This window comes from Schistocerca serialis, chromosome 7, assembly GCF_023864345.2.
Source record: "Schistocerca serialis cubense isolate TAMUIC-IGC-003099 chromosome 7, iqSchSeri2.2, whole genome shotgun sequence".
Taxonomy (NCBI): Eukaryota; Metazoa; Arthropoda; class Insecta; order Orthoptera; family Acrididae; genus Schistocerca; species Schistocerca serialis.
Window position 1 is genome coordinate 433461901 of NC_064644.1, and position 288358 is coordinate 433750258.

Consider the following 288358-nt stretch of genomic DNA (forward strand, 5'->3'; position numbering starts at 1 on the left):
TCATGATCTGATAGTCCATTTATTACAGGTTTTATGATATGATTTTGTTCCTTTGATTTGTCTATAAAAATGTTATCAATGGCTGTACTTGAGGATTTAGTGACCCTAGTTGGAAAGTTTACAGTGTGGATTAGATTGAAAGATAACATTACTAACTGCAGTAAATGTTTACTGGAAGACTGCATTAGAAAATCTGTATTAAAGTCACCAGCAATCAAAATTTCTTTGTTTCTTCCTGTTAAATAACCCAAAAGAGCTTCTAGATGAGTTATGAATAGATTATAATTTCCTGCAGGTGCTTGATAAATAGTACTATTATATAGGATCTGTTATGGAATTCTACTTCTGTTGCACATGCTTCTAGATGCTGCTCTAAACAGAATTTGTTAATGTCAATGTTCTTGAATTTATGGCAGTTTTTAATAAATGTGGCAACTCCTCCTCCATCCATATCTACTCTGTAGAAGTAGGAAGCTAGCTTATATCCTGAAATGTCTAACATATCACTTGATGTTCAGAGAGGCAGATTATGTCAATTTGGTTAGATGAATTCATTTCATCAATACGAATGAGTAGTTCATCAACTTTATTTCTGAGTCCTGGAATATTCTGGTGTAATAAAGATAACTGATACTGCATACTAATGGGATTATAACTGCTTTGGCGAAGATGAACTGGCAGTTTATGATTACTTTCTGTTAAACATTGTTTAAATGGAGGCTGTATGCTAAAATCTGACTCCTGTTCATCTGTTTTCTCAAACTGAGTGTGTCTGCCAATCTCTCTTAAAACTCGTTTCCTTTCCCCCTTCCCTATCCTAAAAAAGGCAGCCCTCTGATACCTGTTTCCACTGGTATTTTACCACTTGTGACAGTGTCCCCCCCTTAAGTTTTCTGCAATCAGCCCAGACAGTTTTCCCTTACCTTTCCTATTGAGAGCACCAAGTGCAAGCTAAGTTAATGGCATTAATTATTATTCTAGAGGTAGCAAGTTACATCCACCAAATTAAAAGAACTTAATTTAAAACTACCATTACCATTAGGAAAAGACGATTTACTTTCAGTTTACTTTCTTTTTTACGACAACATTCTTTTATTCCCAGCATTGCAGTTACACTGCATACATCAATGTATTTGATTTTTCCATCACATTAGTAGAGTTATTGCTGTCATAATTCTCAAGCTACTTTATCTCATTAGTGGGCTATAGCTTTTCCAATAATCTACCCCAAATATTTGGCTATAACCTAGAGCCACTAACCTTTCTTTAAATTTAGTAATACCACCTTCTTTGTTTGATTTGTTTAAATATCCACTTACTTTCTATAACATCATCAACTTTTGATCTATCAATAAGTTGTCTTGTATTGTAGTATTTTGGGCTACTCATCTCTGACTCTGTGACGATATGCCATGCACCCCTATGAAATGAGACTAAAGCATCTTCTACGGATGTTAAATCAGATGGATTCACTTGATATGTGGTAGCTAATAAGCATGCAAAGAGTCACAAATCACACCTTTACAGTTTTCCCATATGTGAAGAGTGTTGTGATCCCACTTCGCTATTTACATTGGAAATTGCAATTTACAACACTGTATTGCTCTCCTTATGCACACATCACTACCTTTGCTGCAGGTAGCTACACTGTCTTCTGTATCGTATCTATCTTCTTTTTTGACCCGAGATTGGTCCTCATCTCTTCGAACAGCTGTTGACTCAGGTGCTTCATCTCCTGTTGGTTCTGCTTGTTGGTTGTTGTAGTCTGCTTCATGTTTGCTTCCTCTGGAAGACACAGTTCCTTGTTTACTGTAGCCTTCAGAAGGAATACTCTCTTGCCAAAGATGGAATCTCTTCTCATAAGAATTTTTTCCTGTCCATGGTTCCACAGATGATATCCTTTCTATCCTACTTCCACTCCAAGATAAACACATTCTTCTGTTCAATCCCTGAGTTTATCAGATGGCTAAGTGCTCACCCAGGCTCTGCAACCAAACACACCAACCCTTTTCAAACCTTCTTTAAAACGTTCTTTTTGCTTCCAGACTTCATATGGGGTTTTTACACAAAAGAATCTAGTTGGGCATCTATTTCAGATATAGCAGACCAACATCAGAGCTTCTCCCCAAAAGGTGTTGGACAGACCTCCTTGGAATAGTAGACTCCTCATGGTGCATATTAGTGTTTAAATAGGGCACTAAGCTTTTCTGTTAGATGTGCCCTCAGCCTTGAACAATTCTTTAAATTTGCTGCTTATGTACTTGGCCCTATTGTCTGATTCGAAACTTTGCAGTTTCCTTCCTGTCTCACACTCAGCACATCCCTCAAACTCCACAAAAGAGTCAAACATGTCACTTCTCTGCTTTAGAACTTTCACTAGTGAATATCTTGAGTGACCATCCAGATAAGTAGCATAATAATGTGCTCTACCCAAGAAGGTCTGTCTGCTATAACCTACATCACTATGTACCAGTTACAGAACATTTTAAGTAGTGATGTGGCTTGGTTTGAAATGCTGTCTTTACTTTTTCTTGCACACACTCACACTACAAATTTTTCTTTGTACTTACTAGCTCCACATACTCTGGGTAAAGCTTCTCTGTGTTCAAGTTTTTGGTGCCACAAAACTTCTGCTCATCTGGCTGCTGTCTCATTTTCCACTTGTGTTTCTGTCTTTAATGACCTCAATGTTGATGGGAATTTAAGTCCTGTTGTACAATTTTATTGTTGATGCACTTTGTTGCTGTGTGACCTCACTGCACTGTTATTCACTATGTAATATTTGCAGTGCATTAAATAACAACGCTGCTTGATGATTTTCCACTCAACATTTCCTTGTTACCTATAGGTAGTCTAACTTCACTGTTTTCTAATCTAATACACTTTCCTTTCTTGTCCATCTGTTTAACAGACAACAAGTTCTCATCTAGTTCTTTCACCAGACACACTTCTATAAAATGAATTGACTTATTACCACTAATTTTATTGCTTTCATAATAACACTTTTCTTAACAATCACTTTAGTAACTTTCCCATCACCTCACATTCACTTCTCCAAAGTTACACATCTCTAACTCCTGTAGTATCTCTTGGTGACAAGTCATATGATGTGATGCTTCTAAATCCAGAATCCACACCTTTCCATCAGCACCTCCTCCATCTTGGTCCTGTCATAGCCACTATTTCACCATTTTCCTTTGTATTTGCACCTTATGAATCTTCGCTGTATGGGTCATTTTTAGCACTTGAGCTTCCACTCACTTGCCCTGTATGCTGATTTTCTGGGAATATTCTCCTTACTCGGCAAGTCCATGCTTGTTTCTATTGACAATGTGGGTTCTCCCTGGCAATGTGGTCTGCTTCTCCACTGGAAAAACAGAGTCTGTTTCCGTTGAATATGTTCTTTTCACCTATTTTGGTTTTTGTTTATGGTTTTTGTATTGGCTCTGGACAAACTTGAGTTGCTTCTGACCTCCATCTTGTGCTGCATATGCTTTGGCTTTTCCTCAGCACTCGAGGGACTTGAGCTCTTAAGGAAGTCTTTATACTTCTCTAGAGCCAGCCCGAGAAGCATGAAGCCTGCAAATGTTTTGTCATATCCCTTGCTTCACTAATCTATTGGCAGCCACTTTCTTTGTTACACAGCCATCCATAGTCATATTGTCTTCTTTCTTTATATTTACCAAGTCTCTTATCTTGGACACAGTGCTGAGTAGACTGTTGTTGCAGTATATCTTTCTGACCTTCTCCCATGCTTCCTTTGCTAATTTCAAAGTACCAATTGTCTCTAGATAGTGGTCTTCAGCCACCATTGGAATGATGGGTAAGGCCATCTCGTTTGCCTCAAGATGCTGTAGTGTCAGTGAATCAACACTGATGGACCACATAAAATAGTTATTGCTGCGCAGATGATCAATCTTCATTGATGGTTCCATCATTCTGAATTGTTGTCTTCATCGTTGGCTATTGAAGAATGTTAGATACATCATCTTCATCAGTATTCGCACTTAATGTTCTTCTTGTCATCAAACACAAACACACCACGCAGTAGGCCCATAACCCCTGTTGCAATTTTCAAGTGTGTGACATGTAATAAGATGTGGATTAGGGTACGTGGTTGAACTATAACACACACATCACTGTTAATAAACATATTGCAGATAAACACACACTTACAATGCATAGAATGACACTACAGTGACATTATCATCATTACACAGAAATGTTTTGGGACAAATTACCAAGCTGCACCAAAGGGCACATATAGAAAAGAGTTACATAAGCTGAAAATCTCTTGGTTTCTGAGTGCACTGGAAATGGTGCTGAATTCAAATGGTGGTCACCGCATTAACTAAACAGAATTGAAACAGATAGGCAGGTGGAGTCCAAGGGTGTTAGAGGCACAAAGCACTCATTGTAGGAAGAGTTCCCATTTGCACTATTCAGAAAAGCTGTTATTGGTGGAAAGAATGCATATGGCACAGGCTGTGAAGCAATCATTAAACTGAAGTGCATTGTGTTGGGCAGCAATTTCAGCAACTGGGTGGTGCAACTATCTTTGGCTATACTTTGGAGGATGGCATCCATGCAGACATATAACTTGTTATGTCATGCCTACATAGAATGCAGTATAAATTCTCCTGATTTCCAACTTCACATTCCTATCAGCGTGCACAACACCATGTCAAGAAATGGTTCAGTCTGTGCAACTCATACTCCCACCTTGGACTACCACTGTCCACCACCACTACAAGAATCTCGATTAATACCCCCCTCTCCCCCACATCACACATTTCCCCATGGCCACCAAACCCTGTGTTACAGTACTACATTTACCACACAATCAGAGATTCCCTTCCACTGCCCTACAGATTCTAGAGTTAATATAGACCTGCAACATGAACCTTTCCTCCAAAAGTCTCAGTCCCATAGACATATCACTGCTTTCAAAAGGCTTCCCAAATTTGATCACACTTGATTTGTTGAAGATCTTTCCTTCTCCCATTCCAATAATGGAAGCACTTTTCTGTTACTAATCCTGACAGTCAGACTCAATTCAAAACCATCTGTGGATGCTGCCTGACTCAATTTACTCCTCCATCCAACAATGATTCATCCCCACTGCCCCCAGATTCCCACCATTAAATTTCTAAGATTTCCTAACCTTGACACTTACCCCACCATCATTCCTCAAATCCCTCAACATGGAAAACAACCTCACATACTCAGAAAGAGTCACAATCAACCAACCAAAAACTGATTCCAATACTATGTGCTGACAAAGTCCCCAACACAGTTATGAACAGCAGGGATTACCTAGGCGATATGGCCATCTACAAGCTTGCCACAGTTACCTCATACCAGAAATTCAACAGGATTCCCAATCTCTACCCAAATCCTTAATTTCATCCCAGAACCTCTCCCTCTGTCTATCTCTCTCTCTAAACCCCCACCACTCCTGCACACCTGTAGCTCATAAACCAAACCACCCAGGACATCTCATTGTGGCTGGTTACTGCACCCCACAGAGAGAATCTCTGCCCTTGTGAACCAACATCTATGTAAAAGACATCAACCATTTGCTCCACCGACTCTTCATAGTTCCTTTTTCATTACCACTGAGCTCCCTTATCATAACTGATGGCATCACCTCCCTCTACTGCTACACTACCATTCCCAATGCCACTACTGAACACTACCTCTCCCAACACCTGGTTGATCTGAAGCCCATAATATGCTTCCTGGTTACCATGACCAGTTATATATTTGTAAGAACTGCCAGTCTGTTGGTAGCTGGAGTGCTGACATCAGAATTACAGATAGTCTGCGTGAACAAGTTATGTTAGCCACTGATGAAATGTATATATGGATTGTGATATCCCATTCAGCATCAACTAAGGCCTGAAGATGGCACATTGAAGAGCCAAATCTGGTAGCTGCGCAATAAATAAGATAATAAGGTTGGTTGTAGCATTTCATTTTCTTACAATAGTGAATGGCCATGATCCCCAAGACCTCCAGCATACAATATCTAGTTATGTGCTTATCAGATTATTACTTCTCCTTTGAATGGATTAGTTACAAACAAATCCATGGAACAATAATGGGCACCCACTTGGTACCATGCTACACTAACCTAATCATGGACCATCTGGAGGAATCCTTCCTAACCACCTACAAAACCAGACACTCCACCCCCCTTGGTTCAGATTCATTGACGACACCTTCGTGCTCTGGGCTGAGGGTGGTGACACCATGTCCATGTTTCTCCAGAACCTAAACACCTCCCCCATTTTCTTCACTTGGTCCTCCTTAAGGTAACAAGCCACATTCCTCGATGTTGATCTGCTAACCACCCCCACCCTCTTGTTGCCCAAAGTTGATTAATTAATGTTTGGTGTAAGTTAGTAATTTGGGTGGCTGGTCACATTTTCACAGCACTTGCCATGCTGAGATAGTGACATACTGCAGCAACTGACAGGGAAGTTGAATTTAAATAACCAAATCTGTCAATAATAAAAATACTCATCTCTTTTGTTGCTCTCCTTTGTTGTGTGCTGATGGCTCATTATGTATTTGATTTCTGAGGTGTAACTTTCTATAATCATCTACAGGACGATCACATTGTTGTTCCAGTAGTAATGTGCAATCTGGTGGGGTTTCTGCAGAATTACACATACATTTTTAGTCATTTCACTTCACAGTACAAATCAATAAAACACACATAACTCGTTCTCCACCCTCGCACTTCAAACTTGTACAACCAACTGCACAAAAGAAGAAAGATTTACCTCTAACAACATGTAGCAAAGAAATTACAATCATGTATCAATCTATTTGTGCAAAACAATCTTTGGAAGATAGGGGAGAGTGGGGCAAGATATGATACTTAAGCACTTAACAAGTTTTTGTAGGCTTACAAAATGCTCAATAAAAATACCAGACATTCCACCTTAAAGTTCAGTATTTCTAGAGTTTATTAAAAAATTAGGACAAAAAATGTTAATATTTACTATAAAAAAAAATATTTTTTCTGGGTTTACCAAGTACCCCGTCTTGCCTATATGTGTAATTAAATGAACACAGGTTTACAAATTTATAAAAGATTTATTTCAATATCTAATGAAAATGCATTAAGTAAACATTATATGATGTTAAAGTTCAGTAACTATTAACTTTAAACATTAACTTTAAGTACTAAAGATAACTCCAACAACTAAACACGAATCATCTTTTTAACATTGTATTATGAAGAAATTATATAAATAGGCTACTAACTTAAAAAAGTAATTGTAACATTAACTTCAATGCCTAAAACACTGTATGATAAAAAGTTATCTTAGTTACTCAAAATATTAACTTCAATAGACCTAACTAAAATAACTCTTGTTAATGGAGGATAAAGATGTTCAATCACTTTTACTTTAATCGCTAGTAGGTTTAGTTTATTGTTATTCAGTTATCAACATTTTTCTGTAGTAAAATTCACAAACATGATGTACCTCAGCATCCCCCTCCTCTTCTCCTGCACATGAACGGTGAGCCCACTTTTTACAAGAGACGCATGACACCCATCCTTCTGTTGACTGCGAGTAGAAATAGCCACACCACAGGCAGGCAGTTTCTTCTTCTTCTGATGTGCTTTGTTCTTCATTTTTCCCCTTCTTTGCCAGATTTGTAATTGTTTTTTTATTTTACCCACTTTTTCCTTTACAAACAAAGAGGGATTTTTTAACATTCTTCTCAGGTGCACTCTTTCCTTCTTGTTCCTTCTTTTTGCCAGGCCTAACTTTACTTGCACTCTCCAGAAGTTCTCTTTTGTAATGGGAGCTAGTAGGTTCATTTAAGCAGTTGCCAGCAGGCTCATGCACATAAGCAGAGCTGAATTCACATATGATCAGTGCCTTCCTCCCACTTCTGGCTACTTGAAGCGTGGCTGTTTGCCGTATGAGCAGTAGCAGCAAGTAGCCAGATGTTACCCAAAAAATTTTTTCCAATGTGCCCAAGCTGCCAGATTCGTGCATGTGCAGAGCAAGCTGAGTTATAGTTAGTGGGGTGAGGAGGGGGAGAGGGATCCTTCTCCACGTGACCCGTGTATATGTTTCGTGATGTTGCTGGTCTCTTCATTTACGGCTCCCATGTCAAATGAAAACAAAACAGTTTTCTGTGGCCGGGAGCCATAAAGTGAATTAATATACATTCTCTTAATCATGAAAGACCAAAATAAGTTAGTAGTTTCAATTTTCTGATTTTATATTATTTCCACGTTATTAGCAATCAACAATTAATGTCTCAATGAAGCTATTTCTGTCTATTTTGTAGAGAAATTTGCTTCTATTAATTTTTTTCCTCTGAGGCAGTTACTTTATTTGAAATGAAGTGTTTCATTCCACACTATTGGTTACTTTCGACTTCGTTCAATTTCAAGTGCAAATTTTCATTTTCTGGGAGGAATGACATTATACCATAATAAAGAACCAAACATGAGAATACAGTACTGGATCTCCAAGAAAATTGGTATCATGAAAACTACATAGAAAAGCTGAATATCAGGTACTTCAGAGTGCATCTGAACATATAGATGTGCAATTAGAGTGGAATGAAGCATTTTAGTATGGTTTATGAAACTCCGATGCTGCTGGAGTAGTCTCTGATGTCCTGTTCCTTTTATGTCACTGTAAGATCTCTTAATACTATATATGTATGAACACGTGTAAACGTTGACTTGAAGCTGATTAAGTAGGCAAATTTGGTCACTAGTTTTGAACTAAATACTTTGTTTCAAATATATTGACAGTTGTAGCAGAATTTTACAAATCTGCCTTCTGTGAAACAGTGTTTTTCGATCACAAGGCAGTTGTCTAGTACTTCCTCTAGGCCTGAAGTTATTTCTTAATTTGTGTTTACATCTTAAATTAATAGAATGCCATTCTATGCTAATTGTAGACCGGCAGCATACCGTGTTTTATTGTTTTAACTCCCCACATGGATTTATATTTATTCCTAGAGTAGAATATAAACTGTCAGTTATACAGTTTCTTTGCCTCACAGACAACCTTGTTAATTTTTTACACATTTTGAAATAGTCATGTAATTTATTGTCCTTTATTCTGGTGTAAGCTACACAAGAAACTGTTTCTCTTTTTTTTTTTTCAAGACATTTGTATTTTGTCCTACCAGCTTTTTGCAGTGCTGTGTACGTGTAAACCTGATTGGTAATGCTACACAATAATATTGCAGAGTACGAATTAAAAAGACTGTCAAAGCCACCCCATAGCAAAATGTTACAGTTCTTTGAGCTGTGGAGTCTAATTTTTAAATGATATTATGCCAAGAACTGCTTCCTTATTAGCATCCTTTATCTGGGTGAGATATGATAAAACAATTGCTCTAAGTACAACTCTGTATGTCCTCTCAACATGCCACAGGGCTGTACATGGTCATGTGATGCCCCACCATGCACGAAATTCGACACAGAAGAGTGTATGATCAGAGCAAGCATAAGCATCAGCGCGGGTTTCTCTTTGGTTGCTTTAGAAAATTCAAGGAATTTGCTGAACCATTTCTCTAAAATGTCTTTTTGCAACCAACCAGAGACATGACACTCCACCCACATTCCAGGTGAACAATTGTTAAGTAGTTCCGACTTCATTCGCTGGCAAGGATATACTAACATAGGCAGCATAAAACCTCCAGCTGCATTCGTGCAAAATTCAACAGAGACAATTTTCCCTCTTTCGGCAGGTGATAACGAGCCTACTTGTTTTTTCTCTTTATATCTTGGAAGTGTTCTTTGAAACAGCAGAAATCCCACTTTCATTGCAATTATAAATTTGATCTGCTGTAAATTTGTACTGGTCATATAGTTCCCCTAATAAATCAAAGAATTTGGATACATTAACTTTGTTAAAAGCCATCACTCTAGCTGTGGAGGTAAGCTCAGGTTTCCTAAATGATAAACCTGGGTTTCTTTGCAAAAATCCCCTAAGCCAATCTTTTCTGGCTGATTCTTTGGTCTGGTTAAAATTATGATGCTTGTTGTTTCTCACAACTAACTGGTATGCCAGCCGCTTTACATCATTACCAGTCAAACCAATCAAACGGCTTTCCATATTCTTTATATAAATAACTAATTCTTGTTCTTCTTCAAGGCTAAATACACTTTTGTAAGGTCCCAGTTGATCCTTTACAACAAAAGATTCACTTTTTTCACCTTCATTAGATTTTGATTTGAATTTTTTGACCTAACGTTCAAGAGTTGTTTGAGGAACCTGAAATGCCGTTGCTGCTCGATAATAACCCATTCGGTCATTGACTACTTCAGTGACAGCATTTCTCATAGCTTCTTCACACCCTGGACCCCTCTCTGTTCTCCTTTTATATGTCCGAACCATTTTCTGGAAATAAAAAATATAATTAGATTTATTGCATTATATGTTATGTCATGTGGGGCACCCCATCTTGCCCTCCCACTACGTACCCCGTCTTGCTCCCAGGGACCATTTCTAGGTTAGGTTAATATCATAGCACAAAGGATATATTCAATTAGTTATTGCATGCATACTTTTTTCAATTATAATACTTAAGAGTTTGAGAAACAATTACTTCTCTTACCTTTTCACATCTGAAAACGACAAAAAATTACATCTGCACAGATGAAAACACATTTTGATGTATACACGCTGAATGGTTTGTTCAAAATGGCTGCCAGCACTGTCAGACACTCGCATAGCAAGAGCCTACTAGTTCAACTATTTGCCGCTAGGTTGCGACATCTGCCGTGGCAGCACTTGCAAACACCCCGTCTTGCCCTCCATCCCGTCTTTCCCCCCCCTCTCCTTTACATTTCATAAATAAAATATAATAAATTCTCTATCTTTGTTGAGAAGTCAATAATAATCATTGTAATTACGTTAAGTATTTATAAACATTGACATTTAAACATTTTCGCATAGCTATGTAGTAGTAGATTTTTAATTTTTATGTCTTTGGTGTGGTATCGTTCACTTCATATGATCCAAGATCAGTTAGTACATGTATCTCACTGTAACCAGCTTTATTTCAACCTCCATCTCAAGGATGGCTACATCAGTACCTCAGTCCCCATCAAACATACCAACCACCAACAGCACCACCACTTTGACAGCTGCCGCTCACATCGCACCAAGAAGTCCCAGCCAAATAGACTACCCAGCCATGGTCAATGCACATGTCATGGTGTGCAGTCCCTCTTCAAATTTACCAAGAGTCTTACTGAAGTCTCCACAGACCAAAATTACCCCTCCGACCTTATCCAGAAACAGATCTTCCATATCTTGCCCCACCAGTCACCTCCCCTCCCCCCCCCCCTCTCCTAGTATCAACTGTTCAACAATGAAGGATTATTCCTCTCCCTGATTCAATGTCAGCCAGGACTGGAGCATCAGAATCACATTCCCCACCAGTATTTCAACTATCTCTCATCGTGCCAGAGGTGATAAATATCTCCCCACCCCTCCCACAATGGTATTTTGCTTCCCACTTCATCCGTCTGTCCTGACACCACTACTTCTCTCAACTCCTTGCCTCAAGGATCATATCCTTGCAATAGACTGATATACAAGACCTGCCCCACACACCTTCTCACTACCACATACCCCAGTCCTGTCACTGCCATCTCCTACCCCATTAAAAGGAGGGTAACCCTTGAAAAGGTGCCACGTGATCTACCAACTTAGCTGCCGCATTTGCATGGGGATGACTACTAAAAAGCTGCTTGTTCACATAAATGCCCACTGCCCAACTGTGGCAAGAGATAGGTGGAACATCTAGTTATGGACATGCTGCCAAACATGATGTGCTTAACTTTTAACAGCTGCTTCATAGCCTGTACCCAGAGGTGGCACTAGCCTCTACCCCATCTCTACCCTGCTAGCCCTCCTGCTCATTGCCCTATACCACCACATTATCCTCACCACCCACCCCAGCGGGTTGCTGCTCACATCAGATGCAGTCACGTTTAGCACATTTAGGCTTTATTGCAAGGAGACAGTAGCCATGTGTGTGAGTTGTTCATGTTGAGTGAACGTATGAGAGTTCAACTTCTGAGAAAGGACTTTGTTTGAAAACTTTAATGTTGTCAGCAGTCTTTTCCTTGTGCCTGCCTGCCACTCCAAACCTCCTCTATGTGGTGAATAGCAACGTACAATTTCATTATTTTTGTTATTCCATCATGAGCTTTCCATTGTTTGAATTTGCCTAATGGCTTCATTAAAATCCTGCAACCCAGAGCTATTTCCCTTTGTTATTAATTTTCTGTCACATTACATTACTCAAGAAACTTTAACTGATGATGGGATTGTGATATTCAGGTGGCTTCCAAAGATTATTAAATAAAATAAAGTTTCTGAATTTGAAATATACAGCAATGTTTCACACTCTGAACTAGTAACACAAATTACCACTGCCTTCAGCAATTGTACAAAATGACACCAGCTCCACTTACAACAGCTCTCCTGCCAAGATTGTGCACAATGAAGAAGAACAGAGATGTAACATTCAAAACCAAAGAGTTTACAGCTTCAATAATAACAGTTGTTGGTACATCTTTCAAAAAACATTAAAATGAATTTACAGAACCTTAAGTAAAATGCCCCTATATTAATTAAAATATGAAGAATACATATATTTTAAGTATGAAATAACAGTTTTTATGAACATGTATTTATACAAAGTCATTTTTATATAACCAAAGACATCAATATCATAGGATTCTTACTGTATCATTGGCTTGATTGCCTTACAGAGCACAACACGCAGCTACCTCAATGTGCTGATGGTAGGTCCTGCATAACTATAACTGATATAATTATTCCTGGGCCTTCATATGCATATGTGCATTTTTCTGTACCCTCATATGTCACATACACATACATCATTGCATGTCATACCTTATATCACCTCTTCCATTATTCAAGCCTGCAAATTATACCTTCACATACTCCAGTTACACCTGCTGCCCTCTCTCTTCACATATATCTACTCATTAACATGCATGCCACTGTATTATCATATTCTTATTTATATTTTCACCTTGATCTCATCCCTTTTTTATGAAAATTTTATTTCATTTTCTTTTTTCACTAAATATGCTATTTACCCAGGTTTCATCCGTGTCATCCTTTTGTCATTTCCCCAAGTATTTTTGTGTAATTTTATGCATTTTTTCTAATCCTCCATATGACTCCTTTTTTGTGCATTTTTTATCCTCCATATGACTCCTTGCCCCCCCCCCCCACCCCATGAACCATGGATCTTGCTGTTGGTGGGGAGGCTTGCGTGCCTCAGCGATACAGATAGCCGTACTGTAGGTGCAACCGCAACGGAGGGGTATCTGTTGAGAGGCCAGACAAACGTGTGGTTCCTGAAGAGGGGCAGCAGCCTTTTCAGTAGTTGCAAGGGCAACAGTCTGGATGATTGACTGATTTGGCCTTGTAACAGTAACCAAAACGACCTTGCTGTGCTGGTACTATGAACAGCTGAAAGCAAGGGGAAACTACGGCCGTAATTTTTCCCGAGGGCATGCAGTTTTACTGTATGGTTAAATGATGATGGCGTCCTCTTGGGTAAAATATTTCGGAGGTAAAATAGTCCCCCATTCGGATCTCCGGGCGGGGACTACTCAAGAGGATGTCGTTATCAGGAGAAAGAAAACTGGCGTTCTACGGATCGGAATGTGGAATGTCAGATCCCTTAATCAGGCAGGTAGGTTAGAAAATTTAAAAAGGGAAATGGATAGGTTAAAGTTAGATATAGTGGGAATTAGTGAAGTTCGGTGGCAGGAGGAACAAGACTTCTGGTCAGGTGACTACAGGGTTATAAACACAAAATCAAATAGGGGTAATGCAGGAGTAGGTTTAATAATGAATAGGAAAATAGGAATGTGGGTAAACTACTACAAACAGCATAGTGAACGCATTACTGTGGTAAAGATAGATACGAAGCCCATGCCTACTACAGTAATACAAGTTTATATGCCAACTAGCTCTGCAGATGACGAAGAAATGTATGATGAAATAAAAGAAATTATTCAGATAGTGAAGGGTGATGAAAATTTAATAGTCATGGGTGACTGGAATTCGGTAATAGGAAACAGGAGAGAAGGAAATGTAGTAGGTGAATATGGATTGGGGCTAAGAAATGAAAGAGGAAGCCGCCTGGTAGAATTTTGCACAGAGCATAACTTAATCATAACTAACACTTGGTTCAGTAATCATAAAAGAAGGTTGTATACATGGAAGAATCCTGGAGATACTAGAAGGTATCAGATAGATTATAGAATGGTAAGACAGAGATTCAGGAACCAGGTTTTATGTTGTAAGACATTTCCAGGGGCAGATGTGGACTCTGACCACAATCTATTGGTTATGAACTGTAGATTAAAACTGAAGAAACTGCAAAAAGGTGGGAATTTAAGGAGATGGGACCTGGGTAAACTGACTAAACCAGAGGTTGTACAGAGTTTCAGGGAGAGCATAAGGGAACAATTGACAGGAATGGGGGAAAGAAATACAATAGAAGAAGAATGGGTAGCTCTGAGGGATGAAGTAGTGAAGGCAGCAGAGGATCAAGTAGGTAAAAAGATGAGGGCTAGTAGAAATCCTTGGGTAACAGAAGATATATTGAATTTAATTGATGAAAGGAGAAAATATAAAAATGCAGTAAGTGAAGCAGGCAAAAAGGAATACAAACGTCTCAAAAATGAGATCGACAGGAAGTGCAAAATTGCTAAGCAGGGATGGCTAGAGGACAAATGTAAGGATGTAGAAGTGAGTATCACTAGGGGTAATATAGATACTGCCTACAGGAAAATTAAAAAGACCTTTGGAGATAAGAGAACCACTTGCATGAACATCATAAACTCAGATGGAAACCCAGTTCTAAGCAAAGAAGGGAAAGCAGAAAGTTGGAAGGAGTAAATAGAGGGTCTATACAAGGGCGATGTACTTGAGGACAATATTATGGAAATGGAAGAGGACGTAGATGAAGATGAAATGGGAGATACGATACTGTGTGAAGAGTTTGAAAGAGCACTGAAAGACCTGAGTCAAAACAAGGCCCCCGAAGTAGACAACATTCCATTAGAACTACTGATGGCCTTGGGAGAGCCAGTCCTGAAAAAACTCTACCATCTGGTGAGCAAGATGTATGAAACAGGAGAAATACCCTCAGACTTCAAGAAGAATATAATAATTCCAACCCCAAAGAAAGCAGGTGTTGACAGATGTGAAAATTACCGAACTATCAGTTTAATAAGTCACAGCTGCAAAATACTAACGCGAATTCTTTACAGACGAATGGAAAAACTAGTAGAAGCCGACCTCGGGGAAGATCGGTTTGGATTCCGTAGAAATGTTGGAACACGTGAGACAATATTGACCCTACGACTTATCTTAGAAGCTAGATTAAGGAAGGGCAAACCTACATTTCTAGCATTTGTAGACTTAGAGAAAACTTTTGAGAATGTTGACTGGAATACTCTCTTTCAAATTCTGAAGGTGGCAAGGGTAAAATACAGGGAGCAAAAGGCTATTTACAATTTGTACAGAAACCAGATGGCAGTTATAAGAGTTGAGGGGCATGAAAGGGAAGCAGTGGTTGGGAAGGGAGTGAGACAGGGTTGTGGCCTCTCCCCGATGTTATTCAATCTGTATATTGAGCAAGCAGTGAAGGAAACAAAAGAAAAATTTGGAGTAGGTATTAAAATCCATGGAGAAGAAATAAAAACGTTGAGGTTCGCCGATGACATTGTAATTCTGTCAGAGACAGCAAAGGAGTTGGAAGAGGAGTTGAACGGAATGGATAGTGTCTTGAAAGAAGGATATAAGATGAACATCAACAAAAGCAAAATGAGGATAATGGAATGTAGTCGAATTAAGTCGGGTGATGCTGAGGGAATTAGATTAGGAAATGAGGCACTTAAAGTAGTAAAGGAGTTTTGCTATTTGGGGAGCAAAATAACTGATGATGGTCGAAGTAGAGAGGATATAAAATGTAGGCTGGCAATGGCAAGGAAAGCGTTTCTGAAGAAGAGAAATTTGTTAACATCGAGTATAAATTTAAGTGTCAGGAAGTCATTTTTGAAAGTATTTGTATGGAGTGTAGCCATGTATGGAAGTGAAACATGGACGATAAATAGTTTGGACAAGAAGAGAATAGAAGCTTTTGAAATATGGTGCTACAGAAGAATGCTGAAGATTAGATGAGGAAGTATTGAATAGGACTGGGGAGAAGAGAAGTTTGTGGCACAACTTGACTAGAAGAAGGGACCAGTTGGTAGGACATGTTCTGAGGCATCAAGGGATCACCAATTTAGTATTGGAGGGCAGCGTGGAGGGTAAAAATCGTAGAGGGAGACCAAGAGATGAATACACGGTAGCTCCGTGAGGCTATTTGCAGATGACACGGTTGTCTACAAGAAAGTAGCAACATCAGAAGACTCGTACGTACTCCAGGATGACCTGCAGAGGATTAATGCATGGTGCGACAGCTGGCAGCTTTCCCTAAACGTAGATAAATGTAATATAATGCGCATACATAGGGGCAGAAATCCATTCCAGTACGATTATGCCATAGGTGGTAAATCATTGGAAGCGGTAACGACCGTAAAATACTTAGGAGTTACTATCCAGAGCGATCTGAAGTGGAATGATCACATAAAACAAATAGTGGGAAAAGCAGGCACCAGGTTGAGATTCATAGGAAGAATTCTAAGAAAATGTGACTCATCGACGAAAGAAGTAGCTTACAAAACGCTTGTTCGTCCGATTCTTGAGTATTGCTCATCAGTATGGGACCCTTACCAGGTTGGATTAATAGAAGAGATAGACATGATCCAGCGAAAAGCAGCGCGATTCGTCATGGGGACATTTAGTCAGCGCGAGAGCGTTACGGAGATGCTGAACAAGCTCCAGTGGCGGACACTTCAAGAAAGGCGTTACGCAATACGGAGAGGTTTATTATCGAAATTACGAGAGAGCACATTCCGGGAAGAGATGGGCAACATATTACTACCGCCCACATATATCTCGCGTAATGATCACAACGAAAAGATCCGAGAAATTAGAGCAAATACGGAGACTTACAAGCAGTCGTTCTTCCCACGCACAATTCGTGAATGGAACAGGGATGGGGGGATCAGATAGTGGTACAATAAGTACCCTCCGCCACACACCGTAAGGTGGCTCGCGGAGTATAGATGTAGATGTAGATTCAGAAGGATGTAGGTTGCGGTAGGTACTGGGAGATGAAGAAGCTTGCATGGGATAGAGTGGCATGGAGAGCTGCATCAAACCAGTCTCAGGACTGAAGACCACAACAACAACAACATGACTTCTTGCTCCTTTGATCTGCACTAATGTGAAAAAATTTCCTACCGCTAGCCAGAACCCAGTCCCACATATTGTACCTGCATTGTTGCCTAATTCATGGCATCCACCAAAATGACCTGACTATCAAATTATCCATTCCTGGCTGCAGCTCCTCCTTCCAAAATTACTTTTATTTACTGAAATTTTATCAGGCCACAACCCTCATCATATTAGTCCTGCAAACCCACACCAATTGCACCCAAACATGCCTTGCACTACTTCCTCTCCATTGATGAAATTCTTCTTATCTACAACCCCAGATTCCTGCATCCCATCTCCCAAATTGAAACCATTGCCCTACAGCATGTACAATGATACTTCAAAACAACTATCCAGTCTGTTCACCTCATCCTCCCACCTTGGACTACCACTGCCCACCATCACTACAAGAACCTCCATCAAGCCTCCCCCACATCCCATCATGGCCACCAAACCCAGCCTCCAGTTCTACATTTATCACAACATTAGAAAGTCTGATCTGCCATCCTACACACACAATCCAGAGCCTAAACAGGCCTGCCCTCCAGGAGCTTCAATCTCGTAGAAGTATCAGTGCTTTCCAAAAGTCTTAAGTTTCACCCCACTCTCAAATTCTATATGCTAGGCTTGTTAAAAACATTCTCTCCTTCTCCCAGAAGTAACGGTCCAAACACTTGTTTACTACTAACTCTACCAATCAGATTCAATCTGAAACCATTAATGACTGCTGCCTGACATCAAAACTGGCATCAGTGACCACGACATGGCTGTGGCAACAGTGATTACTAGAGACCAGATTATATGCATCATGAAAGCTTTAAAACATGCCTGCAAATATGCATGAAAAGTATGTGAAAAGTATTGAAATATTCAAGATCAAATAATAAAAAAACATGATAGTTACTACGTGCATTATATCTCAAAGTCAAACCTGTGCATATCAGTTATGGGAGGAAGAGTGCCGGCCACACGAAAAATCAGTACATTTAGAATGCCGATATTTTCTGAATACTTTCTGGTAGGGGTTAGCAAGTGGACCTTGCTGGGATTATTTTCTAAAAGTATGCAAAATGGGGACAAATGCCATGATTGAAGAATTATTCCTTCTTTGCTATTGTTGTCATTAACAAGTGGATGAGTCACAGTGAAACAATTGATATGTACAGGACCAACTTCGAGATATATCACACGCAGAGGGGCATGCTCAAAAACTCCGTAATATTTTATTTAAAAAACACACAATCATGAATTTTTTTAGCAGCATTAACTTTTAATTAATACAATTGGGCTAAAGCATCATTTACAATTATTTTACATTTTTCTACTCTTGTACTGTTCCAAATGTTCAGTAGTAAGATTGTCTCTTTGATCACTCAAAACATTTTTATAATCCGAAAAGGACTGCTCTACATCAACTGAGCTATCTGCGCAGTATTTGAATTTGGGTGCTATGTTGGTACTTATTGTTCTGGTAAAAGTTCACCCATCCCATTAATAAAACTATCAATCTGGCGGAAGAGTTCAAAGCCTGGGTTATTGTTTAAAATGTTTTCAAACTGTTTTTTAAGTTTTATTGGGAATACCTCTGGCAATGAGAAGTTCACTAGAATAGTTTCATTCATTAACTGAATAGTTTCATTCAACCCCAAACCTTGAGTTTCAAGCTTTATAATACTTGCATGTAAATGGGAAAAATGAGTGTTAATCACAGCAATGTCTTTTTTAATACCAGAATCATTAAAAGCTTCCTTGCACTTGCATACTGCCAAAGCCTCTGCACTATCAAAGTCATGTACTACCCCTCTAATGGCCTCAAAATGTTTATTGTAAAACAACAGAGCTTCGACCCAGGTACCCCAACGAGTTACCGCTACTTTGGGAGGTAAAGGCACATTTGGTGGTTTTCTTTGTAGGTCTTGATGTAAGCAGGAGCCTTTAAAAACACTATATTTGTGGATGAAATCAGTTTATTTACATTCACAAACATTGAACATACTTCTTCAGCAAGGCTTTGATCATATAGGGGGCAGCATCTGAAATAAACACAAACACCCTTTCATCTGCAGAAGATTCTGGAAATATTTTTCTAATATCCTCTTTCACAAATCTGGTGATTGTAGAATGATTCAATTTTTCAAGTTCTTTGTTGGCCATTAAATAGGAAGAAGAAAGCTCTTCTTTTAAAGTGCCAACAATTAAATTTGTAATGTAATGGCCATAAGTGTCTGTATTTATGTCAACTGAAATCCAGATAATGCTGTCCTTGACTTCATTGTGTATTTCTTCCAGAACATTTACGTAAATTGTCAGTGTGTAATTTTTACACAATGTTGATTCATCTGGTATATTTTGATTTAATCAATATCTGTGCAGGAAGCCTTTGAGGATAGGCCTTGTATGTTGTGAGGAGGAATATTGCTTGCAATGAATGCTTCACATAGATCCATGTTAGACTGACTTTTTTGGTTACCTTTGGCCAAATCCCTCCCAAAGCAACTTGCTGTTGTCAGAAGTTGTCGTGGTCCTTTAGTCTGCGTTCTTGGTATATGAAGACTTGTCTTGACATGCTGGTCTATTTGAAACTTTTCTTTTGTACAAAACATTTCTCTTGGAAACTGGACAATATAAAACAATTCTGTCTTATCTAAATGTTCCAGGATGATCATCTATCCATGAAACGACGTTTCTTTTTTCATGCGGCATGGCGCACAACACGTTACACACTACACATTGTAAACATGTTCAACTGTGTACAAGTTAATAGAAAGCTAAACTGAAACAATGGATGTGCAACTAAAGGCTTGCGTAGTTTAATTTAATTGTTTGCTGATGTACACGGTATGACAGCAGAGGGATTAACAGCAGGTGCAGCAGAATTGACTCTGTCTGCCTGTTCCTGTTCCTGTTCCTGTTCCTCTTCCATAATGATTTTGCTAGGCAGCGGCCTCTCGGTTAGCTGTTGCACGCAGTTCTAAGTCATGGTCACTCTGTGACACATCAAAACTAGATCGAGTTATACACCACCCATCAAATTTTTTAAAATATTGGAAGCATAGAGCAAAAATATGCATCTCACTACTTTTTAGTAAAAATATGCAGTAACAGATGAAAAGGAGCCAAATATGCAAATTCATGTGCAATATGCAAATGCATATAATCTGGTCTCTAGTGATTACCAAAGTATAAAGGACAACTAAAACAAGCAGAAAAAGATATATACGTTCAGTAAAGTAGATAAAACAAATCAGTACTGTTATATCTTGATGATGAACATGAAACTTTCAGCACGGGGCAGGAGCATGTAGAGGAACCATGGCTCAAGTTTAATAGTTGACCACATACTGGACAGACATGTTGTACACAGTGGAACAGTTCATAATGGAGGTCCTCTCCATGCTATACAGTCATCGTAAAGAAACATCCAAACAAACAAAAATTACTGCATAATAGGTGTAAAACAAACCATAGGTCTGTAGATAGAGAGAGAAATGCATTTCGTTTCCAAGAGAGCAATGTGTGATACCTTCAATGACTACCATAGCAGAATATTAGCAAATGATATTTCACAAAACCCAAAGAAATTCTGGTCATTTGTAAAGGCTGTTTGTCACACCAAACTTAGTGTCCAGACCCTAGTGAATGAGGCAGAAACTGAAACTGAGAGCAGCAAAGCAAAGGCTGAAATGTTTAACTTTGTTTTCAAATGTTCCTTTATAAAGGAAAACCCAGTAGAATTGCCCCAATAAAATCCTTGTACTACTGAAAAGGCGAATGAAATAAGTTTCAGTGTCAGTGTTGTTGAGAAAGAGTTGAAATCATTAAAACTGAACAAAGCTCCAGGGCCAAATGGGATCTTTCTCAGATTCAATACTGAATTTGTGGCTGAGTTAACTCATCTTCTAACTATAAGCTATTGTAGATCCCTTGAACAAAAAACCTTGGTGAGTTCTTGGGAAAAAAGCACAGGTCACACCCATCTACAGGAAGGGTAGCAGAAGTGATCCACAAAACTACCATCTGTTATCCTTGACATTGATTTGTTACAGACTCTTAGAAGATATTCTGAGCTCCAACTGTTGTGACTCGCCGATTATTCTAAGTGCCGCTGCACAATTACGCACGTCCTCTATGTGCGGCGCTGTCTGCCAGCCATGCAGCAGTTGCACCACCTAAGCGGCCAGCCGAGCAGCGGCCGCTAGACTGAGACTCAGTGTTTAATCGAATGCCGACTTGTACACAGGTCAACTTACTCACTGACTTACATGTGTTGTTGTGTTGTCCGAAATATATGTGTTAAATTTGAAAATTTAACAATTGGCGACGAGGTAGTGGATTTTTACTTTTCACCGTTGACTCACAGGGTTCCATGGCTACTGTCGAACTACTCTTGCAATATCTCCTTGAACAGCAAATGCTGCTAACAGCGGTGATTCGCGATTTCGTCGCGGCGTCAAATGCGGGGCGTTTCTCGTCGTTGGCTGTACCTCCTTTTCCACCTTACGACGAGATGGCGGAAGACTGGTCTGATTATGAAAAACGTCTTCGACAGCACTTCTTGGCATTTCATGTCACGGACGAACAACCATGTAAGTCTCTGTTCCTTTCCTGGATTTCACCTCAAATGTATCAGTTGTTGTCGCAATTGGCTCCTTTGAAGGATCCTGCGTCTTTGTCCTTTGCTGAAATGTGCTCACTTCTGTCTGTCTATTTTCAAAAGCAAATGCATGTGGTAGCCTCTCATGTTGCCTTTTATCATTGTCAAAAACAACCAAATCAATCCTATCGCGCTTGGGCTGCTGAACTTCACGGCCTCAGTCGAAAGTGTCAATTTGTTACTGACGTTCACAAAGAATCCTATGCCAATTCCATGGTACGGGATGCTATTATCCAGTCGGCGCCCAACAAAGAAGTTCGGCAACGTGCCCTTCAGTTGGCGAATCTGACTCTAGATGAAGTTCTCTCCATTGCGCAGTCTTTTGAAATTTCTCGCGCCACTGGGGCGCAAATAGAAGCGTGGGGTGATGTCGGGGAAATACAACCTCTGTGCGCTGTTGACGACGCGTGCGGCGCGTCCCCGCCGGCCGACGTGGCCGCAGTACGCTCCCATGCGCAGCCTCGGCCTAGCCGTAAACAACCCACTAAGAAACTGCAGCAAAATCCCCGGCAACTTCCTTCATGTCCGCGGTGTTTTACGAAACATTCACGTGAGGATTGTCCCCAACATTGGGTTGTGTGTCACAATTGCAAAAAGAAAGGTCATGTGTCTTCCGTTTGCAAAACCGACTGCATACATGATGCTCATGAACATGACGCTGATTCTGATTCTGTGTTGTCTGTCAATTGCACTTCTTCCCTTTCAGGGAAGTTATTCCTCACTGTCCAAATCCTTGGTCGAGATGTTCGCATGCAAGTGGATACCGGTTCTGCTGCCACTATAATTAATTCTCAGACGTATCTTCAGCTGGGTTCTCCACTCCTGTCCCCTGTCACTCGGCAATTACGGACGTACAATAAACAGAAGATTTCTCTCTTGGGACAGTTTAATGCTGAGGTATCTTACAAATCTGTCGTTCGCACTGTTCCCATATTTGTGGTCAACCAGAGCAACGCAGAAAATCTTTTTGGTTTCGATGCCTTTCGCATTTTTGGGTTCTCCATAGATGACTGTCAATATTGTCTCTGACGCTATTCCTTATGCTCAACTAGATTCCTTGTCGGCGACATTTTCGTCCCTTTTTTCTCCTGGGTTAGGCCGTGCAGACGACTTTGAAGCTCATATCACGCTCAAACCCACTGCTCGGCCTAAGGTTTTTCGGGCTCGGCCCATTCCTGTGGCCCTTCGTGATCGGGTAAAACGGGAGTTGGATCGTCTCACTGCTTCAGGGGTCTTGCTTCCTGTCACTTCCAGTGAGTGGTCCTCTCCTGTCGTTGTAGTTGCTAAGCCCAATGGTGATATTCGTCTCTGTGGCGATTTCAAAGCCACTGTCAATGCTCAATGCCTCATCGACACTTACCCTATGCCCCCTCCTGAAGAACTGTTCACTAAACTCGCTGGAGGACAGTATTTTTCTAAAATTGACCTGTCAGAAGCTTATCATCAACTTCCTCTCGACGCTGCTTCCCGGCAGTTTCTGGTCCTTAACACGCCTTTCGGCCTCTATCAATACCAACGCTTGCCATTCAGGGTTGATAGCGCCCCTGCTCTCTTTCAGCGATTCTTGGAACAATTATTGCTCCCTGTCCCTGGGTGTATCAATTACATGGACGACATTGTTGTCACTGGTTCCACCACTGAAGAACATCTTCAAAATCTCCGCACACTTTTTAATGTCTTACAGACTGCCGGTCTTAAGTGTAATCTTCAGAAATCACAATTTTTTGAGGCATCTATCACGTACTTTGGGTTTCAACTCTCTCGGGATGGTATTCGTCCGCTTCAACACACTGTCGCTGCGATCGATGCCCTTCCTCACCCTACAAGGAACTGCAGGCCTTCTTGGGGAAAATAGCATACTATCACAAGTTTTTACTATCTGCGGCGTTGGTGGCTCAGCCGTTGCATCGCCTGTTGCATAAAAACGTGCCTTTTCACTGGTCCGCGCCACGTAACGCGGCTTTCCGGAAATTAAAGACTATGCTGAAACAGGCCCCGTGCCTGGCTACTTATCGACCTGGCCAACATCTTGTTCTTGCCACAGACGCCTCTCAATACGGGGTCGGTGCAGTCCTTGCGCACCGTTTTTCTGACGTTTCGGAACAACCCATCGCTTATGCCTCCAAAACGCTCACGGATGCCCAACAAAAGTATTCTAAAATTGAGAAAGAAGCTTTGGCCATCATTTATGCTCTTCATAAGTTTGGTGTTTTTCTCTATGGCTCAAAATTTCATCTTGTTACGGATCACAAACCACTTGCTTCCTTGTTTCATCCATCAACGTCACTTCCCGACAAGGCTGCACACCGCCTCCAGTGTTGGGCTCTTTACTTGTCCCGTTTCAATTATGAGATTCATTTCCGGCCAACGGCTCAACATGTGAATGCTGATCCTTTGTCTCGCCTTCCCATTGGTCCTGATCAGGCATTCAATAGGGACGAACTTTTGTGTTTCCACCTGGATGTTGCCGAGCAGCGGGTTGTGGACGGGTTCCCCATCACTGGGGACAGGCTGGCGGCTGCTACGGGTTCTGACCCTACCCTCTCCCAGGTTTTACGCTGTATTCAGAAGGGTTGGCCAGATCACCCATCCGCTAAGACTTCTGATCCGTTGCGGAACTACTACACTTTGCGCTACCGCCTCACGGCTAGGGATGGTGTTATCCTCCTCTCCACTGACAATGCTTCGCCGCGTGTTGTGGTGCCTGCGTCTTTGCTTGCTTCGGTCTTGCACCTCCTTCACCAGCGGCACTAGGGTGTGTCTCGCACAAAATCTCTGGCACGCCGTCATGTGTACTGGCCTGGATGGACTCTGAAATAGCACACATGGTCGCTGCCTGCGGCCCTTGTGCGTCACAGGCCACTGCCCTGAAGTCATCTTTGTCACCGTGGCCTTCGCCTGAGAAGCCCTGGGAGCGCATTCATGCTGACTTTGCGGGACCATTTTTAGGTACTTATTGGCTCCTCGTAATTGACGCCTATTCTAACTTTCCTTTCATTGTCCGTTGCACGTCACCTACCACCGCGGCAACCACCAGTGCTCTCGCCCGCATTTTTTCTTTGGAAGACCTCCCCTCTACTCTTGTTACTGATAATGGTCCGCAATTTGCCTCTTCCGACTTGGCAGATTTTTGTGCTCGTCACGGCGTTACACATGTCACGGCCCCACCGTTCCATCCACAATCCAACGGTGAGGCTGAATGACTGGTCCGCACATTTAAGGCTCAGATGCGGAAACTTCTGACTTCTTCTGCTGCTGATGATGCGCTTCTCCAGTTCCTGGCGTCTTACCGTTTCACCCCCATGGGCGATCACAGCCCGGCTGAGCTCTTACATGGCCGACAGCCCCGCACGCTACTTCATCTTCTGCGGCCTCCCACCTCACGGCCGCGGGTGCCTTAACTTGGCCGGTTCACCGCCGATGACCTCGTCTGGGTACGGGGATATGGCAGGCGGCCAAAATTGAGCCCGGGCTGCATCTTAAGACACCGTGGCAGACGCCGTATGAAATCCAGACGGACACAGGTGTTGCAGTGCGTCATTCGGACCAGCTTCGGCCTCGGGTGCCAGCAACGCCTGTTCTGAATGCCGCCACACTACCTTTGGCTCTACCTGATGTTCGGGATCTTGGCATCTCACAATACTCACAACGCAGCCCTCTCACCATCATCGCGATGCCAGCACCAGAACGGACGCCACCAGGAGACGTGCCCGTGCAGGAACCGGAGGACCATCCTCTGTCAGAGTACATCTACTCGCCTCCTCCTCCAACGGACGCGGACACATCGTCCATGTCTCCTGTCATATCAACTGGACTTGCCGCAACGGGCAGACTGGTGCATGGGGCCCCAGCAGATTCGACCCCTACGTCTCCTGTCATCTCGACCCGTTATCATCGTGGACACTTCCGTCCGTACGGGAAGCCTCCTCCTCGAGACTTTACGGCGAGTCAAACAACGCCTATGGACGTTAGCCATCTCCAGGACACCTCCATCAAGACCAGTGCAACAATTTCAAAGGGGGGAAAAGTGTTGTGACTCGCCGATTGTTCAAAGTGCCGCCGCGCAATTACGCATGTCCTCTACATGCGGCGCTGTCTGCCAGCAATGCAGCAGCTGCAACACCTAAGCGCCCAGCCGAGCAGCGACCGCTAGACTGAGACTCAGTGTTTAATCGAATGCCGACTTGTACACAGGTCAACTTACTCAGTGACTTATATGTGTTGTTGTGTTGTCCGAAATATATGTGTTAAATTTGAAGATTTAACACAAACATAATGAGGTATCTGCCAACCAGCATGGATTCCATAAACATTCATCATGTGAACCCAAACTTGCACTTTTCTCACATGAAATACTGAAAGCATTGGATCAAGGTAGTCAGGTGGATGCAATATTTCTTGATTCTGGAAAAGGGTTTGAATCAGTACCACAACTATACTTATTGCAAAAAGCATGATCATAATGGGTATCATGTGAAATTTGTGGCTGAATTGATGACTTTTTGGTAGGGAGAACACAGCATGTTATCTTGGATGGAGACTCATCATCAGATGTAGAAGTGACTTCATGTGTGCCCCTGGAAAGTGTGTTGGGAGCCTTGCTGTTCATGTTGTATACTAATGACCTTGCAGACAATATTAATAGCAGCCTCATACTTTTTGTAGATGATGCAGTTATCTATAATGAAGTACTGTCTAAAAGAAGCTGCATAAATATTCAGTGTGAGCTTGATAAGATTTCAAAGTGGTGCAAAGACTGGCAACTTGCTTTAAACTTCCTCAAATGTAAAATTGTGCATTTCACAAAACAAAAAATGGGGTATCCTATGTATAATATGAATAAGTTACAGTTGTAATTTGCCAACTCACACAAAAACCTGTGCACAACACTTTGTAGGGACACGAAATGGATTGCATATGCTCAGTCATGGCTAAAGCAGGTGACAGACTTAAGTTTATTGCTAGAATACTGGGGAAGTGTAATCAGTCTACAAACGAGATTGGTTACAAACCACTTGTGCAACCAGTCCTAGAATATTGCTCAAGTGTGTGGGATCCATACCAAACAAGACTAACAGGGGATATTGAACATATACGAAGAAGGGCAACACAAATTGTCTCAGGTTTTTCTGATCCACAGGAGTTTGTCTCAGAGATACTGAAGTTACTGAACTGGTAGACTCTTGAAAATGGATGTAAACTGTCCTGAGAAAGTCTATTAACAAAGTTTTAAGAACTGGTTTTAAATAATGACTTTACATATATACTACAAGCCCTCCACATATCACTCACCTAGGGACTGTGTGGATAAGATTAGAATCATTATTGCACACACAGAACCATTCAAACATTCATTCTTCCTGTGCTCCATATCTGAATGGAACAGGAAGAAACCCTACTAACTGATACAATGGGGTGTACCCTCTGCCATGCACTTCGTGGTAGTTTGCAGAGTATAGATGAAGATGTAGAGTCAGTTTGCACTTTCATCAAACCATAGTCCATCCCCACCACCCCTAGATTACCCCTTGGTAATTTCCTTTATTTCCTAGTCTCGAAGCTAGCCTCATCGTCAAATCTCTGAACATGAAAACAAACCTCATATCCACTGAAAGAACCACAATCCAGAACATGAAAAATGATCCAAAACTTATAATCTTACCTACTGACAATGGCTCCACCATTGTGGTTATGAACCACAGGGATTACCTGGTGGCAGGCCTCCACTAACTGTGACAATGTTCTCCTACAAGCCCTGCCTCAGTGAACCCATTCCAGAAACTCAGCAAGATCTCTAGTCTCTCCACAAATCCTTAGGCCTATCCCAGAACACCTCTCCTAATTCTGTCTCTCCACTCTCCTACCACTCCCCAAACTCCTATCTTTTATGTGCTTCCTAAAGTACCTAAAGCAAATCACATAGGATGCCCCATTATGGCTAGTTACTGTGTCTTCACATACAGATTCTCTGCCCTTGTGGATCAACACTTTCAGCCTATTATTTGTAACCTACCTGCTAGACAAAAGACATCAATCGTCTCTTCCACAAACTCTCTAAAATTCCCATTTTTTTAATGACCCAGCAACATTATCATCACTGTTGGTGCCACCTCCCTCTGCACTAGCATTCCCAGTACCCATGTATGGTCTTACTGCTATGGAATGCTACCTTTGCAGACACCTGACCAACTCCAAATCTACAGCCTCCTTCCTGGTCACCACGTCCAACTACATGCTCACCCACAATTACTTCTTCTTTGAAGGCAACACCTAGAAACAAATTTGAGGTACAGCAGTGGGCAGCTGCAAGACACCATCCTATGCTAACCTATTTATCTACAGCAATCCTTCCTAACCACCCAGAACCCCAAACCCTGTAACTGGTTCAGATTAATTGATGACATCTTCATGTTATGGACTGAGGGTGAGAACACGTTATCCATATTCCTCCAGCAGCTCACCACCTTCTCCCCCAATCATTTCACCTGATCCTCCTCAGCCCAACAAGTCACCTTTATCAATGTCGACATTCACCCCAAAAAAATGTTCAAATGTGTGTGAAATCTTATGGGACTTAACTGCTAAGGTCATCAGTCCCTAAGCTTACACACTACTTAACCTAAATTATCCTAAGGACAAACACACACACCCATGCTCGAGGGAGGACTCGAACCTCCGCCGGGACCAGCCGCACAGTCCATGACATTCACCCCAATGATAGCTACATGAGTACCTCCGTTGCTACATGAGCACCTCCGTTGTTCTATCCTTTCTGTATTGTTGTTATTTCATCCTGGATTTTCCAATGTTTTATTCTTCATCACCATTTTTCAGATGAGTTTACCCTTGGGAACATACTGAAAATGACTGAGATAGAATAAAAACTGCATTGGTCAGACTGGGTGCTTCTGGCAATTACTTGTGTTAGCAACCTCTTACCAGAATCATTCAGATGAAAATCTTTTGTACAGTGTGACCAACTGAGGGGAATGCATCAGGCACGCCCATGTATGAACTTCCAACTTTCCTGAATGATTTTCCAAGTTTTGCATTAATACATTCCTTAGAGCATTTCATCCAGGATTTGTTGTACTGTTCAAAGAGCAACACAATCTTCACAATAATGTGAGAAAAATCCTCAGCAATGTGCCTAATGTCAGCCTCAGTCATATAATTTAGATTATGGTCCAATCTGTTGCCCATATCCCCAACAATACATGACCTTGTACTCAAGATCCTTCCCCAAAGTGCGAAAATCACAGGTGACATCCATGGAGGTCTGCAGAAATTTATTTGGGGTGGGGGGACTCTAAAATTTCCATTTTATATGTAAATGAGGTAGTCAGTTTTTCGACGTGTCATGCCACAAGAACTAAATTTGGCACAAAAAATTTATTATATCCCTGAGAACTTACGGTTATCTACTTCTAGAAGTGTAAGAGGCAAGGGGAGGCAAGTTTCCTGGATTTTTTCCACAGATTTGGAAGGCTAGACTGGAATTTTGTCTCCGGGTCTAGACCTAGCATTACTACTGCAAACTGCAGCTCACAAAACTGATAATTTCTCTTGTGCTACTGCCCAAATGAGGATGAAATTTGATATTAGTCCACATCTCCAGCTATGACTAGCATCATTCTTCATGAATGACATATCGGAACATTCCACATGAAAAAATACAGTCTTTCCTCATGCTGATTACATTACCCATGATTCTGCGGTAATTTTCACGCTTGTACATTATGAGATTCAAGTTATTTGCTTAAAATTTTTGTACAATGAAAGATAACACCTACATGATTTTTAGATCAAATTTTTTGACTAAAAAGTTTGCAAATAAGAATTATTTAGAGTTACCTTGTTTAAATGTATGACAGAACTATTTAAAATGACCTGTGGTCTAGATTCGAACTCTGAGTACACTTACAAAATTTGAATCTTCACACCAACACATTTAGCAACTAGATGCCATTGCTAGCATATAGCTGAGTGACAAGCTCTCCCCTTTGACCTCGCAAGGTGAAGTGGAACATATTCTGTGTTCTTGATGATTTATATGCATGGTTGCCAACAGCAAAAACAGTAAAAAAAATTGTGTTCTGTCTAACTTTGATCAATTTAGTCCTTTTAAGCTGCACTGAAATACAAAATAATCATATTTATATAATCATGATTTTCAGGTTGACAAAATATTAGAACAATTTTTTTCTATTTTCTTGAAACTTGTCACGTGTTGAAATAGTATTCCAATACAGAGTTGACCAGGCATCTGAGAAGGCAGAACAGCTGCACTGGTTACAGTGTGATTTCATTCTGCCTTGAAAACCATTGTCATCTTGCCATGATTTCTATAATTTCATTCTCAGTCTTTTTTATAATACAGTAGACGATACACGTGTCTTCTAAATATCTACAGTTTGCTAAATAAATGAAGATATAAAGTCAAATGCATTACTAATTAGAAATGCTGTGAAGACATATGGAATACCACAAACTACCTTGGGGGACATATGAGAAAACATAGAAAAGAAACTGTGTTAATGTAGAGTTAGGAAAAATAATTCAAAGTGGGGATTCCCATTTTCAAAATTCAACATCAGAGTGTTAATTTTCGAAATTCAATGTTTGATTGTTAGCAAATCTTTAACTTGACAAAAGCTGATGGAGTGCAAAAGCGTTCAAAAACAATTTACCTGGAGAAGAGTGAGTGGATGGTTTCATTCACCGAAATGCCATGCTGTCAACAAGAATTTCAAGAAACATGCCTGGTAAGAGAGCAAAGTTACTGTATTTTAAATAGTTAGTGACAGAATTGATTTTATGTCATTTTCTGTTTTATGAAGGAATTTTTATTTTCAACAATGGAAAATCCAGGATGGAATGTAACAATATGTGTGTGAGTTGCATTTGCGTGAGTGTGTGTGTATGTGTGTCTATTGTTGACGAAGGCTTTAATGGCTGAAATTTTTAATTGTGAGAGTCTTTTTGTTGTGCCTATCTGTGACTCAGCATCTCCACTATATGGTGAGTAGCAATTTTTATTTTCTATGTTTAAAATTATAATTTTTCTATTATTTGTGTTGCAGATTGATATCAACACAATTAAGAGCTATTTTGCAAATCTTTAAAAGACACTAGAGAGCATCAGCCCTTCTGATATCCTGAATTATGAAGAAACCTATCTAGCAAATGAATCTCATAAAAAACTGTGTTCTTTCAAATGAGGAACCAACTACCCATAGAGAATGATCAATTTTTCTAAATCAGTAACCAGTGTGTTGTTTACTGGTAGAGCCAATGGGGAACTACTGTCTGCATACGTCATTATAAATCCAAGCATATGTGGAACACTTGGACACAAGGAGGGTCTCCATGAATGAGATATAACAGATCAAAGTCTGGATGGTTTATATGTATGTATGTTTTAAAACTGGGAACCTAGAAATGACGGAGAGGCTTTGTCTCACCCCACAAACCCAGATTTATTGTGCAGTTTGGACCACAATGGACCCCCCCCCCCTCCCTTCCAGAAACATCTCATAACAGACGAGTGTAACCCCAAATATTTGCAAGGTAGAATAATTATGGTGTACGCATACCTGGAAATGGTGTTTGTGCAGCAATCGCCAACACAGTGTAACTGAGGCGGAATAAGAGGAAGCAGCCCGCATTCGCCAAGGTAGATGGAAAACCGCCTGAAAAACCATCCACAGGCTGGTCGGCTGCCAGACCTCGACTCTAATCCACCAGGTGAATTTTTGCCGGGGACTGGCATGCCTTCCCGTTCAGGAAGCAGCGTGTTAAACTGTGCAGCTAGCCAGGCAGGCTCTGGATGGTTTGATGAAGTCACATTCAAAGATTAGTTCCAGACTATTGTAATAACTTTGGGCAGGAAACAAGAAGGGGGGAAAGCAGTGCTGGGTGACAATACATCTTTTCACTCTTCATCGGAAGTGCTGAAAATGTATAAGAAGCACAAAACTAAATTCATCTGTCTCTCTCTGAGTACCACATATTTGCTACCACATTTAAATGTGGCATTTTACAGACCCCTTATAATGGCATGGAGATCAGTATTGACAAAATGGTGCCAGAAAGTAGACAGAAGATTGACTTCCATTCCAAAGGACACTTTCCCTGCTCTTTCTAGTATGTCGGCGGAGACCATCAAATCTAATGCAGCAGTCTGGATTCTGGCCTGCGGAATGTCTCCATTCAAGCCAGAAAAAGTTCACAATAAAGTAGCATCATTGTAATCTGGTATTGCAGAGCCTCCAGAATCTCAGTCCACACTGGCATTAGTGGGGAAGCATTCGTGAAACTGCTCCAGAGCATGAGTTACAAAAAATCACCACGTGCCAAAACAAGGAAAAGAAAAATAGAAACTGAGCCAGGAAAAGGTGTTGCCAGCACCAGTACTGAAGGTAAAACACCTCAGCCAAATGAAGAAATCTCGCATCCTGTGTTAACTGAGAAACAAAGGAAAGGAGAAGCTATGGAAACCAATATAAAAATAAAACAGTCAGCATTGCAGGATTCCAATGACAGCTGAAGACTGACAGTATTCCACTAACGATTCATCAGATGAATAGGTTGAACAGTAAGATAACAAGGCTAAAATTTGGATGACCCTAAATCAAAGGAGTGGTTTTAAGTGAATTTTCCAAGTAAAAAAAAAACAACCGTTAAATTTGACGTTGGTTGCTTTGAGGAACTGGTTCCTGAAGAAGGACTTGAAAGTTTGTTTCATTAGAAATTCTGGTGAATTACAATTCAAATATACTGAAACAGAAGGTGTGAGACTTATCAATTATGATCAAAGGAGAACAGGGGAGTTTTAAATTTTGCTGTAAATTTCCAGGGCTATGATATTAACTACAAACTTAACAGAGACATAAATCGAATATGCTATATTTTTCAGGGCTACTGTATTTATTAGTTTGCTAAAGATTGTGGTTATATTGTGTGTGTGGGTTGAAGTAATTTTGTCTGGACATTAGTTAAATATTTTCTACTAAATTCACGAGTGTATAATGTATGCAATTAACAAACAGTATTAAGTCCACATTTTCTGATCCTAAAATTTCTCTTAAAAATTAAAATACAAATCAATACAAATAAATAACAAAATCATCCAACAGACTGGAATGTGGGTGAATGTCCATTTATATGTCTTTTTAATATGGTGGTTGACTTAACACCAAGTACTGGGTTCAGTCATCTGGTGCTTAAAAAGTGTTTTCCTCAGTGACTGTGGACATTTTAAAGAAAATAACAGGAAAGAATCCTGTAGCTGTGAGCTACAAGATACTGTTTTCAGTGAAAATGCAGATTGCTTTGTCTGTGAAGCAGAATAAAAAATACAAAAAGAAGTGATCAGCACTAGACATGTTTATGGTAGCTTTTCACTTTAGTATTATCTATTCTACAGTGATCTTACACCTACAGTAAATGCCTTGTGATCTGAGAAGCCAACATATATGAAATTTACATCCCAATCTTGGCAGTGCAATGCGTGAAGTCTTCAGTGACTACCATAGCAGAATCCTCCAAAAGCCCTCTCACACAAACCCACAAAAATTCTGGCTATATGTGAATGCTGTCTGTAGTACCAAAGTTAGTGTCCAGACACTCATGGATGAAACAGCAACTGAAATTGATAGTAACAAAGCAAAGACAGAAATGTTGAACTTTGATTTAAAATGTTTCTATACAAAGCAAAATCCATGAGTGTTGTCAAATAGTTACAGCTTAATAACTGTGTCAGTGTGAAGTTGACTGGTATAGTAGACATTAGTGTCACTGGAGATGAAAAACAGCTGAAGTCAATAAAACTGAACAAAGCCCCAGGTCCTAGCAGAACCCCTACAAAACTCTACATAGAACAATATCTGAATTACACCCTACACGCACTGTGAGGTAAATGCTGCAATGGATTTTGCATAATTTGGAAAAAGAGGCAAAACTGTGATTCATCAGGCCTCATCAGTTACTATCCAGTTTCTGTGTCATTTCAACCATTAGAGATGTGCAGCTTCCTGTGCTTCCATGAGTAATAGTCTCTTGCGAGTTATCTAACTCTAAATGTCCACTGCGTGCAGTTCCCTCCACAAAGGTTTACTAAGAAACTGGCTGAGATAAGCTTACATTCACTGACAGAAGCAACATCTGTTGGTATGACATTTGTCTCTGGTCTCTGTTAGTTCTCCTGCCAAGTTACATGGCTGCGATTGGTACACCATCCATATTAGACATGTTGACAGTCCAGACTGATGCACCAACAAATTAGGTAGCTTCATTCACAGTGTGGTCACGGGAATGTCCAAACACAATATTGTCTTTCTCGCATTCTGTCATGCCTCCACATCAACCATACTTACTGAGTTGATTCCAGACAACTGACTGACACATAAATACCACTTCACTGCCACAATTCCTGTCAGTGACAGAGTGTCACATGACCACCCAGTAGGCACCAACATACACCATCCACCACACTCCAAAGCAACCACTGTACTCACTTCTACATCTACAGCTACATCTACATAGATACTCCGCAAGCCACCATACTGCATGTCGCGGAGGGTACCCTGTACCACCACTAGTCATTTCCTTTCCTGTTCCACTTGCAAACACAGCAAGAGAAAAACAACTGTCTATATGCCTCTGTATAAGTCCTGATTTCTCATATCTTATCTTTGTGGTCCTTATGTGCAACGTATGTTGGCGGCAGTAGAATTGTTTGGCAGTCAGCTTCAAGTGCCAGTTCTCTAAATTTTCTCAACAGTGTTTCTTGAAAAGAACATTACCTGCCATCCAGGAATTCACATTTTAGTTCCCGAAGTAGCTCCGTAACACTTACTTGTAGTTCAAATTTGCCAGCAACAAATCTAGCAGCCCGCCTCTGAATTTCTTCAACATCTTCCTTTAATCTGAGCTGATATGAATCCCAAACACTCAAGCAGTACTCAAGAATAGGTCGCACTAGTGTCCTATATGCAGTTCCTTTACAGACAAACACACTTTAATAAAATTCTTACCATAAACTAAAGTTGACCATTCGCCATCCCTACCATAGGCATTACAAGCTCATTCCATTTCATATTGCTTTGCAATGTTATGCCAGATATTTAAACGATGTGACTGTGACAGATAATGCAGTATCCGAACATCACGGGTTTGTTTCTCCTACTCATCCGCATTAACTTACATTTTTCTACATCTAGAGCTAGGTGCCATTCATCACACCACCTATAAATTTTGTCTAAGTCATCTAATATCCTCCTACAGTTACTCAGCTTCAATTCCATATTGTACATCATAGCATCAACAGCAAACAACTGCAAATTTATCCCCACACGGTCCAACAAATCATTTATGTATATAGAAAACAACAGTGGTGCTATTATACTTCCCTGGGGCACTCCTGATGATAACCTTGTCCGCAATGAACACTTGCCATTAAGGACAACATATTGTGTTCTAAAAAGTCTTCGAGCCACTCACATATCTGTGAACCTATTCCATATGCTTGTGCCTCCACTTCACTAACAGTTTAAAAGACGAACTTTTACATCTGAAGAGAGTTTTTGAGGACAATGGGTATTCTCCACAACAGATACGTAAGGCACTACAAATAAAACCTAAGGTGTCCGTAAGGAATGCAGAAGATGATGAGGAAACATTTAAATCCATGGCTTTCCTGCCGTATGTGGGAAGCCTTTCATCCAAAATAGGACGGATCCTCACTAAACATAAAGTAAAAGTGATTTTTCGTCCACCGGCGAAGATGGCTGCACTCCTGGGTTCCGTTAAAGATGACTTACTAAAGATGACTTACTACTCCACAAGCCTGGAGTTTACAAGATACCATGTGAATGTGGCCTTCATATATCGGACAAACGAATCGTACAGTCCAAGAGAGGTGTACGGAACATCGCAGGTACACTCGGCTCTTACAACCCAGTAAATCGGCTGTGGCAGAGCATTGTATTGGTTCTGGTCACTCTATGGTATATGAAAATGTCGAAATTCTGACTTCTGTTTCATCTTTCTGGGACTCCGTAGTAAAAGAGGCCATTGAAATCCGCTTGATGAAGAATTTAATTAATAGAGACAGCGGTTTCACATTAGATAAATCATGGAATCCGGCACTTTCAATATTGAACTTACAAAGACGTCGCTACAGTTCAGCTCCCAGTAATACATCGACCTCCCAGCCTGGATCGAATGCGCAGCCACAGACGTAACTCATGCATACTGTACGTCTTTGCTGCCGATCAAGATCACTGGCGCCTTGTTTATCTGTGGCCGCATGCGCAGTGGTGTGGTCCGCGAGTTTAAAAGGATGGAGCGAGCGCTGGAGCGTCAGTCGTACGGCTCTCTCTGAAGATGGCTGAAAGGTATACAGCCGAAATATTAGAAGAAGAAGCAGAATTCATGCGGCTGCATTCCCGAAACTTAATGGAGAAGTGTACTGTAACCTACTTCCTTTGTTTCTGGACTGCATTTCCTTAGGATTCTTTCAATGAATCTCAGTCTGGCATCTGCTTTACTGACGATTAATTTTATATGGTCGTTCCATTTTAGATCACTCCTAATGCCTACTCCCAGATAGTTTATGGAATTAATTGCTTCCAGTTGCTGACCTGCGATATTGTGGCTAAATGATAAAGGATCTTTCTTTCTATGTATTCACAGCGCATTACACTTGTCTATATTAAGATTCAATTGCCATTCCCTGCACCATGCATCAATTTGTTGCAGATCCTCCTCCATTTCAGTACAATTATCTCGATATACTACAGCATCATCCACAAAAAGCCTCAGTGAACTTCTGATGTTATGCACAAGGTCATTTATATATATTGTGAATAGCAACGGTCCTACTCCCCTGCAGCACACCTGAAATCACTCTTACTTCAGAAGACTTCTCTCCATTGAGAATGACATGCTGCGTTCTGTTATCTACAAACTATTCAATCCAATCACACAATTGGTCTGATAGTCCATATGCTCTTACTTTGTTCATTAAACAACTGTGGGGAATTGTATCAAACACCTTGCGGAAGTCAAGAAACACGGCATCTAGCTGGGAACCTGTGTCTGTGGCATTCTGAGTCTCGTGGACGAATAGTGCAAGCTGGGTTTCATACGATCGTCTTTTTCGAAACCCATCCTGATTCCTACAGAGCAGATTTCTTGTCTTCAGAAAAGTCATTATACTCGAGCATAATATGTGTTCCAAAATTCTACAACTGACTGATGTTAGAGAAATAGGTCTATAGTTATGCACATCTGTTCGACATCCTTTCTTGAAAACGGGGATGACCTGTGTCCTTTTCCAATCCTTTGGAACGCTACACTATACTCTTCTAGAGACCTACGGTACACCGTTGCAAGAAGGGGGGCATGATGTAGCCTAATATTGTCTTTGTGATCCCTACAAGAGAAATATGTAAGGGGATTATAGTAAACTGCTACTCACCATGCCATGATGTTGAGTTGCAGACAGGCACAACAAAATGACTGCTAGACAAGTAAACTTTTTGCCAAGAGGCCTTCTTCTATATTAGACAACATACACACTCTCATTCACGCAAATGCAACTTACACACACATGACCTCGGTGGCATTTTGGCCAAAAGCTTACTTGTTTAGCAGTCTTTTTGTTCTGCCTGTTTTTCGACTCAACATCTTAGTGGAGATGTTGAGTCGAAAAACAGGCGAATGGTGAATGGAAATCTATCCTTTTCATAATAATCTGCTGTTGGATTCTAGTAAATGGGTTTTTCTCAGTTAAAGCTGGTTCTTCAAACTTTTATGGTTTTCATGGGACAATTGGCATTATCTTCAAGGGCAGTGCTGTTTTTCTGGGGGAATGCTGGGGGATGTGTACCCCTAAACTTTTTCATCAACAAAGTAATTTTTTTATGATGTTGAGAACTTGGAAATGTGCCAAAGATTTATTTCACAGACGTAAATTTTTTATTTCATTTTTTCATGTTGGTAATTCCACTACGAATGATGCCAGTGCAGTTTTTGGTGGGAAAAGTGATGTCTTTGACTGTTTCAATCATTTGGAACCTACGGCAACTGTTCTCGACAAATGAATCGCTGGCAACCAATTTGACAAGCATGTAGTGCCCTCGTTCGCTAATAGTGGGCGAGTGCAATGCGCAATCTTAAACAGTGCCTGAGGAATCTCACTCACACTAACGTAATACTTGTCAATATTCCGCATCGCTATGATCTTGTAAGATGGTCATGTGTTAACAGGGAAATAAAAAGTGCCAACAATAAGTTTGCAAAAATCTGCAGACATTTTAAAAACGTGAAATGCGTTGATATAAGCAGTATTGGACGTAGATTCCACACGCAACACAGACTTCACCTGAATGACTTAGGGAAAGAATATCTGACAAGCCTGATAACCAAGGGAATTAAAAACGTCCAAAATAAATTCAAAACCAAAACGATAATTGCATCGCCATTGCCTGACTCCAAAATGAAAACACTTCAAAAAAATCATTATAAACATCATCAGCACCAGCAAAACATGTAAAAAAAAGATGAAATTTTAACAGAAAGAACAGTGGACATCGATTTCAACGACAAAAGAACTACTGTTCCTCATCATCTAAATATTATTTTAGATGAAAATAAGAAAAACAAGAAGACTCCCAAGTTCACAAGGAAACACAGCAGTAGTGACAGAACCAACATTTGAAGTGTCAGAAACAGCATCACCATCGACAACAACAAATAGAAGGCTGTTGGACAGAAGAAATGCTGAGCCTCCTTCTCATCTCAGCGATTTTTTATGTGTGAGCCTGAAGAAAAAGAAGGGACAACAGTAGGTAGTGTCAAGTGTCTCCTCTCTCCTGTCTCAAGACAGACTCCAATGGATTCTCAGTCAGGTAACAGCACTAATAGAATGAAAAAGCAAGAGGAAGGCATCTCTTTCTTTCATCAAAATATAAGGGGCCTCTTAAACAAAACAGATCAACTCCTTATTAACATTAGTGAAAAAGGACAGTAAAAATAATGCTCAGATTTTGTGCTTAACTGAGCACCATGTTACTGATAAATGTGCCTTGCAATCTATAGTAAGATATAGTTTAGTAACATACTACTGTAGGGAAAGTGAAGACAAAGGTGGAGTAGCAATTTACGTTAAGGACAGTGTAGCATACAAAGCTATAGATATTAAGAAATATTGTGTGGAACAACAATTTGAGGCATGTGCCACAGAAATAATAACTAAATTCCACCCAATAATAGTGTTGGCTGTCTACAGGTCTCCTTCAGGTGATATAAAAACTTTTCTGCATTCAATGGAACTCCTTCTGTCAGGGTTACTTTCAAAAGCGAAGGATATTGTAGTTTTACGTGATTTCAATATAAACTTTATGACAGAAAATAAGAATAAAATATACTTTGAGATTGTGATGACCTTACATAATCTGACATCAGTAATAAACTTCCCACCAAGAATTACATCCAAGTGCCAAACTATGATAGCCAACATTTTTTTAGATGTAAGTAGGCATCAGAATTATATTGTCAGGCAGGTTATAAGTGGGCTTTCAGATCATGATTGACAAATTCTCACTCTTTATGACGTTAATCTGTTCAAAAAAGAATTTCCTCAATGGAAATTCGTAAGAGTTATGAATGAAGAGGCAGCCACAGGTCGCAGCAAATGGACTGATCTTTAGTATATAGCCATGATGATGTTGATACTAAATTTAACTGTGTTATAAATGAATTCTGTGCTCTTTTTGAAGAAATATTTCCCAAGACATGGGTCAGAAACAGTGCTTCCAATTCTGTAAGTAAGCCTTGGATTACAAAAGGTATAAAACAGGCATGTAAAACCAAAAGGGAAACTTATGCGGCAATAAGATTGTGTGAAGATGTAGAAAAATGGGAACACTATTTATTATACTGTAAAAGTTTGAAGAAACTAATATGGAAATCAAAAGCCCTTTATTATGAGAAGAAAATAGATAATTCTAATAATAAAATAAAAACAATTTGGAGCATTGTAAAAAAAGAAACAGGAAGAGATACAACAAGCAAATAAGATGTAAATAAAATCAGATATGAAGGTACCCTAGTAGATAACCCCAAAACGGTGGCTGAGATTTTTAATAAACACTTCCTATCAGTAACTCAACAGATTAGTTGCAAGCCCAATGTTGATGAAGCTGTAACTCTTTGTCAAGCAGTATATTCAAACACAATTTCAGAAATGCACCTTAATCCTGTCACTGTAGAAGAAATTAAAAAAATCATCATGTCTCTAAAAAGTACGAACTCTGCAGGGGTTGATAATACATCTAGTAATTTATTGAAATATGCTTGTGTGTGGATAAGGGACATTCTCTGTCATAATTTCAATGCTTCCCTTCAGAAAGGTGTTGTTCCCAGTAGACTTAAGTATGCCATTGTGAAGCCCCTGTACAAAAAGGGCGATAAAGCTGAACTAACTAACTATCGACCTATCCCTTTGCTGACAGCTTTCTTCAAAATTCTAGAAACGATAAACATGTAAGAATTACTGATCATCTCATGAAGAATGGAGTTCTCAGCAAGAGCCAATTTGGCTTTCAAAAGGGCCGTTCAACAGAAGACGCAGTCTATGCATTTGCAAATGAAGTCCTAGAAACCCTTAATGAAAAAATGCTAGCACTTGGTGTCTTCTGTGATTTATCCAAAGCGTTGACTGTGATCATCACCAGATTCTCTTGCAAAAAGCAAAATTAGTAGTAATAAGTGGTGTTGCAGGCAACTGGCCACAGTCCTACCTCCAAGACAGAAAACAAAAAGTTGTCTTGAATGTGACACTTCCTCAGATTCTGAATGGAGTTCCATTACATGTGGAGTGCCTCAGGGCTCAATTCTTGGGCCACTATTATTCCTGATTTTTATAAATGATCTACCATCATGTACAAGCCTGCCGTGTAAATTTACATTATTTGCTGATGATACCACAATGAGATGAGCAGTAGAACAGACAACAATCTTGAGGAACTCCTTAATCACATACTCTCAGATGTGGTTAATTGGTTCAAGGTGAATGGTCTCTCATTACATTCCAATAAGACCAGCTTTATTCAATTCTGTACAAAAACAGAAAAAGAGAGAGAGATATAAGTGTGACATGTGGTAATCAACCAATAGTAAGAATGGAAACAACAAAATTTCTTGGAGTGCACATTGACAAGAAAATGAACTGCTCTTCACATATTATTGATCTCTGTAAGAGGCTTAGCTCTGCTACCTACGCTTTACGGGTTGTCACTACATGTGTTGAACCTAACACTGCAAAAGTGGCATACTATGGCTATTTTCATTCTCTCATTGAGTACGGAATTATTTTTTGGGGCAACCAGCCATTAGCAAGGAAAGTGTTCATTGCACAGAAGTGAGCATTAAGAATTATATGTGGATTGCGCCCAAGAGACTCGTGTAGAAATAGTTTTCGTAAACTTAAAATATACACAACTACATGCTAATATATTTTTTCTCTCATGTGTTTTGTTTGTAAAAATATAGAGATATTTCAACCAAACAGTAATTATCATGAGCATAACATATGGAGTAGGAATCACATACACAGCAAGCTCAGAAATTTGAGCTTGGCACAAAAGGGCGTCCACTACACTGGAGCAAAACTCTTCAATGTTCTTCCTCCTGGAATAAAGACAGAGATCATAACAAGAGTAAGTTTAAGAAAGCACTAAAAATATTTCTGCTATAAAAAGCTTTTTACAGTCTAGATGAATTTTTAACTAAGTAAATTGTAATATTTTAATGTTATATAATACAAGTAGCAGTGGTTGGGAAGGGAGTAAGACAGGGTTGTAGCCTCTCCCCGATGTTGTTCAATCTGTATATTGAGCAAGCAGTAAAGGAAACAAAAGAAAAATTCGGAGTAGGTATTAAAATTCATGGAGAAGAAATAAAAACTTTGAGGTTCGCTGATGACATTGTAATTCTGTCAGAGACAGCAAAGGACTTGGAAGAGCAGTTGAATGGAATGGACAGTGTCTTGAAAGGAGGATATAAGATGAACATCAACAAAAGCAAAACGAGGATAATGGAATGTAGTCTAATTAAGTCGGGTGATGCTGAGGGAATTAGATTAGGAAATGAGGCACTTAAAGTAGTAAAGGAGTTTTGCTATTTGGGGAGCAAAATAACTGATGATGGTCGAAGTAGAGAGGATATAAAATGTAGACTGGCAATGGCAAGGAAAGCGTTTCTGAAGAAGAGAAATTTGTTAATACTGAGTATAGGTTTAAGTGTCAGGAAGTCATTTCTGAAAGTATTCGTATGGAGTGTAGCCATGTATGGAAGTGAAACATGGACGATAAATAGTTTGGACAAGAAGAGAATAGAAGCTTTCGAAATGTGGTGCTACAGAAGAATGCTGAAGATTAGATGGGTAGATCACATAACTAATGAGGAAGTATTGAATAGGATTGGGGAGAAGAGAAGTTTGTGGCACAACTTGACCAGAAGAAGGGATCGGTTGGTAGGACATGTTCTGAGGCATCAAGGGATCACCAATTTAGTATTGGAGGGCAGCGTGGAGGGTAAAAATCGTAGAGGGAGACCAAGAGATGAATACACTAAGCAGATTCAGAAGGATGTAGGTTGCAGTAGGTACTGGGAGATGAAAAAGCTTGCACAGGATAGAGTAGCATGGAGAGCTGCATCAAACCAGTCTCAGGACTGAAGACCACAACAACATAATACAAGTTGACATAATGCCACTAAGAATGTTATTTAACCTGAGCTCTGTATCTGTGTGTTCTCTGTACCTGTTTTCTGTAGTGTTTTAATGATTCTAAGAAAATATGTATTTACTTTTCTGTATTGCTGCCCAAAGAATTTACTGTATAAATTTTTATATAATTATGTACTCAAATTTCTGTATATGCTATAAGATTATCGGATTTTATTTGTAAAAAACTGACTTGTTCCACGTCCTTATGTATCCAACACAGTTGGACCTATGGAACATGAAATAAATCAAATCAAATCAAGATGGTAGTGCTAAACGGTTATGCATACGCTCAAATGCCGAGCTACCGATAGATATCTCTATGATCTCGCTACCATGATCCTTCACGATTCATTGCCATCTTTGTTTTGTTGTTCTTTATGCCATTTTGGGAGCCAAACAGGGTTACAAAAGATTTTTGTAGTGTAGTTTCTATTGCTGTTGATGATAGGTGTGGATGGTGTTTGTTGTATTGTGTCTTTTAGTGTTGTTTTATAGGTTAAAATATGTGATCGGTAATATTTCCTTATATTGTTTTGCATGTCGGAGGGTCGATCGGACTCACCAGTTTCATTTGAGGTGTATTATAGGTCAACTGAAGTGTACAATACCATATTCTTTTATTGTTCAGGGGTTGATGGGAATCACATGCTTCATTTGAGGTGATGTAAACTTAAGTGTTTGATACCACATTCTCTTGTATGTTTCATTTGAACTGTAAAGTCAACTGAAGAGTCTGATACCTTTTTTTTTGTAGTTAGACATGTTGATGACGTTATGGCTAAAAGAAGACGGGTGGTATCCCAAACTTCAGTTATAAGTAATTTTCACTGCATTATATCCAATGTCGGAATACCCTCAAACTTCTTTTTTAGAAAAAAAAAAACACTGTTCAAAGGTATACCAATTCAGGTTTTTCAGCATCTCCATGGCAATCAGCCATGGATCAAACAAAACTGTGACCATGGTCCAAATGGCTCTGAGCACTATGGGACTTAACATCTATGGTCATCAGTCCCCTAGAACTCAGAACTACTTAAACCTAACTAACCTAAGAACATCACACAACACCCGGTCATCACGAGGCAGAGAAAATCCCTTACCCCGCCGGGAATCGAACCCGTGCGCGGGAAGCGAGAACGCTACCGCACGACCACGAGCTGCGGACTGTGACCATGGGTACTGCCCTTCTTGAGATATGCTCAGTATCCTTTAGTTGTCCTATTAGATATAGATCTCACTTATATGAGTAGTCATTTACAAGTAATCTCCTTTGAAGACTAAATGCATTTTGCTGGTGTTCTACCAGTGTTTCATTTCGTTCACCTACAAACTGTTACACCCTGATATTTGCATGTGTTCACTGATTCCACCTGTGACATACTGATGTTATAGTGACAGGATACTAGGTTTTCTTCCATTTGTTACGTGCACAATTTTACATTACAGGAATTTAAAGCAAGTTGCAAATCCTTCCAACACTTTGAAATCTTTTTAATATCTCACTGAATATTTGTGGATTTTTGAAAACTTTTTAATATCTCACTGAATATTTGTGGAGCTTCTCTGGCAGCATTTCATAACAGATAACTGCATCATTTGAAAACATCTGTGGTTGCTGTTAATACAACCTGCCCAGTCATGAATATACAGTACGTCCACATCAAAATGCACCATTTTTTGGGCCAGTTACACCTACATTGCTGCCTAGTTTTTGTCAACATCTGGTACATTTGTTTCATTGTTCTCTGGCCGAACGAAAATGGTGTGAGTTCAGGAGAATGGTGCTGTGGTATGCAAGGTTAAATCCATTAATAGATTCTCCAGGTTATATGGCAATAGGAATTTGCTTCTGAAATGCTTAACTGAACTGATTGGAATCCTGCATTTTGGCAAGTGTAAGCATAGCGTTAACATTTGGTGGTCACAGAATCCATACAGTGTGAAGGAAAACGTATGAGATCGCCCAAAAGTGAACATTTGGTGTAGCCTCGTGTGTGAAAAGATAACTGGACCATTATTGTTTGCGGATGAGACTGTCACTATGTAGGAGATATTTGCTGTTCCGCAGGTTGAAGAAATCTTAACGACAAAATGGTGGTCCACCTCGCTGACGGATGTTTGGAAAACACTGAATTGAATGTTTCCAAGGTGCTGGCTTGGATGTGATGGACCCATGAATAGGCCTCCACGTTCTTCTGGCAGCCCACAACTGGGTTCATAGGCTACGTGAAGTGCAGGGTGTTCGTCACTGCAGCGTTGGACCTTCATGACCTCCGTACTCGGATTTTGGAAGTCATTGGTATCATCCCTCTGGACATGTTTCGGCACCTGGATGGAAACCGAAGACAGGTCAGACATTCTTCATGTCACCGCAAACGTTTTAAAGTGTTGTGGTTTGATGTGATTTTTTTTTTAACGTGGCATTAGGCTCATTTTTCAAAAGGCCATAAGTCTATTTCATTTAAGTTTGAGCTGCGAGCAAACTGAAAATAGGGCATTTCGGTGAAAATACCCTGTACAACATAAACAGCAAGATCTTATTTCTACATCTGACTTCCGTTCAAAATAACATGCTGCCACAATTTTGGAACAGCCTTTGCTTTAATTGTTTATGTGTTTCATGAACAGGCCCAGGTAAAAAGCCAACTTTAAGGAATATCTTACCCATTCCGAGATAATTTTTAATCTCTCTGAAGTGATTTACTGACTCGCAAAGACGGCGGTCAATGTGTTTGTTTATTGTTAACCAAAGAAAGACATTAAGACAATGACATTCGGTACAATACGAGAGATCACTGGAGTGGATTTAGCTCTAGCGCAAACGCGCGAAACGGCTGCAGTAGCAATTACGACAGCTTTTAAATATGTTTCCATGTTAATGAAAGAAGCAGTTAGTCTCGAGCGGAAAAATCACTTTACTGGACGGTTGTGCGTCTTTTCGAAATTCATCAATGTTTCTCGAAGCTGCGGCTACAAGTATATTGAAATACTGTTTCAACACAGCTCGTATTTTCGCGAATACAAAAAGAAATTAGACATCCATGTAACCTTCATTCATCATAGTACCGTTTAATCTTCGTTTATTGACAATTTTTCTCTTTTACCGGCACCGACTGATACTCATTTTTATCACCTACAAATTTATTACATTAACGTTATCGCTGCACAGAGATTTCGTAATGCACGATAAGCCCTGAACTTCCGACGGAATTGTTGTGGGTGTTGGAAGTGGAAGCGAAAGTGAAAGCAGATGTTAGGTGTGTGATGTTACATGTGTCAAATAACTCGACCAGTCAAGAAGCACGACGTGTACGAGTTGAAATGACAGTCCAATAGTGCAGTGAAAGCTGTCAGTTAAATTTTATGGCGCTAACTTCTGGAACAGGAGTAACTGTTGACACGTTTTCCCTTCATGTTTAATGAGTGAATATAAGGAATGAAGCCTGTTAGTGATAACACAAGGTGATAGTGGCTGGGCAGAATAAGCGATTCGTCAGAGTCTTACGTATTGTTAAAGATACCACGTTTTTATGTATCATTTGAAAGAAATAAGACTCAGATATAAAACAGTTACTAGAAGAGACGAGAAACAGAGAACTAGTGGATAATGTGTTTTATAAGAAATATTCAGTGTAGATCCCGGTTGTTGTGATATATTACTAAATTTATCAGGTGAGTGAGGTTGTTTTACTCTTTAACTGTTGGAAACACCATTTTCGCACCCATTTAAGTTGTGCATACTACAGAAACATTATTTTTAAACTTTCGAAATTCTTGATTAGAAAAGAGTTAGTCTTATATCGGTTAATGTCTTTCTCTATCGCCCATGGTGTACTACAGAGAAGACCAGTCATATAGGCCATCAGTCTAGAAATGTAGCTTACATCATTTTACTGTGTGCGGATTATTGGAATTTCAGTATGGGATAGTAGAAAGCGATGTGTTTCTACACGTGGCTATGGTTTTCGGTCGATCAATGCGGACTACCTCACGTCATTTCACTGTGGAGTACACCTTTTCTAAAGTGTGCTCTGCCTGCATCGATTGTACATTTATTTTTCAATATCAGGTTTCCCCCTCATTTTGCCAGTAGACTGAAATGCCTTAAAAAAAACACTGGGATCCTGTTAAACATAGTGCCTGTTCAGATTCAGATCCTCAGTTGTACAGAATCTCATGATATGCAGTTATAAACAAATCAAAAGACATAACATTACATTACCTTAAAGTAGGCCTAGATATCAGTAGGTATTTGCATTCAGATGGCTAGTAAACTGAGGTGACATCTAAACTTGGGTAAGTTAACCAAGAAGTTCAGTTCTGCCTGCTTTGCACTTAGAAATCTCTCTCATTGTGTTGATTTGGATATAAGATTATTTCACTCAGTACTCTGCTCTAGCATTATCTGAGAAACAAATGCAACTATGGTAAAAATAGCATTTATTCTACAGCAGCATGCGTTAAGAATGTAATGTTAAGTTGATAATCAAACATCTTGTAGGAACCTCTTGACTCTCACTTCTGTGCCTATACATAAACTCTCTAATGGTACCGGTATTCATGGTTAATAAAAAGTGTGAATTTATTATGAACAATGTAGCTCACAAAAACAGAACTAGAAGTAAAAAATAATTTTCATACAGGGTGTACATCCCTTTATGGGGTTCAGAATGTAGTTTCATACTCTGATGCAGGACTCCATAACAAGTTGGTTGCATACATTAGGCAGGAAATTTCATATCCACAAAAATTAAAACTGCTTCTGAAAGTAGTAGACAAAGTTTGCAGTTTGAACAGCAAAGTAACTGATGGCCGCAGAAAAGAAGATATAAAATGCAGACACATAGTAACTCAGCAAGAAAATTTTTATTTGGAAAAGAGAGATATTGTAACATTCAATTTAAGTTTAGGAAGTCTTTTCTGGAAGTATTTGTATGGAGTGTAGCAATGTATAAAAGTGAACTATGGATGATAAATAATGCAGACTGGGAGAAAATAGAAGCTTTTGAAACCTGTTGCTAAAGGAGGGGGGGTCATAAATTGGGGATTACTGAAGAATGGGATACAACCCATCGGCTTTGACCAAGGATGTCAGAAGTTACCGCAGGTGATGCATTGCGTACAATTAACAGCAAAGATGACTGTTGAGAAACATAAGAATGCAGGACAAAGAGAACAGATGGTAGACTTATAACACACACATTCATATTTCGAACGTAATATTAAGTATATCGCTTCTATGAGTCCTAGCATCGTATTCTTCAGTTGGCCTGTATAGCTCAACTGAAGAATAGGATAGTAGTGCAAAAAATAAAGAAGGAAAAAAGAGGGCAGAAGTAACATTTAACATGGAAAACCTCACTTGACATGTACGAGTTGTATACCGAACTTCTGCTGATCTGTATAGGTGAACTGCAGTACAGGATACAAATTTAACATATGTCGGATTTTTCACCTTCATTAGCAGTAGTATCCTGTTTGTAAGTTGACCTATGAGGATCAACTGAAGTACGGGGTTCAAATTTTACGGGTGTTGCTTTTTCCGCCTCCGGAACTACTAGCATCCTATTCTTCAGTTGACAGAAATATTATCAAAGGCAAAAAGACAAACATACGTAAAATTCATATCCCATACTTCAGTTGATCTATCTAGATCAACTGAAGAAGATGATGCTAATGCTAGCAAAGGCAAAAAATAGTGACATACATAACTTTTGTATCCATTACTTCAGTTGATCTATATAGGTCAACTAAAGAACAGGATACTATCTTCGTAGTTCATCTGAGGTCTAGGATTTCTGTGTTACATATATCACTTTTTTCATCTTTGCTAACACTAGTATTCTAGGATAAATTTTTTTCATGTGTCTGTCTTTTTGCCTTCGATAGCACTAGCATCGACTGAAAAATATCGTAGTAATAATAGTGCCAGTAAAGGGAAAAAAAAGCAACAACTGTAAAATTTGTATTCTCTGCTGCAGTTGATGAACCCTGTTTCAAGTCTTCCATATTCATAGGAATAGATAAATCCGTTCATACAAATTAAAACCAAAAAGTAAAATTTGTCCAGAATGAAAAACAATTCTTCCAAAATATCTCAAATTCACTAAGAAAAAAAGTACCAAATGAATTGGAATGAACAAATGGTTTAAATTAATACAAGTGACAAAAGAAGATAACTGATTTATTATCTATGGCTCAAAAATAAAGACATTAATATCTATGAGTAAACTATGACGTAATTGGTCAAAAACGGTGGGTTGTATCCCGTTCTTCAGTTGACCCATAAATTGGATGCTTAGATCAGATAACTAATGAAGAGTTACTGAATGAAACCAGAGAGAAATTTATGGCTCAGCTTGACTAAAAGATGGATTAAGTTCATGGACACAGCTTGGAGCACCATAGAATAATGAATTTGGTAGTGGAGTGATGTGGGGGTTTTAAAAATTGTGGAGGTAGACCAAGGCTGGAATAAAATAAACAGGTTGAAATTGCTACAAGTTGTGGTAGTCATGCAAAAATAATTCTTGCACTGTATCGCTGGTCACAAAGCAGGTGTTTTGAAAGGCAGAGCTTTGCGATATTTTAATTACAGTCTTTTGATTTCCTGGATTGAAGCATGGGAATTTCAAAGAGCTGATCTCCATAGTTCGAGGATAACGTCGTTTTCCCAGATCCCATACTTCGGGTAAGACACCTCTTTCAGTTCAGATAATATACAAAGATTTTGATAATCTATTATCACCTTGGTGAGTACTCACAGTGGGCTAATAAGATAGTTGTCAATGTGTTTTCATAACATTCTTAATCAGCAAGATGCAGGTGTGAAATTTTTGTTTTCAAATTGAATAGGTAGGTTTTTTTCCAAAATAAGAGTTCTTGGTTATGCTGTTCTGTATGCATTTTGTGAAATTCTAGATAAGTTAATATAGTGTCAGCTATATATTGTTGTAGGTGTTGTTGTGGGTCCAGAGACCGGTTTGATGTGCTCTCCAGGGTAGTATATCTTGTGCAAGTCTCTTCATCTCTGTTTAACTTCTGCAGCCTTTTAAATCCATTTGAAACTGGTTGCTGTGTTCAAGTTTTGCTCTCCTCCTACAATTATTACCCACCACACTTCCTCCATACCAAATTGCCAATCCCTTACAGCCTCAGATAGGTGCCATCAACCAATCCTTTCTTTTAGTTGAATTTCTTCTTTCCTTAGTTTGATTCATACCACCTCTTATTTTTACAAACAACATTTTTTATCTTCAGCATTATCCTGAAGCACCACAGTTCAAGGGTTTATATTGTCTTTTTGTGTTACACTTCTCCACAATACATTCAGAAAACACTTCATAACATTTAAATTTCTTCTTGATGTAAAAACAATATCTCTTTTCACGAAATGTTTTTATAGCTGTTCCCAGTGTGCGTGCTATCGATTTTCTGCTGCAGCCATTTTGCCACTTCTTTTGCTGCCCAAACAACAAAATTTATGTACTACTTTCAGTGTCTCATTTCCCAGTCTAACACCCTCAGCACTGCCTGATTTAACTCTACTACATTATATTATACTTGCTTTACTTTAGTTGATGTTCATCTTATAACCTCTTTTCAAGAAACTAATCATTCCATTCAACTGCTCTTTCAAGTCTCTGACAGAATTACAAAGTTGTCGGGAAACCTCCAAGTTTTTATTTCTTCTCTCTGAACAATTCCCTTTACAAACCTCTCCTTTGTATGTTCTGCTGCTTATCCAATGTACAGATTGAATAACATTGTGGGACAGGCTACAACCTCATCTCACTCTCTTCTCAGCAACTGCTTCCCTTTATTGTCCTTTGACTCTTTATAACTGCCATCTGCTTTTTGTACGATTTGTAGATAACTTTTTTGCTCCCTATATTTTCTCTCTCTTTCTTTCACAGTTTGAAATAGAATATTTGTATCAATATGGTCAAAAGCTTTCTCTAAATGTCGAAATTTTATAGATATATATTTATCTTTCTTTAATCTGCCTTCTAAGAAAAGTCATAGAGTCAGTATTGCCTTACATGTTTCTACGTTTACCGAGGAGTTAGTCTGTGATTAGTAAGTACTGGACTCACATTCAGGACAACAACAGCTCAAATACTTGTCTGGCCATCAATATTTATGTTTTGCTTGGACAACAGCACTAAGGCTGCCACTAAAGCTGTGATATTTATATTGAAATAGGTAGGTTTGTGTCATTGGTACCTGTATCACTAACTCTTCTGGAAGTTTAGAAAACTATATGATGCAAGCTGTTACGTGTTTTTCTAGTCTGCAGTCGGAAGACTGGATAAAGCCATTCCCATACTAGTCTACCCTGAACAACAGAGCCATTCAGTAGATATAGTTAATTGGTGAATTGGTCACATTTCCAAGTAGTGTGCTCCCTCCCATTTTCTCCAACATATAGAACGAGAAAATCTGAGGTTCACTGGAGAAAGTGAGGGGTGATCATTTAACCAAAGTATGGCTGGTTGGCAGATGTGTTTGTAGGGCTAGTAAACCAAAGTTCCCAACATGTGCATTTGCTCCAGTTATCTACAGTACTATCATAGAAGGCAATGAGTAAACATATGACTTGGTCATTTTATTAACGTCAGCAGGCACATTTGACACTTTGTGTTACAGTACACTTTTAACATTGTACAGAGCAGAAGGTTTGTTGAATTTTACAGTGATTTGCATATTCTTCTTTGAAAAGTGTTTTTTCTGAAAATACTAAAACTATTGAAATTACGAAAAAGCTTACTAGCAATGGAAACCCAGGAAGGAAGAACATCAGTATGGAAAGGGTAATGAATACTACAAATGTTCGCCTTTCGGATGAAGTTATTCATCAGATGAAGAAGGGCGCTAAGACCTGACTGCGACTGAATGCAACAAAAGCAGCAAACTAGCTGGGGTGGAAAGTTGGCGTAAGGGAGAAGCATGGGGTTGGTAGTGTGAGAGATAGAAGGGTAAGGATGGGTTTGCTGCTGATTAGAGTGTGCAGGTACTTGCTGGGTACTGACTAGGGCTGCTAGCTGCAGCATGGGGAGACTGTGTTGGCAGTTTGGAGAGGGGCAGGGAATTAAAAGAAGAAAGGGAGAGTCATAGTAGGAGGAGAGGTGATACTCCTACATGGCGCGTCCCAGGTGGCGGATAGGGAGTTCCTCACTGGTTTACCGGCGGACTTGAGTGAAATAAAATAGCTCTTGCGGACCAAACACACCCTCTGCGGTTAACAACCATAGTTGTAAATCGGGGCTTGTTCCAACTAAGGTTGACAAAGTGCCGAAACGATATTTGTGTGGGGGTATTGTAATGGAAATACTTCTGCTGTTTGTGGAGAAAAGGCGGAATGATTTCCTAACCACAGAGTACCATATGTAGGCGTGTTTACTTGTGATTTCATTAAACTTCATGAGACTTGTGCAGTGCCCAGCGGAAATATTTCATTTAAACGTGTACATGAACGGTGTGCGGATGAAACCGAAAACATTATTCAGTTGGTAGAAAGTAACACTTCAACAAGTGCACCCAGTATTTCTACAGGTATATCAGGGTTCCACATACAAGAAGATGGCAGATATTACATGTTCACAGCCTGTGTCTATAATTTACAGTGGATTCAACACCTTCAAGAAGTAGACAGCTGAAGTTTTGTTATTGGCTAATTGAAAAGTGCTGAGTAATTCCATTAATACTTCTCACTGGTGAAGGCACATAGTATCAATAACACTTATAATTCACATTGTTGAGCCAATGAAAACCCACATGCATTTGTGGAGACACATTTTCAAGCAGACTTTCTCTATAAATGTGTAGTGTGGTATGTGTGATAGATGAACAACTGATTGGGCCATTGTGTTGTTATATTCTCTTAAAACACCCCACAGTGCCTTTGGGGATGCGTGAAAGACTAAGTCTACAAAGATAAAGTAAACACGAGATGAACTGATTGTATTATGAATAGTGCTGCCCATCAAGGTGACCTCAGAAGAGTGGACTGTTGACATGAGAACTCAAAAGTACAGTGAAGTTGGAGATGAAATTTATTAAAATATACTTTGAAGTTAATCATTTGCCTTTGCTTACCGCCTTCAGTGAGTAGTTGTTTAGGTTACGTCTACAGCTTTGTGTCTGTAACCTATAAAAACTGGACACATTTTCTATGGAGTATTTCATTGACTATACTACAACCTCTTAAAATATTTCATCATCATCAGTTTTCTGCTATATTAGCAGGTCCTTTGCCTCTCCATTTCCTGTGATCCATCGCTTTCTTCTTAAGGCTGCTGTATGTTGTACCGTCCATCATGTCATCTAGTATCTGAAATCTTTTCCTTCGTCATTCCCTTTTCCCTTCTACAGAACCTTCTAAAACTGTTTTTATCAGTCCGTCATTCTTTCTTAATAGATGCCCAATCCAATTTCTTTTTCTTCTTTGCATTACATCTATTAACTGTCTTTTCTCTCCCACTCTTCTCAGTAGCTCTTCATCTTAAAAGCCTCCAGCCTTTCTCTGTCTTCCTTCCTCAAAGTCCCTGTTTCAGTGTCATACAGAAGAATACTCCATGCAAAACATTTTGTGAGTCTTTTCCTCAGTCCTCTGTCCAGACTGCTGCAGAAAATTCTCCTTTTCTTATAAAATGCCTCTTTTGCCATTGCTGTCCTTGTTTTAATTTCTGTGCTGCACTTCCAGTTGGTGTCTATCCCACTTAAATATTTACTATTTCCCTAAAACACCCTTTGTGTGTGTGCGTGTGAGCACGCACGCATAAAGTCTGTTAGAAAGCTTAATGTGTTTATAAGTAGCTCTACAGACAAAGAGCACCAACAGATATTTTGAGGCGTACACTTAAATGGATTTATACAAATGTATTTATTGTTAATCTTTCTCCTGCCAAATTGGCAGCATAGATGAATCTGTAACTGCCAAGACAGAAACTATGTACTAAATCAAAGTGCTTCAATCGAGACATATATTTCCATTTCCACTAAAAGAAGAAGGTGTACTGAAACAGAAGAACAGATCGAAGAAAAATTGCTAAAACCATTAAGCCATGAAATGGACAGTTCAGTGTTTGGATTTTTATTAATGTATGTTTATTGGTTCAGTTATCAGGTCATAATCAATACCCGGTATTGCAGTGATGCAAGCGTGTACTTTCAAAAGTCCATGCATGTAGCAATGCTGTGTCATCCGCCTCATGTGTGTGTGTGTGTGTGTGTGGGGGGGGGGGGGGGGGGGAATCACGTCAGAGCCCACCGCAGGCCCCAGTCTATTTAAGGCTCGCAGAGCTATGCTTGACCTCAACCTCAGTTCTCTACGTGTATTGTTACAGCTCTTTCTGTATGTAATTGGTTCGTGCTGAAAGTTACTTAAATACTGTGTTCACCTTGTTAATACTTCTGTGGAATAAAGTCTACTGGTTGTCTTACATAATTACAATAGATATCTTAACTGGAGACATTCTAAGTACATCTTTGATACTCATATAAATGTATGTGGATCTTTGTCACTGATGCTTATCCATCCAAATAGGAGAATGCAATTGGTGTGGGCCACATAATGGCATACACTTTCCTTGCATCAAGTGGATACATAGCCTCATCATCACATTAAATTTATATGCAGATGTACGGCTCCCTAGAATTTTTAAATGTGTCCAGAAGCAGCTAAAGGTATACCTGATTTGGCAAAAAGCACAAACATTTCTTTAGTCCAAATCTAGACACTGCTATAGCCACTTCACATCTCACATCTAGTTCAGTATTATTTTTTCCCCCAAAAGTGAAATTACCACCAGGAGTCCTTGTTTTCACTTTCAGATGTTGTGTGTGCCCATAGAGTGCTCTTGAACTATCTTACTAAAGAAGTACATATAGCATTCACTAAGTAATTTGCACTGGTATGAAGATAAGTTTCCACCAAAACAGAAATTCGTATTTCTTGCACAAAATATAATCTCTGTGTGTGAGGATAGATAGCTATTCAGCTACAGAAGAGAACCATGTTGGCTCCTTCCTATGCCAACCTTTTCATGGGTCACTTGGAAGGGGCTCTCCTGGGATCCATAAGTCTTTAGCCACTGGTTTGGTTTAGGCACATTGATGACATCTTTACCATATGGATTAATGGTGAGGCTGACCTACTAAAATTCCTGTAATCTCTGAATACCTTCTCCCAATTAAATTTCACATGTTCCTATTCCGAATCCCATGCCACTTTCCTTGATGTTGATCTCGTACTCACTGAAGGCCAGCAACTACTTCCATCCACATTAAACCTACCAACAAACAACAGTACTTACATTTTGACATTTGTGATCCTTTCCATATCAAACGTTCACTTCCATACAGCCTTGGTATCTGAGGCAGACGTATTTGCTCGAATGCAGACTGTTTACAGCAATACACCGCCATTCTCACCTCAGCCTTTACTGCATGTAATTGCCCCACCACCCTAGTAAAACAGCAAATTTCCCAGGCCATCATGTCCAATCCAGGTACTGCCGATGCACCCACAAAACAGCTTTGGAGCACACCATTGGTGACTCAGTATTATCGTGGCCTGGAATTTGTTAATCAGTTACTTCGACAGGGCTATGACTTACTAAAATCGTGCCCTGAAATGAGATCCATTTTGTCTGAAATTTTGCCCACCAAACCTAGAATAGCTTTCTGTCGCCCTCCCAATCCCTGCAATATTCTTGTCAGACCCTATGCTGCTCCTGCATCCACCCCTGCTGGTCCAGGGGTTAGAATAGGCCCGAGGTATTCCTGCCTGTTGTACGAGGCGACTAAAAGGAGTTTCACACATTTCGGCCTTTGTGATGGTCCTCTGTAGGGTTTGACCTCCATTCTTCAAAATTTTCTCAAAGAGCGAGCCAATTAGGGAAGGGCAGCTCACAAGGTGCATTGTGTCCATTGTGCATTGAGATCTTTAGCCCACTTTCTCTTTGTCACATTGCAGTCCTGCCCATTCTCCATCTCTTGGGTGAGGACACCTTCCTGGGTGCGTTTTCTACCATGCACGGTGCAGTGTCGATTTCTGCATGACGATGACCATGGACTTCTTTGCACCTGATATCCAACATGCTAGCCAGTCCGCTGTGATGGAGCTGCCATGTACCCTGTTGGCTGTAGCCCCCTGACTACACAGGGATCGCTCTGCTGATGCCTGCACTGTCAACTCCCCACGTATGCCAAGGGGTAGATGCCCATCCTCCTGGGGCATCGGGACTCCCTGCTATGGCCATCCTGCCAGGTGGCCTTTGCTGTGGCTGGGTGGCACCTGTGGGGAGGGCTCCTGGTCGGAGTGGGTGGCATCAGGGTGGATGATACGCGATGAAGCATAGTCCATCATGTCCTGGAGGTGAAACACCAGCAGTCTCTAAGCAATCACGAGCTCAATTCAACACACAGAAGTACAACTGCAAATCGTTCCCCTCCCTGGCCACACCATGGGAGGAACGTCAGGCTAAGGATGGCAGAGGATCTTATTTGCCCTAGTACCTTGTATCTTCGAGAGCTGATGGGGAATCTTTCATGATGATGAAGCCTCAGTTTTTGTTGAGCATGTAGAGGACATGCCCCATAAGAGCTTAAATATGGTCCAGGATATCATATATCACAGGGCCCTTCTTTTGCAGTCTGATGATGAGCTGCATGCCAATTTAGAACAGCGAAGAGTACATTTCGTCTTGCGTGTCCACCGGGATCCGAAGGATAATCAGGTTGCCACCAGTGCCTTCATCTTGGCCTTCGAGGGTGATACGTTGCCCGAGAAGGTCAAGCTGATGGTCTACCGATGTGATGTAAAGACCTATATTCCTCCCCCGATGCAGTGCATTAAAGGGACCACATCCTGCCTATCTAACCCATGTTAATTTAGGCAAGTATTTGACCCATTTCTGAAAAAAACTATTGATGCAAGACATTATTTTGACTGCATGTTACATGATGCTAATAGAGTCAACTGTACTAAAATCTACTTTATCCATTTTGTAGTTTTTAAGAAATACTTCTTTAAATTTATTAACAAAAAATATTAAGTTTTTTCTGCAGAAAATATTTTTTTGTGAACTTCCTAATGGGCGAATATTAATGAATGTAGTACCAGAGGTGACTTTTTATGTTATGGAGAGTCTCTGAAAATTTCATTCATTTATCTATGATAGTTTCTGATATTATGGGGCATATGTACTGAAAATTTTAGTTTGCGGGAAACTTTTGAAATTTGTTACTTACAGTTAATTAAAACTGTCCTGCTGCATATGATGGCCCTTCCTTGGTCTCTAGCAGGTCTTCCAGCTTCTTTTTCACCTTCCTGGATGTTTGCCTTGCGTTCTTGGCCATATTAGACGCAGACCTGTCTGCATCGGCTATCCTCATTTTATTGCAGTGTTGCAGCCCAGTGATCATATTTTCAGCAGGATTAATTCCCAGCTTTTTCAGTACCCAACACTTTCCAATATTACCACCACTGAATGTAATAACAGCATCATGAACTCCTAGTTTCATTGTATGCATGCCTACAAATACAGTTTTAGGAAGGCGGTTCCAAATTATGCTGTTGAAACATTCATTTGGGTTCTGTGTCTGCCCATGCAGACATTTCCTGAGAAGGTCAGGATGAGCCAAGTCTCTGAAAACAGGTTTATTTGCCATAATAACAGCAGCAGGAAGAGAATGCTGGTGAGAATAAGAATCTCCAGTTGCCTGAGCCCTATTGTATTTGCACTACGAATTTTCTCGTGATGGACACAGTCCATGACGTGGCTTATGATCAGTGGAGGGCTTATGGAAGAATATGGCCCAAACATCTCTCTTCATTGCCTCCAGATTTTCTTTATTTCTCCTAATTGCCTGTCCATAGTATACCTGCAAGTTTTCTATAACAACTACTCGTAATCACACTTGAACAAAACTAACCACGTGTTTGAAAGCGTGTTGTTTACAAACAGGAGAAACAAAAGAATACCGACCGTTGCATTCCAAGGATAGCCAACACACTCGAGAGTAAAAAACAAATCCCTAATGTGCAATGTAGGGGATATAAAGGTCTAAAATATATGCAGAAAAGTGGGTGACAGGAAAGTGGGCGACAGAAGAGTGGGTGCGGCACATAAACAAACGTGGTAGGAAAATGCTCTTTAAATGCTCGAAAACAAAATTTTTTCAGCAAAACCCTTTTAAGAGTACTTACATAAAACCTAAATCTATCGAAATATGATGAAAACCAAAAATCAATTTTTTTTTACCAGAACCACAGTGTGGGCTCCTTAAGAACAGGAAGTTCGGCCATATGTCTTACCACTGTACTTCCACCGTCACATGTCAAGGTTGTGGACGCCCGTCACACCCCAATACTCCATGTGCCCCACCTCCCATCTGAATCAACTGCGGTGAGCACCATTCGCCTTGCTTACCAGACTGCAGGATTCTCCAGAAAGAAAGGAAAATCATGGAGTACAAGACCATGGACTGACTGACCTACACTGAGGTTAAGAGAAAATTTGAACACTTGCATCCTGTACGTATGACATTGTCTTACACCACCGCTACAACAATAATTGTGGCACCATCAGCTCTGCCAACCTGTCACCTCTCAGAGCCAGAAGACTACACCTGCCCCCTTGATGGTTGGGGGCACTTCCGTCTCTGTTGCTCCTGCACCACCTACTTTGGGAGCAAGCCCCCCGCCCCCCCCCCTCCCCTCCCCCAACCATCGGGGACGTCCGTCCCCCTCTTCTAAACTGGAGAAGCGTAAGTCTCCTTTGGCTTCTCTCGCTACGAAGGGGTCCCTTGGGTCACTCCCTTCCTCCAAGGTTTCTGCTCGTGGGAAAAATGACGCACGCCAGTGGCTGAAGAGCCCAAAAGCAGCTGGTCATAGGGCTTCATGCTCATCTTCAGTCCCGGAGTCTGAACCAGTGAAGTCCTCCCAGCCAGGGAAACCCAAGGAGCAGCGAGAGAAATCCAAAAAGAAAACCCCTAAGACCAAGGAAATTGCAGTGGCAGCCACACCACCGCTACCTACAAGCTCTATGTCTGAAGATGGGGTGGAGATTATGGCATCTGCTGAGGACCTAGCTCTCACCACACCCTCAGACAAAATGGATATAGACTGCTCACGCAATAAGTTGGTAGCAGCAGGTGACTCTGAGGCGTAAAGTGTCTCATTGAAGGTTCTATGCCTTCCATGTCTCACAATGACGTCATCCTGCAGTGGAATTGCGGCGCCTTTTTCCATCACCTGGCTGAGCTACGGAAACTCTTAAGCTTTACACCTGCTATCTGCATTGCCCTCCAGGAAACGTGGTTTCCAGCGATGCGGACCTCTGCCCATCGCGGCTGTAAGGGATATAACAGGAACTGTAGTGACTATAATCGAGTGTCAGGTGGAGTTTGCGTTTATGTCCTAAACTCAGTCTGTAGTGACACTGTGCCGCTTCAAACCCCCCTTGAAGCTGTGGCTGTGAGAATGAGGACAGCATAGGAAATAACTGTCTGCAATGTATATCTTTTTCCAGATGGTGCAGTACCCCCCAAATGTATTAACTGCACTGATTGATCAACTCCCTAAACCTTTCCTACTTTTCGGAGCTATTAATTCCCACAACCCCTTGTGGGGTGGCACCATGCTTAATGGCCGAGGCAGAGATGTCGGAACTTTACTGTCGCAATTCAACCTCTGCCTCTTAAATACTGGGGCCGCCACACATTTCAGTGTGGCTCATGGGAGTTACTCGGCCATTGATGTATCAATTTGCAGCCCAGGACTTCTTCCATCTAACCACTGGAGAGCACATGACGACCTTTGTGGTAGTGACAACTTCCCCATCTTCCTGTAACTGCCCCAGCATCGGGCACATGGACGCCTGCCCAGATGGGCTTTGAACAAGGTGGATTGGGGAACTTTCACCTCTGCTGTCACTGCTTAATCTCCCCCATACGGTAACATCGATGTGGTGGTTGAGCAGGCGACTAGCACAATTGTTTCTGCGGCAGAAAACGCCATCCCTCGCGCTTTAAGGTGCCCAAGGAGTAAAGCAGTCCCTTGGTGCTCGCCGGAAGTCGGTGAAGCAGTTAAGGAGCGTCGGCGAGCTCTACAGCAGCATAAGCGGCACCCTTCTCTAGAGCACCTATTAGCCTTTAAATGGCTGTGTGTCGGCTTTCACCAACGTATCAAACGTCGGAAGCAGGAGTGTTGGGAGAGATATGTCTCGACCATTGGGTGCCGTACATCACCTTCTCAAGTCTGGGCAGAGATCAAACGTCTTTTCGCGTACCAGGCCCCAACAGCTGTCCCCGGTGTTACCATAAATGGCGAGTTATGTACCAACGCAAACGCGATTGCCGAGCACTTTGCTTGAGCCTCTGTGTTGGAGAATGCCCCCCCCCTCCCCCCCCCCCCCCCCCCCACCCTTTTGCACTTTCAAATGGCGGCTGGATGCAAAAGTCTTCTCATTCACTACACACCACAGTGAATCCTATAACGCCCCATTTACAGAGTGGGAGCTCCTCAGTGCCCTTGCACATTGCCCCGACACAGCTCCTGGGCCTGATCGTATCCACAGCCAGATGATTAAACATCTCTCATCAGACTACAAACGACAATCCTCATCATCTTCAATTGGATCTGGTGCAATGGCGGGAGAGCACCATCATTCCAGTGCTCAAACCCAGTAAAAACCCACTTGATGTGGATAGCTATCAGCCCATCAGCCTCACCAACGTTCTTTGTAAGCTGCTGGAATATATTGTGTGTCGAATATTGGGTTGGGCCCTGGAGTCACGTGGCCTACTGGCTCCATGTCAGAGCGCCTTCTGCCATGGTCACTTTACCACTGATAATCTTCTGTCCCTCGAATCTGCCATCCAAACAGCCTTTTCCAGACATCAACACCTAGTTGCCATCTTTTTTGACTTACGTAAAGCATACGACCAACCTGGCGACATCATATCCTTGCTGTATTGCACGAGTGAGCTCTCTGGGGCCTGCTCCCAGTTTTATCCAAAACTTCCTGTCGCTCCATACTTTCGGTATCCAAGTTGGTGCCTTCCATGTTCCATCCATGTCCAGGAGAATGGAGTACCGCAGGGCTCTGTATTGAATGTCTCTCTCTTTTCAGTGGCCATTAACAGTTTAGCAGCAACTGTCGGGCCTTCTGTCTGACCTTCTCTGTATGCAGATGACTTCTGCATTTCGTAGTGCTGCTCCAATACTGGTGCTGCTGAGCGTCACCTACAGGGAGCCATCCACAAGGCGCAGTTGTGGGCTCTAGCCCACGGCTTCCAGTTTTCCGCCATGAAGACATGTAGATGTATGGCATGCATTTCTGTCAGCATCGTACTGTTCATTCGGAACCAGCACTTTACCTTAATGATGATCCACTCACTGTAGTAGAGACATATTGATTCTTAGGTCTGGTTTTTGACACTTGTTTGACTTGGCTTCTTCATCTTCCTCAGCTTAAATGGAAGTGTTGGCAGCACCTCTATGCTCTCCGCTGCGTGAGCAACACCAACTGGAGTGCAGATCGCTCCACGCTGCTGCAGCTCTACAGAGCCCTTGTGCAATCCCGCCTTGACTATGGGAGTGTGATTTATGGTTCGGTAGCACCCTCAGCATTGTGTTTGCTCGACCCATTGCACCATTGCGGAGTTGGAGTAGTGGCAGGAGCTTTTAGGGTGAGTCCAGTGACAAGCGTACTGGTGGAGGCTGGAGTCCCTTCATTGAACACCAGACATGCACAACTGCTTGCCAGTTATGTTGCACACATTCATAGCTCTCCTGAACATCCTAATTACCATCTTCTTTTCCCAACCACGGCAGATACCTCCTGCATAGGCGGCCCAGGTCAGGGCTAATGATTGCGGTTTGCGTGCGACTGCTTCTGTCTGAACTGGAGTCGTTCCCTTCACCACCTCTCCTCGAGGTCCATTCATGTATACCTCCATGGTGTAGCTGTAGGCTGAAGCTTCGTCTTGACCTTTTGCGTGGCCCTAAGGACTCTGTTAACCCTGTGGCTCTCCGCTGTCACTTCCCCTGATTCTTGAAGTGTTCCAGGGCTCTGAAGTGGTTTGCGCTGATGGCTCGATGGTTGATGGTTATGTTGGCTTTGCCTTTGTCCACAGAGGCCGTATTGAACAGCATTCCTTGCCCGATGGCTGCAGTGTATTCACTGCAGAGCTGGTGGCCATATCTCGTGCACTTCAGTATATCTGTTCATGCCCCGAGGAATCATTTCTTCTGTGTACTGACTCATTGAGCAGCCTACAAGCTATTGACCAGTGCTACCCTTGCTTCCTTTGGTGGCGTCCATCCAGGAGTCCATCTATGCCCTGTACTGGTCTGTCATTCAGTGGTGTTTGTGTGGACCCCAGGACACATTGGCATCCCAGGCAACAAACTTGCCTACAGTATGGCCAAACAGGTTGCGCAGAAACCGCTTCCGGAGATGGATATCTCTGAACCTGATCTTCGTTCTGACTTACGCTGCAGGGTTTTTCGGCTTCTGGAGACAGAATGGCATAACAGTACGCACAACAAACTGTGTGTCATTAAGGAGACTACGAATGTGTGGAAGTCTTCTATGCAGACCTCTCACTGGGAATCAGTTGTCCTCTGCCGGCTCTGCATTGGCCACGCTTGGGCAACCCATAGTTACCTCTTGTGCTGTGAAGACCGGCCTCAGTGTCGGTGCGGTGCCCGGTTGACAGTGGCCCATATTCTGGTGCACTGTCCCACTTTGACTGCCCAGCGACGATATCTTGGGTTATCGCACTTGTTGCCGCTCATTTTATCTGACAATGCCTCATTGGCAGATTTAGTTTTATGTTTTATTCATGAGGGTGGTTTTTATCATTTGATATAAGTTTTAGCACATATCCTTTGTCCCTCTGTGTCATCCACCCTAGTGCTTTTAGGCTGGAGGTTTTAACATTTTGCAGAGTGGCTGGCATTTCCTTGTTATTATCGTAGTCGGCCAGCCACTGCAATTTTTCTTGTCCTCCTTTGTTCTTTTTAGTGTTTGTTGCCTTTCCTTCATTCTTGTGGTTTTTACTTTCTTTCCGTTTTGCGTTATATGTGTCGTCTGTTTTATTCTCATACTTGTGGCATTGTTTTATTGGGAACAAGGGACTGATGACCTCATAATTTGGTCCCTACCCCCCTCTTTTAAACCAACCAACCAACAGAGGAGGCGATTAATGGAGACAAAAAAGGGCCCAGCATATTGGCAACAGACGTAAAGAAGGCAATTAAGGACATGAAGAGGAGGAAAGCCACAGGAGACAATGAAATACTGGTAGATTTACTGAAAGAAATGGGAAATGGTAGTTTGAAAGTGCTGCACAACACATCAGCAAAATCTACAAAACTGGAGGATGGTGCAAGGACTTTTTAGATGTCACAGTGGTCGCTTTTGCAGAGGAACAGTAAGCCAAGTGAAGTTGTGATTACAGAATAATTAGTACGATCTCACACTTGGTGAAGACGATTGCAAGAATACTTAACAGATGACTGGAACACAAAATTAAAGAAGTAATGACAGAGGATCATTCTGGATTTAGGAAAGGAAAAGAAACCAGAGACGAGTTTTGGCTGTTAACAAAGAAGTTTGCACTTGTTTTATAGACTGGAAGAAAACCTTTGACAGCGTCAACAGGGCAGAATTGATGAACATCCTTAAGGTAACAGAAATCAGCTGAGAGACCATAGGCTTATTCTCAACTCTTACGTGATATGAAGAGTAAATATGCAAGAGAACTACAGAAAAGCAAACAGTGTGGAAATAGGAAGAGGGGTCAGACAAGGGTGTTGTCTATTGCTGAGTCTCTTCAACCTGTATGGAGAATGACTGGCGAGAGAAGCTGTGAAAGATGAGGAAACTTCGGGATAGGATGACGACTCAACACCATCAAATAAACAGGTGGTCTGGTAGTGCTTGCCAAAAATTAAAGAGAACATATGGTGAACCAGTTGGTGGAAACTGGAAATTAACATTGAGAAATCAGGAGTGATGCAAATTAAAAAAAAAATGGGAGTTAGCTCTGAGGATAACTGTCGACGATCAAGAACTGGAGAATGTGGTGCAGCTATAGTACTTGGGAAGTTTGCTGACAGACGATGCCCACTGCACAAATGAAATTCGAGCAAGAATCGCCATGACCACAGCTGCATTCAGTGAGAAGAGGACTCTGTTGACTAGCAAGTTGAGTTTAAAATGAAGCAAGAAACTGGTGAAGTGCTACATCCGGAGCATTGTGCTGTACATGAGAAAAATGGAGAAATAATTCTTGGAAAGTTGTGTAATGTGGTGCTGGAGAAGAATACATAAGATCAAGTGGACAGATCGGGTGGCAAACGATGATGAAGTGAGAAGTATAGGAAAGAAGAAAACTGTTCTGAGTACAGTTCTTTAGCAGAAGGCCAAATGGATTGACACACGCATACACATGCAGGCCTCATACATGTCATCATCAAAGGGAGGATTGAAGAAACCACAGGACCAGGAAGAAGATGACTTCAACATCTGAATGACATGTATGGTGGAAGGAGATACAGGAGACTGAATGAAGAACCTGAAGACAGGGAACATTGGTGTCAGAAATTCTCCATACAAAGACACAGACATGTCACTAGGCAGAATACTACATGATAATAGTACTTTTAGAGATTCGAAGAGAGTACTCCTATCAACATTGTCAAAAGATTTCCCTAAATCATCAAATCCTTGTATGTTTGCTTTGCTTTAAACTATCTAATAAGAAAAGTCACAGGGTCAGTATTGTTTTACATGTTCCTACATTTCTCGAGAACCCAACCTGATCTTCCCCAAGTTTGACTTCCACATGTAAATAAGAGGGTTGGAACTTAAATAGTGGCAACCATGTATTCACAACCGATATGAAAGAGTTACATGATTGCACCCGTTACTGTCCTTCAAAATAGTCACCAGCCTTGTGTAGAATCTGTTGCCAGAAATGTGGAAGGCGTAGTATACCATTAGCTGAACCTGTTCTGTTGATGGTGCAAATGGAGCGGTCTACTGCCTGTTGAATCTCTCAAACAGTTCTTAAGTGAATGCCACGAAGTAGTTCTTTCATCTTCGGAATCAAATCAAAGTCACAAAGACTTAAGTCAAGGGAGTACGGTGGATGGTGCAGTACTTCCCAGTCCCAACAACTGAACAGAGCAGCCACAGCTTGGACAGTATGCGCCTGCACTTTGTTGTGCAAAATGGTGGGTGGGTTGCACAGAGAGTGTCGCTGTTTCTTTCGCAAAGCTGGTCACAGGTGATGCTCCAGAAACGAACAGTAATACTGTGCATTGACGGTCTGCCCTGGAGAAATGTAATGGGTTTGTATAACACCATCACAATCATACACAAGAATCACCATTACTTTCACCATACTGGGGTTTGACGCACTTTCGACTTTCACAGCGACCCATAATGATGCCATTGTTTGGATTGGCATTTCGGTTTTGGCTCGTACAGTGTGGCCCATGTCTCATCCAGTGTTATGATATGGCATAAGAAAGCCTCTCCTTCGGGCTCATAGTGCTCCTAATGCATCTGAGCAGCATTGTAACTCATTTATTTCTGCATTTCCATCAAGTCATGTGGAACCCATCGTGATGCAATTTTTCGCATGCCCAGGTGTTCCTTCAGGATCGAAGCACAATCGTATGCGCTAATCCAGTTTTGTGGGCAAGTTCATGAATTGTATGGCATCGATCACTGTCCACTAATGCGGCAACAGCATGCACGGCTTCTTCAGAGATGCCAGGATGACCTGCCCAATGCAAGTATGTCACAATTTGCCGACCTTCGTTGAAGGCTTTTATCCAATGTGCCACTGTTCTGTACGGCAATGTCAATTCCCCAGACGTCTCTTGAAGACCTCGATGACATTGTCGTGCTGCATGACCTCTGGCACATTCAATCTTGATCCAACTCTGTTGTTCCTGTTTCGAAAACATAGTGACATAGTTACGTTAGAGCGCTCGCTCACAAGTGACTGTTTTTCCCTCGATTGGACGGGTGGGTCCATTTGCTCAGAGGTAAGGTAGGTATGTCAACAACGTGTGCTATCAGCGACAATTGTAGATTCCATTACATAGTGTCTCCACAGCAGTGTTGCCACTATTTAAGTTCCAACCTAGATAATTAGTGTTGGTATTTTGCAACATTGACTTATTAAACTGATAGTTTGATAGTATTCACACTTTCCAGCACATACTTTTTTTGGAATTGGAATTATTACATTTTGATGGTATTTTGCCTGTGTCATATATCTTGCACAGCAGATGGAATAATTTTTCTCATAGGTGGCTAGACTGAGATTTTCAGTAATTCAGAGGGATTTTTATTTATTCCAGAGGATTTGTTTTAACTCGGGTCTTCCCCAATTCCTCTTCCTGTTTGTTGTCTGCTAGTTTGTATCATTTGTATATCTCTTCTGTATTCCTTTCACTTTTCAGTCTTCACTTCTTTGCTTTCTACTGGCATGCAATCTCATTTTTTTTTGGATATACTTATCCTCTTTCACATGCTTAACTTTGTATCTTCTCCTTTCATCAATTGAATTCCGTACCTTCTGTGTTAGCCAGTGATTTCTACTAGGCCTTGTCCTTTTATCTATCTTCTGCTGCCTCAGCACTTTCAGTTCATCCATGAACCATTTCCTTAAATTCCCACAGTTTTGCCATTTTTTTTTTCACTTTTAATCTGAAATTCATAACCAATTATGGCCAGAGTCCACATCTGCCTCTGGATTTATTTTGCAGTTTAAAGTATGGTTTCAAATTCTTTGTCTTGCCATTATACAGGCTATAGGAAACCTTATGGTGTCATCAAGTGTGTACATGTCTACAACCTTCTTTCATGATTCTTAAATCAACTGTTGGGAATGATTACATTATTTTCTGTGCAAAATTTTAGTAGATGGTTTCCTGTCCATTCCTTTCTCCCAGGACATATTCTCCTACTATTTTTTGTTTTCTCCTTTTTCTACTGTTGAATTCCAGTTTTCCATCACAATTGAAGATGGCCGCGAGTGTAGAAGTGTGTGAATCTAACTTGAGAAATATAATAGAAGGAAATGATGTCTGCTTGTGTCTGTATGTGTGGATGGATATGTGCGTGTGTGCGAGTGTATACCTGTCCTTTTTTCCCCCTAAGGTAAGTCTTTCCGCTCCCGGGATTGGAATGACTCCTTACCCTCTCCCTTAAAACCCACTTCCTTTCGTCTTCCCCTCTCCTTCCCTCTTTCCTGATGAGGCAACAGTTTGTTGCGAAAGCTTGAATTTTGTGTGTATGTTTGTGTTTGTTTGTGTGTCTATCGACCTGCCAGCACTTTCGTTCGGTAAGTCACCTCATCTTTGATTTTATATATAACTTGAGAAATAGTTATAGTTATGCTGTTAAAAAGGGAGTTTGTAAGAATTGTAACACTGAAATAACAACGCTAAAAGAACGAATTGCTAGCTTACAATTCATAGTCAGTTCCTTAAGAAGCGATATTGACTCACTCAAGAAAGAAAATCGGGATCTGCGACCGAAGCCAACACTAAGTGAAGTGATGCAAGACAAAAGTAATGTATCGTCCGAGTGGGTAAAAGTGCCGTACAAAAATAGTGTTCCAACTACAAAAAGAACAACAAAGTCTGCTAAAAGTGTCACATTTTCGGAGAAAAACAAATATCATGTTTTGCAAACAAGTGACTGTGATAACGACTCTCCAAATGATCGTGAACTTGAAAAAGACAGTGAACTGAAAATGAATAGCGTTTTTTCAGATAATGTCAACAACAAACACAGATCATCAGGGAAAAAGAGTAGTGTACTATTACTAGCAGACAGTCATGGCAGGAATCTATCCAGCATGCCGTGAGAAAAATCGCGACATAGCAGTAACTAGTGTAGTGAAACCGGGAGCGGGATGTAAAAATGTTGTAGACATTAACTCTCAGACAAAATTAATGCAAGAAAATGACTTTATCGTTTGTATAATGGGTTCAAACGATGTGGCAAAAAATGAAGCAGAGGTTTGCGTGAAAACGCTACAGAATTTTTTACAAGCTAATAAATGCAGAAACACAGTAGTTGCCACACTTCCTCATAGGCATGATCTGATTTATAATTCGTGTGTAAACAAAGAAATTCGGAAAACAAACATTAAAATAAGGAAAATGTGTTCTCAATACACTAAGTGCGATGTACTGGATATAAGCAAGCTGCATGGAAATCTGCACACGAAGCATGGAATGCATTTGAACTATGATGGGAAAAGATTTGTTTGTGATTGTGTTAGTGAAATAATCAAAGAAAGACTTGAAAGGGATAGAACAATTTATCAGCTTCCTGAACATCCTTCCAACAGCGAGGAAAACAAAATAAACAAGAAAGAAGAACGAAAATACAACGCTGCTGACGTTCCTAATTTAAACTAGAGGCATGTGATGCTGTAAATATGATTCCCAATTACCAAATTGTGAATACGCCCGAACTAAAAATTTATCACCATAATGTGCAATCCCTGTGTAATAAGATCGATGAAATTAACGTTATATTAACACATGAACTTAATGATATCTCAGTGTTATGCATTTCTGAGCACTGGCTTAACCCAGAATTAATCCAGAATACGAAAATAAACAAATTTGTCTTGGCTGCTTACTACTGCAGGAAAAACAGCAAACAGGGTGGGGTAGCAATTTACACAAAGGAAAATGTAGATTTTATTACACTACCTGACTTAACTAGGGCAAATGTCGAAAAGGATTATGAAATTGCAGCTATAAAAATTACTCAGTTCAACCTGGTTATTGCTACAGTTTACCGATCACCGTCCGGGAATTTTGAACTTTTCTTAAACAAATTGGAGTCATTGCTAAATAAAGTAAATAAAATAGATTGTGAATTGATAATCTGTGGTGACTTCAATATTGACTTCCTCACGAATAGTGGAAATAGGGAGACCATTTTGAACCTTGCAACGTCCTACAATTTAAAGGCTGAAGTAAAAGCAGCTACCCGAGTATCAGAAACTTGTCAAACAGCTCTTGATCAGTTTCTAGTAAAGAAGAGTTTACATAACACCTCACTAAAAATTTTCAATGCAGGTTTTAGTGATCATCTTGCTCAAATATTAAGCATAAAAGTACAAGGCAGTATTATTAACAACATGTCTCTTAGAACAGCATATCGAAGCTATAATCAGCATAATGTGAACAACTTCAACAACTTATTACAGAAAGAAAAATGGCTAAGAGTGTACAAAATGAACGATATAAATGAAAAATTCGACACTTTCATTGATACATTAACCCATTTCTTTGAACTTGCATTCCCACTGAAAACATTAACCATACAGGGAAACTCTAGAACAGACAGCTGGATCACAAAGGGAATAAGGGTTTCATGCCAGAAGAAAAGACTACTTCATGAAATATGTAACTCAAAAAATTCCTCACCTGTAGTACGCGCATACTATAAAAAATACTCCAAAATATTAAGAAAAGTAATAAAAGCAGCAAAAACAATGCATAATGATGAAATCATTTATAATTCAGCTAATAAATCAAAGGCTATGTGGAGTGTTATAAAAAAAGAATGTGGAGAATACAGACAACCTTGGAAAAATATAACACTATCGCATAAAAATAAAAAAGTAACAAACCCCTTAGAAGTAGCTAACACATTTAACAACTTTTTCACAGGTGTTGCTGAAAATATGTTACAATCAAACTTTAAGAGCATCCAGGCAAATGAATATAAAATAAGTACATGCAGAGGATCAATGTACATCAGTTCTGTTTCACAAGATGAAGTAGCTAAAGCAATAAAAGGACTAAAAAATTCCAAATCGGCAGGTATTGATGGTATACCTGCAACAATGTTAAAGAAGAGCGCATCAAACCTAATTGAAGTACTCACACACTTATGCGACTGCTCACTTCAGGCAGGCACTTTCCCTGATGTGTTAAAAACATCAAAAGTTATTCCTGTATATAAAAAAGGGGATAAAGACAATGTAAATAACTACAGACCCATCACAATTTCCTCCTGCATCTCTAAAGTACTGGAAAAAGTTATGTATGAGAAACTTATGAAATTTATAAATAAAAACAGCATCCTATGTAATGAACAACATGGATTCAGAAATAAGAGGTCAACGACAACTGCTGTCTATGAGTGCATCAATTCCATCCTAAACCTGATGGACAAAAAACAGGAAACAATAGGAGTCTTTATTGACTTGTCAAAAGCTTTTGACATGGTGGACCATAAAATTCTGCTATCAAAGCTAGAAAGATATGGTATTCGAGGTCTGTCCAACAAGTGGATCAGTTCCTTCCTGACAAATCGTATGCAGGCAGTGTGCGTCAAGCACACAAATATTGAACTAAAAACTGTATCTAATCACTTATCTGACTATAAACAAATAAAATGTGGTGTACCCCAAGGATCCGTATTGGGACCCCTTCTGTTTCTTCTGTACATAAATGATCTAAGCTTAAATATTGATGCACACAAATCAATCATATTTGCAGATGACACCACGATTCTATTAAAAGGAGACGATGATGAACAGTTACAGCAGACAGTAAACACGGTCACGAAACAACTTAGCAGCTGGGCACAGAGTAACCAGCTTGTAATAAACAGTAAGAAAACCGTTGCTCTAAAATTCCACAATGTTCCTAACAAGGACATGTTTATCCCATCAGTCTCTATCAATGACGAACCAGTTGGTAACGGTACTGAAACCAAATTCTTAGGACTTTGGCTGCAGAGTAACATCAGATGGAATAAGCATATTGAATGTCTCAATACAGAACTGAGCAAAACATGTTATCTTCTTTGTTCATTAAAATCATGCTGTAGTGAGAAAACAGTAATGAGTGCATATCATGCGTACTTTCATTCTCGTCTTAGATATGGGGTCACCTTCTGGGGAAACTCTAAAATAGCTAATAGCACATTTAAACTACAAAAAAGGGCCATTAGAATCTTGTTTGGGTGCAAGCCTAGAGACTCTTGTAAACCCCTGTTTAAGAAATCTGGTATTCCCCCATTACCGTGTGTATACATTATGGAAACCCTTTTGTTCTTTAAATTAAATGTAATAGGCAAGGACCAGAGGCTACAAAAAAACTGTGATATACATGAGCACTTTACCAGACAAAACAGGAACTTACATATGACTCAAATCAGCACAGCACTGTGCCAAAAAGGTACTTTTCACATGGGAGTTAAGCTTTATAACATACTTCCTGAAAACATAAAAGCTATCACTGAGGTCAATACATTTGGAAAATCTCTAAAGTCATATTTACAGCATCACTGCTTTTATTCCATTGATGAATATTTAAATTTATGAAATGTGTTATATAAATACTTGTGTGTAAAGTATATTATTGTAAGCTTAAATATGTATGCCTTGAAATTACTTTCAGCCTGTATATTTATAACTTGACTTGTCCAATGTCTTATGCATAAGCTGCTATGTAGACAACAGGACCAATAAAATACAATCTACAATCTCCATATCTTAGTAATTAGGAGGCATATAAACTTGTCCTACTTTGGTGAGTGTTGGCATAATGTGTATATTGGCTATGGTACTGCATCACAATGCTGTTCATAATACTTCACCCATCTTTTTATTTTCTTGTTTGTTATTAGACCTATTCATATATTACCACTATTTGATTTTATATTGGTAACCTTTACTCTCAAGCATAGAGGTCCTGTTATCCAGCCACTGTATTTCCCTAATTATCACAATATATAACTTCATTCTTTTCATTTCCCTTTTCTAAATTCTCTAACCTGTCTACCTGAATAAGGCATCTAACATTCCACAGCCCACCTGTAGGATGCCAGTTATGTTTTTCCTGATGACAGTGTCCTCCTGAGTAATCCCCAACCAAAGATCTGAATGGGAGACTGTTTAACCTCCAAAATATTTTGTCCAAAAGGATACCACTACTAAGTTGTACAGTACAGCTGCTTGCCCTTGGGAAAAATTACAGCTGTATTTTTCCCTTGCTTTAGTCATTCACAGTAGCAACATTGCAGAGTCATGTTGGCTAATGTTACTTGGTCAGATCTGTCAATCATTGAGACATTTGCCTCTGAAACTATTGAAAAGACTGCTAGCCTTCTTGAGGATCAGTGGTTTAGTTTGGTCTTGCCATAGACACCCCTCTGGTGTGCTTGCATGTACGTTAAGGCTATCTGCGTAATGGAGGCATGCAAGCCACCCTGTTTTCCTAAAGTCCATGGTTAATTAAAAATCACTGTACAGCTGAAAACTATGTATACAAATTAATAGCAGTTTGACAATGTAGATATTTTATGAGCAGCATAACTCAAATGAACTTTGGCATATCTCACATTACCTCTGACCTACAATGACTTTAATTGCAATGAACTTCATTCAATTCACAGAAAGACAGTGCATAGTGAATCTCCTGTCTTAGTGAAGCTGTTAAAAAATATAAATATAGGTTGGGACATCAACTATGTAAGGAGAGGGTAGATTGCTACTTACCTCAAAGATGACATGTTAAATTGCAGACAGGCACATTTAAAAGACACATACACATTAGCTTTCGGCCATAGCCTTAGTCAAAAAAATAAATGGAAGGCTGTGGCTGACAGTGTCTGATGTGTAGGTGGCTTTTAATTGTGCCTCTCCCCAACTTAACATGTCGTCTTGAGGGTCAGTAGCAGTCTATCTTTTATTATTTTCATCATGCCAGCAGATGTAGTGGCGGAGGACATACGGTGCCATATATAGTTTTACTTATGATCGAAACAGGCTTATGTCTGTTGAAATTATTTTATTTTATTGATCTTGATGCAGCTGGTGGGCTAAGATGTTTTACATTTTTAAAAGCTTATGACTTCTGAAGAAGGCTATATTATTATAGCAGAAACCATGGTCAAAGTTGAGAATATATATAATCAGTGCAACTGTGGGCTGCTTTTCATTTGAGACAGTCTATCTTTTCCTTACATCAGTGAATCTGTCTGTGGTCGACAGGAATGAAACATTTCAGGTGGTATTCCTTTCAACCCACCATAAGGATGTCTACGGATACACACACACACACACACACAGACACACACACACACACACACACACACACCCCACAAAATCCCTTACACACACATTATCCTCCACTCTTTGTATAAAATGAGATATATCGGATTCACATTTTGGCATGTGTAAAGTATGCTATTTTCCATTTTCGAAAGTTACAGTACTCCTTGAGAAAGCACTTCTCAATGAAGAATGTGCAAATCGCTATAAAATTAAAATACATTCTACCTAATACAGCTTGTAAAGTATGTTGTACCAGAAAGTGTTTATATCTGTCTGCTGTCATTAATCAAATGACAACCTCATAATGTTTCCTTCTTGCCTTCTATGTTAGTACTGTAGATAAATGGAGGGAATGCACCAGTTGCAAATGCTGCTTTACTAGCCTGATAATTGCTTTCTTTCTCAGTTTTAGTACTGCCTCATAATTTTCCATCTACACTCCTCATTTTCAGCATACTTCAGTAGCATCACAACTTAATGGCTTCTATTCTCCTCTTGGCTGAACTGTCATTGTCTGTGTTTCACTTCTGCACAGGACCACACTCTGGGAAAATACATTTAGAAAAGACTTCCTGATATTTAAATTTTTGTTCAATGTTAAAAAATTCTCGTTTTCGGAAATGGTTTTATACATATTGCTAGTTTGTATTTTATGTGCTCTCTATTTTAATGTTCATCACTTCTTTTGCTATCCAAATGACAAAACTCATGTGCTACTTTCAGTGTCTTATTTGCTAATTTAACTCCCTCAGCCTTAACTATTTTAGTTCTACTGCATTCTTACTGTCATTTTACTTTAGTTGCTGATTGTCTTTCAACCACTTTTCAAGACATTATTCATTCCATTCAACTGCTCTTTCAAGTCTCTGACAGAATTATTATGTCATCAAGAAATCTCAAAGATTTTATTGGTTTCCTTTCCAGTGTACAGATTGAATAACATAATGGGACTGTCTACAACTGTCTCATTCTCTTGTCAATTTCTACTTCCCTTTTCTTTATTTTTACTCTTGGTAATAGCAGTTTGGTTTTTGTATAACTTGCAGAAATTATTTTTGCCCACTTTATTTTATTCCTACTACTTTCAGCACTTCAAGGAGGATATTGTAGTCAACATTGTCAAAAGCCTTTTTAAATCTACAAAAGATATTCCTTTCTTCAGTCTATCTTCTAAAAATCTTCGGTTCAAGAATGGCGCATATGTTCATCCATTTCTGGAATACAAAACAATGACTTAACCCTAAATAAGAGGAAAAAAACAACAGTACTTGTGTCCTCATAATCAGAAAGCCCAATAGTACCAATCTGAAAGTGCAAGATGAGATTATAGCATGTATGTCAAACAAAACTTGTGGGAATTTTTGTAGACTTCCAACTAAAGTGGGATGAGTTCGCTATCATACTGGAAAAAAGAAATGCTATGGCATATTATGCACTTCAAACAATAGCTCATATTATAGTGTGACATACTTTGCATATATCCATTCCATAATTAATTACATCATAAAGTCGTAGGGAGTGAATGTGAAGGGTGTCAATTAGTTTTCAAAGTACAAAAAAGAGCTATAATACGTTTGTAATAGCCCATTCCGCTAACCTTTGACGGGCTGTTCATTTGTAATCTGCACATTGAGTGTGACCATATATATACACATACATACAGGGTGAAGAAAACTTGTGCCAAGAAATTTTAACCCTGGATAGCTGATGCTAGTAATAACCAAAATTACTGATGTTGTGTAGGTTGACATGGCACCATTTTTAAACTATGGAAACATGGCACCAAGCACTCAGATTGATCATGGGATTGACCTGTTGCCGTTAGTCGGTTGACTGGCAGTGCTGTGGTTGTCAGTTCACACATACAAACTTCCTTCACCCTGTCACTGCCTCAATGTGATATGCACATGTGTCAAATAGGTCTTGCTGTTTGTCTCCATCTCGCATTAGAGGCATTCACATGCAGGCTTCACTTCGGAGCACATACAAGTTACCTGCAATTTAGTCATGCAGTAAGTATAGCGGCACAGTATTCGTTTGAAGAACAACGACATATGGTTTCTGTTTATGGACTGGCCGACGGTAATTGCGCATGAAGCTCGACGATTGTATGAGGAACGGTACCCAGCAAGACGTCACCCAGACCTCCAAACATTTACAGCAATGCACCGACGACTTGGCGAAACAGGCTCATTAGTGGGATATCAGGGTGATGCTGGAAGACCTCAAACATGACGGGATGCTACATTTGAAGAGACTGTTCTCAAGCGGTTGGACATGACATGGGGGGGTCACTTATCGGTTAGTCTGGGAGGTTTTGAGGGATGACGGCCGGTATCCATTTAATTTTCATCCTGACCATGATCTAAATTATGTGGCGGACTGTGAACACAGGCTGGGGTTATGCCGGTTACTTCTGTGACGTGTTGCACAGCTTCTCCTCCATTGTGTTGTTTATCGACGAGTGCACCGTCCATTGGGATGGCCTTTACAACACTCGAAACGTTCATTACTGGGCGAGGGGAAATCCTCATGTCACGTACCTCCACAAACGGCAGGAACGATTTTTGCTCAACATTTGGGTAGGCATTGTGGGTGACCATCTAATTGGGCTGGTCCATTTACCTCCTCGACTTACCAGGGCCAATTACCTTCACTTTTTGCAAAAAAACTCTACCTGTCCTGCTGGAAGGTGCATGTGGTTGCAGCATGATGGGGTGCCCACACATAACAGTTGTGCTGTGCTTGGATATTTAAATGAACTCTTCGACAGCCAGGTAATTGGCAGAGGTGCTCATAGGACATGGCCTCCGCGGTCACCAGACCGCACACCACCGGACTTTTTCCTGTGGGGATTCATCAAGGTTCTAGTTCACCCACCCGGACTCGAACCACCTAGAGACAAAGAGGAATTAATGGATCGCATTCAACATGCCACCAATCACATTAGGGCAATGCCAGGAGTCTTTGAAAGAGTTTGGCAAAAGACCATTCGACATTACCAAGCTTATGTCACATCAGAGGGTCGCCAGTTCGAGCACCTGCTTTAAGCAAACAATGTCCTAGCTACAAAAAAGGCCCTTTTCAGGGCTGACACAATTTGTATAATACTTTCTGTACGTGAACTAACAGTTGTTGATGGTTTTTTTCCCAGTATGCCTTATCATGAAACTACAATGGATGTGTCGGGATCCTGGTGGATTTGCCCCTGGAGTGGAAGGGTGACGCACTACCACCGAGCGTGCGGGCTGCCTTGGATACATCGCAGTCTCCGGCAGACAAAGCATTCCTGGTCATGCATTGCCCATGCATCTGGCAACAGGGGAATCCCACGTCCAATTGGAGCGCGTGGCGCCTAGTTTCCGTAGTTTAAAAAATTGTGTGTTGTCTACCTACACAACATTAGTAATTTTGGTTCCTATTGGCATTGGCTATCCAGGGTTAAAATTTCATGATGCAATTTTTTTCCACCCTTTATATGTGTGTGACTTTAACCTTGTGATGTGTTTTATCAATGGTGTCCTGTTGTTCCAATTTTAATCACATGTATGATATCTGCACTCAGATGTACAAAAGTACAATGTTGAGAGTGTGCTCTATGTACAATACATACAATGGACCAGTAAGATAATATTTGCATTCACAAATATTTGATGTTACAGCCAACAAATGTATAGAGTAATTTATGCCATCCGGCATAATTTTGTGTCCTGTTTAGCACTGCTTTTAACATAAACTAATTATTGATGTACTAAAGAACTAATATTTGTTTATGAAAAAAAAACTCTCTAAGAGGGTACTTCAAAATGATCTAACATCAAATTTGTGTGATAGTGGAAAAACTGAACCAGAAACTGATAATTGCAGGAAGTATGAGAGCATTCAGAGATAATCATAAAAAAAGTCTTAGGAGTGCAGACAACACTGACTTCTTTAAAAGCACAGTTTCACTCAGTTTGTTTTTCAAACAAACAATTTTTTTTTTAAGAAAAACGTTGACCAATACCCGACTGATAAGTTAACACACGAATGTGGTGTGAGGTGCAGCACCTTTACATCCCAGTAGGAAAAAAGTGCGACCCAGAATAGTCTTCCACACAGTTTCATAAAGTCCTATATAAAACTTCTATAAGAGACCAAAATTGAAAATCAATTTTATACCTTTAGGAAGCAATAAAAACAATTAAATTAGAGCTGCCGTAATGCTGAGGAGTACTTAAACATATATACAAATTACTGAGGCAAATTTTCAGCTTAGACAATTAACTGCTATGATCAAGAGCTACTGTACAACAAAATAGTGATAAGGTCCACACAGACATTTAACATGACAGGAGATATATTGTATGTATACATTTGTGTGTATTTAAACTGTGTGTACATTATGTATTTGTGTGTATTTAAACTGTAGTTCCAAGTCAGGTGGTTTAGGGGGTCCCCCCTGACTGTGACATATTTTTTTCAAATTTTATGTGCCAGTTTGCTTAACTATTGGAGAAAGATATATGGTATAAATTCGCAACTCACAAATGGTGATACTTGATAAATAGGAATGTCTTGGTTGAAGAGCAACACAGTGCCTCAGTGATATTTTTAAAAATGTTGTCGAAGTTTGGCATGCTGTATTTCAGTTAATAATTTTGGTAAATCTGTAAAATATGGCAAGATGACTGAAAAGTTTTCAATTTGCATATTCTGTAGGTTTTAAGTCGTCTGATTCTCTGTTTTTACCCAGTCAACATTCAGAGTTACCACTAAATTTTATCGCCACTGAATTTTCACTAGTTTAAGATGCTTGATCTCTTCTTGTGGTATAATTTGGCAGCTTTCTTTATGTGAATTGGTTGTTCAGTAGCTTGTATATAACAACTTCAAGTATTATCAGCTTTGAGTACATAATATTTTTATATATATGAGGCTCAAGCTTGCGGGGGAAAGAAGTTGTCACTAAAGTAAGTGACTTTTAAATTGAGTAATTGTAAAATTGCCTATTTGAACCAGAAGATTTATTCTGTAACTTCCAACTTTTTTGAACTGGCTTACAGAAAGGAAAAAAGTAACCAACTGTCGATAATTTAATCAAATTTTATTTTTGCAGGCAACATTTTGTATTGTTGCTTTGAAATCCTAATGAATTCAGCATGTGAAGATGACCTGCCATTGTGTATCGTTGATAGTTTGGAGGCTTAAAGTCACCATTTGCTAACCTATAATTTCAGCAAAGGAACACAAAATGCTGGAGATGTTTCTCTTGAACAAAATAAACTGTTATTGAGTACAGTTCTGCATGAGATTCAGTAATAAATCTACAATTTGAATCTCTGCAAAGACCAAGCTGTAATAGAATTTCAAAGAAGTATCAACAAATTCGAAAAAAATAGACAAATTAATGAAACTCTGGCAATTATTTTTTCCAGGCTCAGGTCCCTTAAATGGTATGAATTCTGGTGCTCTTTTTTCAAATATTTATTATTGATAGTTTACCTGGTGGTCAACGTGTTTTCCTAAGGCGGAGCCTCAGCTTCATCACTTGAAGTGGTATGTGAAAACTTAACTAGCATTTTCAGTTCTCTTAGAGCTTCTCAGTTTAAAATTCGGAGTGTCAGTAATGGTAATCTAAAACAATGTGTTAAACACAACGATAATCAGCTATAAGGCAATGAAATGGCATCTGATGCTGGCTTTGTCTCTAGTGTGTTACAACAGCCAACAGTTAATTTAAACAGTAGTGTGTGAAATGCTCTGGCACACAGAGCAGCCAAGCTACCAGAGATACACTGTGGCAGCCCTTCTTCAATTGCTGAATCCATCACAGTTTCAAACCAACAGTTCAAAAGCTCACCTGTGAAAATAAAATTGGATAATTTTTTTTAACAAACAATTGTTTTTTTCCACTTGTAAGATGATTCAAAATAGTTGAAAAATTGCAAAATAATCCGTATGATTCATTTTGAATTTATGGCATAACGAATTTGTACATCCATTTACTATTGCTTCCCAAAAAATAGAATGGTCTTAGAAGATGATGCTCCAAAATAGTGTTTTGCATGGAAACTTATAATATTATGCCCTCCCCACAACGTAATAACATACTATTTTTTTTTTCTATCAAAGTATTAAGATTTAACGATATAATTTCAGCACTAAGGAATGAACTGCGCTGGAAGTCAGCGAATATGTATGCCCAGAATAATGTGAGCAGCGTATCGTTATTTTGTTCTATGTAAGAAGATGCACCCCTCTTTTCTTGCTTCTCTTGTTCTTCTTTAATTTCATGCCTTTCCAGCAGCATCTTGCGCTATCAGGTTCGTATTTTTTTCCATTTTGTTCAAATGAACTAAACTTCCATTTCTGGTAGGAATTTATTTAATCATTCCATTATCGCCAATTGCGACTACTGATAGGATCTTATTATGAATACTTTATTCTTTTGCTCCAGAGTTGAGCTAAGATTATTGTAATTTCCAAATATTTCACCAAAATAAGGCACAATTCTTTGTTATGTTCAAAACTGTGAGAATTATTCGCAGAATGTTAGATTTCAGTACAAAAAACTTATTTGGTTAAATAATAATTGTTTAACATTTCTACCTTCATATCATAGTAGCAATCACAAATTCCCAATTTATAAATGTTATAGATGTTTTTTTACTCCATTTTTTTCCTTACGCTGCCAATGCGGTACTCAATATATTAAATTAAATCATTCTGAAACTCTCACGAGGCAAGAAGCTAGTTAGAAATTTCCTTGAGATTACAAAAACACAAATTAAATGCTTTTCAGCATGCTACAAGTCTACTGACCTTCACTTCAAGCAATAAAACATGGAAAAGAGTAGAATAAACTAAGAAGTGAAGTGCATTCGATAGTATTGTGTGCATTTTCTGATAAAAATAATTTTTGTTCCAAAAACTAAAAAGTGGCATATGTGTAATACTTAATTCATTTACTTTTGGTTAATGAAAGTGATACCTCTAATTAATCCACATACTGATAGTTGTGTGTGATATTTAAGTCATAAAAATAACCAGTCTCATGCTCATATTTAAAAATAAAAAATCAAGAATAATTGAAGAAATTCTGCTTAATAATTGCAAAATGCTAATTTTCTGAATTACCGTAAGAACTTAAGATTTTGTCAATCTGCTATATAGAGACATAATTAGTTTGAAATATTTATTCAATTACTGAATTATTACAAATATATCAGTATACTTAAGCTTATTTTACATCCATTACAATTTACACTAGCCGAAGCAGAAATTTCCATAATTCCAGAATCATATCTACCCATATTTATAAAATACCGTAGTTAAAGCTTTAGTATAAACTTTATTTGGCGGTTCTAGACCTACAGGGAAAAAAGCAGTATGGAGAATTTTTATAATTTTTAGAGAAAAGAGTGTTCTCTTAATGGACATCACAAGTATGGATCAGATGTCATTTTTGAGAGAGAAATGTTTAAAAGTAAATAATTTTTGTGATAAATTTTTTCTTCCATCAGCTTTAGCCTAATACCCCCCAAAAACTATGCACACAAAAATGATAATACTTGCAGTTGTTATAAGCAGCCTACCAGATAACAATACCACAAAATAAAAACTACTGAAGACATGAAGCTACCTAAACTTGGAAATTTTCTTTGTAACACAATTTATTAACAACTTTTGATGCCACTTATAGAAAAGATAGGGACTCAAATGGCATAAAACTTACATAATGCACAGAATGCAAGCCGTTCAATCATATGATTAAATTTAAAATCTTTGCCATCCCTCTTTACTGAAATACAGCTTTACAAACTTGACCAACATTTTATAATGGGACACTTCACTTAAGAAGCTCCTATTAATATTTGTGACATAAAAATTTCTATCTCTTTCTTTGATTGTTGAGCAAATTTCCAGACAAAATTTGAATAAAATTGAGATAGTCCATTGGAGAACTTCTCTAAAATTAGACCCCTTGACCTAAAGTAAAGAAATACAAAAATAAAATAAATATGAATAAAATAGCAGCAACATCTAACCAAGTATGGAGTGCGGTGAGGTGTAAGATAAAACAAATAAAACATCAATGTCTTATTATGATTTCTGTGTAAATTGAATAACATAAGGTGGTGGCGTTTAGAAATTGGTAGAGAAATTCCAGAATGAAACAATGAAAACAATTTCAGATTGAAAGTGTCAGTAGGCAGCAGATTATATGTATATTGTGGTGGAAGTTCCTAACACATTAAAACTTGAACCCATAACTTTGTAGCAGGCAATGTACAATCAATGTAGCCATGTCTGTTGGCCACAGGTTGCCTATAACCTCTCTGTTTTGACAAATTCCACACCTGCTGTCTAGTATATCCTTAATTTGATTACCAATAAACTCTTAGGGATTCCTGGAATAAGTTTTCTTGTCACCTGTTTGCTGTTTGACTTCCAAGTGTGGACATTTCATAATGTGATTAACATTTTCTCTCTTTGAAATTATACTACTTTAGTGTCTCCTTCTCCCAATAAATTGTTCCAGTTTTTCTGAGTATGTAAATACTGTCATGTTTGGAAATATTTTTGCTGTTATTCTCATGTCATAAATTATTAGAAAGTATTACTCTTACAGTTTTCAATATATTACACAATGGTGTCAAACCTGTAGTGTCTTGCTTTGGATTTGCTGCTGCCTGTCGCCAAATGTTTTCTTCGGTTCACCCTGGAATTTGCTCCAGCTAACCATGGACCTTGCCGTTGGTGGGGAGGCTTGCATGCCTCAGCGATACAGATGGCCGTACCGTAGGTGCAACCACAACGGAGGGGTATCTGTTGAGAGGCCAGACAAACATGTGGTTCCTGAAAAGGGGCAGCAGCCTTTTCAGTAGTTGCAGGGGCAACAGTCTGGATGATTGACTGATCTGGCCTTGTAACATTAACCAAAACGGCCTTGCTGTGCTGGTACTGCGAACGGCTGAAAGCAAGGGGAAACTACAGCCGTAATTTTTCCCGAGGACATGCAGCTTTACTGTATGATTAAATGATGATGGCGTCCTCTTGGGTAAAATATTCCGGAGGTAAAATAGTCCCCCATTCGGATCTCCGGGCGGGAACTACTCAAGAGGACGTCGTTATCAGGAGAAAGAAAACTGGCGTTCTACAGATCGGGGCGTGGAATGTCAGATCCCTTAATCGGGTAGGTAGGTTAGAAAATTTAAAAAGGGAAATGGATAGGTTAAAGTTAGATGTAGTGGGAATTAGTGAAGTTCGGTGGCAGGAGGAACAAGACTTTTGGTCAGGTGATTACAGGGTTATAAATACAAAATCAAATAGGGGTAATGCAGGAGTAGGTTTAATAATGAATAAAAAAATAGGAGTGCGGGTTAGCTACTACAAACAGCATAGAGAACGCATTATTGTGGCCAAGATAGACACAAAGCCCATGCCTACTACAGTAGTACAAGTTTATATGCCAACTAGCTCTGCAGATGATGAAGAAATTGATGAAATGTATGACGAGATAAAAGAAATTATTCAGGTAGTGAAGGGAGACGAAAATTTAATAGTCATGGGTGACTGGAATTCGCCAGTAGGAAAAGGGAGAGAAGGAAACATAGTAGGTGAATATGGATTGGGGGGAAGAAATGAAAGAGGAAGCCGCCTTGTAGAATTTTGCACAGAGCATAACTTAATCATAGCTAACAGTTGGTTCAAGAATCATAAAAGAAGGTTGTATACATGGAGGAATCCTGGAGATACTAAAAGGTATCAGATAGATTTACCATTATATAGACAGAGATTTAGGAACCAGGTTTTAAATTGTAAGACATTTCCAGGGGCAGATGGGGATTCTGACCACAATCTATTGGTTATGAACTGCAGATTGAAACTGAAGAAACTGCAAAAAGGTGGGAATCTAAGGAGATGGGACCTGGATAAACTGACTAAACTAGAGGTTGTAGAGAGTTTCAGGGAGAGCATAAGGGAACAATTGACAGGAATGGGGGAAAGAAATACAGTAGAAGAAGAATGGGTAGCTCTGAGAGATGAAGTAGTGAAGGCAGCAGACGATCAAGTAGGTAAAAAGGTGAGGGCTAATAGAAATCCTTGGGTAACAGAAGAAATATTGAATTTAATTGATGAAAGGAGAAAATATAAAAATGCAGTAAATGAAGCAGGCAAAAAGGAATACAAACGTCTCAAAAATGAGATCGACAGGAAGTGCAAAATGGCTAAGCAGGTATGGCTAGAGGACAAATGTAAGGATGTAGAGGCTTGTCTCACTAGGGGTAAGATAGATACTGCCTACAGAAAAATTAAAGAGACCTTTGGAGAGAAGAGAACTACTTGTGTGAATATCAAGAGCTCAGATGGCAACCCAGTTCAAAGCAAAGAAGGGAAGGCAGAAAGGTGGAAGGAGCATATAGAGGGTTTATACAAGGGCGATGTACTTGAGGACAATATTATGGAAATGGAAGAGGATGTAGATGAAGACGAAATGGGAGATAAGATACTGCGTGAAGAGTTTGACAGAGCACTGAAAGACCTGAGTCGAAACAAGGCCCCGGGAGTAGACAACATTCCATTAGAACTACTGATGGCCTTGGGAGAGCCAGTCATGACAAAACTCTACCATCTGGTGAGCAAGATGTACGAGACACGCAAAATACCCTCAGACTTCAAGAAGAATATAATAATTCCAATCCCAAAGAAAGCAGGTGTTGACAGATGTGAAAATTACCGAACTATCAGTTTAATAAGTCACAGCTGCAGAATACTAACGCAAATTCTTTACAGACGAATGGAAAAACTGGTAGAAGCGGACCTCGGGGAAGATGAGTTTGGATTCCGTACAAATGTTGGAACACGTGAGGCAATACTAACCTTACGACTTATCTTAGAAGAAAGATTAAGAAAAGGCAAACCTACATTTCTAGCATTTGTAGACTTAGAAAAGCTTTTGACAATGTTAACTGGAATACTCTCTTTCAAATTCTGAAGGTGGCAGGTATAAAATACAGGGAGCGAAAGGCTATTTACAATTTGTACAGAAATCAGATGGCAGTCATAAGAGTCGAGGGGCATGAAAGGGAAGCAGTGGTTGGGAAAGGAGTGAGACAGGATTGTAGCCTCTTCCCGATGTTATTCAATCTGTATATTGAGCAAGCAGTAAAGGAAACAAAAGAAAAATTCGGAGTAGGTATTAAAATCCATGGAGAAGAAATAAAAACTTTGAGGTTCGCCGATGACATTGTAATTCTGTCAGAGACAGCAAAGGACTTGGAAGAGCAGTTGAACGGAATGGACAGTGTCTTGAAAGGAGGATATAAGATGAACATCAACAAAAGCAAAACGAGGATAATGGAATGTAGTCAAATTAAATCGGGTGATGCTGAGGGAATTAGATTAGGAAATGAGACACTTAAAGTAGTAAATGAGTTTTGCTATTTGGGGAGCAAAATAACTGATGATGGTCGAAGTAGAGAGGATATAAAATGTAGACTGGCAATGGCAAGGAAAGCGTTTCTGAAGAAGAGAAATTTGTTAATACTGAGTATAGGTTTAAGTGTCAGGAAGTCATTTCTGAAAGTATTTGTATGGAGTGTAGCCATGTATGGAAGTGAAACATGGACGATAACTAGTTTGGACAAGAAGAGAATAGAAGCTTTCGAAATGTGGTGCTACAGAAGAATGCTGAAGATAAGGTGGGTAGATCACGTAACTAATGAGGAGGTATTGAATAGGATTGGGGAGAAGTTTGTGGCACAACTTGGCTAGAAGAAGGGATCGGTTGGTAGGACATGTTTTGAGGCATCAAGGGATCACAAATTTAGCATTGGAGGGCAGCGTGGAGGGTAAAAATTGTAGAGGGAGACCAAGAGATGAATACACTAAGCAGATTCAGAAGGATGTAGGTTGCAGTAGGTACTGGGAGATGAAGAAGCTTACACAGGATAGAGTAGCATGGAGAGCTGCATCAAACCAGTCTCAGGACTGAAGATCACAACAACAACAACAACAACACCACAAATATTATCTATGTTAATATCCTCTTTAATAATTAGTTGAACAAAATTACACCATTAATTTCTTCAAAGCATTCATTTACAACTTGTTTAATTCTGTCATAGGACATCCTTAAACAGTATGTTTTACGGAGGTACAACAGTGAATGATGCGACGCAACATAAGAAGCATCTGTCGATTCCTGCTGTCGGCTGCTGCAACAGTGGTGCTGACAGTGTTGGTTTTTAGACTCATTCGTCAGAATGAAATCATGGCACCCAGACTGGAAGCTCATGGTGCAGAGCCACTGCCGCCACAGGCTCAACATTTGGTGGTGAGTATGTGTTGGGCTTTACTGCTGGTCTGTATTTATGGGCCAAATTTCTTTTGTTTATATAAATATGTTGTGATGGTATTTGGGGGATATACTTAATTTATTTGCATGTTTTACTGCAGGTCCTACAGTTAAACTCTCCAAACAAATGTCTGTATGTGTGTTACTGGTCTAGGGGCTAACATTGTTGACAATTTATTCAGATCCTGGGTTACATGTAAACCATGTACAATACATTTTCCTGCTGTCTCTGTTTCTCATAACTGATGATTTATGGAGTAAGAATGATACTACAACTGCTCAACACCACTGGTGGTTGATCGGATTGAAATTTATGGATCCTTGGGGCCTTTTGGGTTGTTAACTGTCCTATAGTTTTGAATCAAGAACCACACATGCCATGATAAAACTAAAGGCAATAAAAACGCTAAATTAAAACCAGTCTCCTAAATTGTCTGTTGAACTCCTCCTAAAATAAAAAAAGAAATATTCTTTTTTTATGGAATTTCTTTTTGAAAAATTGTCTCTGAAATTCAGGTGCATCTTATACAAGAAATTAATATAAAAATGTACAGTGTTTGATTTAAAATTCCCATCAGCCTTAAAAATGGCCTCTCTGGCAACATTGCAACATTGGATGAGAGAGGAATGGAGCAAATGGATGATGGGTGAAACCCAACATAAATTCGCACTGAAGTGAACTTTATGTTGACCTACAGTCAATTAACTGTGTCAGATGGTAAAAAGTTGTTGTCTAGAGAGAGAGAGAAGACGTTATTGTTAAATCTTTCAATAAGTGTGGCATAAGTAACGCTCTCAATGGCAGTGAAGATCGTCTTATATACGAAGTGGATAACAGTCATGATGAAGGGGGAAGTTCATATGATGATTTTCAGGGATTTTAAAGGTCAGTTTGGTTTTATAAACTAGTAGTTTTTTCGTAGTTTGGCTTTGCAATCTAATGATAAAAATATGATTTTTTTTTTAAAAAATCGCTTAAAAACTAAGGTGTGTCTTATAGTCCGTAGTGTATTATAATCCATAGCGCCTTATAGTCCGTAAAATACAGTATTCTGGAAGTCAAATAATGCACCTAGTGTGCACTGATATTGTCAAGGCAATAAAAACCGTAAATTAAAACTACAGTATCCCAAATTACCTGTCGAATTCATCCAAAAAACTGTATTCTGGAGATCAAATAATGCATCTAATGTGAACTGATATTGTCAACAAGAGCATCTGCCACACTTCTGTTGTCCTTGCAGGACGAGGGCATGCCGATCAACCACCGTTTCATTTTCTGCCATCAGTATCATTGGACAGTAGTGTTGGAGGGCCGTGTCTCAACATACAGCTCCCTCAGCCACTGATATCATAGGAACACTACTTTTACGGAAGGTAAACAATGTCTGATGGCCTCTGAATTTAAATATTAAAAATGCAGGAAATGGAATGATTAAAGTAATGATTATTATGCCAGACAATTTGGTCTACACCTATTTGGCATACGGAGGGTGAAGAAAACTATTTACTTATCAGTTGTGAAGAAAAGGAACCCTAAAAAGTGTGAAAATTGCAGAATAGTAGCTTTGATAGCACATGCAAGAAAGGTTCTCTTAAAAATCATCCAGGGTTGACTAAAACCCTTCATTGCTAGTGTTACCAAGGGAACAAGCAGGGTTCAGAAAAGTAGAGGTGCCGGGGACCAAGTAACAAACATGAGACTGATCATTAGAAAAAATAGAGAAAATATACACTAGTCTTATTTATATGCTTCATAGAATACAGCAAAGCCTTTGACTACATAAGTCGCTCAAAAGTATTGGAAGTACTAGGTTTTATAGGAATGTCAGTGCAACTTATACAGATAAGCAGAAATCTGCACAAGAGCCAAGAAGCAACAGTAACACTACAGCAAGAATTTATAGAAACTTTTAGGATAGGGAAAGGAGTCAGACAGGGGTGTATACTATATCCATTTACACTCCTGGAAATGGAAAAAAGAACACATTGACACCGGTGTGTCAGACCCACCATACTTGCTCCGGACACTGCGAGAGGGCTGTACAAGCAATGATCACACGCACGGCACAGCGGACACACCAGGAACCGCGGTGTTGGCCGTCGAATGGCGCTAGCTGCGCAACATTTGTGCACCGCCGCCGTCAGTGTCAGCCAGTTTGCCGTGGCATACGGAGCTCCATCGCAGTCTTTAACACTGGTAGCATGCCGCGACAACAATTAGGATATGTGGATGAGACAACAGGCAGTAAAGAAGGCAAAGTATACTAGAAAAAATGTAAAAAATAAAGTGAAAAGGTTAGCCCAAGACTTAATTTGAAGTAATTCTACAATTTTATTTTTCATGCCTACATATGTATTTCTCAGCATAGTCACCCTGACATGAATACATTTCTCCCAATGAGAGACTGTCACTGTAGAATGTTTGACTTGTCAGTGGAGCCACTTCACCTCTGCTTGTGCTGCTTCATCACTATCAAAATGAAGTCCTTGAAAGTGTCCCTTAAGTTTTGGAAACTCATGAAAATTGAAGGGGGCCAGATTGGGACTGTATGGAGGATGATCGGCGACAGTGAACCGAATGTGTCAGATTGTTGCAGATGTCACAGCGCTCCTGTCATGCTGAAGGAGATGGTGCTGTATGTCTGGGTGAACTCTTCAAATCTGAAACTCGAATACAGCATGTCGTTTCACATGCACTGACATAGCTATGTTACACATCATCATGTTACATACTACAATTTGGAGCCCTCTAGTGGCAGAGAGCTGCAAATATATGGATATGTAAACATGAAGAATAAATTTAGAAACCTTGAAGAGTTTTCACATAAAGAAATTGGAGGCATTAATTTCAGCTCACCCTCATATATAAGTCTTCCAAGAGTGACTTTGTTATTTAGTAGCTTATTGGAAATAGATGATTCCATTTGAAGTACTGGTCAAACTTTACAGGAGATGAGCCCCCTAGAAAGAAGGTAGAAGATAGTGCGGTGTGAGGGGGGGGGGGGGGGGGGGGGAGGACTTACTCCAGATAAGCAACCCAGTAATTTCAGATCAGTACCCATCAGCATCAGAATCATACGAAATTCCTGTCAGAGATATTGTCAGATACATAATACAGTATCTCACTCCTCAACTATTAACATGCAGACAGACTACTGGGAAATTGAAACTGACGAAGTTGGCTGGGAAAAGACTACCTTCATAACTCCTGACAGCCTCTATGAGTTGGAAGTTACACCATTTGTACTGTGTAATGCTCCAGCCACCTTCAAACGTATGACGGACAATCTACTTCAACACTGTAACCCTGTGGCGCATAATGTCCATTACAACGGACAGCTGTTAATGTGGTTGTTCTATACGTCATATTTGTTGTGACTTGGCAAGACAGCCAAGTCACTATGCGAGGATGCCGAAAGGCACGCGTTAAGCTCACGCAGACTGGCGTGAGGTCTGGAACATTACAATGTTATTAATATAGCAAATAAAGTACGTAGTTGAAGTAATACTTAACTTTATTCCATAATTGGTGAAGATCGCTCTTGTTGTTACATTATATAATCTCAGTATACACTGGTAATGGCGCCTTGCTAGGTCGTAGCAATTGACGTAGCTGAACGCTATGCTAACTATCGTCTCGGCAAATGAGAGCGCTATTTGTCAGTTCCATCTCTAGCAAAGTCGGCTGTACAACTGGGACGAGTGCTAGGAGGTGTCTCTAGACCTGCCGTGTGGCGGCGCTCGGTCTGCAATCACTGGGCTACCACCTAGCAAGTGTGGTGTTCGGAGGTGACACCACATTCCTCCCCCGCAAATCGGTGTATGGTTGTATGATAAGGCTTCCGCCCGCTGTGGGGAGGACCCCATGTTGACTTATGCGATGAGGTGGGAAGCCTAACAACAGGCGAGGCTGTGCCACCCGCACCCGGCCATTCGGTCTGAGGGGAGCTAGGAATCGCCTGAAAACCTAGTCCAGGGTGCACGCCAACATGCGGTGTATGCGCCCGTAGAGAGACAGGAGGGGCCGAAGGGTCGACCTCCATCGGGTCAGAGCACCCGACTGGCGAAGACGACAGATGGTCCGGAGCGGGCAAGAGTTCCATGGCGGAGGACAACTGGTCACGGGAAGCGATCGGCGGCGCGTGATTCAAGGAGGCGCCCGGCGGTTGCAGCGACGTGTCCACTGCGGGTGTTGCCGGCGGGAGAACAGGCGGCGGCGGTGGCGGCGGTGGCGGCGGCGGCGGCGGCGGCACGTCGCCATGGGGCAAAATGGAAGGCAGCGTCGGTAACACTTGGGGATGAGGCGAGCCAGTAGATGGGTCCCCAGGGCGCTGACCGGATGGCACCGTTGCTGAAAGCAGACGGGTAGCGGCAGATCCCGTGCTACGACAGAGGCGCAGCTGATTGAGATGCCGACGCACCTCACCAGAGCCCCCCAAAACCAAATACATCGCGCGGCCGAGGCAGCGAAGAATGCGCCCTGCGGGCCAACGCCGTGAACCTCGATAGTTGCGAAAGTATACAACGTCGCCTGGGGCAAAAGCAGGTGTTTGACGCTGCACAGGAACATGATGCGGCGGATGTAGCAAAGACATCAAGGTTCAATGAAGACGACCATGGAGCAACTCAGCCAGCGAGCGACCATCGCGGGGCTGAGAGCGATACGAAGACAAAAAGAGCAATAACGCATCCTCCCGAGAATGCGACTCTTTCAACTTCAACATCTGTGACTTGAAAGTCCTGACCAAACGTTAAGCGGCACCGTTTGACTGTGGCGAAAACGGCGCGGACGTCAGATGTTGAATACCATTGGCCTTGCAGAAGGACTGAAATTCTGCGGACATGAATTGTGGGCCATTGTCGGAAACAATAGTCTGTGGAAGACCTTCAATGCAAAAGATAGCAGATAACGCTTGGATGGTGGCCGACGACGTGGTGGAAGACATCCTGACAACAAAAGGAAAATTGCTGAAGGAATCTACTACAACCAACCATCAAGCATTCCAGAATGGACCAGCAAAATAGATGTGTAAGCGTTGCCAAGGGGAAGTGGCTTTCGGCCATGCAAAGAATTTCCGCGGTGGTGCGGATTGTTGTTCGGCACACGCCATGCAAGAAGAGCACATATTCGTAATCGCAGCATTGATTCCGAACCAAGTACAGTGCTGACGAGCAAGTTGTTTCGTTCTCACTATACCCCAATGTCCTTGGTGGAGAAGCTTTAAGACAGAGGACTGTAACGAACGTGGGACCACGACCCTGGACTGATCATTATCAGAACGCAACAGCAAAACACCACATCGTACAAAAAGTCTCTCCTTGTGAGCAAAAAATCGGCGAACCAATGGATCCGCGATCGGTGACTTTGACAAGGGCCATTGCGTAGCAACAAAACGCAAAACGGTAGCAAGGACAGGGTCAGCAGCAGTGGCTGTAGCTACACGACGAAAAACAATCGGAAACGATTCGACCACATCATGGGTTTCCGCATCAATGAACATGCAAGCAAGTTTGAAAGAATCGAATGCTCTATCCTCAGCAACAGGCAAACAGGACAATGCATCGGCGTTTCCGTGCTTAGCAGTGGACCGATACAAGATATCGTAGCGGTACTGCGAGAGGAAAATAGACCAGCGAATGAATTTCTGCACTGTACATGGAGGTACAGGCTTGTTCGGATGAAAAAGCGACGTCAAAGGTTTGTGGTCTGTGATGATGGTAAAGGGACGACCATACAAGAAATCATGAAACTTTGTAACACCAAATACGAGAGCCAAAGCTTCTTTCTCGATCTGTGAATAATTTCTTTGCGCAGAAGAGAGCAATTTGGACGCAAAGGCAATAGGGCGATCCATCTTTGTGCGCAAGCACAGCACCGATCCCGAAATCCGATGCATCTACCATCAACAAAAGGGGTTTCTGGGGATCGAATGGCGTAAGGCAAGTATTAGAAAGCAACGCCGATTTCAACTGGCGAAAGGCGCGTTCGCATTCCGTCGTTCAGACGAACGGAACACCCTTACGGCGTAAGTGATGAAGTGAAGCTGAAATGGAAGAGGCATGGGGGATATATTTATGATAATAGTTGATTTTTCCCAGCACACTCTGTAGCTGCTTCAAATTCTGCGGCGAAGGCAAGTCTTGTATGGCACGGAGGTGCTCTGGACTGGGATGTATGCCTTGGGCATTGAGTACATGTCCCAGAGCAAAAAACACGCATTTGTCCTTCCGCAAGCGAAGACCATTCTGTCGCAAGACCTGAAATAATGTTCTGAGGTTGGCTAAATGTTAGTCTTTCGTCTGTCCGGAGATCACAATATCGTCCAGATAGTTTGCTGCAGTAGGGACCGACGCACAAGCAGTTTGTAAATATTGCTAATCCAATGTGCTTTGCACGTGTGGGTTCGAATCCCATCCTCATCGCCATGTGTTGTGACTTGGCAAGACAGCCAAGTCACTATGCGAGGATGCCTAAAGGCACGCGTTAAGCTCACGCAGACTGGCGTGAGGTCTGGAACATTACTTCTTCTTCTTTCGATTTCGGCCATCTTTGGACCACGTTCAACAATTCACTTGCCCGGCTTTTTGATCTTTTTTTCTCTCTTCCCAATATTTCCTCATCATTTTCGAGTGGTTCCTCCTCCGCTCTTCCGACCATTTCCTGTAATTATTCTTTAGTTTCGTTTCTTCTGGAAAACACTTAATTTCGTTTTTCAAAAACCTTTAACCCACTATTTTACCCCCTTACTGGTTGAATTTTAGTTCTAGTTTCAAAACTTCCCTTATAGTGACATACTTCCAAAAAGCCTTTCATCCCCTATTTCACCCCCTTAGGAGTGGCATTTCTGACAATCCCATCTTAAATGATGAGTAAAGTATAAGAGCCCATCCTCTACAAACTTTAAGTTTCTATCCTTAGCGATTTGGACTGAGCAAAGATGAGTCAGTGAATCAGTCTGATCCTATTTCATCCCCTTAGGCGTTCCAGACCGTTCTGGAACATTACAATGTTATTAATATAGCAAATAAAGTACGTAGTTGAAGTAATACTTAACTTTATTCCATAATTGGTGAAGATCGCTCTTGTTGTTACATTATATAATCTCAATATACACTGGTAATGGCGCCTTGCTAGGTCGTAGCAATTGACGTAGCTGAAGGCTATGCTAACTATCGTCTCGGCAAATGAGAGCGCTATTTGTCAGTTCCATCTCTAGCAAAGTCGGCTGTACAACTGGGGCGAGTGCTAGGAGGTGTCACTAGACCTGCCGTGTGGCGGCGCTCGGTCTGCAATCACTGACAGTGGCGACACGCGGGTCCAACGTATACTAACGGACCGCGGCCAATTTAAAGGCTACCACCTAGCAAGTGTGGTGTCTGGCGGTGACACCACAATATTCTCACATTATTAGGGTTAACCTTTCAATTTAAATGGAATGTTGCCACGTCACTAAACACTAGGAATGGAAGAAGACTGACATTATTCATCTTGCCAAGAAAAATGTTACAGAACTCAACACGTTGTTGTTTGTCACCTTCACAAAGTGCTTGCAGTAGCTGAATTTTGTATGGTTTCATGTGTAAATGTCGATGCAGCACATGCCAGTTGGACAGCGGGGGCATGTTGAGCTGTCGAGCTGCTCAGCAAATGGATTTCTGCAGACTCCTTATGAAACTATGGCGGATGCATTTGACGTCTGTGTCAGACACTCTGGGGTGGCCTGGCATACACAAACAACATGTTTCTTGGAATTGTTCATGCCACTGCCCAATACTCTGTGCTATAGGAGGATCCACACCATAGCTAGTACAAAAGTCAATCTGAACTGTTTTTTACTGACCCGCATTGCACAAAACATAGAACACAAAATACTTTCTGCTGTCCTGACACCATTTTTACAAGAACTGACTTGGGCACACACTGCTGCTACCTAGTGGGAACCACATAAAACTTGAGAGTTTGCTCTTTCCAACAGTACATTGTTCACGCACATATCTCAAATAACATGATAGTTATGATTTTTTTTTTAATCAGATGGTTGTTTTTTATGCACCCTGTATATCATTAAAAAATTACTAAAGTATTTTTAAAGCTACAACTATGAACATTGACTTTAAAAAAATGCATTTCAGTGTTTTTGGAAACTGAATCCCTGATCGGGTGAAATAGGGGATGAGACTTTTTTTTAAAATATTTGATTGTGAAAGATAAAAATCTATGAAAATTTAGATGTAGCTTCCCAGTTAGAAATAAAAAATGTGTTTCACTGTTTTTGGTAATCAATCCTATGAGGGTGAAACAGGATTAAAATTTTTTATGGAAATATTTCATTGTGCAAGCATTTCTGAAGGTAAATCTATGAAAATTTGTATTTGGCTTCTCTGTTAGAAATAAAATACACACATCACTGTTTTTGGAAATTCAGCCCCTAGGTGGTGGAATGTTTTGTGAAAATATTTCATTGTGAAATCATATTTAAAGCTAACTCTTTGAAAATTGGTGTTTTATTTCTTGGTTGGAGGTGAAAAAATACATGTTTCACTGTTTTTGGAAATTCAACGCCTAAGGGGATGAAATAGGATCAGACTGATTCACTGACTCATCTTTGCTCAGTCCAAATCGCTAAGGATAGAAACTTAAAGTTTGTAGAGGATGGGCTCTTATACTTTACTCATCATTTAAGATGGGATTGTCAGAAATGCCACTCCTAAGGGGGTGAAATAGGGGATGAAAGGCTTTTTGGAAGTATGTCACTATAAGGGAAGTTTTGAAACTAGAACTAAAATTCAACCAGTAAGGGGGTAAAATAGTGGGTTAAAGGTTTTTGAAAATAAATAATTACTAAAGAACTACTAAAGGATTTTTAAGGCTACATCTATGACCATTTTTATTCTACTTCTCAGCTAGAAATAAAAAAAAAAATGTGTTTCAGTGTTTCTGGAAATTCTACCCCTAAGGGAGCTCAAAAGGGGATGCAAATTTTTTAGAAAATATTTCGTTATATTAAAATGATTTTAAAGCGAAATTCATGAAAATTGGTATTTCATTTCATGGGTAGATATGTTTAAAAAAACATTTGCCATGAGGCGAAATCTGCTATGGAAATTTCTGTATAAGAATGCAAAAGGCATGATTAGCAAACACTTTGGACTCCAGCTACCATAATCACATTTTGGTCAGAAGTACGTTTGGAAAAGACCATCCTTGTGTGGCCTTAATTAGTGTGAAAAACTTAAAAGGTTTTGTAGTTTGTAAACAACATAAAAATAAAAACAAAAAATTTCTACAGGCCATACAGTCTATGCGAGCAGAGCAGCGGTCGCAAAGCTAGTTTTTATATATTCTGTATATTCGATGTTTGTATAAATACCAGTATTCTGTATTCTGGTACATTCTGTGTTCATATAAATAGCTGTACTCTCTGTACAGGAATTCAGTTTTATTCTGGATGTACATTGGTGTCAGTGATAAACTTTCTTTTAGTTATGAGTGTTGCACTTCATTAACAGCATTGCATTCGGATTTGGACTTAGGTGTGATTTTGACATGGCAATACATGTTTATGATTAAAATATTATGTACTCTTTTAATTCTATTCAGTAACTTTCCAATATGGGGTCTTCATTTAAAAAAATTTGAATTCTGTCTGATTTCATAGTTGACAGAGGAATGAGGTAATATCTAGTAACCTCTGTACCCGTTAGCTCTAAAAAAGCTGGAAACCAATTTGTAGCCTACAGGATTGTTGAGGATATTAGGCTTGCTAATACCTTCAGATGTACCTACAGTGAATACACAATGAAGTTATTAATGTAATGTCAGGTTTAGCATCTTTACAATCATTCCAATGAAAATAATCAATTTTTGACAGTGTAATGTAACTAGATAGATAAAAAAAAAAAAAAAAATTCTACTCACTAAGCAGCGGCAGGAGAACACACACATACACTATGTGATAAAAAGTATCCAGACACCTGGCTGAAAATGACTTACTAGTTCGTGGCACCGTCCATCTGTAAAGTTGGTATTCAGTATGGTGTTGGCCCACCCTTAGCCTTGATGAAGCTTCCCCTCTCGCAGGCATATTTTCAATCAGGTGCTGGAAGGTTTTTTGGGGAATGGCAGCCCATTCTTGATGGAGTGCTGCACTGAGGAGAGGTATTGATGTCGGTCAATGAGGAATGTTATTGTCATGTAACCACTCCGCCACAGGCTGTGCATTGTGAACAGCTGCTCAATCATGTTGAAAGATGCATTCACCATCCCCAAATTGCTCTTCAACAGTGGGAAGTAACTGGCTCAGAAATCTGGCACAAGAAAAACTTTCTTGTGTGTGTGTGTTCTTCTACTGCTGCTTAATGAGTAGATTTTTTAAAATCTATCCAATTACATTATATTTACAGTTATTTTGTTTGCTAGGTAAAAGAACTTCCACTTCTGTATTGGATACTTGGTCTGTATTTTAAGGCTTGGAGCAAGTCATTTTGGAATTGGTCCCTTTGCTGTTTCAGTTATTCTCTCTCACATTATTTTTTCGAAACCTTTGTTGATATCTGATGCAAGTCTCTTGTTATAAATTGGATTTAGGTGTAATCCATGCACTGTGAACTAGTCCTTTTTGTAAATGTTTATGTCAAGAGCCATATTTGAACTTTGCTTCTCTTCTGGCTGCTGTTGAAAATGAAGGAGCGGATTCCTTAGAAACTTTCACTATCTTTGAAAGTTTACCATTATACCTCCAAATGAAACAAGATATAAATACGTTAGAAAATCATATGAAGTCAAGTATTAACACATGAAGTTGACACTTGGCTTACACATACCAAAATAATAGAAACAAAGTTGGACACATATTGATGTCATATCTTTGGTGTCGAACCAAAAAAGAAAATTGGAGTGTAATCTCTCATAAATATGTCTCATTTGAGGTGGAGCATTGGGGTGAGATTGGAAACTGATGGGAACAAATGCAGAGTGTGTCTGTTGTGCCTAGAAGAAACAACAGAAGTCCAGAATCAGGACTGCCACTTCACTGAATCTCAGACTGTCAGCATTGTTCATGTGGTGACAGCTATAATGTCAATAGCAACTGTGTACATCATAGTCAGAATATAGTACCAGTTATCCAACCCACAGTTAAACCAGACTACTTCTTGGCTCATTGTAATTTTATGTCCATTGATTTAATTAGCTTCCTTGTGAGAAAATAACACTATTTGTAATATCAGATTTCAAAATTTATTCATAAGCAGAGTACTGACAGTACTTGAGTTAACTGGCAACTAATAGCTGAATTGTTAACACCTGTATGTCTGTGTGAACATTTCTGTAGAAGTTTTTTGAGGCAGTCTCTGTGTAGTTTTCTACATGCAAATTTCTCAGTATCAGAGTTAGTCCAAGACTAATATTCATTTCAAAAACGTAATAGTGAAGTGAATAGCTAAATGGATTTTTCTGCATGTTGTGTTTTCGTCAGGACTGTTTATAGAAAGAGTACAGGAAATACATTGCCGCTGTCAAGTACTTTGTAGGAGAATATGCGTGCCAACCGGTAATGAATAAACTTTATAATTTATCTGAGACAAGCTGATAATCATGATAATACGTGTTTCAGAAAATGTGGGAATTTGTTAGGAAATTGATGCAGTGTTGTGTTAATCATTTTGAACGTTTCATTAACCCAAGATTACAGCAAGGTGCCAGACACCAACAGCACAGCTACCGAGGGACAGCAATCACTGGCTGAGCTCAATACTGGCAATGAAGGACCAACTGTTGTTGCAGTTTTTATTCCAAAATCTGGTTTGATACATCTTTCCACCCTAATCTATCCTGCGCAGTCCTCTTCATCTATGTATAGTTGCTGTGACCTATATACATTTGAACTTTTTATTGCATCCAAGCCATGCTCTCCCTCTACAATTTTTATCCACACTTTCCTTCTACTACCAAATTGGCAATTCCTTGATGCCTCAGGATGTGTCCTATCAACCGATTTCTTCTTTTACTAAAGTTGTCTGATAATTTTCTCTTTTCCCCAATTCAGTTCAATACCTCTTTATTGATCCACCCATATAATTTTTAAATATTCTTCTGTGGCACCACATGGCTTCAGAAAAGGTTTCTAAATACTTAAATTTATATTTGATGTTAACAAATTTCTCTTTTTCATAAATTCCTTTTTTGCTGTGGCCAGTCTGCATTTTATATCCTCTGCACTTCAGCCAGCATTAGTTGCTGTGCTATTAAAACAGTGAAGCTCACTGACCTTTCAGTGTCTCATTTCCTTATCATTCCATCAGTATGACATGATTTAATTTGATTCTATCCCATTACTCTTGTTTTAATTTCATTGGTATTCATCTTATGAACTATTTTCAAGACACTGTTCACTCCAGTCAACTGCTCTTGCAAGTCTTTGCCATCCTTGACAAAATTATGAAGTTGTCAATAAACTACAAAGTTTTTATTTCTTCTCCTTTAATTTTATTTCCCTTTTTAAATTACTCCTTGCTTTCCTTTATGGCTCACACAATGTGTGATAGGCTACAGCACTGTCTCACTCCCTTCTCAACCATTGTCTCCTTTGTATTACATTTGATTCGTATAACAGTAATTAGTTTTCCTTACAAGTTGTAGATATTACCCCTGCTGCTTTCAAAATCTCAGTGTGTGTTCTAGTCAACATTGTCTAAAGTTTTGTCCAACTTACTTACGCTATAAATGTGGGTTTGCCTTTGTACATTTCATCTTCTAATCTAAGCTGTAAGGTGAGTATTGCCTCAAGTGCTCCTACACTTCTCCAGAAACCAAATTAATCGTCTCCGTGATCAGCTTCTACCAGATTTTCTGTACTTCTGTAAATAAATGAGTTAGTATTTTGCAGCCATGACTTGTTAAAATGATAGTTTGGTAATGTTCACACCTGTCAGCAACTGTCCTCTTTGGAATAGGAATTATTATATTCTTCTTGAAATCTTGTGGTATTTTGCCTACTGATATACAGGGATTGGCCAAAATGTGGAAACACCGTGAGACATGCATGCTTGAATATAAATGTAGATGCTGGCCAAGCCTGCAGGTTATATTGTAATTGACCATGAGTGACACCTGTGTAATGTCTGCAATACATTGCAAGTGTCAGTCATGGTCAGAACACTGTTCTGTGTAGTTGTGAGTGCATTATGTCTGAGCTCACTGAATTCAAATAGTGGCAAATCATTGGTACTCATGTGGTGGGTGCTTCTGTAACCAAGGTAGCTGAAGTGTTTGGTGTTCCAAGACGCACAGTATTGGAAAATTTTACCACATATGGGGAAGTGGGAAAATGTCATCCATTAAATCACAATGCAGATGAAATTGTGTTTAGAGTGATCATGATTGACTGTCACTGAAGAGAATTGGGATGAAAAATAAGGAGACATCACATCAGTGATGCAAGTGCTTGTAACAGGAAAATGTGGTACTGAAGCCATAAAACCTGGGCTAAGGAGAAATGGAATTGATTGTGTAAGTCGTGTTTCATACTGTTCCCAACTTTTGCCTGAGTTGTATCCGAAGACCGAAACATGGTGGGGGTTTGGTGATATTTGGACAGCCATATCGTGTTAGTCAATGGCCGCCCTGGTTGTTCTATAAGGTTGGATAACTGCCAAGGATTGTGTGACTATAGGGGACTAATGACCTGAGAAGTTGAGTCCCATAGTGCTCAGAGCCATTTTTTGATTGTGTGACTATTTTGGCTGGTAAGGTCCATCCCATGATACAGTTTATACTCCCCAATGCTAATTCTGAGTTTCAAGATGATAGGACCCCTTTTCACGCAGCTTGCATCATCCAGGACTGGTTTTTTGGCATAAGGATGGATTGCTGGATTTCCTGTGGCCACCTTAATAAACCAGATCTCAGTATAATGGAGATTACATAATCAGCTGTGGGGAGAAGTGTGCATGATTGCTATCCACTTCCATCATCATTAGCTGAACTTGCCGCATTTTTGCAGGCAGGATGGTATAAGATTCTCTTGCAAGCCATACAGAACCTGTATTTAAGCATTCTGAGATGGCTGTAAACTGTTTAGAATGCCAACAAGTTTTCTAAACTGTATTTTGGGTATGGTAATGTCTTATGTATCTTTCATATCCGATGGAATAGTTATGTCATTGCTGGCTCTCATGTTGACTTAGGGCTTTTCCCTGTCAGTTCTCTGTGCTGTATCGTATCTCCCAAAAATTCTCATCTTCAAACAATGGAAAGTCCAGGATGGAATGACAACAGTGTATGCAGGATATAGTGCCACTCGAGACAGGAGAGGAGAGAGAAGTGGAGAAGAGGAAATTGCTGTGTAGGTCTGTTGGTGGTGTAGAAGGTATGTGCAGTACTGGTGTGAGAGAAGAGGAGGGGACAGGCAAACGGAGAAAGTTTGAGGCCTGGGGGGGGGGGGGGGGTTATGGAAACAAAGGATATTTTGCAGGGAGGGTTTCAATCTGTGCATTTCAGAAAAGCTGGCATAGGTGGGAAGAATTTAGACAGCACAGGCTATGAAGCATTCAGTAAAGGGAAGCACATCGTGTTGGGCTGTATGCTCAGCAACTGATTGGTTCAGCAGTCTTGGCTACAGTTCGGCTGTGGCCATTCAAGCAGACAGATAGCTGGTGCTTGTTGGCAGTCATGCCCATATAGAAAGCAGCACAGTGTTTGCAGCTAAGTTGGTAAATCAAATGGATGCTTTCACAGTATTCAAGTAAGTGGCAGTGATAGGGTGTGTAGGGCAGGTCTAGCGTCTAGATTATTGCAAGGTTATGAGCCAGTAGGGCAAGGGTTCGGGAGCAATGGCGAAGTAGGTATGGACAAGGAGTGGGTGCCTATGTTTGGTGGGCAGTGGAATATTATTGTGGGAGGGGAAGGCAGAATAGTTCTCATTTCAGGGAACAATAAGAGGTAGTCTAAACCTTGGTGAAGAATGTGTTTCAGTCGCTCCAGTCCTAGGCGGTATTCATGAGAGGAGTGCCCCTTTGTGGCCAGACAGTGGACATGAGGTGGATGGACTGGGGAGTCAAGTCATGGGAGATTTGTTTCTAGAAAAGATTGAGAGGGTAATTTCAGTTGTGGAAGCCACAGTAGGATCCTTGGTAAATTTGGAGAGGGACTGTGCATCATTAGACGTGCGGCTAGGCTGTTTGATTCTGCTGGAGTGTGGAGAGGATGTCCTCGCCCTCAACCTGACTCATGATGACGTCATCAGTAAACCTGAACTAGACGAGGGGTTTGGGATTCTGACTATTTAGGAAGGATTCCTCTAGGTGGTCCATGAATAGGTTAATGTAGGATGGTGCCATGTGGGTGCCTATTGCTGTATCATGGATTTGTTTGTAGGTGAGCCCTTCAAAGGAGAAGTAACTGGAGTTGAGGCTATATCTGGTCATGGTTATCAGGTAGGAGGTTGGAGGTTTGGAGTCATTCTAGCACTGGGATTGATAGTGTTTGATAATAGCAAAGTCATGGGCACTGTGTACAATGATCAGCCAGAACATTATGACCATGGACATTGTGTCATTGTAAACCCATCCAGGCAATAGCAGCGTCACATTGCAATGAATGACTGCTAATCAGATACACACATTGTGCATGTAGTATCACTGAGTTTGCTATCTGTGTGTAGAATGAGGAAGGGATGTAATCTAACTGAGTTTCACTGAGGGCAGATTGTGATGGCCTGGAAGCTCGGCACGAGCATTTTGGAAATTGCATGACTTGTCGGATATTCGAAGAGTGCTGTGGTGAGTGTCTTCTACACCTGGTGAAACCAGTGTAAAACGATGTCCAGACATCATGGCATTACAGATATTGGATATTGTAGGCTGGCAGACTGGTAAAAGAGGATAGGCAGCGAACTGTATTGAACTAATATCACACTTTAATGCTGGGCAGAGTAAAAGTGTGTCTGAACGCACAATGCACTCAACACTCTCAACGATGAGCCTTCGCAGCCAATGACCCATGCACGTGCCAATGTTAACAAATGGTCTCAGCAACTACTACTTAAATGGGCACTTAACCATCAGCATCCGCTGTTGACACAGTGGCAGAGCGTTGCATGGTTTGATGAATCCTGATAACCTTCTTCATCATGCTGTTGGGAGGATACTACTCCTTTGTCTTCCAGGGGAACAACTCCATTGACACCTGTACTGTGGGATGGAGACAAGCTGGCAGCTGCTCCATTATGCTCTGGGGAACATTCACATGGGCATTATGGGTCCAGTGATGCTCATGCTAGGCTCCATGAATATTGTATGCTGATTGTAGACCAAGTACATCACTTCATGATGATCATGTTCCCGATGGCAGTGGCATTTTTCAAGATAATGCGCCACAGGCACAAGGTCATGAGTGTGATGGAGTGGTTCATCGTAAGCAGGGCAGACTGGTAAAAACAGGATAGGTAGTGAACTGTGTCAGAACTAACATCAGACTTTAATGCTGGACAGTGTACAAGTGTATCTGGACATACAGTGAACCGAACACTTCTAATGATGGTCCTCCGCATCTGACGACCCATGCGTATACTGATGTTAACACTATGACATCAGAAACTATGACTGAAATGGGCACGTGACCATCGGCACTGGATGTTTGCGCAGTGGCAGAGCGTCGCGTGGTCTGATGCATCCTGATATATTTTTCATTATGCCTATGGGAGGGCATGAATCCGTCGTCTTCCAGGGGAAGAGCATGACACCTGTATTGCGGGATGAAGATAGGCTGGCAGCTGCTCCATTACACCCTGTGGCACATTCACATGGACGTGTATGGGTCCAGTGGAGCTAATGCAAGGCACCATGACAGCCATGGTGTACACTGGTTGCAGACCATGTACACCCCTTCATGATGATCACGTTTCCTGACGGCTGCAGCATTTTTCAGCAAAATAATGCATCATGTCAAAAGGCCAGGAGTGTGTTGGAATGGTTTGAGGAATAAAGTGGAAAGTTCCAGTTGGTATGCTGGGCCTCCAACTTGACAGGTCTGAACACAAACAAACTCATCTGGGATGTAACTGAACATGGCGTCAGAGCTCATTGCTCCCCTCTCCAGAATTTATTTGAACTAGGTGAGTTGTGTGTGCAGATGTGGTGCCAACTCCCTCTAGCAACCTACCAAGGCCTCATTGCCTCCATGTCATGATGTATCGCTGCTGTTATCAATGCTAAAGGTGGACATACCAGCTATTAGGAGGGTGTTATAATGTCCTGGCTGTTCAGTGTATGTTAGTGTAGAGGGTGGTGGCATCAACAGTAATGAGCAGGGTGATAAAGGGGCAGGAACTGTGGAGAGTCGGTGGGGAAAATAATTGGTGCCATTTTTGTAGGAGGGTAGGTGACTGGTAAGCTGAAGGTTGTTTGTCAACAAGGGCAGAGATTCTCTCTGTGGGCCACAGTAAGCAGATTAACCTTAAGTGCTTCACTTTAATGACTGCTTCATAGCTTGGGCCACCTGAATTCTTCCCTTGAACACCAGCTTTTCTGAATTGTGCAGGTGGGAACTCTCCCAGCAATGTATTCTTTGTTCCTATAATCCCCCTGGTTGCCGGCCGCGGTGGTCTCGCGGTTAAGGCGCTCAGTCCGGAACCGCGTGACTGCTACGGTCGCAGGTTCGAATCCTGCCTCGGGCATGGATGTGTGTGATGTCCTTAGGTTAGTTAGGTTTAAGTAGTTCTAAGTTCTAGGGGACTGATGACCACAGATGTTAAGTCCCATAGTGCTCAGAGCCATTTGAACCATTTGAACCAATCCCCCTGGCCTCAACCTTTGCTAGTCCCTGCCTTCCACCTGCCTATTCCTTTCCTTGTCCAGTATTAGACATGCCTTCTATCACACCAATGCAGCTATATAATCCTTTCTCCTTTCCCCCCCTCTCATCTCTGCACCTCCCCACCCCCCGCCCCTTGTAAACATCCCCTTGATGCTGCACTTAACAGCCCTAACTAGTCCCCAGTTCTAGCATTCTTTTTCATTGTCTGTGTCCACAACTCATTGCCTCTGTTACTTCATCTTCTCTTTCTATATAATGTTGTCTTCAATATTGTTTCCCTTATGTAGCTCAATGTATTCCTTCCATGTTTCATCCTTTCAATAGTATGGAACATACCATCTGAGTTCTTAATATTCATACACATACTTCCCTTTTCTACAAAGGCCTCTTTAATTTTCTTATATGCTGCATAGCCATGCTCACTTCTACAACCTCGCATTTATCGCACAGCTATTCCAATTTAGCAAGTTTGCTCTTCTTGATAGTATCGTTTATTTTAGATGTTTGTATTCCATTTTCCCTGTTTCACACTTCTGTCAATTAAATTTAATGTCAAACACACTGTACTGGTTAATATAACCATCCCGTGACTTTTCCTACCTTTCAAAATTTAATATGTGTCGGCTTACTTCCAACAGGGAAGTTTAGTTTCTCATCACTTGTATTACATATTAAACATGTCGACTTTACTGGTGTCCTCCAAAAGCAGTAATTAACATGTTTTCGCTGCATACATGTCATCTCTGTAAAGAGCTGAAGATGGGGCATAGTTATTTGCAGGTTGCTGTAATTGGAGACGAACCTAAAGATCTAATTTGAAAGACTCAAATAAATTAGTAAATAAATAAAAATAAAATACTGAGAATGTTGAACAACCGTAAAAAACCATTAAAAGGCATTACCAACTGTCCTCTGACATATTGTACAACTGAGTACTGTGCTTACATGTGGCCAGAGAAACTTAAAAACTTAACTCAAACTTAACAAGAAGGCCCAGAGGACCACAGAATGTTGACTGGCTGCTGTGTCATCCTCTGCCGTATGGCATCATTTAAGTGCGGTATGGAGAGGTTTGGGATCAGCATATTGCAGTCCCAGCCATTGTCACCATCCCAGACTTTGGAGCCACTAGTTCTCATTTGGCATGATGAGGCTGAATGGCGCCCAATCTAATGCTCTCACCAAGTAAAAATCCCTGTCAGTACTGGGAATTGAACCTGATTCCTCTACATAAAGGTAAAAAATGCTGACTTCTCAGCTGTGGAAGTGGGTGACATCTGGGTATAGAAACCTCAAGTAGCTGAGGCAGTTGTGCAACTTAAAGAGACAGTGCGATAATGTGAAATCGTAAAAAAAATACCTCCCAGCTCTATCAAGCAAAGAAATGCCAAACATGCAGTTATTATAACTATAAGAAATTAGCAATTAGAAAACAAATAATTGAAGTTTCCTCGTACTTTAAGTTATGGACGAGCCTAAAATACTGCAGGGTGGGGAGCTGCTATTGCAGCAACTACAGTGCCTACTTTCAATCTCCTAAGTAAGATTGGAAGTGTTACAGATTTTTTTTTTTTTTTTCCATGATCATCTGTCGGCAATCGTGTAAAAATGTACAACTACATTTATAACCATTCTCCACAAGCCAGTGTATGGTGCATGGCAGAGGGTACCTTGTACCACAACTATTAATTTCCATTCCTGTACCACTTTGCAAATAGAATGAAGGGAAAATGAGAGTCTATATGCCTCTGAATGATCCCCAATTTCTTTTATCTTTGTGGTCTTTACACGAAATGTATGTATGGCAGTATAGCGTTCTGCAGAGTTGACCATTTGTTTTACATACTATTGCTCTTGTCTTTCTAATTGCTTTGTAGAATTATGCCTAGACATTTAATGGACATGACTTTGTCCAGCAGCACACTGCCAATGCTGTATTCAACATCAGGGGATTTTTTTTCCTAATCATCTCCATTAACTTACATTTTTCTGCATTTAGAGAGCAAGTTGCCATTTGTCACACAAATTTGAAATTTTGTCTAAGCCATCTTGTATCCTCCTGCAGTCACTCAATGACAACCTCTTCCTGTACACCACTGCATCATTGACAAACAGCCGCAGATTTGCACACCCTGTCTATCAGATCATCTCTATATATCTGTGCTTGCAGTGGATAGTGTGCCAAGTCCAAAAAATAGAATTCTGGGAAATCACAATTCAAAGTTAGGCAAATAATGCAAAATCCTGTAATGGTGCCAAAAAATTATTTTTGTGCTTATTGTATTCCCACACTGTTTCATCAGTATAAATTGATTTTCTGTTTAAAATGAAGTTTAGTCACTGATGCTCAACACTAAAGTTAGTGTGCATTAAAAATTGTGGGCTTGACCCAGTGCACACTCATGAAATTGTTCATTCTGGATTTGAGCTGTAGTGTAAACTTGGGAAAATGTGGTTCTGCAGGCTCTTATGAATGATTAATAAATTAGTAGATGAAGCATCGTTATTCAGGAACATAAGCAGTTATTCTATCAAAATACTGGAAAAGCACAGTGAACAAAGATAATAGTAATGTACAAAAAATTCATGGTTTTTCATCTGCATCATCTGTACCAGGGTAAATATTGCCAGCACTGCTTAATGTTGGCAAAAATAATCTTTCTTTTTCTCAGGCAAAATGTTGCATGGTTTGGAATACTTCAGAACAGGTTTCAATATTTGCTGTTTTCTCTGACTCCTGAGGCTCACATTTTAAATGGTTCTTCCTCTTCCAGTGATGATTTGTAAAGAATAAAACCTGGATGGTCTATTTTGAAATGAAGCCACCTGACCTGCCTCAACTGGTATGGGTTACTGTTGTTGTCTTTGGTGCATATTGTTACTGGGTTTTTAAGAGGACAGTGTAGTAAAAAAAAATAATTTCTCTGTGTTTTGATGGCAGTGAAACCTTTTTTTTCCCCCAGTTTGTCTAATCAGTTGTGTCCACTAGTGAGGGTGTTCTACAAGTCCTTTGAAAGTTTTCCTCTTCTGCTCTATCAAACTGTGTGATGAGTCACACTCCATGTGGGTGTGTCCAGGAATAAGAAATTTATGATTGATTATTTCCAGCCGGCCGGAGTGGCCGAGCGGTTAAAGGCGCTACAGTCTGGAACCGCACGACCGCTACGATCGCAGGTTCGAATCCTGCCTCGGGCATGGATGTGTGTGATGTCCTTAGGTTAGTTAGGTTTAAGTAGTTCTAAGTTCTAGGGGACTTATGACCACAGCAGTTGAGTCCCATAGTGCTCAGAGCCATTTTTGATTATTTCCAAGGTAGGGGACTTCTGAAGTACAAACATGCACATCACTGCAGTCAACTGTGTTTATTTTGGCCTGGATGGCTGTCTGAACATGTTATTAATGTTTTAACTTCTAATTTGATGTTTTGAATGAATTTGTACAAGCAGGATCCCACCCACTTCATTAGCTCCTCTTGCAGCTTCAGCTTCATGCCATAGATAACAGTATGTCAATCCCTTCCCTTACTTCTATATTGTTAGATTGTATGTCCACAACATACATTTGTAAAATAATATTAAATTTTTGAGTGGAGGAGTGGGCAACATTGCTGCAAATGAAATGTAATGGTCTCTGTTTTGTTACTGTTCCTTGTAATTTTGTCATCAGCTGCCTCGTGATGTTCTTTCATAACTTTCATTAATTCAGGTTTTTGACTTTCTGTAGCAAGCTTCAGTAGCATTTTCATTTTGTTAGAGGTCGCATGTGTCCACTCTTGGTTATTTTATACAGCGTTTCATCTTTCAGAACTCCTCACAAAAAACTTTGTAGGATTCATTGATGTTAGCCCTGATTTGTTTTAGGTTACCCTTTGTCTAGGGATGTATCATATGGTGTGGGGCCATGAACATTTTACTAAAGTCTCTTCTTGAATAGTGACTCTCATAGGTTGGAATTTTCCAGAGACATTCTCTGATACCAGCTCTAAAAGTTTTGTTGTTTTCACTCTTTAGCCAATCAGTATCTTGCATATCTGTTTGAATCACTCCAGACGGAATTGCTTATTGTTTGAATAACTGATTCCACAAATATCTTGTTTACACCAATTACACCCATGGAACATGATTTTGCAACCATGTTCTTTCATAATTAAACAGTACCTAATAATGAGACTGTAACTGCCTTGCAGCAGTGTTCTCTCCAGAATTTTTTTTTTTTCTGGGTCTCTCAGTTCTATGTGGCTTGAAATGCACAATAATCTCCAGTTGAAATCCCCCATTCCCAAGTACTCCTTAAATTATATTTCACGTCTTTCACCTGTTAGTTTTTCTGAACAATTATTCCTGCATGAGCATAAAGTTTGATTTTTCTTGGGGTATATTTTGTTTTACCTCCCTTCAACCCCAAATTTCAAAGCATGTTACAAGAATCCCTTTTCTGCCATGTTTCACCCTTCAGCCCTCTATTCCTGATAGCTCCTTTTTTGTGAGACATTTTGATGGCAAATCATCACTCACCTTGTCATCAGATTCTCTGATAATAGGATCACATAGTCATCTCCTTTTCTTCAAAATTATTGGGCAGTCACCATTAGAATTGAGGGATTGTATCAGCATTTGGTCTGTGGTTGGTACATGGTTGGGATGTGCCAGGACCTGGAAAAAGAAGACACAAAATCCTTTGAGGAAACAGGAATTGCTTGTTAACTTGTGGAAAACATTATTGCAAGACTATTATTCATATTGCTTGTTTTGAAAACAGATAATTATTGGTCTTGTCACTTGAAATTTGGTGCACGGTGGCCCCTCATTGATGGTCTTCATTTTTAGTGAACCTCTGCTGTGATAGGTATACCAACGTATGTCTGTAAGTAGATACTTATGTATTGAAAATACAATAGTACCACGGTAAGAAAGAAAATGAAGAAGACTTACCTGGTTCTGCATTTTGAGCATGAGTGTGAATGAGCTCCTCCTCTTGATGTTCATTGAAGTATTGTGCGTATGCTTGAAAGCCATGCACATTAGCTGTGTTGTGATCCATGAGAGAGTGCTATGAAAGAGTAATACTGTGAACTTCTGATAGAGCCTGCCCATGGGCAGGTGTCTATTTAAACTCTGCCATGCTATGCTTGCGCTCAGTTATCATGTTATTGGTGCTTGCATATATTTGCTTTATCTTATTGTGTTCGGTGTATTTTATGGCAATTGGTGTACATGCCACAGTCTAATAATTTTGTGCTAACAGTCTTGATTGTGTTGTATGTCCAAGTTACAGCATTAATCACTGGTCAGCGGTGTTCGAGATCTCAAGTTATGATAAGTATTGCAATTGGTAACATTTTTTATTCCCAAAACTCAAGACTTGACTGATGATGGCATGGCACATAGCATAGGTTAGTAGACTTGACCCATAATACACACTCCCAACCACATTGAGCTCATATAATAATCTGTCATATCAGGATAGTCAGACTTGATAATCTATTCACTGAACCAAAGCTGTTCACTGAACCAGGTGAACATTCACAAACATAACCCACTACAGTATACACTAACCCATTGCTCAGCAAGAGATGCCAGTAGTATTTGACACAGTGTTCCCAGACAAAAAGTGAAGTGCCTGGGAAGCATTTGTGGTTTTAACTCATTTTCACTACTTTTGAACGTGACACACCATCCACTGCAAGCACATGTATAAAAGAAAATGTCCTAACTAATTCACTGATTCATCATCATCCAGTCCAAACCATTAAGGATAGAAACGTGAAATTTGGAGAGGGTGTTGATCTGATACTATAGGCATCATTTTCAGAATTCTAACCTAAGGGGATGAAATAGGGGATGAAAGGTTTTTTGAAAATATGTCATTACTAAGAAACTAGAACTTTGAAACTGGTATCGGGTTTCTTGTTCAGAATTATTGGAAATTCAACCCCTGAGGGTGTGAAATAGTGAGTGTAACTTTTTTTGAAAATGAATCATTATTGAAGAACTACTAAAGCATTTGTAAAGCTACATCTATAAAAATTGGCATTTGCCTTCTCAGTTAGAGATAATTGTGGTTTCAGTGTTTTTGGAAATTCAGCCTCTGAGGAGGTAAATAGGGGATGAACATTTTTATGAAAGTATTTTGTTATTTCAACACATTCTTACAGCTAAGTATATGAAAATTGCTATTTGACTTCTCAGTTGGAAATAGACGTGTATGTTAGGGCATGAATGTTTCTGTGGAAGTTTCACCACAAGATTTCTATGAAAATATCACCACAAGAACTCAAAAGACCAGATTTAAAAAAAAAACCTCCAACCCCAGGTACCAGAATCACTTTTTGTTGGGAAGTACTTTTGGAGAAGATCTTGCTTCTGTGGCCTTGATTAGTGTGAAAAGTTTAGATGATGATACAGTTTGTGAGCTAAATCAAAGAAAGCTAAGTAAGAGTCACAACGACAAATTAGTTTTGTCAGAATTGCATAGAAAAATAAACGGGTTTTTAATATATTAATTTTTTAGTAGGCCTAATACATGCTTATAAAATTATTTTTGTGGCAATTACTACGCAAATTAACCATTACTGATGGCAAAATAGATACCATGTTTAAATGTGATTCCATACACAGGAATATCCATTTGAGATGACGAGGTACACTGTTTCTAGATTTTTGATTTGTACACAAACAATGTGTGTAAGTATACATAAATGCAATTAAATTAAGAAGAAAGTGCAAATCTTATATGAAGAATTGATTTATTAAATTTCAGTACCCTGTCTGCAGCTTAGTTTGCATAGGCTAGATGCACTGTTTGTACAATGAATGTAACACAATACAAAATCAATCAATGAAAAAAAAAAAAAAAAAAACTGTGCAGAGCGTACACTCTATGTGAGCATGGCGGTGGGCGCAAAGCTTGTTTATGAATATAGAGAATAAGTGTGGTCCTATCTCAGTTTCATGGGATAGTTCTGGCGATATGCTTGTCTCTGATAAACACTCACTGTTAAGGACAACATACTGGGTTCTACTACATAAGACGACTTCGAGCCACTCACATCTCTGGGAACCTAATCCACATGCTTGGGCCTTCATTAACAGTCTGTAGTGGGGCATCGTGTCAAACACTTACTGTAAATGTAGGAATATGGAAATACATAATGCACGAGACAAACATTTAGTGATTGGAGTAATGCAGGCAATGAACCTCTTCATTTAGCGTTTCTATAAGATTTTACACTTACTAAGTCCAACTTTCCAGCTGTGCATATGATCCTTTGAAAAACTTGAATTTCATTAGTTTAAATTTAAGATAAATAGCCATATGTATTCCAAGGAGGTAGTATTCATTCATAGATGTTTTTATAATTGTTATAACTAACAACCTTTTCTTTCCTTTGTGTAACCAATGGAAATTCTGAAATACTTTTTCTCTGTCCTTGTTGGAAGAGTAATTGAGATGACGAGTAGGATGGGAAAGGATTTTAGTAACTGCATCCACCCCCTCTCTTTTTTCATCTTGCGTGTATAGGATAGCAGAAAATTAAAGTGAAAGTTTCCTTGTGCACTAACTATTCATTTATTTTTGTGATCTATTAATAATACTCTTCTAAATGCCTACATTTTTCCTGTTGCTGACATGCACATTTTCAGAACTGCCAATTAATACAGTTTTACAGGAGTTGCAGAGATTTAAAAAGTAATCTGGTCTTTGCCCATCAATTGCAGGCTATAATTTTTTTAATGTGTACTTCGTACATCTCTCCCTTGTAGAAACATGCATGTGCTACTTTTGTTTTATTGCCGTTATAGTTTATAAGAATTCACAGGCACTTTTTTGTCGACAGAATATGTTCATGATTTTTATTTGTGTTTCATAGAATAATAAAGCAGCTGCTGGTGCATCTGAAAAAATTGATTGGCACGATTACAAGCAGATTGAGAGAGATGCCTTACGCAAGGGAATTGGTGAACACGGGAAACCAGCAAACCTTAGTCCTGAAGAGTCCGCACTTAAAGAATCTCTGTACAGAGAAAATGGTTTCAATGCTCTCCTCAGTGATAAGATTGCTCTGGACCGAGCTTTACCTGACATACGCCACAAGGGGTATGTGCAAGAAGATTCATCAGTATGATTCATTATATATGTGCATGAATTTTCTTCTTATTTTAATAATTAATTTATAATCTAGCTAATATGTTACGTTGTAAGTGGTTAGGATTAAATATCAGAAGAGTATGAAAACATTCTCATTTTTGGCAAGAATGCTAAAAATTTTGGTAGTCCCTCTAACAACACTGAAAAAAATTATTCTTGTTATTCCCCCCCCCCCTCCCCCCCTTATCCCCCCCTCCCCCCACCCCCCACACCCCCCGCAAGAAGCACACAGTCACTTCCATCTTCATTGCTGTAGCCACCATCCAATCTTCAGGAGCTTCTATCCTCTATGTATCTGGCACTGTTTATTGTACACATGTACACATTTTACCATTATGTAATGCTGTGCTGCAGACAAATACTTTCAGAAAAGACAAGTTAAAATGTAGATGTAACATTTTTTTCAGAAATTTGTTTCTTGTTGATGCCAGTCTCTACTTTATACTAGGTGGTGTGGCTAAAAGTGTTTGTGAAAATATCTTGGACACTACAACATGGGTGAAAAAAAGGTTGTAATAAAAGTTGTTTGTTTCAGAAGAGAACATCCACTGACACTAAACTTGACCGACCCCCCCCCCCTCCCCCCCCCCCCCCCCCCCACACACACACACACGCCCCATCACAGTGGGTGGGAGAGAGATCAACATTGAAATATTCAATGGTAAGTGTGTGCAGAACACTTTGTCATGAAACTCCTGCACCTCATGCGATTTGCCGTGAACTACTGTGAGGATATGCAGCTGTTACAGCTAAAACATCCACTGCACCATTTTTGTTGATCACAGGTTGTGGTTGGATTCTTCGTATGGGTTGAATACTTCCAGTTTTTTTCTGGAGAACTGGTATCCACAATAAAAACTGGGGGTTCCTATTGAAGATTACAAAATTGAGCCCCCCTCCCACCCTCTGGGGTGGGGCAGGGGGGTCAAGTGTAATGTCATAGGATGTCCCCCATTCATGATAAATATCTGTTGATATAACCCTTTTTGTAACCCGATGTGTAGCTTCCCATATATTTCCCAAAGCAGTCGTAACTGCCCCATCCTGTATATGCAGTTGTCAGTTATTTTGCTGTCCAAATTACAAAACTCCTCAACTATATTCAGTGTGAAACTTCCTGGCAGTGTCTTCATTCTATTTCTCTCAGCATAATCTGATTTAACTTTTGTTTTTCTTTTGTTGGTGCTTGTTTAAGATCATCTTTTTTCTATAGATTATTCAATCACTTCTGCTGATCTTGCATGTCCTTAGCCATTTCTGATAAAATTGTAGTGTCATTGGTAAACCTGAAAGTTTTAATACTTTTTTCCCTGAACATTGTGCCAGCTGGACACACAATGCCAAGATTGCTTTTCAGCAAGTTGACTAGGGTAGGGTGAGGGGTGTGTCAGTTGGGGCGGGTACAGGCAGAGAGAGGCGGGAGGCCAGAAGAGGGTGATGTCAGTAGCTGTTGGCTCAAAGAGAGTCAACAGGTTTGCTGGCTAGGAATGTAGGAGGCAGGGTACATAGGTACACAGGCTATGAAAGTGATATAGGGGTAGCAGAGCTAGTGGGATGCAGAGTACGAAGGAGGTGACGTGAAGGCATGGATTGGGAGGCTATGACAACATGGGAAGGAGAAACTGTTGGGAAGAGGGTGTGTTGACAGTGGGTTAATAGGGGTTGAGGCCACAAATGTTATGGCAGCGAGCAGTGTGTTGCAAGTATAACTCTGGTCCACATAGTTCAAAAAAGCTGGTGGTGGAGGGAGGGATTGAGGTGGTGCAGGTTGTGATGCAGCCATTGAACTAGAGTGTGTGGTGCTGAGCTGCATGTTGTGCCAGTGGATGATCAATGTTAGTCTTGGCCACTGTGTGGCAGTGGTCATTCTGGTGGACAACTAGTTAGTTGTCATAATGTCATAAAAGGCTGTGCATTGAGCGCAGCAGAGTTGGTGTATAATATGCTTACTTTCACAGGTGGCCCTGCCTCTGATGGGGTAGGATAAACCTGTAACTAGACTGGAGTAGGAAATCCTGGGTTGGTGGATTGGACAGGTCTTGCACCTTGGCCTTCCTTCACATGGGATTAGGAGTGGGAGTCTCCTATTGATGGACCAGAATGTTGTGTTGGTTGGGTGGGTGATGGATTACTACTTCAGAGGTTATCCCTAATTTCCAGACATAATGATAAGTAATCAAACTCCTGGTGAAGGATGTGGTTCAGTTGTTCCAGTCCATAGTGATACTAGGTGATGAAGGAGATGCTCCTTTGTAGCTGACCTTGTGGATGGTGGGAGGATTAGGGCTATGTGAGAATATGACACGGGAAACCAGTTTGCAGAATACATTTCGGGGGGGGGGGGGGGGGGGGGGTTAATATGTGCCTGTGAAGGCCCTCATGAGTCTTCTGCATACTGGGCAAGGGAATACTAGTTTTTTAAACACTGTTCACTGGTGGTGAAGCTGTATGGGAGTGATTTTTTGTTATGGAAATGCTGACAGTTGTAGGTACTGTTGATGGTTAGTGTACTTAATATAAATAGAAGTGTGATTGTAGCCATCAGAGAGTTTGAGGTTCTAATGTAGGAGGTTCTAATGTTTCCCATCATATAGATACAGAATTTTGTAAAAAATTAAAACAGAATTTTATAAAAAATTAAGAATGACTCCTCAGACCTTGTTTAAACGCAGTTGCAGTTTAGACTGAGTTTCTCCAATGTCTTGATTCACTGGAGAATAAAGGTGGATCATTAGACTTCATATATAAATTGGATAGTAATTATCATCACAGTTAGCTTGATGTAAATTTCTTGTTGCAGTACATAGTATTTTTTTCATCTTGTAGGCTCTGTTGTCTAGATTTATTTTTCATTCCTGTTGGTAGCAGGAGGATATTTTGGTTAAGCTTAACTGCTGATTATTTATATGAGTAGTTAAATCCACAGGTGTTCTGAACATATTTTTTGCTTCAGTCAAACATGTATCACAACTCCCCATGTTTGTAAAAGAAAGCCAACCAACACAAATCACTTCATGCCAAATGTATACTGCAACTTACTGACAAAACAGTACGAAGATCAAATGCGCACCAAAGATGCAAAATTAGCAATACAAAAATAATTATGTTCAGAGATTAGTTTTTACATTCACAGAAATTTATAAGTGATTAATAATTTGTGTTACACTGTTTTTCAGATTACATTCCAGAAAATGGTAGAAGTAATAATAATAATAATAATAATAATAATAATAATAATAATAATAATAATAATAATAATAATAATAATAATAATAATCCCCGTGGAGGCCCGGGAAAAGAATAGGCCTCCGGTATGTTCTGCCAGTCGTAAAAGGCGACGAAAAGAACAAACCACTAATAGGGCTAACCCCCCTTTTAGTGTGATTAGTTGGTTCAGGACAGAACTAAAGAAGCCTCGGACAAGCGCCGTCATTGTCGGGGACGACGCTTGAACCCTATGCCCGCCCACAATGGTAACGACACTGCTAGCCAACTGGAAAATGATTTAAATCCAAATAGAGGTGTTTTGCAGGATATGCTTCCTGCAACCACACTAGAAGGAAAACAAAGACAGAGGATGAGATGGTCAGATGAAGTTAATCGACACCTCATGTTCTGTTATTACCAAGCAACAAACCTAGGAACCAACACAACTGGATACAGATCACAAGTATACACAACATTTATTACCAGATACCCAGAATTAAAATTTTTAACAGAACAACGACTAGCTGATCAGATCCGTGTAATAATAAAAAATAACAGGATACCCCAGTCAGAATTAGAAAACATCAAACAACAAGTACAACAAATACTGGAACAAAATAATGTGCAATCAGAAGAAGAGGAAAATACAGTAATGGACTCAAACATCCCAGAGCAAACAAACAAAGAACAACACGCACCAATTAAACAATCAGAGGAAAACGAAATCTTAAGACAGCCACCAGAACAAGCACAAATAGAACACGAAGTGACACAGATGTTAGATATAGAAGAAAAATTTCAGCTAACATATATAGAATACAAAGACACAAATACAGACATTAGACCATTCTTGCATAGACCACCAAATAACCCACAAGTCGAAACAACAATAAAAACTATCAACACCATAATACACAACAAAATAAATGAAAACACAACTATGGAAGAGTTACAACTACTGGTTTATATAGGAGCACTCACTACACTAAATATACACACTAGGCAGAGATCAGAACCAACCAACACACAGAAGAAACCCACAAAACCAGCATGGCAACACAGGGTACAGATCAAAATAGAAAAACTGAGAAAAGACATCGGACAGCTAACACAATTTATAAGAAATGAAATCTCGGAAAAAAAACGAAAAAGGTTAGGTAAAATCTCACAACAAGAAGCGACAGAGCAATTAGACGAAAAGAAGCAGAAATTACAAGCATTAGCCAAACGACTCAGAAGATACAAAAAAAGTGAAAATAGAAGGAAACAAAACCAAACATTCAACACAAACCAAAAGAAATTTTACCAGACAATAGATAACACACACATTAAAATAAACAATCCACCAAACATAACAGACATGGAACACTTCTGGAGCAACATATGGTCAAACCCGGTACAACATAACAGGCATGCACGGTGGATACAAGCAGAAACAGACACATACAAGATGATACCACAAATGCCTGAAGTGATAATTTTGCAACATGAAGTCACCCAAGCAATTAATTCTACTCACAATTGGAAAGCCCCTGGAAATGATAAAATAGCAAATTTCTGGTTAAAGAAGTTCACCTCAACACATTCACATCTAACTAAATTATTTAACAGTTACATTGCAGACCCATACACATTCCCTGATACACTTACACACGGAATAACATATCTGAAACCTAAAGATCAAGCAGACACAGCGAACCCAGCTAAATATCGCCCCATAACATGCCTACCAACAATATACAAAATATTAACTTCAGTCATTAAACAGAAATTAATGACACATACAACACAGAACAAAATTATAAATGAAGAACAAAAAGGCTGTTGCAAAGGAGCACGAGGATGTAAAGAGCAACTGATAATAGATGCAGAGGTGACATATCAAGCTAAAACTAAACAAAGGTCGCTACACTAAGCATACATTGATTACCAAAAAGCTTTTGATAGTGTACCCCACTCATGGTTACTACAAATATTGGAAATATACAAAGTAGATCCTAAATTGATACAGTTCCTAAACATAGTAATGAAAAATTGGAAAACCACACTTAATATCCAAACAAATTCAAATAATATCACATCACAGCCAATACAGATTAAGCGTGGAATATACCAAGGAGACTCATTAAGTCCTTTCTGGTTCTGCCTTGCTCTGAACCCACTGTCCAACATGCTAAATAATACAAATTATGGATACAATATTACTGGAACATACCCACACAAAATCACATATTTGCTATACATGGATGATCTAAAACTACTGGCAGCAACAAATCAACAACTCAACCAATTACTAAAGATAACAGAAGGATTCAGCAATGATATAAGTATGGCTTTTGGAACAGACAACTGTAAGAAAAATAGCATAGTCAGGGGAAAACACACTAAACAAGAAGATTACATATTGGATAACCACAGCGACTGCATAGGAGCGATGGAAAAAACGGATGCCTATAAATATCTAGGATACAGACAAAAAATAGGAATAGATAATACAAATATTAAAGAAGAACTAAAAGAAAAATATAGACAAAGACTAACAAAAATACTGAAAACAGAATTGACAGCAAGAAACAAGACAAAAGCTATAAATACTTATGCCATACCAATATTGACCTACTCATTTGGAGTAGTGAAATGGAGTAACACAGACCTAGAAGCACTCAATACACTTACACGATCACAATGCGACAAATATAGAATACATCACATACATTCAGCAACAGAAAGATTCACATTAAGCAGAAAGGAAGGAGGAAGGGGATTTATCGACATAAAAAACCTACATTATGGACAGGTAGACAATTTAAGAAAATTCTTTCTAGAACGAGCAGAAACTAGCAAAATACACAAGGCAATCACTCATATAAATACATCGGCTACACCACTGCAATTTCATAACCACTTCTACAACCCTTTAGATCACATAACATCAACAGATACGAAGAAAGTAAATTGGAAAAAGAAAACACTACATGGCAAGCACCCGTATCATCTAACACAGCCACACATCGATCAAGACGCATCCAACACATGGCTAAGAAAAGGCAATATATACAGTGAGACGGAAGAATTCATGATTGCAATACAGGATCTAACAATAAACACCAGGTATTACAGCAAGCATATTATTAAAGATCCCAATACCACAACGGATAAATGCAGACTTTGTAAACAACAAATAGAAACAGTAGATCACATCACAAGCGGATGTACAATACTAGCAAATACAGAATACCCCAGAAGACATGACAATGTCGCAAAAATAATACATCAACAACTTGCCATACAACATAAACTAATAAAACAACACATACCTACATACAAGTATACACCACAAAATGTACTGGAGAATGATGAATACAAATTATACTGGAACAGAACCATTATAACAGATAAAACAACGCCACATAACAAACCTGACATCATACTCACCAATAAAAAGAAGAAATTAACACAACTAATCGAAATATCCATACCCAATACAGCAAAATACAAAAGAAAACAGGAGAAAAAATTGAAAAATACTTCCAACTGGCTGAGGAAGTCAAAGACATGTGGCATCAGGATAAAGTTGACATCATACCAATTATACTATCAACTACAGGAGTCATACCACACAATATCCACCAGTACATCAATGCAATACAGCTACATCCAAACATATATATACAACTACAGAAATCCGTAATTATTGATACATGTTCAATTACCCGAAAGTTCCTAAATGCAATATAACATATACCGTACAGTTAAAAGGAAGTGATGCTTGATCAAGGTCTGCATCACTTCCCATTTTTAACCAGACTTAACGTCTGAGAAAGTAAAGAAATAATAATAATAATCATTCCCTGGCACATTACCATTAATTCTCTCCTCTCATCATACATTCTGAATGCCCAAGTCACTTCAGGACCTCATCAATAGCAGTAAAGTCAACTTATAGAAACATCATATCAATAGTTTAATATTACTACAAATAACATTTTGTACCACATCACAAGTACTTTTTCAACACTATCTGCTTCACACAGATCAGGACCAGGGAATATGTTACTGGTTTGTTCATATTAAGTTAGCTCTGATTTATTTCGTAAATCTGTTTTTCTGCAGTGATTGAGAAATACTTTATGTTTACATGTGGAATTATTGAAGATACATGTTATTTGTGACAAACACTTTCATTCAGATCTCTCCCTCCAGTAGAATCTTTAATAACTTTACTGTAGTATGCCAGTAGGAACCAAACTAACTCTGCTATCTAACCATAATCTTTTCAATAAGGAACACAATTTTGCACATTACCACGCCCCCCCCCATGAACCATGGACCTTGCCGTTGGTGGGGAGGCTTGCATGCCTCAGCGATACAGATGGCCATACCGTAGGTGCAACCACAACGGAGGGGTATCTGTTGAGAGGCCAGACAAACATGTGGTTCCTGAAGAGGGGCAGCAGCCTTTTCAGTAGTTGCAGGGGCAACAGTCTGGATGATTGACTGATCTGGCCTTGTAACATTAACCAAAACGGCCTTGCTGTGCTGGTACTGCGAACGGCTGAAAGCAAGGGGAAACTACAGCCGTAATTTTTCCCGAGGACATGCAGCTTTACTGTATGATTAAATGATTAAATGGGTAAAATATTCCGGAGGTAAAATAGTCCCCCATTCGGATCTCCGGGCGGGGACTACTCAAGAGGACGTCGTTATCAGGAGAAAGAAAACTGGCATTCTACGGATCGGAGCGTGGAATGTCAGATCCCTTAATCGGGCAGGTAGGTTAGAAAATTTAAAAAGGGAAAGGATAGGTTAAAGTTAGATGTAGTGGGAATTAGTGAAGTTCGGTGGCAGGAGGAACAAGACTTTTGGTCAGGTGATTACAGGGTTATAAATACGAAATCAAATAGGGGTAATGCAGGAGTAGGTTTAATAATGAATAAAAAAATAGGAGTGCGGGTTAGCTACTACAAACAGCATAGTGAACGCATTATTGTGGCCAAGATAGACACAAAGCCCATGCCTACTACAGTAGTACAAGTTTATATGTCAACTAGCTCTGCAGATGATGAAGAAATTGATGAAATGTATGACGAGATAAAAGAAATTATTCAGGTAGTGAAGGGAGACGAAAATTTAATAGTCATGGGTGACTGGAATTCGTCAGTAGGAAAAGGGAGAAAAGGAAACATAGTAGGTGAATGTGGATTGGGGGGAAGAAATGAAAGAGGAAGCCGCCTTGTAGAATTTTGCACAGAGCATAACTTAATCATAGCTAACACTTGGTTCAAGAATCATGAAAGAAGGTTGTATACCTGGAAGAATCCTGGAGATACTAAAAGGTATCAGATGGATTACATAATGGTAAGACAGAGATTTAGGAACCAGGTTTTAAATTGTAAGACATTTCCAGGGGCAGATGTGGATTCTGACCACAATCTATTGGTTATGAACTGCAGATTGAAACTGAAGAAACTGCAAAAAGGTGGGAATTTAAGGAGATGGGACCTGGATAAACTGAAAGAACCAGAGGTTGTACAGAGTTTCAGGGAGAGCATAAGGGAACAATTGACAGGAATGGGGGAAAGAAATACAGTAGAAGAAGAATGGGTAGCTCTGCGGGATGAAGTAGTGAAGGCAGCAGAGGATCAAGTAGGTAAAAAGACGAGGGCTAATAGAAATCCTTGGGTAACAGAAGAAATATTGAATATGTCTGCTTGTGGCTGTATGTGTGGATGGATATGTGCGTGTGTGCGAGTGTATACCTGTCCTTTTTTCCCCCAAAGGTAAGTCTTTCCGCTCCCGGGATTGGAATGACTCCTTACCCTCTCCCTTAAAACCCACTTCCTTTCGTCTTCCCCTCTCCTTCCCTCTTTCCTGATGAGGCAACAGTTTGTTGCGAAAGCTTGAATTTTGTGTGTATGTTTGTGTTTGTTTGTGTGTCTATCGACCTGCCAGCGCTTTCGTTCGGTAAGTCACCTCATCTTTGTTTTTATATATAATTTTTCCCACGTGGAATGTTTCCTTCTATTATATAGAAATATTGAATTTAATTGATGAAAGGAGAAAATATAAAAATGCAGTAAATGAAGCAGGCAAAAAGGAATACAAACGTCTCAAAAATGAGATCGACAGGAAGTGCAAAATGGCTAAGCAGGGATGGCTAGAGGACAAATGTAAGGATGTAGAGGCTTGTCTCACTAGGGGTAAGATAGATACTGCCTACAGGAAAATTAGAGAGACCTTTGGAGAAAAGAGAACCACTTGTATGAATATCAAGAGCTCAGATGGCAACCCAGTTCTAAGCAAAGAAGGGAAGGCAGAAAGGTGGAAGGAGTATATAGAGGGTTTATACAAGGGCGATGTACTTGAGGACAATATTATGGAAATGGAGGAGGATGTAGATGAAGATGAAATGGGAGATAAGATACTGTGTGAAGAGTTTGACAGAGCACTGAAAGACCTGAGACGAAACAAGGCCCCGGGAGTAGACAACATTCCATTAGAACTACTGATGGCCTTGGGAGAGCCAGTCATGACAAAACTCTACCATCTGGTGAGCACGAATTCTTTACAGACGAATGGAAAAACTGGTAGAAGCGGACCTCGGGGAAGATGAGTTTGGATTCCGTAGAAATGTTGGAACACGTGAGGCAATACTAACCTTACGACTTATCTTAGAAGAAAGATTAAGAAAAGGCAAACCTATGTTTCTAGCATTTGTAGACTTAGAGAAAGCTTTTGACAATGTTGACTGGAATACTCTCTTTCAAATTCTGAAGGTGGCAGGGGTAAAATACAGGGAGCAAAAGGCTATTTACAATTTGTACAGAAACCAGATGGCAGTTATAAGAGTCGAGGGGCATGAAAGGGAAGCAGTGGTTGGGAAAGGAGTGAGACAGGGTTGTAGCCTCTCCCCGATGTTATTCAATCTGTATATTGAGCAAGCAGTAAAGGAAACAAAAGAAAAATTCGGAGTAGGTATTAAAATCCATGGAGAAGAAATAAAAACTTTGAGGTTCGCCGATGACATTGTAATTCTGTCAGAGACAGCAAAGGACTTGGAAGAGCAGTTGAACGGAATGGACAGTGTCTTGAAATGAGGATTTAAGATGAACATCAACAAAAGCAAAACGAGGATAATGGAATGTAGTCAAATTAAATCGGGTGATGCTGAGGGGATTAGATTAGGAAATGAGACACTTAAAGTAGTAAAGGAGTTTTGCTATTTAGGGAGTAAAATAACTGATGATGGTCGAAGTAGAGAGGATATGAAATGTAGACTGGCCATGGCAAGGAAATCGTTTCTGAAGAAGAGAAATTTGTTAACATCGAGTATAGATTTAAGTGTCAGGAAGTCATTTCTGAAAGTATTTGTATGGAGTGTAGCCATGTATGGAAGTGAAACATGGACGATAACCAGTTTGGACAAGAAGAGAATAGAAGCTTTCGAAATGTGGTGCTACAGAAGAATGCTGAAGATAAGGTGGGTAGATCACGTAGCTAATGAGGAGGTATTGAATAGGATTGGGGAGAAGTTTGTGGCACAACTTGACTAGAAGAAGGGATCGGTTGGTAGGACATGTTTTGAGGCATCAAGGGATCACAAATTTAGCATTGGAGGGCAGCGTGGAGGGTAAAAATCATAGAGGGAGACCAAGAGATGAATGCACTAAGCAGATTCAGAAGGATGTAGGTTGCAGTAGGTACTGGGAGATGAAGAAGCTTGCACAGGATAGAGTAGCATGGAGAGCTGCACCAAACCAGTCTCAGGACTGAAGACCACAACAACAAACCCCAAGATAACCACAATGTTTCTATACCCACTATATAAATGGATTTGGAAACCATACAGTGTAGCCAATACTGTTTCCAGTATAAAATATAAATAAAACAAAGTCAAACATTAAATATTTCAAAGCTCACCAATACTCATACCCAAATTATAGTCATTAATCAATTTGTACAGAACATAGAAATAAACCATCTAGATAGGACTTAGCAAACTCGCCAAAGTACACTATGTAATATAAATCCTAACATCACCTGTAATGTAATAAAATTCTGCGTCCACATTGCAAATAAAGTAAAGCAGAACAGTAATTTATTCATATATGATCACAAATTTTCATTTGTCACTATGTTACATATTACTTTGTCAGGTGGCTTCCTTTGTTTCTTAATTGTCTCAAATTGTGGTACTTTACTTTTGTATTCCACTGAATTTTTTAAATTTGCTCTCACATAGAGACTCATGACTTTTGAATACAGATTGACATAACTCTGCTTTTACAAATTACTGTTGACATTGTTCCCACAACATGCGTCAGCTCAAAACTAAAATATTTTTGTCAGAATCAATTATTCTATACAAATTAGCTACATGATTAACATTGTTACAGTGTTGACTACAAACTTGTCTGCTAACTGTTTCTAAACTGACTACAAAATTCATTCAAGTACCTCTGCCACCAGTTAAGCTGTAATTGATTATAAAATCTGAATATTCTTCCTGAAACAGATACATATTTGAAAAGTTCTCATACTCTAGCCACTGTCAAGAATGGTGGTGGTGGTGGTGGTGGTGGTGACAACACACACACCCAGTCCCTGGGCAAAGAAAATCCCCAACCTGGCCGGGAATCAAACCCCGGACCCTGTGATTAAGAGGCAGCAATGCTAACCACTAGACCACAAGCTTTGGACAGCAGGTTTGTGAGGGATAGGGACTGTCAAGATGGTCATTGTGAAAGGAGAGATGGGATCCAGAAAAGGTAGTTTATGTGATTAGACTGTTGGGGAACTGAGTGAATTCCTTGGCTTAGGCAGCATTTAAGGAACGGGAAGTGGAACTGGGTTTTAGCTTGGGAAATAGATACTTTTCTCTACTGATGCAGGCAGATGGAGCAAGGATCCATTGTGGCTGTGATGGTGCTAGGAAAATGTGAAATGACACGGGGAATGGAAGTGTTAGGTGGTTGGAAGGGAACTGGATAACAAAGGATGTGTGTGGAGAGTGAAGAGTGTGGAAGAAGTGGTGCTGAGGTCAGTAGGATGGTTCTGTGACTTGATGCATGTAAGTTATTGTCACGTACAGGAAAGGAGGTGGTAAGTCATAAAAACCTTACAGCTAAGCACTATGCCACAAACATAGTGTGCAGACAGATTTTCCCTGCCATATCCTCTCCCTTCCCCAGTCCTCATACCATCCACAAAAATCTGCTACAAAGGAATACCTCCTTCATCACCCACTATCACATTGGGTTGGAACAACATGAACCATATCCTTCCCAGGGCACTTCCTGCTCCAGTCCTGTCACAGGTAGGACCCCCTGTGTGATAGCAGCCATGTCATATAACAACTCCACTGCAATCACCGCAGAGCCTTTTATGTCAGTATGACAACCCTCTACCCAACAGTTTTCCCTTCCTCTGCCCAGTCACCACCTCCCAGTCCACATTCCACATCACTTTCATTGTGCGACACACCCACTGGCTTCAGTACCAGTGCACCTTTGACCTCTCCTTTCTGCACTCCTACTCAGCAAACCTGCTACTTCCCCCTGAGCTGTCGACTGCCCACGTCCAACCCATCTTCCTGCCAGTCGCATATTACCACCTGATTTAACCCCACTCCTTCCTAGTACACCTTCCGAAATGTGATCCCGGCATTATGTGTCTAGCCAGTACAATCTAAGGACACAGGTGTGTGTGTGTGTGTGTGTTTGTGTGTGTGTGTGTGTGTGTGTGTTTGACAGAAGGGAGTCTTTACTCCTAAATTATTTACTTTCTGCCAGAACTTTCCTACTATGTGTTTCAAATTAGTCATTACTTTCTTTTACTGCTTGCTCCAAGTACAGAATTAATAACATGGGATATAAGCTAAAGCCTTGTCTCAATCCCTTGTCAACTGCTGCCTTGATAAACTGTACTGACAAGGAGAGAATAGAAGCTTTATAAATGTGGTGTTAGAAAAGATATCTGAAGACTAGTTGATTGCAGACTATTTTCATGTTCATATATTGCTACAGCAACATTCCCATTTAGTTAGGCACTCTGCTTACTGACATAATTTTTGCAGAGTATAAAAATTATGCAAGTTTTAATAATTTAAGTTTCCTTGTGTAAGTAATCCAGTTTCTCTCTTACCACTTCTTCCCTGAAGTAGAACTTCAGATGACTTTTTTGATGTTTCAGAACAGTTGAAAGTATAGTTGAGTGAGTAATGTTACGCACAGGCTTCGTAACCAGTAGTCATTAGATTTAGTTTATTTGTTGTTACTTATAGTAAGTGTTACACATAATAATCGTTTCTGACCTTTGTGACACTTTTATCAATTTCAGGTGCAAGTCAAAGAAGTACTTGAAAAAACTTCCCACAGTGAGCATCATTGTTCCATTTCATAATGAACACTGGAGCACACTTCTGAGGACTGTCGTCAGTGCGATCAACAGATCTCCCCCAGAATTACTCAGGGAGATAATACTTGTTGATGATTTTAGCTCTAAAGGTGATTTTGTGTTTATGCGTCAATAAGATGATTTAAATGAAATTGATAATGATTATTTAATAGCCATATACTTGTTTGGCAGGAAACTGTGAATTTAGAATGAAAAGTTCAGCTAATTAATTTTGACAAGAAAAATGGGGACATGTCATGAAAGAATTACCCAAATGAGACGGAAATTGGTAGGTGTGATGTACAGGTGCAGACGAACAAATGATTACAATTTCAGAAAAAAATAGATGATTCATTCAAGAGAAAAAGCTTCACAAATAGTGCAAGCCAGTAACTCATTAGTGCACCTCTGGCCCTTTATGCAAGCAGTTATGTTTCTTGGCATTGATTGATAGAGTTGTAGGATGTCCTCCTGAGAGATATCGTGCTAAATTCTGTCCAGTTGGTGTGTTAAATTGTCAAAATCCTGAGCTAGTTTGAGAGTCCTGGCCATAATGCTCAAAATGTTCTCAATTGGGGGAAGATCCAACAACCTTGCTGGCCAAGGTGGGGTTTGGTAAGCATGAAGACAAGCAGTAGGAACTGTCGTCGTGCTCAGCCAGGCATTATCTTGCTGAAATGTAGGCCAGGATAGTTTGACTTGAAGAGTAATAAAACAGGATGTATAACATTGTCAATGTACTGCTGTGCTGTAGGGGTACCATGGATGACAGCGAAAGAGGAGTTGCTATGAAGTGAAACGGCATCCCAGACCGTCACACCTTGTTGTTGTCTGTGTGGTTGACAGTTCATATTGGTATTCCCTTGCTGTCTGGGTCATCTCCAGACATGTCTTTGGCCTGAAATCTAATTGAATGTAGTAGAATTGTCTTTAGTGATGAGTTCTGCATCAAACTGAGCCCTGATGATCAGCAAAGTTGTCTCTGGAGATGTCCCATGGAATACCAACCTGATTGTTGCCCACCATATGGCCCGACAGCCAGGAGTGACGATCTGGGGTGCCTTTTCATTTCATAGCAGGACCCTTTTGGTTGTCATCCACAGCACGCTTATAGCACAGTGGTACATTGACGATATTCCATGCTGTTTTGTTGTTACCCTTCAAGGTAAGCCATCCCGGGCTTATATTTCAGCAAGATACTGCCCACTTGCACATGGCGCTAGTTTCTACTGCTTGTCGCCGTGCCTACCGAACACTACCTTAGCCAGCAAGATCACCGGGTCTCTCCCCAATTTAGAATGTTTGGAGCGTTATGGGTTTGGTCCACCAACCAGCTTGGGATTTTGACAATCTAATGTGCCAATTGGACAGAATTTGGCATGGTGTCCCACAGAAGGCCCATCCAACAACTCTTGTCAATCAGTACCAAGCTAACTAACTGCTTGCATAAGGGACAGATGTGGACCAACACATTATTAACTTGCTGTCTTGAACAAATCATCCAGATTTTCTGAAATTGTTAGCATATTTTTGTCTATATATGTACATCATGTCTACTGATTTCTGTCCCATTTGGATAATTCTTTCAGAGGGCATCTTTTTTTTGTTTTTTGTTTTTGTCTTAAGTGTGTGTTGTGGTTCAACGGTATTGCAAAATTTATTGATTATCTTAAGACATTCTGATTTATGTGATACAGTTCAGTCTCAATACAATAGTTATCTATATTATTGTAGGATACACATAAGGGTAATAGGTCTTTACCACTTCATCTAGCTGCCTAAAACCAGAGAGAAGCTCTTGTGATCCAAAGTTATACACATTGTAAGTGCTGATATGAGCCACCACCTTCACTGTTGGTTGCATCCTGTGCTCTTTGTGGAATCCAGAAGACTCATTCCACATCTGGAATCACTCCTCCCAGTATCCATGCAGTGCGCACACTGGATTCATTACTATCTTTCACAGCCACAGCCACATCCCTAAGGCATCCCATTACACGCCTAACATAGGTGGTACCAACTACCAGTAAACCCACCCTCTGTGACTTCCCAGATCTTCAGGGCGAAAGGTTTCTCCGAAATTGAGCAGGCACCTCCATCTGGCTCAGGATGTTTATCAGACACACAGCGGCCGAAACCTGTTCATCTGTCTGTGTCTGATAAACATCCTGAACCAGGTGCAGGTGCCTGCCCTTATTTCATCAGCTGCTGCCACACCATGGAACAGCATCTCACTTGACCATCAGTGAGGGCTCAACATCAATGTTGGCAGTACCTGAGGGGCCACAGTAATGGGCCATTTGGGAGACAGTGGGATGTACCAAACGTCCCTTGGATCCTCCTGTCCTGCCCACCACATTGGTACCCATTGGCAACGGCCTCAAGCTACATGATTGAAACCAGCACCACGTGGAGCTGTGGGCAAAGGGTCACCAACTCAGCCCCTATTTGAACACAGTAATTGTAGTTCCAATCCATTCTATGGATGACAGAAGTATACTCTAGACGGAATTAAAATGAGGAGCTGTGCCTGATAAGTACACAAACCTGTAGGAAATTTAGGAATATAAACTAAAGAGCGCAGAGGAAATTCAAAATCAGTTGTTTCTTCTAAAGAGCTGTGTGAATTAACAAACGACATGGTGTTCTTAACGATATACCTAGACGCATTGCTGCAGAAATTAAAGCTGCAACTTAACAATAGTTGTGGGCAGCTTGCCTCAGGAGAGGATACAATGACTTTGTAATTCCCTTCCCAGCTGAATCAGTACATGAATCCAGGTCATTGGTGCTGCAACAGCATTTTGATCATGTGCTCATACTGCCAAGTTTTTTGTAAATTTATTTCCATTTTGAAATCTCTGTAGTCAGGCAATGTATGTCTGCCTGTACTTGCCTCCTTCATATGGCTAGTTTTCTGTAATTCTGCTTTCCAGTAATCTGAATATTTTCAGTTGATCTTCTGTGTCTTACCTAAGGTGGACTTCTAGCTCATTGTTATTCTCATTCTTGTCCCTTCTCATCAATTTTGTTTCTGTGATATTACGCCTTAAATCAAAAACAAAGCTGGGAGGACTAATTGTTACATTTTATAGCTGCTATAAGGGTTCCATACTGTTGTACTTTATAATTGAAAGTTGTGTTACTCTATAATGTTAAAAATACTACTTGACAGTAGAGGAATTATAATTGAAAGTTGTGTTACTCTATAATGTTAAAAATGCTACTTGACAGTAGAGGAATTATAATTGAAAGTTGTGTTACTCTATAATGTTAAAAATGCTACTTGACAGTAGAGGAATTATAATTGAAAGTTGTGTTACTCTATAATGTTAAAAATGCTACTTGACAGTAGAGGAATTAAAATACTGGGTTTTGTAGCTCTAATTTTAAATGTTTTTAACTTCAGTTTTAGAACAACTATTAACCCTTTCTCGGGCTATGGGGGATATACTTCCTACTACATGTATTTCTTTACAGCATTTAAGGGAATATGTGGTACCACTTCTTTATGCTCCTGGCGTTTAGTGGCAGTCCACTGCACTAGCCATAGTTTCTGTATGTTGTGAAATACAGCCTTTAGGACTATTTGGAAGTAACTGTCCCACTAAACAGTGGTGTTTTAATGGTTGTTGGGAAGTATGGTTACGTCCAAAGTAGTTTCCGGAAGTGGCTTTGGAAGTATACATACCACATAATTCATCCCTCATTTGTGGTCCTTAGGAAGCATACTTACCAACTTAGGTGTATCCCAAAGCTTTTGGGAATATGTCTTACCATATCTGTCTATGCCTGGCATCTTGTGGTAGAACGCTGCACCAGACGTATGAAAATTGCTGTAACAATCCGATTCTGTTTGTCTTGGAATCACAACTGTTGTTGAAACACATTGCATTGCATCTGCAATATACATTATTGTGACCTATGTTAGCTCATCCCTTTGTTGCATGATAAAGTTTCAAGGATTGTTTTCACGTTATGGTAAATAAATTTTAATATTGGTGACAATTATTGGAACTACTGACGGCCTTGGGAGAGCCATTCCTGACAAAACTCTACCATCTGGTGAGCAAGATGTATGAAACAGGCGAAATACCCTCGGACTTCAAGAATAATATAATAATTCCAATCCCAAAGAAAGCAGGTGTTGACAGATGTGAAAATTACCGAACAGTCAGTTTAATAAGCCACAGCTGCAAAATACTAACACAAATTCTTTACAGACGAATGGAAAAACTAGTAGAAGCCGACCTTGGGGAAGATCAGTTTGGATTCCGTAGAAATACTGGAACACGTGAGCAATACTGACCTTACGACTTATCCTAGAAGAAAGATTAAGGGAAGGCAAACCTACATTTCTAGCATTTGTAGACTTGGAGAAAGCTTTTGACAATGTTGACTGGAATACTCTCTTTCAAATTCTAAAGGTGGCAGGGGTAAAATACAGGGAGCGAAAGGCTATTTACAATTTGTACAGAAACCAGATGGCAGTTATAAGAGTCGAGGGACATGACAGGGAAGCATTGGTTGGGAAGGGAGTAAGACAGGGTTGTAGCCTCTCCCCAATGTTATTCAATCTGTATATTGAGCAAACAGTAAAGGAAACAAAAGAAAAATTCGGAGTAGGTATTAAAATCCAAGGAGAAGAAATAAAAACTTTGAGGTTCGCCGATGACATTGTAATTCTGTCAGAGACAGCAAAGGACTTGGAAGAGCAGTTGAATGGAATGGATGGTGTCTTGAAGGGGGGATATAAGCTGAACATCAACAAAAGCAAAACGAGGATAATGGAATGTAGTCGAATTAAGTCGGGTGATGTTGAGGGTATTAGATTAGGAAATGAGACACTTAAAGTAGTAAAGGAGTTTTGCTATTTAGGGAGTAAAATAACTGATGATGGTCGAAGTAGAGAGGATATAAAATGTAGACTGGCCATGGCAAGGAAATTGTTTCTGAAGAAGAGAAATTTGTTAACATCGAGTATAGATTTAAGTGTCAGGAAGTCATTTCTGAAAGTATTTGTATGGAGTGTAGCCATGTATGGAAGTGAAACATGGACGGTAAATAGTTTGGACAAGAAGAGAATAGAAGCTTTCGAAATATGATGCTACAGAAGAATGCTGAAGATTAGATGGGTAGATCACATAACTAATGAGGAAGTATTGAATAGGATTGGGGAGAAGAGATGTTTGTGGCACAACTTGACCAGAAGAAGGGATCGGTTGGTAGGACATGTTCTGAGGCATCAAGGGATCACCAATTTAATATTGGAGGGCAACGTGGAGGGTAAAAATCGTAGGGGGAGACCAAGAGATGAATACACTAAGCAGATTCAGAAGGATGTAGGTTGCAGTAGGTACTGGGAGATGAAGAAGCTTGCACAGGGTACAGTAGCATGGAGAGCTGCATCAAACCAGTCTCAGGACTGAAGACGACGACGACAACAACAACAACAACAACAACAACAACAATTATTTTGTAAATAAAGTAAAAAAAAAAGTAAAGTAGAAACAGAAAACACTCTTCATTATTTTTTTATGTGTAATGGCAACACTTAACAGCTCACAAAAGGGAAGTATCAAATCCATTTACCACCATAGTGTATTAATACCTCACACACATGCCATGGTGATATATTTACCACCATAGTTTTTGGTCCTAAATGACAAAAATAAAATTATCAAAAATATATGTGTCATTTGATCACAATTGTAATAGGATAGCAAAAAAATTATCTTCCCTGAGTTACCACAATAAATGCACCTGCAAAATAGTTGAAGTGGCATTATTTCAAAAACACTCTTTGTTTTTTATAAAAGTTGTTCTATTGCTGTGAGTTGTATTTTTATGTCTTGTCAGCAACCCATATTTGTATGTTTTTTTATTTATTTTACAGAGCATTGCAAAGAGAAGCTTGATAAATATGTAGCTGAAAATCTACCCAAGGTCAAAGTTATTCACTTACCTGAAAGATCTGGTCTTATTCGGGCACGTTTGGCTGGTGCAAGAAAAGCAACTTCAGATGTTCTTATTTTCCTTGACTCACATACAGAAGCTAATGTTAACTGGCTTCCACCTCTCTTAGGTTTGTACTGACAAGTATCATTTCTTATCACAAAACACAACACCTGTATAATATTCTACATTTATTATTTTACATACTGGTTTTCAGCTGGGCATGTACAAAGGGTACAAAGATGAATATGTATCTGATGATAGTGTAACAGCCAAAAAACAGTTTTTAAAATAATAAATGTTGTAGAATATGATACGTTTTTTCATTTGTCATATTTCAAATATTCTACCAAGAACAGTCATTTAATACAATTATCTACATATATTACAGCATGTCTGTAATTATTTCCCACCTTTTGTTATGCATATTTCAAGATTCATTGTGAAATATGGATGTACTTAATTGAGGATTTATGCTGTAGTAGTATCTGTTATGAATAATTCATTTTATTTAATAACATACAGGGTCTACCTACATCTACATCTACTTCCATACTTTACAAACCACTGTGAGCTGCATGGCAGAGAGTAGGTCCCATTGTACCAGTTATTAGGGCTTCTTCCTGTTCCATTCAAAAGTATGGTGTGCTCGAAGAATGATTGAATGCTTCGGTGCATGTAGTAATTATTCTAATCTTATCCTCATGATCCCTGTGTTAGCGGTATGTAGGAGGTTGTAGTATATCTCCAGAGTAATCATTTAAATGTGGTTCTTGAAACTTTAGACTTTCTCAGGATAGTTTACATCTGTATTCAAAAGTCTGCCATTTCAGTTCCTTCAGTATCTCAGTGACACTCTCTCCTGGATTAAACATACCTGTGACCATTCATGCTGGCCGTCTCTGTATATGTTCAATATCCCCTGTTGGTCCTATCTGATACAGGTTCCACACACTTCAGCAATATTCAAGGATGGGTTGCACTAGTGATTTGTAAGCAATCCCTGTAGTAGACTGATTGCACTTCCCAGTATTCTACAAATAAACCTAAGTCCGCCACCTGCTTTATCCACAACTGAACCTATGTGATCATTCCATTTCATATTCCTGTAGAGTATTACACCCTTGTATTTGTATGAGCTAACTGATTCCAGCAGTGACTCATTCATATTATAGTCATAGGATACTACGTTTTTTCTCTTAGTGAAGTGCACAATTCTACATTTTTGAACATTTAGAGCAAGTTGCCAATCTCTTCACAATGTTGAAAGCTTACCAAGATCTGGCCGAATATTTATGAAGCTTCTCTCATATTGTACTTTATTATAGATACACTTCATCATCTGCAAAAAGCGCGTTTTTACTATTAACATTGTGTGCAAGATCACTAATATACAACATGAACAGCAAGAGTCCTAACACACTTCCCTGGGGCACACCCAAAGTTGCTTCTAAATCTGATGATGGCACTGTATCCAAGATAACATGCTGTGTCCTCCTACAAAAAAGTCCTCAATCCAATCACAAATTTCTTGTGATACCCCATATGATGGTACTTTTGACAATAAGCATAGGTGCAGTACTGAGTCAAATGCTTTTTGAAAATAAAGAAACACTGCATCTACCCGGTTGCCTTGATCCGAATCTTTCAGTATGTCATGTGAGAAAAGTGAGAGTTAGGTTTCACGTGATTGATGTTTTCGAAAATCCTGCCAGTTGCCATTGAGGACGTCATTCTGTTCAAGATATCATTATGTTTGAGCTCACAATATGTTCTAGGATTCTACAAAAAATCAATGTCGAGGATATTGGATGGTAGTTTTGTGGATCATTTCTACTACTCTTGTAGATGAGTGTGGCCTGTGTCATTTTCCAAGAATTGGGCACAGTTTTTTGTTCGAGGGATCTACAATAGATTATAGTGAGAACAGGGGCTAACTCAGCTGCAAATTCAGTATAGAATCTGACAGGGATTCCATCAGGCCCCGGAGCCTTGTTCAGTTTTAACGATTTCAGCCGTTTCTCAGCACCACTGACACTAATACTTATTTCATTTATCTTTTCAGTGGCATAAGAGTTAAATTGGGGCAAGGTTTTCTTTTGTAAAGTAACATTTGAAAATGGAGTTAAGCATTTCAGCTTTGGTTTGCTGCCCTCAATTTCAATATCTGTCTCATTTGCTAGGGTCTGGACACTAACTTTGGTGCCACTAACAGCCCTTACATATGACTAGAATTTCTTTGGATTTTGTGAAAGATCATTTCACAGTATTCTGCTATGGTAGTCATTGGAGGCATCACATATTGCTCTCTTAACAGCCAAATGTGTTTCATTGAGCATCTGTCTATCTACAGCCCTATGCTTTGTTTTACACCTATTTTGCAGCGATCTCTGTTTCTTTAGAAGTTTCTTAACAGTGACTGTATACTACAGAGGTCGCCTTTCCGTTATGAAGCATTCTCCTGGGTACATATCTACCCAGCATGTGGTCAACTGTTCTTTTAAACTTGAGCCAGAGTTCCTCTACATGCTCCTGACCTGTGCTGAAAGTTTAAAGTTCCTCATTGAGATAAGACATTACAGATTTTTTATCTACTTTACCAGACATATATCTCTCTCTACTTGTTTTAGTTTCCATTCTACTTTCGTAATCATTATTGCTACAACTGTGTTGTGGTCACTGATACTAGTTTCGATGTGGACATCCTGAAAGAGGTTATGTCGTTTTGTTGCTATTAGATCCATTATGAGTGGGGTTCTTAACTATCTCTTCTAGGTAGTTTTCAGATAAGGCATTTAGTAAAGTTTCACAGGATGTCTTAACATACCCACCACTAACAAAAATGTAATTTTCCCAATTAATTGTTGGATGATTATTGTCTCCACCGATGATTACAGTATGATTGGAGAACTTACATACAAGTGAACTCACGTTTTCTCTGAAGTTTTTGTTTCCACCAGGAGATAAGTCTGGTGGGCAATAGAAGGATCCAATTATGATTTTATACCCACCTCTGATACTGAGTTTTGTCCAAACAATCTCACATGCAGCTTCAATTTTTTATCTTGTTGGATTTGAGTTTCTTGTCTCCTGCAACACATACATCATGTCCATTTCCCATTTGCCTACCCTTTTGATATATGCTTAAATTTTCCCCAAGAATCTCACTGCTATCATTTTCCAACGTTAACCAGCTTTCTGTACCTAGTATTATATGAGCTTCAGTGCTTTTCATGAGCACTTCCAACTCTTGCACTTTGTTGCAAATGCTTCAGCAATTTACCAGTAGGATTTTAATAATCTCTCCTGTGGAAGGCATTTATTTTGCTCTTTCCCTGATATTTCAGAGTTTCCTATAGCTATTGTTACATGGATTGGATAGAGAGTCGACTACCCTAAAAAAACGCTTGTGTGCACCACTCACACACAGTCAGCTATTTGCGTAGCATTTTCTGATGTGTAGTGGACACCTGACCTATTTAGGGACCTTACAGTTCTCAACCCTGCGGTGCAAGTCCAGGAACTCACAGCCTTGCTTGTCATAGAACCTTTGAAGTCCCCTCAGTGGCTGCTGGAATAGCCTTTTCAACATGTTGAACGAGGCCCCCAGGCATGCACACTGAGTGAACATCATATCCTTTCCTGCCCCTTGCTGCCATATCCCTAAGGGGTACCATCATTCACTGCACATTTTAACTGCTGACGATTAATAGACCCTACCCTTTTGTATTTGCCTCCTCCCGACACCAGACAAAACAGGTTTCCCCAAAATGGGTGAAGTTAGTCCCACTGGCTCAATTTCAGTTTCAGTGAAAGACAGCATCTCAAGCTTGTGGTTTGGGGGATTAGTACAACACTCTGAGTCCTCCCTAGTCCCCATCCACCCTGTACAGGATGCCTAGATCTACCATTGACAGGCCATTTGCAGTCAAGTGGATGGGTAATGACAGACCCAATACTTCCTGCAGAGGACCCAGAATCCACGGAATCAGATATCACAGGTATACGACTCTAGAGAGCTCTTCTAACGTACTGATTCACAGCAGCTGTCAATCATTTGACAGTAGTCAGGACGATTTCCAGCTCCTTACGAACGTCAGCCAACTGTTTGAGAACAGCATTCACAATGGGGCTGCGTTCTGTCTATAACGGAATTACATTTTTAATTACGAGCAACAGTTAATCAGGGTTGCCACAAGTTCTGGAAATCAGGGAATTTCAAATGCGTCAGGAAAACATCAGTAAAAAAACAACATACACTGGAAAACATCTCATTTTTGTCTCAGTAGATGAAATGGTTTGTTTACTGAGATGTCATGGATCGTCACTGACTGGGCACCGCTGAGAACATGCACCGCTTCCCTACTCCCTTATTCTTACTGCTTTTCCCCTTCCTAACACTACCCTCAGCTTTCAGTTAGTGCCGCCACCACTTCTAGCAGCTGCCAAAGAGAGGCAGGAAGGCGTGAGTAGTGCTTTGTTTGGATCCGATTTTTAGAAAATGTTGACGCATCGGCCAGAGGTGGCAGTTTTGTGTGTGTGTGTGTGTGTGTGTGTGTGTGTGTGTGTGTGTGTGTGTGTGTGTGTGTGTGTGTGTGTGTCATTTTATGATGAAGGCTATGGCCGAAAATTTAGCTGTGAGAGTGTGATTGTCTTTTCTACATGCCTTGTCTGTGGCTGAGCAATTATCTTTAAGGTGAGTTGCTACCCACTTGCATTAGTATTGATTCTCAGAGTATTTTCGCAAGTTGTCTGTGAATGGATTTATCACCTTGGTCTCATTTGATCAACATACTGTGTGTGATACGTGAACAGCTGGCCACACGAGTGAACGGGCCAAACACAGGCCATTTCTGAGGGTATCTCAAAGGGATCGTGCCTGCAGATCTGAAGCCCATTGTGCAGGCCCTGCCTGTCGGATCTAGTCTCGCCGATCTCCCTGTAAGTCGGGTCTGTTTGTGTGTGGCATAATGCGGCGGATTTTCGTGTTTTTTTTCCATAGACCCAAGACCAAGGTGCCCCTCGGCAGGCCAGAGACCAATGGGCAATGAATTTCAGGACTTGCGACTGTCTCACCGCAAGTACATTGTACAGTGTGGCGTTTTATAGACATTTTATTTCCTGTAGTACATTTTGGAACTTCAAAAGTAGTTTATATATTAGAAAGTATGGATGATAAGGAGGAGAAAATTTTGGTAGTTTCTGGTAGTTTGTACACTGTATACTCGTATATTTCTCGAAAGAAAACACTTTATTGGTGGTCACCTATTGTATTGGTTTACGCAACTCGTCCCTGCCTTATACACTTCTTCTTTTTTGCGCAGTTATTTCAGAAATCAGCAAAGGTATTTTAAATCTATCTTGCGACTCCAAGAAAATGCATGTTTTTGTCACCAGATGTGTTTAGTTTTATTGAAATAAAATAATGACAGTGGTCCTAGTGAAACACACATACCATCTGCCTTGTTTTCTCCATCTAAAAACAGTTCATTACAAAAGATGTTGATGTTAGTACTTAAGCTTTTTGCTCACATGGGGGAGAAATACAGACGTCCTTATATTTTTTTGTCAACTTATGTATTTACTTACCATTGAGATCTCAAAATTTGTCAGGGAAAAAACTGTAAAACTTGTCTGGAAATCAGGGAAATATCAGGGAATTTCACTTGGGGAAACTTGCGGCAACCTTGTTAATGTAACGTATGTCATATAGTACATGAAAAAGTAAGACTTTATTTTCTTCAACAAGATACTGCCTGTAGAAACATAATGTGCTCATTGTACTATTTGTTTGAATTTTGCTTTTGTTATGGCATTCCATAGAACTTACGTGTCAGTTGTTTATGTGCCAAATAAAACATTTTGGAGCATTGGGCTAGAGATAAACCATTATAAGGATATGAAAAGGAGGGAGATTGCATTGTGAAGACAGGTGGAGCTCAGACACCAGATGATAATTATTGATGTTTGCATGTTTGTTTCAATCGGAAACTGAAGGAAGGCATTTTCTGCACCATACTATCATGTGAGACCAACTTTTAAGGGAAAACTGTTAAGTTATCAGAAGTTTTGTTCTTCTTCTGAATGCTGATATTTATTCATAATGTTAATAAGGGAAAACAAGTGTTGACCTGTGTACCAGGTGATCAAAAAGTCAGTATAAATTTGAAAACTGAATAAATCACGGAATAATGTAAATAGAGTGGTACAAATTGACACACATGGTTGGAATGACATGGGGTTTTATTAGAAAATAAATAAATAAATAAACAAATAAATAAAATTACAAAAGTTCAAAAAATGTCCGACAGATGGTGCTTCATATGATCAGAATAGCAATAATTAGCATAACAAAGTAATACAAAGCACAGATGATGATCTTTACAGAAAATGCTCAATGTTTCCACCATCATTCCTCAACAATAGCTGTAGTCGAGGAATAATGTTGTGAACAGCACTTTAAAGCATGTCCAGAGTTATGGTGAGACATTGGCGTCGGATGTTGTCTTTCAGCATCCCTAGAGATGTCGGTCGATAATAGAGTCCTGCATGACCGAGTAAGCGAGCACAAAATAAGAGGTGGTGCGAGCACACCCTAACTGGATAGGCTACCCGCACTAGTTCTTGTGACCGAGCATAGAAGCCGTGACCGAATACGTAGCACATAACTTCAAACACATTACACGTGTTATTATCCGTGTGACACTGCAGCCAGTACGGGCTTCTTATGTCTCTCTCTGTAATCATGCAGCGCGAGGAAGCCAGTGTAGTAAGACGTAAGATTGAAACCAATGTTTACACATTAAAGAAACGGGAAGGTCTAAAAAGCCAAGTATGGAGTACATTTCTGTTGATTGTAGATGAAAACATTACGTCTACTGGGTACGTATCGTGCATAAACTGCTCCACTTTATTGTTTTTCCAGTCGGGAACCACTCATTTAAAGAAACACAGTCGCAAGTAACCTCACAAAGATCGTTTCTTTGGCCGTCCTTCCGTTATCTTAATATGCTTCAAATAAGTGAAAAGCAGGAAATTCTTAACAATGTGCGACAAATGTGTGCTGCGTACGCAGGTACAACATTCAATCATTAACATAATCGTTTTTGCACAGTTAGTGGAAAGTGTATTATTTAGAAACGGGAATGTTGTGACTCGTATAATATTTCATTAACGTAAAACATCTCGTTTTTATGGGAACGGGGGTCGGGTTGTTTGGGGGGAGAGACCAAACAGCGAGGTCATCGGTCTCTTACGGGAATGTTTCGATGATTTCCATATCAGTTCTGTATTACTTGTCTCTTTTGTTTATTATCATAGATCCTTCAAATACTGTGTCATCGCCACCCAAAAAGAGAGCTCGTTTCAAGGAATGGAGGAACAACAGATCATCCGCAGCAGATGAAGTAGATCTGTACATTTTAATGCACCCTGGAGATGATGATGATATCTTAAAGTGGTGGAGCAGACATGAAACAGATCTGCCAGGTTTGACTGCAGTTGCAAGACGTATTTTATGTATCCCAGCAACAAGTGCAACTAGTGAAAGGTGCTTTAGTAAAGCCGGCATGTTACTAACAAATTGCCGCAGCCAATTAAATCCGGAACGCCTTAGTGATTTCCTGCTGATCAACAATAACTATAATTTTGTTTATGTTGCAAACAATTGAAACGTAAGACAAGTTACGTCTGTAAATGTTTAATATTCTTTGTATGCTTTCTTTATGAAGATGGTTGTCTCCTAGATTACAGGGAAAGCACTTACTTAATGTTTCCTATAAATGAAAGGAAAAATATCTCTTTTGTTTGGAAATGAGACTCGTCTACTATCCGCAATTGTATTGAAATATCATTTTAGTTTCCAGGTGCTTTATGAATTTAGCTGTGTCACGTACCCGTTCTTGGAAATGTTACTTTTGTATCAAAAGAGAGAGAGACAGAGAGAGAGACACAGAGAGAGAGAGACAGAGAGAGAGAGAGAGAGAGAGAGAGAGAGAGAGAGAGAGAGGGGCGTTGGATTTGTACAGTGCAGTGAGCCGGGGCGAGGCGAGGTGAGACGTCAGCGGTGATCGGTCATGCTCGGTTATCTGCGTGTCCGGAATCCGGACATCAGACATGGGGCGAGTACGTGACCGAGCCGAGTCGTGTGGGGCCAGACACGAGCTGCTCGGTCCCACCGTCAACAGGCGAGCCGTGACTGGTCAAACACTGAGCGTTGCAGCACTCTAGTCGATAACGATACACGTGCGACTTCAGGTAACCCCAAAGCCAATAATCGCACGGACCAAGGTCTGGGGAGCACATGATCATCACCAAATGACGCACGCAAGAGATCTTTCACGCATTAGCAATATGGGGTGGAGCGCCATCCTGCATAAACTTCGTACATTCCAGCAGGTGTTTATCAGCCAGCTGGGGATGATGCGATTCTGCATCATATCGGCGTACCTTTCACCTATCACGGTAGCAGTTACAAAACCAGAATCACCCATTTCCTCGAAGAAGAAAGGCCCGATAACAGTAGATGTAGTAAATCCAACCCATACCGTGACTTTCTCGTCATGCAATGGAGTTTCCACGACAGTTCTAGGATTTTCGGTAGCCCAAATTCTGCAGTTGTGGGCGTTGACAGACTCTCGGAGCGTGAAATGAGCTTCTTGGGTCCACAACACGTTACTCAACCATTCGTTATCTTCCGCCATCTTTTGAAATTCCCAAAACACAGATGCCCTCCGCTTCACTAAATCGGCAGGTAACAGTTCATGATGCCGATGGATTTTGTACAGATAGCATTGGAGGGTACGCCTAAGTGCCAAACAAACAGTAGTGTATGGAATGCCGGCGCGACGTGCGACTGCACAAGCGCTGACTTCCCCGTGCATAGACGAACCTGCTACAGTCTCCATTTCTTCCAGAACTGTCTCAGCGGCATTACACCTTGTGCTCGGTCGGCCACTATGGGGTCTATCGTCTAAACAACCTGTGAACTTTGAAATCATTCTCGCCACAGCTGCATTAGTCAACGGACCTTTACCCGTTCGAATCCCCTTCCTGTGGCGATAGGATCGTAATGCTGAACTAGCACATTCCCCATTCTGATAATACAACTTCACTAAAAGCACCTTTTCAGGTGACATCAACATGCTACGTCTGCTGGTGCATCTGATTCTCTCTCTCATTACAGCTCCTTTTATACACGATTGTCATGCGCAGTCACTGACATTTTGCTGTCCAGCGCCATCTGTCGGACATTTTGTGAACTTTTCTTTTCTTTTCTTTTCTTTTCTTTTCTTTTTTTTTTTTTTTTGTACTTTTTTTTTTGTTCTTTTTTTTTTTTTTGTTCTAATAAAACTCCACGTCATTCCAAGCATGTGTGTCAATTTTTACCCATCTACATTATTCCATGGTTTATTAAGTTTTGAAATTTATACTGACTTTTTGATCACCCGGTAAGTAGTTAACTATTGTCCGTGAGCAGCTGGAAATGATCTGAACTCTGCTACCTGTGGTTCTCATTCTTTACATGAGTAGAATGCATTTCAGATCAAAAGTATTTAATGCCATCCTTCATTGCCATGTTAAGTCTCTCTACTTATATCAGGTGAACATAAATAAAACCAACAAACTGCAGGGATGGATTTCTGACTGGAAATGGAGGAAAATGGGACCTGTGAACATGTGTCCGGAAATGCATTGTTGTCAAGGTAGGTGGCACTGAGTGTACACCAGATTTTGAGCTTGTGCTAGGGTTGGTCTTAAAATCCTGTAGACATGGTCCAACAGATCTGGGTGTGCACACAGTCTGCCACCTCACTGCACATTCATCTGCCTGAAAAAACCCACAATCACACAAATGCTCAAAAATAACTTGAAATATTGTGTGATATGGTTAGTGTCTGTGAGGGTACTTGTTACGGTACACCTTTGCTACCTCTTGAGCATTTCCACGTGCTTGGCCCTACACAAACATAATCTGAACTTGTTCCCAACATGAATACCAGACCATTCTGCTGCTTACAGTAGGCTTTGTAAATCACACAGCCTGCAACACACAAGGAACACAAGGCACGTCGTCAGAGGAACTGTCACTCATCATCTATCATGGCAATGATGGATTTCTGGACACACATTTATAAGACCTTGTTTCTAGCCAGGAATCCATCTCTGCAGTTTGTCGGTTTATAAATGTTCACCCTGTATACATGGCTGTGAAGGGGATGTTAATCATGACCTTTAAAACTCAGTGACATGGACCTGATATGTTTGATGCACTTCCTGCTGGTAGGGTGGTGTAACATTCTGTAGTAGGTTCCTGTTCCAGTAATAACCATATCTGCTGCTATATTTGCAACAAACAAATAAAATGATATGATTGTTAGGACATTGCACTTATATGCAAGGCTCATTTGAAATTACGATGTGTTAATCATGATTTGTGTGTCACATGGTTTATCTAAATCCTTATTGATGAGCAGAGGTATGGTCTTTGAAACAAGGCTACAACTGAAGAAGCAAAAGAAAAGGGGATGTATAGTTACAGAGCAAGAGGATTTATTGGTTTGTGGCTGCTCAAATATTAGGATGTTCAAGTAATGTAAGTGTTGTGACTCGCCGATCTTTCAAAGTGCCGCCACGCAGTTACGCGCGTCCTCCACATGCGGCCCTGTCTGCCAGCCATGCAGCAGCCGCGCCACCTAAGCGGCCAGCCAGCCAGCAGCGACTAGGTTTGGACTCAGTGCTGATTTGACTGTTACAATGTACACACGTCTTACTTTGTTTACTTGATCTGTGACTTACATGTTTTGTGTCGTCCTAGAAATATATTTGTTCAACTTGATGTTATAACAGTACCCATGGCATAAAATGATCCAAAACAGCTAAGGGATCTTTCTCCTTCAATAATAAGTAGGGAACAAGATGTCAGTCTAATGGATAGCAAACCTTGTAATCCAGCACAATAAGAAAACAGATAAAGCCACTGAGGAAATGTGTAGCATGCACCTTCCCAGTTCTTTTTCTCCTGTGGCAGCACTATTTATGTTATCATGGTGTAATTTTTTGTTTACTTAATTACCTTGAACAATATTTTGTTGTCTTCTACAGAACCAATTGCAGAAGATTATCGTACTTGTGTCTGCCCTTTCATTGATGTCATTGCGTATGAAACATTTGAGTACAGAGCTCAAGATGAAGGAGCTCGTGGTGCTTTTGACTGGGAGTTTTTCTACAAGAGGCTACCACTTCTACCTGAAGATCTAAAACATCCAACAGAACCTTTTAGGTAAGAACAGTCTAGTGGATAATTTCAGTAATAACTGCTGAAAACAGAACCATTGCAGAACTCATACTTAACAACTACAAGTATAAAATATAATCACCAGATTGCAAAGTTTAATAGGTATCAAAGTTTCTTTCTTGAGGCGGTAAAAGGAAGGAAAATTCCATTTCAGATAGAGGTGAAGAGTGAGCTTAGGAGCTAAGGTTAAAAAAAAAAAAGAAGGAAGAAGAATAATAATTCAGGACTCTAGGTGAAGTGGCACATGAAACTGAATCATTCATAGAAGTGAACGGCAGTTTAGGTTCAGGTCATACAAAAAGAGCACTCACTTTTCCCAAAATGTTTCTTTCCTTTATTTTTTATCACTTTTTCTTTTAGTGTGGCCTGAAGAAGAAATCTTTGCTTTAGAAAGCTTGAGATGCTGCACTTATTGTGTCTGTTCACCAGCCACTGAATTTATTTGTATGGTTTTATTTTTATACCTTTACACAAGAGATAGTTTTAATTTTGGCTTACCTGTCCTTTTCATATCCTGAATGTTAAGTTCTCACAATTGCATTATACTTGCTTTATGTGTGTTAACCTGCTCATTTATAGGAGCCCAGTAATGGCTGGAGGATTGTTTGCTATCAGCTCTAAATTCTTTTGGGAACTGGGTGGCTATGATGAGGGACTTGAAATCTGGGGAGGTGAACAGTATGAGCTCTCTTTCAAGGTACAACACATGTTAATTGAATTCTGAAGTTTGATCTTATTGTTTCCCTCTTTCTACCAATAATGATGCTCTATCTGTTGCAGATTTGGCAGTGTGGTGGACAAATGGTAGATGCACCATGTTCTCGTGTGGGCCACATTTACAGAAAGTTTGCTCCATTTCCTAATCCAGGGAAAGGCGATTTTGTTGGAAGGGTTTGTCCTAATTATTTCCATGTATGATAAATTTGAAGGTTAATAAGTGTGAGAATAAGTAGGTTATGGATTATTTTAACAAGGCTACCAGAAAAATTCCATATGTGATGTCCACAAAATATAGACTAAAGTATTCAATATGTGTTTATATATATATGTATATATCCCAGGCAGTAGATGAATATAAAGCAAAAGAAACAATATGGAAAACCAGATTCAAGCAAGGCATTATTTTAGCTCATTTTACATTATTTGTGGAGCCTTTGTTCTTGGAATGGTACAGAGAACAATCTTGTTCCAACATAACTTGTTGACACAGATATTCTTTAGATTCATTGAAGACCGATTTGTCATTGTATGTGTGGTAAAGTTTTTATTTATGTTAGCTCTACTTGCTTAGCTCTCGTTTGCTATTTTATTGCTGTAGTTTGATCATTTTTATTTTGAGAAAGAACCAATTAAAAATAAGACTACAGTTATGGAACATCCTGGTTGACTATTAATAATTTAAGGAACAAAGTTAACAGTCGGCTGAGTAGTAGAGGTGCTGAGTCATTGAAAGACAAGAACTTTGTTTGCCAGCTTTTGGACAAACCTTTCTTCAGGACTGGACACACACACACACACACACACACACACACACACACACACACACACACACACATTGGTCTAAATACTGTAGTACTTTTGCAAGCTCATTATGGAGACGTTGAAACTCTACCTGACCGAGCGAGGTGGCGCAGTGGTTAGCACACTGGACTCTCATTCGGGAGGACGATGGTTCAATCATGCGTCCGACCATCCTGATTTAGGTTTTCCGTGATTTCCTAAATCGCTCCAGGCAAATGCTGGGATGGTTCCTTTGAAAGGGCACGGCCGACCTCCTTCCCCGTCCATCCCTTAACCGATGAGACCGATGACCTCGCAGTTTGGTCTCTTCCCCCCCAAAAAAACAACAAATAAACTCTACCTGAGGAAAGCAGTGTAGACCTCCTGGACAGTTTCAGCGTTAAGGGGATTTGTCTTTAGAATGGGAATTACCTTGCACATCAGTCCATTACAGCCCGCATCTCGTGGTCGTGCGGTAGCGTTCTCGCTTCCCACGCCCGGGTTCCCGGGTTCGATTCCCGGCAGGGTCAGGGATTTTCTCTGCCTCGTGATGGCTGGGTGTTGTGTGCTGTCCTTAGGTTAGTTAGGTTAAGTAGCTCTAAGTTCTAGGGGACTTATGACCACAGCAGTTGAGTCCCATAGTGCTCAGAGCCATTTGAACCATTTTGAAGTCCATTACATCTGCACATGCACAGGGGCACTTTCAACTGAAATGGCAAACAGTCACGAAAACAGCTGAAAAAACGGATGTAATATTGGCAGTGTCCTTGAAATGTTTAAGAAACTGTCCTTGTAATTCCTCCAATGCCACAATGAATTCTTCAAACCGAACATTTTGTTTAACACCAGTAAGCTAAGGAAACTGGACTATTTCTCAGACTGTGGCCCTTATACAACTCAAATTTCTTTTTAAATGCATCCATGTCATATCAGAAAAAAGTTGTTTCTCACCTGGCAGTGTCTTACTGCAGGCGGTGTGCTGTCAAGTCTTGTTAAAATGTGAGGTCTGTAATCAGTTATAGATGTTCTAATTTTCGTTCCTGCATTCCTTTTACCTTCATAAATTCAACAATAGCAAGTTTTAAATAAAAAAAATCATTCCAGACGTGCCACTTGACTTACCTAACATGGAAATTTTACTGTATGTACCACTAATTTTTTTATGTGGTCTGTGCCTACAAATTTAGCACAATGTGCTTCTTGATATGAAGAACAATGAATCTTATTTGTTGATTGTTGTTATGATGCGAACTTTCATTGTCAAATAAATCTTTAACATGTTTCTGCATGATATTGTAATGTTGTTGAAAAGCTGAGACAGGCCGGGCCTGCACACCCTGCATGTATGAAGTTTGGCATGCTGTGGCCAGCCCTGCTTTTGAGTGAAACAGTCATATCTGCACTTTGCCTGTTATTGAAATTGGGAGATGGGGAGACACAAGTTATGGTGGGCATGTGACTAGAAACAGGAAGGACGGGTTAGCTGACCATCTTGCAGAAAGTATAAGGGAGAGGGGAAGGGAAGGGGAGGGGGGGGGGGGGGGGGGCACATGCACACAAGACAAAATCCCACTGATTACTGGAGTCAGAGGGCGCATTTTTTAGTTTAGAGTCACATAATAATCAGACAGTGTTGAAAGAAATCAGAATAGAACAGGACCATAATATATGTATCAGTTTCCATAAAAGTACTTAATTTGTTTCATCAGAACATTAGGGAGTTGAAAAACAAGATAGATGAGCTTTTTGTATGCCTAGAAGATGTGAAAAATCATGAAGCAATGGATATTGTATGCCCCTCTGAACATCATGTAACCGCAGGAGAAGTTAAATATTAGGTATTATATACTGGCATCATTTTTATGTGTTTACATGGAAAAAGGAGAGTTGCAGCGTGTGTAAAAGTTGGACGCAAAGTTTTTATGTTGATCAGAACTTAGAGGCTTATGGTTGTGAGTTGCTACTGCAGAATACTTCTCTCATAATTTCAGTCTACAGACCCCTCTATGAAATTATTAGACAGAAGTCTAGTTGCATTACTGAGCTATAGGTCAGCCAAGAAGCAGCTACTAGTAATTTGTGAAGATTTCAGGGTTGATTTCATAAAAATACAGGTGGAAAAAGTTAACTGGAATCATCATTTATTTGGGTGTTTCAATCTAATTTTGGGACTTGATCTTCCAACACATGTGCAGCAAGATAGTAGGACACAGATTGCTAATATTTTTATAGACAGTACTCAGGTTGAAACAATTAATGTGTACCCAATTGTTAATGGAGTATTTGATCATGATGCACAATTAATGCAAATAAAAAATGTAGCACCTTACAGCCCTGAGGCAGATTTATACAAAGCATTGAGGCTTATTAATGAGAATGGGATGCATTGTTATAATGGCAGTTGAAATAGGTGAGGCTAATGTCAAGTTCAGTTTTTTCTATGGTAAATTTTTTTAGATATTTGAAAGACAATTAAGCAACGGATAAATAAGGGAATTAAAATCTTATGTAAGAGGAAGAGGGAAATTTATATAAAGGCCAGAATAAGTCAAGATCCAAAATTGTTTCCATACAACAAAAAATACTGTAATATTTTAAGGAAATTCATTGAAATGTGCAGAAGTAAGTGCATGCTGACAGAAATTAATAATACTGATAATAAAATCAAAACTATATGGGGCACTGTCAAATTAGAGACAGGACAGTCAGTCAGTGTACAGGGTACACGAACAGCTAAACTAAATGACAGTGTTGTGACTGACTATTCACAAGTTGCGAATGCTTGTAAAAATTACTTTCCAAATGTAGCACCAGAAATGGAATTAAATGGTTCAGTAGAGGAAGCAACAGAATAAATTAAAAATGACATTCCACAAAAATGTAACCAGCTGGAAGTAGCACCAATATCCTTCACTGAATTTAATAAGATTATAAAAACTCTAAAACAAAATCTCACGTGGTGTTGATGGTATTTCAAACAGAATTCTGAAAAGATGTTCTAGCTCAATCAGTAATGTACTGAGAGATGTATGTAATGCATCTCTGGCACAGGGAATTTTTCCAGACAGGTTAAAATATCCAGTTGTTAAATCTGTTTGTAAGGTGACAAAGACTTAAATAATTATCACCAAATTTCCCTATTGACATCATTTGCAAAATATTTAAATGTACTGTAGAGTAGTCTCACATTTAAGGTGAAACAGTTGATGCGGCATATCACAGTGTGGACTCGGGAAGGGTTACTCAATTGAGCGTGCTATTTATACATTCACTTATCAGATATTACAAGCCGTTATAAAATATAAACAGTTTGTACTTCTTTTTGTGGTCCCTCCAAGACATTTAATTATATAGATCATGTTACACTCTCAGAAAAACTCAAGTTTTAAGGAATTGATGACTTTACCTGCAACTGGTTTGAATCATATTTAACAAACAGAATGCAGAAATTTGTGCTGATAATTCAAATAGTGTTGGAAGGATATAAAATCATAGTAACCCACACATTATTAAACCTCTGTCACCACAGCCATGGCACACATCTCATTCAAGTAGCGTGCCATTCAGCTGCTCCATGTATTTCCACCAGAGGCTACTGCACCTCAGTCACCTGCAGCAGGAAGCCAGTGGCCTCTTTCTATTGACTTACCATTCTCAAGTTCCCAAATGATTATGTTCTGTCTTTTTATTATGCTGTCACACTGACTCAAATAAAGTTGTTGATTTCTTATAACTGTGTTTCTTATTGTGTTCAGAGTTAGAACACAGGTGGCAGCGAGAAGAACTTTCGTGTGCATGACTTCAGTGACTGTCCTGCAATCTCTTCTCCACCAGCAGCAACTTTGGATAAACTCGTTGCTATTTTCAGAAGGTAGGAGACGAGGTACTGGCAGAAGTAAAGCTGTGAGTACCGGGCGTGAGTCGTGCTTCGATAGCTCGGTGGTCGAGCACTTGCCCGCGAAAGGCAAAGGTCCCGAGTTCGAGTCTCGGTCGGGCACACAGTTTTAATCTGCCAGGAAGTTTCGTTGCTATTTTGTCTGTTCAGGCTCCGCTGTTTCCATTGCATCTGCCACCATATCCACTGTACAACTACTCTACTGAAGACTGGGAAGCTTATGAAAAATGGCTCTGCCAGAACTCTGTTGCATTTAGGGTGCAAAACCAGGACATTTGTGTGGATTTTCTTTTTTTTTTTTTTTTTTTTTTTTTTTTTTTTCATGTGTATCAGTTGTTTTGTCAGTTGGCCCTCTTGCAGGGACCAGCCTCACTTTCCTTGAATGAAATGTAGTTTGTTGTCTTCTTAACATTGCAAGTGCACCCATGTTATTGCCACTCGCATAGAGTTTTACCAGTGCTGCAAGCAAGCACATTAATCGTATCAGCTTTGGGATCTGGAGCTCCAGGGTCTAAGCTGTACATGTTGCTTGAAACTCCAAAAAATCCTATGGTTACTACATGGTTTGCGAAGCAATCATCCCCCTCACACTCGACAACTGATTTCGTCAGCTGGCCCTTCAGTGTGAAGATCCGTCCTTGGATGAAGTGTTTGACACATTTTGAGGTCTCCTGTCTCATAGACCAACAAATTGAGGCCTAGGGGGCATCACCATCATTGTTAGTGAGCCACAACAGTGAGTAGCAGCAGGTTCACTGAGCAAAGAGGATGTTGCTACTGGGCAAACCTAGCCACAGTGGACAAACCCAGCAGCAGCCACAACTGCAGGGATAAATTACAGCACTTCTTTCCTGCTCCTCTTGTTTTGTGCAACATGAGATATCAGCATGCCCCAGGTGGTGGGACATGACAAGTGTCACAAGAACCTAATTTCACCATGCTGTATCCACACCTTCTTCCACAAAGTCTCCCTCTACCTCTTTTATAGCTCCTCTTTCAATTTACTGCTCCACATCATCATATGCTGCACACGATTCCACCTGCTTGGGACCAGAAGCAGCTCGTCAGTGCCACATTCTTAGCCCATGCACATGCTGCCTCTCTGTCCTAGCCATCAGCCACTAGTTGATCTGAAGTGCTGGCTGCCAAAGTGTAGTCAGCAAGGACAGTGCTACTGTGCAGGTTTTGTGTGTGTGTGTGTGTGTGTGTGTGTGTGTGTGTGTTTTGTATAGCTCATGAGAGGGATTTGTCCAAAAGCTATCAACCGAACTTCCCACTCTTGTTATGTGCCTTTCGACTATTCAATGCCTCTACCATTTAGTGAGTTGTTACCTTTACTCCTTAAATAATTAAAAATACGCATTTTTGTCTGGTTTTGTGTGTATCTGCTGAATTTTTATTATTTTAGTGGTACTTCTTATGTTGCTGACTTACTTTATTAAATAATTGGTTGTTGATTACAGAATTATAGGCGTGTTGCTGAAGTATGGATGGATGAATATAAAGAATATTTGTATAAAAGAAGACCTCATTATCGAAAGATTAATCCTGGTGACCTCAGCAAACAAAAGGAACTCAGGGAAAGATTGCACTGTAAGCCATTTAAGTGGTTTATGGAGGAAGTTGCATTTGATCTCCCAAAGAAGTATCCACCTGTTGAACCACCAGATTTTGCTTATGGAGAGGTATGTGGAGATATTTTATCGAGAAAGGTTTTGTTGACTACTCTTACTATTGATACAAGCTTTCCATTTTGATATCTTTCGTTTTATGTACAGGGTGATTATAATTAGAGTTAAACTTTCAAACCGCTGTAGAAATAACACCACTGGTCAGAAGGATGTGAAATTGAAATGAAATATTATCAGAGAAGGGGAAAATGCATGGCAGAAGAAAAATAAATAGTTACAAAATATAGCCATGGATAGCACTGTAAGCATCATAAATTAATAGTGGTAGACTACAAATGACGAATGAATCATACAACAATGCCTAAGGTTTATGCTTGATGTTAAACAAACTGTACTACTCAGTGTACATGGGTGTATAGATGTGAGACTGTTAGTTACGTAAGCCCATCCACTTCGGCAAGGTCATACCATATTGGATGGGAAAATTCAGTTTTTAATTGTTCTGAGGCCAAAAACTGCATAAAAAGCATCAATCAGAATCAAATCAGATTATTAATTCCTGTGTGACAGGAGCAAAACACGTTCAGTGTGCTGTCCACGGTTTTCTGCAACAAGTTGAAATCGAGAAACAGCATATTCCACAACTGATCGAAGTGTTTCCAGGGTCACGTTCAGAATGTGTTGCGCAATGCGTGCCTTCAGTGCAGCTAAGTTTGCAATCCTAACACTGATCACAACTTCTTTTAGATAGTCCCACAGCCAGAAGATCAAGTGATCGGAATGGCCATGCTGTAGGGAAATGGTGACTGATAATTCTAACATATCCGAAATGGGACTTCAGCAGCTGGTTAACTGGATTTTCAATGTGCAGAAGTGCACCATCTTGCATAAAAATGATCCCATCCACACTTCCATGCTGTTGGAGAGCTGGAATGATGTGGTTGCGCAAAAGAACTCATAGTGCTTACCAGTGACAATACAGGTAACGAGACCAGAAGCACCCGTCTCTTCGAAAAAATGTGACCCCGTGCTAAATGATGCCATCAACCCTCACCACACAGTGACATTTTCAGGATCAAGTGGTACTGGTTGATTTGCGTGTGGATTTTCCATAGCCCATATTCGACAATTCTGTGTATTGATGTATCCTGTCAGATGGAAGTGGGCTTTGTCTGTCCACAAAATCTTCCCCAGCCAATCATTGTCCGCTTCCATGTGAGCAAGAAATTCTAATGCAACGCTGGCAGGTCGACAGGAAGCAACTTGTGCACATGGGTAATTTTGAATGGATAGCAAAGAAGGGCATTTTGTAGGATTTTACGCTCGGTGCTCAAGGACAATTGTCAGAGCACTACACGTTTGCACACCACCACTCATCTCCTTGTGCATTGCTGTGGCCACTGCTTCCACTGACATTGAGTCAGTTCGTTTCCTCCCTCTACCAGGTTGCACACCAAAAGAACCTGTCTTTTCGATGTTCCAAATCATTTTCTCCAGACCCACGGCAGTCGTCAGACCAACGCCTTTTTTCAAACCCTTCAGTGCCTGGAACTTCTTCAGAGCTACGTGTCCACAATCATCATTCATGTAATACAGCTTTACAAGTGGAGCACGATCATGCATTGAACCAGTCATGGCGAACATCGCAGATGCAAAAGGAGGAAAAGCCGTGTACCTGGAATGTTTATACCAACTTTGATGGGTTGTGCGCATGATAGGTGTTTTCATTTACATATTCTGACACATACGACACCATCTATTGATCAATTTTCTTCTTCTGCCATACGTTTTCCCCCTTGTCCGATAATATTCCATTGCAATTCGACGTCATTCTGACCAGTGGTGTTATTTCTACAGCATTCTGAAAGTTTAAATTTAACTATTATCTCCCTGTAAATCAGCTGTATCACCCAAGCTTTGGAAAAAGATATCAAATATGAATTCATTCAGGACTTTCACTACCACTCTATCTCCTGTGAGATATCTTAACACAACTGAAATACTGCCAAAATCCTCCCTCTTCCCAGAGAGAGATGTTTTACTTTCCTTCTAAATATGCTAGTTCATTACCATGGCACTCCTGCTTCCATTGTTGCTCTTTATGGCTCGTCCATCAGTAAACAATCCAGATACAAAGCCTTTCTCTTGTCCCATACATTCACCTCCTCCTATTGCAGTCTTTTCACAGGCTTCTTTTAGCCAGTCAGAAGTAGGTCCGCGTGTTGTGCTGAAACTACTGAACATTTTTTGCTTGCTTTTATGATTAGACACACAAATTAATAAGGTTACCATTCTATGTGCATGAAGACAAATATTTAGTGCATCAAAATTGATTGATTGAGAGAGAGAGAGAGAGAGAGAGAGAGAGAGAGAGAGAGAGAGAGAGAGAATAAACTTGAATAGTTTTTATTGTCCATAATAAGAGCTTTTTGATTGGGGTGTTTGCTTTTTCAAAAATTTCAAATTTTTTTTCCCTGAAGTGGTCTTTGTTTGTTTTCTGCTGTTGACTCTTTTTATGTTTTGAACAAATGATTGTTTCTGACAAGAAGCAGCAGCATTTCCTTGCTAGTGAACAGTGTGCCTTTGACTTGAAGTGTTTCTTGTGTAATGTTTGAGATGTTAATGATCAGTTTTGTAGAAGTTTGGTGGTAATTGCTGACAATGACTTAAGATTTAAGCTCACGTTTGTGCTCGACTGTGGATGAATCTCAGACATCATCGTAAGATTCGGCAGTAAATTCTGGAAGCCAATAATTTAGTTCAGTACCTAACTGCATAAATAAATACAGCATTCTCAGATCGATGTGCCATGTATGTTTTCTCTGAAATACAATAACTCTTTATGTTAAACATTTGTTTAGGTGAAACATTACAATAATTTCTTGGCTCTCAATCACAATGTAAATGCTATGTTGACAGGTTGAGGTACAACAACAGAATGAATGCATATTTCAGTTTCTTTTGTTGCTTTAGTTGCTTTCTCTATTGTCATCTATGGCTTTTACTAGAAGACCAATGTGCTTCTCCAACCTTTGGAGATAATTCATGGACCATGCACAAATGCCCCTGCAGGTAGTGCCACTTGTGTAGTTAATGCAATAATCATTACATTTTGAAGAAACGTGTCGTTTCTCCAGATTACTTGCCTCATGACTGATTTTTGATCCCAAGCACATAAGCCTTCATTAGTGTATTGCAGAACCTTACAAGGGCATTCATAGATGTGCGACCCATACTTGGCACAGCTATAGGAGTAGAACCAAAAATAACTATTCTCTCTTTACGGGAAGATTCCTGGTGTGGTCAAAATACTTTGACTGGTTTTGTTTCCAGTTGCTGTACTGTGGACACTATATAATACTGCAGTCAACAGTGAGAGTTAACGATCTATGACTCTGACCATCTGCAGAGTGAGTGGCAGCGTAGGGTAACAAGCCCGGCCTCTCTCTTGTACAGGTACCAGCAGACACCAGTGTTCAGGTTTTCTGTGAAAGCAGAACTGACACACATTCAGAGGGATTGCCAATTCTTTTTGGAGTTTGTTTAAATTATGTATGAACACTGTGATGAACCAAGATAAGTCTCTTCACACATTTCAAAATAAGAAAAGAAAACGTTGAGCAATGCACAGCCTGAAGCAAAGTGGAGTGTGCAAAGAATTTGGTAACAGCCACCACCCAATTGCTTGCTGAGGTTTTCAGCATTGTAAATGAAGTAGTTCAGGTCTGACCTCTACCAGTATCTTATGCAACCCTATTTCAAAACACCCCCATGTAAAACTGCCATGTTAAAGTGCCCACATGACAACAACTTCAAGCAGTAGACAAACATGTATGTTCCTTTGTAATATTATTGGTCCAATGACAGAGTCCTAATTTGCTGTACACGGCATTAGTCTTACAGAGACCATTCATCTGCCCCAATGAGAAGTTAACTTATGAATGCACTGATATGTATTGCATTCAAACTCGCTCTTTATTTTGCAAATATGTTCTTCTGCACTTTCTTTTTCCAAAATGGGCTTCGTCAGATGTCGTGCATTAGCAGTAAATGAACATTTGTTACTTTATCAATATTTATATGCAGACAATTAGACTATTCCACACTGTCTGTGATAATACAGTTCTCTTTGATAACACCATTCATCTGGGTGATGTACATTATGAAAAGTATCTACTAGGTAATTTCACAATTTGAGACAGAATTCATGTCTACCAGTCTGTGCTGAAAAGTAATGCCTTTGAATTTTTTGTGTGAAAGCTCATAAAGTTTTTTAAATAAAACAAACCTTATTAACAGTCTACAGCCTTATTCTTTATCTCTACATATTTATTTTTTAACGTAATCACTGTGGTGATGAACACATTTCTCCTAACAAGAGACCAGTTTGTAGGAAATGTCACTGTAGAATGTCTGACTTTGTTGACGGAGTCAGAACCTCACCCCTACTTGCACTGCTTCGTAACTATCCAAGTGAAGTCCTCAAAGGTGTTATTTAAGTTTTGGAAACAGATGAAAATGTGATGGGGCCAAGTCTGGGCTCTATGGAGGATGATTGATGGCTTTGAACCAAAGGTGTGAAATTGTTGCAGGTGTCACAGTGCTCATGTGTAGTCTGGAATTGTCATTCTGAACTCTTCAAATTCGAAACTTGATTACAATATGCTTTTCCTCACACACTGACATAGTTACTTTATACACTGCCATGTTAAACGCTACAATTCGGATCCCTCTAATTAAAAGTCCGGAGGCATTACTTTTCAGCACACCCGCTGTCGATTTTTCAGGTGGCGAAATATGACTTGCAGGAGAACATTTGTGAAGTCTGGACTCTAGGAAACAGACACTAGAAAAATTGAAGCTGTAAGGGTGGGTTTGAATTGTGCATGGATAGCTCAGGTGGTTGTAACTTTGCCTGTGGATGACAAGGGTTTGTATTCAAGACCTGCCCCAAACAGAGTTTCAATCTGTCGGTAATTGCCACAACAATTTACACTGTCCTGTACAGTGAAAGGTTCATTCTTGATTCAACTAAGCAAGTGTCAATCTACATTGTGTCACCAGTGCCAATCTGTGTCTAACAACAGATTTGTCCACTCAGTTACTGAATATGTCCCACAAGTCAACATTGACCACATATACAAAGTTCAGTTCCCATCACAAAATCTCACAAGAGATATCTATTGCACAGTACAGTCAGAAAAATTCAGAAGGTATACACCACTAAATTCTTAGGCCTCCACATAGCAGGGTTAGTTAGGAATATCATGTCCTCCAGGCCATTAAAAGTTTGTCATCAGCTACTTTTGCCTTTAGGACAGTCTCATGTATTGATGACATTAGTGTCACAAAGTTCACTCTGTTATGTGCTATGGAATTATCTTCTGGGGCAGTTCACCCACATCAAAGATAATGTTCTCGTGCTGTGTGGTTGACAATCCCTTGCAAGATGAAACCATTGAAATCTACCATGATCACAATAAAAGTAAAGAGACTGATTTCCATTGTAGTTTTGAAAATGTAACCCAGGTACAGAAAGAGTGACATTATTCCATTATTATATTATTTAATTCATTGCTAAACATCAGAAGTATACATCAGAGTAGTGCAAAGTGGCTCACCATGCATTACTCTGAGCCTACAGGCTTTTCCAGTTTGGCCTGCCGTACTCAATGTGGCCATCTTACAGCCTATGGCTCTGGGGTGCCTCAGCCCTCCACCGTCAGCTGCACTGGTACCAACCACAGTCGATTGCACTGAGTGGGCTGCATCAAGAGCAATGCTAAGTAGATGTACTGCGCTACCGAGGTGGCAAACCGACACTCACATGCTGAACATTACTATGTGGCATATACAGGCCATTGCCATTTCCTATCACTGAGAGTTATTTAATAAAATTTGACATTGCCAGATGGGAGCATGCAACCTATTTGAAATGCTATTTTATTCACAAATGTCTTAATCACATTTGTTAGATATACTTTAAGTGACCACAATGAACTTGTATACACAATATTTTTCTGGTGATCTTCTGAAGAATTAAGAAGTTTTTTCCTGTTTGTCTTCCATTTTGCATATCTCTCCAGCCGTCTGTCGTCAACATTTGCCCACAAAGCAAAACTTCTTTTCTTTCGCTGGTAGTGGGCTTATGTAGAATTTGGTGAGAAAGTTATCTCTTCATGGCTATTACATGCCTCTTTCACCACCTGATCGGGAATACACAAAAGCCTTTTAATATATTGTTTTACAAATCAGCACCAATGTGAACCCTACTATGAATATGAAAGTCTGTTGAGAATAAAAACAAATGTTCTGTTAAAATTAAAGTTTTCTGAGCATGTCTTATTGTGAATAACTATCACTGATGAAATCAAAATTTCAGCCATGGGTACAGTGATCTTCTTCTGAGTCTACTTGGTTTAATCAGTGATAGTTATTTATGAACAATGTGGAACCATACCCAGTAAACTGTCATGTTAATTAACTCGTGCTGCAAAAGCCTATACAATTGTAAATGATGTGTTGTTGAAAATATTTAAACTGTTTCATTGAATTTCAGTGCTCCAATAAGGTCATTCACAGATTCCATGGTGCGATCTGATGAAGTATCCCCATATCTTTGGCTACTATTTGGGCAAGAGAACATGAAATCTGAGCCTGTGAGGCTTATGTTAGATAATGTTACTAATCTTGGTTTTGCCTGTCTTCTTTGTCTTACCTCTGCCATGACTTCACGTCTCCTTTCTTCAGATATCAGTTTTAGGTGATGAAATAGTTGGCCAGAGAAAAGTTGCTAGCTTATGGTGCTTCTGAAAAATTTATCTTTCCTCTAAATGTGAGGCATTTACATAAAAGTTGTGCTTGTGAGGCTCTTCGTTTCTGAGACACCTGACCTGAGTGCTGTTATAATGTTACCTTTCATGGCAACAGAAGGTGCAGTCTAGGTGATTTGTTCAACTCCAGTTTCTACATTTCTAATTCATTGAACACCTCCTTTAAAGACAGCAAAAAATCTCACATTTGAAAAGGCCTGCCATAAATTAAATACTTACATACAAAAATTACAGTAAAGGAAAAGCATAGATACTATAAGAAGAGAATTTAGCGTGCTGATAAATTCCATCAATTAAAGTTACTTCTCCCTTTTCAGTGAGCTTTTCACTAAATACCAAATATTGGCTTTCTACAGAGCGTAACATAGACAATCACATATTCCAGCAAATATTGTTGGACTGTTCCAGTGTTGGATCAAGAGCATTGAGAAGGCCACTTTTATTTGTCTGAATGAAAAATTCTTTCACCATAGGCAAAAGAGCGTGAACTTGTGGACAATTGACGTATATATACTCCGCATAAAAAGCATTTTGTATGATGTATTTAGCATACAGCAGGATCATTTAAATGATGAGTGATGACAAAGTGTTGCGACAATGTTCGCACCTTGTTTGCTCATAAAGGAATGTCTTTCAAAGCAATATTGTGGATACCAAAAGACATAAATGTTGACTCAGGAATTCTCTTTGAATGTTAACATCCATGTTTGGTTCATCTGGGATCTGGATCATAAAGAAAACATGGGATCTGAGGGTCCAGTCAACAACATAAGAGACAGTACATGTTAGATAATGGTTCCTTCTTGCACTGTATGTCCACTTATCTGTAGATGCTGAGAATTCACTCTTGTTATATAAGTAGGAACAGGACAATTTGTGAAAACGGTAATGTGAAAAAAACACAAAACTGGCACTTTTCAGTGAAATAACATGAAATTGGCAATTTTTACAAAATTGACAAAAACATCAAATTTGCCAGAAAAAAAACCATGGAATCAGGCAAAAAAAGTAACACCAAATCTGGCAAGAAAAGTAAAACCAAATCCACAAAAACAACGCCTAATTGGGCAAGGATTAATATTGAATTTTACAAAATATAAAGCTGAATTTGATTAAAAACAACAAAATTGCAAAGAAAAACCAGAATTGGAAAAAAATAACACTGGAAGTGGGGGTGGGGAGGGACAAAAATGGATATTTGAAAACAAAAAGAGCAAAAGTGACAAAGTACCAGCAAATTCAGTAAAAAAATAGCGAAATTGGCAAAGAAATCAGCACAAATCTGGAGCAAAAAGGTAGCACTGAATCTGGGGCGAAAAAAGTAGCATGGAAATTGGCAAAAAAAACAAAAACAGTTTTCGCAAAAAATATTACTGAATTTGGCAAAAAAATTAAAACCCTTCTCCTGACCCTAAATGTAAGCAGTTACATCAGGCATAATTATACCTCATAGCCCTCTACCACTTTCTGCCACATGTCACAACCCGGTTTTGGGATGAGGCTTTTGTGTATACTTTTCTGTAAATAGTTTCATTGTCAACTTATGCCTGAGCAAGACAGAAAAAACCTTCATATCCTGTGTAGGATAAATTGCTACTCACTATATAGTGGATATGTTGAATCGCAGATAGGCATAACAAAAAGATTGTCAAACAAGTAGGCTTTCAGCCAAAAAGGCCTCCTTCTGAATTAAACAAAAGAGACACACACACACACACACACACACACACACACACACACACACACACACACACATTTTTCCATTGTTTGATTTCACCTCCCATAGTTCAGTACAATCTCAGGTCTCATGCATACCCAACCACACATTTATGAATGGCCATTAGTGGAGCAGGTTTAGGAAGACATTTTTAGTCATCAAAAGACCCTTGTTTATTAGACATGCTTAGATGGTGAGAAATGTACGAAGTGTCACTTGATACTTTAGCATGAGCAGAACTTTCATTGTGCAGCGAACAGCAAACAAAATTAATCTTTTTCACATCAGCATCCACTACAGGCTTAAATATCATCCAAACCAAAAATTTAAATTTGTTTCAGGATTTGTGGCTCTATTCCACCATTGATTAATTTTTCTTTTACTTTTTCTGAGGGTACCTCCTTCGTTTGCAAACTGTGTTTAGTTCTGCACTCATTTTGCACAATAAGCAAAGAATGGGAACATTGGTGGTAATTGTACTACACAATCTGCCCCACCAGCCCACTAAGCATTCGTCTGCTCATCATTCATAGACCATAGCTCATAACAGCAGTCATCGCTACCACTACTCCGTAGCACACCAATGCTTGGATGTGGCACTGCTCGGTTCGTGCACTTTGTCTGAGTCTCTCATAACTCAATGTGGCAATGGCTTTTGGATTGGATCTCTGTGCGTGATTCTCGTCCATCTAGTAACAGTGCATTATTTTAAAATAAAATGAAGTGGAATTTACTTGATAAAACTTTTTATTCATTAGTTGTATATTTTAGCAGTTGCAAAGACTTTTGTGCAAATAATGTTATTGTTTGTTTGTTATGTATTATTGTGAATTCAGTGCTAAACCTTCCATGATGTCTTTTTTTCACTTTGCTCTGTTTTTATGCTTTTATTTTCCCTGCAACTGTTTTTGTAAAGTAAATGTCCTTTCCCTTGTTGCATGTTCTATTTAATTTATATTTAGATATTCTTTGACTCATTTCACATCCTAGCTTCTCACAAACATAAAAGGATCTACAGAACATGCATATAAATAAACTTGAACAGCTGCTTCACTATCTGTAACATTTGCCAACCACCAGTATTTTTTCAGCCAGGGAGCAGCACATTTGTTAGTGAGTGAGTAGTATTTTTGTTTGTTGTTTGTTTTTTGTGTGTGTGTGTGTGTGTGTGTGTGTGTGTGTGTGTGTTTGGGGGGGGGGGGGGTGCGCGCGAGCGCATGTGCACGTGTTGGGGCGGTGGGGATCTCATACCATGACCTGCCTCCTCCACACTGAGATTTATGTGAAAATATGCTATGCATGGACATCATTACATATTTGATGGATGTGACTGATGCTTGATCTTTTCATTTGCTTATGCGCATTACTTTATACTTGATATAAATAAAATAGAAAGAAACATTTCACATGGGAAAAATATATTAAAAACAAAGATTCCGTGACTTACCAAATGGGAAAGCGCTGGTAGATAGACACAATAAAAAACACACAAACGCACACACAGAATTTCAAGGTTTCGCAACCAACGGTTGCTTCGTCAGGAAAGAGGGAGGGAGAGGGAAAGACGAAAGGATGTGGGTTTTAAGGGAGAGGGTAAGGAGTCATTCCAATCCCGAGAGCGGAAAGACTTACCTTAGGGGGAAAAGAGGACAGGTATACACTCTCTCGCGTGCGCGCGCGCGCACACACACACACACACACACACGTATCCATCCACACATATACAGACACAAGCAGATGGATACGTGTGTGTGTTTGCGAGTGTATACCTGTCCTTTTTTCCCCCTAAGGTAAGTCTTTCCGCTCCCGGGATTGAAATGACTCCTTACCCTCTCCCTTAAAACCCACATCCTTTCGTCTTTCCCTCTCCTTCCCTCTTTCCTGACGAAGCAACCGTTGGTTGCGAAAGCTTGAAATTCTGTGTGTGTGTTTGTATGTTTTTTATTGTGTCTATCTACCAGTGCTTTCCCGCTTGGTAAGTCACGGAATCTTTGTTTTTACTTAATACTTGGCTATGTTCAGGGTCAGCTGCAATATTTACCTCAAACATTTATCACCTATATGTCATTCTGCATTTCACAACTTTGTAACAATGTGATTTCAGAGAATATAAATGTGTTGCTTAAGGGTAGACTGAGACACCTGTTGACAATATTTGCCATGTCACGGGTAGTGACAGTACTATGAGATGACCGAGAGACATGTCATGTCCAGTGCTAAACTTAACTTCTGACATTGTCTTTGCATTGAGAAAGATGAGCCATATTCTGTTCCTGCATCCCATGGACAACCAGTTCATTATAGATGGATCACAAGCTTGGATTGTTTTGAGGTTTAGGAAAGAAATCACCTGTACTCTTCCAGAGGAACCATCCCACCAGCATTTGCCAAGAGCAATTAGGGAAAATCACAGAAAACCTAAATCAGGATGGTCAGATGCAAATTTGAAACATCTTACTTCCGAATGCATGTGCACTGCAGTAACCATGGCACAGCCTTGCACATAATTCTGTTCATAAGGCCTAGACCAAATCACATGCATGGCCTGATACTCTGTTGGCATGTATTTTATTTATTAACTGACACTGCAGAACTGTATCTAAGACTATCCTGAAGTCCAGAGACACACTACCAACTAGAGCTCCCCCATCTAGAGTTTTTTGGGTCATGTGAAAAAGGAAGATTAAGGATTAATGTTTACATCAACAAAGAGATCATTAGAGATGGCACACAGCCTTGGATCAGGGAATGAAACTGGCTGTCATTTTCAAAGGACTGACTCTGGCATCAGCCTTAAGTGATTTAGCGAAACCATGAAAAACCAAAATCTGGATGGCCGTGGATTTGCAACTGCCGTCCAATAGAATGTGAGTGTATTCTCTTACTGCTGTGTAGTCTCACTTGGTCATTCGATCTACTTTCACATGGCTGGTGTATGCAAAATGTGTGTTTACTTCTATAGATAAGTTAATGTGGTCTCCAAATAAATTTAAATCCAAGTGAAACAGGTTGGTTGGTTGGTTGATTTGAGTGAGGGGACCAAACAGCGAGGTCATCGGTCCTGTGAAACAGGTTTTCCATTATGAGATTTTTCACTCCGCAGCGGAGTGTGCGCTGATATGAAACTTCCTAGCAGATTAAAACTGTGTGCCGCGCCTAGACTCGAACTCGGGACCTTTGCCTTTCGTGGGCAAGTGCTCTACCAACTGAGCTACCCAAGAACGACTCACATCCTGCCCTCACAGCTTTACTTCTGCATCCTTTCTTTCAGGAGTGCTAGTCCTGCATGGTTTGCAGGAGAGCTTCTGTAACATTTGGAAGGTAGGAGACGAGGTACTGGTGGAAGTAAAGCTGTGAGGATGGGGCGTGAGTCCTGCTTGGGTAGCTCAGTTGGTAGAGCACTTGCCCGTGGAAGGCAAAGGTCCCGAGTTCAAGTCTCAGTCTGGCACATAGTTTTAACCTGCCAGGAAGTGTCAGGTTTTCCATTATTATACAACGGCCTGCCTACAGTGAAGATGACCATTCATCACATACCTGAGCCACTGAGTGGTCAGCGTGTAACAAGCTTGAAAGCATTGCAGGGGTTTTGGTCAATGTTCTTCTCAAGAGCTAATTGACACAGAACACTCAAACACATGTAACTGTGCTTTGTGTTAGAAGGAGGACATTGTTCAAAATCTCACTGACATTTTTGCTCATTTGATGTGTGCTTTCATTCAGTCATTTCCTCATCTATATTTTTATTCCTTGCATAATTTGTATTGCACCCAGAACTTTGAAGTATCAGATTGACATCAGTGAGTTTTTTGGTGTGCAGTTCAGAGCACCTTTCCATTCACACTTCCCAAAAAATGACTAGAACATTTGATTGCTTCAAGGATCTCCAATAAAATTACAGCTCTATACAGAGGAGAGCCATTTCTCGAGTATAAAAAATATGCAATGTAACAGGTTCTGGGGCTTTCCTAAATGCAAGAACTTTAGTTGCCTCTTGAATCAAGAGTTACTTGTATCTGTGGTTGCCGTTTTATGTTCATATGACTTAGGAGCCCCCTCCCCCTCACCCCTCCCCTTAACCATGGATGTTGGACCTTGCTGTGGTGGGGTGGCTTGTGTGCCTCAACAATACAGTTATCCGAACTGTAAGTGCAACCACAGTGGAGGGTTATTAATGGAGAGGCCAACTAAGCATGTAATTCCTGAAGAAGGGCTGCCACATTACCAGTAGTTGCAGGGGCAACAGTCTACACCAGTGATTTTGTTTTGAAAAACATTTTGTTTGAAAAAACTGCAGGCCATATGCAGCCTGAATTAAGTGTTCGTGTGACTCACAATTTTCAGCTGTATTCTATAACACACGCCCTGTAACTAACAGTCAAAGCCAAAGAAGTCGTCTAACATGTAGATCTTATTTAGAGAGTAGTTTTCCTGCTCAGGAACAAACAGAAATACTTACAGAGACAGTAATATTTTAAGACATTCTTAATTTTTCTCATTTGTGATTGTGTCTTATATTGCATAATGCATTTAAATTTAAGCACAGGTACTGTTATCATCCATTCATGCAGACAATACAAGAACACTGTATCAGGCAATTGTGGTGTCACAATTTTGTGGTCACTAAGTGTGGTAGCAGTCTAAATCAAAGAGATGTTGACACGACTTAATGAGCACTACTTTCGGACAGGCGGCCAACTTGTCGCGGCTTTAATATAGTTAGTATATTGTGGGCTCATAACATACTATATTATATATTACCAAATAATAATAATAATAATAATAATAATAATAATAAGATTGGTAGATATGTGGCCTGAGGTGTTCCCCCATATTGTCAGTATTGGCTATTGAGCAAAAAAGTTTGACAATCACTGGTCTAGGTGATTGGCTGATCTGGCATTCTAACAATCACCAAATGGCTTTGCTATGCTGGTACTGTGAACAGCTTATAGCAAGGAGAGACAACAGGTGCTGATTTTCCTTAAGGCATGAAGCTTTTCTGTGATGATGGCATCTTCTTGGAGAAAATATCTTCGAGGTAAAATAATCTGCCATTCGGATCTCCAGGCGGGGGATACTCAGGAGGATGTAGTCATCAGGAAAAACAAAACTGGCATTCAGTACATAAGAGCGTGGAATTTTAGATCCCATACTCAGATAGGTTGGTTAGAGAATTTGAAAAGGAAAACGGATAGCTTGGAGTTAGACATAATGGCAGATAGTGAAGTTCAGTGGCAGGATGAACAGGCCTTCTATTTGGGTGAGTGGAGGGTTCTAAATTCAGAATCCAAAAGGCCGTAATGCAGGAGTAGATCCAATAATGAATAAGCAAATAGGAATGTGGGTAAAATCCTATGGACAACTTAGTGAATGCATTATCGCAGCTGAAATGGACATGAAGCCAACTCCCACCAGAGTAGTACAAGTTTATATGGCAACTAGCTCTGAAGATGGTGAAGAGTTTGAAAGAATGCATTATGAGGTAAAAGAAATAATTCAGATAGTTAAGGAAAAGTAAAATTTTATTGTGGTGGGAAACTGGAAACATTTCTGGGCACAGATGTGAACTCTAACCAGAACTCTAACCATCATTTTTAGTTATCTACTGTAGAGTAAAACTTAAAAAATTGCAAAAAAAAGAAAGAAAAAAAAGTGGGAAATTAAAGAGAGGAGAGCTGGATAATTTGAAGGAGCCAGAGGTTTTTGAGAGTTTCAATGGGAACATTAGGCAGTGATTGAGTTAAACTTGGGAAAGGAGTATAGTAGAAGAAGAATGGGTAGCTCTGAAAGATGAAGTAGTGAAGGCAACACAGGATTAAATATGTGAAAAGCCAAGCCCTAGTAGATATCCTTGGATATCACAGGAGATACAGTAGTTGATGAAATGAGAAAATACACAATGAAGCAGCTGAAATCGAATACAGATGTTTAAAAATGAGATTGAGAGAAAGCACAAAATGGGTAAGCAGGAATGGCTAGAGGGAAAATGCAAGGATATAGAAGCATGCATAACTAGGGAAGAATAGATGCCACATGTCTTTGGAGAAAAGAGAAGCAGCTGTATGAATAGCGAGAGGTCATATGGCGATCCAGTACTAAGCGAAGAAAGACAAGGTGGAAGGAACTTATAAGAGGGCCTATACAAAGGAAATGAATTTGAAGTCAGTGTTATTGAAAAGGAAATGGAAGTAGATGAAGATGAGATAGGAGATACGGTATTGCAAGAATAATTTGACCAAGCACGGAAAGACATAAGTCGGAACAAGGCACCTAGAGTAGACAGCATTCCCTCAGAACTGCTGATATCATTGGAAGAGTCAGTCATGACAAAACTATTCCACCTGGTGTGCAAGATGTAAAAGACAGGCAAAATTCTCTTAGACTTCAAGAAGGATGTAATAATTCCATCTCTAAAGACGCAGTTGCTGACAGGCTTGAATCTTACTAATAATGACTGCAAAATGTGACATGAATTATGGGAAAACAGAAGCTGACCCTGGGAAAAATCAGTTTGGGTTCTACAAAAATGTAGGAACAGTCTTATCTTAGAAAAAAGGTTAAAGAAAGGCAAACCTAAGTTCATAGCATTTGTAGGCGTAAAGAAAGCTTTTAGCAGTGTTGACTTAAATACGCTCTTTGAAATCTGTAGAGGGGGTGGGGGAGGGAGGAGATTTAGTGTTTAACATCCTGTTCACTTCAATTTCATTAGGACAGAGCACAAGCTTGGGTTAGGGAAGGATGGAGAAGAATACTGGCCATGCCATTTCAAAGTAACCATCCTGTCATTTGCCTGAAATGATTTTAAGTAAATCATGGAAAGTATAAATCAGGATGGCCAGACATGGGTTTGAACCATTGTCATCCTGATTGCAAGTCCAATGTGTTAACCACTGCACTGTCTCACTCGGTTTTAAGAGTCAAAGAACATGATAGGGATGCTGTAGTTGAGAAGGGAGTGAGATGGATTTGCAGCTATCCCTGATGTTATTGAAACTTCTTAGAACTTTCTTTGACATTTTTACGGAAGAGAAAATGCGCCCCCCCCCCCCTCCCTCCCCCAAGACCTTTGAATCTTTTATGTGTAGCTGATCTTACATGTGGCTTGGCTTTGTTCAACTTTTGAAACTTCCTGACATTAAAACTGTGCATGTGTTCGTCTCAAACCTGGACATTTATGTTTTCTACATTTTCATTTTACTGACTGAGCAATCCAGGAATTCTTCAAGGCCCAGCGAGTGACAGCTTCAGTATGTCAGTATCTCCTTCCTAGTTACTGAACCCCACAGAGGCTCTCTTGTGTACATTGTTGGACTAGCATCAAATGAGAAAGGATATGGCAGGAAATGGCTTTACAACCATCTATTGGATTGTTTCCAGAATGTGCTCTTTACTTTGAGCAGGGTGTGTCACGAATTCTCTCTACTTTGATCCTAACTTTACTGTTGTCTCTGTCACTGGTACTAAATGTGTCATACTCAGTCTCTGATTACAAATTGATGTGTTTGCCTGTTGTTAAAGATGATGGGAAAATTTGTACGTAAAATTTTGCAAAGTTCCTCAGAAGTGTTGGTCATTGCGGTACCTTATGGAAGTGTCTGCTAGAAACTAGCAGTTACTGATTTTTTTGGCACAACTTTCACATCTATTTGCGTCTGAATTAGTTCACAGTCTGGACTGATGTTTATCTCACTCCAGATTACTGTGGTTTTTACTTTCCATTCTAAGCATGGGAATTATAACTGCTAATAAATGAGAGTAAGTTTAGAAATTTACTCTGAAGAGTTAAGCAGTTAACAGCTACTGTGCTTTTATTTTTCCATCTAATCTGCAAGAGTGTGAATTCGCCTGCACATTTTAAATAAGCAGACTACTCATTTCTCTGGTACAGTGACACATGTGTGCTCATGGGACCTATGGAGAAGTATATATGCATCCTGCTGGTGCAGTGTTTCTGCACACTCCCATAGGCAGCACTACAGCATCTTCCCCTACATCTGCCCTGGTGTCATTCGTACTCCCCACCCTCTTCTGTACCCCCACTGCCTACCACAGCTGAGACAACTACTCACCATAGTGGAGACAGAGTGCCCAGAGATGACAGTGGCTCTCTCTCTCTCTCTCTCTCTCTCTCTCTCTCTCTCTCTCTCTGTGTGTGTGTGTGTGTGTGTGTGTGTGTGTGTGTGTGTGTGTGTGTGTGTGTTTTCATCTGATGAAGGACCTGGTCTGATAACTGAATAATATCCAACAGTATACTTTTAATTGTGTCTGTCTGATACTTAGTGTCTCCTCTTTGTGGTGAGTACAATCTATCCTAATGCATATACATACCACATGTACTCTGCCATCAGAGTAGCTGCTTTTTATATGTGATGCAAACCTGACATACTCAGCAGGGGCTGTATAACTGACCATCCAAATGCAGGTGGAAAAACTCTGCATTGAATATCAACAGAAAACTGGTGGAACCCATGGTTTAAGCCATTAAATTTTTAAGGTGGTCTTCTACGTTAAAAACTAGTTAACAAAATAAACTAATACTTCAGAACCTTCACAACTGTGTGCTTTTCATTTATGGTTGTGTGTGCTTTTCAATTATGGTTATGTAATTACTCTACCAAGCAGTGATTGAAGAAGCATCATAAGGTGTAGGCTTTTAATTAATGATGGATGAAAGAATCAGTTGACATGAACTGCCATTATTTTCTCCCATTTTTCCCTCCAGAAAGTAGCATGCTCTGTCAGTGATGCTGTCTTGTTACATAATGCTTCTTTTGGTTGTTGCTACATTTGCCTTGCAGTAGCCTAATTTTTATTTATTTATTTGCTTGTCATAATACACAATGCAGGAATTATGACTGATGAATCACAGTCATGTCAAGTATACAATTGGTTCACTGTTATTGGATTATATATTTTGTGGAGATGTGACATGTATTTTTCCTCTGTAATTGCAATTGTTATTACAGTATTCTCATCTTTGGTGTTTCTAGATACGTAGTGTGGCTGCACCAGAGTTATGTGTTGATACAAATTTTGTTGGAACTGAAAAACCATTTGGTTTGAAGGAATGTGTGAAAGATCGGAAAAATGCCAAAGGACAGCAGGTATGTGCACTTTTTTTTTCCTTTCGAATAGTATAGTGCTCAAAGACAGTTTTGTTTAAAAGTAAGGGGATATAAATTTCTGCCGATACAACAAAATGCAGGATAGTCCTTTAAGAATAAGCACCAAATGTATTTGTTATTTGGAATCAGCTATGCAGAGGAGCTACACTCAGTTAGGGAATTGACACTAGAAATTTTGTCATTGCTGAGTAACATCCTTCTTGAAGAGGAAGCCCATCATCATTCCAGAAAATATTAAGACTAGCAGAGAGAGGCAGTAGAACTTTTGGTGTGGAATCAGTGTTATACGTCCAAAAAGGGGTCTGGAGAGCTTATGAGGATATTTTGTACATCTACATCTATATTCTGCAAATCACTTTATGTTGTGTAGTGGAGAGTTCATCATGTACCACTGTCACATCCCCCTTTTCATTCCCCAGTCGTGACAGGCATGCGGGAAGAGCAACTGTTAGTTTGCCTTTATGTGAGCTAAAATTTACCTTCATGATACATATATGGGAGAAAGCAAAATATTTGCCAACTCTTCAGTGAAAGCATGCACTCAGAATTTTAACAGTGATCCACAATGCCTCTCTTGTCACATCTCCTATGAGTGTCTCCTTCATGCTTTTGTCCTAACTAAGTGGACTCATATGAAGCAAGTTACTTTTCTTTGGATCTTCTCTATTTTCCATATCGGTCCCACTTGGTGAGAGTTCTAGACTCAGGAGGATCGCTCAAGTATCATGAAAACTGAATAAAGTCCAAGGGCCTGATGGCATCCCTACCAGATTCTGTGCTGGATTTGCAACTGGACCTTTTAACCATAATGCAGTGTAGATCCCTTGAACAAAGAACTGTGCCCAGTAGCTGCAAGAAAGCACAAAGTTGTTGTTGTTGTGGTCTTCAGTCCTGAGACTGGTTTGATGCAGCTCTCCATGCTACCCTATCCTGTGCAAGCTTCTTCATCTCCCAGTACCTACTACAACCTACATCCTTCTGAATCTGCTTAGTGTATTCATCTCTTGGTCTCCCTCTATGAAAGTAGCAGAAGTAATACATAAAGCTACCATTCATGTTCATTTACAACCCTGTATTGTAGAATCTGAGAACATACTGTGAGCACAAAAAAAAATAATTTCGGGCAGCAAGATTGACCCAGTAGTTCTTGACATCCGAAAACCACATGACTTGGTACCACATGAACACTTATCAGTGAAAGTACAGTTGTATGGGGGTATTGAATGAAATTCATGGCTGGATATAGGATTTCTTGGGATGTAAGGTGCAGCAAATAATCTTGGATAGTGTGTTATTGACAGATGTGGAAGTAACTTAAGGCATGACCTAGGGAATTATGTTGGGGGGCCTTTGCTGCTTATGTTATATGTTGAATGATGTGGTAGACAATATTAATAGTAACATCAGATTTCTGCAGTCGCAGTTATCTATAATGAAGTAGTATCGGAGAAATTCACACTTATGTCTGTTCAGATCATGATAAGATTTTAAAGTGACGCAAATATTTACAAGTTTATTTAAATGTTCAGATTTATATAATTGTGCACTTCAGAAAATGTGGAAATGTAGTATCCTATGACTACAATGCCAGTGGTTCACTATTGTTATCTGTCAGCTCATTCAAATATCTGGATGTAACAATTGTGGAAATACAGTATGAAATGAAATTATCACATAGCCTCAATCATAGGTAAAGTAGTAGACTTTGGTTGATTGATAGGTTGTTGGGAGAAAGCAATGAGTGTACAAAGGAGGTTCAGGTTGCTTGTGTGACTCATCCTAGAGTATTGCTCAAGTCCATTGGATATCAAATGTATACAAAGGAGGACAGCATGAATGCTAACATTTGTTTGACCCCACAGTAAAGTGCTGAAACGTGTGAACTGACAAACAACAATTATAAAAAAGGATAGGTTGCTATTCGCTGTAAAGATGACAATTTCAGTTGCTGACAGGCACAACGAGAAGATTGTTACTCACTGGGCTTCCAGCCAAAGCCTTCTTCAGAGAAGAAAGGAAAGCGCACACACACACACACACACACACACACACACACACACACACACACACACACACACGTGCCACAGTCTGCAGTTGGTTGCACCCTGTGCCCTCAGTGGCTGCCAGAATAGCATCTTCAGCATGTTGAATGAGGTGCCCGGGCATACACACTGAGTACACCTGGTGTCCTTTTCTGTCCCTTGTTGCCATTTTCCTAAGGGGCACCATCATTTGCTGTACAAATGTGGCAGAGGTGTGGCGAAATCTGTGGGACAAAGTGTGGGCAAATATGGAGGAGGAGGAGGTGTTGGGGAGAGAGAGATAGATAGAAAGAGAGAGAGAGAGAGAGAGAGAGAGAGAGAGAGAGAGAGGCTGTTAGAATTGGTACATTAGTGAGAAGTGGACAAGCTTCAGTCCAGAGATGATTAGGGCAGATTGAGAAGTAAAGATAGGTTAGGGGGAAGAAATGACAAGTTGGGATTCAAGGATGTGTTGGAGAACAAGTTTCCATCTCTTGAGTTCAGGAAAACGAGTACTGGGTGCGAGAATTCAAGTAGTCTGTGTCATATAGCAAGTGCTCTTCTGGTCCCTTAATTCATGTTGCAGAGCCTGTCCAGCTACTGGATCCAGATGCCTTCAAGGCAGATCGTTCTTCATGCTCATTCATGTGCTGAGCAAGTTTAATGGTGGCCATGCCTTTATAAAATGCTGTGCAGTGAATGTAATTTAGTTGATAAACATAATGCATGGTTTTGTGAGTTGATCTGCCTTTTGTATTGTGGACTTTACCACTGTTGGGGCTTGAGTAAGTGTTAATGGGTGGGTACGTGGAGCAGGTTTTACAGAGTGGATGGTTGCATTGACTGGGATAATAATTTGGAAACTGTGTGAGGTTTGACAAGGATATTACAGAGGTAAGGAGAGTGATGTTGAATGGTGTGGGAAGGATATCAGGGTGAGAGGATCTAATTTCAGGCCTTGACTAGAGAAAGTCATAGCCGTGGTAGAGTAGAGTATCGAGGCAGTCGAGGCTTGGGTAGTACTGTGTAGTAAGGGGTGAACTTCTGTGTTTTTTGGAAACAGGAACAGCATTAGTCAGAGGGTGACAGGTGGATACTATGTGGGAGATTGTTGTTACAGGGAGCAGAGGAGTTCTTCTTCACTATGAATACAGTCCAAACAGATGTCACAATAAACGTCAGGAGGCCCAGTTTCTGGGTTTTGAGGAAAGCCTCTTACATGTGGTCCCTGAAAAGGTTGGCATTAGTTGGGCCCACCCTGGTTCCCATAGCAGTCCCTCTGATTTGTTTGTAGATCAGACCCTCTGAAGAGAAGTAGTTATTAATAGTATTATGAAAAGGAAAGTTGTTACCCACCGTGAACTGGAAATGCTAGATGCTAAGTCGCAGATAGGTACAGCAAAAAGACTGTCATAAAAAGCTTTTGGCCACTAAGGCCTTCGGCAACAGTAGATGACTCTCTCTCTCTCTCTCTCTCTCTCTCTCTCTCTCTCTCTCTCTCTCTCTCTCTCCCCCATGCAAATGCAACTTGCACACACGACTGCAGTTTCAGGCAACGCAAACCACACTGTGAGCAGCAGTGCCAGTGCATGATGGGAGTGGCGACTGGGTGGAGGTGTGGAGGAGGCTGGGGCGGGGAGGGGGGGCGGGGATAGTATGGTGGGAGTGGTAGACAGTGAAGTGCTGCAAGTTAGACAGAGAGCAGGGAAGAGGTGTGTGTGTGTGTGGGGGGGGGGGGGGGGGATAGCGGAAAAGGAGTAAGTAAAAAGACTGGGTGTGATGGTGGAATGCCGGTTGTGTAGTGCTGGAATGGGAACAGGGAGGGGGCTGGATGGGTGAGGACAATGACTAACGAAGGCATTCCAGCAGTGCACAGCTGTCACTCCACCATCACACCCAGTCTTTCCCCCCACCTCTCCCCTGGCTTCGGTCTAACCTGCAGCAATTCACTGTCTGCCACCCAGACCATACTATTCCTCCCCCTCCCCGCCCCAGCCCCCACCCAGTCACCACTCCCATCATGCACTGGTGCTGCTGCTTGCAGTGTGGTTTCATTGGCCTGAGACTGCAGTCGTGTGTGAGAGTTGCATCTGCTTGCTTTTGTGTGTGTGTGTGTGTGTGTGTGTGTGTGTGTGTGTGTGTGTGTGTCATATATTGTTGACAAAGGCTGTAATGGTTGAAAGCTTTATTTGTGACATTCTTTTTGTAGAGCCTATCTGTAACTCAGCACCTCCGCTATATGGTGAATAGCACCTTTCCTTTTCATAATAGTGTTACATTCCATCCTGGATTTTCCATTGTTTGATTGTAGTTATGAATAAAATGAAATCGGCTAGGGTGACACTAAATGACAATTTAGGAAGAATTTCAGGTTGCAGTTGGGAGAGATTGATGTTCTAGAGTTGAGAGGCTGTGGGTATGTGGGATTTTTGCATAAAGGCAAGTCACATCGATGGAGTCAGGGAGGGTTTGAAATAGGAATGGATTTGAGAAGTACCAGGAAGTGATTGATTTTATGTAGAATGGGAGTCTTTCATCCACATAGATGTTTGTGAACATGGTGGGGGAAGCCATTGATTGGATGTGCCTTCCTATGTATTGTTTTTGAGAGTCGAGCATCAAACATTTCAACACTCATGCTGAAGAAAGCAACCACCACTTCCTTCCTCTCTTCTTTAAAAAAAAAAAAAGGGGGGGGTTTAAACTGTGTCTGGTACACTAGTTCGTTATTCATGAAATAATCTGCATTTATTTGTACCTTCCTAGAATTGTTGGTCTACAGATAAGTGTGAATTGCAAATGCTTGGAGGGTTAAGCATGACTGTCTGGACCACTCACAGTACTCACAACTCTTTTGACTGTTGATATGTGGTGAGCATGTGGTACAAAGCCATAGTGCTGTATCTCCTCATCCTGTGCCACGATACTATTCTCTGATTATTTGTTTCCCACTGACTTAGCCTCCGATGGATGCTTTGTTCAGTGTTGAGTCAGCTCTATCTCCAGTCTCCACTTTTGATTATTCAAGTTTGACTTTCTGTTAAAATCCCCACAACTTTTGGTTTGTTTACAAATGTTCTGCATCACTAGTTTTCACCTCCACATTATCTCAGAATTTGTCAGTAATGTGGGGCATGCAGGTGCGGTTGCTCTGTACCCAGAATGGTAGCCAGTCAATGTGGAGGTTGTTAGATTCCCACAAAGCAGTATACCGTGACTTCTCTGATGGCCTCTCTCATCACTAAGTACATATATGAGGTCTATTCAAAAAGTTCTGGAAAATTTGTAATTTCATGCCAGTTGTGTGTTGGAGTGAAATGTGGTTGGAATCCCTGCACATGCTTGTGCGTAATGTGTTACTACCGGGAGTTTCATTGTTGTATGTCTGTTAGTTATTGTTCAGTGCTGTATTGAGTTGAATGTTGTGTCACACAGATTGGGAGATGGCAGAGTTAGAGGAGCAAGGCGTCTATATTAAATTTTGTGTGAAACACAAGAAAACCTTTACAGAGTTACACCAAATGATGGAGGAAGCCTACAGTGATGAATGTTTATACTATATTCGGTGTTATCTATGGTTCACTGGTTTAAAAATGGCCGGACGATGTTAAAGATGACCCTCGTTCAGTAAGCCTTTTGATGTCTACCAACGTTGCTTGTGTCAGGTACAACAATGAAATTGTGCGTGCCTATCAAGGCTGACTGTCCGAGAGTTTGCAGAAGAATGTAATGTTTCAGTTGGACCATGTCCTGAAATTCTGACACAGGATCTTGGAATGCATCGTGTTCCAGTCAAGTTCATCCAACGGATCATGAGTCAAGATCAGAAAGACCTTTGCCTCACAATCTGTGAAAAGCTTTTGGATCACGCAAGTGAGAACGAAATGTTCCTCAAGAGAATACTAACTGTTGACGAGATGTGGGTCTGTGGTCATGATGCTGAGACAAAGATTCTGTATTCACAATGGGTTGCAAAAGGTTCTCCAAGACCAAAAAGCACTTGTTAGGTCAGTTCAGATGTCAAAGCCACACTGATAGTTTTCTTTGACTTTGAAGGATTAGTTCATCAAGAGTTCATGCCACAGGGACAAATTGTTAATTGATGGTACTATTGAGATGTGTTGCAACCCGTGCGAGAAAATGTGAGAAGGAAACAGCGAGAAATGTGGTGAGACAAATCATGTCTCTTGCATCATGACAGTGCGCCCACATGTTCATTGCTGTTGGTGCATGTGCCGACTGAATGTCAGAACTGCACAGGGCAACTGCATCTCACAGGCACTATGATGTTGATGTTGTGGTCTTCTGTCCTAAGAGTGGTTTGATGCAGCTCTCCATGCTACTCTATCCTGTGCAAGCCTCTTCATCTCTGAATAACTACTGCAACTTACATCCTTATGAATCTGATTACTGCATTCATCTCTTGGTCTTCCTCTACGATTTTTACCCTCCACACTTCCCTCCAGTGCTAAACAGGTGATCCCTTGATGTCTCATAATGTGTCCTGGCAACCAATCCCCTCTTTTGGTCAATTTGTGCCACACATTTCTTGTCTTCCCATTTCTTTTCTGTACCTCCTCATTATTTATGTGATCTACCCATTCAAACTTCAACATCCTTCTGTAGCACCACATTTCAAAAGCTTTTATTCTACCCGTCTAATCTTCAATATTCTTTTGTAGCACCACGTTTCAAAAGCTTTTATTCCTTTCTTGTCTGAACTGTTTACAGTGTGTGTTCTTTTTCCATAAAAGGTTACACTTCAGACAAATACATTCTGTAAGAGACTTCCTGACACAAATTTATATTTGATGTTAACAAATTTCTCTTCTTCAGAAACACTTTTCTTGCTGTTGCCGGTCTACATTTTATATCCTCCCTAATTCAGCCATCATCAGTCAATTTGCTGCCCAAATAACAAAACTCACCTACTACATTAAGTACCTCATTTTATAATCCAATTCCCTCAGCGTCACGATTTAATTTGGCTACCCATCATCCTTGTTTTGCTTTTGTTGATTTTGATCCAATATCCTCCTTTCAAGATTATGACCATTCCTTTTAACTGCTCTTCCAAGTCCTACGCTGTCTCTGACAGAATTACAATGCCAGTGGCAAACCTCAGAGTTTTTATTTCCTCTCCCTGAACTTTAATTCCTATTCTAAATTTTTCTTTGGTTTCCTTTAATGCTTTCTCAGTGTACAGATTGAATAACATTACTGATGGACTACAGCCCTGTCTCTCTCCCTTCTCAACCACTGCTTCCCTTTCATGCCTCTTGACTCTTAGAGCTGCCAGCTGTTTTCTGTATAAGTTGTAAATAGCCTTTTGCTCCCTACATTTTACCTCTGCTACCTTCAGAACTTCAAAGAGAGTATTCCATCAGACATTGTCAAAAGCTTATTTTAACTCTACAAATCCTATAAACATAGGTTTGCCTTTCCTTAACCTATCTTGTAAGATAAGTCGTCGCGTCAACATTACTTGATCAGAAACCAAACTGAACTTCCTCAAGGTCAACTTCTACCAGTTTTTCCATTCTGTTTTAAAGAATTGGTGTTAGTATTTTGCAACTATGGCTTATTAAACTCGTAGTTCAATAATATTCTCGTGTCATCATCTGCTTTCTTTGCAATTGGGATTATTACATTCTTGAAATCTGAGGGTATGTACCTGTTTCTTACCACTTTCACAAAAGGTGGAATAGTTTTATCATGGCTATCTCTCCCAGTGCTATCAGTGGTTCTGATGGGACGTTGTCTACTCAGGGGCCTTGTTGCCAGCTAGTTCTTTCAGTGCTCTGTCAAATTCTTCTCACAGTATCATATCTTCCATCTGATACTCATCTATTTTCTCTTTCCGTTCCGTAATATTGCCTTCCTAGTTCATTTCCATTGTTTAGATCCTCTATATACTCCTTCAACTTCCTTCTTTGCTTAGTACTGATTTTGCATCTGAGCTCTTGATATTCACACAGCTGCTTATTTTTTCTCCAAAGGTCTCTTTAATTTTCCTACAGGCGGTATCTATCTTTGCCATAGTAAAATATGCTTCTCAGTCCTTACATTTTGTCTCCAACCATTCCTACTTAGCAATTTTGCATGCCCTGTCACTTTTTTTGGGATGTTTGTATTGCCTTTTACCTGCTTCATTTCTTGATTTTTATATTTTCTTCTTTCATCAGTTAAATTCAATATTTCTTGTGATATCCAAGGATTTCTACCAGACCTTGCCCTTTTACCTATTTGATCCTCTACTGCCTTCACTATTTTGCTTCTCAAAGCTAGCATTTAGTCTTCTGTGGTAGTATTTTCCCCTATTTGAGTCAATTGTTGCCTAATACTTCCTCTGAAACTCGCAGCAACTCTTCTTTCTTTCAATTTATCCAGGTCCCATTTAATTTCCTGTCTTTCCGCAATTTATTCAGTGTCAATCAACAGCTCATAACCCATAAATTGTGGTCAAGTCTACATCTGCCCTTGGAAATGTCTTAAAATTTATAATCTGGTTCTGAAATGTCTGTCTCACCATTACATAATCAATCTCAAGCCTTCTGGAGTCTCCAGGTGTCTTCTGTGTGTATAACCTTCTTTCATGATTTATAAACATTGTGTTAGCAATGATTAAATTATGGTCCATGTAGAATTCTACCAAGCAGCTTCGTCTGTCATTCCTTTCCCCCAGTCCATATGTACTTATTATTTTTCATTCTCTCCCTTTTCATATTATGGAATTCAGTCCTCCATCACAATTAAATTTTTGCCTTGCAAAACTGTCTAAATAATTTCTTTCATCTCATCATACATTTCTTCAGTCTCTTCATCATCTCTGGAGCTTGTTGGCATATAAGCTTGTACCTCTGTCATTTGTGCTGGCTTAATGTCAATCTTGGGTACAATTATGTGTTCACTGTGCTGTTCATTGTAGCTTATTCACATTCCTGTTTTCTTATTCATTATTAAACCTACTCTGCATTATCCTTATTTGATTTTGTATGTATAACATCGTATTCACTTGACCAGAAGTCTTGTTCCTCTTTCCACTGAGCTTCACTAATTCCCACTATAACTTCAATCTGTCCATTTCCCTTTTTAAATTTACTAACCTACCTGCCCAATTAAGGGATACAACATTCTGCGGTCTGGCCTGCAGAACGCTAGTGTTGTTTCTCTTCGTGACGACATCCTCCTGTGTAATCCACACCTGGGGATCAAAGTGGGAGCTATTTTACCTCTGTAATATTTTACCAAATGTTATGAAAAGGATAGATTGCTACTCAACATATAAACAAACAGCAGGCTGTCTACCCACATGAATGGCCACTGGCAAATGGTGACCAAGAGGCATTTGGATCACCCAATTGCTGAAAGTGCTGCCCAACACAACGTGCTTCACTTCAGTGAGTCCTTGCATCCTGCACCATCTGAATCCTTCCTACCAACACCAGCTTTTTGGAATTGGGCAGATGGGAACTCTCCCTACAATATAACCTATGTTCTCATAACCCGCCTGGCCTCAATCTTCACTAACTCCCGCCCTGCACCCACCTATCTCCTTCCCTGTTCTGTTTTAACAACACACTCATCCCATCTGGTAAGTCTCCCGTGAACCTGGAAAACTTTTCTGAACTCTACCCCTTTTCCTCAACCTCGCCAGTTCTTTTCCGTTACCTCTCTCTCTATCCCTTCAACCCTTCCACCAGAAGAAGGAGCCACTGGCTCCAAAAGCTAGCAGACTGTAATACCTTTTATATATGTGTTCTGCTGCTGCTGACTGGCGAGTAGATTTTTTATCTATCTAACTGTGTATATAATATATACTTTTCAGCATGTTGTCATCATTCCATACAGGATTTTCCATTGTTTGATCATTACTTCTACCACTGACAGGGATCAGAGACAGTTGACTGTTTGGACTGATATGTTACGAAATCATGCATCTTATTTGGCATTGGAAATCTTCATGACTTTTGTGTTGGCTCAAGATGCTATAATTGCTCATTCTTGTTGTTTGCATTGTCTGGACTTGATTCCTCATTGCAGCTAGCACTCATTGAGCTACTACATGAACTGATAGTCAGATGTAGGTTCAATTTGTTCCAGTTCAGCCATTGTTATTTTATTCTGCTCAGTGGGGCATGAGTAATTAACTTTGTTCCTACAACTTGGTTTGTTCTGTATATTGTTTAGAAGCAACCTCATCAAAAGTAATGTTTCTCATTTTTATTGTTCTCTAGCAACTAGGCTCAAAAACTCTGTATGCTTTCGAATCTTCATAGTATTGTATCAAGATACAAGCAATACTCCTTTTTACCATTTTCATCAGTAGTCTCTCAGAATGTGAACGTAGACCTTGCTTCCAAATATTTTGAGGTATCGAAGTCCTGGCTTCTTGTTTGCCCAACCTTTATCTGGAGTCTTGTTTTATAGTGCTTTAGATGGAGATCTGTTAATGAAGTAGACTGCTTCTGTCAAATATTTGGCAAATTTCATTTTAAGAGCAGCCATCTTGCATTTTCTGCTGTTGTATGATTCAGCTATTCTGTTTCATTATAGCATATGTGGCACTATAGTCTGACATTGGATCCCTTATTGCCTGAAGAAGTTTATCAGATTATTTCACGAACTCTCTACCATTACACGTGCACACAGTGGAGATCCATTTTCCAATTTTCATTTCAGCCAGGTTTTCAAAGCTTTGAATTAGCAGTGGCATTTGATTTTTATACCCTAGAGTAGATATAAATAATGTCCTAGAATAGTTAAAGTAATGAAATATTTCGCTCCTACAAATGACCTTCTTTGTACCTTCCCATACAAACCTGAGTGTACTGACTCGAGAATTTCCATGGCTGTTGAGTGAAATTGTGAAAAAGGGAGTCTTCTTTGTTTGCTCTCTATGCAAATTGAACACGGAATAGTTACTACTGCCTCATATGAAATGACACGATTCAGACCTTTGCATAGTGCCTGCACAGCTTCAGAGTGTAGATGACCTAGTGTTTTGAGCCACAAGTTTACACTATTTGACAACAGTTCAGATTTTACTTCAAAATTTTGACCATATGATTGCTATAGTCAGTAGATTCCGTTTGCATCCCCATTGTTGGATGTGTTGTAAATACGGCAGTCTTGTCTGTCAGGTAAAATTGAATGATCTTTTTTTGCTATTTTACTAATACATAGTAGATCTGTGCTTACATAAGATGTATACAGAATATCATCCGCTTTAATTCTATCGCTCTCATTGAATGTGAGAACATCTATATAAGAAAATCCTATTCCTTTTGCAAGTAAGTTGTCCATATTTACTATTACAAATTGTGAGCATATCAGTGTTTGAACATTCTTTTCATTGCGTGGATATTTGGAAATGTGCACTGATGCCCCTGAGTCTGTATAAATTTCTGTCCATGTATCTTAATCTGCTGTTGTGATTGAGAAGAATGTCTGGTAGCTTGCTGTCTTGGCTGAAGTTTTTCCATCAGTTTTGCTCTTGCTGTGCCTCTTTTTTTAATTTTTATTTTATTTTTTTTATTTTTTCTCTCTCTCTCCTGATTGTGTACGTATTTTAGTGGCAGCAGGTTGGATGTTTTTTTGAATGTAACATCATCTTTCTTTTTCTTGTAGACTAGCAGTGAATGGTTCGTTACATGTGTCATCATTTATTTCGTTTAGTAATTTATTTTTTATGGAGTGTGCCATGATTGGCAAGTTTGTGTTTTCTAAACTGAATATCACAGATTTATATTTATCTTGTAACCCTGCAAGTAAAATACACTGAACCCATTCTTCTTCAGCGTCAAAGCCTAAGCCATTTGATTTTTGTAATGTGGCACTTATCTTCTGTTAACAAACAATTTTCATGTCTCGTTGTTACCAGTGTCTTTAGCAACCCCGTTCATTGGAAGAGGTTGGAATCTTTGTAGATTGCTTTAGCTTGCCCCATGGTTCTTTAGCTGTAGAGGTATCTTGCAAATGAACATATTTCGATGGATGGATGGAGTGTATAATTGTGGCTCTTGCTTTGCACACTTTAGTTAGATCTGTTATTTTGCCACTGATGCAATTCTGCAACTGTTAGTGTTCTACATACATTCACATAGCAAACTAATATATAATACAGTTTTCTCTCCCTGTTAGTTTCTCAGTTGGAGGCAGTGAATTGGTATTTAGAGAAACCATTATGTCACTCCTAACTGTTATTTTTGCTAGTCAGTGATCTCACATGTTTTAGAATTTTGTGCCAAAGTATGCAGCCTGGGCCCATAACCTGTTAGCAGAGTAATTTACAGGCAGTATCTGATTTGGACAGACATATTTATGGCAAACACCTTAACAAGGTAAAAGCTGAAACATGAAATCTTGTGCAATCTATTACATGGAATAAAGATGTTGAGCATCCACATTTACACTATAGAAACACAAAAGATACATGTAATAAGCAAGGCATAGTTTACATTTTGAATGATCAGCCATCTTGTTTAACATAGTTTTCTGGAAATTTCTGTAGCACATTTGATTAAAAAATTATATTAAATTAACAAATTCCTGTCTTCCTGGATGTGAAGTTGAAAATTGACTGGACAGAAATATGTATACAGGAAGTTTTGATCATTCTTATTACATTCTCTTATAGTAATTTTAATTTTCTACTCATAAAACTTCCTAACATGTGTAATGATTGTATTGTAAAATATTATATCAGTGGCATTAGCAAAGAACATATTTATATTGAACAATTGTTTGAAAGCAGTTTGATAGAAACAATCATCATTTTTGCTATTGGCAATGCTATATGAACAAGGCAGAACTTTACTCCTTCTTTCTCCATTGCTCGCTGCGATCATTCCTGTGATGGTTCCCTACCCATGACTCTTGTGTGATGGTTGTTGGAACCACCTCTCTCCACTCCCTGGACCTCCATCAGAAAAAGCTAAGGAAAATCTACAGACACAAGTGCATTCAAGCAAGCAATTGTAATCCTTATAGTAATCTGTAGTTTCTCTGTGAAATTTTCATATTTGAAATATGTGTCACACCAGATAAGCTGGAGAAAGTTGAAAGTAACTTGCATTTTCCAGAACTTCACATTGACGTGGCATAAGGATATTCGTCCCACTGGGCGCACAGTGTGTTGGGATGTATCTAGTACTGAGAGTAAGGCGCCTGTAACCCTCTACGGTTGCCATGGTTTACAGGGGAACCAGTTGTGGAGGTATGATCCGGTAAGTAAATTGTAAGTAAGTTGATTCAGGCAACAGTAATAGCAACAGCAACCCGTAACCATAACAGCTTGCACAGTTCCCAGTTTCTTATCTCTGTATGATTAACTATTTCTGTCTCCTCTTCTTTGAATATGCTCCTCCACTCTCATCTAACTTACTCTTTGCTCGTTCTCTTATTTTATTGCATGGGATTTTTATTATCAGAATAACTTGTTTGTTTTCCCTCCACATTATGGTTTTTGAGAAATTAAGATATGTCACCTGATTTTCTGGTTGTTGTTGTTGTTTTTCCCAAATCCTTCATTTCACTTCCCTACTTCTATTATTATTTATTAATCCCCACATAAATTTCATTCACATACCTGTATTTTGATCATACTTCTTCTCTACATCTTAGCAAGTTGGCCCACTGATAACAACTTTGAACATGAACTTATATTTGCAGAATTAGATTCAGATCTCCATCTGTATTTCAGTATTTACATAAGTAACAACCACAAGGATTTCATGGGATGAGAACGTTTCATCTATACCCGTACTTTATTGAATTCAGCAATACAGATGTAAAAGTTTTTATTACGTAGTAAGCTCTCATCCCCATAATTTTTAAGAGATCTGACTGTGATCCTAATGGTTGGCTATTAGACTATAGGGTGAGATACTTATGTTAGCCACTATTGCACAAAACACTAAACTACTGCCTATCTGAACCTGACGAACTGTAATTATTTGCTACAAAATTAATCATAAAAGATGGTAAGGTTCCTCTGCAATAAAAAATGACATCCATTATTCATTTTCAAACAATGGAAAAACACCTAACTATATCTCGCTCATTCATTTTGATTAAACTAACAAATTCCAAAAATCATTCACTCTGAAGATGCCACAGATGATTCAACATTCCAGTTCAACTTGATACTCTTCCCAGTATGCTATTAACCACTTTTATCTTATAAGAGGACCCTCCATACTGTAAATCATGGATTTTGATGTGCTTCAAATATGTTGTAGAGGTACTTACCTTCAGTTCCTGGCTATCCAGTTATTTAGCGACGGGCCGTGGTTTTTGAGAAAATCTATTTTTAAGTTCATTGTGCACTGTGTATACCTGGAACATTACATATATTCTGAGCAAGTCAGAGTAGTGCAGCAGTAATGGTTCACAGCTACCACGCTTGAGGTACCATGTTCAAATCCCGCTCGTGTACTTTTTTGTTATTATTTTTTTTATCAAAATCGATCGAATTTTTCAATTTTTTTTTTTTTTTAAAGAATATCAACAAACAGTGTAAGGTGTGCGAAATTATAAAGATATTCAGTTATTAATTTTTTCAAATATTCATTCCATTTGTGGTTCGCAGTTGGAGTTCCAAATGTTCGTACAAGACTCACTTCTTGTATTACCTGAAATCGATCTCCGCCCATTATCGTCCCCTCTCCTGTGAATATCGTTAGCTGTAACGGGAACCCCAACTCCTAGTTGCGGCCAATGAGGATGTGAGTTGTATTTGTTTACGTTCGCATGTAAGTACAGCGTCAGTTGCTCACAGTGCCGTGTGTTAGAAAAATTCTGTGAAATGTAAGAACCAAGTGTTTCTGCAATAGTGCAGCCAGAAGAAGATCCACAAGTAGAGGAGTTGAGCGAAGAATCAAAAGGCGAAATCACAAATGCCATTAAATATGCCGAAAATCTACTGCGAGATTTGAATCTCGTAACGAATACACCGCCTAGTGTGATCTCTGCCAATTCCATTGCAATTGGCAATGAGATATGTATCACAATACAGGATGTCTTGACTGAAAGACAGATCATTATTGATGATGAATTGATATATTTCAATGAAGAAGATGAATTGGGAGAATATGATGTGGTAAGTTTTACTTTTTTATGAATATTTTCTCTTTTGGACAAATGAAAAAAAAAATAATAAAATAAAACCCTTCACTTTGCATGTATGGGGATAGAGGAAGATGGCGATTATGTTCCCGAAGAGTCGCGCCAGAACCAATAGATTATGTGCCTCTGTCCTTCAAGGAAAAAGCAGTCGCTCTTGCAGCAGCTCATCCTAAATGGAACTTGAAGAGTCTGCAATCTCACAGAGTTTCTCGATTGAAACATAAATTGATACTATACCGAGGGAAAAAGGATGTAAAACTGTGTGGAACTCATCTCGATAAATGGAGAACGGAGAACTATTGAGAGACTTAAGAAAGGTTCGTGGAAGCGAGGGGGGGGGGGAGTACGGAGTACAAGACCAGGGCTCGAACACGGTACCCCCAGCGTGGTAGCCGTCGACCTTTACCGCTGCATTACACTGACTTGCTCGGAATATATATAATGTTACAGGCATACAAAGCACGCAATGAACTTCAATATTGATTTTTCTCAAAAACCAAGGCCCATCGCTAAAAATTCGGATAGCCAGGTGCTCAGGTTAAGTGCCTCTACAACATATTTGAAGTGCATCAAAATCTGTGATTTACAGTATGGAGGGTCCCCTTGTTAATTACAATGCCCACATACAGGCACATATACATATTCATTGCTTGCATGAATGTGTGTGTATTTTTTCTATATATGAGAAGGCCTTTTGGCCAAAAGCTCCCATTTATAGCAGTTTTCTTTGTGCCTGTCTGCTAAATAACATCTCCTCTGTATGCTGAGAACAAATCTGTCCTTTCCATAATATTATTGTAAATCCATTGTAAAAAGTTTTGATTTTTATGTAAATCACAGAGATAAAAGAATAAATCCTAAGACAAAAACTCGCATTATCATAGAAGAAAGAATGGTAAAGATTATCCTGACCAGATCTGGAAGTAAGCAATATTATGGGAGAGACGTAGTAAGTGGCATGAGTACATCGTTAAAAGCATGGTTTTTACTAAACAATTGATTGTTCAATAACCTTTCTTTACTGCCACATGAATGTCTGGTGATATCCATCTTTCTCAAGAAATTCATCTTCTTCCTTTTGTGGGTGGTATGCAGCACGCTCATGTTGGAGGCTGATAGCCACTTGAATTCAGGTGTTCAGCGGAGGCTGAGTGATGCTTAACTTGCGCTCTCTCTTTCAGTAGGTGCTCATTAAATCTAGTTGTAAACATTTTTCTGGTTCACCCTGTATATAATGCATCACAGTCATTGCACTCAATTCTATATACACCAGAGCCTGCGTATTTGTCTTTGCGTGGTTGTTTGTTATGGGTATAACTGTTTTGAACTTTGTTAATTGATGAAAAAATAGCTTGTGTGCCCTGCTTCTTAAATAGCTTAGCTAAGCTATATGACAGGTTTCCTACAAATTGGATCTTCATAAATTTCGTATTGGAGACTGACAAGCCTAGTGAGATTTTAGATTCATTTGGTGATGACGTTTGTTTGTACAAAGCATCAGCTGTTGCTGGGTTGTTGTTATGGGTAACTGCAATATGTTTTAGGTTTGCTAACTGTTTCTCTATAGATGACTGGCTTAATAGAATTTCACTGATAAGATGTGTACACCATACTCAGCCTGCTTTAACACTCATAAGGTGCTTAACTGGTCTAGTATTTTATCTACTTTAAATTTCCATTTCTTCCACCACCCACCATTAAGCTTGATGAATTTTACTTTACTGCTTTTACTCCCTGTTTAGGTCCTTCATGTATTTGATAAGACATTTGATGACCGGATGTTATATCCACACACTTGTTATTCTTATTTAATGCACTTCAGCAGCAGTTGATGGATGGATAATATCTCATTACATTTTTACACGAGTTCATGCATATATTGATGACCCTTGTATGCATGACTGCACAGCTTAGAATCCTGCCTCATTCTATTTACCGTTTGTTATATTAATTTTTGTACCATTGCCTCCAGGTAATCTGATGATGCCGTACAAATACAAAACAAGTAATTTTTATTAATAAAAACAAGTTTGGCACTGAGCATGTTTTCATTTAAAACATTACACCTACTCTTTAACTTAGAAACATCAGCCAGATCTGATTCTGGAGGTGCAATGTTCTGCTTATATACATCTAATTTGCATGAATTTGCCTTGTTCTCATTTGTATCTTGTGTTTCTTTTATAATTACAGCTTCTGGCTCAGCAAATGCTGCTGTTGAGGCAGCATCCACATATCTGCCTTTTTGCTGTTGTACCCATCCATTTCCTGCATGCACATTGCCTCTGCTTCAGATAAAATTACAAAGTCACTCAGTGGCTCAGCATTAGAAGTGTTTGATACTTCTGAAACCATATCTTTTGATACTTCTGGATCATCATCTTTTTATTTTCTTCTTTCTCCTCTGAGTTGGTCATAATTCCTCCATACCCATAACATTTTCTTTAACTGACTAGGCTGTAGTACCATCCATAGCATTACAATTTACATAAATCACTGTACTGTCACTTGTTTCAATACTATTCACTAATAGCTTTGCATCATTATGCATATAATTGACTAATTCTTGAACTTTATTCCTCTGCTCATATTTCACTTCCGCATTATGTCTTATCATATTTATCATTCTTAATGACACAGTTTTCCCATCATTACTAGTTCTAGGTCAGGGCCCAGCCAAAACTGATCTATATTTACCTGTTTCCTGTTTCTATCTGTACTGTTTTCATGTCAGGGTCTGTGCATTTCTTTCTTTCCTTTCAGTGTGAAATGTTTCCTCTTCTCATGTCTAAAGTTTCTGCCTTGCCATCTCCAGTTCTTGTTGCTGTCGTCATATGTTGCTTCACCATCAGTTGCCTTGTCCCCAATTCGAGTGGGTGAAAACATTCTCAGATGCTGTTATTGTGCCCACTTCTGCTGCTGCCCTGACCAAAGAAATTTCCCCATGTGCAGCTGCCTCTGCCATCTTGCCATCCAACATTCAACACTTTGGCACTGTCCCTTCATCTCCCCATTCGTGATTTTAGTTGTTTGTGCCCCCATTGTCCCTATTACCATCAGGGCCTTCTTGTTGCATTCTTTTTTCTAGACATTATAAGATCATTTTTGCTTGCTCCTATGGAGCGGGGTGGCACAGTAGTAGCACACTGGACTCACTTTCAGAGGATGATAGCTCAAACCTGTGTCCAGCCATCTTGATTTAATTTTTCCTTCATTTCCCTAAATCACTTCAGGCAAATGCCAGGATGATACCTTTGAAAGGGCACAGCTGACCTCCTTCCCCGTCCCTCCCTAATCTGATGGAACTGATGAACTCACTGTTTGGTCCCTTTCCCAAAATCAGTAATCATCATCATCATCATCATCATCATCATCATTGTTTGCTCCTTCTTTTTGACCATCACACTATGAGACATCTCTTCCCATCATGCCGGTACTCTGTTCAATACCCATCTTATTACCGTTTTCTCTCCCACTGACATGACCTAAAAATATTTTTAATTCTAGTGACTTTTTTATCTTGTCAGCTACATCTACCTACATAGATACTCCACAAGCCACCATACAGTGCGTGGCGGAGGGTAACCTGTACCACTACTTGTCATTTGCTTTCCTGTTCCACTCTCAAATAGAACGAGGGAAAAATGACTGTCTATATGCCTCATGCCTCCATGTGGGCCCTAATTTGTCGTATCTTATCTTCGTGGTCCTCATGCGCACTGTATGTTGGCAACAGTAGAATCGTTTCGACAGTCAGCATCAGGTACTGTTCTCTAAATTTTCTCAATAGTGTTTCTTGAATAGAATTTCACCTTCCATCCAGGGATTCCTATTTGAGCTCCCAATGCATATCCGTAACACTTACATGTTGTTTGAACATACCGGTAACAAATCTAGCAGCCCATCTCTGAACTCAAGAATAGGTCACACCAGTATCCTATATGTGGTCTCCTTTACAAGTGAATCACTCCTAAAATTCTCCCAATAAACCAGAGTTGATCATTCCCCTTCCCTATCACATTTCTCACATGCTCGTTCCATGTCATATCGCTTTGCAGCATTATGTCCAGATATTTGAATGAGTTGACTGTGTCAAGCAGACACTAGTATTACTGTATCCAAACATTAAAGGATTGATCTTGCTACTCATGTGCATTAACTTACATTTTTCCTCATTTAAGGCTAGGTGCCATTCGTCACACCAACTGGAAATTTTGTCCAAGTTGTCTTGTATCTTCCTACAGTCACCACTCAGCTTTGACACCTTACTCTACACCACAGCATAATTAGCCCATCCTGTTATTTATGTATATAGAGAACAACATCGGTCCTGTCACACTCCTGACAACATCCTTGTCTCTGATGAACACTTGTCGTTGAGGACAACATATTGGATTTTATTATTTACAAGTCTTTGAACCACTCACATGTCTGTGAACGTATTCCATATGCTCGTACCTTCTCTAATAGCCTGCAATGGTGCCCCGTGTCAACTGCTTTCTGGAAATCTAGAAATATGGAATCCGCCAGTTGCCCTTCATCCATAATTCTCAGTATGTTATGTGAGAAAGGGCAAACTGAGCTCTGCACAAGCAATCGTTTCTAAAATTAGGCTGATTCGTGCACATAAGTGTCTCAGTCTCAAGAAAGTTTAATGTATTTGAACTGAGAATATGTTCAAGGACTCTACAGCAAACAGAAGTTAGGGACTTTGGTCTGTTATTTTCTGTTCTTTTACTTTTCTTATACACTGGAGTCACCTGCACTTTTTTCCAATCGCTTGGGACTCTGCACCGGGCAGTAGATTCATGATAATGCAAGCTAGGTAAGAGACCAATGCCATAGTGTACTCTTTTTTAAATCGAACGGAGATTCCATCTGAACATGGTGATATATTTGCTTTCAAATCCTTCAGTTGTTTCTGTACACCAGGTATGCTTATTACTATGTTGTCATACAGGAGTCTGTCTGATGGTCAAATGAAGGCATGTTTGTACAATTCTCCTCTGTGAACAATTTCATGAACGTGAAATTTAAAACTTAAGCTTTCATTTGCTTGTCTTTGAGTGCCACACCAGACTGGTTAAAAAGATACTGAATGGAAGCTTTAGACCCATTTAGCAATTTTACATGCAGTCAGAATTTTCTTGGGTTCTCTGCCAGATTTTTTGTTAAGGTGTGATGGTGGTAGTTGTATTATGCTTTACGCATAGATCTTTTCACAGATGCACTAATCTCTAGTAACCTTTGCTTGTCTTCATGTATACATTCCCTTTTGAACAGAGAGAGGGTGCAACAGCCTCTGCTTTCTCAGCATCTGCCAAATTTCATTATTAAACCATGCTGGGTCTTTTCCATCCTTTATCCACTTACCAGCAACCCATTCTCTTACTTCAGTTCATTCTTGACTTCTTCCATGTCCTGTGACCATTATTTCTCTACATAGGCCTTTTCAGGCTCATCATACTCAAAGTCTAACAAGAAGAGGTCCCCAGTGGGTGGCCAAAGTTTTAATGTGGTGTAGGTTAAGGTCCCAGGTATCACACCCTTCAGCCATTCACCCTGGTGGGTCCTGTTTGTGAGTAATTGCCAGAAAAAAAAATCTGGAATTTTTGTGCGATATTCTAGAGCCTAATTTGGTTACGGTACACAGAGCAGCATTCTGGTGTAATGGGTAAAGTATGTCCCTGCTGTATGGAAGATTGTTGGTTTGAATCTTTTAGGACACTTTAATTTTTTTAATTTTCAGATCTGTGTCAGGATGATTATGATAATCATTTTTATTCAGTTAATTGGTTTAAATATGATTTTCAGAGATTTCAAATTCTTTGTTATGCTATTTTAATGATTGTAGTAACTATTTCATTTACTCTTATTTTATCTTCCAATTATTATTTCTTTAATTTGGAATCTTTGAGCATGTGATTTTACTTACAGTTTTGTGTATTAACTTTTATTTATTTTATTCTGTTTTGTCATTTTGTATTCTTATCCATTTTATTGTATCCATTATTTCTGTTCCTAATGTTGTTAGAATTTAGTTTTATTTGTTGTCCTTTTTTTGCTTAAATTTTCATCTTCATAATTTTGTCCATAGTACAGCAAGAGTTTGTGTTTTGAAGGACTTGTTGTTGTTGTTGTTGTTGTTGTTGTTGTCTTCGGTCCAGAGACTGGTTTGATGCAGCTCTCCATGCTACTCTATGCTGTGCCATCTTCTTTATCTCCGAGTAACTACTGCAACCTACATCCTTCTGAATCTGCTTAGTGTATTCATCTCTTGGTCTCCCTGTATGATTTTTACCCTCCATGCTTCCCTCCAATACTAAATTGGTGATCTGTTGATACCTCGGAATGTTTCCTACCAACCAATCCCTTCTTTTAGTCAAGTTGTGCCACAAATTCCTCTTCTCCTGAATTCTATTCAGTACCTCCTCATTAGTTGCGTGATCTACCCATATAATTAATCTTCAGCAGTTTTCTGTAGCGCCACATTTTGAAAGCTTCTATGCTCTTGTGTAAGCTGTTTATTGTCCATGTTTCACTTCCATAGATGGCTACACTCCATACTAATACTTCCCGAAAAAAATTTGTAACACTTAAGTCTATACTTGATGTTAAATAATTTCTCTTCTTCAGAAACTCTTTCCTTGCCATAGCCAGTCTACATTTTATATATGCTTGACTTAGATGGTCCTTAGTTATTTTGCTCCTTAAGTAGCAAAACTCATCTACTACTTTAAGTGTCTCATTTCCTAATCTAATTCCCTCAGCATCACCTGATTTAATTTGACTACATTCCATTATTCTCTTTTGCTTTTGTTGATATTCATTGTATACCCTCCTTTTAAGACACTGTCCATTCAGTTCAACTGCTCTTCCAGATCCCTAGTGGTTTCTGACAGCATTATAATGTCATTGGCAAACCTCAAAGGTGTTATTTCTTCTCCATGGATTTTAATTCCTACTCCAAATTTTTCTTTTGTTTCCTTTACTGCTTGCTCAATATACAGACTGAACATCATCGAGGATAGGCTACAACCCTGTCTCACTCCCTTCCCAACCACTGCTTCCCATTTGTGCCCCTTGACTCTTATAACCACCATCTGGTTTCTGTACAAATGTTAAATAGCTTTTTGGTCCTTTTTTTTTTTACCCCTGACTCCTGCAAAATTTGAAAGAGAGTATTCTAGTCAACATTGTCAAAAGATTTCTCTAAGTCTACAAATGCTAGAAACCTATGTTTACCTTTCCTTAATCTATCTTCTATGGTAAGTCATAGGGTCAGTACTGCCCCACTTGCCCCAACATTTTTGCAGAATCGAAACTGATCTTCTCTGAGGCAGGCTTCTACCAGTTTTCCCATTCGTCTGTAAAGAATTCTAGGTAGTATTTTGCAGCCGTGACTTATTAAACTGATAGTTGGGATTGGAATTAGTTTATTCTTCTTTTAGTGTGATGGTATTTCACATGTCTCATATGTCTTGCTGACCAGATGGTGCAGTTTTGTGATGGCTGGCTTTCCCAAGGCTATCAGTAGTTCTAATGGAATGTTGTCTGCTCCCGGGGCCTTGTTTTGATTTAGGTCTTTCAGTGCTGTCTCAAATTCTTCGTGCAGTATCATATCTCCCATTTCATCTTCATCTATGTCCTCTTCCATTTCTGTAATATTTCCCTAAAGGACATCACCTTTTTATAGACCTCCTATACACGCCTTCCACCTTTCTGCATTCCTTTCTTTGTGTAGGACTGGTTTTCCATGTGAGCTCTTGATATCCATACAGGTGGATCTTTTTTCTCCAAAGATCTCTTTAATTTTCCTGTTGGTACTATCTACCTCACCCCTCATGATTTATGCCTCTACATCCTTACATTTGTCCTCTATCCATCCATGCTTAGCCATTTTGCACTTCCTGTTGATCCCATTTTTGAGACGTTTGTACTACTTTTCACCTGCTTCATTTACTGCATTTTTATACATTCCATCCTGGATTTTCCATTGTTTGAAATTCAATATCTCTTCTGCAATACCTTGTCTTTTTACCTACTTGATCTTCTGCTGCCTTCACTATTTCGTCTGTCAAAGCTACTCATTCTTCTTCTACTGTATTTCTTTCCCCTGTTCTTGGCAGTTGTTCCCTGAAGCTCTCTCTGAAACTCTCTACAACCTCTGGTTCTTTTGGTTTATCCAAGTCCCATCTCCTTAAATTCCTACCTTTTTGCAGTTTGTTCAGTTTCAATCTGCAGTTCATAACCAATAAATTATCATCAGACTCCACATCTGCCCCTGGAAATGTCTTACCATTTAAAATGTTGTTTCTGAATCTCTGTCTTACCATTATATAATCTATCTGAAACCTTCCATTGTGTCCAGACCTCTTCCATGTATACAACCTTCTTCCATGATTCTTAAACCAAGTGTTAGCTATGATTAAGTTATGCTCTGTTCAGAATTCTAGTATGCGACTTCCTCTTTCATTCCTAACCCCCAGTCCATGCTCACCTACTACTTTCCCTTCTCTTCTTTTTCCTACTATTGAATTCCAGTTCCCCATGACTATTAAATTTTCGCCTACCTTAACTATCTGAATATTTTTTTAATTTTTTTTATCACATCATACATTTCTTCAATCTCTTCATCATCTGCAGAGCTAATTGGCACATAAGCTTGTACCACTGTGGTAGGTGTGGGCTTCATGTCTATCTTGGCTACAATAATGCACTGACTATGCTGTTTGTAGTAGCTTATCCATGCTCCTATTTTTTTATTTATTTCAAAACTACTCCTGCAGTACTCTTATTTGATTTTGTATTTATAATCCTGTATTCACCTGACCAGAAGTCTTGTCCCTCCTGCCATTGAACTTCACTAATTCCCTCTATATCTAACTTTAACCTATTCATTTCTCTTTTTAAATTTTCTAACTTACCTGCCCAACTAAGCAATCTGACATTCCACACTCCGATCCATAGAATCCAGTTTTCTTTCTAAAGATAACCCGTGTCCTCCTGAGTAGTCCTTGGCTGGAGATCTGAATGGAGGACTCTTTTTTAACTGTGGAATATTTTATCCAAGAGGATGCCATCACCATTTAACCATACAGTAAAGCTGCATACCCTCAGGAAAAAATGACTGTATAATGATTAATTGTGTGTATAGTGATTACTATAAAAAAGATAATGTTGAACAGTGAATATAAATAGATTGTTGTGTGTCTGTCTCTCTTTTTCTTTTTACTAACAGATCAATATTTTCAAGCATTTAAATATTATGATAGATAGAGTAAATAAAAATAATAAAAATAACATGCACAAAGATTCCAGTTCCAGTTCTTCTTTATTCGTGACTAAATAAGAACGAACAATATAGTTAATATGACCATTAAAATGATGTGACAAAGGATTGGAAATTTATAAAATAACATTTAAAACAGTTAATTGAACAAAAAAAATGATCAAAATCATTTCCATAAAGATTTTAAAATAAAAATATGTTAAACAGCTGACAAGATTGAAACCCACAACCTTATGTGCATCAAGAATGTACCTTATCCACTACACCACAACACTAATATGTATTTTGTAATCGATTTTAAGGCTCTAGAATATCACATGAAATTCCATATTCTTCCACTCCCATTGATTACTCGCAAACAAGGGCCTACCAAGGTGAATTGATGCAGGGTGTGATACCTGGAATCCTAACCTACATCACCATACAGATAGTTTCAAATAGTTGGTCCCACCTCTGAAGACCTCTGCTTGTGGGTTGAGGGAATCTGCCCAGTTGGCTGCTCCTTCTTCCATCTGCCATGTTGTGGAATCTGTCTTTCTTGTTTCTTCCCGTTTTTCACGTATCGCTCTATTAAGCCTGTGCATAAATGCCATTGAGTATAGTCTTTCTCCCCTCTTGAAAGCTTATATTTTTCCAAACCAGTTAATACCATGTTGTTTACTCCTGTCTTGAGGCTTCCAGCTTCTTTCTCTAAAATATCCATTATGAAGTTACCAGTGTTGTTATTGTTAATGGTCATAGTGCCTGCAGTCGTTATTCCCATTTTGACCTTGTCAATTTCTGCATCACCAGTTTCGGTTATCTTTTTTGTTACATTTTTTTACCTTGTCTTGTGCAGAGATCAGCTGTGTGCTGAACTGGCTATAATTGTTGATGCAACCTATTGCAACTGTTCAACCAGTGGAGTTCTTATTTCATATACATTACTCCATTTCTCATATTTTTCAATCCACTCATTCCACTTGATGATTAAGTCTGCTTGCCAAGTTTTGTGTGCCTCATTTCAAATGTGGTTTCCTCTATCTTTTCATCAAGTTGTCTAGTATCCATTCAAGCTGTGTTTTCATGTATTCTGTTCTCTGTTTCTTTCAAGTAGGAAGTGTTTTCCTCTATCTTACCCATTATTGTTTAAGTATGTCTGCAAATCTAAAGGTCCTTGGCTTTCTGTATTTGGCTGTTTAGATACCTGTTCTATCTTGTTTCCTTTATTTTGTAAGTTTTTTTGCTTCTGTCATAAAATTGGTGCAGTACTGTCTTTCCCTTCCACAGTGTTTTCCTATTGCACTATTCCCAACAATTGTGTGATTCCTGAATCTATATCTACCTTCCTCTTGGCCACGATTATTTTAGTTCCCAACTTGTATAACTTAGAATTATTTTCACTGCATGGATAAAAAATCAACTCACTAAGCAGTGGCAGAACACACACATAAAAGAGGGTTGTATTTAGGCAAGCTTTCTGAGCCAGCGGCTCCTTCTTCAGACGGAAGAGTTGAAGGGAAAGGAAGAGGAGTGAAGGAAAGAGAGGTCTAGGGAAAAGGGTAGATCTCAGGAAAGTTAACCAGATTTGCGGGTCAGGGGAGACTCACTACCTGGGATGAGGAGGACAAATTATTTTGTAAAAATTCATTGTTTTTGTTGTTATATTAAAATTACTTTCACTACTTGTCTCAGTATTTTTCTCCATGACTGCTATTTCTTTAACCTCATTACATTGGTTCTCACTGTTTTATGTAGTGCATTAGTTTATTCACCACACACGTGCAGACTGCTCTTCTGCTCAACAATGCCTACAGCAGCAATGTCACATGCGACTCACTACACCAGTAAAGCTGTTTGCAACACTTAAACATTTTTCTGCATGAGAAGAATGTAGCTCACTGCACTGCCATCATTGATGTGTTATGATGTGTATACCACCATAATCCATCTTCTTTCCTGCTTAATGATAGTTTTCACTGTTTCACCCATACAGCACTTCTCCTGCATGTGTCAGTAACAGTTGCTGTTCTTGTAAGCGGTATGTTCCCTACTGTTGCCTTGCACAGTTCAGTATAGTTCCTTTCTGTGATAATTAAATTTGAAAATTGCATTGTGACACAGTGATCACTTGTAAGGTTTCAGCCCCATAATTGTTAAGAGATCTGACCATGATGCTGATGGCTGGCTGTTGGACTATTGGGTGCAAGAGTTATTTGAGCCACAATGGCACAAAACATAAAACTACTGCCTAATTGTACTTGGCATAACTGTAATAATTTTCTGCAAAATCAGTCACAAAAGATGATGTCCTTTAACTTAATTTATTCATCTTCAAAGAGTAGAAACCAAACTTTTGAAATAGACTGCCAACCAGAATAGGGAGTGCAAAGTGCACATAACAGCAACTTTAGACAGCAAACTGCCATTTGCCAAGTTTTGCTTTGACCTTTAGTAAGTGAGCTATAGCCAGTGAAGTGAGCACATGCACAAGCTGCTTGTCAGATTAGTGCCAAAGTGACAGTGAAAGAGCTTGAAGAACAATGTGTGTGTGTGTGTGTGTGTGTGTGTGTGTGTGTGTGTGTGTGTGTGTGTGTGTGTGTGTGTGCTAAATTTTGCTGCAGACTTGCTAAAACTTTCTTATCCAAACCTACAGTGCTGTGAGAGGTTTAAGTGTTTTCAAAAGGGCAGAATGTCAGTGGGTAACATTCCCAAGCCTGGATGACAATGGGAGTGGTGTATTGCCAGTAGATAGATCATCTGCTGTGAAGAAGCCATGGACTATTCAAAATTCCTGTTTCAGTGAAATTCTTTTTGTAGTACTCTTTTAACCACTTTTATCTCAATTCCTTGTATTTCTTTCCCTTGACTCTTTCACTACATGTTCACTCTACTGAGTTTGCCCCACTACTGGCTTCACACGCCCGTTACTGACTCACATTGTCAGTGCCACAAAGTATTCTCCATAAAAGGCGGGAACCTACAGAAAGTTTTAGAAGCTAAGTGTCACCAGTTAGCACCTGCTGCTAGATAGCATGCTGGCAAGGATATCAATCACAGTGTCCTTACATCATGGTCCATGTGGATTGAGCTGTTTTGTTTTTGATGAAATGAAATAAATCCTGACATCAGCCACAATTGGGCATTGAAATGAAAACAAAGACAGGCTGCTGATTCTTCCATAAAACCTAGAAGTTTCTGGGAATTACATTTCACCTGGAAAATCTGGGAAATCTCAGGAATTTCATAAAATCTCACGGGATTCTGAGTTTTTAACCTAGCATTGAAATTAAATTTGATCGAGTCTTATAAATCACAAATTTTAAAATATTTAATACCTCCAAGTATGTTAATTATATGAGTATTATTCCATATAAATTATCAATGTTAATAACTGCAGTTACATTACTGCTTATGGCTGGTATATAGCTCAGCTGAGAGGAAAGAAAAGTTACTGTCTCCCTGCTCACCATTAATTTATCACGAGCTTCTCGTATATGGAATTCCCAGGAATTTTTTTTCCGAGTTTGTGTAGCCACTCTGATTGTCAACATGAGAAAATTTGTGCAGGACTGGGATTTGAATCTGTATTTCCCTATTTACGCTTGAGGTCATCTTAACTGCTTTGGATATCCAAGCGTGCTTTCCATCCAGCCCAAACTCCCATCTCATTGCACACTACTTAGATAGTGCACCCTGTTTATTTTTATTTCCCTGTATGTAAGTAATTCCAAGCACTACCTTTCCTCAGCATTTCCCCCCAATGTCAACCTTACTGCAGTGTGAAGGTAAGGCAAAAATATCTCAACCTGAAGTTGAAAGACTCATTAAAAATTGGTAAATAAGTCTCCAATGTTTTCCAGTGTGTGGATTCCATGCCTGAGTGCTGTTATACAAGATTTATAAAATAACTATCTATAGTTGTCCTAGTCTCTTCGTTGGGCTCTGCATGTTTTCCAGCCACAAATTTCTTTATCACTTGGGAAACCATAGTGTGACAAATATGATTAGTAGGATGGATATTCCAATAGATTTTTCTTCAAATTCTTTAGTTTTCTTATTACCGAAACACATAGTTTTCCATCCAGTTGGTCTCGAAGTATTGCGTAATATTTGCGGGCCAATCTTTTCTCTTTGCAAGATAATCAGTAAGAAGAATTGCTTTTGTGTCCAATAAAAAACAGGCCATCATCTTTTATGATTGAGTAAATCAATTTTGCCTTTATTGGTGTAGGGCCTCTAGCGTCCACTCACTGCTTTGGTTGCTATTTCAGTAATGGTGTGAAGCAGTAGACCCACATCTTCTCCACAATAATGCTGCACAGAATTAGTGGATTCTATGTAAAATGGTCCACACATTTCATGGAAATCAATTTTGCATCTAAGTTTGGTTCATATGTAAGACATGCTGTACACATACTGCACAGAGCTATGTTATAGTTAATTCTCCACATAAAATGTACTATGTCTTTCTTTTGGTATGCTGATGTTGGTAACTATTACATACAACTTTAATTACTATTTCCCATACTTTATTGCGCACTTTTCAAAGTTTCATCTGAAGCTACAGTTTTGTGCCACCTTTCATATGCGTCATCTTCAGAAGTATACGCTAAACTAAACTGCTTCTACAGCCTCTGGTGGGCCCATTGATCATTTGTAATTCTTCTTCCTAGTTCATAATTACGGAAAATTAAATGTTAGACTTGTCTTTAGATAAATTTGTGTTGTTGATGAAACTGGTTTTGGCAAGTAAATATTTCTAATGCAGCTTGTGGTGTGTATATGATTTTCTTTAACAAATAAAAGTAGTCTATGATGATGTGACATTGTCAGTTTTCAGTGACACACTCGTAGCACAACTACTTTGAAAGCAGCATAAACCAATTGAAATTGATACTTGACTTTTGTTATTGTGCAACATGTACCAAGGCAACAAAAAGAAAACTTATTTAATATCTATCCCACGTCCATTCCAGGTCAAGAAATTTTCTTGTTGCCCATGTAAACTTTTCATCCATTATTCTTTCCTGTGCCTTCATGCCTTTTTGGTCAGTGTAAAACAGGCAGCATTGTAAGTTCCTCAGTCACTTCCCTGTAAAAGCCATTAATTCAAGTTCAAGCTTCAGCTATTTTGTTTTAGCTTCAGTGGAGATGCTGAGTCGCAGATAGGCACACAAAAGACTCTCACAAGTAAAGCTTTCGGCCATTGCCTTCAGCAACAACAACACACACACACACACACACACACACACACACACACACACAAACGCGCGCGCGCGCACGCGACTGCAGGCTCAGGCAACTGAAACCACAGTTTTGCATTTTTGTGAGTGTTTGTGTATGGGTGTGCGTGTGCACGCATGTGCGCACATATGTGTGTCTATTGTGAACGAAGGCCAATGGCCGAAAGCTGTAATTGTGAGAGTCTTTTTGTGTGCCTATCTGCGACTCGGCTTCTCCGCTGTATGATGAGTAGCAACTTTCCTTCTCATAATATTGTTAATTCCATCCTGGATTTTTTTCTTTTTTTTTTTAAGTTTTAGCTTTTCAAATTTGTTGTTTGAATCTGTTGAAAAACTTGAAAGTTGTCAGTTATTGAGATAAATTTAATCAGGTGTCTCAGTTGATATACTTTTTTCTGTTTCTTCGTCTGTAGGTAGTTCATTATTTAAATATATTTGTGACCATATCTTAAGGGATCTTTAAGTTCCACAAAATGATGTTATGATAGTGTCCACACCGAACTGTGCTGTTACAACACACACAAATCACATGACCAAAATGGTATGACCAATACAAGACCACTTAGTATACTCACTATAGCCTATTGAGTAGATCCCTTGGCAATAGTGCTTCTACTTGTCTAGTGTGTTGCATCCATTTGGTTCACATTATTTGAGTTATGGGGATGCAGGATGCCTTAGTGAACACATTTGGATGACATTTTGTGTGGCCAGCAGAGCTGGTACCATCCACTTTCAGTGCTAAATAAGCTGAGAAGTGAAAGTCACCCATTACCATAAGCCATGCTGGTCAAGCTGATTGCTATTTAGGGAGCTACTGTGTATTTTGTATTGTTACTTGAGAGCGTCACAACTCATACTGGTTTTCCGTATGCCATCAGTGGAGAGACACCACACTTGGTGAGTACCACTTGCAACCCGTATGTGGTTTTTCAGTATACCTTGTAGCATTATCACATGTGACAATGTTGGCAGGGCATCTTTCAGTGCATACTTTATCACCATGCTTCATAAATTATCTGCTGATCAGACTGCCTATTATACATACCATGGTATAGCATTCATAAATACTGGTGGCACTTAACACTCTCATAGAGCTCTATTTACTGACTAATGAAAGTATAGACAACTGGTGTGTCATAATCTCTCTACCGATATGCTGTGCTTCTACCGTATCGTGGATCTCAAAGATCCTTTAACTTATGGAGATGAGTGTGTACTTATTCAAACGCAGGTAGCAGAGAAAGTTTCATTTTGAATACCTTGGGGACCAAAAGTTGGGTCAAATCTTTGACACCTTTCATGTCTCTCAATTGTAGTTACTGTTTGCAGCCAATAAAATAAATTCACTAAACTGAAACATAACAAATTTTCATTTAGGTGAACCAGTGGCTTGTGCATGGAGGAAATCCACGGTGCTTGGACTGTGATCCAGGTAGTCTAAAAATGTATGTTACCAAGTGTGATGGTGCATCTTTAACACAGAAGTGGAGGTTTGAAAATATTGATTTCAAAGCTTTAGCAAATTGGGACAATGTTGGGCCTCATTGAATTTTGGTAGTATTCCTCATCAATTTGTTCTCATGAGTCATATAAAAAGAAAAGAAGCTATATAATCAATATTTGACACAACAGTGTGAACTTGAAAAGTACATATGTTTTAGTTAAATAATTAGTGTGTTACGTTCTGTGTGGTCTCTCTTCACATGGTAATAGGTTGGCTTTACTTCAAATAGCTAGCTTGACAATTTCATTGTTTATTGACACTGGATTTAGTTTAAATGTTTACCCATTGTATGAAAATGAGGACAACTTGATGATTAGTAATGTACTGGAGACGGTAACTATATAAATGTAATTATTTTCAGTTTTCAACTGTGAACTCAATGGGTGTGCTTGTTGTCACTTGCTTACAAAACATACACTGAAGAAAATAAGTAGCTTGCATGAGTGCATACGTGTATCAGTTCCTTTTTCTAAAGTGCTAAATAAAAAATTGACAGGTTAATCTTCTGCATGAGTTGCACTATTGATATTTGATCTCTAAAAGACTGATATCCATTGAAATAATTACTAATGAAGGGTGCTCAATTTTGCATTTATTTATTTGTAGTCTGAGCTAAAAGGTTTGGATGCTGTTTTCTCTTCCTGCATAGGGTAAACAATTTTGTACTGTTGGGGTGTAATTGTTCTGGGATTTACATGTATTTTTTGTTTTGGTAAAAGTGTGCAGCTTCATGTTTGAAAACAGATTTTGTAATCTATCCAGCTATAGTTTATCAGTACGGAAAATGTGTTGTTGCCATACATCACATATTGTAAAAGTGAAAGAAGTATCCGGCAAGAATGAAGATGCCACATTCTGTACAGATGCTTTTCACAATGCTAGCAGAAACATGTAGAAGTAGAACTGCATATGTGAATTTATTGTTTTGACCTTTTTATATACTGTACCAAATGCATATCTTGTCATTTTGGTGTCATGCTAACTTACTGTTTCCTTTCTGGTTTCTAATAACACTATATTTTCTTCTGTTTGAATCCCAATTCATGTTTTGGTTCAAGAAACATAGGTTCAGTAGTTATTTTTCTGTTTCTGATTTTTTTCGCTACCAACATATTAACTTCATCTCAAATATTTAATCCTAGCCTGTTTACTGTAAATTATATGAATGGAAGAAAGCAAATTTCCTGTAAGAGTACTTTTTGATGTCTGTGACACATGTGTTTGACACAAAAAACAATGGATCAGTTTGCCATTTATTTGCTTACAACCTTCTTTAACTGGTTGATACGAATGTAAATGGTTCGTATAACTGCTCTTAATAACTACAGTTATTGTTTGATTCGGAGTTGAATCAGTTTGGTAAATTGTACACATTGGTACCAAAACATATTAATTTTGAAACCTACATAGTTTTCTTTGAGTTAACCACTTCAGTGTTTGTTGAGAGAGAAACTGGGAGAATGTGTTAACCAGTATGGTTGAGGGAGTCCCACATTAACAAAATTAATTATGGGAAGTCTGATTTAAAATATCTGCCATAATTTATCCAACTTTCCTTAATTTATTCTTGTCTTTTATAATACATATTGATTAAGTGGTGCAGGCAGCTGTTTTTCCCCAGGTGTCAGCTTCTTCCCCTAATTGTATTTTTCAGTCAATAGTTCAGATTCTTTTATAAGTTTATACAGTAAGGGAGCTAATAGAAGTGTCAACATTAAACATGGGCTGGAACATAGTATTTATGAGAGTACTAATCCAAATAGCAGAAACACTGATGTTGGCTAGATTGGATGTGGGGGGAAATGGAAGGTGTGTGCTGTGGGGGAAGAGGAATAGGACAAGATAAAAGATAGGGTCAGAAAAGATATTACTTGAGTGGAACATGTGAGTACATGTAAGGCCAGTGTGGGGAACTGCTTAGAGAAACATTCAGAACAAAGAAGAGAATACAGAGGGGCAGTGAAAGATCCGTCATACTCCAAGGATAAAATAACGATTAGTTACAAGTGATGATGCAGTGTGAAGTAGAAAAGTTAAAAGTTGAGTGGAAGGTTTGTGTGGGAAGGCACTTAATCAGTCCCTCCTACTATGGCCCCACCACCTCCCCCTGCACAGTCTGTTTTCCTCAACATTTCTGCTATAATACAACTGTTATTATCATATATTCTAAAGAGAAAAATCATGAAAATATATTTTGTGCCAAGGTTTAAAATTATAGAAACATAAAGGGCTTGAAATAAATGCTTTTTAATTTATTGGTTTTTATATACACAATGTTGAGATAAGATGATAGTTCATAAAGTGTGGTCACTAGTGCAACAAAAGAGTTTAGCATAGAGATACATTTCCTTTTATCCAAAGTCCCTTTTCTTATATCTGACTTGAGAGCTATATGTTATGTTACGTGAAGTCCTCTCCACTTCCATTTTATGTGCCTGCTGCAAAATCCATGTCCAACTGAGATTGTGTTCTGTTGTCACTGAATGGTCTGTAGGTGTAATGGTGACTTTAAATTGTCCCCCTTTTCCTTTTTGTGTCTTTTTTCATGATAAGAACTCCTCAGTGTTCTCTCTCTCTCTCTCTCTCTCTCTCTCTCTCTCTCTCTCTCTCTCTCTCTCTCCCCCCCTCCCTCCCTCCCTCCCTCTCTCCCCCCCCTCCCTCTCTCTCTCTCTCTCTCTCTCTCTCCCCTCCCCCCTCTCCCTCTCCCCCAAGATATAAAAAGGCAAAATAGTTTCTACTTTGGTAAGCATTATCATAATTCACATTTCTTTTCTCATGGAAAGTAAAAATGACATACCCTAAATTAGGAACCACATACCATACTGAAGTTTCTGAAAATTTTATTCAAAATGTTACGAAGCTTATAACTGATGAAGATGCAGTCTTATATTTTAGGATATTGCCGCTTGGTTTGATTATAAATTTCTATTGTATGGTAGATGATAAATTTTTACTAATAACCAGCATTTCTCCATTTGTAATCATCATATTTTTCTTCCTTTTCTATAGAATACCTTCTTTGGAGCCCATGTCTTAATTCACTATGTCTTCAAACCTGATCTTATTCTCTGTGTGTATAATGGTCATTTGACTCTATGTTGAATGTTAAGAATTTTCATCCTAGGCTGTTTGTCTCTCCATGTTGGCTTTGTCCTTCTCATGAGATCTCTTACCTGAGACGTAAAGAAATTCTGAACTCAGTTCATTTCCCATACTTTTCTCTCATTGTACTAGCATCTTACTGGTACATAAAAATGGTAATATTATTTGTGTAATTTTGTGCTAGATCTTTCTTGAAACTGAAGCTTTTCATATATGAACATTGCATATGCAGCTATCTTGCAGTCTCTTTAACTTCCCACTCTCCAGTATTATACACTTACACATGCGAAGACTTCCCTCCCATTCATTATCTGCTTTGTATTCTCATGACACTTTTCCTTTAAAACATAGTTACTGGTACATGCTTCATTATGAGTTATTTATAGTAAGGTTCCATCCACTTTGAGTTCAGTACATTTTGATACCTGTTGAGCAGGAACAGACACCATTTATTGATATTTTCCTAGTAATATATACCAGTTTGAGGAGATACTGCCAGCAACTGTACCTGTGCATACTATTTTTTCTATAGTGCCTTACCGTACACTGTATAGTGGAAACAAACTGACTGTTACACTCTAAATTCTGCTTATCATTTGTATATTTTTGGTAAATTGAACATCAAACACATCATTATAAAAAGAAAGTTGTTGTTATTGTAATGTTTTCAGTGAATTATTTGAACATCTGAACATTAGAGTTTCTATAAGTTGTTGTGAGAGATGTCATGTAATTGATGTTCTTAGTATTGATGAATGCTTGTTTACTATTGATCTCAAAATGGAAACAAATATGTAACATTTGTAAATACACTGATGGAATACAGTGAAGAACATTCAAAGCCAAAGTTGGTTACAAGATAACGGCAACAGTATTTAATATTGATTAAAATAAAGAATGCATTTGACATGTATAACAATATTTTAGTAGCATGTAGAGCAACTCCCTAATGTATCGTGCAAAGCAAATAATCCATTGTGCAATATCTTGCACAAATGTCTCCTTGTTGCACATTTTGGCATGGCAGGTTGACTGTTGTTTGTGGGCATAAATTGGAGGTTAGGTGTCACCCAACTGTGTCTCATTAACTCAATAGGGCCAGGGACCAGGGTAGAAGTAGTACATCTATGTCTACATCTATAATCAGGAAACCACACACAGTGAAGTGCATGGCAGAGGATACTTCCCATTGTACCTCATGTTAAGGTATTGTCCTGTTCTGCTCATGTGTGTGGCATGGGAATAATGACTTCTTAAATGCTTGTGTACACATTGTAATTAGTGTACTGTTTTCATTGTGGCAGTCTGTGAAAACCATATTGTAGCACTGTTGGGATGCTGCTGAAAGATTGTCACACAAGGTCCAGATATTGTTGAAGGACAGAAGTAACAGGATACTGAATAATGTATCATTTTATGCTCAAGGTATTTAGGATATATATCTAATTCCATATGATTTTCTTATTTACTACTTAATTACTAGTGTATGGCTTGAATGCTGGGTGTGAACATAAGTTTTCCTAGCCACTTTATGCTGACTTGGAGATGAACGTGATGTCACTTTGAAACTTCCATTCATTTTTCCAGTTTACTCTTGATAGACACCATCAGATATATTATTGTTTTTGAAATAATGTCAAGGGAAAAAATGCTAAAGAAATGTGATGATGTAGATTCACTTCCACCAAGTTGTTATTTGTTGTTCATGTACGTAGCACAATGTCAAGAGAAAGGTTCCAATTAAATGTGAAAATACTGGCTCACTTCCAGAAAGTGAGTGTTAATAAATGTGCAAATGAACTGATGTCAAGAGTATAAGTGGCAAAAAAACACAGAAAACTTACTGTACATTCAAGCATACCTTTGAGGGGCATAGTGACTGAGATTTCTGCCAGTTTCAGTTCAGTAGATCGGGAGGCCCTTATGACCCTCTTGTACAGACTTTTGTAATGTATTGAGACTGCACGGATAGGTTTTGGCTGTTGTGAGAAGTTTCTGTTTCCCACGATTTCCAGCACTGATTCCTCACAACCCACACATTTTGTTCTTGTGCTCAGTATTTAACTGTCCATCTGCAACTCCACTACTTGTCCATGTGTAGAATAGACAATTTTTGTTGCCTTCTTGACATTGCAGAGGCATATGTGATCTGTGCACAATGGAAATGCGGACTCAGCTGGTCTCTTTGTGTAATTAGGCACCATTAAATAAAGGACTTTGTTGCATGTTGTCATGTTACTCAGTTGCATGTAGGACAAGTATCAAAAAATAATTACTGCACCTCCTGCGCACACATATTATCTGTTTTACAACTATTTCATATTGGGTGATGTTCTTCAGTGCATTTCCATTTGTGTATAACAGCAAAATCAGTGTAGAAAATGTTTACTATTTAGTATGACTATTTCAGTCATGCACACAAATTATTATACGTCTGTGATCACTGTTGTCTTCAAAATACTATGAATGTTGTTTATATGAGAGAAAAATAGGAAAAAAAATGAGAAGAAACCATTTCACAATTTCATTGTGATCAGCTTATGAAATTTCCCTATTTTATTTTATAGCTCTATTCAACTGCGTCAAAAAGATGGACCAAATTCTATGTTGCTTAAGTCTAGTATTTAAGTGGTGCTGTCAGCAGAGAATAATCTGTGATATGTTGTATGGATTATATTCCACAGTATTGTTATTGTCTTATTCAGAGTGTGATCCTTTGATGTTTCACATTTATAAATTCTGCTGTGATGTGCTAATTCAAGCAAAAAATAAAGTAACAAATAAAATATGATAGCCACATCTTTATTGCCCTAAAAGCTTTTGATGTGCCAGTTGAGTGGCCATCTTCATATGAGTAGTGTATGTATAAATTTTTAATAACACTGTCTTTTACATATTCCTGACACTCAAACTCCGCTAAAAATGTCCATTATGAAGTAAGTTATTCAGTTTGTACCTTTTTAAGACTGTGATTCAGTTGTGTTTCTAACAACTGTTATACCTTTTCAAGGAGGAACTCGTGATGTGTTTTTAGTCACTGTCATAATAAATCAGTAATTATGTTTATAAAAATGTTATTTGAATTTATTGCAGAAATATCATGTATTTTCCCAGCACAGAAGATAATAAAGTTGATTCTCTGGAAGCTGAACTTTAGATTGAAATTTTGTTTCTGACTGGGACTGGCATCTAGCCTCAGCTTTCAAAAGCAATGCTCTTACCAACACATCTAGCAAAACACAACTCACATCATCTACCCATATTCTCAATTCTGTCAGCACATGTCTCCTACTTTCAGACCAAGTGAGGTAGCGCAGTGGATAGCACACCGTACAGCATTCAAACCTGTATCTGGCCATCCTGATTTAGGTTTTCTGTGATTTCACTAAATTGCTTAAGGTAAATGTCAGGATGGCTCTTTCAAAAGGGCACAGCCAATTTCCTTCTCCATCCTTCCATAATTTGTGCTTGTGCTCTGTCTTTAATGACCTTGTTGTTGACGGGACATTAAATAATAATCTCCTCGTCCTCCTGCTTTCAGAAAGTAAGAGTATTTCCAGCAAAGGCAAAGGTCCACATTTACTCCCCACTCATGCACATCCAGGATACTCCACTGCACTGTGACAAGTCTATTATGAATGTCTCTTATTGGTATCAGAATTTAACGATTCTGTTTGTCACCAGAATATCTCACTGTTGCAAAGTAAATTTATTCTTATGGCATCCACTTGTGTAAGTGGAAATAGATAATACAGAGATGAATGCAAAAGTTATTTTTTCATTAAACTTATTAGTGCCACGATACTTTTACATTTCTGTAACATTGCACACAGTTTTTCTTGCAACATATAGCTACAAAGTTATCTTCCAAGCAGACATGGGACTGCTTTTATGGTCAATAATTAAAACTTCTGGGCTACAAGGCCATGGTCAAACAGTAGAAATTCTTTCTCCTAACGTTTCGTTGCCAACTCCGGGCAGCATCTTCCGAGGTGAGTCAACGAATGGCTGCTGGGCCATGGAGGTCCTGTTTATGTAGAATGCATACAGGGTGCCACCACTCATGAAGTGAAGTGCTGTCTACAGTAAAACTATCTCTGATTAATGTCATTTCTCTCAATCAAAGGTAATCGATTCTCAAATCATTGGTACAAAGTTGACCTCGAAATTTTATCTAACTTTAAGACTTCTACTTTTCTGTTAAAATTATTGTGGTGTTTATAAATCTCTATGGCTTCTCTGCACATACTTACATAATAATGCAATGTCTTTGCCAGCACACTTGTCTCACTAAATTTTATTTCATGATCACCATCTTCAAAAACACCCTTGGCTACAGCTGATTTGTCGATGTGTTCCAGACAACAGTTCCTTTTGTGTTAAGTTAGGTGGGTATTAACACTTCTTTTTGTTGTTCCAATATAAACCTTACCACAACTACATAGAATTTTATACACCCCAGGGGTTGCAAAAGGGTGTTGTGTGTCTTTTGCTGATCTTAAACATTCACTGATCTTTTTTTAGGTCTAAAGATTGTTTCAACTCAAAACTTGGTCAAAACTTTTCCAATACAGTCTGTAATATTGTGGATAAATGGAAGAAAAACTTTCCCTGTTGTTGTCGGGTATTTTCGGACACTTTTCTTCTGGGATAGAGTGGTCTGTCTATTTCATGATCAGTGTATCCATTTTTCTTAAAAACTGTTAGCAAATGATTCAGTTCCTCTTGCAAATAAACTGGTTCACAGATTTTATTGGCCCTGTCCACCAAAGTTTTAACAACACCTCTCTTCTGCCTGAGACACTGTGATGAGCCTTTTCATTTCGTACTTTTATGTTTTCGTTTTTTTAAAGGCAAAGAGAAAAGGTGAAGCAGTAGCCCAGCGTAGGGCCTGCATTTACCATCATATGTTTTTGATTTTCAAATGTTAAAAAAGTAAGATGTTTTTCTTGTCACTCAGTAGGAGGAGGGACTTGCTCTCTGCTAGTGAACGGAGGTAGCCATTTTGGGCGATGTGAATAAGTGAAGAGTATGTATTTTCTTTGTGTGTCGAACAAAACAATACAGTATTATTTTATTAACTCAAATATTGTATGAGTTATTATTTCAAGTAGTAATGTAATAAGAAGAACTGAAGCCCACCTGTATACTTCGGAAAATTTATGAAGTTCCGATTAACGCAACATGAACACGGTCAAGATTTTATAGGTGGATACGGTGATCGGACATAAAATTATTAATTGGTAAGCATAAATATACCACAAGAGAAAGACTATTTCATTTATGTGAAACTAATATAAAAGGATTCTTTACCCGTTTACAGGCATAGCCCAGCTTATTGTGCTTGTCCAATTGCCGAAAAAATAATCTCATTAATTCAATATGTCTAAAAAGCCACACACTTTATTTTTTTATTATTATATGTTTTTTATTTTATTATAATATGCCAATAATGAGGTAGATAGAGCATCTAGTTGTGGTAAGATTTATATTGGAATAACAAAAATAAGTGTTAATACCCACCTAACTTATCACAAAAAGAACTGTTGTCCAGGACACACCGACAAATCAACTGCCGACAAACGTGTTTTTGAAGATGGTGATCATGAAATAAAATTTAGTGAGACAAGTGTGCTGGCTAAGACATTGCGTTGTTATGCACATATGTACAGAGAAGCCATAGAGATTTATAAACACCACAATAACTTTAACAGAAAAGAAGAAGGCTTAATGTTTGATAAGATACGGGAGTTGACTTTGTACCAATGATGTCACAATCGATTACCTTTGATTGAGAGAAATGACAGTAGTCAGAGATAGTTTCACTGTCGACAGCACATGATGAGTGGTGCGCTCTACATAAACGAGACTTCCATGGCTCAGCAGCCAGTCATTGACTCACCTCAGAAGATGTTGCCTGCAGTTGGCAACAAAATGTCAGGAGAAAGAATTTCTACTGTTTGACCATGGCCTCTTAGCCAGTAAGTTTTAATTAATTAAGATACCAGCCATGAAAGCCTACACATTATGATTACTTTTATGGTGTTAGACTATACAGATATATAGATGAGGACCATTACCAGATACTTGAGAATCTTTGTAAACAGAATCACGTAACAGTGATTACATTCAAACTGACTCCTCCTCCCACTCCTCTTGTCCTGAAATGCCCATTTCTATCTTCGAATACATAAAAAAGAATTGTGCATATGGCTTGATGGTTGCTTTTCTTCCTTTCTTTTTTTTCGCACCAGAAGATCTCTTCTGGGGTGTTTGGCCTTTTGGCACAAGTCATTCTACTTGACCCCACTTTGGTGAAATGTGCATTGTTGATGATGAAATCATGACAATTATCATTATAACACACACACACACACACACACACACACACAAACAACCAGAGCCGAGTGGAGGAAATTCCCAACCTACCTGGAAATCAGACCTGGGGCTTTGTGACTGAGTCAGCAAAGCTAATCACAAGACCGTGAGCTTCTGACGAAGTATCAAACTCTGTTTGAAATAAATACAAGTGACTTACGTGTGTGAGCTCAGTTTGTAGTTCACATTGTTTTCCATGGACACTCTAAACGCGTGCTGGTTTATGCCAGAACAGCCCCTCCACAAGTGAGGTGGCATAGGAGGAGGAGGGTTCAAATCACTTCTCAGCCATCTATATTTGTGTTTCCCAGGACTTCCCTTTATCACTTAATTAAATGCAAGAATGATTCCTTCAAAAAGGTCATGACCAGTTTCCTGCCCACTTCCTGTCCAGTCTGATCTCATTTATTCCACCTCAAACAATTAGATCTAGAACTACTAGGTGCAAAAGTGCGCAAAGGTGCAAAGATGAAAATTTATTGTTGATTGTATGTATGGAAATTAAGTCCCATGCTTCTTGACAGAGCATAGGGGAATGATGCGGGAGACCCGCACTGCCATTCTAGGGAAGGTCCTAATGGAGGTGGTTTGCTGTTGCCTTCCTCCAACCGTAAAGGGGATGAATGATGATGATGATGATGATGATGATGATGATGATGATGATGAAGACGACACAGCAACACCCAGTCATCTTGGGGCAGGTGAAGATACCTGATCCCGTCGGGAATCGAACCCGGCACCCTGTGCTCGAGAAGCAGGAACGCTACTGCGAGAGCACTAGCAGTGGACGATTGTATGTATATGTCATTAAATTGCAGACCTCTCAGAAACAAAAAGTACAGCCATACACAACCTCAAAACAGATTCTGACAGAAACATCCTACCTGCAGACAAAGGTTCCACCACTGTCATTATGAACTGTAGTGACTACCTGGTGGAAGGCCACTGTGCCAGTCGTCTGACTCCTCCACTGATAAACTCTGTCAGAATGATCCCATCCCAGAAATCCAGTCTATCCTCCAATCCCTGCTTAAAGCCTTAGGCCCTACTCAGCACCTCTCCTTTGATTCCATATTTGTCTTCACTCCTATGACATCCTTCACCCCCACATTCTACAAGCTCCCCAAAATCCACAAACCGAACAGTCCTTGAGGCCCATTGCAGTTGGTTATTGTGCTCCCACTTAAAGAATTTCGGCCCTCATTGACAACACCTCCAACCAGCTGCTCGAAATCTAGCCACCCACTTCGAAGTTACCAACCATTTCGTTCACCAACTCTCCACAGTCCTCACACCTTTACCTCCTGGATCCCTACTCATCACTGCTGATGCCCCTTCTCCATACACCAGCATCCTTGGTGCCCATGGCCTTGCCACTAATGAACACTGCCTTTCCCAATCTCCTTCAGACTCTGAACCCACTAACTCATTCCTCATATACCTTACTGTCTTCTTCCTAATGCACAATTAATTCTCCTTTGAAGGGGCGGTATACAAACTAATCCACGGCACAGCCATGAGCACCTGCATGGCACCCTCCTATGCCAAGCTATTTATGGGTAACCAGAGAAACCTTCCTAGCCTCCAAAAACCACAACTGTCTGTTTCAGATTCATTGATGAAATCTTCATTATCCAAACTCAGGGTCCAGACACCCTATCCTCATTCCTTCACAGCATCAACACTTTCTCTCCCATCTGCTTTATCTGGTACCCCTCAACCCAGTGTTCCACCATCCTGGGTGTTAGCCTCTGCCTCTCTAATGGCTCCATCCACACCTTTTTCCGCATTAAACTCAGTGACCACCAACAGTACCTGCATTTTGACAGTGACCATCCCATGCACACCAAAAAATCTCTTCCATACAGCCTTGTCATCCAGGGACAATGTATATGCAGTAACAAGAACTCCCTTGCCCAATATGCTAAAGGCGTCACAGACAGGCACTATCCTCAGACCTAATTCTCAGACAGATTTCCTGTGCCATATCCCCACACACCGCCAACCCCCACCCCCCACCCCTCCGGCCAAGAAACAGCTACTCCAGAGTAGCCCCCTTCATCACCCAATGCCACCATGGACTGGAAAGACTGAACCACATTCTTCGTCATTCTCTGAAATAGACACATCCTACCCAAGGTCCTTCCCACTCCTCCTGAAGTGGTGTTCCATCACTCACTCAACTATCACACCATCCTAGTCCATCCCTATGCCACTCCCATTCCCAACCCATTGCCACAGGGATCATATCCTTGTGAAAGATCCAAGTACAAGACCTGACCAATCCACCCATCCAGCACTTGCTATTCCAGTCCTGTAACAAGTTTACCCTATCCCATCAGAGGCTGGCCCACCTGTGAAAGCAGCCATGTCATATTTATAACTGCTCTGCTGCAATCATTTCACAGATTTTTATGTTGGTATGACTGCCAACCAGCTGTCTACCAAAATGAATGGACACTGCCAAACTGTGGGCAAGATCAGAGTGAACCACTCTGTGGCATAACATGCAGCTGAATGTAACATGCTTGATTTCAATGGCTGCTTAATAACCCGGCCCATATGGATACTTCCCTCCACCATTAGCTTTTCTGAACTGTGCAGGTGGGAGTTATACTCGAAACACATTCTATGCTCGTGAAACCATCCAGGCCTAAATCTACAGTGACCTACATTCCCGTACCCCAATCCAGTTCGTACCCCCTCAACCTCATTGTGTGCCACTGTCTGCCAATGCACCCACTGTTCTTTTCCTCTTCTCTGGTTGTCTCCTTTTCCACTCCCTGTTCCTCCGCCTTCATCTCTCCTCCATCCCCCACAGCCTTTCAAAGTTGTGTCTGGCAGCCTTTTCCCGTAACAGTTACTATACACTCCTCCAGAGAGCATGGACTTCTCAGATGACGCACCCCCCCCCCCCCCCCCCCACCCCGCCCTGCCCTGCCCCCTTCTCCTCCGCCATCTCCCAGCCCCCACCCGCACATTCCTCTCCCTCTCCCTCATCCCATCACCGCTCCATATTGCTGCCTCCGTTTGACACGACACAGTAGCATTCAGGCCAGAGCGGCCAGAGATAGTGGTCGCGCGCGTATGTGTACGTGTGTGCGCACGCGTGGGTGCCTTCGCGCGCTTGCTCTGTCTAAATGTGTGTGTGTGTGTGTGTGTGTGTGTGTGTGTGTGTGTGTGTGTTTCCCTTTCTGAAGAAGGCTTTGGCCGAAAGCTCAATGTATAACAGTCTTTTTATTGTGCCTGTCTGTAACTCAATGTGTCATCTTTATTGTGAGTAGCAATGTATACTTTTCATAATATCGTTGATATTCTGACCTCTCAGAAAAGTACACTAAACCACTTTTTTCCCCTACCAGTGATGATTCAGAAAATATAATATTTGTAAATAGGGAAGGAATGTTCTGCATCAACTGTCACTAGAGATGCATCTTAAGATTTTAGATGGTAATCAGTCTTCTTGTTTGTTGCCAAGTCCTAAGATTTTGCTGTAGCTTCTGTTTTCTAATACTGTCTTCCTGTTTGTTAAAATGGTCCACTGTGCTTCCTCCTCAAAACATTCTTGCTTCAATTTTCACATGGTTGCTGTGTATGATGGGTCATCTTACAGTTCTTTAGTCCTTACAGCCGAAGAATTATCTGACATAGCATTTAGAAATATGCACACAACCTGAAAATTATTGGAGATAAAGACTGAAGTTTTCACCCAAGTACCTCATCTAGTGACTGGGGGAAGGTAGTAAAGAAAGTCATGATATTTGTAATTACTATGGTACTGTTGCAGATTTTTTTCATATTTTTCTTAATAGAAGGTATAAATTTGTTCACATATTAGTATTCCTGTTTTGATGCCTCACAAACTTGTTTGATAGTGTACACAGTGTGTGTCATATATTTAAGTTACAGAACATAGATTTGAGACTGGAAAACACAGTAACATGTAGGAGGCCTGATAGGTAAGCACAAGCCATACTCAATTTTATTTTGCTCCATCAGGTCACAACACATAACATGTATTGTTGTAACTTTACACCACAGTTTCTTTAAGAAAGGAAGTGACAAAACCGTTGGTTTCACTTGTTCTCCATCAGATTTCCCATAAAATATTCAGTACATATCCACCCTATGTGGCATTAGTGCCATCTGCAATAAAATACACTGTCTCATTAGCTACTACTCATTAGTTCATATAAAGACTGAAGTTATAACTGTCTTAAGTTACTCTCATCAGGGACAGACTTCACAGTATGTTTCTGCAGATACAATTTTGTAATGATATTGTTGAACTTGAAAATGGGAATACAAATAGTAGAAATGCCATCTACATCAAAAAAATTAATTTCTACTTTTTGAACTTTAAAATGCCATTATCTCACCAATAAATTGTTGTCTCACTGTACTGTTGTCGCCGGCCGAAGTGGCCGTGCGGTTAAAGGCGCTGCAGTCTGGAACCGCAAGACCGCGACGGTCGCAGGTTCGAATCCTGCCTCGGGCATGGATGTTTGTGATGCCCTTAGGTTAGTTAGGTTTAACTAGTTCTAAGTTCTAGGGGACTAATGACCTCAGCAGTTGAGTCCCATAGTGCTCAGAGCCATTTTTTTTTGTACTGTTGTCGCTTCTTTTGCAATTTGCAAAGCAAGTCGCAGGCGATGCTCAATAATAATAATAATAATAAAAAGAGCTTTGCAAAGGAAGTGGCGACACTTTCTGCGCAACCCACCACCCATCATTTTGCACGACAATGCACAGGCGCATGCAGCGCAAGCTGTGGCTGCTCTGTTTGGTCGATGGACTGGGAAATACTGTACCATCCACCATACTCCCCAGACTTAAGTACTTGTGACTTTCATTTGATTCCGAAGTTGAAGGAACCACTTTGTGGCATTCGCTTCAGAACTATTCCAGAGATTTGACAGGCAGTTGACCACTCCATTCACACCATCAACAGAACAGGCTCTGCTAACGGCATACTATGCCTTCCACATCACTGGCAATGGGTTCTACACAACGCTGGTGACTAGTTTGAAGGACAGTAACAGGTGCAAACATTTAACTCTTTTGTATCGGTTGTGAATAGATAGTTGCCACTATTTAAGTTCCAGCCTTCGTATTTCCAGATATCTTTCCTTTCTTTCTGTTAATATGAATCATAAGAAAAGGTTGGTGACGAGGAGTTATTAGAAGAGTTTTTAAGTTTACAAGTGCCAAACAGGATGTCCATTGAAACTGAAGATCCCTGGTAGGGGTGTATGAGCATTTCAGACGTAAGAAGCTTTAGTGTGCCTACATCTCAATGGTATGAAAAGTTATTCTAATTTCCTGGAAGTGTAATGTCACCTACTTTGAGGATATAATCCAGCAGATAGGTATTACCTGTCTTGTGGATAGATACCTGTTCCACACTTAGTGGACATAAAGCAGTGCCTGTGAGTGTAGCAGCATTAATGGTGACATACACGCTGTGGGTGGTGAGGCTGGCACTGCGCATTCCTCATAGAGACTAACTCCATAGACAGAATGTTTTGGTTGGTCAATGAGTTGATATACAATCCAGCCTGTGTTATGGTTGATATGCTGCAGATGCCAGCCATTGTGGAGCCTGTAGTTCTGTAGCACACTAGCCTGCTTGTCACAAGTGTCACTGGGCAGTTGTCGCTGCAGGCTATAGCCAGGGATATAACATCCCTTCCCATGAGAGAAAAGATCAGAAGCCACCTCAGTACTTGACTTGGTCGAAGATCCGGTGTTGCGTCCCTCCCTCCCCAAGGGAAAACTTGACCTGAAGTCATGAAGAGCCTTCCGGACAATTGTGTGAATGGCCCATGCATAGCTGTGAAAGCAGGTGTTGGCTCAAATGGAAACATCCGCCACAAATCTGAAAAGAAAAACATGCATTATCGTTGTCATGGAAGATCGAGTTTCATCACAGGAGTTGGCAATGAAGGCATGTTCTGGTGTGGGCCAGTGTTTTTGTTTAAATTTCTATAAGGGAGCAGCTGAAAGACAAGCAAGTCATGCTGTGGCCCTCATAAGTTGTCTCGATGGGGAGTGGTTGCAACCCTGCATGGTGTGGGGGGTCTCTGTGACTGTTGGTGTTCCCATCCAGTTGAGGATTCTTGGAGAGCTGATCATGCAGGTGTGTTGTAGAGGGTGGATCATTGGATGGTATGCTATGTCTTGCAATTTCATCTTTCTGTAAACAGTGACAGAGTAAGAGACGTGTGTCCATTCGAGATGGAAGCCCAACTGATTGCCATGAGAAGAGTGCATGGCCCTACAGAACAATTTATAAGAAACCCGACAAGGGCAGATTGCTGGCCTGAGTTTGATGTCTTGTGATAGCCAGACTTGGAGCTTGCAGAGACCATTGCATGGAAGGGGGAAGAATCAAAATGGTGTGAGGTGCAGGCAATAGAATCTGCTACCTTGTATGACCAGTTCTGGAATACAGCTTTCTGAACACAATGTTCTTGTTCCACATGGCAAACTTAAACTGAAGGAGTGAGGGAAGGTATGTGACCATGTACTACTGATGTTGGTGGGAGGGCTAAATGCTACTATCAAAGAATCGTCATCCTAATCTTCAGTACTGTGAAGCACATGCACTGTTCCCTGCAAACTGTCCGACATTTGGATGTTGCGCCATTCTGGGAAGCTAGGAACATCGAACGTGCCACACTCGGACATTGTTTGATCCATCTCCTGAATGGTAGAGTTCCATGAAATTGGTGATTCAATTGGAGATGTGGCCAGGATGTAGTTTGCAGGTGGGGATGATGGTGTTATCAAGGGTGTCATGTCAGCCATTGAAAACTCTTTGGAGAACAGCTCACTGACGCTTGACAAATGCTCGGGTAAATCAGCAGGTGGGGAAGTAATGGTGCTATAGAATAGAGTGGAGGAAACGGGTCTACTGAAGCGCAGGATACAACCCATTGGCTTTGACCGATGACTTCATAGGTTGCTCATAGATATTAATGTCTTTACTTTCCAGCCATAGATAATAAATTGGTTGTCTGCTGTGGATAAGTGCCATCATTGTACATTAAAAAAATTGAATGTGGTTTTAAATAAAATTAAATAAAATTTTTTACGTGTACATTGATTTAAATAATTGGTTGTTTGCAATTCATTCGGCACTTAATTTCATTCTTAGTGAGTTTGAGATAATTTGGACCTACAGCTTTTTATTTTAGGAGAATTTTTAGTTTTTCAGTTTCATTTGTAGGTATGGATTTATCTATTCCAATGAATATGGATGATATAAAGGAGGCTGTGGGCATAGACATGTTGGCCGTGATTTGATTTTTACAAATGTGTGGTCTTGTTGCCAGTTATGTTCGATGTCGTGAGTGCGGCAAACATATGTGCCTGACAAATGTGTCTGCTTGTGGTACTCATGACTTATTCGTATTGCGCTGCAGCAAAGATTGGTTGTGGCGGTCTATTAGACGAGGAATATGGTTTGAGAAATCTGAGCTCGCCTTAAGGGATATCATAAAAATTACATACTGTTGGTGTTTGAGGTATCCTGTGTGGCTGTGAATGAGCATACAGTTGTAGAAGGGTACTCTTGTTGCAGGGAAGTTTGTGCGGAGTACACAAAGTATAGGGGGCCGTTGGAGGGGGGTGGGGGTGTTATAGTCGAAATCGACAAGTCACACTTTGGCAGGAGGAAGTACAACGGAGGGGAACCTCCAGTAGGATTATGGGTTTGGGGGGCTGTAGTTTCAGGTCAAGAATGTGACAATATAGTTTTTAAAGTAGTTCCCAATCCAACGAAGGAAGTTTTGGTCACATTAATTGAAGATCACGTTGCAGAGGGTTCCGTAGTAATTTCAGATTTTTTTCTCCATATAGGGATTTGGGGAATAGGGGTTATCAGCATCTTGTTGTTAATTGCAATATTTAATTTAGATCTTTATCCACTGGGGCTTGTACAAATAGTATAGAAGTTTATTGGTCAGCTATTAAATCTGTTGTAGAGAGGGGGAAATGATGGATATCGACAGTACACAGTCACTTAGGTGAATATTCATGGAGGCGTAGTGTACCCAATATGTATTTCCCGTTTAAGTGTTTTCTTAAATGTGTGTCATCCAAAATTTGTTAGATAATTTCAGATTGGGGGGAAAGGGGGGGGGGTGTTTAATGTGTGTGTGTGTGTGTGTGTGTGTGTGTGTGTGTGTGTGTGTGTGATGTTGTGTTTGTTTTGTGTGTGAGTATGTGACTTTTGTTGATGTCTTTTTTAGGCGAGCTTCGGTTTTTTTGCAGAGGAGTTTCCATGTGGTAAGTTCAGTTTTTTATTTTTTTTGTTTTACTGCAGTTCTCTATTTTGACATATTTCACTGTTGTATTACACCGATATGTTTTTGTCAACTGCAGTACGTAATACAAATTTTGCAGCTGTTGCTCTTGGTCCCTCTTCCAGCACTAGTATCAGTACGATTTTTTCGAGTCTATACTAGCACTAATAAATGCGAAAAGCCCGACACACAAAATTTGTATCCTGTACTTCAGCTGACATATAATGGTCAACTGAAGTATGGGGTACTGGTACTATCTAGACAAAAAGAGCGATATATGTAACATTGATGTGATTTACCTATGTAGGTCAACTGAAGAGCAGAATACAAATGTTACTTAGTACGTTATTTTTCATCTTCCGTAGCACTAGTATCCTATTCTTCAGTTGACATACATAGGTCAATTAAAGTACAGAATACCTATGTTATAAATGTTGTTATTTCCCATTCTCTAGTACTATTATTCTATTTTTCAGTTGACCTATGTAGCTCAACTAAACAATGGGATACAAATTTCACTGCTGTTGGTTTTCTTGTTGTCGCTAGCAAGACTATAACTTTCAGTCGATACTATGAGCGTCCAAAAAAAGAGCGTCTTGTGCCTTGGCGTAGTTCAAGTGAGGTACACGTTTCCAATGTAACGTTCATGGATTTCCTTGTCAACTGAAGTAGGGGATACAAATATTACGTACGTAGATATTTCTGCCGTCGGTAGTACTACTATCTATGTAACATATTATCAGTGGTAGCGGGGGTGAAAGAAAAAACACATGTAAAATTTGTATCCCGTACTCCAGTTGACCTATATAGTTCAACTGAACAACAGCATACTAATGCTAACGAAAACGAAGAAATCGACACATGTTAAATTTGTATCCAATACTGCAGTTAACCTATACAGCTCGACTGAGGTTAGAGATACAACTCATATATATCTGACGTGAGGTATTCTATGCTACTACAACTTCTATCACTTTTTCCCCCTTTATTTTCCACAGAAGTGCTAGGACACAAACAAGCGATATCCTTAACATTAAGCTCAAAATACCACTGGCATTGATATATGTCTACCATATTTTTTCTCTCCTGTGTTCCTTTTTTTCTGAACACTCCTCTCAGCTGTTACAATTCTGTAATAAATGATCTCTGGCAAATTCTGACTTCATTGGTCAAAGCTGACAGGTCATATCCCGTTCTTCAGGAGACCTGAGGAAACCAAGGAGCTTGTGCATGCATTGGGTGCAGTAATCCAATGTGTAATTTATACATAAGAGGAATCAATATTGTTATGAGATACTCTCCCTTGGAAAGTACTGGTTTCCAGAAATGGTGTCACAGGCAGATTGAATTGTTTTAAGCTTGTAGGCATATTGTAATGGGGCTTTGTAAATTTGTTGTGCCCAGAGGGCATATATTGGTACTGTGATGGCTGCAAAACTTTGGACTTTGTGTTTGTTTAAGAGGATGAAGGACTGGCAGAAAATCCTCTAGAGTTGGAAATGACATTCCTTGATATTAATTGTGAGTATGATTAAATCGTTGAAGAATAATATGCATCAGCACTGTAGCACACTAAAAGAAAAGATCTTCTAGTAGTGTCACCTTAAATTGTGGAGGCTGCGAAACATTGCTCCAGCCTTGTGATGGAGGCTGGCCATGGCTTAATCTCCTTACTGAATTCTTGGAATGGCAGAGGTAATGTTGTTCTTGTGTGGGGGTAGGGTAATGCCCGGGTGGGCCAAAGTTTTCAAAAGAGCCTCGTGTTCCTGCCAATGTGCTGGATGGAAAGTGGTAAGTGTGTCAGCATTTCTTGCTTCTGTGTTGCCATGCTGAAAAGAGAAAACTTGCTTAGTACCCTTGGAATTTGTGTGGTGAACTGGCAATAAAGTTCTGAAAATGTCTTTGTGCGAAATGACTATGCAGAGAGTGTATATAACATTCACTTAGAAGATAGTGAATCTAGTGTTCACAGATCACGAGTTTATACGATCAGCGAGGATAGTAAAAAATCTAGCAGGATGTCAGTCTGTGACAGTAGTTACCTGGTACAATCACAAATTCAAAGTCAACTGGCATATACTGTTCCATAAACACAGTGCCAAAGTGAGGCCTAGAACGGTGGTGGTGGTACCTCCAGCTGCAACTGCTGGTGGCTTGTTGTGGTGCTGTTGTGGTGATTCTCCTCGGTTGGTGCCATTGTTGGAACTGATAAGATGCTGTGCTGAGTAGATCCTAGATTAGAGCTGCAACTAGAACTCAGGACTCTGTAAGTTGTAGATTCCACTGATTCAGCAAACTGAACTAACTCACAAGTAGCCCTTTTTCAGAAGAATTTTGTGTTCTTGCCAATGTGCTGGATGGAAAGCAGTAGGTGTGTCAGCATTTCTTGTTTCTGTGTTGCCTTGCTGAAACGAGAAAACTTGTTTAGTACCCTTGCAATTTGTGTCGTCTTAAGCACACACCTGGTGGACAGATAACTGTTTCGTGTTTGGCAAACAAGAGATCAGCAGATACTATGTAGTGCCTGTTAATCTAGTACCATTAACAGTGATACATTCACTGCAGAATGTGAGGCTTGCTCCGCGTGTTTTTCATGGCAACTGCTAGATGTCAATTCTTGACCCTGTGCTGGACACGTGGGGTCTTTTGAGACCCATGTCCCTTATATACTTGTGCTTCATTACTTACTGTAATCACTTCCTTATCGGCCCTGATATCTCTTTCCAAGCTATGATCTAAAGGACTGCTATGCAAAAACACCATTAATTTATTTCTTCAGTTTATGATAACTTAGTTCAAGAATGAACGAAAGTGGCCACTCGGGCTCTTGAACGACCCTAGCTGGTTTGACCGATTCCATGTTGCAAGAAAATGGCTGAAGTTGTCAAAACTTATTAACAATGAAGGTTGCCCATTTTTTAAGCTTCAGACAGCAATGTCGATATGAGGGAAGTAGTTGATGTTTGACTTTATCAGATAAGCTCAATATTTGTATTCAGATCTTGCAGTTTTTGATATACATATAATATAATTCATAAAAAGAAAGAAATGACTGTTCACTTGTCTTAAGTAAGTCATGAATTATGAGAATTGTTGGAAAAACTATTGTCTAATACTTAGGTTAGAAATAAATATAGCATTAATTTTTTGTTTATAGTCTGTGGAAGACTTGTTCATGGTGAAGAGGCTGATGTGGGCTAATGCTGATGTGGATAATTAAAGTATCTTTGATCTGGATGATTATGAATACTTGCCCTCAGGTAGGAAGAGAAGGAATTCAATAATGTTATGAAAAAGGAAGATAATGAAGAGGATGTCATTCACGGTGATGATGAAGCAATAGTAAGTACTGACAACACAATGAAAGATTATATCACTGGAAAAAATTGAATGATTTGGTGCAATGAGCCTCCAACTAAATGCCCAACTCCAGCTTGTAATATAATTTGGGATAAACCTGGTCGTAAAAGCCACCATCTAGTTTGATAAAAGAAGCTGTAAAGCTTTTAATTGTCCTAGAAATAATATCTGCTGTGGTAAGGGGAAACAAACAAGATGCTAGGTGAATCTACATGTGGAATGAAGAATGTCTTAAAATGAGGTCTGTTCAAAAGCTATACGACTTTATGTTTTATTGTTGAAACCAGCAATGGTATTGAGGTGCATGTGCTCTCTGTTTGTAAGCATATATTGTGTGCATGCCTGAATTTTTTCATGACTGTGGAAACAACCAGTTGCTGGCTATCTGTTGACCAGTGAACACATGTAAGTGGAAGTTGTTGGATTTTGTGTAGTTGGTAAGTGACAGGAAAAGTGAAACAACATTATTGCATCAAATTTTGTTTTAAGCTTGGCAATGGTACCATACAGATAAAGAAGTGGCACAACTTCTTCAAAGATGACTGCTGATCAGTGAACAGTGAAGCACTTTCAGGTAGGCACTCAACACACACAAATGAGGTTTGTTTATCACATAAGGACCCTGGTGATGAAAGACAGATGAATCACAATCAGAAAATTTGCAGATGAGGTTAAAATTAGTATTGGATCCATTCAGTCCATTTGAACGGAACATTTGGACCTCAGGAGGAACTCAGCAAAATTTGTACCAAAGTTGCATACAACTGAGCAAACGTAACTTCATTCAAAGACCATACAGGACGTGCTGAATACTGTGAACAATAATCACACCTTCCTCAACACAGTGGTCACTGGTAATGAGTCCATGTGTTTGTGGGTACAAATCAAAAACATAATTTCTGTCATTGCAATGGAAGCATCCTTCATCCCCGAGAACCCAAAAAAGTGAGGCAAGTCTGCAGCAATGTGAAAGTCATGCTGACAGCTTTTTTTTTTTTTTTTTACTCTAGCAGCATGGTCCATCACAAGTGTGCCTCAGAAGGTACCATTGTCAATAAGGAGTACTACCAGGAAGTTCTGTGTTGTCTGTATGAAGCAGTGAGATGCAAATGCCTGAACTTGTGGGCGGGCAATTGGCACCTTCCCCATCATAATACAGATGTTCATAATTCTCAGTTAATTCAAAGATTTTGGCCAAACACAACTCGGCTGTTGTCAGCTTCTCTACACCCATAACCTAACACTGAGTGACTTCTGGCTTCTCCCTAAACTGAAAAAGGCTCTGGAAGGGACCAGATTTCAGAATAAGGAAGACATTATGCATAATTTGATGGAGCAGCTGTGCATTACACCAAAAGAGGCTTTCCAGCAATGCTTCCAGCAGTGGCAACAGCATTGAGGGAGGTGTGTAGAAGCTGAAGGGAACTACTTTGAAGATGACTAGTGTCAAACAAGGGTACCACAATAAATATTGATTTTATAAATAAAAACTGGATACTTTTTGAACAGCCCATGCAGTGCCCCTAAGGTGTGGAAGGTACTAGATTGAAAAGAAGTAAATGCCTGCAGTTTTTTGCTTATATCTTCTAGAGCTTACAGATCAGACCAGGAGGATGTGAGTGAACAGTGGAATGAGGGACATGATAGGCCAGTTTTCAGGGCAACAGTGTGCCTAAAAAGATTTAAAGTTATCACATTTTCTCAGATGTGACAAATTGGAAACATGGGCTGATCATAGGATTCATGATAAATCAGCTCCATTTGGAGACATTTGGGATGTTCATTTCATGGCTTTCTTCCATATTCAGTCCAGACTTTGACATAACTGTTGACAAACAGATTGTTGCATTTACACTACTGGCCATTAAAATTGTTACACCACAAAGATGACGTGCTACAGACGCGAAATTTAACCGACAGGAAGAAGATGCCGTGATATGCAAATGAGCATTCACACAAGGTTGGTGCCGGTGGCGACACCTACAATGTGCTGACATAAGGAAAGTTTCCAATCGATTTCTCATACACAAACAGCAGTTGGCCAGCGTTGCCTGGTGAAACGTTATTGTGATGCCTTGTGTAAGGAGGAGAAATGCGTACCATCACGTTTCCGACTTTGATAAAGGTCGGATTGTAGCCTATCATGATTGCGGTTTGTCGTATCGCGACATTGCTGCTCGCGTTGGTCGAGATCCAATGACTGTTAGCAGAATATGGAATCGATGGGTTCAGCAGGGTAATATGGAATGCTGTGCTGGATCCCAATGGCCTCGTATCACTAGCAGTCGAGATGACAGGCATGTTATCCGCATGGCTGTAACGGATCGTGCAGCCACGTTTCGATCCCTGATTCTACAGATGGGGACGTTTGCAAGACAATAACCATCTGCATGAACAGTTCAACGTCATTTGCAGCAGCTTGGATTATCAGCTCACTTAGAGACTATGGCTGCGGGTACCCTTGACGCTGCATCACAAACACGAGTGCCTGCAATGGTGTACTCAATGACGAAACTGGGTGCACGAATGGCAAAACATCATTTTTTCGGATGAATCCAGGTTCTGTTTACAGCATCATGATGGTCGCATCCGTGTTTGGCGACATCGCAGTGAACGCACATTGGAAGCGTGTATTCGTCATACTGGCGTATCACCCGGCATGATGGTATGGTGTGCCATTGGTTACACGTCTCGGTCACCTCTTGTTCGCATTGACGGCACTTTGAACAGTGGACGATACATTTCAGATGTGTTACGACCAGTGGCTCTACCCTTCATTCGATCCCTGCAAAACCCTACATTTCAGCAGGATAATGCACGACCGCATGTGGCAAGTCCTGTACGGACCTTTCTGGATACAGAAAATGTTCAGTTGCTGCCCTGGCCAGCACATTCTCCAGATCTCTCACCAATTGAAAACGTCTGGTCAATGGTGGCCGAGCAACTTGCTCGTCACAATACACCAGGCACTACTCTTGATGAACTGTGGTATCGTGTTGAAGCTGCATGGGCAGCTGTACCTGTAGACACCATCCAAACTCTGTTTGACTTAATGCCCAGGCATATCAAGGCTGTTATTACGGCCAGAGGTGGTTGTTCTGGGTACTGATTTCTCAGGATCTATGCACCCAAATTGCTTGAAACTGTAATCACATGTCAGTTCTACTATAATATATTTGTCCAATGAATACCCGTTTATTATCTGCATTTCTTCTTGGTGTAGCAATTTTAATGGCCAGCAGTGTAGAAGGAAATGCCCATTTCAACAGTACATGAAAAGCAAACCTGCTAAATATGGTAGGCTTGTGAGTCCAGAAATACACTTCCATTAAATGGACTGATGTGCTTGGATAAACAACTTGGCCAAAGAGAAGTAATTCAGGGTTCCAGAGTCATAAAAGATCCAATCACAAAATGATTCAGAAAGTGCAGCCATATTTGTAGCTGTCAATTTTTTCAGTAGCATATCATTAGTAAGGGAATGACTGGCAGTGAAAATCATCTATTTTGGAATAGAAGTGCCTAAGAAGATTCAGCCACATCGTTCAAGAGAAGTAAATTAATCTTTTTTTGAATTTTATGATTGCTTATCACTAGTATCATATCTACTAAAGAAATCATCAGCAGTTATACTGCGCTTGTCTCCTCCCCTCACTCATCAAGAACTGTAATTGGTGATGCAAATAAGCAAGAAGTAATAAAGCATTACAGTCAGCACAAGGGGTTGTTGGCACCATGGATCAATTTGCGGGCACATACAACGTGAAATACAACAACAAGCATTTGCCTCTTGTTCTGTTGCACAATATGATTGACATTACTGGTATCACTCCAATGGTTATATAGTAGTATTATCACCCACAAAGGCTGTGTTTAAATCAGAAGAGGCAACAGTTTTCAGCAGTTGGGATGACAGCTCATGCAGGATGACAGTTAGTGCATCCTTACACTGACAGAAGACTACTTGATTGGAGGTTCTTTCATAAGGGAGCAAAAAGTTGTCTTCTTGCCCTTGGATATGACTAAGAGCCCAAAGGACACAGTGAACCTGTAAATCACTAATCCACTAACAAAAGACAAAGGTGCTCTTTGTGTTCAAGTAATCTAGACAACAAAAAAGAAAAAAAACATTAAAGCAATTTTTGACAAGCATGGAAAATTTGTTTGCAGTTTCCATTCGAGCTAGATTGTGATGTGCTTAGAATCTGATAAAAATGAGTAAGTATGTTGTGCTACGTGACGTTTTCTAAACACAGTAGAACTAGAATAAGTATTTCATTTAATAGGTATTTCATTTTGTTGAAATGTTTCTTTTCTAATTTTTTTACAATCACTGCAGATGTAACAAAAACTGTGAAATAAGAATATTTCAATTCTCCTAAAATGGTAATAATATCTTGAAAATTTTGAATAAGTAACAATAGTAACAGCATGTAAGTAGCAAAAATAAACAAAGCTGTTGTAACAAAAAGTAACAGTAAACATCATCATCACTGGGTTGTCAGCCTTGCAACAGGTTTTGACTTCATAGCCCTCCATGCTTCTCTGTCTTCCGCATTCCTCTTCATTATTTAGTACCATCCTTGTGGCCTGCTGACATCATCCAGCATCTGGAACCTTCTTCTGCCCTTCCCTCTTTTTCCTGGAACAGTACCTTCAATTGGCTCTACTAGAAGGCAATCTCTTCTTAGATTGTGGCCTATCCAGTTTAGTTTCCTGTTCTTCACTGTCAGAAGCATCCTCTGTTCTTCTCCAGTTCTCTTCAGCTCTCCTTCATTCCTCTCTTTATCAGTCCAGCTGATCTTCTCCACTCTGTGCCATATCCACATTTCACACATAATGTTGCTAAATATATAATGTTGATTTACTACCACACAATATAAAACACAAATTTTCATTTGATGCATATGAACCACTAATAATAAAATCAGTGTGAAATATAACAATGTGATTGTTACAACAAAAAGTTTTGACAAAACCTAGTAAAATGAACTGGGTTCTTGAAAGCCCCTTAAGTGCCAGTTTATGTGTCTTTTCCAATGTGCCCAGCAAAAGGTTAAACACAGGCAGTGTATTTTGGTCAGCCAATGTGTTTATATACAATCCAGCCCGTGTTGTGGTTGGTATGCTGTGCCTATTGGCCAGCATTATAGAGCCTGTGGTTCTGTAGCATAGCAGTCTGTTGATCACAGCTGTGTTGCAGAGTCGTTGTCATTGCAGGTGTGTTTCCTTGGGGTACAGCACCCATTATTAATGACATATGAACTTCAAGAAAAAGCAATAACATTGCTGTATATTTGGACTGCTTTAAAGTTTTACTGTAAGAATTTATTTGTTAAACAAACTTGAAATATATGGTCCACATATTTGTATGATGTGTAAAGTACACAAAATACTTACTGAGTTGTATAAAATCTCTATTTGTCATTCACGTGCCACCATGTCATCATTTCGTCTGGAAATTGTGTATAATATTGACTTATCCCACATTCTAGAACAAGAACCTCAGCACAACTGATATGGAAACAGAGAGGATGTGAAATATATTTGTGGCAACTCTCTTACTGGCGAGTTCGTTACATCACCTGTGGTTACTCTGCAACAAAGTGATAACCAACAGAATGTGAAAGCCCAGGAAGTAGTTCTATCTGTCTTCTTTTGATGGCAGACTGCATGTTCCTCATTACAAGTAGCCAGACATTATCCTTTTGAAATATAGCATTTGTATGTTTGTGGAAAAGGGGAGGGGGATAATATTTCAGGTTCTCACTTTTGCCTGATGTTGCAGTTATTACTCAAGGTGTCCTCATTCTGCAATATCTAACACACATGCAGTAATCAGCTACTATAGGGCTCGCTGAAATGAAGTCTCTGTGCACTATGGACCATGTTTCCAGTTCCAGATAAATATTTTCAATTTGTTTTGTAGGTAGTATTCTTATGACTGTTTATTTACTCTAATCATCATAAAGTCAATCCTGTAGGGTGCATACAAATTGTTTATACTCCTTAGAACACCATAGTTGTGAAAAAAATTCCAAGGAGTGTTTGAAATTCCTTACATTATCATTATGCAAAAATAGCAATACTTCAAACCCACATATTGTCACTGTGAAATTTTGTTTCAGTGTATTGTGATTGCAGAACTAATGGCAATGCTCTTAGCATGTCGTTCAGCTCAAGCACAGGGGCAATTGCCTCAGATCACCATAATATCCATACCTAGCCCTCTACAGCCAGAAGAGAAAGACATTTCTTTGAGAGACTCCCTCCCCCGCTTCTCCCTATGTTGTGAAGCTCTGAAAAGTCTTTAGTGGGACTGTTGCCAGATTGCAGGTAATTACCCAGAACTCAGGTATTTTGAAAGCTTGGGAGCTTTACATTAGTTACATATTCTGTCAATAGATGGCGCTCCATAATTCTAAACTTGAGGGTACGTGAAATTTCGTTTGGGAAGCACTGGTTAGTTGTGTTGATTTGTTCTTCTATTATTTCCCCTGCCATCTTCCTGCTGATACAATTCCTCTCTTCAAGTGTTTTGCTGGCAAGGACAAGATCTGTTGCTTAATTATTTTTCCACTGGTAAGTACATTTTTTCTATTATATTTTTGATAAAAACCACAAAATCTCATTAAGTTGCTAATCTTTATTGAATGCTTCTTCTAAAATGTATTATTTTAAGCTTAATGTATGACCTCATGTCAGATCATTACTCCTGTAATATTAATATTAATATTAATTAATTTTTTTGTCTTGGCTCACATTTAAAAACATTTAGAGATCTCATTTATTTTATTTTATTTTTTACTCTCAGTCCCTGAATATTTTTATATAAATAAATTGTAATGCCACATAATTCTGATAAAAAAATATGAAATGAGCGTATGGCATCGCTGGTTGGGAGGCCCCATCTGGAGTAGTTTGGCCACCAAGTGCAAGTCTCATTTCAGTCGACGCCACATTTGGTGACTTGGGTGCTGGTGATGAGGATGAAATGATGATGAGGACAACACAACACCCAGTCCCTGAGCAGAGAAAATCTCAACCTGGCAGTGTATGAGACTCGGGCCCGCATGCATGGGAGGCGAGTATGTTACCACCCAGCTAAGCAGGTGGACATAATTCTGATGATAATCTATGAAAGAACAATGCAGTTGTCGATATCTATCGTGAAAAAAGATTCCAACTACCATGGCGCAACAACTGGTTATATTCATATAGAATGACCCATATTTGACATTATGTTATCTGCTATTATTTATAGATAGATCTTTTTTCATATTTTTTTTTTTTCGGGAATATTTCCCCAGTTTAAATGAGTTGCCACTGGGGTGGAAAATGTGTCTGCAGTTTAAACTGGCCAAAAGATAAATTGTATAAGGATTGGCCTTTTAGCATATGGCAAGGATAAACATAGAGCATAATGCATTGCATGTACCGAAGACTTTTCATTTGCCAGTGTGGGAGAATCTGGCCTGAAGCCACAAATGGGTTATAAGAAACATCAAGACACTTTAAAAGCAATGTTGTCTGAAAGAAAAATGCATTGAAATGTCTTTCAAAGCCAGTAACTTCTTCCCAGCAGTAACTTCTTCCCAGCAGTAACTTCTTCCCAGCAGTCAGATACAACAGAGGATGGTGTTCCACATGGAAAATAAGTGGAAAAGAAAATGCTGAATTATCTGGAGTCCTCTGACGTGTTTGATGCTGACATACTCTGGATGTGGAGAACTATCAGATGCCATAATTCATACTGATCAAATACAGATATTCACAAAGTCTTCAAAATTGTGTTTCCTGACAGTGCAGTAGCTGCTAACATTTAATGTGCTGAAAAGAAAATCACTCATGCCACACATTAAAAATATTCCGCTGAAAGATTTAAATGGAAAGAGTATTGTCCTTCTGTTTGCTGAAACTCTGAATTCACAAAATTTAATGAAGCAGATGGACATTCGTGTTAGGTTTTGGTTAAATGACCACATCAAAACAGCCTTTGGAACATCAGTTTTCCTTGGCCATGCTATTGCAATTGACATGTTTGGAAACCTGCTAAGTTAAGTTTTACCCGTATCATTTACAAATGTATATGACGGTAGTATCTGTTCCCGAAGGAACAGTTACCGTGGATGACCATGCAGCTTTGCTAGAAATGAAATGATAATTAAATGGACACCCTAGCTGCAAACAGGCGTTGATGTACTTCATTGGGGACATGTTGAAAATGTGTGCCCCAACCGGGACTCGAACCCGGGATCTCCTGCTTACATGGCAGACGCTCTATCCATCTGAGCCACCGCAGGCACAGAGGATAGTGCGTCTGGAGGGACTTATCCCTTGCACGTTCCCCGTGAGATCCACATTCCCAACATGTCCACACCACTACATTCGTAGTGCATGGTCATCCACGGTAACTGTTCTTTCGGGAACAGATACTACCGTCATATATAGTTAAAATATGGCTTCCCGGCCATTGACCTTCTTGTGCGAACGCACATGCTATGCCCGAACTCGCACGGGACTTGGTAGATTAATCTGCCACGAGTAATGAGTATGATGGGCAAACATCTATTAGGCGAACTACGAATGTAGTGGTGTGGACATGTTGGGAATGTGGATCTCACGGGGAACGTGCAAGGGATAAGTCCCTGCAGACGCACTATCCTCTGTGCCCGCGGTGGCTCAGATGGATGGAGCATCTGCCATGTAAGCAGGAGATCCCGGGTTCGAGTCCCGGTCGGGGCACACATTTTCAACATGTCCCCAATGAAGTACATCAACGTCTGTTTGCATCTAGGCTGTCCATTTAATTATCATTTCATTTACAAATGTGTTACAGTTGTCTATGGACAGCCCACATGTCAACTTAAAATTACATAAACTGATAGAGGAACACATTCTTAATGATTATAAATAACAGCTAATAAATATTGATACCTGTGCATTACATATTATACATAATGCTTTCTGACAAGGATTTCAATCATTAGACTAGAATGCTGATTTTTTAAAAATGATTTACCAATTATTCAAATGTTATCCAGCTAAGAGAAAGGTCTTTAGTGCTATTAATGGGGCAAGCTTCCTTTAGAAATCTGTTTCCCATCATTGGTTACAAATTGTGTGTGTGTGTGTGTGTGTGTGTGTGTGTGTGTGTGTGTGTGTGTGTGTGTGTGAACGTATTTTAAACAGGTAGAGAGGGAGAAATTTGAGAAACCACCCGACAAATCATTTCAAAATATTCAGTATAGTATAAAAGAAGATGTGTTTCCAGTACATCTTAATACTTTTACAAGTATTGCACACGTTATGCTGCTTTTCTGTAACACATGCCAGACTTGTAAACCTGCGCTCTCATACATGAGTGACAATATTAAAAAGGTTACTCTTGCATTAATGCAGATATTTTTGAAACTTAAACTGTTAAATAATTTAACTATAATTGACTTGATAAAAGTTGAATTTAGTATCCCTAAGAATCATCTTCATACAGAAAAACTTGACCTTGGTTTTGTTAGTGAAAAACAAATTAAGAACTATATGCTCCCAAAAAAATTTTTTGATGGGCATAGAGATGTAAAATCTGTACTAGTTATAAGTTCAGAACTGAATCCCTTGTGATCATATAAACAGCTTAGGCGGAGATGCAACAAAAATTGTTATTGATAAAGATTTGTGCAGCTTTTTTTCGATGGAAAAGCATTGTTATAATCAATATTTTGAAGATGTAAAAGACACAGAAAATGCTAAACAAGTAAGGAAGATTGAGGCGGATGACGTTGATGAAAATCAGTTTAAAAAGAAAAGAAAATACCTACAATGCTGCATAGACATCCTTATAAAATCTGCAGATGAATTTGCTGACCAGGCAGAGAAACAATGTGACATGGCTTCATTAACCCAGTCAAATACCTTGAGGAAGTCTGCAAAAGAAAACAGAAATGAACTGCAGAAAGCAGAAGAGACAGTTAATTTCAAAGTGACAACTTAGCTTTAATACATTGTTTTATGCAGTACATACTTCTCCACCCAAAATAATTTTATTGAAGTTATCCAATATGTCCTTTTTACTTAAATATTACTTTTGTATGTCATATCTGTCTGACTTATCATTTACTCTAATTTTTAAAATAATGGAACACAGAGATAACTTTTGTTATGTAATTGGTAATCTTAGATTTATATTTTGTGTACATATATGATTTATTTGAAATATTCAAGAGTAGAAAATGTAGACTTGTATCATACATGAATAAAAATAATGCTGCCTTTTTAATAATTTTTCTTTTATTTACTTAAAAAATATTAGTGTACATATGATACATAATGAGTATTTAGGGTTTATTTGGTGTGTGTATATGACCATTGGCCATTGATTTAAAAGACATGGTTGGCTATTCTGTATTTTATGTTACGAAACCAATGAGTAATATTGTGAATACTGTGCAGTTTTAGTGCTATGTATTAAAACGTAATAGATTACATGTTGTTTGAAATCTTTTTACCCTTAAATAGGGAATTAAAAAGAACACTTTTATCATTTGTGGACTATCTAAATAGTTGGTAGAGACCTTTACCAGAGCGTGCATTCAGTACTACACTCATGCTCATAAATTAAGAATAATTGCAGAATGTGGTGCCACACAACATGGCACTACACAAAGCTGGCGCCAATAGCATAGGCACATAGGGAATTCACACGACACAGACCTTTAAGTCCACGGTATTGGTGATAAGTTGAGAAAACCGTCCCGAAACACTTTGCTACAAAACGCCACTGTTTCCTGCGCATGTACCCCAATGTCAATGTGGGATATGATCACCATGCACACGTACACTGGCCGCACAACGGGCAGGCATACTCTGGGTCAGGTGGTCGAGCCTCCCATTCTTGAACCAGTGCCTGTCGGAGCTCCTGAAGTGTCGTAGGGGTTTGAAGACATGCAGCGATACATCGACCGATAGCATCCCAGACGTGCTCGATGAGGTTTAGGTCTGGAGAACAGGCAGGCCACTCCAGTTGTCCGATATCTTCTGTTTCAAGGTACTCCTCCACAATAGCAGCTCGGTGGGGTCGTGCATTATCATCCATATTGTTGCCATAATCTTGAGATCACACTTTGTGGCACACGGAGGGCCCCTGCTACGACCTGCTGTGTTTGACCAGCCTCCAGTCCCCCTAGTATTCTACCCCTCATAATGTCATCAATATGTATTCTTTGAGCCATTTTCAACACACAGTTACCATTAGCACGTCTGAAAACGTATGCACACTTACTCGCTGCACCATACTCTGACATGCACCAACACACCTCTCCATATGTGGACTGCTGCCAGTGCCACCGTGCGATGACTGCATGTCAAAAGTACTGCATGGTCATACCCCGACGTGATTTAAACCCGCAAACTGCCCCCCAGAGCCTTGTTTCACCATGTATCAGCATTATCCTTAATTTACGAGCATGAGTGTATTTTGAAACACTTTGTATCACTCGTAGTGAATGTATGGCAGTCTCATTCAGGATGCAGTAAGTTAAAGTTTCCTCGTACTGTCCACTGCATTTCCAGGGTACTGCTCTGTTATTGCTCTGCCTTTCACTGATACGGCACCAGATGTATTATCAATATTATTCCACCTTTGTCACCGATTTTAGTCCCAGTTGGTTCACAGACTGTTTCTAATTCTTGTTAGACATGATATTTTAGTTTACTACAGTAAACATTCAGCCTACTGGAAAATCTGACCTATCTTTTCACAGTACTGGAAAAAGTCACATCCATTAAATATCTCAGATAATTAATTTAAAGAGATCCACTTCAGGCTTGCACTAATTACTTATTCAAACCAGGACCACTTTCAAAATTTTAAAATCCCATGTTTGGATGTGTAAAATTATTGTATTCAGTAACATGTAACATGTGGTCAGGCCAATCAGTACAAGATGTTGCCAGAAACTGTCCGCCACTGGCAGCGGCACAGTAGGAACACCAACCACTTCAGCGATTGGAATTGTAATACTGACTGGCATGACTATATGTTACCAAATACAATAATTTCAAACATCTGAAGCTTGGATTTTAAAATTCTGCAACTGGTCATTGTTTGAAAAAGTAATTAGTACAAGTGAAGTGGATCTCTGTAATATAATTATCATGCTTCTCTATTGTGGATGTCCCATGTACCAAATCTTGTGAAATATCCCACAGTATGCATATAAAGTGATCTGAAGTGGAGTAACCACACAAACTGAATTGCAGGAATGGCAGATGCTAAACTGTGATTGACTGGAAGAATCATCAATCAGTGTAGTCCACCATATGAAGGAGGTAGCTTACAGAAACCTTGTTTCAACTGATGCATGAACATCACTGATCAGTCTGTTAGCTGTATTAGACAGGATCAATAGAGGAAACAGAGAAGCTCCGAAGAAGAGCAGTGAAGTCACAAATTAGTTAAAAGATTTGAGCTCGTGCAGAGGCTTACCAGCAACTGCTCTTCCCATGTGCAGTTTGTGACTGGAACAGGAAAAAGGGACGGGAGGTGATAGTAGTACACAAAGTACACCCCTTCCACCACCTTTATCAGCACCACCCATCAACTGACTTATGGAGCATAAATATAGAAGCAGATGTAGGTGAACACATTCCACATCATTAGGGATTGCAGAATTTTCTGGTAAGAGTTTCATCCAGGTTTTAGTGCATTGACATTTTACTGTGACTGTTTTCATAAAGAGATGCTAATTCTGTGACCTTTGACATCTATCCACCACAATTTTTTTCTGTCCCTTACTTTCTGGTCTGATTATGTACATCCCTTGTGGACTGACAATTATTCATTAGGAGATATCAGAGTTACACATACTCTAAAAAATCCACAACCTCTCCTACATCTGTAGCAACTTCCAGTGTATAGTTTATGCTTGACGTACCATAGGCAAAAAGACAAGTGTTCGTCTTATGGCACATGCCACGAAATCTCTACAGCACCAGACCAGAGGACCTTCGTTCATCCTTGGGATGGAACCACACATCAACAGCCCATGAGAGAATCCACTATTTTCACAACATCCACCGGGCTCAAACCAGTATGCACTAGTAATTGTTGTAAGCGTTCCATAGTGGAAAACCAGTACTGTTGGCTAGTTACAAGAATGGCCAAGGGGGTCTGATTAGTACACGTCATGTGTCCTGAGTTGTTACCACTTTTGTAAAAGACAGTCTACATGCACAACCGATACAGACAAGAGATATATACAATTGTAACAATTAAAGAACAGAAGCGAGAAAACTGGACTTTTGAGTAGTGGAGAAGCGATCAGTGGATTTACTTCTGATCCTCACTGGAAGTTACAAGTATCTGTTCCTTATAAGATTCAGATAATGGGATGGCACTGTAAAAGATGTCGGTGATAGAAAAGCTCTTATCCTGAACATTATTAAATGTAATATTTCGCAACTTATGTAAGATTTTTGGTACAAATAAGTGAAATTGGGCTTTAAATATACTTTGGCCAAGTTATGAAAAGCAGTAAAATCACATTTGGAATTTTCTTTACTAATGTGTACAATCTGAGCAGTATATGTAACAGGGAACAAGATATTACTGTTATGCTCAAAAGATAAGTGCAGACCTGGCCACCATTGGAACTAGCTTGTCCACATGAGCAGGTACAGCTGCATCCCAATTTAAAGTAGAACACATTGTTGTCACGGTAACAGCATGCTGAGTGACAACAGAAAATGTTTTTGTTAATAGCCATGATGGCTTTTTAGGACATGGTCCAGGGGTCATTTGTATGAGTAATTATCATGGTGTGGAATTAGTCATCTTACATTTACACTACACATTCTTACGTAAATATGGCTACATGCTGACAATTTATAAGTATTTTTTTTATTTTTAAAATAGTGATGTGAAGCAGTAATTCCTACTCATCACCTTTTACATGTTAGAAAAATTAGAATCCTTCTGTGGTAAGAGGTTAAGGTGGAGAGACAGGAGTACATGGATAAACAGGATTGGCATAAATAGTTGGCAGGAAGTAGTACAAGACAGAAGCAATACAAGGCAACATATGAGATTGGTATGGTAGCTTCGAGTTCCTTAGAAGACAAGACAAAGAGGAAGAGAAAGAAAAACAGGAGGAGTTGTCAAGAGGAAATGTTTTCAGTTTGTTTTCAAATTTAACTTCACTCTCTGTCAGACATTTATACCACTGAGTAAGTGATCAGTAGTTTTGGTGGCAGCACTGTACTCCACATTTTATGCTGATGGGACAATGTTGTCATGAAAATCTTTTTATGACTTAATGACATAATTGTCTGACAGATAGCGAACTTAAACTGAAATGTGTTCCTGACAAGAAAGCAACACAGTGACAGAAAAAGCTATTTAACATGGTTGCAAAATGTTAAATAAGTTGGTGGTGAAGAAAGTGCAATGTCATGGATGCACTGTTTAGAGGTGTGATGTTTGACTGTCTACCTCAAAAAATAAGCAACAGCACGTTCCTTTGATTATATAGATAAATCTGGCATTGCAGCATCTATGCAAAATAGTCACCATTTTTGTGTCTCATATCGGATTTACAAGGAAGCTCTCAGAATAATTGTTCTGACTGTGGGATTCTGTTTTTTGGAGATGACAATAAAATAATAGTATATTTGAAGTACAACATTATTTTGTGTGTTTGTTGGGAGGGAGGGAAAAAAAACTAGTCTCCTGCCTGTGCCTGCATAATATACAACACAGCGAGCATGTGAAGTCCAAGAAACAGCTGTGATGGAAACTTCCTGGCAGATTAAAACTGCCGGACCGAGACTCAAACTCGAGACCTTTGCATTACGCAGGCAATTGCTCTACCAACTGAGCCACCCAAGCATGACTCATGCCCCGTCCTCACAGATTTACTTCTGCCAGCACCTTGTCTCCTACCTTCCAAACTTCACAGAAGCTCTCCTGCGAACCTTGCAGAACTAGCACTCTTTGAAGAAAGGATATTGCGGAGACATGGCTTAGCCACAGCCTGGGCAATGTTTCCAGAATGAAGTTTTCACTCTGCAGCTGAGTGTGTGCTGATATGAAACTTCCTGGCAGATTAAAACTTTGTGCCAGACCAAGACTCGAACTCGGGACCTGTGCCTTTCACGGGCAAGTGCTCTACCATCTGAGCTACCCAAGCACGACTCACACCCTGTCCCCACAGCTTTACTTCTGCTAGTATGTCATCTCCTACCTTCCAAACCTGGGGCGTCGGAAGGCAAAGGCCCCGAGTTCGAGTCTTGGTCTGGCACACAGTTTTAATCTGGCAGGAAGTTTCATATCAACACACACTCAGCTGCAGAGTGAAAATCTCATTCTGGAAACAGCTGTGATTGGTTGACACCTGGCCCCTACCATTTGACTCCTGCAATGTCAATCACAGAGGTATTTTAATTGAAGTATATGTGCTGCACTGTGACTCAAACCTATATCTTTGCATTTGCATACAGCGCAGTCTCCACCGTGCTACTCAAGCACATCTCATGCAATATCTCAAAACTTCAATCTTGTTCCTCTCTGCCACAGAGATTATACTGACATTAACTTGGTAATATCCATGAGGGTGCAGTTGGTTGGACTGTATGCTATATCTTGTCTTCCATGGTGCTTCATGGGAAGGTTTCACAAAAATTTTGAATGTGCAGAAGGGAACTAGTAGTGGATTAAAGTTTTGGGTAAACCTGATCGTGGCAAGTCCTCCTGATTGGAACACAAATAATGGAAAGTATTAAGATAACCCCTCACTGTGTAGATGAGTGTGGGGGTGGGAAATTTGGGTGCATGCTTCAAGACACTTGACAACTTATCAGTACTTTTCTTGTAAATGAGGGTTTTGAAAATGTAAACATGCTTTTGATGTCACTATTATGTGGCACTTCAACAGTATGAGGACTGTGACGGGCTTGGGCTCTTGCAAAAATAAATGAAGGTGTGACTTTAGGTATTCGCAGTGAATAGTGTGTGTGTGTGTGTGTGTGTGTGTGTGTGTGTGTGTGTGTGTGTGTGTGTGTGTGTGTGTGTGAGCTCACACACTGAAAAATTCAACCCTTATCTACTGACACTGCAGAGCTGCAACTCAATTGAGTATGATGTCATCTCTTTGAAGTAAAGTGTGACCACAATTTCTACTTGCTCTGGTATACAGGGTGGAACCACTAGCAATGTTAAAAACCATTTGATGAAATTAGCAAATGATATGAAGCAGAAAAGTACGTTTATGCTCTCTCGTGCCCCTTTTTGGCCCCCTCCTGTGTCATGCAAGTGGGGGATGGGGGTGCAACATTGACAAGCATCCGAATAAGCCAGCAAAAGAACCCTGTAAGACCCCGTAGTTCAGCAACACACTTAGTGATACACTAGCACCTTTGTTAGATACTTTAAAACTGTCTATGTACAGGTCTCCAGTTCATCAATTCCTAGGTATCGGCAGAATAGGCAACCTTTTTGATACCACTCTGATTTTGTGTGTGACCAACAGCTAATAGTGCAGCAGTATAGCACCACTCAGCTGAGGGTATCGGAAGTGTTGCCTGTCGCGCTGGTATCTAGGAATCAGTGAATTGATGTCTGTGTACAGGGACATTTTTAAAGTGCTCAACGAAGCTGCATGGATGGCACGGAGCGTGTTGCTGAACTGTGGGAGTCTTAGAGGTATCCTTTGACATTTTGTTCATGTTAGTGTCAAAAAAGGAGGGGTAACAAAGCATAAACACCCTTTTCTTCTGATCACGTGAAAAATGTCGTCAAATTGTTTTGTATGGTCCTTAGTGGTACCATTCTGTACACCAGAGCAAAAATTGTGGTCACCCTTCATTTTAAATGGGTGGCATAACGTTTAGTGGGATTCCAGCCCACAGTGTCCTTCGAGAAGGGTTGAATCATCCAAGAGGTGTCAACAATGTCAAAGGTTGTCAAGAACGCAGTCGTGTTGCGCATTGTACTGTAACTGTAGTTTCTGACCTCAAAATATGTTGAGATGAAGCCCCCTAAGGCTTGTAGAGTCGATTCTGAACAGCAGTGTATCTGAAATGTTTTCCTCAGCCACCCCTAATAAAGCTGCGTTATTTCATTGGTGGATGTCGCATTTCTGACTCTGTTGCAGAGATTTTAAGAGAAGGGGTGAGATGTGGCTAAAGGGAGGTGTGACGTCCTGCCCATGATTCACACATTCATGGTTGCGATGGGCAAAATAGTGGTCAAATGTGGTGCCATTGTGACATCATTGATATTTTTGGCCTGGAGTAAAATTGTCTCCAGTGATGAGGCCTGCTTCGAATTGAACCCCAATGACCAGCAATGACTTGTCTGGATGGCAGTGGGTTACCAACCTGACTGCCGCCTCTCATATGGCTTGACAACCAGAAGTGATGGTTTAGGACGCCATTTCATTTCATAGCAGGACCCCTTTGGTAGTCATCCGCAGTTCCCTTACAGCACAACAATACGTTGATGATATTCTATGCTCCATTTTGTTGCCCTTCATGGCAAGCCATCATGGGCTTAAATGTCAGCAAGATAATGCCTGCCCACGCATGAGAGTTTCCACTGCTTATCGTCATGCTTGCCAAAGTCTTGGCCAGAAAGGTCATCGGATCTCTCCCCAATGGAGATCGTTTGGAGCAGTCTAGACAGAGCCCTCCAGTCAGCTTGTGCTTTTGACGCTCAGATATGACAAAATTTGGCATGCTGTTCCTCAGCAGGATGTAAAAACTCTATGAATCATTGCCATAATAACTGCTTACATAAGGGGCAGAGGGGGACCAACACATTATTGACTTGTTCAGTTTGTGAACCTCTTTCTGTTGAATAAATCATTCAATTTTCCTGAAATCGTGATCATTTGTTTTCCTGTACATTTACATCACATCTACCGATTTGTGTCCCATTTGGATAATTCCTTCTTTTTTGTGTGTTAGAGTGTACTAACTAGAATAATATTTGATAATGAAGTCAGTGGCGCCTTGTAACAACACATTCCCTACTGTCTTGAGTAGGGCTCATTTACAGGCAATATTTACTGAGACATTTTTGCTTATGTTATTTTATACTTTCACCTTTGTCCATTTTCTGTACTAATTGTGATACATCCTGCATACAAATTTTATATTTGGGTGCCTCCACCTCCAACTTGGCCTTCCGTTACTTGGATAGTCAACCGACCCTGGTATGTATTGTTGTTTCATTCTGATCCATTCACAACAGAGTGTGGGAAGGATGACTGACTGAATGCCTCTGTACATATTACATTCTTCACCAAGCTCTGGTTCTTGATATTTTGTAAATGGACTTTCGTGGTCTAGTTGGCATGTATCTTCAAGCGACTGCCAATTCTGATTTTGCAGTATTTTCGTGATGCTCCCTACTGAGTCTAACAAACCTCTGACCATTCGTTGTGTCCTTCTTTGTATACATTGAAAATTCCCTGTTAGTCCTACCTGGCATGTGTCCTAAATGCATATCCTATAGACGGACTTCATTTCCCCAACTGCTCCCAATGAAGCAAAGCATACGACCCGCTTTACCTGTGAGTCAACATCAGTGGTGCATTGATGAATGCTCAATTTTAAGTTTCGGAACATTTAAAGTAAGTTGCCAATTTTTGCTCTACTTTCAGACCTTATCAATATGTTACTGACTGTGCAAATATTTTGGAGAATACTTCATTAAAGTTAACTATGTCGTCTGGAAAAAGTCTGACATTAACGTTTATGAAACTTCCTGGCAGATTAAAACTGTGTGCCCGACCGAGACTCGAACTCAGGACCTTTGCCTTTCGCGGGCAAGTGCTTTACCATCTTGGCTACCGAAGCACGACTCACGCTCGGTACTCACAGCTTTACTTCTGCCAGTATCTCGTCTCCTACCTTCCAAACTTTACAGAAGCTCTCCTGCGAACCTTGCAGAACTAGCACTCCTGAAAGAAAGGATATAGCGGACACATGGCTTAGCCACAGCCTGGGGGATGCTTCCAGACTGAGATTTTCACTCTGCAGCGGAGTGTGCGCTGATATGAAATTTCCTGGCAGATTAAAATTGTGTGCCCGACCGAGATTCGAACTCAGGACCTTTGCCTTTCGCGGGCAAGTGCTCTACCATCTGAGGTACCGAAGCACGACTCACGCTCGGTACTCACAGCTTTACTTCTGCCAGTATCTCGTCTCCTACCTTCCAAACTTTACAGAAGCTCTCCTGCGAACCTTGCAGAACTAGCACTCCTGAAAGAAAGGATATAGCGGAGACATGGCTTAGCCACAGCCTGGGGGATGTTTCCAGAATGAGATTTTCACTCTGCAGTGGAGTGTGCGCTGATATGAAACTTCCTGGCAGATTAAAACTGTGCGCCAAATCTCATTCTGGAAACATCCTCCAGGCTGCAAGGTTCGCAGGAGAGCTTCTGTAAAGTTTGGAAGGTAGGAGACGAGATACTGGCAGAAGTAAAGCTGTGAGTACCGAGTGTGAGTCGTGCTTCGGTAGCTCAGATGGTAGAGCACTTGCCCGCGAAAGGCAAAGGTCCCGAGTTCGAGTCTTGGTCGGGCACACAGTTTTAATCTGCCAGTAAGTTTCATATCAGCGCACACTCCGCTGCAGAGTGAAAATCTCATTCTGGAAACATCCCCAGGCTGTGGCTAAGCCATGTCTCCGCTATATCCTTTCTTTCAGGAGTGCTAGTTCTGCAAGGTTCGCAGGAGAGCTTCTGTAAAGTTTGGAAGGTAGGAGACGAGATACTGGCAGAAGTAAAGCTGTGAGTACCGAGTGTGAGTCGTGCTTCGGTAGCTCAGATGGTAGAGCACTTGCCCGCGAAAGGCAGAGGTCCCGAGTTCGAGTCTCGGTCGGGCACACAGTTTTAATCTGCCAGTAAGTTTCATATCAGCGCACACTCCGCTGCAGAGTGAAAATCTCATTCTGGAAACATCCCCCAGGCTGTGGCTAAGCCATGTGTCCGCTATATCCTTTCTTTCAGGAGTGCTAGTTCTGCAAGGTTCGCAGGAGAGCTTCTGTAAAGTTTGGAAGGTAGGAGACGAGATACTGGCAGAAGTAAAGCTGTGAGTACCGAGCGTGAGTCGTGCTTCGGTAGCTCAGATGGTAAAGCACTTGCTCGCGAAAGGTAAAGGTCCTGAGTTCGAGTCTTGGTCGGGCACACAGTTTTAATCTGCCAGGAAGTTTCGCATCAGCACACGTTCCGCTGCAGAGTGAGAATCTCATTCTGGATTAACGTTTATGCTGTCTCCCTGATCATTAACATTCAACATGACCAGCAAACACCTTAACAAACTCCCGTTGGGCACACTTGCAGTTATAAAGGGCATTCAAATGAAAACGAGACAGATGAAAAAAAGTAAATAAATTGTTCTTACTTCAAATGTGATCATCAGAACTGTTTATTTATCCAAATGTGAAACAAGACCCTCAGTACTTTCATGGAAAAATGTTTGCGGTTGCCTGTGGAACCATGATAGTGCCAGGTGTGAGCTTCTTCATCTGAAGCAAATCGAAGGCCACGAATTTCTTTCTTCTGTGTTCCAAACACATGGAAATCGCATGGGAGGATGTGTAAGAGCTTCCCAGTGAAACTTCTGCTGCACATTCCAAACAACCTATCAATGAAATGCCCATCCACATGTTGCCAAAATTGTTTTGAATAAAAGTTTCGCTGGAAAGCCCTTGCACATCCTTCGTTAAGCCTGGATCTCTCCCCATGTGATCCCATATTTTTGGAGGCCTGAAGAAAGATTCATGACCGTTGATTTGCTTCGGGTGGAAAACTGTACATTTGGGAACAATCATCATTCTGTAGGCAACTGAAAACATTTTTGCATGAAGGTATAAATGTATTAATAGTTACGGCAAATTCTTTTGAAGTAACAATCAATTTACTTATTCTTTTTCCATCTGTCTAGTTTTCATTTGACTGCCCCTTATACTTATAGATCCTTCGATAACTCTGTAAGCAAAATAACATACTGCATGCTGCCTACCAAGAAATTCTGAATCTAATCACTAATTTAATAAACGTTGGTACAGTACTGAATGAGATGATTTCCAGGAGTTAAGAAATACTGCCTTGAGTTGATTGCCATGATTCCTGGCCTTCGGTGTGTAGTGAGAAATTTGCGAGTTGGTTTTTGCGTGACTGATGTTTTCAGATCTGTGCTGTTCAGCATTGGAGAGATAATTCTGTTCCAGTTACCTATTATCTTTCAGTGAAAAAGTTCCAAGATTCTACAACGAATGGATCTCAATGATACTGGACAGTAGTTTTGTGGTTCACTACTGATATCTTTCTTGTAGATGGGCTTAATGAAGCATTTTTTTCTGACTACTGAGCACTTGCTTTGTTCGAGGGATCAAAGTTATGTTCTGGCTGAAATAGGAGCTGACTCAGCAACAAGTTCTGTATAGAATCTGGCGCAGGGACTTTGTTCATTTTAGCAATTTCGGCAGATTCTCAATACCACTGACACTAGTATCTGTATCAACTTCCATTCACTGTGGTAGAAAAATTAAACTTAGGTAGTTCTCCTTGATTATAGTGTATAAAGAAACGTTGCAATACAGAGTTCAGCACTTCAGTTTTCGCTGTGCTACCATAAATTTCCAAATTGTATCATCCAAGAGTATCTACACAAACTTTGATGTCACTGACAGCCTTTACATATGACCAGAATTTCGTTGGGTTTTATGAAGATTCTTTCAATAAAATCTTGCTACAATAGTCTTTGAAGGTTTCATGCATTGCCCTTTCAATATCTCTAATTGTAGTACTATGCTTTGTTTTACACTTATGTAGCAGGTGCCGTTTCCATAGAATTTGCTTTCGGGGTACTGTATACCATACATGGCCGATACCATCACAAAGTGTTCTATTTGGTATATACACTATGTGATCAAAAGTATCCGGACACCCCCAAAAACATACGTTTTTTGTATTAGGTGCATTGTGCTGCCACCTACTGCCAGATACTCCATATCAGCAACCTCAGTAGTCATTAGCCATTGTGAGAGAGCAGAATGGAGCAATCCGCAGAACTGATGGACTTCGAATGTGGTCAGGTGATTGGGTATCACTTGTGTCATAGTCTGTATGCGAGATTTCCACACTCGTAAACATCCCTAGGTCCACTGTTTCTGTTGTGATAGTGAAGTGGAAGCATGAAGGAACACATACAGCATAAAAGCGTACAGGCCGACCTCATCTGTTGACTGACTGAGACTGCCGACAGTTGAAGAGGATCGTAATGTGTAATAGGAAGACATCTATCCAGACCGACACATAGAAATTCAAAACTGCATCATGATCCACTGCAAGTACTATGACAGTTAGGTGGTAGGTGAGAAAACTTAGATTTCATGGTCGAGCAGCTGTTCATAAGCCACATATCACGATGGTAAATGCCAAACGACTCCTCATTTGGCGTAAGGAGTGTAAAATTGGATGATTGAACAGTGGAAAAACTTTGTGTGGAGCGACGAATCATGATACACAATGTGGCGATCCGATGGCAGGGTGTGGGTATGGCAAATGGCTAGTGAATGTTATCTGCCAGTGTGTGTAGTGCCAACAGTAAAATACGGAGGCAGAGGTGTTATGGCGTGGTAGTGTTTTTCATGGAGGGGGCTTGCACGCCTTGTTGTTTTGCGTGGCACTATCACTGCACAGGTCTACATCAATGTTTTAAGCACCTTCTTGCTTCCCACTGTTGAAGAGCAATTCGGGGATGGCGATTGCATCTTTCAACATGATCGATAAGCTGTTCGTAATGCACGGCCTGTGGCGGAGTGGTTACACGACAATAACATCCCTGTAATGGAGTGGTCTGCACAGAGTCCTGACCTGAATCGTATGGAACACCTTTGGGATGTTTTGGAATTCCGACTTCATGCCAGGCCTCACCGACCAACATCGATACCTGTCCTCAGTGCAGCACTCCGTGAAGCATGGGCTGCCATTCCCCGAGAAATCTTCCAGCATCTGATCGAATGTATGCCTGCGAGAGTGGAAGTTGTGATCAAGGCTAAGGGTGGGCCAACACCATATTGAATTCCAGCATTACCGATGGAGGGTGCCACGAACTTGTAATTTTCAGCTGGGTGTCCAGTTACTTTTGATCACACAGTGTATCTATATAGTGCTTCTTTTGCACAGCATTTAGATGAAGCATAGCACCTCAGAAAGGTTCACCGCTGTTGGGCTTGCAGATCCCAGATCCTCTTGCTTCATGATGTCTGAGGATATGGTGTAAACGGGCCATCTACTTAACACCACACACACCCGCAGGATAGATCTTGTTTATCACAAGAGTCCCCATTTTAACATGACAGTTTTACTTTGGCCATTTCTCACATGAATACATTTAAATGAGTTCCATGTCTGCCAAGACAAGCTGTTTTCTATGTGTAGTTTCTCTTTTTGTGGTATCCAGTCATTATGGCTCTGCCCTGTAAGCATTGAAGTCTCATTTCGGCCACTAAGCATGCTGACACAGTGGTTAGCACGCCTGACTCGCATTCAGGAGGATGATGGTTCAAATCCAAGTCCTGCCATCCTTATTTTAGTTTTCCGTGGTCTCCCTGACTTGCTCCACTACCAGAATGATTCCCTTGAGAAGGGATACCTGATTTCCTTCTTCGTGCTTGAAACACTCTGATAACCTTGATATAGACAGGATGTTAAACACCAATCTTCCTTCCTTCCTTCCATTTTAATTGGTTTTACTAGAAGATTGATACTTGACATAAAGCATGTCCTGCTGCGAAAATGTTGAGCAACAGGATACTATCCATGAAGTGAGTGTCTATTGCAATATCGACTTTGGCTTTTCGGATTTGGTTGCTACTTTTAGTCTGCAATTCGAGCAAGGACTTGAACCTTTTCAGTTAAAGTTGATATCAGCCATCTTGTCACCTGACAGTAAGTTAGGTGAAAAACAATGCCGACTTGTTTCAAGCAGCAACATTGGTACCAGACAGGGAAAACATATTCTCTTGCCAAGTAAGACAAGGCTAAAGCCAACATCTGATACACATGTGAGCTCGCTCCTCAACTTGTGCCTTTGAGTTGCTCCTTGAAGGGTCAGATTTCTATCAAAAATAATCTCAACGTATTTAGGAGTAGAACTGTGACAGAGGAGTTCCCAGCAATGAGACTTTTAACTTGAAATTGGCATTTTTTGTGGCGATGGGTCTGGTGTTACCAAAACTTTTGTTATTGGGTTTCTACAGGATGACAATTATCGAATTATATGAAATAAAATCGTCATAATTTCTGAATGGTTTGTATTAGCACTGCGTTCAAACTGCGTGTTTGGCCATGGGGCATAATGAGAATTAGTATGTGCATGTGCATGCATCTTGTTGTCGTTGTCCATTTGCACTTGTTAATGTAATGGTACAGCTTGCCTGAGCGTGTAGCATTTGTGAGGACTTACTACGCCAGCAATAACAGCCCAACTGCGGCTCAGAGGAACTTTACGACCGAGTTCAAGCTGAAGACAACCAGCCAAGTATGCTAACAATCAAGATTTGATTCGAAAGTTTGAGAGAACAGGTGGGAATCAACCAGGAGATTGTGCAACGAATTGTTGTTGAAGATCTGTGGCTCTTCCCATACAAAATTCAAACGCATCAGCCATTAAGCCCCAGGGTTATCTAAAAGTGGTTGTTTTGCCAACAATATTGTCCACAGAATTGATGAACAGGACTTTGATGATGTGAGGATTTAGTGATGAAGCCCACTTCCATTTGGATGGGTTCTTCAATAAGCAAATCAAAACTGGCATATTTGGGGACTGAGAATCCGTATTTCGTAATTGAGACGTTTCTTCACCCTCAGCGGGTGACTGTGTGGTGAGCAATGTCCAGTAATGGAATAATCCGTGCAATGTTCCTTGGTGGCATGATGACTACTGAACGGTATGTGAAGGTTTTGGAAGATGATTTCATCCTTATTGTCCAAAGTAACCCTGATTTCGGGAAGATGTGGTTCATGCAAGATGGAGCTCAACTCGATCGAAGCAGGACAGTGTTTGATGTCCTGGAGGGGCACTTTGGGGATCGCATTCTGGCTCTGGGGTACCCAGCGGCCACTAGCATGGGACTCGATTGGCCGCCACATTCTCCAGATCTGAACACATGCGACTCCTTTTTGTGGGTTATATTAAAAACAAAGTGTACACCAGTAACCTCAAAACCATTGCTGAGCTGAAAACAGCCATTCAGGAGGTCATCGACAGCATCGATGTTCCAACGCTTCAGTGGGTCATGCTGAGTTTCACATTCATTGTGAAAAAGTGCTTAGGATGACATCGGATGAAAGTTCGTTGCAATAAAGTACATAGGATAAAATGTGTGAAAAGTGCTTTGCAGAAGCACTTGGAAGGGAATGGTGTAATGCAAAAGCACTTGGAAGGAAAAATGGTCACTTGAAAGCATTTGTTGCGCGAAAGCATTGGAGATAAAAGTTTGTTGTGTGGAGGGCTTTAGGATAAAACATTGCTGTGTGAGCGCACTAGGGAGGCAAAGGTATCATGTGGAAACACATGGGAGGGAAATTTGTCATGCAAAAGCACTTGGGATGTAATGTTTTTTCTTGAAAGCACTGGGACTTGAGGGCATGAAAGAGGCATCGAAAGAGAAATTGGGGGACATGTGTAAGGATGAGGCACCAAAAGCAGAAAAAATTTTATTTGTGGATTTGGGAGGAGCTGACCAAGATGGGAGAGAAGATGCACAATGACAGATCATTCTTGGAATAAAAAAAATGACTCTGAGCACTATGGGACTCAACATCTGAGGTCATCAGTCCCCTAGAAGTTAGAACTACTTAAACCTAACTAACCTAAGGACATCACACACATCCATGCCCGAGGCAGGATTGGAAGCTGCGACCGTAGCGGTCACGCGGTTCCGGACTGAAGTGCCTAGAACCGCACGGCCACCGAGTCCTGCCATTCTGGGAGTAGATAGAGGACAAACCATAAGCGAGGACTGGTGTAGAAAATGATGTCGGTGCTGTGTCCAGAGGTAGAAAGTGGAGAGAGGTGCAGGAAGCTAGTGTCTGATGAATAGACTGATAGGCACAGAAACGAGAAGAGACACACAAGAAAACGTGCACTATGTGTGAAGAAAGTGAGTGCAAAGTGAAGTACCACAAATATCATGTTGCTGACAGCTATGGGATGAGGAGCAGAAAGGTGGCACAGTTGCCACAAACAGAATAAAACGAATACACATGCAAATGCACTGTCTGCCTGTGTCAGAGCATCCATAGAAGTACTGACTCGAAAAAAAGGGACACCTCATTGCCAATTTAAATATTCACTGCAGGTGGTCAAGAAAAAATGGCACAGTGAACAATGAATCTCAAGTTTATTGAGACACCTCTATCACAATAATCTCCAGTTGTGGCCAGTGCATAACTAGTACTCAAATAAAATAAAACCTTCTAAATTTAACTCTAAACAGCTTCTTTGGTAGAGGGCTGGTGATATCTGAAGTAACTAAACAAAGTTCACATCTAAAGTACTTGCACACAAGGTGCCAATAGGGACTAACAAAGTCTCACTCCAAAACTAAGTTTGGTGAAGCCAGAGACAAGAAAGAATATTAACATAAAACTGAGCGAGGTAGCAAAGTGGTTAGCCCACTGGACTTGCATTCTAGAGGATGATGGTTCAAACCCATGTCCGGCCATCCTAATTAAGGTTTTCCATGGTTTCCCTAAATCACTTCAGACAAATGGTGGTACGTTTCCTTTGAATGGACACAGCTGACTTCCTTCCCTATCCCTCCCTAATCCGATGGGAGGATGACCTCACTGTTTGGTCTCTTCCCCCCAAATCTACCAACCAACCATTGTCATAAGTGTAATCCAAACGCAGATGGCCTCTAGGAAGAAAACACCATTGTGAAAGGTTACTAACTAGTAAGTATACGAAGTACTAAACTACAAAAAGTTCAAGTCCTGACATGACAGGTGCATGCAGAATCTTTCCCTTTAGGGGCCAAAATGTAGTTGACCAAGGAAAGTTGCGGACAAACTGGAGTTAAATGTGAGAAATTCTCGCTTGTCAGGATGCGTTTTTATCTTCTTGAGGGCGTGATTAGGTCAGTAGATGGTTTGGGAGACAGGTGTGGCGTGTGGGGGAGCACAGACAAACGAGTGATGGAAATATACAGTCTTCTTTTCAATCATTCGACTTGATTCCTCTGTGAACATGAACACGACTTTTAATTATTCTGTCAGTTATTCAAGTGCCTTTTTTTTCTTCACAAAATATTCTGGCGCTGTAGTGGTAGCCATAGTCATGGCCTATGGCACAAAGAGGCAAGCTGCTTACACAGAGGAATGCTGATACGGTGCGCTGACTCAGTGACATACCACATGTGGCTTGGCTACAGTACAGAGCAGGCAGCAGATGACATCGGCCAGCATAGCAGACGGTCACGGTGCCTTTCAGCATCTAACTCTGAGCTGCTGGCTGGACTCTGACGATGGCGAGAGATCTCAGAGAGGTGGAGGCTGGAGTGGTGGTGGCTGCCCACACTGGGCAGACAAGCAGAAATCACTACTTCACATCGAGTGACAGCAGAGCTACTGTGATGATGCAGACATTCACAGACTGATACTGCCTCCACGTGTTGACAAATTGTGGAGTGCGCCGTGTTAGTATGTAATGCCAAGTTATCTGAAGTGAAGGCGATGACTGTCTATAGTAATTGGCAGTCTAGCTGCAGTTCTTCCCGGTTATTGGCCAGGCTTCATAACACAGATGGGAGTGATGCGAAAGTTATAGAAGCCTGCTCAGCACTGTGACGGTACAAAGCCCCGTTACTAGATGAATAGGTGTAGTATGCAAGCATTGCTTTGCGGAGAGCGAGCGCACTACATGGTGCGTGATTCGCGGAAGCGCGTGGCGCGCCCGCGCTAGATTTGCAACGGTCGGTGGGACGCCTCCGTCGCCACGTGGCCCGCAGCTTGGGGCATTGTTTGGTTTTTCGCATTACGCGAAAACTATGTAACTTACACGGTGAAGAGCGATGCGGCAGTGGATTGTGGTCAGCAATATGCACCTTCTGAAAGATCGATCTTTATTTCAAGTCACGAGACGCAAAAGTTACAGTAACCTCAAAATCGGTTAATATCACGAATACTGAAAGATTAATAAAATTAGCAAATAACAACCTACAGGGATGAGCGAGCACTCATTAAGAACGTTTCGTCACAGCGGATCGAGTGCCGTAGTCATATGTTAAGATTCTTAAATAATTAAGCCCGTAAAGAGCAATAAACAAAGTTTGAGGGGAAATGTTTATAAAATTCAATAGATAATTCATGACGCAAAGAACGGCACTATATAATGTTTTTGGTGGCATCACACGTATTTTAAACTAGTTAAGTTATACTATACACTTAACTTGCGATAGTTTTCATTGTTTGCAAATTAATATTAACATTTTTCGCCCATAATTAATTAATTATTATAGATATGAAGATTTTGAGCAGCGCAATGTGTAGATAGCTATAGATTACGTCTAAAAACGGTGCTATACGCAGCACAGATGTCAACAAACAAATTAGCGCTAAGTGGCGAAATTTTGCAAAAACTAAAACTTGATTTACGGGTGAGAGAATAATCCTAGAAGGTAATGTAATACTAAATAAGATTTACTTATAAGCGGGCAGCCCTCTTGGCCAGGGGCCAGTCGTTGGTCGGTCGTTTTGGAGGGTGGATGGCCCATGTGGTCGTCTGAGAATTCTTTTTCGCGCCGATTTATTTCGACAAAGAATATTGTTTGAGTGCAAGTGTGCAAGCATATATTTGGTGAACTGGAAGTGCTACGATTATTTGTGTGAGTACAATTTACGAGGTATACATCGTCGTAGTGAACATGTGGCGATCTGTGATTTCGCGCCAAAACTGTTAGAACAAAAAGGACAGTGGGACTTGTGGCTCTGTTCGAATTGATTGAGTAATTTTAGTTTATAGCAGCCTACATTACTGCTAGTGGGGGCTTGAAGTCAAATTATTATTAAAGTAAAACTGAATCTTCTCACCAGTACTAATTTCATTGTGTGAAAGAAAAGAACGACGCCAATAAATAGTGATTGAACTGTGTCGTGAAAAGCTGATTTTAGTATAATAATCGCCTAATTCTTGTTCCGTAGCATAAACTGTACTCATGTCTGAGTGAATAATTAATTCAAAAACTATAACAAATGCGCGGGTGTGGAAGTGTACTAATGCACCAAGTGTGGAAATCCACCCTGATACCTATGTGAGAGCCAAAATTTGCAATAACATTTTTAACCAACATTCGTATATGCACATTTGTGTGAACTCTTCTCCAACCACACTTCCTTTATTAACCGCCCCGTCACAGCACGAGGTCTCCAAGTGGTGCCTAACTGACCCCAGTATGTGCTCTCATTGCATTTCTAGGCTGTGACTTGTGCTTCAGGTTTGCCTGTATTTTTTCCTGTTATGAAAAAGTCCCGGAAGGACAGTCCTGTATGATGTTCCAATATGACAGCTCCAATATGATGAAAACATAGTCAAGTCCAGTGTATTGCTAATCAGAATGAAGTCTACAGTTATTACAAGTCTGATCGCGTAAGCACTAACACGAAACTTGGCTTCGTCATTGTGCTCACTCCAAAGTGAATTCCTGATTGATGGAATGTGACTGCATTCCTCACGTGGCCCAGGATGTCCACCTGAACTGAACTGATGCTCAGGGCCTGTGAGCTGGCCTAAATGCAACGCCAGCACCAGGATGCACCCGGTCCTCTCAAGTCATGTGATCCTGCGACCTCTAACGGCATTTGGGTTGGCATCTGGTTGCTTTCTGAACATGGCAGCCTTCATATGTCATCTCATAGGAAGCTGGCTGCCCAAGTAACCACACTGTAATGTGAGTTGCTGCCAGAGTAGGAGTAGGCCCTTGACACAGCACTGTGTGTACTATTGAAGGAAGCCCTTTGGACCCCATAATTTGGCATGACACAGATTATATGAGTATTTCACCTGAAAGCTTATGTGTATTACATCACACATGGATAACCCTAGTGCCTCTCTTATTATACAATTAAGGGAGATGTAGTCAGAGTCATCATATAGATTTTGAGATTTTTGAACTCCTACTTTCGTTATTGGGGTTCTTAATGTGAGTACCAAAATGTCAAAATATATGTGAGGACTCTGACTGTGTCCCCCTTAGTTGTATATTACATGATGCTGTACATGTATTCATATGTGATGAAATACACATACATTTTTGAAATGTTACACTCATGTAACCTTGGCCACAGCATATTGTGGGGCCCTAGAGGACTCCCTTGATACTACACATTTATATTGCCATAAGCTGAGAAGCATATACAATATGAAACTTCCTGGCAGATTAAAACTGTGTGCTGGTCCGAGACTCGAACTCGGGACCTTTGCCTTTCATGGGCAACAGATCTACCAACTCAGCTACACTAGCACGACTCATGCCCTGTCCTCACAGCTTTACCTCTGCTAGTACCATGTCTCCTACCTTCCAAACTTTACAGAAGTTCTTCTGCAAAACTTGCAGAACTAGCACTCCTGAAACAAAGGATATTGCGGAGACATGGCTTAGCCACAACCTGGGGGATGTTTCCAGAATGAGATTTTCGCTCTGCAGTGGAGTGTGCAGTGATATGATACTTCCTGGTAGATTAAAACTGTGTGCTAGGCCGAGACTCGTGCTAGGGTAGCTCAGTTGGTAGAGCACTTGCCCGCGAAAGGCAAAGGTCCCGAGTTGTCAGAAAAGCTCAGCTAGTATATACTAGGATGCTGGAATATCTAGAAAAATGGTTTGACTTCAGTGGATATTCAATATTCAAGCATAGCTCTCAGTTCAGTCTTGAAGAACTCCTTAAAATGGAGAGTGTAATAAAACATGTAGATTATTTTCAACACAAACAGTAGCAGTGATGAACTATTTTCTGAAATATGTGCACTGAATGACATCTTGACATTCATTAAGGACTTACCACACTCAAACATTTCAAACAAATGGGTTACATTTTTAATAGATGCAAAGCACATAATTTGCTGAAAATTGTACAACATACCCCTCGCAGTGCCACTGTCCAATGTGTTTGTAGAGCAGATTTTCAGTGTGATGTTAAATATCTGGAGCAATTAAAGAAACAGACTGAAAGTGGAAATTCTGAAAGTTGAACTATTTGTGAATTCCTGCTATTGTATGAAATGTGCTGAATTTGCCAAATCTGACAATGAGGAAAGAACTTGTTAACACTATGAAGTCAGAAAAGAAGTATAACTTCAAAACATAACTAGCAATGAAACTAGAGGCACACAGAAATGGTTAGATTCCCAGTATTAACACTGAGTATTGTTATAAATAAATGTGTACTTCCTGTTGTGGCAGCTATAACACATTTTATGTAGTATTTTGTGAATAATAATAATAATAGTAGTAATATAATAATTTTGATGATAATAATAATACATATTTGAATTGTCCAGTTTTGGCTCCAGCTAAGTTGGTAACCTCAACCAAAAGCCAAGAGGCATGTGCATATGCATATGCATATAAGTGAGTACCTCTTTGCTCTATATTATCTTTGGATGTGTGACTGTAGCTGTATTATCTTACCATGTTTCACCAGCATAATATGGGGTCCAAGGGGTCTCCCTTGTTACTACACATCTGTTGTGCCAAAAGCAGAGAAGCAAATGCATATGGGTAAGTATATCTTTGCTGTATATTATCTCTGGAATTGTGTGATCTTGGCTGTATTATCTTACCATATCTCCTGTTGAAAGAACACATGTGTTGTCACATCAGCACCCATAACATATGGTAGATGTGCGGGGCAGGTGAGTGGTTATTTTAATTTATGTGTGTGATACATACAGACTCCCACTAAGAAAAGAAAGACTCCAAAATGTAAAACTGTATGTGATGACTCTGCCTATGTGTCAGTTAGATGCATATTATGTAATGGGATACATGTATTCATATAAGATTTAATACATGTAAGTTTTTTCTATATCTACATCAACATGATTACTCCACAACTTTCAATTAAGTGCCTGGAAATGGGTTAATGGAACCATCTTAAAGTTATTACTCTGCTATTCTATTCTCAAACAACACAAGGGAAAAACGAACACTTAAATCTTTCTGTGTGAGCTCTGATTTGCTCTTTTATTATGATAATCATTCTTCACTATGTGGGTGGACGCCAACAAAATATTTTCAAACACTGATGAGAAAGTTGGTGATTGAAATTTCATGTGAAGATCCCACCATAACGAAAAATGACTTTGTTTTAATCGTTGCCATCCCAGTTCACTTATCATATTCTTGAACTTCTTTGATATCTTCAGTCGATCATATCTGATGCAGATCCCAAACTGCACTGTAGTACTCCAGAAAAGGATGTACAAGTGTAATGTAGCCAGCCTCTTTTGTAGAACTGTTGCATTTTGTCAGTGTTCTGCCAATAAACTGTAGTCTTTGGTTCGATTTACACACATTATCTATGTTATCGTCGAACTGAAGTTATTCATAATTGTAATCCCTAAGTACTAAGTTGCATTTACAGCCTATAGATTTATGTGATTCATTGTGTAATCTATGTGTACCGTATTCCTTTTCGTACTCACACGGATGACTTCACTTTTTCATTATTTAGAGTCAGTTGCAATTTTTTGCACCATACAAATATCATGTCTAAATGGTTTGCAAATTTGTTTTGATCATCTGATGACTATATAAGATGATGAATGACAGCTCCATCTGCAGACAATATAAGAGTGCTACTTAGAATGTCTCCTAATTCGTTTGTGTAGATCAGGAACAGCGGAGGGTCTATAACACTTCCTTGGGGAACACTAGATATTAAGTTTCCCTCAATGCCTTTCTATCAATTACTTTGAATTGTGACCTTTCCAACAGGAAATCACGAATCCTGTCACTCAACTGAGATGGAAATCCATGGTCATGCAAGTTCAGTAGAAGTCACTTGTGAGGTATAATCACAAAAACATCATAGAAACCGAAAACTATGTCATCAATTTCACATCGCTGTCAATACCACTCATTACTTTGTGAGAATAAAGAGACAGAGATAGAAAATACTGCTTCAATTGCAAAGTTATTTTATCATCACCCGATCGGTTTTGGGCTCTTATAAGCCAATCGTCAAGTATTGTACTGGAAATAACATGAGATGGGACATAATTTTCACATACAGCACAGGCATAAAAATAAAAAATTCATAAAAACGTTTTAAAAACTTAAAAAAAAAACACTTCAAAACCGCCGGTCAGGCTAGGTGCTGTGAAACCTTTTTCAATGCGAAAGTGACACCAGACAGTACTAAGGATGATTGCCTGGGTAGGGAAATATACAAATAATACCAGGACACCTACACTTGGTACTGTGGCCCTCAAGCGCCGCAGTGGACATGTACTAAGCGCAGTGTGCTACCTGTGAGCACAGAACAGAGAGTAGCGGATGCTAACAAGGAAGCAAACTAGTGAGCCAGAGTGGCTGCCATCTATTGACAGAGAGAAGAACATGGGACCACTAGCCTGGCTGTTCACAATTTGAATTAGTTTTTTACAGTTAAAATGAAGAAAAAACAAAAAAAATAGATAAAAAGTACATGAAATATGTTAAAAGTGTACTATGTGTAGTAAAGGAGCGTATTGAACAGGTCAGTAAAGAAATGTCGTAGAACAGAGTGGAAGCTGCGATATAAAATTATTATATAAACCGTAAAGCGCAATTAAAATTCCTTTTACATGAGTGGCAAACCAGTTTTTATTTTAATGGGGATATATATAAGTGGCAATGTGGAACAATGCGCAACAGTTATCAGTTAAAAGGTCATACACAAATGCCTCTCCTATTTACAAGCTCTCATTACTGATGAAAAGGGAACGTAACGGAACTCCCAATTAATAGGTATCAACAACAGCACTACTAGGGCATATTAAAAGTGGGGTCAATTAAAAACCTGCTAACCAACATTTGACAACTAATTGAGGCTTACATGAGATAAGACCTGAGATGAATTTTACATCATGAAAGACAGGTAAAATTTTAATTAGTGAAACCACAGATATTTCCACAGCACAATAATGCGCCATAGGCATAAGATAAAATGAGAAACATGCAACCTTTTATTAAGAGAGAACAATTTTACAGCTATTAAAATGAAGTGGAAATATGTAATTCAGAATACAGCTTCTTAATTGATATATTAACTAACCCTTTTCCATATTTTTCTGATTTCCAAAACGTATGAAAGATTATTAAAAAATCTAATCAAATTCGGAATTCCTTTTGGATTATTGATAATAAAATCACTAATTTCATTTGTTAACATGTGAGATATTATCACTTTTTCATTGTGATAATTTTTATTTCTTGGTAATTCTTCACCATGGATTATTCTTAATCTATCAATAAAATCTCTGACTTCATTCATACAGACATATTTGATTGGTTATTCTGTAAATTTTTTAATTTATCCTTAACCTATTTTGTCTAATGTATCAAGATTTTTTTCTGAAAAACGAAGACAATATTCTTCTACAGTTACTTTTATCAAGTTATTATATTTACTGCCTTTATTTAATTTAAATTTATTTGGATTATTTTCATTTTATACTGCATTGGAATGGAGTAAGATACTAGCATAATATTGTAAATCAGTGGTATCAAATTTTTCATCTAAATCATCCATAGTAATATGTTTTTTAGTTACAAGTTTCATTAGTCCTTCTGTACCTTCATATTCTATTCCGCCAAATATTTATTTATCACCACCAAACCAACTGGATATTTACTTATATATTTAAAAGCATCAAGAGGTTTTCATCCAGCAGCTGTATCTTCACTATGAGTGATGGATTCTAACAGTCTTCAACTTATTTTTTTAAAATCTTGGTTTGTTAACTTTTGTCTTTCCTTAATTTCTTCTTTGTATTTGTTGAATAAATCTAGTATTTCTGATTCACTTAATATATATGACATTGTGGATATTGCTAAATTCTTTTAAATAATGTTGATGATAATGAACCATCTGTTTCCTTCAATCACTTTTAACACATTACCACCCAATTCTTCGCTTCCTTCTTTAACTTGTTCGATTGCACTGATAAGTGGTTCATCTTTTATTAAAATTTTTTGTATTCCATTCTTAGTTCTTTATCCAATTTTAAATTCTTCTTTTAATTGTTCTTTTACTCTGCTATTTCTTCTATCTTTTTTACCAACATCTGGGTCCTATTTTGTAAACATTCATTAGGGATAAAAACAATAATCAATTATTGTTTTACATACAATTTGTACATTATTGTTTTTGTTCATCATTAATGTTCATGATATTCAACATTTACATTCATTATTTATGTTCAATGTTTATGCTTAATGTTTTTGTTGAATGTTTACAAAATTCTTAATATTTTCTCTGTATTTACCATTATTAATTTTTCTTGTCATATCTATTGTAATAAAAACAAATTCATCATTATTCAAATATTTACTGCACATTTCCTTAATGTCACATTTAAAACCACCTCCAATGAACTCATGGTAAATATGATTTAAATCCTGTTCGAAAATATTTTAAAAATGAAGAGTATCTCTAACTAATAGTTTACATATTTTTGAATACATTTGTGTTAAAAAAACAATCTATTCGTGTGTGTCTACCTCTAGTAAAATGTTCTCTAACTATATCCTGATTTTCAAGAATGAAATTCTTAAACATAACAACTGAATTACCTTCACATTTATCAAATGCAATAATTTCTTCACTCTTTTCAATAAAAGTACTAATTTCTTCATTAATTTTATCTTCAGTTTTTTCATACCTTTTCATAAGATTTTGATATTTCGTTTGATCTAAGCATTTGGTATAAATATCCAAATGGTTCATTTCATTCCAGTTCACACTTCCAGGAGCTAGAATATAATGATCATTCATTAATGTCGTTTTTCTACAACCACTGAGTCCTATTATTGAACTTCAAATAGAAATCGATAAAAGTTTACTGTGTTCATTTTTTGGCTTCTTCTCTGGGATTCTTACTTTATGTTCCCAATGTGTCATTTATTTACACTAATTTTATTAATAATTAATAGAATGAAGTCAAGACTAATTCAGCTCTCGCAATTGTGTTTTCCAGCTAAGTGGTAAATCATATGTTCTTAAAGAAAGATTAACAGTTCCTGTACAAAAAATTTATGAAAATGTTGCGTTAGTTGGTTCTTATACAAATGTTCTAAGACCAAATGTTACACTGAAAAATGATAAATTATACAAAATGAAAAAGCGATATAAATTCCCACCAATCAATATAGTTAGAAAAACTTGGAAAATATTTCGTATATAGATAAAATTTTAAGTGAAATTACTATTGAAAGTGACTTTAAATTATGTATAGATAAAGAATATAGTATTGGACAAACTTTAGGTTTTCATGGAAGATTACTGAACCCAATCAAATAACAGTTGTTAATAATTTACGAAAAATACCATTGAAATTAATAGATATAAATTTTAATGTGGCTGGCGGAATGTTCGTTAAACATGCTGATCATTTTAATTGAAAAACTAATATTATTTATTCATTTAAAGTGGATGCTGAATTTGGAGGAGCAGTAATTTATGAACTAAATTTTGATGTAAATATTCCAATTTTTGATACTATTCAGAATTTAGAATAACTATATACAATGGAAATGACAATGTAATTGACTCAAATGGATCAAATGTAGCGATTATTTTAAAAATGACTAATTATTTTTTCCATTACGAATCAATAAAATTGCAAGTTAACAGTTTTACCCTTTCTTGTGAATGAAAAAAACTGAGATTAATTTAAATATTACAAACAAGAAAACGGAAATTAATATTTATACTGAGATTGATAAATTTCTCCTAACCATTCACTGCTTTATAGAAATTTAGTATCAATGAAACCGATGGAACAGATTACTCAATGTACCATGGAAAACCGAATAAAATAGATTATAATATGGGAAAATCCTTTGACATCATCAGAATTCTTTCTAGACCAGAACATCTGTTTATTTCTTCATTGATTCTTATTCGACTGACATCATCTCTATTGAATGAATTAACTATGGAAGCACACATTACTAATGACACAAAAATAAAAAGTAAGAAAAATGAAGTACTTTTTTCATTAGAAATATTTAGTGGATTTTTAAAGATTTTAAAGAAATAATTTGCAAAAGAGATTTAACAATGGGAGTTCAAGTTCTAGAGATTCCAGTCATGGATGATCTGACACTAATCGAGCTGAAGTTGAAGATTTGGCCATACTTCCTAAGAAAGGACATATTGTTGCAGAATGAATGTAATCCTTTCCAGTAGTTAAATATGAACAGGAATATTCACTTGGACTAGAACATAAATGTCTGAAAAACCGGGAAATTTCCATTTCTTTCTCTGAACCACAAATCACTGAAATAGCTAGATTAAATGGTAAAAGTAATTTTGAACTAGATATTATGAATTATCGTTCTGCAGAATTGGTATGGCTTACTTTATTTTCGTTATTTTCCAGACTAATCGAAAAAAAGATCAGTCAACTGATTCTTCTTTATTCGATGAAATTAAATTTCAAGGTATCTATATAGATATTGAAGAAATTACGTTTTCCCTCAATAATTATGGAATTTTGGCCACTGAATAACATCTGAAAAGCTTACAATGCTTTTTGAGATTTTAAAAGAATCACACAATTAAATAACGATGTTACTGTAAGTCCATTAAAATTTATTGAAAATTATCCTGTCTGCGTCATAAATACGAGTAGATGAATGAACTTTTTTACTGCTCGAAAAACAACGATGAAATTATGTATCACTTCTAATGAAAACATACTGAATAATACACATGCATATGTTATTATGTATGTTAAAGAGAATATACCTTATGACTCACAACACAGAATATTAACTGAAAATTTTTAAACTGGATAATTTAGTATTTTCAAAAATTAAATCGTTTATGAAACATTTTAATTTTTGAAAATCTAATTTTTTTATATATAAATGAAAAAAATTAACATGAACAAAAGCATTGAAAATCCATTAGGCGAACTTTATATTATAGTAATGGTTCCATGGATGTGCTTGTCAGTATAATAGAACTGAAAACAAAATAAATCTTACAATATTTGAAAAGCAAAAATGTTGGTAACTAGATATGGTCAATAGGTGTTATTAGTTTTAATGATAAATTTAAAATTACTCTTACAGATCGTCCTAATAAAATCGTAACAGGAAACAAAGATAAACTGGAGAAAATTATGAGATTAAAACAAATTGAAGATAATCTGGTTTATGTTATTGAATTTTTAATTAATTTTAGAATTTTTTCTATATTTTAAAATGTTAACCAAATAAATTTATTTTATTAATTATTTCATTTAAACTGGGTAGTTTACACTGGATTTGAGACCTTAATTAATTAATAATCGAATTTTACCTGAATAATTTTATTAGGTTTTTGTGTTTTTGAATAACATGAAGTTTTCTTTCCTTGGTATGGATAAATATTGATAATGGGGGATACAGTACATCTAAACTCTTGGTTTTAGATAAGAAAATTCTGAAAGAAAACAATTTATTGACAAACATCCAACATGGATTCAGAAAATAACATTCTTGTGAAACACAACTGTCTCTTAACTACAAACAATCCTATTGGAGAAACATCTGTAACTGAGTATTATAACAGATATTGAAAATACCGTTTCAGCTGTAAAGTTCTTTTATTATCATATGACCAGTTTCAAGCTCATACAAGCCCATCTTCAGGTGTCTTACTGGAAATAGCAAGAGATGGGAGATAATTTTCACATGCACACAGGTATTACTGTGGCCCTGGAACAAGGTTAGAAGAAAAATTATCTAGAGGAGAGAAAGGAATTAATCCACGAGATGAAGCTTGTAAAATACATAAAATTTTTATAGAGATAATAAAGACTTGGAGAAACGACACGAAGCTGACAAAGAACATCAATTAACTGCAAAAGAAGGAATGTATTCTAATGATTCTTTGACTGCAGAAAAAATATTGACAATTGTTGTTAGAGCAATAATGTATGGAATGATGATAAGGGTTGGGGTTTATAATATTCTTTATTAATTTTTAATCTATATAAATGAATAACTTTAGTACTGATTATACTTTATTTCCAAGTGGTGAAATTAAACCAAAACAAATAAGGTTCAATTAAATAATTAAAATTAAATAAAAAAGATAATTTTCAACCGATAGACAAAAAAGAAAGAGAGATAAATAAAAAACTACTGGTAAATTACTAATTACATTAGGTGTTCCCATTGTGAAAAAATTATTAAACATCTAACAAAAAAGCAAGAAACAAAACATGAAGGAGTACTCTTACCATTACTATTGGCTGCTTAACGAAATCTAGCAACTACTGATTCATTAGCTGGTGTTCTGCAGCCATCGCAAAGGCAGCAATATCAAGAAAAAGGCAATAAAGAATTAGGAGAACTAAAAAGCCCCTAATCTAGTAATGGAGAATAAATGAAAAATACTGAAATAATCAAAAAATGTAATAATATTTTATCGAATTTTGTGGTGTATTCAAGATTGAGGAATTAGCTACTAATTCAAAAATTATTGAATGTAGAATAGTTAATTTAGATATAGCCAATGATGTAGGTACTCATTGTATTAGTTACTATAAATCGAAACATATGAAATTCGTTTTTGATTCATTTGGTGCAAATATACTGAAAGAATTAGTAAATTATTTGGGGTAAAATGACTTACATTATAACATTGAGAGAATGCAGTCAATTGTATTTGTTTGCCTTAAAACTATTATTGGCATTAGCTGAAGCCAACTTAGAACTGCATTCAGATAATTGTAAATTTAAAGATATTTTCAATATAATATCTGGACATTTTTGGAAATAAATTGAATCCTAAAGACAGTGGAGAACTAGAGAAAACCAAGTTTTTCAATCACTAAAACCGGAAAGTAATGGAGAATTATATATTCTTAGCAAAATGAGAAAGATATCAGAATCCAAAATAAAAAGTATTCAATCATTTGAATCAAAACATAAAAAGAAATAACTTAAAAATTTGAATATTTTCAGTCAGAAATTGAAAATATGACAAATGTTATTCAATCATCAATAGATCCAAAAACTAAGGAAAGAATGAAACTGTCTTAGCGTCATTAGAAACCAAAAGCAAAGGTATTCAGTCATTTGAACTGAAAGGTAAGGAAGAATTAGATCCAGAATTGAAACAAATAAAACCAGCATTGGAGACATTGGAAACAAAACTGAAAGATATCGAGAGTTTTCAGTCATCAGTAAACTGAAAAATAGAAAATGTGATTAAACATTTCTATAAAGAATTATGTCTCATTTTTAAAGTAAGTCAAAATTATATTAAGGTTAAAGGTAGGAGATTAGTTCAAGTAAGCATTCAATAAATGGTTATGATGTTATTAATAAACTGTATTTAGAAAGAACATTAAAAAATCTCCTTACAAATGCTGAATGCAAGAGTAATTTAACACAATTGAATACTTACATCAATAACAGAAATTTTAATGAAAATTTAATCAACTTAATAAAACCAGTTCACTATTGTGACTTCATAGGTTTTCCTGGTGTAACAAGTCTTGGAAGTCTCTTTGGGTTTGCTGCTAGATCCTAAAATCAACTCGATTCGATATTTCGGCGTCCTAACTGGTCGCCATCTTCAGGAGAATGATGCCTATGATGATGAGTCCCGCTGAGAACTGACACCAGGCTGCAAATTTACATCCTATACAACCCACTGTACCACACACAGCGCATGCGCCGCCCATCACGAATGCTGCCCCCCAAGAGTGGGCAGGTGGCGCCGTCCCTAGTAGTATACTGGCGGCAACGATACATCGAACTCAGGGACGATATTCTTATACTTGGACTGGCTGCACCAAAGAACGTTCTGTTCTGACACGGGATAGAGCAGGATTCCACATCCTGCTAAGAGGAAAACTATTGTCTCTGTTAATTAAATTATCCGCCAATCTAATTTCAATTGCTTCTCTGTAGACACTGTTGCAAAAACTTTAAGTGTTGAGAACTATCAGAGTTTCGTCAAATTCCATACCGTGACCCTCACTTAAGCAGTGATTTGCTATTGCCAATTTTTCCAGCTGTTGTAGCCTCGTATGATGGCGATGCTCCACACACATGTCATGAACTGTGCAAATCGAACAGACAGTGTAAGCCTTCCCACATTGACATGGAACTTTATATACACTGGGTTTCCTAAGCCCCAAATCATCTTTCACAGAGCCGAGTAGTGCCCTAATCTCAGAAGATGGATGGAACACACTCCTAATGTTAAAATTCCTTAAAATTCTTCCTATTAAGCGATATGCCCCCAACATAAAGGATAAAGGCCACCAATCTATGTTCCTCTTCATGCACTTCCAATGATGGTACAAACTTCACAGCCCAACGAATCGGCTTCTCAGAGTATCCATTTTCCTTAAAAACATCCATAAAATGTGCAAGTTCTTGAGTTAAGATGTCCGTGTTGGAAATGGAATATGCTCTGCATACCAAATTCCTAAGGACACCATGGATAATAATTCTTAGAATGCAGATACCAATCTGTCACTTTCATTGAACGCTATGTCCCACAGTGCCATCTGGTTTTTTATAAACCAAAACTTCTAAAAATGGAAGCATCCCATCACTTTCAACTTCTATGGTAAATTTAATAAGGGATGAAGACAGTTAAAGTGGTCCAAAAATCTATTCAGAGCATCACGTCCATGTGGCCAGATGAAAAGGTATCATCCACATATCTCCAGAAGCATGTTGTTTGCAAAGCTGAAGTCCTCCATGCCATATCCTCCACAAATAAATTGGCGACTAGAAGTGATTAAGGACTACTCATAGCCACTCCATCATTCTGTTCAAAAATGTTACTGTTAAATAAAAAATACATGGATGTCAGCACATGACACCAAAGCTACACCAACTCTTCATACAGTTTTTCACTAATAAAACTAAGGGACTCTGCCAGAGGGACTTGTGTAAACAAATTTTCCACATCAAAACTCACTAATAGGTCTGAAGGACTCAGGCTCAAAGATTTCAATCATCAAATAAAATCCACCGAATTGGAGATAAGGTGTTCACACTTCCCAATATGTGGACTGAAAACAGATAATAAATACTTCGCCAGGTTATAGGTAGGTGCACCCTAATTATTAACAATAGGGCGTAGAGGAATCCCATCTTTATTCAGCATAGACAGACCATACAACTTAGGAGGAACGGCAGCAGCAGGGTAAAGTTTCTTAGATAAATCTCCAGACAACGAGCTATTTTTCCAACAGTGAAAGTGTCTTGCGATTAATCCTTTCTGTGGGGTCACTAATAGTCTTCTGTGATTCAGTACTCAACAACCTGGTGTAAGAAACATTACCAAAACACAGGTGCAGTCTCGAATTTTAGCACTGGACTCAGTTCAGAGACTGTTTCAGCTGTTGACAAATGCAAGATTAATTATATCGTCAATTGATTCTTCTCAAGAGTAATTAATCCAAGAATTGAAATAATTTCAGTAACAAACAATATGAAATATTACTTTCATTTTTGGGAGAAAGTATTGAGGTACGTCCATTATTAATTTTAAAAATTTCTTCACAGTTTGGATGTTTATTTTTAATAATATGTAATAATTTTTTTGAAGATTTTTAACTTATGTTCGAATAACATAATGAAAATATTTAAAATTATTATGTTATAATTGTAAAAGAGCAAAAGTAGATCTTAAATTTTTATCAGTTATTGGAGAAACAATATGAGCTAATAATCTGTCTATTTCTACATTTCTTTTGTTTAATAGTTCCAAAGCCATAACAACTGATTCAATCAAATTTTGTGTATGTTTTACACTCAATATACTTATTTCTTGCAAATGTTTGATTGGCTTCTATAGGAATGTAACATTTCTCTTCTTATTTTATATTCGCTGTGTGATGGTAATACATGACATGTAAACCATTTTAAACTTTTTTGCCTTCATTTTTGACTTTAATATTTAAGAATATTAACATGATTAGTTTACAAACGTAGATTGTTTTCGTTATAAGCTATACCGAAAACAGGATGGCCTTAAATTTTCATACAATAGTTTTGTCATCCTTATATATCAATATTTAGCCATTTTTTTGCCTTTAAACTGCAGATTATTATTTTTAAGACATGAAAATGCGTTCTTTCATATACAAAAATTCTCAAATTTTGGTTTTTTTAAATTTTTCTTAAATTTTAATTGTTTAATTTAATTAAATTTGTTAATATATAAACGGAAAAGTATATATAAAGTGATTTTATCATTGTGTAAACATGAGAACTAACGTGTTCTAACGTAATTTTTCCACTATTTTCATTTTTCTTGTTTCCTAAACTTTTTGTTTACCTGAGTGATTTTGAAGATATTTTTTGGGTAATCACTTGTGTCACATCGCTTTAGCATCGATTTCATGTCTTCATAAAAATCTTTAGTTCTTGAATCACAAATAAAGGGTGTATTCATATAATGTAAATCTATATTTTCAGCTTAATTTCGTTTCATTACATTATAATGGAAAGTGTACATTTTTATTTTCGGGATATCTGAAATACTCATTCCAATGTAAATTGGCTTATTGAAATCCATTACACTGCCACTACATTATCTGAAAATATAGCTGTATCTTCACAATTTGGTTTTGAAATGTAATACATGCATTTTGATTGTTAATTTAATATTCTGTCTGTTTTTAGTATTTTCTTACATTTAAAAGAAAATGGATTATCTGTTAGTTTATAATGATCTTATCAAATTCGTTAGCTGAATTTTTTCTCATTTCTGTATGAAAAACAATATTTTTTTCAAGTAATGTGATTGTTCAAATGAGGAAATTCTTTGGATTTTCGTTATTTTTAATCCAAGACTTAGGCACTGGTTGCGATTTATGAAATGTAAAACATTTTTATCTTTATAATTTAACAGTTCATTTCTTCCTTTGGGTACCACCAGTATATCCTTGTGTAAATCATGTAATTTTCTAGGGTATTCTAAACGACTTCTAAAATATAACTGTATTTATAATCATCTGATATTTCGATTTTTTTTTTAACATGACGATTTTCCACATCTGACCACTTGAAATTTTTAAATGATGAAAGTTGAGACAAAGCCCAAATCTACAAACTATTTGCATCCAAAATACTATATATTAGCTTTAATATATGTTTAGATAGTTTGAGAAATTCCTCCTCCAATTCCTTTTGAAATAAATAAAGTTATGACATAATCGTTTAATAAACCAAATTCAATTCCAATCAGTTTTAACATGGTATTCCAAAATAAAAATGGAACAGAAAAATACCAAGCTGTACTGATTTTATAAGATTTATTACAAGTATCTGTAAAACTTTAAAAAACATCTGATGATAATAAAAACAAGATTAAAAAAGAGATTAACCTATTAAAAAAGAAATTAACCTTGTGTATTGTTCCAAGTTTTTAATATTGAATTTCTTATCAGGTTTTTTGTGATTATAATCAGTGTCTGAAATACTGAACTTACTAAGTCTCGAATATAAGCTTCTTTTTGTAGATAATTTTGTTTCTTTTAGTTTTTCTGCAGATCACACATATTCATAAGGATAAAAATCTTGTTGTTGTTAATTCACATTGTTTACCTTTGAAATATTTGACGCTTCTTTAAATCATTCCTTTTTAATGTTAGAAGACAGTTTATCAACACTTGATGCCATAAATTTGAATCAGCCAAAAATCTTAAAGTTTATCCATTTTCAACCATTTCACTAAAAGCAATGTATTTTTATTCATTGTTTGGAATAGCATTAGTATCATGATTATCTAATAACCACAATCCTTCAATAAACTAATGAATGTTGTAATTTGTTTCATTATAAAATATATAGACTGGAATAAAATAATGATTTTTATAATTAGGATTACAATATTCATGAAAACGTCCTCGGTATTTTGTTGATAAATGACGATGATATTCCAGTTTTATTTTTCCTTCAATAAATTTTTATTGATAAATAAAACAATTTTTTTAAATTTTTATATTTATTTTCTCTTATTTAGTAACTATCATCCTACATTTCGTTCATACATTGTTTTAGTTTCTTGTTTTAATATTTCGACGAATTTTTCTGCTGAATCTTTACCAGTAGACATTACACGTGGCTAATAATCGCCATTAGAATATTTGATATAATATCTGAATGAAAATGGTATTGGCATATTTATTTTTACTTCTTTATGTTCTTTACAATTGTTAGAGTGATTGTCTAATTTTTCTTATGAATAAAAATATCATAAGCATCTATCACAAGGATAATTTTTTCCATTGTGTTTAGTTGTTTAACTGATCAACCTAAATTAAATTTTATTCCAATAATAAGTGAATTATTTTTCTCTCTAATTTAAAGAAGATTAACATCCTTTTCTTGTTTATATTTATAATGATAAACAGGATATACAATAATGTTTTCATTATAAGTGTTAATGTTAATGGAAATATTTGCTATTTTTTCAAATTTGGGAATATCTGTTTATTGGATATGAAAAGTAAATACTCTCTTTCAAAAATATCATCTATTTCTGACCAATATGTTTGTGAATATTAACCTTTTTCAAATGACCTTCTCCTCTATATAAAGCCGATTTTCTTGAATAAAGAAAAGATTTATGATCGGTGTTTTAACGTTAATCTTGGTTATTTCATTAATTTCTTTTGGGAAATCGACATAAGAAGAACCAAAAATTGACTTGGGTCTATTAACACTTACCTTTAAATTATTAATAAAAAATAAAGAGCAACCAAATTTTTTCCTTTGTATTCCATTTCTGTTAATAGTTTTTTCCTTGATCTGTGAAAATTATCTTCTAAATCCATTCTTCTTAATAAAACTTCATTACCTGTTTTAAAATTAAACTTTTATTTTTCATCTTTTATAACTACAATAAATTTTAATGTAAACTTTAATCAACCTGCTTTGCATTAAAACATTCCTAAATTTATTGATGACTTCTTTAATTTAATTAAAAAATTCTAGTGGTTGAACAATATTACTGCTATTATTAATTTCATAAGTTATTATTCTTTCTTGAAGAGCAGAAGCTTTACTATTTAGTTCGTCTTGTAGATTTTGAAAAAGTCATCGTCATTAGCTAGAAAATAACAGCCTGAAAATTTTTTCTTGTAATGTTTTGTTCATTTTCTTTGTATTTATCAACTAGAATCTTTTGAAACTAATTTCATTCAGTTCATTATCAATATTACTAACATTCTCACAGAGGTTTAGAGAAGATCGATTAATTTTTGTTTATTAAGTTTAGACTAAGTTCTTAAATATCTCATTTTACGTATTTTATGAAGATCTTTTAAAGATTTTTTTATTCAACTGATTGCCGATATTATTAATATTGACTTCAAGATTTGTATTATGACCAATTAATTTTTATTTATTAAGTTTAGAATAAATTTTTAAAATTTCTCGTTTTTCAAGTTGTTCTAAATTCTTTTATAGTTTTGTGTCTCAGTTTACTGTTCTACATTTCATTATCATTAATTTATCCATAAATTCCATCAGATCTAGACTACTTAAATGCATATACTCTTTTTCTTTGCAATATTTTTCTGTAGTGGAATGTTTTGAAAAGCATTTTTCTTTAGAGTAGTTTTCTAAGTCTTCAAGTAACTCTGCTATGGAATACATTTTTCCTTTTATTTATCTGATGATGACATCCCATACCCCAAGGAGCATAGGAGATGATGCGGGAGACCTGCACTGCTATACTAGGTAGGGTCCGAGTGGAGGTGGTTTGTCATTGCCTACCTCCAACTGTAATGGTGATGAACGATGATGATGATGATGATGACACAACAAAACCCAGTCATCTCGATACAGGGCCAATCCCTGACCCCACTGGGAATCCAACGTGGGACCCCATGCACAAGAAGTGAGAATGCTACTGCAAGACCACGAGCTTTATTTATATATATTTATATTTTTTTAAATGTAAACTTTTAAGTTGAAATGAATGTCTGAGGGTTTTCTTTTTTATAAAGAAAAAATTATTATTTTTTGTTATTTTTCAGTTAAATGAATATTTCTTTGATTGGTGTAGAGAAATATTATTTGGTAGAGTTATTTATTAGGAAAAATATTTTATAATTTTTAATTGAATAATGTTTTCATTTTTTGATGTAGATAATTTTTAAAAAATGGGGTGCAGTAAATCTAATATGGTTTTACATCAGGAAATTTTGAAGAAATGTGCTCTTGGTCGAAATCTCTCATATTTGAACTTGTTTTGAGTTAAATCATAATGTTTGAAGGTAGTATATGATTCAAAATCCTGCAGCAAAGTGATGTTAGCAATATGGGTCTGTAATTTAGCAGATTACTCCCATTTCCTTTCTGGGGTACTGATGTAACATGTGCAACTTTCCTGTTTTTGGGTAAAGATCTTTCAATGAGAGAATGTTTGTATATGATTGTTAAGTATGGAGCTATTGTACCCATATACTCTGAGATTGACCTGACTGGTACACAGTCAGGACTTGAGGCTTTGCTGTTATAAGGTGATTTAAGCTTCTCTGTTACATCAAGTATATCTACTTCTAAGTTACACTTGTTTTTGGTTCGAATTATGGAATATTTACTTCATCTTCTTCGCTGAAAAAGTTTCAGAAGACCTTATTTAGTAACTCTGCTTTAGTGGGACTCTCATTAGTACCATCACCATTGTTATCACACAGTGAAGGTATTGATTGTGTCTTTCTGCTGTCAAACGTTGCATGTGACCAGAATCTCTTTGGATTTTCTGACAGATATCAAGATAGAGTTCTTTTGTGGAAAGTATTAAAATTATATCACATTGCAGTTCCCATTGCATTTCGAGCTCTGTAAAACTTCACCAATCTTGAGGGTTACATGTTGTTTTAAATTTGGTGTTCTGCACTTCGTCAATTCTGCAACCATGTTCTGGCCTGTTTGCAGTACCCATCTCTTATAAATTTATTTGGTATACGTCTTGCAAAAGCTGTTGTTACTATTTCCTTGAATTTAAATGATACCTAGTGTGTGCTTACATATTCAGATTGAAAGGAGTGCAGACTGCCATTTGGGAAGGCCTCAAATGGATTTTTAAATTATTTTTTAACTAGGTGTATTTTGTGTTTATTTTTGATGGGTTCAGATGTTACGGTATACAGTCTCACTACAACAGTGAAATGTAATCCTTGGCTTGGACTCCAACTATTGGCTTCATATTATCATCCCAGGTCATCACAAGTAGACGAAAGTTGTCTTTCAGCTACTTCAAATGTCAGACATTTTTTGTAGGTGGCAATCAGTAGCACATACACATCCATAGAAATGTGTAACAGCTTTGCCATATCGAATTTAATACATTCATTCCAACCAGTTTCACTTCTGTAACATCGTTCAGGTACTATACCTACAGAAAGTAGAAAAACATATGTTACTATTGAAAACCATTCATATTATAAAAATGGATGTGTATATATATATATATATATATATATATATATATATATATATATATATATATATATATATATATGTATGTGTGTGTGTGTGTGTGTGTGTGTGTGTGTGTGTGTGTGTGTGTGTTCCACATACTCTCCTAAAGCGCTGGGCCAACTTCAACCAAACTTGTACACATATTCGCTACTGCCAAGTGACATTTGGTGGCGGGGGGGGGGGGGGGGGGAGCGGGGGTACGAACCCCAAACATATCATAGTTCAGGAGATTTGATGACATAAACAACAAAGTGCATGAAAATGTGCTGTACTGTGCATGAAGTTTAAATTTACTGCTTCGGTAATATAACTCTCTGTGCTGGTGTAAGCTGTCGCCAACAGCCTCTTGGCTGCCAGTATTTAGATAGCCGCAGTGGACCAGAGGACCCAGTCAGTCATCCAGTGAGTCGAGTCAAATCACCAGTCACAGCCCAGTGGGAGTCATAATCGCAGTTAGGTCAGCCTCAAGCTCAGAGTCAGTCATTCCTAGCGACCAGAGTAGTGTACATAGCAGACTTGTACTTCACCAGCAGTGAGGCTAACGTGGACTACTAAGGAAGAGCTTGTACCACAGCACATGGAAGCATAAGTTAAGTAGCTGTTTGTTTATGTTAAAAAACAACCCTGTTAAAACATGCATGCTGTTGTGTTATAGAAAGAGGATACAGGCCATCAGCAACATCCTCTCCTTGCTTCTCATGGTACAGGCCTACAGTGACAAATTGGTTGACACAAAATTCTGTGTGTAATAAATTTCGTCGATAGTATGCACGTATGTCACTAAATGCACCTACAAAATTATGCCGTGGTATCACAAACTGATCATGAGATTCAACATTATAAACACTGAGATGCATTATAAACTGCTTAATTGTGCATGACATTTCAATTTATTACTTCTTTATTCCCAGTTCTATTCATAGCGCATTTTACAGACAATATCCATAGACATTGCTTAACGAACCTACACAAAATTATATAACATAGACGTCACAAACACTGAGATGTGCGAAAAACTACAGCATTTTTCTTAACTACTAAGACACTCCTACAGTTGAGTCAAGTTAAGGAAATCTCTGATTCCTGGGAGTACATTTAATAACTTTCAGCTGCAAAGCAAAGATGACTGTAGGCGAAAACAATAGCTATATGTAAAGCTGTGAAGAGACATTGCCATAGAGATATTTAGAAAATCACATTGTGCACACATGAAGCAACTGCTCCGAATGTACAGAAACTATCTACATTTGGATATGTACTGATGCATTTGTACATTATGCACATTTATTTGTATGACTGTTTCATTATATTAAAGATGTTTTCATGAAAGCATGGAAATGAAATTTTTTCAGTGTTGCAGTGCAATCACAGTTCATTATTTGTTTTCATTTCTAATGGAAAACTGGCAAAATGAATACCTGCACAGTGCTGGATTTGTCAGCTAATATACAATATCCACAGTCATTGACATTGAGGAATCTTATTAGCGGTCAGCCAACTAAATACATACAACAGAAAAACAATAGCACTTTTGCATGTCATACAACGGTTTATGTTAGAAAACATACCAGATGCTCACAGTAGGTCGACAGGGGTCACATAACTCAGATAGACTGAGTGAGGGTCGACATTACTTTTAAGAACAAAACAAATGTATGGTGATAGACCAAAGAATACACATGTCAAAGATATCCAAAGTTACAACCTAACAGCCAAAATAGTACAACCAAATAAATAATCATGATTTACAGCCAGTCATTGTTAACAACATAGACAGATCATGAAATTACATTGTTTTAACAACAGAATCATAAATAAAATTCAGATTTGAGTGTTATCAGAATATCAATAATATCAGAATAATTTAAGCTTCCTAAACAGCAGAGGAATTAATTCTTATATATATGGAAGATCCAAATGTATTAAGTGCAGAATGACATGAATGCTTGAAGACTAAACAATGCACATAAAATACGGAGTACATCACATCAATGTGTTCCACAGTTTTAGTTGTGTTTATTGTATATAACATAATACATAAAACTATGAATAGCAACAGAAACATGACAAAGTCAACAGACTAAAATTAGTTAAGGAGTAATGGGTAAAAAGTAACTATACATTACACAAGATCCATAAATGTGCACATTAGGACACTGTTACATCGTAAGTAAGCTGACAGTTTTAAAAACAGGAAGTCTAGATCAGTGTATGATAGACCACACTGGAGCATCTGTGTAAACCACAAGTACATGCATATTTCCAAATATTTTGGAGTAATGCATGACATTATTCATACAAAAATATGTCAGCAATACAGGTAGAGAGATTTCAAAGTACATAAATAGACTTATACATATGACCCCTAAGAACAATTATTTACTATAGGAAGTAGGTAGTAAGATGTGAATAACCTAAGGGAGAAACCGTGCAATTATATGCAAATTTTTCTCTAACTTTAATACTGCATAAAATGTGGTATGTCCATAATGTTCTGTACAAACTGAAATTCGTTCAATCTGAGTATGCCGGGTTAGGTGTGAGAGAGGGCCTGAAGGCCCACATCTTGCTAGGTAAAATAAATGCATAAATAAATAAATACCTGGAAATATATATGGCAGTGACCATATTATGGGAGCAGCACACCTATAAGTCAGAACATGTGCATAATAGAAGGGAGAAACAATGATTTAATCTCGATACTTGAGACTTCATAAAGAAGTTTAAATACATTGTAAATCACACATTGGACAATAATGTGCCGAAAAAGTGGGTTACGGAAGGAAAAGACCCACCGTGCTTTAACAGCGCAATTCAGAGAATGCTCAGGAAGCTAAGACAGTTGCACTCGCGGTACAAGAAAGATCGGGAGAATGAGGACAGGCAAAAGTTAGTAGAGATTCGTGCTGCTGTAGAAAGAGCGATGGACGAAGCATACAGCCACTACCATTGTCATACCTTAACAAAAGATATTGCTCAAAATCCAAGGAAATTCTGGTCTTATGTAAAATCGGTAAGCGGGTCGAAGGCTTCCATCCAGTCACTCACTGATCAGTATGGCCTGCCAACGGAAGACAGCAAAACGAAAGCTGAAATTTTAAATTTAGCATTTGAGAAATCTTTCACACAGGAGGATCGTACAAACATACCGTCGTTCGAGTCTCGTAGAGATTCACGTATGGAGGACATAGTGATAGACATCCATCCCTGGGGTTGTGAAGCAGCTGAATGGGTTGAAAATAAATAAATCGCCAGGTCCTGATGGGATTCCAATTCGGTTTTACAGAGAGTACTCTACTGCATTGGCTCCTTACTTAGGTTGCATTTATCGCGAATCTCTTGCCCAACGTAAAGTCCCAAGCGACTGGAAAAAAGCCCAGATACGCCTGTATATAAGAAGGGTAGAAGGACGGATCCTCAAAATTACAGACCAATATCCTTAACATCGGTTTGTTGCAGGATTCTCGAACATTTTCTCAGTTCGAATATAATGAATTTCCTTGAGGCAGAGAAGATGCTGTCCATGCATCAGCACGGCTTTAGAAAGCATCGCACCTACGATACGCAACTCGCCCTTTTTTCACATATCATCTTGCGAACCATGGATGAAGGCTATCAGACGGATGCCATATTCCTAGACTTCCGGAAAGCGTTTGACTCGGTACCCCACTGCAGACTCCTAACTAAGGTACGAGCATATGGGATTGGTTCCCAAATATGTGAGTGGCTCGAAGACTTCTTAAGTAATAGAACCCAGTACGTTGTCCTCGATGGTGAGTGTTCATCGGAGGTGAGGGTATCATCTGGAGTGCCCCAGGGAAGTGTGGTAGGTCCGTTGTTGTTTTCGATCTACATAAATGATCTTTTGGATAGGGTGGATAGCAATGTGCGGCTGCTTTCTGATGATGCTGTGGTGTACGGGAAGGTGTCGTCGTTGAGTGACTGTAGGAGGATACAAGATGATTTGGACAGGATTTGTGATTGGTGTAAAGAATGGCAGCTAACTCTAAATATAGATAAACGTAAATTAATGCAGACGAATAGGAAAAAGAATCCTGTAACGTCTGAATACTCCATTAGTAGTGCAGCGCTTGGCACAGTCACGTCGATTAAATATTTGGGCGTAACATTGCAGAGCGATATGAAGTGGGACAAGCATGTAATGGCAGTTGTGGGGAAGGCGGATAGTCGTCTTCGGTTCATTGGTAGAATTTTGGGAAGATGTGGTTCATCTGTAAAGGAGACTGCTTATAAAACACTAATACGACCTATTCTTGAATACTGCTCGAGCGTTTGGCATCCCTATCAGGTCGGATTGAGGGAGGACATAGAAGCAATTCAGAGGCGGGCTGCTAGATTTGTTACTGGTAGGTTTGATCATCACGCGAGTGTTACGGAAATACTTCAGGAACTCGGGTGAAAGTCTCTAGAGGAAAGGAGGCGTTCTTTTCGTGAATCGCTACTGAGGAAATTTAGAGAACCAGCATTTGAGGCTGACTGCAGTACAATTTTACTGCCGCCAACTTATATTTCGCGGAAAGACCACAAAGACAAGAGAGATTAGGGCTCGTACAGAGGCATATAGGCAGTCATTTTTCCCTCGTTCTGTTTGGGAGTGGAACAGGAGAGAAGAGGCTAGTTGTGGTACGAGGTACCCTCCGCCACGCACCGCATGGTGGAGTGCGGAGTACGTATGTAGATGTAGATGTAGATGTAGATGTAGATGTAGAAGTGGATATCTTTATAAATGCACAATAACGGTTCAGTTACAAGATGCATTTGCAGGGTGTTCGCTGCAAAAGAACAAACAGTAAACTGATCCATGTATGTAATTGTATTACTTGAGCCAATTGATCTTTACCAGTTATCTATATGTAGGTTATGAGCATAAGACAAACCATGTCAAAAGTGTATGTAGCCTGGAAGTCACCAGGAGAAAAAACAGCCACTTTAAAGCCAACATAAATATCAGTATTTGGTGAGGCAGTATAGTAATTAGCCAACATTTACAGGATAGTGACAGTTATAATGAAGAAGTACAAAGCAGATTTAGAAATCTATATATTAAAGTACCTAAAATGAAACACATATGGTTAAAAACCGAGCATCAAAATTGAGATTAATAAAACAAGGATCCAGAAGTCAAGGGACAGTCCAGAGGGTGATATGAGCATAAGCAGGAAAACATCAGTGTTGAACAGGAATAGACACTATTTCATATCACTGTTATATTAATATGAAAATTGCTATGAAATTATTTAAATAATTCTTATATTTCAGATCAGATTGCTGGTAACAGAAATTTATCTGGTTGGTTTATTCATATCGGCTAAATTTGCAGTCATCTCTTGAAGGATCTTAAGACCTGCCTTATGTGTGAAGCATTTCCATGTAACTACTCACATTATCTCCAAGTGCAATTACATTTCTATACACGGAAATATACAGGGTGGTTGAAAAGTAACTTTAAACACTATGTGAATGTAATGTATGCATAAAAATTAAGACTAAAATGTTATAGTTTCGTCTGAAGCTGCTTTATTTCCGAGTCATGACGCATAATGTCATTTGTGGTAGGCATTACATCATTGGCGTTGAAAACGTTCTGGAAATGGTAGATGGAGAACCCACCGTATAATTGCCAGTGTAGGGGTTCCTCAATCAACTGTAAGGCGCCTGCTACAAGGGCAGTAATTCAACCCATTTCCCCTGCTGGCAGTACAAGCGCTGACTCCTGTACACTACCCCAGACTCGAGCGCCATGCTGCTGAGCCAAGGATATCGACGTAGTTTAGCAGTAAATATTTCGTGTGATGTAGTGGACCATCCGTTATTCGGGCTGCATGTTATTCCACAGTGAGTGATGGGCAGAGTGTATGAACAATTTTTGGAACATGACTTGGGTGGTCTGCTTCACGACGTCCCACTCGCTACATGAACCAACTTCATGTTTATGCACGACGGTGCCCCTGCACATTGTCGACATTTCAGTCGGGAAGCAAGAGAGTATCTCAATGTTGTTTATCCTAATTAAAGGATAGGTCATGCAGGACCAGTTGCTTGGCACGCCAACCCCATGCACTTCAATCTTTTGGGCCTTTCCAAGGAGCACGTGTGTGATGTTGCAGTTGAGAGTGTAGCACAGCACAGCACCAAATTGAAAATGGCTGAGCAGAAAGAGATGAAAGGAGCCTACAGTATTCCGACAGCGGTAAGACGTCGAGTACATCACCGTAGTCGTCGACATGGACATCATTTTGAACATTTTTGAACATAGTTGTGTTGAATTCTGTGTCCCTTCGTGTCGTTCCTTTCTGAGAAGAATTAATGTTGTCTTGCACTTATGATCCCTGTTCTAATACCAACCTCGGCAATAAAGTAATGTCAGCCAAAACTTTAACATTTATACTCATTCTCATGTATACATTACATCCACGAAGTGTGTACAGTTACTTTTGAATCACCCAGTATATGGGAGTGAAATATTTATGGGAGTATTACAAATGTATTTTTACAGGTCGAGAGGGCCAGACTGCCGGCATAAATAAATGAAGTGCAAGTCTAGTTACGTGGTTGGTCGTTGATGTACAAATTGAATAGTGTGGGAGCAAGAAAGCTTCCTTGGGAAGGACAATTTTTTTGTTTTCCGCCATCGAATTTTGGTGTTTCCCAAGCTAACATAGAATCTTCTATTGCTGAGCAGCTTTGCAGTGTTCTCCATAAAGCTGCCATCTTTTTAGTGTTGCACACCTTTGGATTTTTCCTGACGTTTCGCACTCAGGTCAACAAAGGCAACACTGGCGATGAGATTTTTATTGAGGCCGTTCTTGAACTGCTGGGTCAGATTAAAAACCCGTCCTCTGCAAGACTTCCCAGATCGTAAATCAGACTGCCCTCTAGTGAGCATATCTTTCATGAGTGGAGTAAGTCGAGTCAAAAGAATTCATTCAAATAGCTTGAACTAATGGCCGAAAATTTTTCGGTCATCTGGTAATTTTTGGGGCTTGATAAGAGCAGTAGCAAGTGCTTGTCCCGAAAGCTTCGGAATGTTGATCGTTTCCAGACAGTTGTGAAACATTTGACACAGCCAGTCGCGATCTGTTTCGCCAAGGTGTTTTAACAATTTCACGTGTATGTTGTGTACTAAATTGTATTGGAACGGCTGATGATGTTAGTTTCTTGTTCTGTGTCTTCAAACACTCCATGTTGCTGTTTCCAATAAGTCAGAATTGATGGACAATTTCATTTGCAGTAATGTTGCTAAATAATACACGCTCATGGGAATTTCGTAGTGGCGGCAATCGGAAGAGAGCTTTCACCAATCTCTATAAAGACCACCACCGCCTTAGCAGCGACTTTGTCTTGGTCAGGTCCGGTGTTTACATCGGGAAGTGACTGTTCATTGACTGAGGTTAAGTTTAGCGGCGATCAAATTTCGTCAAGTTTTTAGAATTATCCGCATGATGATCAGTCACGGTTCCCTACTCCGCCTCGATGCTTTGTAGCGTGTTGCCTACCTGAATGCTTATGTAGCAGACAGGATGGTGAATACTCCGCAGGTTCTATCGCTGCCGATTTCGATAGGAGGTTGTATTCAAGCGGCATTCCGATATTTTGTGACGGCTGGGTCCATCTTCAAAGTACGCTGTGACACTGTCACTTGCCACCCCCTCCCTCCCGCCCCCCCCCCCCCCCCCCTGCAGGAGGGCTTCGTCTTACAAACGTCCACTATCGTGCGGATACACTTTACGTGGCCATGATGCACAAACTGTGCCGGTATCCTTCCCTCTGCCGGTCCCGGTCGGTAGCATCAGGCCCGCGTTTGCCATCGTGGCCTTCATTGTGGAACTCAGTTATGTTTGTGCCGAATTCCCACGAATGCGCCTGCCGTGGGCGAAGAATTTGCACGTCCTTTTCTTGCGCGGCGTCTCCTTTAACATCGTAGAACGCAAGTTATCATTGTGGACTGTGATTTGGCAGCATCGACTTGGTACTATGCGACCTGTGGGAAGTGTCCACCTAATCAGCGGCTCCATGCCACAGGACTGATGGACTCTCCCCTCTGCGATTCAACCGTGTAGCCGTTGCGGATGTCTGGTTGTTGGGGCGACAAATTGGTCGCGTGTTTTCTACGAGTGACGCCGCATGTTATTGACCCTGAGTCTTTTCTTTACCCAGTGGTGGAATACTTTTCTGCAACAAAGTCTCGGGGGGTTCTCTGGATAAAGGGCTGGCCTTTGGTGTATCTATATGGAGATATTCACTCGCACCTTGATTTCTGTCAGTATCGCAGACTGCACATGTAGCAGTTGCGAGTAGTTTCCGTTATTGCATATATTTTGCCAATTATCTTAACAGCATGTTTACCTCGCCTCCACTAAGTTGGTGTGCTCCCGGCGTGGCAGGTGCCCGCTCGATCCGGAATGAAGCACGACGCGCCTACGCCCTGGACTCGGCCCGCCTGCCATTCGGTATCAACTTGTGGGATTTCCAGGGTTTCAGATAGGTGGGCTAGTTTTAATTTCTTTTCCTCTGATTGTATGTGCACAAAAAATGAAATAAACAAATGAGTAAAATTAATATGAAGAGTGTGAGGGTGCAGCACGGCGGCGGGAAGGGGGAGGCGTCGTGGCCAGGCCTCGGTACTCGACTCCTGCCCACCTTGTCTCCTCCGGCCTGCAGCTTACTGCGGTAGAAAATACAAAAATAAATAAAAATTGAAAAAAGAAAAAAATAATTAAAAAATATGTTTTCCTTATTTCAGGCACTGAGAAATAGTAAAAAAAAAATGGTAAGGCGACAGCTCGTAATAACCAGGAAATCCGCAACAAAAAAAAACAAAAGAAGGAAAAAAGAGAATAAAAGATCACTAAGGAAAAAAAAGAAAAAAAGGTGTGTACGTTATTGGACTGCGAAGTGGGCGAGTCGGGTTCAAGCCTCCTTCGTGCCAATTTTTTTTCCTCCGTTCACTTTACTCAGATTCGTGTCGTGGTGTAGGGTCTGTTGGCAATAGCGAGCTGTAAGTTAGGGACCTATAATGACAGTTGATTCTGCACAACTATTAGCAACCGAGAGGAACTGGCTTTCGAATGGGAACCGCAAACGTTTGGTGACACGCGACAAGTCAGCCGAATGCTCCATCGCAAAACACGTCTGGTGTGTCATACACGGCATTAGTTACATGACGCGTGTCGTATGATAGGAATCTCTTACCGACGCACCTAATTTGTACGCCTGGTAAGTGAGTGAGGTATGCCTCCTTGCCCGATATAGGTGTTCGTATGGATGTGAATGTGATCACTCCCAAGGTAATTATGAAAACATAATACTTTGTCACATATTGTTGTTGTGGTCTTCAGTCCTGAGACTGGTTTGATGCAGCACTCCATGCTACCCTATCCTGTGCAAGTTCTTCATCTCCCAGTACTTACTGCAACCTACATCCTTCTGAGTCTGCTTAGTGTATTCATCTCTTGGTCTCCCTCTACGATTTTTACCCTCCACGCTGCCCTCCAATGCTAAATTTGTGATCCCTTGATGCGTCAGATCATGTCATACCAACCGGTCCCTTCTTCTTGTCGAGTTGTGCCACAAACTCCTCTTCTCGCCAATCCTATTCAATACCTCCTCATTAGTTATGTGATCTACCCATCTAATCTTCAGCATTCTTCTGTAGCACCACATTTCGAAAGCTTCTATTCTGTTCTTGTCCAAACTATTTGTCGTCCATGTTTCACTTCCATACATGGCTACACTTCATACAAATACTTTCAGAAACGACTTCCTGACACTTAAATCTATACTCGATGTTAACAAATTTCTCTTCTTCAGAAACGCTTTCCTTGCCATTGCCAGTCTACATTTTATATCTTCTCTACTTCGACCACCATCAGTTATTTTGCTCCCCAGATAGCAAAACTCCTGTAAGCGTCTCATTTCCTAATCTAATACCCTCAGCATGACCCGACTTAATTCGACTACATTCTATTATCCTCGTTTTGCTTTTGTTGATGTTCATCTTATATCCTCCTTTCAAGACACTGTCCATTCCGTTCACCCGCTCTTCCAAGTCCTTTGCTGTCTCTGACAGATTTACAATGTCACCGGTGAACCTCAAAGTTTTTATTTCTTCTCCACGGACTTTAATACCTACTCCGAATTTTTCTTTTGTTTCCTTTACTGCTTGCTCACTATACAGATTGAATAACATTGGGGAGAGGCTACAATCCTGTCTCACTCCCTTCCAACCACCGCTTCCCTTTCGTGCACCTCGACTCTTATAACTGCCATCTGGTTTCTGTACAAATTGTAAATAGCCTTTCGCTCCCTGTATTTTAACCCTGCCACCTTTAGAATTTGAAAGAGAGTATTCCACTCAAAATTGTCAAAAGCTTTCTCTACGTCTACAAATGCTAGAAACGTAGGTTTGCCTTTCCTTAATCTTTCTTCTAAGATAAGTCGTAAGATCAGTATTGCCTCACGTGTTCCAATATTTCTACGGAATCCAAACTGATCTTCCCCGAGAGAGGCTTCTAGCAGTTTTTCCATTTGTCTGTAAAGAACTCGCGTTAGTATTTTGCAGCTGTGACTTATTAAACTGATAGTTCGGTAATTTTCACATCTGTCAACACCTGCTTTCTTTGGTATTGGAATTATTATATTCTTCTTGAAGTCTGAGAGTATTTCGCCTGTCTCAAACATCTTGCTCACCAGATGGTAGTGTTTTGTCAGGACTGGCTCTCCCAAGGCCGTCAGTAGTTCCAATGGAATGTTGTCTACTCCCGGGGCCTTATTTCGACTCAGGTCTTTCAGTGCTCTGTCAAACTCTTCACGCAGTCTCGTATCTCCCATTTCATCTTCATCTACATCCTCTTCCATTTCCATAATATTGTCCTTAAGAACATCGCCCTTGTATAGACCCTCTATATACTCCTTCCATCTTTCTGCTTTCCCTTCTTTCCTTAGAACTGGGTTTCCATCTGAGCTCTTGATATTCATACAAGTGGTTCTCTTCTCTCCAAAGGTCTCTTAATTTTCCTGTAGGCAGTATCTATCTTACCCCTAGTGAGATAAGCCTCTACAGCCTTACATTTGTGCTCTAGCCATCCCTGCTTAGCCATTTTGCACTTCCTGTCGATCTCATTTTTGAGACGTTTGTATTCCTTTTTGCCTGCTTCATTTACTGCATTTTTATATTTTCTCCTTTCATCAATTAAATTCAATATTTCTTCTGTTACCCGAGGATTTCTACTAGCCCTCACCTTTTTACCTACTTGATCCTCATCCCTCAGAGCTACCCATTCTTCTTCTACTGTACTTCTTTCCCCCATTCCTGTCAATTGTTCCCTTATGCCTTCCATAAAACTCTGTACAACCTCTGGTTTAGTCAGTTTATCCATGTTCCATCTCCTTAAATTCCCACCTTTTTGCAGTTTCTTCAGTTTTAATCTACAGTTCATAACCAATAGAGTGTGGTCAGAGTCCGCATCTGCCCCTGGAAATGTCTTACAATTTAAAACTTGGTTCCTAAATCTCTGTCTTACCATTATATAATCTATCTGATACCTTCTAGTATCTCCAGGATTCTTCCATGTATACAACCTTCCTTTATGATTCTTGTACCAAGTGTTAGCTGTGATTAAGTTATGCTCTGTGCAAAATTCTACCAGACGGCTTCCTCTTTCATTTCTTACCCCCAATCCATATTCACCTACTATGTTTTCTTCTCTCCCTCTTCCTACTCTTGAATTCCAGTCACCCATGACTATTAAATTTTCGGCCCCCTTCACCACCTGAATAATTTCTTTTATCTCATCATACATTTCATCAATTTCTTCATCATCTGCAGAGCTAGTTGGCATATAAACTTGTACTACTGTAGTAGGCGTGGGCTTCGTGTCTGTCTTGGCCACAATAATGCGTTCACTATGCTGTTTGTAGTAGCTTACCCGCACTTCTATTTTTTTTTATTCATTATTAAACCTACTCCTGCATTACCCCTATTTCATTTTGTATTTATAACCCTGTAGTCACCTGACCAAAAGTCTTGTTCCTCCTGCCACCGAACTTTACTAATTCCCACTATATCTAACTTTAACCTATCCATTTCCCTTTTTAAATTTTCTAACCTACCTGTCCGATTAAGGGATCTGACATTCCATGCTCCGATCCGTAGAACGCCAGTTTTCTTTCTTCTGATAACGACGTCCTCCTGAGTAGTCCCCGCCCGGAGATCCGAATGGGGGACTATTTTACCTCCGGAATATTTTACTTAAGAGGACGCCATCATCATTTAACCATACAGTAAAGCTGCATGCCCTTGTCACATAACGTGCAAAAAATGAGCTCAACAGTTTCAAAATCACACAGTTTGCTCGTGTGCTGTCAAAACATATTTGCTTGATCATTTTGAAGTTGCGTTCCATTTTGGAAGTATTGAGTCTTGAATTCGTTTGTTGTAACATAGTTAACACCCGTTTATTTGTCGTTTTTCATTTCTGTGAGACGTCTATGTTGTATCTCACCTGCTCTCGTTGTTCATCACATTTACTTGCGACGGTAGCGTGTTCTTACCACATGACTCATATTCTATAACTGATGTATAGAATATGAAACTGCCAAGACTACAGAATGAGAACAAAGAAAAAATGGCCTGAGTGAGTTTTGAACACGGTAGTCTAACGTTATGACCATTTACCGCCGATGCCATTGCTGTTTCGGGCTGCTCTCTATCGTACTTCGTGTTCTTGGAGCGTTCACGGTTTCTGTTTTGCTTTTCTTTTTTCACAGTTCAGTACACCTCCTTCCTGTTTTCGTGTTTGATCTTTGTTGAATTTTTGACGGGCTGTCTGTGCCATTTTGCCACTAAATCTGAAGGGGGTGCGATGGAGAGTTTCCGTCGTTAGAGAGGGGGCGTGTCTTCACCAGCCTCACCCATTCGTCACTGCCGATTGCAGCGAGACATCGCTAATGCCTGTGGTATCGATGTTTTGTTGACTGACTTTGTTGTGGCTCCGCAATCCTTGGACGATAGCATACGCAAGATCTTTAAAAGCTGTACCTCATTCGTCTAAAAGTAAGCTAAAATAGAGGCAAATCTGCTGGTATAATATCTGCTGTCCTCTTGTCTGAATATACAACACACTCAATGAAGCCGGGATCTGTAATCTGAAAGGATTACACACTGAAGGGTCCTCTCACTGGAGTAGAAGGAAACGCCTCGTAGGGCTGCCGCCCATTCGAAAACGTCTGTGTTGGTGGGAGGAGGTGCACCAAAGCCGCGTTGTTGACTTTACTAGGCGCAGTTAATAATCTGTCTGTTCTAGACACTCTTCTTCCCATAGACGCATGGTTCTGCAGCTCAACAACGCGGCAATGACACACAGAACCACTTGATTATTACTCTACACCTTCTTGGCTGAAACTTGCGCTAATTCGTTCCCTAGGTTTCCATGCACCCTGGTACCTAGCTAAAGGACATCTCCTTTCCCAGCGTTTCCAGGTGGAGAAGGGCGTCCTGGATGTTCTGGACATCTGCTGGGTACAAGTGTTGTTGGGAGTGGAGGACGCTCAGGCAATCGGAACAGACGAGGAATTTAGCAGTCTCAACACATCTAGTCTGCTCCACTACCGTCAAGACAGCGTATAGTTCTGCATCAAAGTCTTTAGCAGGACAGATCTTGATGACTTCTTATTCTACTAATCCTTTAATGGGTGTTGTCGACCACACGATGAATGTTTAGTCTATGAACCACAGTATGTAGCAGTTGATCTGCACTTGGTAATCCTGCCCACTGCTTTACCTTATCTAACCAAGATATTCTTCCTTGCCGTTTCTTCTTTTTTCCTCGATTTTCTCTTTTATTATCAACGGTAGAAGCACATATTTGGTGCTCCGTAAGATATATCCTGGGTATGCAGTTTTTATTCTTTTAGATGTTGTTAACACTTATCACTCTATATGTATTCTTAGCAATGCTTCAGTGTTATTTGCTCTTGCCATCCACGGTACTTCAAGTTTTCTGCGGTAAATCCACATTTCAAAAGCCTCGATATTCCTAGCTGTTTTCATAATTAACGTGCATCTTTCAGAGCTCTATAGTAGTGCAGACCAAATCTAACTCAAAGGTTTAGATTTAGGTCTGTACTGTCGAAAATTTCCTTAAATTTTATGAAGGCGTTACGGGAGTTCTCTATGCGACGTTTGATCTATAACAATACTATTTGTCTTGACTACAGTATTGTATTGATTTTGTTACCCCTTCATATGATGACATATAAGTGCTAAGTTTGCACACACATGTCATGATATTAAGACTGACGATACTCTTAATATCATGATAAATAAGTGCTACGTTTACACTTAATGTCATGATACTATGATTGACAAGGTACTGTGTATATGCATTGGTCAGATTGATTCTGGTGTTTGTTATCCATAAAATATTGTGTTATATTCTAGGATCCTTTGAAAAAGGCCTGACGCCCAAATTCGCAAGGTGTAATTGAGTCAATAAAATACTGTGGTAATGCCAAATAGAGTAATTACAGTGTAACTTAATAACTGCAGCAACACATAGAGCATTTATGCAGCATATAAGCGACGTTTTATCTCAGTGCCTGATCTCCAGTCTTCACAGATCCACGTTCCAAGGAACTTGAACTTCTCTTCGTGTTGACGAGCCATAAAATCGTGGATCTACATTTTAAGGGAGTCAGGCTGTCGTTTGACAATCATAAAATGCATCTTTTTGTTGCTGATATGCAGACCTACATTGCTGTAATATCCTGATACCTTGCTGCAATGTCCTGGTATATTGACTAGTTGTTAAAAATCATCTAAATTACCAGCAATCAATACTGCATCATCAGCACAGCAAATGTTGTTGATGAAGACTCAATTAACCTTTATTTCTCTTTCTATATCTTCCACAAAAATAATCTCTGAGTTTAAATTGAATGAATAACAGGGGTGACAGAATGTATCATTGTCGGATTGCTCTACAGATATTAACCAAGTTGATGAGCACATTATCACACGTGACCTATGCTGTCTGATTCCAATATGTACAGTCGATATCTTTGTGATGTATATCCATTCTTTTGAGAATTTCTGTAAGTTTATGATGATGCACTCTGTCGAAGGCTTTTTTCTAACCAATAAAACAAAAGAGTGTATTTTTACGCCGATCGTAGTAGTCTTGTGCCAGAACTTGTGTCGTAAATATTGCTTTTCTCGTATCTAAGCCTTTCCTAAATCCAAACTGTGTCTTACCAATGAATTCCTTACGTATTTCATGTAACCATTGATGGGTGACTTTGAGGAACATTTTCAAGTAGTGGCTCATAAGTCAGATGAATTTATGATAGCCATATTTCCTCACATGCTTTTTATAGGTAAGGTAATGAAAGCTGATCATTTTGATGATAAGATAAGGGAGAGCCACACAGTATCCAAAGAAGTCCCAGCTCAGACCCGTCTGTGAATACAGCTACTAGGTCTTCGGAAATTCCCGTTGCAAACTTCTAGGACTTGTAGAGGGCAGTGAGTATTCTGAATCGCTTCCGTTCTACGACGGTTTCAGTTCAGTTGTGTAACTCGTCCACGTCTGCTGAGGGAAAGAGAAAAGTCTCAGAATTGCTTGTCTTGGTATGCAATAGGGTAGACAGGACGACGTGTACTACTTCAGACGGTCACCTGATGTCACTTAACGTCTGCCTGCCGCTGTTGTAATGCGTCAGTACTTTTTTCTATGCACAATTTGCTGAGTTTCCTTTGATTACTGTAAACACGTACTGTTTAAGTGTTAATACAAACAAATGTGCTTAAATGATAAACGAATGTTTCGTTACGTTTTCCTTTCGGATTGCTGGCTAATAATTGTACTGCGCCACGCCCAATTCAGTTCCTAAGGAGAAGTGGATGGGGACGAAAATCTGAACTGAAACCGTTGTAGAACGGAAACCGGACGTTTCCGGACATAGGTTCCTATTCAAAATACTATGTAGTCGCTACACTCTAAAAGCCTGGAAGTTTTTGTAATGGAAATTCACGAAGGCTCTATATAGATATAGGTAGATTCCGTGATGTTACAGTGTTTCGTGGATGATGGAAACGGGTAAATGTATCAGTCTGAGATAGGGAACCCTGGTCTAGAAACGAGCGAGTCGAAAGTTGCAAGCGGAAAGTCTAAGGCGCTGCAGTCATGGACTGTGCGGCTGCTCCCGGCGGAGGTTCGAGTCCTCCCTCGGGCATGGGTGGGTGTGTCTGTCCTTAGGATAATTTGGGTTAAGTAGTGTGTAAGCTTAGGGACTGATGACCTTAGCAATTAAGTCCCATAAGATTTCACACACTTTTTTTTTTTTTTCAAGCGGAAATTGCCCTGAAACCTCTGACAGTGGAGTACATGTACCATTACTGTGGTTGCTGAGATTGTAGGGTCGGCAACTTTCAGAGGTGGTAGCATGAACCAAAACCAGAGACAAAAGTCAAATAACATGGGCTCTAAAATGCGTACCTTAAGAGCTATTGGCCTTGTTCAATACAAGAAATGTGTTTCACGGTAGGGAAGATTAAGAAATGCTCATAGCTCTTAAGGCATGCATTTTAGAGCTTATGTTTGCTAGACACGTTTTCTACCACAGCTGGAAGTTGCCTACCCTACAGTCTTAGCAACAACAGTACCGCTACGTGTATACCGCTGACAGGGGTATACGACCAATTTTTCCATTAAATTTGGACTCGGCCGCTTCCAGAACAATCTCTTACCACAAACTGATACATTTACCCACTCCATGCATCCCTGAAAGTTGATAACATCATCACGGAATCTCTCTGTATAGCTCTGGTGCTCATTTAAAATTTCATAAAACATTTTATTTAAAACATCTGAAACACTGAAATCCCTCTCGTACCTTACTAAATCTAAAATTACCTTGGGCCTTTCAGTAACTAGTGTGGCAGTCGGTTCTAATCATTAGGGTGGATTTGTACGTGTCCTATACCAAGTGACTCCCACCTCATGCTTCGTATGAGTTGTGTCCTGTCAACTCGTCGAATATAGGATGCCTAGGAAACCTGCATCTCGGATCGCTAGACAACAATTCAAGCAAGTTGCATTAAAGAGTTTTATTATTAGAATATAAATGACAATACTTAACTTTGAGAATTTGCAATGAGGTGACGCAAGCAAATGGCGACAGACAAATAAGTCTACTCAGTATATATAATTCCAATACAAGTGAAATTATACAGTTCCTAAACCGCTGCTGTAGAGCTCGTAGAACGGCAGCGCTTATCTTCTCTTCGCCTAGAGGCCACTGCTGTCTCGGTGTCGTCCTAGAGAACGGTCGGTCAGCGTAGTGGTGGCTGACGTCGTCTTCACAGCCCGCTCTGCTCCACCGTCCATAACCGCCGTGTCGGCGCTCGACTTTAACGCCCGAACAATATCGATCCCAAATACATTCAAGAAACTTAAGCAAATATAGTTCATCCACGAAAGAAGCGGTTTACAAAACAGTCGTCCGCCCGGTTCTTGACTACTGTTCATCAGTCTGGAACCGTTACCATGTAAGATTAATAGAAGAGATACAAAAGATAAAAGAACTGCCTCACGTTTCGTTACGGAATCACTTAGCAAGCGCGAGAGCGTTGGCGATGTGCTCAACAAACTCCAGTGGAAGACGCTACAAGAGACGTATTATGCATTACAGCGTGGCTGACTGTTGCAAAGCCTAGTTTACACGACGACACAAGGTTGCAGGCAACTGCGCTACCGGCCACTGCGCGTGCGCGCCGCGCGCTTGTGCAACTCGTTGGCGAAACGGCGTGTTCCAACTCTGGCGACACTAGTTGCAAGAGTTTTGAGGTTATGTCTGTTCGTAGACTGTAGACAAACTGAAATATGAAGTGGGGAACTGAGAATAATGTTCGCTTTTTGGATATATATGCCTTGATAGGTGTTTGTGGGATTTCAGTGATGCCGATTAGCAAAATATGCAACATATTGCTGCTGCTGAGACCGTCATGTGCGATCATAACATAGATGGTTTGACAATGTCTTAGCTGCAGGGCAAAATTTATTGAGTTACGAGCACATATACAACTGAATTAAGAAAAATACAAGCAAGTATAATTCTAGCTGTGGCAATGCTCTCGTCTGCAAGACTAAAATCCCATCGTTCCAGCTCTTTGATAAGGAATATTGTTGACAGGAGGGAAGGCTATACAAATTCAACAAACTGCATTCTTTATTCAATATTCATCTATTTGAAACGTCGCTGCAGTGCTCTCCATTAACATATGATAGAATTTTGAAGTATTGCCACTGTGCAGATCTATCTTCTTAAAGCGGCCTGCTTCGAATAATTATTGTTGCTAATGTTAATAATTATTACTGTTAATGTTAATAATTATTGGTGTTAATGAAATAGCGTCATCATCAACTAGAACTGTATCTTATAGCATGCTGAGTGTTCTCGATTGTAATGCACGCAATATGATATGTAATTTCAGTTCTGGCGACGGTACTTCATGCATTACAGTACCTTTATTCCTTATTGCATAATTAACTCTATTTAGAACAAACGTGAACTGTTCTGGTGACATTATAAGACAATTAAAAGAACTTCTTGGATCTTCCGTTATAAATTACTACTGCAGTGATGCTGAGCAGCTGAGCTGACGTCTTTTCTTCATCCAGTCACAAGTGGAAACACGTTTCTTAGTTTTTTCTTAAGCAGCGATTCCACGCAACAAGCTTTAATTCCATCACAACTCGTGCGACGTGAAGTTGCCAAAACTTTCATTTCAGACACGACTCAGGGACCGACAAAACGACGAAACTGATGTGTACACTGGTGTCGCCGTGTCTATAGTCATATGTGAAACCACTAGCGTGCAACTCATTCCACGCAACGAGTGGCGCAACCCAATGTCGTCGTGTAAAGTAGATTTGGTTGGTTGGTTGGTTTTGGGGAAGGAGACCAGACAGCGAGGTCATCGGTCTCATCGGATTAGGGAAGGACGGGGAAGGAAGTCGGCTGTGCCCTTTGAAAGGAACCATCCCGGCATGTGCCTGGATCGATTTAGGGAAATCACGGAAAACCTAAATCAGGATGGCCGGACGCGGGATTGAACCGTCGTCCTCCTGAATGAAAGTAGGTTTAACTGCGAGAAAATAGTCCAAGAAGAGTCAGATTAAGTCCTGTCACCCACATGTCACGAAATGACAACGCCCAGAAAATCAGAAATTAGAGCTAATCGCGAGGTTTACCGACAGTCAGTCTTCCCAATCAGAAATTAGAGCTAATCGCGAGGTTTACCGACAGTCAGTCTTCTCAAAGTACCATTCGCGAATGGAGCAGAAAGCGGAGAAATGATTGTGGTACCACAAGTACTCTACTTCACGCACTGTAACGTGGCTTACAGGGTACAGATATAGACTTACATCTCTTTAAATACACAGTCGAGAACTTATCGTGACGAAATTACGATTCGTTGTAAAGGCCTATCACCACAGATAAATACCATTCGTGTGTCTTGAAGTTCATTTCGGATTGGCAGTGCTCAGCACTGTTCTATTTTACCCTGGGGCATCAATTTACTTTCTGGAACGAACCAGAATGCAGTGAATTCTATAAACGATGTCCCTCTTTGTTTCTGTAGTACCGTCAGAAGGCATCACTACTTTCGAAAACTGCAGCAATTTTCCGGAGACTAATTCGCTAAATAATTCGTTTAAAATAGAGATTCACAACGATGTTCGAATCAGCCCATTGGCTATCGGAAAGTGTGCCATGTCCGAGGAGCAGAACGATCAATATTCGCCCATCTTTGTTAATATACCTGACTGCCGTTAAATGATAGCTTTTTACGCCATCTGACATATCGTTAGCATTGTAGACGGAATCACACAGGTATGTGCTCTCCTACGACTGGACTTGATCGTTTGTCAGTGAAACGGACCGTTGCGTTGTCAAGCACGTGATCTATTAATGTTTCCTTCGGACCTAATCAGCTGCGCCTCAGTTCGGGCAGTCCCAACAAAACTTCGAAGTCTCGAAAGAACACGATCGCTAAGAGCCGCTGCTACAAGAGTGGAGGCTGCCACGCCGAATCAGATCGGCGATGAAAGGTCGGGGAATGGTGGAGAGGCCAAAGTTTTTCCACGTCAATTGGGTTCGTGTCGCGAATAACACGCTCCCACGGAAGAAGAGCAAAGAAGTCTAGCGGCTCTGCGCTTCTTATTCTGGCCCTTTGAAGAGCAGCACAGCGACTTCTTATTACTAGCACTACTTCTACGTCTACATTCCACCTATAACTAGGAAGTGTGTGGCAGAGCGTCTTTTCACTATAATACACAGAGTATATCATAATTAATCTCGAAAACTGACACGGGTGAAAGTACACGATACTAGAATCGAAAACGTTTCCAAAAATGTAAGTCCGCGAAGCATCCGTTTGCAA

The 288358-nt window shown here is 39.4% G+C and overlaps 1 protein-coding gene and 1 non-coding gene across 2 annotated transcripts; one reads left to right on the top strand and one right to left on the bottom strand.

Moving 5' to 3' along the window:
• The first annotated feature begins 46033 nt into the window (after positions 1–46033).
• On the top strand, positions 46034–200655 carry LOC126412077 (N-acetylgalactosaminyltransferase 6). Its single transcript, XM_050081481.1, has 12 exons — positions 46034–46510; positions 85087–85295; positions 111005–111231; positions 124828–124994; positions 130781–130969; positions 141943–142120; positions 142715–142832; positions 142916–143026; positions 148994–149215; positions 166702–166815; positions 179942–180085; positions 197883–200655. The coding sequence occupies exons 2-12, from the start codon at positions 85128–85130 to the stop codon at positions 198051–198053; spliced, it is 1809 nt and encodes a 602-aa protein (XP_049937438.1). The 5' UTR covers positions 46034–46510; positions 85087–85127; the 3' UTR covers positions 198054–200655.
• Positions 200656–227387: 26732 nt separating this feature from the next.
• On the bottom strand, positions 227388–227462 carry Trnat-ugu (transfer RNA threonine (anticodon UGU)). The gene has a single exon. It is a non-coding gene; the product is annotated as a tRNA-Thr (tRNA).
• Between the last annotated feature and the right edge of the window lie 60896 nt (positions 227463–288358).

Coding starts and splice junctions, on each gene's coding strand:
- LOC126412077 (XM_050081481.1), top strand. CDS start 85,128: ATGATGCGACGCAACATAAGAAGCATCTGTCGATTCCTGCTGTCGGCT. Junction 142,121..142,714: donor CATCCAACAGAACCTTTTAG/GTAAGAACAGTC, acceptor GCTCATTTATAG/GAGCCCAGTAATGGCTGGAG. Junction 166,816..179,941: donor AAAATGCCAAAGGACAGCAG/GTATGTGCACTT, acceptor TGCATTTTCCAG/AACTTCACATTGACGTGGCA.